At 53.1% G+C, this 281,141-nt stretch overlaps 8 protein-coding genes and 2 long non-coding RNA genes across 18 annotated transcripts; 4 read left to right on the top strand and 6 right to left on the bottom strand.

Annotated features, from left to right (window-relative positions):
• The first annotated feature begins 22,031 nt into the window (after positions 1 to 22,031).
• CLDN14 (claudin 14) lies at positions 22,032 to 28,696 on the top strand. The gene is made up of 2 exons (XM_036445663.2): positions 22,032 to 22,172; positions 27,883 to 28,696. Exon 2 carries the CDS (start codon positions 27,930 to 27,932, stop codon positions 28,650 to 28,652), a length of 723 nt encoding a protein of 240 aa, XP_036301556.1. The 5' UTR covers positions 22,032 to 22,172; positions 27,883 to 27,929; the 3' UTR covers positions 28,653 to 28,696.
• Positions 28,697 to 38,258: 9,562 nt separating this feature from the next.
• On the bottom strand, positions 38,259 to 57,051 carry CHAF1B (chromatin assembly factor 1 subunit B). 2 transcript variants are annotated; one of them, XM_045585224.1, is made up of 14 exons: positions 56,970 to 57,051; positions 55,278 to 55,448; positions 54,470 to 54,602; positions 52,136 to 52,253; positions 51,493 to 51,596; positions 47,518 to 47,614; positions 45,704 to 45,788; positions 43,839 to 43,932; positions 42,838 to 42,907; positions 42,665 to 42,756; positions 41,573 to 41,726; positions 41,082 to 41,489; positions 39,452 to 39,540; positions 38,259 to 38,780 (listed from the first exon to the last, which is right to left on the bottom strand). In XM_045585224.1, the coding sequence occupies exons 2-14, from the start codon at positions 55,401 to 55,403 to the stop codon at positions 38,644 to 38,646; spliced, it is 1,707 nt and encodes a 568-aa protein (XP_045441180.1). In that variant the 5' UTR covers positions 55,404 to 55,448; positions 56,970 to 57,051; the 3' UTR covers positions 38,259 to 38,643. The 2 variants fall into 2 exon arrangements, with proteins under 2 accessions (XP_045441180.1, XP_045441181.1); XM_045585225.1 differs by having other exon boundaries at positions 38,259 to 38,777.
• Positions 57,052 to 60,175: 3,124 nt separating this feature from the next.
• On the bottom strand, positions 60,176 to 106,384 carry MORC3 (MORC family CW-type zinc finger 3). The gene is made up of 17 exons (XM_036448577.2): positions 106,307 to 106,384; positions 93,444 to 93,516; positions 92,315 to 92,447; positions 91,211 to 91,425; positions 90,573 to 90,720; positions 88,797 to 88,944; positions 86,246 to 86,374; positions 85,922 to 86,041; positions 82,981 to 83,078; positions 78,563 to 78,667; positions 75,969 to 76,091; positions 75,791 to 75,865; positions 70,273 to 70,318; positions 68,460 to 68,623; positions 64,190 to 65,078; positions 62,201 to 62,358; positions 60,176 to 60,369 (listed from the first exon to the last, which is right to left on the bottom strand). The coding sequence occupies exons 1-17, from the start codon at positions 106,343 to 106,345 to the stop codon at positions 60,216 to 60,218; spliced, it is 2,817 nt and encodes a 938-aa protein (XP_036304470.1). The 5' UTR covers positions 106,346 to 106,384; the 3' UTR covers positions 60,176 to 60,215.
• Positions 106,385 to 118,157: 11,773 nt separating this feature from the next.
• Positions 118,158 to 179,483, bottom strand: DOP1B (DOP1 leucine zipper like protein B). 4 transcript variants are annotated; one of them, XM_036448573.2, is made up of 39 exons: positions 179,316 to 179,483; positions 177,119 to 177,255; positions 176,628 to 176,666; positions 174,333 to 174,499; positions 162,783 to 162,964; positions 162,240 to 162,410; positions 160,440 to 160,629; positions 158,630 to 158,728; positions 158,223 to 158,346; positions 155,845 to 155,954; positions 155,514 to 155,628; positions 153,871 to 153,991; positions 151,220 to 151,339; positions 149,836 to 149,977; positions 148,844 to 149,035; positions 147,104 to 147,752; positions 144,629 to 144,900; positions 143,532 to 143,684; positions 142,798 to 142,898; positions 141,698 to 141,888; positions 139,622 to 141,221; positions 138,573 to 138,684; positions 137,888 to 138,076; positions 136,837 to 136,959; positions 134,656 to 134,787; positions 133,054 to 133,109; positions 132,593 to 132,697; positions 132,439 to 132,505; positions 130,994 to 131,138; positions 129,252 to 129,337; positions 128,923 to 129,032; positions 128,688 to 128,834; positions 127,680 to 127,741; positions 126,875 to 127,003; positions 125,576 to 125,712; positions 123,913 to 123,968; positions 123,100 to 123,261; positions 119,794 to 119,923; positions 118,158 to 118,641 (listed from the first exon to the last, which is right to left on the bottom strand). In XM_036448573.2, the coding sequence occupies exons 4-39, from the start codon at positions 174,468 to 174,470 to the stop codon at positions 118,390 to 118,392; spliced, it is 6,870 nt and encodes a 2,289-aa protein (XP_036304466.1). In that variant the 5' UTR covers positions 174,471 to 174,499; positions 176,628 to 176,666; positions 177,119 to 177,255; positions 179,316 to 179,483; the 3' UTR covers positions 118,158 to 118,389. The 4 variants fall into 4 exon arrangements, with proteins under 4 accessions (XP_036304466.1, XP_036304467.1, XP_036304468.1 ...); XM_036448574.2 differs by having other exon boundaries at positions 129,252 to 129,334; XM_036448575.2 differs by having other exon boundaries at positions 149,836 to 149,935.
• Positions 123,869 to 124,107, top strand: LOC123652802. The gene is made up of 2 exons (XR_006742294.1): positions 123,869 to 123,980; positions 124,014 to 124,107. It is a non-coding gene; the product is annotated as an uncharacterized LOC123652802 (long non-coding RNA).
• Positions 172,205 to 190,596, bottom strand: LOC118724879 (carbonyl reductase [NADPH] 3). 2 transcript variants are annotated; one of them, XM_036448580.2, is made up of 4 exons: positions 190,212 to 190,596; positions 188,575 to 188,682; positions 184,075 to 184,504; positions 172,205 to 172,244 (listed from the first exon to the last, which is right to left on the bottom strand). In XM_036448580.2, the coding sequence occupies exons 1-4, from the start codon at positions 190,498 to 190,500 to the stop codon at positions 172,220 to 172,222; spliced, it is 852 nt and encodes a 283-aa protein (XP_036304473.1). In that variant the 5' UTR covers positions 190,501 to 190,596; the 3' UTR covers positions 172,205 to 172,219. The 2 variants fall into 2 exon arrangements, with proteins under 2 accessions (XP_036304473.1, XP_036304472.1); XM_036448579.2 differs by lacking the exon at positions 172,205 to 172,244 and having other exon boundaries at positions 184,019 to 184,504; positions 190,212 to 190,595.
• An 11,873-nt stretch (positions 190,597 to 202,469) lies between these two features.
• LOC118723440 (carbonyl reductase [NADPH] 1) lies at positions 202,470 to 207,443 on the bottom strand. The gene is made up of 3 exons (XM_036445730.2): positions 206,996 to 207,443; positions 206,388 to 206,495; positions 202,470 to 203,030 (listed from the first exon to the last, which is right to left on the bottom strand). The coding sequence occupies exons 1-3, from the start codon at positions 207,282 to 207,284 to the stop codon at positions 202,594 to 202,596; spliced, it is 834 nt and encodes a 277-aa protein (XP_036301623.1). The 5' UTR covers positions 207,285 to 207,443; the 3' UTR covers positions 202,470 to 202,593.
• Positions 202,489 to 211,427, top strand: LOC123652801. The gene is made up of 3 exons (XR_006742293.1): positions 202,489 to 202,581; positions 205,979 to 205,986; positions 211,314 to 211,427. It is a non-coding gene; the product is annotated as an uncharacterized LOC123652801 (long non-coding RNA).
• LOC118723441 (carbonyl reductase [NADPH] 1) lies at positions 211,202 to 214,510 on the bottom strand. Its single transcript, XM_036445731.2, has 3 exons — positions 214,060 to 214,510; positions 213,720 to 213,827; positions 211,202 to 211,756 (listed from the first exon to the last, which is right to left on the bottom strand). Exons 1-3 carry the CDS (start codon positions 214,346 to 214,348, stop codon positions 211,320 to 211,322), a joined length of 834 nt encoding a protein of 277 aa, XP_036301624.1. The 5' UTR covers positions 214,349 to 214,510; the 3' UTR covers positions 211,202 to 211,319.
• Positions 214,511 to 216,128: 1,618 nt separating this feature from the next.
• Positions 216,129 to 233,740, top strand: SETD4 (SET domain containing 4). 4 transcript variants are annotated; one of them, XM_036448501.2, is made up of 11 exons: positions 216,133 to 216,384; positions 217,701 to 217,864; positions 218,955 to 219,050; positions 222,556 to 222,593; positions 224,886 to 224,974; positions 225,666 to 226,095; positions 228,193 to 228,367; positions 229,724 to 229,805; positions 230,518 to 230,598; positions 232,008 to 232,131; positions 233,382 to 233,740. In XM_036448501.2, the coding sequence occupies exons 2-11, from the start codon at positions 217,795 to 217,797 to the stop codon at positions 233,562 to 233,564; spliced, it is 1,368 nt and encodes a 455-aa protein (XP_036304394.1). In that variant the 5' UTR covers positions 216,133 to 216,384; positions 217,701 to 217,794; the 3' UTR covers positions 233,565 to 233,740. The 4 variants fall into 4 exon arrangements, 3 of the variants coding, with proteins under 3 accessions (XP_045441178.1, XP_036304394.1, XP_045441179.1); XM_045585223.1 differs by lacking the exon at positions 216,133 to 216,384 and adding an exon at positions 218,596 to 218,754; XM_045585222.1 differs by lacking the exon at positions 218,955 to 219,050 and having other exon boundaries at positions 216,129 to 216,384.
• The last annotated feature ends 47,401 nt before the right edge of the window (positions 233,741 to 281,141 follow it).

The raw sequence follows: 281,141 nt of genomic DNA, 5'->3' as shown, positions 1-281,141 counted from the left end.
TGGCTTGATCCCCAGTGTGGGGCGTGCAGGAGGCAGCCGACCCATGATTCTCTCTCATCATGGATGTTTCTCTCTCCCTCTCCCTCTCCCTTCCTCTCTGAAATCAATTAAAAAATATATTAAAAAGGAAAAGTAATGCCTCAAGCCCAAGCTCCCTGCATTGGTTGAGGCTGGAAGTCATTTGCTTTCGATCCCCAAAAGGCACCCAAGCCTTTTGCCTGATTTTCACTGACACTGTGTGCACCATCGCGCCCTCCAGTGAGCGATGCAGCGGCTGCGGGGGCTGGGGGGCCGCGGGGCAGAGCGGAGCGTGTGGTTTTGCTATTAAGCTCCGTCGGCGATCAGTAAATTTACGGTCCGGACGGCCCTGCCTGGCTGTGTCCGCGTCCCCTCTGCCCTGGCACCCTCACTCAGGGAAAGGCCATTGTCCTGTTGCTGTCCGCCTCAAGGAATGGGGTGGAGGGGTGGCTCAGTGGTGGAGCATCAACCTAGGAACCAGGAGGTCATGTTTGATTCCCGGTCAGGGCACATCAGTAGGTTGCAGGCTCCACCCCCAGCGTGGGGTGTGCAAGAAGCAGCTGATCAATGACTCTCTCTCATCACAGATGTTTCTAACTCTCTAGCTCTCTCCCTTCCTCTCTGAAACCAATAGAAATATATATATATATATATTTTTTTTTTGGTAAGAGTCTGCGCACAGCAAGAGGAAGGCATCGCCTGGGCCTCTTGCCCGGCGGCCCCTCACTCTGCTCGCCCCGCACTGTGCTTCCCTTACTGCCCCGCCCCATGACGGCTGCACGGCTGGCACCCAGTAGGTGTCACTAACTCTCCGCTGGGAAATGCCCGGAAAGGGGGGAGGATGGAGGAGCAGCGGCTTCTCTCTGGTTGGAAATGGGGCTCCCTCCCCTCCAGAGGCAGCCCCAGCCCCAGCAGGGGGTCCCTGCCCTCTTTGGAGGATGGGGGTGTGGCCACCCGCTGGGGTTTTCACCCCTCCTGCCGGCGAAGGGGACCTGGGGGGGAGGGGACATGGGGCCTGGGTGGAGGGGACATGGGGGGGACCTGGGGGGGGACCTGGCAGAAGGGGCCTGGGTGGAGGGGACATGGGGGGGACCTAGGGGGGTGCTAAGCAGCCCGTGTCCTGCGCACACACCTGAGCCTGAGACAGAGGCATGCGGGTGCCCTGCCAGCAGGCGGTGCCGGTGCTGGCACCAGGGCGGTTTCTGGGGAGACCAGTCCCGGGGGAGAGGCCACGGGGACACGGACAGGTGTGGCCTGCGGGCGGGCGGGACCGGCGGTAATTCCATCCCGACGCCTCAATTATTCATCCGGCACGGCCGCTGCTCTGGGCCCCGGCCTCCAGGGCAGGCGGGCCCGGGCTCGGCGGCTCCCGGGACAGAGCGAGCCGCGCTGCCCTCGATGGTGCGGCCATGAGCCGCCGGGAGGCCGCCCGGAGCGGTGAGTGGGGGCCCCCTCGCGTGACACCAGCGGGAGGGCTCCTTCCACCCAGCCTCGGGGACACCGGAGGCCGTGCGGCCGGCCCGATGTGCTGGGGGGGTCCCCGGTGTGCTGGGGGGGTCCCCGGTGTGCTGGGGGGGTCCCCGGTGTGCTGGGGGGGTCCCCGGTGTGCTGGGGGGGTCCCCGGTGTGCTGGGGGGGTCCCCGGTGCGCTGGGGGGGATCCCCGGTGTGCTGGGGGGGTCCCCGGTGTGCTGGGGGGGTCCCCGGTGTGCTGGGCGGGGTCCCCGGTGTGCTGGGGGGGTCCCCGGTGTGCTGGGGGGGTCCCCGGTGCGCTGGGGGGGTCCCCGGTGCGCTGGGGCGGGTCCCCGGTGTGCTGGGGCGGGGTCCCCGGTGTGCTGGGGGGGTCCCCGGTGTGCTGGGGGGGCCCCCGGTGTGCTGGGGGGGGGTCCCCGGTGTGCTGGGGCGGGTCCCCGGTGTGCTGGGGGCGGGTCCCCGGTGTGCTGGGGGGGGTCCCCGGTGTGCTGGGGGGGTCCCCGGTGTGCTGGGGGGGGGTCCCCGGTGTGCTGGGGGGTCCCCGGTGTGCTGGGGGGGGCCCCGGTGTGCTGGGGGGGGTCCCCGGTGTGCTGGGGGGGTCCCCGGTGTGCTGGGGGAGTCCCCGGTGTGCTGGGCGGGGTCCTGCCACGGGTGCTGACCGGCCGCGGTGGAGGGAGTCGTGGGTGGTGTCGATGTCAGGGGCCCAGGACGGGGTTGGCCCTGCTGCTGTGTGAGGTGAGCTTCCCGGGCAGGTGAGGTCAGAGTTCCCAGCTCAGAGGGGGTGTGTGCGGGTTATTAAAACACCTCAGGCAGTCTGCAGCTAGTCTCAGGTGGTAACGCGCACACACACACGTGCACACACATGCACACACGTGCACACACGCACACGCACATTCTCACCACTCCGGAGGCTCAGGAAGGCCCCACCCCGTCTCTGTGGCACCGTTTATCCCTCCCACGTGAACCTGAGGTCACACATGTGCTCGTATCCAGATGTGTGTGTTAGCACGCACCTGCCTGTCCCTGTCCGGTCCTTAGAGGCATTTCCCACGTCCGCTGCCGCCGTCAGCACCTGCGCACAGTTAGCATCGTTTCCGCTGCTCCCCCGCCCCATGGGGTCCTCACCTGTGTGCTCACAGATGTGCTCTCCATGGGGGGGAGTGGCCAGTTACCCCCGCGGCCCCGCTCCGGACAGCCCGCTCCCCAGGCGGCCACTGCAGGGAGACCGCACTGCTGCCCCCTGGCTGCGAGGGCTTGTCCTGCGTTGCCGGGGCTGGGGGTGGGGGTGAGGGGCTTGGGGGGCCTCTCCTTGCGGTGGCTGGGCAGATGCTGCTGGATCCTCTCATGCCGTTGACACACACGTGTTGGAAGAGGGCTGAGCACATGGGCCACAGCACGCGTGTGCGGGGCTGGGAAGCTCCGTGGAAGCGGGGTGGGTGGGCTGGAGGGCAGACACGGGCCCCGGCCTCACTGGTCTAGGCCTTTGGGGGTGGGGAGGGGGGGGTAGAAAGCTCTCCTGGAGTCCGTTGGGCCTTGTCTCCAACTCAGAATTGTTCCCAGGCCACGCGGCACACCTGGAGTGCCCCCCACATTCCCACAGCTGCCCCCGCGGAGGCAGGCACATGGCGGTCGCTGACCTTCCCTGCGCCCGTGCCCTGTCCGGCACATAGTAGGTCTCTGTCACCGCGGGCTGTGTGAGGGGAGGACACAGAGGCAGGGCTGGGGGGGCGGGGGGAGGTGAGGACACAGAGGCAGGGCTGGGGGGGCGGGGGGAGGGGAGGACACAGAGGCAGGGCTGGGGGGGCGGGGGGAGGGGAGGACACAGAGGCAGGGCTGCGGGGGGTGGGGGCGGGGGGAGGTGAGGACACAGAGGCAGGGCTGGGGGATACAGGGTGAGGGGAGGACACAGAGGCAGGGCTGGGGGGGCGGGGGAGGTGAGGACACAGAGGCAGGGCTGGGGGATACAGGGGGAGGTGAGGACACAGAGGCAGGGCTGGGGGGGCGGGGGGAGGTGAGGACACAGAGGCAGGGCTGGGGGGACCCCCTCAGAGACCCCCCCACGCCTGCTCCCTGGGAGTCCCCTGGCTGTGCCTGTGTGCAGAGCACCACCTGCCGCCGACAGGAGCCCTCAAACGGCTCCCAGGGGCGGCGGTCCCGGCGCCAAGAGAGGGCTGTCTCTAAAATAGGAAGCACGTCCCTCCCGCTCCTGCCCGGCAGCTGCGTGCTGGTCTCCACCCGATGTGCGGAGGGCGACACACACTCACTGGGAAGTGGTCACCCCCCAACCTCCTCTCCAGCCCCCTCCCCGCCCGGGCTGTGCCCCGGAGCGCGCTGTGCGGGGGGGAGCAGAGCCGAGGCTGGCCAGCCCGGCCCCATGTGTGGACCCTGTACCGCCGGCCGCATTGCCTTCCCTTCGTCCACTTCCTGTGTCCAGTGACGCCAACTTTATTTTTTAATCCAGTTTATTGATCTCAGAGGGGAAGGGAGAGGGGGAGAGACAGAGAAACATCGAGGATGAGAGAGAAGCCTCGATGGGCTGCCTCCCGCTGCCCCGCGCTGGGGACGGAGCCGCACCCCGGGCCTGTGCCCGACCGGGAATGGAACCGTGAGCTCCGGTTCCCAGGTCACCGCTCCAGCCCCGGGCCCGGCCGGCCGGCGGGCGGTGCGTCTGAGGCCGGCGTGGGAAACAGGAATGAGAGGCGGCTGTGGACAATTTTCCGTGTCTCACGTTTCACGTTTTAGCCGGCACTGATTTCCAAACGAAGGGCGGAGAGAAGGTTAGGGAGCATGTCCGGGCGGCTCCTTCCTGTGAGTTCGCAGCAGCTGGCGAGGGGCTGTGCCACGGGGGCACGTATGGTCCAAGGGTTTGCGTTTTCACCAGCCGGGGCGGGGCGGGGAGGGGCGGGGCGGGGCGGGGCGGGGCGGGGAAGGGAGGGGAGGGGAGGGGCGGGGCGGGGCGGGGAGGGGAGGGGAGGGGAGGGGCGGGGCGGGGCGGGGAAGGGAGGGGAGGGGAGGGGCGGGGCGGGGCGGGGGGGGAGGGGGGGGGGGGGCGGGGCGGGGCGGGGAGGGGAGGGGAGGGGCGGGGGAGGGGGGGGAGGGGAGGGAGGGGCGGGGCGGGGATGGGCGGGGAGGGGAGGGGCGGGGAGGGGAGGGGAGGGGAGGGGAGGGGAGGGGCGGGGAGGGGCGGGGATGGGCGGGGAGGGGAGGGGAGGGGCGGGGAAGGGAGGGGAGGGGAGGGGAGGGGCGGGGCGGGGATGGGCGGGGAGGGGCGGGGAGGGGCGGGGAAGGGAGGGGAGGGGAGGGGAGGGGAGGGGAGGGGCGGGGAGGGGCGGGGCGGGGCGGGGAGGGGAGGGGAGGGGCGAGGAGGGGAGGGGAGGGGAGGGGCGGGCGGGGCGGGGCGGGGAGGGGAGGGGAGGGGAGGGGAGGGGAGGGGCGGGGAGGGGCGGGGAGGGGAGGGGAGGGGTGGGGAGGGGAGGGGCGGGGCGGGGAGGGGCGGGGCGGGGAGGGGCGGGGATGGAGGCCCTAACCGGTGTGGCTCAGTGGATGGAGCGTCGGCCTGCGGACTGAAAGGTCCCAGGTTCAGTTCCAGTCAAGGGCATGTATCAATACATTGGTTGCGGGCACATCCCCAGTAGAGGGCATGCAGGAGGCAGCTGATCGATGTTTCTCTCTCATCGATGTTTCTAGCTCTCTGTCCCTCGTATTTTTTTAAAAGAAAGAAAAGCCTTGTGTGAAAAGATACATCCGTGCACACGTGAGGAGCGTGTCTTGCCCGCGGGGCCCGCGCACGTTACTGTGATCCTCGGGAGGAGGAGGCGTCTCTGTGGCCACACGGCGTCTGGGTGGGCACGAGGGAGCGTGTAAGAGGCCCGAGTCACTAACGGGAGGCTGTGGGGCAGCAGCCTCCCTCGCCCGCGCCGTCCCGCTGAGCGCTGGGGGCATGGCCAGGTGGCAGCTCCCTCTGAGCTGGTTCTGCCAGTGGTAGAGATGGGGGGGGGGGCAGGAAGGGGCTGTGGAAGAAGGAGGAAGCCATTTCCGGAACCTTCCGCTGCTTCTAGAACCTTCTGCTGCTTCCAGAACCTTCTGCAGCTTCCAGAACCTTCTGCAGCTTCCAGAACCTTCTGCAGCTTCCAGAACCTTCTGCAGCCTCCAACATGCGGATTATTTTACTGAGCAAAATCCGTTGGCCAGCCCATGGGGCCCAGGGCGAGCCACTGTCTTCAGAGCGGGGACCACATGGACGGACGGCTCCGGGACCCGCATTCTCCAGGGATGCGGAGGGTCCAGCCTGCTCCTTACTCTGCCGGCCCGCGGGACCCAGGCTGGAGGAGGCCGCCTCGGCGGGAAGAGCAGCAGCTGGGAGGTCACCGAGCCTCCTTCTCGCCGAGAAGGGAGGGCTGGAATGTCCCAGGAACAAAGGTGCCAGCGCGGCACTCGGCGTTCTCAGCGCACAGAAGAGGGGAGCTTGGGGGTCCAGGCGCCTCACGGGCCTTCCGTGGAGAAGGGAGTTATAAGTAATCCTCGCCCCAAAGGACAGCGGTGATGATTAAAGGGCTTGGTGGGGACAGCGCTCCCCACACCGCCTGGCACCGAGAAAGGTTGAAGACTTGTTAGTCTCCTTTATGCTTACTTTAGGAAGAAGCTCATCGTTTTTACTTACTCAGCTTCCACCGTAATTACAGGGAAAAATAAAATTATCTCCAAGGGTGAGATCAAAGAGAGAAGTTAAAACCCAAGGATGGCCCTAGCCAGTTTAGCTCAGTGGATAGAGCATCGGCCTGCGGACTGAGGGATCCCATGTTCGATTCCGGTCAAGGGCATGTACCTTGGTTGCGGGTACATCCCCAGTAGGGGGTGTGCAAGAGGCAGTTGATCTATGATTCTCTCTATTCCTCTCTCTTCCTCTCTGTAAAAAATTGATAATATATATCGATTAGAGACTTAGAAGCATCAATGAGAGAGAATCATTGATCAGCTGCCTCCTGCACACCTCCTACTGGGGATGCACCCGCAACCAAGGCACATGCCCTTGACCGGAATCGAACATGGGATCCCTCAGTCTGCAGGCCGATGCTCTATCCACTGAGCCAAACCGGTTTTGGCTAAAATATATTAAAAAAACAAAACAAAACAAAAAAAAACTTGAACTTGAGCTTAGATGTTTTCAGAGGAAAAATAGTGTTTTCCCCTCTAAGGAAGAGAAAACAAGCAACAAGAATGAGGAACTTAAACTTGATGTCTGAGGAATCCCTTAGCGAGGGCGCCTCTCTCTGTGACCTGCCGTCTGCCCTGTCCGCCCGGAGCGCTAGACACGATGCCCAATGAGGGTCCATCGTCCATGCAGGTGGACAGGCTGCAACCGCGTGTCACCGGCAGGGACTCCCGCTGCGTCGTGTCCGCCCCGAAGGGTCAGGCAGGAAACGGGACTCACGCGAGGCCAGCCGCACCTGGCCGGGCCGCCGGGCACTCAGGGCCGCTGACCCGCGCGGAAACGGCCCGGCTCGGAGCCCGCTCCCGGGGGCCGCGGTCACGCACGGGCGGCGGCCCATAGAGTGCCGTTCTGTGGCCGGGCCTCGAGAGGCGCGGGGAGACCGTCTCCCGGAGGGAACGCCGGAGCTGAGCGTTTTTAAAAATAGCCATCCGTCACCCCGCGGAAGCAAACCAAACACGCGGGTCCATCTCCGAGGGCCGGCCCATTAATCAAAAGCCGGCGCTGACAGGTTGGCCATTTGTCATTATTCCACGTGTCACAGTTTAGGCCTGACGTGCTGACAGGTGGTCGGAACATATGAAATCATCACGTCCGCGAGGAGGGACAGCTGAGCTTCCCAGCACGGATCCCCAAGCTTTCCCGGGAGCCCGTTTGCGTCCATCTCACCGGGGCTGCACGCACCTGCGGTGACAATGACAATGACAATGACAGTGAGGAGAGGCTCCCACCATGGAGCACAGCTGACATTGTGGGGAAACCTCACAGCAAGGTCTGCCCGCCACGTCCCGTGGCTCAGGAGGTGGGCATGTGGCCCGGCCTGTGGAGAAGGGCCGTCTGTGCTGAGAGCCGCGGCGGGCTGAGCCGGCCTGTGCCGTCAGTGGGAGGCGGGGAGGCTCCAGGAAAGATGAGTCGGAATTAAACTGGGGTGAAGTCTGCCTGGGGTGCTGTCACTGGGCCCACCTCACGAGCCTGAAGTCCCCGTAGTTGCCTACCAGGATTTGAAGTTGGATTGAATGAACATATTTTTCTAAAATAATTATAACCCTGCCTGGTTTGGCTCAGAGCATTGGCCCAAGGACTGTAGGGTCCCAGGCTTGAGTATGGTCAAGGGCACACCCAGCTGGGGATGCATGTGGGCGGCAACCAATTGGCACGTCTCTTTCTCACATCCCTGTTTCTCTCTGTCTCTCTCCCTCCCTTCCATTCTCTCTAAAAATCAATGGGAAAATATCCTCAGGGGAGGCTTAACAACAAAATAATACTAATAACGATACTAAAGTCCTCTGTCTGTTTTTGTTTTCCCTGCCTCATTGAAAGCACAAACATGTCCTGTTGGACTCTCAGGTCTGCGTCTGCCTGGGACGGGGGTGGGTAAGGCAGCTGAGACGGGGAGCTGAGTGGGTCTGCCCTGTGGGTAAAGGTCGCGAGCAGCTCCCGCGGGCAGCGGGGGATGGAGAAGGCTCTCGGGGGCCCAGAAGCCCAGGGGAGGCAGGAGCCGGCAGCCGAGCGAGGCCACGGGCGGGCACCTGGCTTCTCTGCATCACGGAGAGCGGAGTGGGTCCTGGGCCTCGCCCCTGGCCTCTCCTGGGCCTCGCTCCCGGCCTTGCCCCCGGCCTCGCCCCTGGCCTCGCTCCCGGCCTCGCCACCTGGGCCTCGCTCCCGGCCTCGCTCACACAGCCCGGGGCCCGGAGCCCTGTGCCCGGCCCGCACACAGACCTCGGCGGAGGCCTGCCTCCCCTCCTAGCCGGAGCCGTGCCCGCAGGGACGTGCCCGTCGCCGAGTCTGATGTCCCTCCCACAGCCACGAGGCCTCGCCCGTGGCCCATCCAGCGGCTTCCGACACATGATCCCGGCTCTCTCCTGCAGGCCCCCCCCCCACTGTCACCTGAGACCCACGCTGCACCGAAACTGACCCCCCACCCCGTCTCCCTCCCGCAGCTCCAGTTCCAGGATGACGCTGTGCAGCAGGCTCCCAGCGGGCGGCTCTGCAGGCCCCGTGCTCCCCCAGAGGCGGGGGTGGGGGGGGCCGGTGCGGGGGCCCGGCTGCCGGGTCCTGTTCCTGGGGGCAGCGGGGCTGGGCGTCCCAGGGCGGGCGGCCATGTGACAGGAGGCCCCTCCCGTTTGTCATATGGGGGTGCCCTTCACCTCCACCTCAGCGGGGAAGCTTGTCAGATATTCTCAGTCATTCAAGCGTCAGTCCTGAGTGTCACCCCCGGTGCGCAGGCATCTGGGTGTGCCATCGTCTGCAACATGTCGATTACAGAATGCTGCTTCTGGCCCGGCTGGGGTGGCTCCGTAGCTGAGCTCGACCTATGAACCAGGAGGTCACGGTTCGATTCCCAGTTTCAGGCCCAGGTTTCAGGCTCAGTCCCCAGCGTGGGGTGTGCAGGAGGCAGCTGGTCCATGATCCTCTCATCATGGATGTTTCTATCTCTCCGCCTCTCTCTTCCTTTAAAAAAACAAAAACAAAACAACAACAAAAAAAAAAACAGCCCTGGCTGGTTTGGCTTAATGGACAGATTGTCGGCCTGAGGCCCAAGGGCCCCAGGTTTGATTCTGGTCACGGACACATTCCGTGGTTCAGGCTTCGCCCCGGCCTGGCTTCCGGTCGGGGCTCGTCCAGGAGGCAGCCAATCAATGTGTCTCACGTCACTGTTTCTGTCTGTCTTTCCCTCTCTTCCACGCTCTCTAAAAACCAATGGGAAAATTTCCTCTGGTGAGGATTAACCAAAAAGAATTAAAAAGAATGTTCCTTCTAACACGGACGGACACACTCACTCGCGCACACACACCACTACCGTAGCTGTGCCAGACGCAGTGCCAGAGGTGGCTCCTCGCTTTGTGGAGCCTGGAGCGGCGCAGCAGGCTGTGCAGAGGCCGCCAGCAACCCATTACTGCCGTCCGAGGCAGCTCCGCGCTGTGCACAGGCCGAGGGCAGGACTGCACACAGTGGGGCGACGCCTTCGGCGGGCAGAACTGCACACAGTGGGGCGACGCCTTTGGCGGGCAGAACTGCACACAGTGGGGGGACGCCTTCGGCGGGCAGAACTGCACACAGTGGGGCGACGCCTTTGGCGGGCAGGACTGCACACAGTGGGGGGACGCCTTCGGCGGGCAGGACTGCACACAGTGGGGCGACGCCTTCGGCGGGCAGAACTGCACACAGTGGGGGGACGCCTTCGGCGGGCAGGACTGCACACAGTGGGGGGACGCCTTCGGCGGGCAGGACTGCACACAGTGGGGGGACGCCTTCGGCGGGCAGAACTGCACTCAGTGGGGCGATGCCTTCGGCGGGCAGAACTGCACACAGTGGGGGGACGCCTTCGGCGGGCAGGACTGCACACAGTGGGGTGACGCCTTCGGCGGGCAGGACTGCACACAGTGGGGCGACGCCTTCGGCGGGCAGAACTGCACACAGTGGGGGGACACCTTCGGCGGGCAGGACTGCACACAGTGGGGGGACGCCTTCGGCGGGCAGGACTGCACACAGTGGGGTGACGCCTTCGGCGGGCAGAACTGCACTCAGTGGGGCGACGCCTTTGTGCCCGTGAGGTTCCTGGCTGCACTGGAGCCGGCGGGGGGAGAGCATGTGGGAAGGGGAGGGCGCAGGAGGACAGTGAGTGCCGCTGGGCAGACTGGGGCAGGGGATGGTCGGCTCGGTGCCCTGCTCTGGATGCCTGCCTGCCCTGTGCTCGCCGCCTCACCCCCCTTCCCTTGCCACAGGCCCCTGCTCCCGGGAAAGACCAGGGGAGCACTGGGGTCTGTGCCTGGGGGGCCAGGGCAGCGGAGGCAGGTGACCTGGTCACCGAGACAGACACCCTGAGTGCCACACCGGCCCTGGCGGAAGTAGAATGAGGGGTCGTCTTGGGGTGAAAGCCACACGCCTCGCCCACTGACCTTGAGCACAAAAGACCGAAGTTTGGGAGGAGAGAGATGTCAATACTCGCCTTGGGGTTGAGGCTGTGTCTGTGATTTACGTGCGGAGCGGGGACAGAAGCCCCGTGCACGGCCTCCGCTCCCTCCCCCGCCATCTGCATCCTGAGCTCCGGAGGACATACATCACCCTCCTCCGCCTCGGACCCGTCTCCGAGGGCTGGGCCGGAGCTCTGGGCCCTGCTCCTCCGGGCTCTGCCAGACCCCACCCCCCTGAGCCCCCTCCCGCCCAGCCCAGCGAGCTGTCTCCCCCAGTTAACAGGCACTCCCGCGGGCTGACTCAGGGCCTGCAGGCCCCGAGCCCACGGGTAATTACCTGGTTTCTCACATGAAGTGGGTCTGGGTTTGGGAAGGAGGCCAGAGGGCTGGGTGTGGGGCGTGGACTCTGTTGGACGAGAAAGGAAGATGAATTTGATCACATGCGGAAGTGCCAGAGAGCTATTCTCTGAGTTTGGAGTCAGTTTAACCCACAGAGAGGCACATGAAGACTTTGCTTGCATACGAGGCCGTTAAAAAGTTAAGGCACGGGCCAAAGCCGGTTTGGCTCAGTGGTAGAGCGTCGGTCTGCGGATTGAAAGGTCCCAGGTTCGATTCCGGTCAAGGGCATGTACGTTGGTTGCAGGCACATCCCCGATAGGGGGTGTGCAAGAGGCAGCTGGTCGATGTTTCTCTCTCATCGGCGTTTCTAGCTCTCTATCCCTTTCCCTTCCTCTCTGTAAAAAATCAATAAAAAAATAAAAATAATAATAATAATAAAAAAGTTAAGGCACGGGATAAGCAACATGAAAATGTAACGGATTGCTGGCTGGCAATTTGAAATCAGTAGAAGATTCTCTTCTTGTCTGTCTCTGGCCATTGCATATGAAACACCAATCCTTCCCCAACACTAACCCTTCCCAACACCAACCCTTCCCAACACCAACCCTTCCCAACACCAACCCTTCCCAACACCAACCCTTTCCCAACACCAACCCTTCCCAACACCAACCCTTCCCAACACCAACCCTTCCCCAACACCAACCCTTCCCAACACCAACCCTTTCCCAACACTAACCCTTCCCAACACCAACCCTTCCCCAACACTAACCCTTCCCAACACCAACCCTTCCCCAACACTGACCCTTCCCAACACTGACCCTTCCCAACACTGACCCTTCCCCAACACCGACCCTTCCCCAACACCGACCCTTCCCAACACCAACCCTTCCCAACACTGACCCTTCCCAACACTGACCCTTCCCAACACTGACCCTTCCCCAACACCAACCCTTCCCCAACACTAACCCTTCCCAACACCAACCCTTCCCCAACACTAACCCTTCCCAACACCAACCCTTCCCAACACCAACCCTTCCCAACACCAACCCTTCCCAACACTAACCCTTCCCCAACACCAACCCTTCCCAACACCAACCCTTCCCCAACACCAACCCTTCCCAACACCAACCCTTTCCCAACACCAACCCTTCCCAACACCAACCCATCCCAACACTAACCCTTCCCAACACCAACCCTTCCCCAACACCAACCCTTCCCAACACCGACCCTTCCCAACACTGACCCTTCCCAACATCGACCCTTCCCCAACACCGACCCTTCTCAACACCAACCCTTCCCCAACACCAACCCTTCCCAACACTAACCCTTCACCAACACCAACCCTTCCCAACACTAACCCTTCCCAACACCAACCCTTCCCAACACTAACCCTTCCCAATACTAACCCTTCCCAACACCAACCCTTCCCCAACACCAACCCTTCCCAACACCAACCCTTTCCCAACACCAACCTTCCCCAACACCGACCCTTCCCAACATCGACCCTTCCCAACATCGACCCTTCCCCAACACCAACCCTTCCCCAACACCAACCCTTCCCAACACTAACCCTTCCCAACACCAACCCTTCCTCAACACCAACCCTTCCCAACACTAACCCTTCCCAACACCAACCCTTCCCAACATCGACCCTTCCTCAACACCAACCCTTCCCAACACCAACCCTTCCCAACACCAGCCCTTCTCCAACAATGCTGACATTTTCCTTGAGAAGTGAGGGGCGGGGATCTGGGATGATAAAAGCCTCTGGACTCCTTGTGCTGCTGCTCCCCCATCAGCCAGCATCTCTGGGCCAGGGTCGCTCTGCCCTCCAGCCTGCTGCCAGCCCCTGCCCCACAGCGAGCAGCAGCTCTGGCCCCGCTCCTTGCTCCCGCACCTCTGCCGTGTGGGGTCTACTCCCTGGCCCTCCAAATTCCAACTCAGTTCCAGGGTTCGCTTGGAACGCTGTGAGGCCCTCGTTTGCCGTGGGAACATCCAGAGCAGAGGCTTGTGTGGCTCTCCTACGAGACGCTGTGTCTGGGGCTGTATTTTGGACTAAGGGGTGTGTGTGGGCCACTCACTCCTCCAGGCCATGGCCGTGAGCTGGAAGCACAGACACCGTACTAGCAACACCTGCCGCCCCCAGTTCCCCCTCACCCTCCTCCCCGCTTCGCTCTCCCCAGGAAGGCTCCACATAACCCCTCCTGCTTCTTCTGAGCGGTCCTGGCCGTGGCCATGAGCTGGAAGCACAGAAACCGCGCTAGCAACACGTCTCCCCCCACCCTTCGCCCTTAGCTCCCCCTTCCCCTCCTCCCTCTCCCCGGGAAGACTCCGCGTGATCCCTCCTGCTTCTGAGCGGGCGTCAGGTGCTGCCAGGAGCCAGCGGGCGGCCTGGTGGTTGGAAAAGAATCTGATCCGTGCAAAACAGCCCTGCTCTCCGCATTCTGTGGCCAGAGCCAAGTTTCTCCGATACTTGGCACTGAGAGAGAGAGAGAGAGAGAAAGAGAGAAAGAGAGAGAGAGAGAGAGAGAGAGAGAGAGAGAGCGCGGATTTTTTCTTCCTTTCTGAAATGGCAGCTCTGCGAGAAAGCCTGCCTCCCCCCAGGCCGCTGCCACTCCGGCCGCCGGCTCTGCATGGCCCCTCGAGGGGCAGCGCCCGGGCTGGCGCAGAGGCTGCGGAGCCGAGCGGACGGAGCTGTCCACGCGGCAGACGGGCTCCCTGCCGCCCGCGCCTCAGCGGGTGGAGCAGCGGCCACCTCGGCTCCTGATGGGGGCTCGTGAGGGGGTGGGGGCGCGGTCTGAGCGAGCTCGTGTTTCCCGTGGGGCCCCAGAGCTCCTGGTGGCTGTGGGAGCATGAAGTCTGGTCTGTTGTGGGTTGAACTGTGTCCGGTGGAAAGAGAGTCCAGTGTGAACCCCGCGACCTGCCGACGTGACCGTGTGTGGACGTGGGCGTCGGGGGGAACTGGACTGGGGTGCGGTGGGTCCTAGTCCACTGACGGCACCCCGGCCTTAGAGAGAAATCTGGACTCAGACACGGGACACGTGTCCTTGGCCCCGTGACAATGGAGACAGCGGTTGGAGTGATGGACCTACAGGTGCAGGAACGCCGAGGCCGGGGCAGCCCCGGCAGCAGGAGCGGCTCGGCCATCCTCCCTGAGCACCTGGGGAGAGGCCCGGAGCCGGGGTGCAGGCCCGCCCGTTCCGTGTCTGAAGCCACCGCTGCGGGGCCCCTTGTCATGGCCCCGGGAAGCTGACGCGCCTCTGGGCCTGCCCCCGTGTCTGAGTCGGGTGTCCTCACGCAAGTCCGTGCGAGGTGGACTCTCTTAAAAGTCCCAGCGGAGCGGGCGGAAGCGAGGAGGGAGCTGCTCTGGCCAGCGCCGCCCTCGGAGCCTCCTGCCTGTGGCCGGGAGCAGGCTGGGCCGGGCGAGGGGTTTCCATTGCTGTAGACGCAGGAGTCTTCAAACTAAGGCCCGCGGGCCACATGCGGCCCGCAGAGGAGTCTGATCCGGCCCGCCAGGTTTTTTGGGCAGTGAGCGCAGCCGAGGTGTTACAGTAGGAATTAGTAGTTCATATAGTCCGGCCCTCCAGCTCTCTGAGGGACCGTGATCTGGCCCCCACTTTAAAAAGTTTGAGGACCCCTGCATGAGGCGAGGAAGTGGGAGTCACAGGAGATTCCGTCTGGCTCACCTATCCACGGTGAGAACGTGAGGGTGCAGTCACTTCCAGTGACTGAAAAAATAACAGGCCCGTCCGTGTGGCTCAGGGATTGAGCGTTGACCTAGGAACCAGGAGGTCATGGTTCCTTTCCTGCTCAGAGCACAGGCCCAGTGGTGGGCTCCATGCCCAGTGTGTGTGTGTGTGTGTGTATGTATGGTGTGTGTGTGAGTGTGTGTGTGTGTGTGAGTCTGTGCGTGTGTGTGTATGTATATGTATGGTGTGTGTGTGAGTCTGTGTGTGTATGTGTGTGTGTGGTGTGTGTGAGTCTGTGTGTGTATGTCTGTGTGTGTATGTATGTGTGTGTATGGTGTGTGTGTGAGTCTGTGTGTGTGTGTGTATGTGTATGGTGTGTGTGTGAGTCTGTGTGTGTGTATGTGTGTGTATGGTGTGTGTGTGAGTCTGTGTGTGTGTGTGTGAGTGTGTGGTGTGTGAGTGTGTGTGTGTGTGTAGAGAGGGAGAGGCAGAGAGCGAGAGGTTTGCTTTAAGGAATGTGCTCCCATGATCTGGTGATGTGGCAAGCCCAAAATCATCACGTTAGGCCAAGTGGAGACTCAGACGTTCCCTTTTGGGTCCGAAGGCCGTCTGCTAGCAAAACCCCTTCTTTTCAGTCCTGTTTTCCGTGGCCCCCAACTGCAGGGGGAGGCCAGCCCACCCTGTGGGGGCCTCTGCCTCACCCCACACCTAAGAATAATGCTGACTCAGCGTCTGGGCACGTGGCCCCAATCAGGTTGACCACGAAAGGAGCCACCCCCGTAACCATCCCCTTTACCACTGGCAGAGGCAGGCAGTGCCCACAGTGCGGCTGTCCTGGGTGCTTAACACCCCGAGTCCCTGTCCCATCGGAGCCATGGGGTCCCCGTTTTTGTCACAGCAGCGGTGGTGCCCACACATTCCCGATCGGGCCGGGCGGACCGAGTGTAGAAATGTGGCCGGATGTTGGCACAGTCCTGATGAACAGTGGTCCTCACCATTCACACCTCCGGGCACGCAGCCGGTCTGATCCAGGGCAGCAGCCTTCCCCCGGGAGGGCCTTGGGTCCCTGTCAGAACCCTCGGCTCCGCCTGACGGGGCAGCACAGCCCGAGTCACCGCACAACGGGCTAGACGTGGCTGCGTTCCAACGAGGCTGTATTTATGGCCGCAAATCCAGATCCCATCTACTTTTTCACATGTCATAAAACGTTTCCCTGCTTTGGATTTTACAAAAGCCATCCTTAGCCCGCAGGCCATCTAAATGGAGCCTCTCACTCTCCCTCCCCCGCGACCCCTGCATGGCCAGCCGATGATGGGGCAAAAGGCTTGGATCCACGTTCCCTGAATCGAACCAAATGGGACTTGAACAAACAGTGATTTTTTTTTTTTTCAGCAAACACTTCTTGGAGTTTGAATCTCATAGAAACCCCGTTTGGAACAAATGGCGTTTTGTGAGTGAAATTTTATGATGTGGGCTCCAGCAGAGAGCGTTGGTGAATTTTGATGAATATAAAAACCAAGGAAAGGTCCAGATGGCCGTGTCAAGACGCTCTTTGATTAAACTGTCCAGATGCTTTGAAAAGAGGAGAGAGAAGGAAGTTCCTGCTCCGAAGCAGAGCCACTGACGTATGCAGGGTGATTTATATTCTTATTCATAAATATCAAAGTCAGACAAGAGGCCTGAAGATCTTACAGGAATGACAGATACATCATCCTGACAGCGCGCGTCACAGGGTAACTTCAGACCACTGGGTCTCCGGGCGGGGACGAGAGCAGTTACAGCGCCTCCCGCAGGCTCATGGGAGTGGGCGAAGCACATCGGAATTCTTAAAAGGGCCGTGCAGGAAGACAGACTTCCTACCCACTGGCATGTTTGAAAAAAAAAAAAAAAACACAAAAAAACTCAGGGAATTGCTGGGAGAAGCTTGATTCCCAGGTGGCACAAAGGGGAAGCAAGAGGAAGCCCGAGGAAGCACACGTGGTCTCCGTGGAGAGCACGGAGCGTGTTTCTGAGCATGTGCATGTTTATATGTTTATTACAGCTTTTTGAATATTTAGAATTGCGGTAAAATGCATGGGACACAAAACTTGCCATTCTTACCATGTTTAGCGTAAAATTCAGTGACATGAAGTACATTTGCATTGCTGTGCTTTTTCATCATCCCAAATGTTCATTAAGAAATAACTCCCTTTGCCAAAACCGGTTTGGCTCAGTGGTAGAGCGTCGGTTTGCGGACTGAAAGGTCCCAGTTTCGATACCGGTCAAGGGCATGTACATTGGTTGCGGGCACATCCACGGTAGGGGGTGTGCAAGAGGCAGCTGGTCGATGTTTCTCTCTCATCGACGTTTCTAGCTCTCTATCCCTCTCTCCTCCTCTCTGTAAAAAATCAGTAAAATAAAATAAAAGAAAAGAAAAGAAAAGAAAAGAAAAAGAAATAGCTCCCTGCAGAAACCGGTGTGGCTCAGTGGGTGGAGCGTCAGCCTGAGGACTGAAAGGTCCCAGGTTCGATTCCGGTCAAGGGCATGTACCTTGGTTTCGGCACATCCCCGGTAGGGGGTGTGCAGGAGGCAGCTGATCGATGATTCTCTCTCATGGATATTTCTAACTCTCTATCCTTCTCCCTCCCTCTCTGTAAAAAATCAATATAAAAAAATTTTTTTTAAACAAAGAAGAAATAGCTCCCTATTCCTCCCTCTCCAGCCCCAGACAACCACCACCCTGCTTCCTGTCCCCATGAACTTGACTATTCTGGGGAGCTCGTAGGAGTGGGATAACTCAGTATCTGTCCGTTCACGACTGGCTAGTGTAAGTAACTCAGGGTGCTCCCAGGGTTCGGCCACGTTACGCATCCGTCAGAACGGCGCTCCTGTTAAGCCTTTCAAACAGCCAGGGGATGTGCGGCCCACATGGCATATCCACATCCGTCGGTGGACACTGGGCTTCTTCCATCTCATGGCTCCCGTGAATAGTGCTGCTACGAACGCTCATGTTCAGGACCCGAGTGCATCCTTGCCGTTCTTCAGGGTATGTGTTTAGGAGCGGAATTGCTAGATCTCACGGTGTCTCTGTGGGTTTTTTTTTTTTTTTTTGAGGACTCTCCGTACTATTTCCCACAGTGGCAGGAGCCACCAGCCTTGAGCCAACAGCCCAAGGTGTCCCAATTTCCCACATCCTCACCCACAGCTGTGTGTTGTCGTTGATTGCTTGTTTTGTACAATAACCACCCTAACAGTGTGACTCGGGGAACATTTTAATGAGGTTTGAGTTGAATGTTTTTAGTCTCTGAAGCACCTTCACACCCCTTTCCCACAGCTCAGTTTGAAAGCGGGGCTGGGCTTCTTACCCCCAAGCCCGGAGCGTGTGACTTAGAGTAAACCGTCCTTGGCTCAGCTCCAGGAAGCGAGAGGGGGGCTGCCTTCAGGCTGGAGGTGAGACCAGGAGAGAAACCCTGTCTCCCCTCACGAGGGAACCAGCCACCCCCAGCCCCACCCTTTCCCTCTCTCTGAGCGAAATTGGGTTGTGAAGACGAGAAGAAGGGGCAAGGGGGGACGGAGATTGCAGTTTGTGAGGTCACCCTCCTCTCTCATGTACTTGCTTTGTTGTTACATTTTCACTCTTTTCCTTTGCGCAAGAAACATATATTTTCTTGTCCTAAGTAACTTCAATACAGAAGTGCATCGAGTAAAACTGCAAAGGTGCCCTTCACTGCCCTCCCGGAAAGTCACCGTCTCTCAGCCTGTCCCCTCCAGCCTCTGCGCATGTGCATGTGGTCATACACGTGATCACACACGTGGTCACACACACGGGGGCGCTGTGCTTTCGTTTTCCCACAGGTGGGATCTTGTCCTGCCACGAGGTGTCCCACTCAGCTCTCAGCACTCACAGAGCCACTCCTTCACGTTAAGGCTGAATATTCCCCCGTTGGGTGACAGCCCATTGCTCTGCCTCCTCACCGGCTCTCCCGTCTCCCGCCTTACCCCCGGCTGGATAATAAACACCCTGAGGGCATCTCTCTCAGTCTCCAAACACCTGGTCCACTATCTTCCTGCCGGTGAGAGTCAGAGCAGTCACTGACGGAGGAGTCTCCCCCCTTCCCATGGGGATCCATCTCGGTGCTCCGGCCGCCGGGGGTGGACCCTCTGAGGGCGGAGGGACCGCACCGCAGTCTCTCCGAGCGTGGCTCTTCTGTCTGACGGCACGGGGACCAGTCCAGGGAGAGGTGGCTGTTCCCGCGTTCCCTCGGCAATGTTCTCTGGGTTTGGATGGCGCCCAGCTCAGGCCCCGGAACAGCAGCCGGGAGCTCGGGTACCTGCAGCCATCTGTTATCCCGTTGTCTGCCCACCTGGGAGACCGGGCAGAGCTGTTAACGCCGTGCTCCTGCAGGACCATTTTCGGGGCTTCTGATGGTGTTCGCAGACTGTGGAGCGGGAGCAGCCACCATGTGCCCAGACACGCTATTAATAACCCTCCCAGGCTCCTCGCGGCCGTCGGAGCTACATGAAACAGCACAACCGAGCCTGTTCCCGGCCCTTCGGTGGGAGAAATTGCTTCAATATGAGGCCTCGCCTCCAAACAGAGCAGCCGGATCCGGGCAATCGCTCTGAAGCAGATGCCGGCGCGCAGACCTGTTGATAGCGCCAATGAGTGTCGTCTCGGCCTGGTGAGCTCCCGGTGCTTCCGAATCTGCCCGGCTTCCTGCAGCCGCTGGAAAAATCCCCCCGCGAGGGAGCAAAGGAGGAACACCTGTCTCCCAGATGTCTCCTGCGCTGGGGAGGGATTCACACCGCGGCCCTCGGCAGGAAACCGGATCGACGAGAGGAAAGCGAGCCGTCGGAACGAGGCTGAAATCAGTCTGCGTCCCTTGGCCGATCATGCACAAGGGGAAACCTTCTAATCAATGGGCTTAATTAATATTGATTATGAAAACTCTGAAAAGCTTACAGCTTACAGCTGAATTGGGGAACTAGGTCACCCACATATGAACAATAGGCGATCAAGCCCAGGCAGACGCCCATTGCAGGTGGAGAGGGAACATCCATTGGGATGGAAGCTGTGCTTCCGAACGGGGTGGTCCTCGCCTTGACACAGGTCGGAGGGACCGGCCTGGCAGGCTGCTCCCCGGGGGAAGACAGAGCAGTGCCCTCCGGGGACCCCGCCTGCCCTCCGGGGACCCCGTCTGCCCTCCGGGGACCCAGCCTGTGTGCCTTTGCTGTCTCGCAGGCCTGAGTACTGTCTTCCTCTGTTGGGGGTGGGAGGTCCCCAGTCTGCCTCTGTCTCTGCCACCTTCCTTACCTTGAAATGGCCATGACCTTGAACGACCTTGATTACCCTTCTTCTACCCCCACCAAACCCACTACCTCACCCTCTTTTTGTTGTTTTGTTGTTGTTTTATTCCAGAGAGGAGAGGGAGAGGGAGAGAGGAGCAGAAGCAGCAGTGATGAGAGAGAATCCTCCATCAGCTGCCTCCTTCCTGCGTGCCCCACCCTGGGGATCCAGCCCCCAAACCTGGCATGTGCCCTGATGGGAATCAAACCCTGACCCCCTGGTTCATGGATCCATGCTCAACCACTGAGCCACACCGGCCAGCCCTCACCCTGCTTTGCTGAGAAAGTATTGCTGGCAGGTGAAAAAGATACCTCAATAGAAGCGGGAGAAAACCTAGAACACGTCCTGTCAACAACAGTTAGAGTGTTTGTGTAAATGGTCGAAGCATGCCTCCAAGGCCGGCTGGGGTTCCCGGCAGGCTCCACCCCATGCGCCGGCCCTGGGGTCCCCCGCACCCAAGCCGGTGTTCCTGTAGACAAACATTTTTTCAGGCCAACCTTGGCAAGCATATATATATATATATATATATATATATATATATATATATATATGTATATTAGAGACCCAATGCATGAAAATTCATGCACTGGAGCAGGGGGACGGGGGGCGGGGTGTCCCATCAGCCCAGCCTGCCCCCTCTCACAGTCTGGGAGCCCTCAGGGGCAGAAGGTGATCTGGTGATCAGGGGAAGGCGACCCCCCATCACACCTCTGCTGCTGCCACTGCCGGCAGCGCAAGCCTGGGCCGGCCTGGTTACCTGAGCATCGGGCGGCCCTGGGCTGCTGGGAAGCTGCCATCTGAGGCTTGCCTGCTCCTCAGGCGGCCCTGGGTGGCTGGGGGGCTGAGGGGACTGGGGGACTCAGGAGGCAAGCACACAGGGCAGGCCCAGCAGGGCTGAGGGGACTGGGCACCGCCATCTTGTGGCTCTGGGCGCCGCCATCTTTGAGGGTGGGGCAGTCAATTAGCATATTCCCTCCTTATTGGCTGTGGGCATTGCCATCTTTGCGACGGTGTGAGGGTCACTTAGCATCGTCCCTCTTTATTAGCTGGGGTGGCTGCAGACCGTGGGAGTCCACAGGGAAAGATGAAACCTGCCCGGCACTTGGTGTTTTCTTTCAAGAGGCACTCCCCTGCGGAATATTCCGCTTTGGCTGCTAATTAAAGAGGGGCCCAACGGCCCGGGGCAAACGGGGTTTCCTTCTGGCCAAGCCCGTCTCTCCTGGAGAAACAGGCCCAGCTGGGCCCCGGGTCGGCCTCTTCGCCGGAGCCCGCCGCCCCCTGGAGCCCCCCGGAGCCTGCCGCCCCCTGGAGCCCGCTGCTCCTGTGGTTTATGGCCTGCTCCCCGGAGATCACTGCTCCCTGGAGATCACTGCTCCCCGGAGATCACTGCTCCCCAGAGCCCGCTGCTCCCTGGAGATCACTGCTCCCCGGAGATCACTGCTCCCCAGAGCCCGCTGCTCCCCGGAGCCCACTGCTCCCCGGAGATCACTGCTCCCCAGAACCCGCTGCTCCCCGGAAATCACTGCTTCCCAGAGCCCCCTGCTCCCCCGAACCCCCTGCTCCCCGGAGATCACTGCTCCCCGGAAATCACTGCTCCCCACAGCCCCCTGCTCCCCAGAGCCCGCTGCTCCCCGGAGCCCGCTGCTCCCCAGAGCCCCCTGCTCCCCAGAGCCCACTGCTCCCCAGAGCTCCCTGCTCCCCGGAGCCCGCTGCTCCCCGGAGCCCGCTGCTCCCCGGAGATCACTGCTCCCCAGAGCCCACTGCTCCCCAGAGCTCCCTGCTCCCCGGAGCCCGCTGCTCCCCGGAGCCCCCTGCTCCCCGGAGCCCACTGCTCCCCAGAGCCCCCTGCTCCCCGGAGATCACTGCTCCCCGGAGCCCGCTGCTCCCCAAAGCCTGCTGCTCCCCGGAGCCCGCTGCTCCCCAGAGCCCACTGCTCCCCGGAGCCGCTGCTCCCCGGAGATCACTGCTCCCCAGAGCCCACTGCTCCCCAGAGCCTGCTGCTCCCCGGAGCCCGCTGCTCCCGTGGTTTGGGTCTGGTCCCCTCACCTTCCCTGTGTTCCTTCCCCAGGGGGTGCGAGGCCCAGCCATCCGGACGCTGGCCCAGCCGCCCAGGACCGTGCACGCCCGGGTCCCTGCTCTCCTGCGGACACCAGCGTCCACCCGGCCTGGCCGGACCGCACGGCCCCCCGCGCTGCGGGCGTATGAGGTGGGTGAGGCTCCGGTGGAGAGGAGGACGGCAGGGGATCGTCAGGTACAGTCTGTGGACGTGCGTCCTCTGACGTTACTCCAGTGCTGGCTGGATCCAGCGGGCCCAGAGGCAGTGTGCAGCTGCCTCTGCGGCAGGTGCCTTGGCCTGTCCGGGATTTCCTGTCTGGCTGGGGGTGGGGGTGCACCCAGGAGCTCAGGGGTGCTGGGCCAGGCCGAGCTGAGCTGTGCTCACCGCCCTGGACAGCGAGGAGGCCCAGCCCCCGGGCCCCCACCACCGGGCTCTGGTGTGGGGACCAACCCTGCCAGGAAGGGCGGGCACCTGCCACCCAGGGGACGGCCTGTCTGCAGCGGGGCCCAGGCCCCGTTCTTTGGGGACGGCCAGGCCAGGCCGAGGGGTGAGCATTGACTGCACCTCCGGTTTCTCAGGTGCCGTTAAGTCAGGGCCTTGGGACAGAGGGAGGGGGAGGAGGGGCCTACCAGCTGCTCTCCCCAGAGAAGCAGCCTGGGCTCCTGGGCTGTGCCAGGGGGTGTTCTGGGCGGCAGGCCCCTCCCAGGGACCCACCACCCTCACCTTCTTCCTGGAAAGACCCACAGCCACAGCACCAGGCTCCCTGCCTCTGGCTCCAAAGACCTGCCCCCGTCCCCCTCCGCTTCCCCGAGGAAGCCCCACGGCCACACCTCCCGTGCTCCCCCTGCTCTTCCCCCTCCCCCTGCTCCCCCTCCCCCTGCTCCCCCTGCTCCCCCTGCTCCCCCTGCTCCCCCTCCTCCTGCTCCCCCTCCCCCTGCTCCCCCTGCTCCCCCTACTCCCTCTGCTCCACCTCCCCCTGATCCCCCAGCTCCCCCTGCTCCCCCTCCCCCTGCTCCCCCTGCTCCTCCTCCCCCTTTTCCCCCTGCTCCCCCTGCTCCCCCTGCTCCACCTTCCCCTGCTCCCCCTCCCCCTGCTCCCCCTGCTCCTTCTCCCCCTGTTCCCCCTGCTCCCCCTCCCGCTGTTCCCCCTCCCCCTGTTCCTCCTCCCCCTGTTCCCCCTGCTCCCCTGCTCCTCCTGCTCCCCCTGCTCCCCCTCCCCCTGCTCCCCCTGCTCCACCTCCCTCTGCTCCCCCTGCTCCCCCTGCTCCACCTCCCCCTGCTCCTCCTGCTCCCCCTGCTCCCCCTGCTCCCCCTGCTCCCTGCTCCACCTCCCCCTGCTCCACCTCCCCCTGCTCCCCCTCCCCCTGCTCCCCCTGCTCCCCCTCCCCCTGCTCCACCTCCCCCTGCTCCCCCTGCTCCCCCTGCTCCCTCTGCTCCCCCTGCTCCCTCTGCTCCCCCTGCTCCCCCTGCTCCCTCTGCTCCCCCTGCTCCCCCTGCTCCCCCTGCTGCCCAGCTCTTTGGTACAACACTAGAAATGTAGGCAGTCCGTGGGTTATGTCGTTTCGTGGTTACATTGCCATTTCTCTCTTTTTTTTTTTTAAGTTCTGTCATTCTGACGTGTACACATTTGCTCTATGTTTTTTGTTATTTATTTACCACAAGTAAAGGTCGGAAATCATTCTCTTTCTTTTAACTGTTTTACTGTGTCATTTCATCACTGCTGTGTGTCCTCCATGTGGGTGACGGAGGTGGGTCCCAACTTACATTGTGCTGCAGCCCGAGGACCTGCTATTCGGAGCTCCCGGAGAATGAAATAAGAAACAAAGATGTGCAGCCCGGCCGGGTGGCTCAGCGGCTGAGCGTCCACCCAGGAACCAGGAGGTCACTGGTTCGATTCCCGGTCAGGGCCCAGCCCGGGTTGCAGGCTCCATCCCCAGTGGGGGGCGTGCAGGAGGCAGCCGGTCCATGATTCTCTCATGGATGTTTCTATCTCTTTCTTCCTCTCCCTTCCTCTCTGAAATCAATGGGAAAATATATATTTTTAAAAAGACTTAGAAAACGCAAGTCGGGTTCCTTTTCATTAGCTCTTCCGACAAATCAATCCGTCCTTTGTGATCCCCGCTCTGACGACCGGCTCTCCCTGGCGGGGGTTTGTGAGGCCGCTCTGTGCACCCAGGGTTCCGCTCCCGGGCCCCGCCCCTCGCACTTCCCGGGAGCGTGTCAGGTCTCCGGCCACCGAGGCCCCGGCCAGTGCCAGCGCTGACGCTCAGCGTGGGCTTCAGCCCCGCGCCCTGCCCCGGCCCTCCCGCCAGCTGCTGGGCCTGGCAGGAACTGGGTCCGGGGCCGTGACGCTGTCTTCGGCCTGGAGGACACGGTGCCTCTCCCTCGGGTTTCCCGTTGCATGAGATCTAAGTGGAGCATCAGCCTCTGGTTTCCGTCCCTGGCCCCTGACCCGCTGCAGAGCCAGGTGTGAAATCTGGGCTGTGGCTGCCAGGCGGTGAGAGTGCTTCTTCTATTGCATCCACCGCCTCTCAGTTCCCTTTAAACGTCACTCCTGGCGAGACTCTTTGGACGGCCTCACAGGAAAGCAATGAGCAACACCTCCTGAGAACCGAGGGGGAGGGGGGCCTTAAGTCTTTTGTCTGTACAGGGGGCGCACTCCTGCACTGCTAAGCCCTTGGAGAAAACTGGCTTACCCGCAGCCTGAAGTGTCAGGTCACAGCGGCATCTAGTGGCCGTTGGTGATGGAGCGGCTGGAGTGGACTAGACGGAAAGTTATAATACAGTCGTTTTCAAGGGCTGAATTTCATCAGATCTAAGACTCAGGCTATTTTCCTGCTTGGCACGTTTTTTAAATGGGGATGTGGCTTGTCATGTGTGGCACGTCATCTTCTTATTTTCCAGCGATACTTTGTCTTACAATCATGACGTCTTCGTTTCGTCAGAACACGATCTTTGATGTGGAATTCTGTAGGATGTTCACTGAGGAATTCATTGTTCATTGGTCACCTGCTTCGTACGCGTTGACTCACTGCATGCATTGCATTTGTTGCGTGTGATTGCATTGGACTCAAGACGTAATCACAGTGCCTGTGAGGCAGACTGTTCTCCCGGAGGCTGCATTAATGCACGGCATCCATCAGACCGAGCCCAGGGCTTAAAAACCCGTTACTGCCCAGGCTCAGCGGTCCTCAGCCCGGGGCCTGGGGCATCCCCTGCAGAGTGTCCCCTCCCCGCTGGCCCCCTCCAGTGGGTCCGCCGTGGGCCCCACATTAGGAATCGTCAGAACCTCCCCGGCTCTTACAGTCCACCGCGCAGCTCAGCCGAGAGCTTTGTCCTTCACTCACGTCAGATGCTTTCGAGGTATATGGGTTTGCCCAGCCCGTGTGGCTCAGTGGATAGTGCGTCGGCCTGAGGACTGAAGGGCCCCGGGTGTGATTCTGGTCAAGGGCACGTGCACGGGTTGTGGGCTCCATTCCCAGAGTGGGGCTTGCAAGAGGCAGCCAATCAATGATTCTCTCTCATCATTGATGTTTCTCTCTCTCTCCCTCCCCCTTCCTCTCTGAAATCAATGAAAATGTATTTTTTTTAAACTATTATATAAATGTTTCAGAAGTTGAGAGATGTGTGGCATTTTGTTTTATAGTAAACAACTGTTACTTCTCATAACAGTCATAACTATGCAAGAAAATAATTTTCCCTAAAAACCCCATCACGGCCCTAACCGATTTGGCTCAGTGGATAGAGCATCGGCCTGCGGACTCAATGGTCCCAGGTTCGATTCCGGTCAAGGGCATGTAACTTGGTTGTGGGCACATCCCCAGTAGGGGGTGTGCAGGAGATGGCTGATGGATACTTCTCTCTCATCGATGTTTCTGACTCTCTGTCCCTCCCCCTTCCTCTCTGTAAAAAATCAATAAAATATATTAAAAAATAAAAATAAAAAATAAATAAAAGCACCGCTCTTGGTGTGTCATCCAACAATGCACAGCTTGCCTTGTCCTCACGCCCTCACAGCGGTGACTGAATCATGTGAATGGGGCATGTTAAGAGCCATCACCCATTTGATTATCACATGTGACAATGCGGGGAGGGAGCCCCCGGCGAGGCCAGGGCGCTGGCGGGTGGAAAGCAGTGGCTGCAGGATGTACAAGGCCCCGCAGCAACACGCCTGAACACGCCAGCCCCCGCCCGGGGAACGTCCGTGTCGCTCAGGGGGACTCTCTCCCCGGCTGAGCGGGACCTGCTCCCGGGCTGACCCTGAGCGTCCTTCCGGCCGGTGCGATGGTGGGACGGAGCCTCGTCAGACCCAGCGGGGACCCGGGCAGTGTCTCGGGCCACAGCTCAGGGGAGAAAAGGACCCGGCGGCTCCGGCCCTGCTGTGACCCCGTACACGCTGCCGAACGCCACACGCCTCTGGCTCCCGGCAGACACACGTGGGCGACAACCTTGCAGACACGCGTCGGCGTTTGTAGGTGGGGAACACGCAATGAGCGGCCCACGCAACAGCAGTGACTCTTGGTGGGTCCTTCTCACTGCCTTTGTTTTTTAAAATATGCTTTTACTGATTTCATAGAGGAAGGGAGAGGGAGAGAGAGATAGAAACATCAATAACGAGAGTCATGGATCAGCTGCCTCCTGCACAATCTCCCCACTGGGGACGGAGCCCACAGCCCGGGCCTGTGCCCTGACCAGGAATCGAACCCTGACCTCCTGGCTCATAAGTGGATGCTCAACCCCGGAGCCACGCCAGTTGGGCAGGTGTGTTTGTTTTTTACTTTCCTAATCTTTCTCTGTGAGGCAAGCTCCCAGCCTCCTGGGCCTTGAAAACTGAGATACAACCCTGCAGACGGCACAACATGGGCGGGAAAAGCAGGTGCCGGCACCGATGTCCTCGTTAATGAGACCCTGGCATCCGTTTGTACGTGTCGACTGACTGCCTTGTCGATGGGCCTGACGAGGCCTGGGCCTGGGCATGCAGGCTGTGTCCCCAGAACGGTGAGGGCTTTCACGGCTGCGGTGCCCGAGCCTGCGGCTCCCACTGAGCCAGGAGCCGCTCCATCCCGCTGAAGCGCAGTGGCCTCCGCGCGCGTACCCGCACCCTCGCTTCCACCTGCATCGGCCTGGCTTCTCCCCAGACCAGGCCTGGTTATGAAACATGGGTTTCCCTTTGCTCGTCCGCAACAGAGGGCCAACTTCTAACCTGGGCCTCGTCGTGTGTGTGGGATTTGGGCAAGCTGTTCCTCATGGGTCCTGAGCCACACGAGCGAGCCAACTGCCAATCTGAGTGGCCAGATGATTATGGTCTCTGAACGCATCATCATCTAGCCACTCCGTGTACTTCTCTTGAGTACCTCGTTTATTTGATATCAAAGACACTATAAATCGTGCACCTGATCAGTTTCTCCCTCTGCACTGGCTGATAGGAAGCTCATGGCAAATAGATTTATATTGATCTTAGAAAGGAAGATAGTTGATCTCCAGCAAAAGTCTAGAATACTTTTGGTGGCCATTTGAGGTACAAATACACTGAGTGGCCAGATAATTATGGCAGGGAGGGCAGTTAGGGGTGATCAGGCAGGCAGGCAAGTGGTTAGGAGCCAGTGGTCCTGGATTGTGAGGGGGATGTCTCAGTGCCGGTTAGGCCTGATGCCTGGGATTGGGCCTAAACCAGCCATCGGACATCCGCCAAGGGGTCCCGGATTGGAGAGGGTGCAGGCTGGGCTGAGGGTTAGTAAATAAGTAAAATGTATTCGTTGTCATGCCAGCCGCCTGTGGGAAAGCAGTTTCCGTGGCGGACACACGTGCACCGAGACGACATCTAACCGTTTCCTCTCTCTCCCGCCCTCCCCCGCCCCCAGGACCCCCGTGGGCACCTGAGCGAGCGCGGCCCCCGCCGGGCGGGGCCATGGCCAGCATGGCCGTGCAGCTGCTGGGCTTCCTGCTCAGCTTCCTGGGCATGGTGGGCACGCTGGTCACCACCATCCTGCCGCACTGGCGCCGGACCGCCCACGTGGGCACCAACATCCTGACGGCCGTGTCCTACCTGAAGGGGCTGTGGATGGAGTGCGTGTGGCACAGCACAGGCATCTACCAGTGCCAGATCTACCGCTCGCTGCTGGCGCTGCCCCAGGACCTGCAGGCGGCCCGGGCGCTCATGGTCATCTCCTGCCTGCTGGCGGGAGCGGCCTGCGCCTGCGCCGTCGTGGGCCTGCAGTGCACGCGCTGCGCCAAAGGCACGCCGGCCAAGGCCACCTGCGCGGTGCTGGGCGGCGCGCTCTTCCTGCTGGCCGGCCTGCTCTGCCTGGTGGCCGTGGCCTGGACCACGCACGACGTGGTGCAGAGCTTCTACAACCCGCTGCTGCCCAGCAGCATGAAGTTCGAGATCGGGCAGGCCCTGTACCTCGGCTTCATCTCCTCCTCCCTGGCGCTCATCGGCGGCACGCTGCTCTGCCTGTCCTGCCTGGACGAGGCGCCCTCCCGGCCCTACCCCGCCCCGCCCCGGGCCGCCACCACCACCGCCACCGCCACCGCGCCCTCCTACCGGCCGCCCGCCGCCTACAAGGACAACCGGGCGCCCTCCGTCACCTCCGCCTCGCACAGCGGGTACCGGCTCAACGACTACGTGTGAGCCCGGCCCGGCCTCCCTGAGCCGGGGGGCAGGCACCCAGGCCCCGGCACCCGGGACCCGCACCCAGGATCCTGGCACCCAGGCCCCCCGCACCCAGGCCCCAGCACCCAGGATCCTGGTACCCAGGACCCCGCACCCAGGCCCCCGCACCCAGGATCTGGCACCCAGGCCCTCGCACCCAGGCCCTGCCCTGAGTGTGCGTTGGGCTGCTCTGTGCCGGAAGGACGGCGTGGACGTGCTGGCGGGGACAGGGAGGAGGGCGTGAGGGGGGAGCTCTGATACCAAAGACGAGGAAAGCCCGCTGGCGCTGTGCGTGTGACACGCATTTATGGGGGGGGGGGTGAAAACACGAGGCAGAGGCCCCATGGGGTCGGTCCGGGGACCGGTTTGCAGGCGGGAATAAACCTGTGGACTGGTTGTTCTGGAAACGTAGTCTCCGCGTCTGTTTCCAAGAGGAAAAAGACATGCACACTGTCATGCACACACACACTCTCACACCTGCACGCACACACACATGCACTCACTCACACACACACATGCACACTCATGCATGTGCACGCACATGCATGTACATGCACACACTCTCACTCATGCACACACACGTGCACACACACTCTCTTTCATGCACACACCCATGATGTGCCCTGAGGGGCATGTGTGTGCTCTGCAGCTTTGCCCCAGGAGAGCTCAGCTCCTCCCTGAAGACGGAGAGCCTGGGCCCATCATGGACCAGCAGGCGCCCTCCCTCCCGGTCTGCTGCAGTGACAGCCTGCCGGTGCTGCTGGGCTGCGGTGGGGAGGAGCAGCGGGTCCCCGAGCAGCTCCCTGGAGGCCGGGCTGGGCTGGGTGTCCGCCAGGTGCCTCCGGGTCACTGTGTCCAGAGGAGGCGAGGGCCTGGAGGCCTGGAGGCCTGGAGGCCTGGAGGCCTGGAGGGCTGGAGGGCTGGAGGGCTGGGGGGCTGGGGGGCTGGAGGCCTGGAGGCCTGGAGGGCTGGAGGCCTGGAGGGCTGGAGGCCTGGAGGGCTGGAGGCCTGGAGGGCTGGAGGGCTGGAGGGCTGGAGGCCTGGAGGGCTGGAGGGCTGGGGGGCTGGAGGGCTGGAGGGCTGGAGGGCTGGGGGGCTGGAGGCCTGGAGGCCTGGAGGGCTGGAGAGCCTGGAGGGCTGGAGGGCTGGAGGGCTGGAGGGCTGGGGGGCTGGAGGGCTGGAGGCCTGTGGAACCAAGGCCAAGGCCAGGGCAACCAGGGCCATTTCTTGTGCAGGAAACACCAGCTTCGGGCAAATGTGGCCAGACCAGCAGTGCTCTCTGTGCTGGGGGGGGGGGGAGCTCGCGGTGAGAGGCGGGGAGGGGGCAACAGAGGAAGCCCCGGGGAGTGACAGGAAGTCCCCTTAACTACGGTTCCAGGATGTAAAAGAGCCGCCATGCCCCACATTTCCTGTTTACTCACCGCTCCTCACCTTAGAGGAGAGCTGGGTGTGTGCATGTGTGTGTGCATGTGTGTGTGCCTGAGTGTGTGTGCATGTGTGTGTGTGCCTGAGTGTGTGTGCATGTGTGTGTGAGAGAGAGACTGAAATCTGAGGTCCTATATATTTGAAGCCATTTCTTGATTCAAAAAGCACAAAGCCAATCCTGGGCAGCTATCCAAAGGAAAACAGTGACATTTTATTCTAGTAAATTATTGTAAAATGCACAGACTTGCTTTTGCAGGTGTGTGGGGAGGGAAAGCATCAGCAAGCAGCCCGTTTCCTGCCCAGGGGAAGGCCCATGAGGTCGCCCCATAAATTTGGGGGGCCCAGCCCCCGGGGCAGGTCACCGTGTCACCCCCACCCCTCTCGCTCTGAGAGTCCAGCACAGCTCACACTTCCATTCCCCTCCCAGCCCCACCTGCCAGCCTGCGGCCAATGACCGACAGCGGGAGCTCTCCGCCAACCCGGCAGCCCTCCGGCTCTGCTCCCGCTGGAGCATCTGCCGCCGCCTCCAGCCCCCCACACCCCCCCAGCCCCAGGTCTGGGCTCCTGACGTTTTTCCAAAATAAAGCATCTGCCGGCGTTTCCCGTCCAGCATAACCAACAGTGAGAGGGCGGGCCTCACGGCCAGGAGAGAACAGCAGGGACTGGGTCCAGTGGCTGGCACAGTCTGGGGAAGCTGGAGCCTGCCTCGGTCGGAGCGCACCTGGGACCTTGCTGAGCAGACGGATGGACGGACGGACTGGAGGCAGCAGGCGGCCGGCCCCAGGACAGTGAAGAGGTGTGGAGATGGGAGCACAGTGCCACACCTGGGGTCCTAGGACCCGGACAGGACCTGGTCCCAGCCCTCTCCTCAGGTGGCCCTCAGAGGGAGGGGCCAGCGCCTTCCATCCCTCACCCCGCAGACGCTTCTGCTGGAACAGTCAGCGTTCACGCCGGAGCCTCTCCCTAATGCCCAGGCAGGAGAACGTCGACGGCTTCATTCCTCTAAAGTTGAATGTGGTGCCCTCGCCGGTGGGGCTCACTGGATAGAGCATCAGGCGTGGACTGGAGGGTTCTGGGTTAGATTCCAGCAACCAATGAGTGTGTAAGTGGGTGGGACAAAAAAAATCAATGAAAAAGTGTTTGTTTAAATAATGAAGGACTCTTTAATGTATACATTCATGTCCTCCTTCATTTCGGGAAGTTCTGGCCTTTTATGCCTTTTCACAGCTGTTCTGTCGGGTCTGCTCTGTAATACTTTGCAGTAGAACAGCAGTGGGTGTGCACCGGGTCCTCGGTGGTCTGTGCTCCCTACTGGCCGTTGCTTTTCCTCCAGTGGAAATGCTCATGATCTCAGTCACAGTGATGCTTTCACAGCTGTGTGTGTGTGTGTGTACACACAAATGGATCAATTGCACACATATATACAGTTAAGTGTACTGCAGTTGTACCTCAATAAAATTGGGGGGAAAGGAAGCTACTTGGAGATATAATTTGAGATTAAATTAAAATAAATAAATCAGAATTCATGAAATTATAGGATGAAAAATCAGCATTGAGTATTGACTCTATTACATATAAATTATATCCAATTAATGCAGAAATTCTAATCACAATAAGGTAACTGTTGCAATTGCTAGGGAAAAGGGAACTGATTATTTTTCATTGACAAGACATAAAGTAGCATAATACTCCAGAACAGGCAAAAAAACTAGGGAATGGGTTGTCCAAGAGTATTAGTGTTCTAGTATACTCTCTCTATAATATAAAAGGGTAATATGCTAATTAGGCCGGATGTCTTCGGATGTCCTTCCTGACTAAGCTGAGGCCTGGGGGAAGCCAGCCGGGGTCCCGGGTGCCTGCGGGTGGCGGGAGGAGGGAAGCCCGGGTCCCAGTGCTGGAGGGAAGCCAGTGCAGGCAGCCAGGAGAAGGAAGGCCTACTCTTGCAGGGATTTCCATGGAGCTGCCCCCCGGTGGTCACTGTGCTCCCACAGGGGGAGTGGCTGCTCAGCCAGAAGCTGGGAGCCTCTCACCTCTGTGGCAGTGCTAAGGAGCAGCGAGCCAAGCAGTAAAAAGCGAGCAGGTGGGCGGTAAAGAACGAGGGACCCTGGATTGTGAGAGGGATGTCCGCCTGCCAGCTTAGGCCCAGTCCCCGGAGGGGTCCCGGACTGCGAGAGGGCGCAGGCTGGGCTGAGGGACCCCCCCCCCCCCGCCCCAGTGCACAAATTTTGTGCACCAGGCCACTAGTCTTTTATAAGAGAAAGTAAAGTGGGATGATTGTATTACTGAAATTGACACCTTGTTGTAAAGTAAATACTCAAACCCAAACAGACTATATATCTTCTTAATTCAAAGGAGAAATAAGTCAACACAGCAGAAGGTACAAACAGGAGAAAACAGCAAGTATTATAGATACATCAAAAAATGCTTTCAGATAAGCGTAATAATTTATACTATCATCAGATAAATTTAAGGGACTTAGAAAAGCCAGAAGTAAAATTACAAGCAAAATTATAGATCAAAGATCTGTAAAATGATGGCACAGGGCGGGCAAAATGATAGTGAGTAAAAAGAACGCCGGGAAGACGTACAGGATTAATATTAGGGAAACGTGACCTCGATGAAAACTCGGGAGGTCACAGACAAGGGCCACTCCATCCGGATGACGTTTATAGCGGACCATGTGACCTGGGGAAACGGCAGAACCACACTGACAGTGAGACTCTGGCTCCCTTCGCTCAGTCCCCATCCAGGCAGACACGGAAGCAGGAGAGACAGGAGGCACAGGCTGACCTCACACACGCACAGTTCCGTGTTCTGAAAGGGAAGAGAAGCTGAAACCGGTTTGGCTCAGTGGATAGAGCGTCGGCCTGCAGACTGAAAGGTCCCGGGTTCGATTCCGGTCAAGGGCATGTACCTTGGCTGCGGGCACATCCCCAGTAGGAGGTGTGCAAGAGGCAGCTGTCGATGTTTCTAACTCTCTATCCCTCTCTCTTCCTCTCTGTGAAAAATCAATAAAATATATATTTAAAAAAAAAAAAAAAGGAAAAAGAAAACACAGGACACAGGCTTTTCAGAAACAGAGAGGCCTCGCACCGCTTTCTAACATATTAGACCCCAGAGGCAACGCCTGTGACCTCCGGGAGCCGAAACAGAACCCGCCTTCTGAGGCAACAGGAAAACGAAAAATAATACAGTGGAAGCAAACAAAAAAACACCAATACTCAACCCATCGGAAATGAAGAAAAGCAACCTCTGTTTTTTCTGTTTTTTTCTTGTTTCAAAGGGGAAATCGAACTGGAACAGCAGTTGATCTAGGAAATTACAATAATGAGGGTATTGTATGTCAGACCCCCTGGGGCAGGGTCACAGCTGAAGGCAAAGTAATAGCCATACCCTTAAGGGCAGTCTGCAAACACTAACCAAGCACCTGAAGGGGAAACACAGAAAAACTAATGCAAAAACCTAAAGAAAACAAGGCAGGAGCCCTGGCTGGTGTGCTTAGTGGTTAGAAATCAATAAAAAATATATTTTTTTTTAATTTTAAATCATAGACTAGATCCGTGGTCGGCAAACTGTGACTCTCGAGCCACAGGCGGCTCTTTGGCCCTTTGAGTGTGTCTCTTCCACAAAACACCACGGCCTGGGCAAGTCTATTTTGAAGAAGTGGAGTTAGAAGAAGTTTAAGTTTAAAAAATGTGGCTCTCAGAAGGAATTTCAATCATTGTGCTCTTGATATCTGGCTCTGTTGACTAATGAGTTTGCCTACCACTGGGCTAGAGAAATCACTAGACAAGGAAAGGAAGGAAGTCTGGGACAGCGGCCTGGGTTCGGGAGGGGAGAGCAGAGAGGGGCACAGAGGAAGCGGGGAGCCTTGGAATGCCTTTACCGGCGGACGTTCTATGGGAGACAGCATGTCGTTCTGAGTACCGAGAGGTGGGCCCTGCCAGTGGCACAGGAAGTCACCGTTCCATCCTGGTCAGGGCACACGCCGGCTGTGGGGGTGCGTGCCCAAGGCAGCCGGTCGATGTTTCTTTCCCACATTGATGCTTCTCGCCCCACCCCTTCCTCACTCTTTTAATGTTTTTAAAACATTTTCAAAACAAGAAGAGAGGGTGGTATCAGCCCCACATCATCCCTGAGCATCTGCGACCACAGCTGTTAAAGGGATAATACTGCTGCTTCACAGTCTCTCCGAGCCAAACCCTGTAGGGCAGGCGTCTTCAAACTGCGGCCCGCGGGCCACATGCGGCCCGCAGAGGAGTCTGATCCGGCCCGCCAGGTTTTTTGGGCAGTGAGCGCAGCCGAGGTGTTACAGTAGGAATTAGTAGTTCATATAGTCCGGCCCTCCAGCTCTCTGAGGGACCGTGATCTGGCCCCCACTTTAAAAAGTTTGAGGACGCCTGCTAGGGGGAGCACTCTTTCCTGCCCTCGTCAGTGCTGATGCAGGCAGGATCTCAGGTGCAACACTGCCCTCCAGGTGTGGCCACCAGGGGCTGCGGCCAGCGGCCACGGCCACGGGCTGGGGGCTAACAGGGACACAGACCCCTCGGAGGAGGGAGGAGAGAAGGGAGCAGCTGCAGAGGCTTCAGACCCAGGCCGTCCTCCTCCTGGGCAGAGGCTGTGGGGACAGTGCCACCTAGCGGCCACAGGAGTGCAGGGCACATGTGTGTGCACATGTGCGTGTGCAGGGAGGGAGGTGGGTCTGCTTACCCACAACCACTCAGTCCGCCTCTCATCTGCCCTGTGACAGCTGTGAGCGACCTTCAGATGAAGTGACCTGTCCAAGGTCCGTCTAAGACACAGACAAACAGACGGACACACACATGTACCAGGTGAGAGTGAGCGACACAGCAAATAACACCGAGGGAGCCGTGGGAGCCCGGGGGGACGCCAGGCTGAGGGTGGGCGCCCATGCCCCCCTTGAAGTTTTCCGAGCCCCGAACCCGGCAGTTTTACTGCTTTGGGAGGAAGGGTGCTCTGGGAGGGAGGGGAGGACCAGGGGGCCCACCCTGACCTTCGCTGAGGTGCCCATCCTGTTGGACCCTGCTTGAGGCTCTTCCTGGTGGCCCAGGCCTGGTCACCCACCGGGGTCCCACCCTATGGGCCCGTGTGTACGGCAGCTTCACCCTTGCTGCCCCCACAGCCCCACGGCTTCCTCCGTCAGACACAAGGGGGGGCGGGGGGGGCAGGGGGAAGCAGGCCCTGGTCCCCACGTCACTCCCAGACTCCGGGGACACAGGTCGGGCCGTCCCAGACGGCTGCCCAACTGCCACTCCTGCTGTGAGAGGACCCCATGTGCCCTCCCCCAGGGCCCCTCCTCCTCTCCCCACCCCCACGGCGTGTCAGGGGAGGGAGGGGCGGAGAAGAACGAGGGTGCTGCAGGTGCCAGCTCTGAGGGGCCTCATGTGCAGCTGAGGCTGAGAACCACTGGTCAAAACACAGGGCTGGCCCAGCCGGAGGCTCAGGTAGTTTTCCCATTTATTTTTAGAGAGAAAGGAAGGGCGGGTGGGAGAGAGAGAATCATCCGTGTGAGAGGCACGTCAATTGGTTGCCTCCCCACACATGCTCTGACCAGGGCTGAGAACTGAACCCGAAATCCCCTGGTCCACAGAGCGGTGTGCTAACTACTGAGCAACCAGCTGGGCCCAGTTCCTTCCTTTGCTGCTGCTGACTCCCAGCCCTCGTCCAAGACTGGGGGCGGCTCCGGCCCCGCACCCACACCCGCGCTGGTCACCCGGGGGAAGGCAGCCCCGGGGCAGCACCGCGCCTGTCACCGGACACCCGTCACTCATGCTCATCACGCCAGTGACGGCATCAGTGCCCGCCCCACCTGCTCTGCGGTGCCCGGACATTCGCGGCGACAGCTCTTCCCAGCGCCATCCTCAGCGGGTCCACCCGCCACCGGGGGCCGCCTCCGGGCACCCACCCCTGCCTCCTGCGGCGACAGCACCCCCCAGTCTCCCCAGCAGAAACAGACCTGTCCCCAGCCCCCCACCTGGGGCAGAGAAAGCAGAGACACAGGCGTCAATGACTACGTTACTTTTTTCTTCTTTGAAAAATCAACCTAGGGAGATCCAAGATGGCTGCGCCCAGGTGAACACCTAGCCGCAGCCGCACACAACAATTTCAATAAAATACAACTAAAATATAAAACGGACATTGCCCAGAACTACTGGAAGGTTGACTGACTGGAAATTCTACAGCGAGAAGCAAGGAGAAAACCAGAAGGAGGCGCGGAGGAGCTGGAAAAGCCCAAGGTACTGAGACGCGGCACGCGGAGAGGACGGAGCCGGAGAGGAGGGAGGCCGAGTGCCTGGCGGGCGTTCCTGAGCGGAAAGGAGAGAAAAGCTCCGACTGTGCTGGGCCCCCAACTGCTCTGAACCCCGGTTCTGGGCCAGACCCCGGGGACCCAGGCTCAGCCATAGGGAGCCGGGCTGTAAGGCGGAACCCCAGGGAGAGGCGAAAGGAGGTCCCGGAGGCGCGCACACTGCGCGCAGAGAAGGGACGGTCGGCTGTGCCGCGGGATTGCCCTGACGGGAAGGAGACTGGGGCTCCAGACTGCTCTGAACGCCACCTCCAATCCCACCTCCAACTGAACTGAACCCCAATACCGGGCTCATTGTGGGAGAGCATAGACTGTTTGGCAGCAGGCGAAAATCGAGGGCACCTTTCTCTCAGAGGCGCCGGCAGCAGCGAGCACTGAAGGACCCGCATAGGGCGGGGCTGACAGAAGCCAAAGCTGCAGGCTCCACCCTGAAACCCCGTCCCATCTGTAACTGCGAAATGCGACAACAAAATAGATCACAAACGAAAGAAATGGAGGACAAAAAGCGTCTGGATATAGAGTTCAAATCTACGCTTATAAGTTTTTTCAAGAGTTTCTTAGAAAAGATGGATAAGGGCTACGAGGATATGAAAAGAGATCAACTAGAATTAATAAGGAGTCAACAAGAAATGATAAGGGATCAACAAGAAATAAAGAATACATTGTCTGAAATAAAAAATATTTTACTGAGTCCTAAAAACAGAAGGGAAGATCGCAAGAATCAAGTCAAAGATTTGGAACATAAAGAGCCAGAAGACACTCCTCCACAGAAGCTAGAAGGCAAGAGAATCCAGAAAATTGAAGATAATGTAAGAAACCTCTGGGACAACTTCAAGCGAACCAACATCAGAATTATGGGGGTCCCAGAAGATGAGAGAGAGCAAGATATGGAAAACATACTGAAAGAAATAGTGACAGAAAACTTCCCCTACCTGGTGAAAGAATTAGACTTACAAGTCCAGGAAGCGCACAGAACTCCAAACAAAAGGAATCCAAAGAGGACCACACCGAGACACATCATTATTAAAATTCCAAGAGCAAAAGACAAAGAGAGAATATTAAAAGAAGCAAGAGCAAAGAAGGTAGTAACCTACAAAGGAGCACCTATACGATTGTCAGCTGACTTCTCAACAGAAACCATGCAGGCCAGAAGGGAATGGCAAGAAATATTCAAGGTGATGAATAGCAAGAACCTACAGCCAAAGATAATCTATCCAGCAAAGATATCACTCAGAATCGAAGGCCAGATAAAGAGCTTCACTAATAAAAAAAAGCTAAAGGAGTTCATCACCACCAAACCAGAATTATATGAATTGCTGAAGGGGGTTCTTTCAGAAGAGAAAGTAAACAAAGATAAAAATTATGAACAACAAATACATAACTATCAACAAGTGAATCTAAAAACCAAGGAAATTAAAAAAATCTGATGAACAATATTAACTGTTGAATATAATAGAATCAGAGGTATGGAAGGGGAGTGAACTGACGATTCTTGGGGTAAAGGGGAGAGGGGGGCGTGGGAAGAGACTGAACATAAACTGTGCACCTATGGATGAGGACAATGGGGAGAGGGGAAAGGGCAGAGGGTGGGATGGGAACCTGGTGGAGGAGAGCAATGGTGGGTGGGGGGAAAGGAACATTTGTAATAATATGAACAATAAAAACTTATTAAAAAAAAAAAATAAATAATAAAATAAAATAAAATAAAATAAAACTTAAAAAAAAAAAAAAAAAAAAAAAAAATCAACCTAAAAAGTTAACCTATTTGATACCAAATTGTATCTCAAGTAAAACCTCAACTTTCCCCTTAAAAGAGAGTGAAGCCTGTTTTTTATGCCAGAGCAGGGGATGGGAGGACAAAGCTCCCCCCCCCCCCCCGAGCCTGCTCGTCCCTTCACGCCGGCTTCCTGTTCAGAATGAGCCCCATCACCTTTAAAATCAGAACGCAAACAGAACAAACTTCCAAAAGCTGACCACTGTTTACAGGGCAAATCTAATAACCATTCAGACACCCGGAACCCACCACCCCCGTGAGGGTCCGCACGGCCAGAGGGTTCGGGAGGAGCGAGTGGTGTCCACAGGGACGGGGTCCGCGGGTCCAGCTCCGGGAGTGCAGCGGGAGGCTGGCGGGGACAGTGTCCCAGGGACACTCACGGAGGCGGGAGCAGACCCTCCGGAAGTCAGGCTGCTCTGAGCGAGGGGGTCCCCGCCAGGCAGCCTTCACGCACAGGCCAGGTCTCCCGCGGGCTCCGGGCCCTGGGCGCCGTCTCCGTCCTCCGCAGGGCGGGGCCGCTTCCGCTGCGGGGGGCTGGCCCGCGTGTCTCCAGGCGGCTCGGAAACGCTGACCGGCGAGGCTGCTAAGGAAGCAAGACTTCTTTAAGGGCCAGCACAACAGATCCTGCCCCGGCTGGTGTGGCTCGGTGGGTAGAGCCCCCGCCTGCGGACTGAAGGGTCCCGGTTCAATTCCGGCCAAGGACACAGGCCTGGGTTTCAGGCTCAGTCCCCAGTGTGGGGGCGTGCAGGAGGCAGCTGATCGATGGTTCTCTCTCATCATAGATGTTTCTATCTCCCTCTCCCCCTCCCGCCCTCTCTGAAATAAATAAAAACACATTTTTTAAAATTCTGTGCCCAGGCAAGGAGTAAGCTGTCCGGCAGGTCCCATGTGCCTAGAATGGAGTCTACACCAGGAATCTCAGCCCCAGGGCCACTGTGCCTCCCAGGACGGTGGGCGCTGCTGGCGACATGTTAGGCTGTCAGGAGGGGGATGGGAACATCTGGGGCGCTAATGAACGCCGTCACACAGGACCGCCCACCGAGCCCCACCCGGCCTGGCATGGGGGCACCCAGCTCCCCCATGCGCTCCGGGAAGCGGCTCCCGAGAACAAACGGGCCAGTGGGTCTGCAGGGTGGGCCTCGGCAGGCGCATCCTCGCTGTCTCAGAAGCAACTTGACATTAGCGGACGTTCATTTCCAAAGGAAGGAGAAGGTCTGCTACCCCCAGGGGAACAGGCCCAGCACCAGCCCTCACCTGGCGGGGCCTCCACGGGAGGGGTGCAAGCCACAGCGCCCGACACAGCATTCGGGCCGTCCGTCTTTAAGGGCATCAGGTTCACTCTCCTGGGTAAGAGAAGGGAAGGGCGTGGTGAGTGCATGTCACAGGGCCTGGGTGTCTGACACCACGACCCAAACCACGGCTTCTCAGTAGCAGCTGGTCACGTATGCAAGGCGGTACCTGCACACAGACACCGCGGGCTTAGTGACCAAGGATCACGCTTGTTCACGTTGCGGCACCATAGCACTGACGTCATCACTGTGCTGATGTCATCACCGCGCTGATGTCACTACCACACGACGTCACCAGTGCTGAAGTCATCACCACGCTGACGCCACCACGGCGCTGATGTCATCACAGTGCTGACGTCATCAACATGCTGACGTTACTACCACATGTCACCATGGCGCTGATGTCATCATCGCGCTGTCACTACTACATGACGTCATCACAGCGCTGACGTCAGCTTACCCCTCAGAGGGCCCCCCATGTACACAGAGCCCTGCTCAGGCTTCCTGCTGCGAGCTGTTCTTTCCAAAACCCACAACCTGAATGTCCAACAACTATTCCTTTTTCAAAATGAACAACTGCAAGAAGCTTGTAAGACATGAAACGGGGAAACTTAAATACCCAAATATTTCCCAGAACCCCTTCCCTCCGCCCAGACACACAGGAGAGAAACCAAGCGTCGCTGGTCTAGAGACCAACCGGGAGCCGATACCCCCACCCCACGGTGGACCGGCCAGAGAGGTCAGGGAGTGAGCAGGCAGGGCCGCCCCAGGGCTTCCAGCACCTTCTGTCACCCCTGCCTCCGGTGGCCCCCGGCGCTCTGTCTGGACAGAGGGGCCAGTCTGTCTATCAGCCGGGCGGTGAACCCGGAGGTGACCCCCCTGACATCCAGGGAGGAAACCGGGCGGCGCAGCTAACGGGGGTCACAGGGTCGGGGGGCTGGGGTCACCGCAGTGCCGGCCCAAAGCCACAGGAACGGGGCTCTGCCTGCCCCAGGGGCTGAGGCCTCACGGGGAGCAGCAGAAAGAAGTCCCGGCCGGATGTGACATGTGACAGGAAAGAAGGGAGGGTGGAGGACGCGGCGTCCGTGTCCGGGGGAAGGGGGGTCAGAGGCCCCCAGGCGAGTGTGCTCTGGGGACCCAGCTGGAGGGGTCAGGCTGAAAGGAAGGCACCCGGGAAGGAGTGTGATCACGACCTGCAGGTGGAACCGCACCTGTGCGTCACATAAGAAGTAGGGACCCCTCAGAGGGGTGTGAGCCAGGAGGTGGCCCTTGGGAGTGAGGTGAAGAAACCTCTGGAGCCCTGGCTGGTGTGGCTCAGTGGCTAGAGCATCGGCCTGTGGACTGAAGGGTCTCAGATTCGAATCCCATCAAGGGCACAGGCCTGGGTTGTGGCTCGATCCCCAGTGGGGGGCGTGCAGGAGGCAGCCGATCCATGATTCCCTCTCATCATTGGTGTTTCTCTCTCTCTCTTTCTCTCTCCCTCCTCCCCCCCTTCCTCTCTGAAATCAGTAAAATCATATTTTAAAAAAGAACCCTCTGGGGCAGCACAGCGTTGTGCTGCCGGCTCCTCAGCGTCCCCGCCCAGGTGTCCTTACCGGGGCGTCTTGCTCCAGGCCTGCAGGGTGTGCAGGGTGACCCTCCGGGGCGGGGGCGCCTTCCCAGCCTGACTGCTGGGCGGGCTCTTCTCCTCCGAGGGCCCGGCGGGGGCAGCCGTGGCGGGCGGGTCTTTGGGCGCTGGGGCTGCGGACGGCCTCCCCGGAGCGGGTGCTGGGCAGGGACTGCCAGGGTCTGGGATTCTGCTGGCCGGGGTGCCCTCCCCCAGCCTGGGCTCCGGCGAGGACCCCTGTGGGGTCTGACACTTGGCCTTCGTCGCCGTATCGGGAGTCCGCGTGCTCAGGTCCGGCTTCTCTGTGAAAGGCGTTCCCAGCTCGCCCTTCTCAAAGGTCACGAAGGAGCAGTAGCCGTCGGTGGAGGAGATGGCCAGGAAGGCGCCGTCGCTGGACCTTGGCCCCAACGCAGGAGAAAGGGCGAAGTTTTACCGCGTCCGGCCCGCGCTCCCCCCGTCAGAGCGCCCCGCCCCGCTCACCAGGAGATGTCGCTCAGCGTGTGGTAGTGGATGCTGGACACGTAGCCGAAGGGGAGGAGCTGCTGCGTGTCGTAGAAGATCACCGAGTCCTCGGAAGCCACGGCGAACACCACGCGGTAGGGCAGGCGCACCAGCGGCCCCGGGGCCGGGCCGTCTGCGGGACACGGGCAGGAAGGACGTGACACCAGCACCCGCCGGACCCCCACACCGAGCCCCTCCCCGGACACACGGGACCGATTCCACCAATGGCGTCGGAGGCCCGGAGGCCTTCCTTTTATTTACACACGAACGCAGGAACGAGAACTTCGTGAGCACCGTGTCAGGATCGCCGAGGGGCACACGGGAGAGAACTTCCGGGAAGGAAGCCCAGGGTCACGTGGAAACCCTGTACCGAGTGATGCTTTCATGCTCTCTCCGGTTAATTGGACTCATTCACGTAAGAGTTTAGAGTGGAAAACAGCTTCCGCTTCCAGCCTCCGAGTGACGGGGCCCCGATTTAGCCTCCGACGTTTTAAGACGCGGACTGCCCGTCAGCAGTGAAGGCCAGCGCCCCGGGCGGAGGGGAGCAGCAGCACGCAGTGCTGCGCAGCCTCGGCTCACCGCCTGGTGCCCAGGCCCAGCGGCGGGAGGGCACCCGGCAGCGCCCACAGGTGCCCTGAGCTGCGGGGCCAGAGCAGGGCTCCGGGCTGGGCACTGGCCGGTGCCGTCGGGAAGCGACCCGAGGTCCAAGCAAGACAGGAAAGAGATCCCTGGCCAGTGGTTGAGCCGCACCCAGGAAACAAGAGGTCACCTGCGGCTGGATTCCAGTAGGGGGCGTGCAGGAGCCAACTCATCAATTATTCTCTCTCATCATTGAAGTTTCTCTCTCCCTCTCTGATATCAATAAATATATATATATACACATTTAAGTTGCTCTAAACAGAGCCTGTATGTTCTAGACGCTGCCAACCACAGACACACAGTTTGCTAACAGCAGCCTCCGTGCCGGCTCCGAGTAACTAAACGGAGCCAAACTCACAGGCCCCCCCCTTTCCCAGAGGTAAGGTCAAACCTCACCCCCCCTGCTGACCTCCCGACAGGCGACGCATGTACCTGTTTCCGCCTCCGGCCTCAACTCAAAGTAGACGGGGCAGCAGCGGACAGCAAGCGTGGCTTTTCCGGGACACGGGAGATGCGCCACCGGCCTGGGGGGGAACCAGGGGTTAGAGAGACCGCTGCTCAACAAAGCCAGAGGGCAAACGTCCCCGCCGGTCCCTCGGGCTCACCGTTTCAGGTTCTTCCTGGAGAAGAGGTACGTGGTGTTGGTCACGTTTTCGCCCGACTCCACGCATCCGGCTGGCAGGAGGGAGGCTGTTACTTTACGGCCCACCAGCACACTCAAGGCAGCCAGTTCCGGGTTACAGTGACCTTCCCGAGAGATGTACCCCCTGGACAGTGTGTGTGCAGCTGGGATCAAATACAAACCCCGCACCCCTGGGCTCAGCTGCCCACTAGCTCTACCCACCGGTCCTCACCTGGGTGCCATCTCACCTGAGGGCTCGGCCCCCTGAGGGCACGGCCCCCGGCCAGGCCCGAGTCCCGACCTCACTGCCGTCCGAGGGCTGAGGCTGGCAGGACGGAGCCAGGAGCAGCCAGGAGATAGCCCTCTGCCGCAGCCCCAGCCCTGCAGAGCTGACCCGCTCTGGGGCCACCCCACTGTATTTGGTCCCAGTCGCACACACACTGTCCAGGGGGTACATCTCTGCTCCACCCTCCCACGCTGCACTTGGCACGGCCAGACCCAGTGGAGAGCGACCGACAGACACACCTGCTCTTGGACACGTCTTGTCCTCTGCTGCTGAGCGCGCGCCCACACGCCCACACACACACACACACACACACACACACACAAATGCACGCACATTCTTACACATGTGACCTTTGCATATCCACCAGGAGGGCGGCAGCATCTCACCCATCCTTCCTTCCATCCCAGGATAAACACCTGGCCAGCGTGCACTTCCTGCAGGCTACATAACCATGACAACCATACACACATACGTGGTGGGCATTTCTTTACTTTACAAAATGGGGTGCTCTCTAGACTTTTCCTTATCTTGCTTTTCTTAGTCAACTGCTCAGGAAAACCACCTTGCACAGCAGCTAGCGCACTCTCTTCCCCTCTCCCTCCTCGGGGGTCCCTCTTAGTTTCCCTCCAGTGCCCGCCCTGTTCTAACCACACGCTGGAGGTGCCCTGGCCTGCGGAGGGGACGCAGCCGCCACGCACCTGGGGTGAGCAGCAGGGAGCCGTCGGGGGTGAAGCTCAGTCTCCGGAAGAAGGACTTCATGCTGTCGTCATGGAACATGCGGTAGCTCCTGGCCTGAGGCACAAAGCGAGCGTCAGCCCAGCCCCCGCAGACAGGCCGTTTCCCTCCATGCGGCCGTCACTACTGCCGATCGTCACGGGAACCGAAACAACGAGTACCAACCCACACTCCGGGGGCATGAACAGATCGGCCTTCTGTTCAGGAAAGCTCATGTGTGCACGTGTGTGGGCACACGTGTGGACATGTGTGTGAGTAACTGGTTCGTGTGGGGATGAGCCTGGGAAAGAGTAAGAGGATGGCCGGAGCTCTCTGCTCGCTGAGAATTTCCACCAGAACAAATGGCTTTTTGAAAGGATGTAGTTGATTATTAAGCTGGTAATCACACCTTTCCTGTGGAAGTGCCGTGTGCACCCCCGCTTCAGGAACACCGGGGCCCAGGGCAGCATCGCCCTCGCTTCCCGAAGCGGCGACCGCCGCCCCGCCAGCCCGGCCCACACGACCCACACCTGCCAGAGGCCTGGATGGCGCTCGGTCCGTTTGGGCCAAAACCCGACTGGCTGGCTCCCTCTTGCCTCCTCAGCCTCCATTCCTGTAGGAATAGGGCCGGCTCTTCCCAAGGTCAAATCCCTCCTGCCCCTGAGCCGGCGCTCTGTGCCCGGAGCCCTCCGTCTTCCTGCCAAGATGCCGTGTGCACTGCCTGCTGCCGGCCATCCACCCCCTCCCACCTGCCTGCGTGCCTCAAGCTGGGATCCTCCGGCCCGCGTGCTCCACCCACACCACTCTCCGGAATCCACTCCTGGAATCTACTATCGGAATCCACTCCCTGGAATCCACTCTTAGAATCCACTCCTGGGAATCCACTCCCAAAAATCCACTCCTGGGAATCCCTTCCCCGGAATCCCGGAGGCCTGCCGCCTCAGCTGACTGAACCCGCTCAGGGTGGCCAGGCTTCTGCAGATGTTAACCTTAACCGAGCAGGACCTATAAATACGTCAAACGTAAACAATATTGGGAACGGGTAGGACGTATGAATACATCCTTGAAATACATGTTGCGTCCCGAGAGGGACGGTATATATTTTTTGTAATCTTTTTTCCTTTTAAATAGTTTACTGATTTTTTTACAGAGAGGAAGGAAAGGGGAGTGATAGAGAGTTAGAAATATTGATGAGATGAGAGAGAAACATCCACCAGCTGCCTCTTGCACAACCCCCACTGGGGATGTGCCAGCAACCAAGGTACATGCCCTTGACCGGAATCGAACCCGGGACCTTTAGGTCCGAAGGCCGACGCTCTATCCACTGAGCCAAACCGGTTTCGGCTATTTTTTGTAACCTTTATCATTGTTTGTAAAATTTATAATTTTTTAATTTGACGTGTCCCATTTTTTTTTTGTCGGTATTCTTTTCTATCTTTTTTGTAATTTTGTATTTTCCTTTGTGCTTTATATATATAAGTAAACGAATATATATATATATATATATATATATATATATATATATATATATATTTCATTTACTTTCATTAAGTATAAATAAAAAAAAATATGACATTATGTCCTCCGGGCGTGACGTACTGACACGTCCTAGTGAGAGAGTGCGCGCCCGTTACGGGTTGCGTCATTAAAAAGGGAGCTCCCGGTTAACAGTTAATGCTCCTCGGCTCTCCTGCCCCGGACGGACCTGCGCCCAGACGGGCCGGCCCGCACACTCCCGCCCCGACGGCCCAGGGGGCTCACTGGGCTCAGGGTTGGCTGCGAGCCGAGGAGCTCAGACTCGCCCCGTCCCCACGGAGCGCAGCCCCAGGCAGAGCCGCGCCTCTCCTACCTCTCCCTCGGCGCCCGCGCCCACCAGCATCTTGGACACGTTGAAGGCCACGCGCTTCTTCTGGGTGCTGTACACCCGCAGGGTCCTGGGGGAAAGGAAGTCCGGTCTCACTCTTCTGGCCAACGATCTGCCTCCCACAGGAGTGATCCTCACCCAAACGGAGGACGCGGAGGCACCCTGTGGCCCGGGAACCGTTTACAATGCCTTTCCCCGTGACCGCGTCCGTCCGAGGAGCGGTCTGAGCGGCAGGCCTGAGCGGCCTGAAGCGGTCAGCGCGGTGAGGGAGGCTCAGCTTCCTCCCTCAGGGAAGGTCCCGGCTTCCCGGTAAGACTGTCTCCAGGCCGCTCCCCTTTCCTTGGGCCCAGCGGCAGTTGGTACGGCTGTGGGTTAATTTTCGTGGAACAGCCCGGTCCTCAGGGATTTGCAAGAGGAAGATAGCACCACAGGCCAATCTGCAGGCGGTAACTCAGAGGATTCGCACTGGCTAGGCAGAGCCTCCTGCCGGCCGGAATCCACACAGCGGGAAACCAGTGACATCTGGGACGTCGCAGGTTCCAGGGAAACACACACCAGCTCCCCCCTGACTCTCATGCCCAGGCCTGAAATGAGACCTGCTGCGATGAGAAGAAGTGGGTAAATACTGAGAAGGACCATTTGGACTATCACAGGCATATGATGAGTAATATGCCTGGCACTCCTAATTTTTAAAAAGATTCTTTGTTCTAAGAACAAAACCAGTACACACAGGAGGAGGTCCTCCTTTCAAAAGGCACAAGAGTTTACTTTTATATTAAACAGTCTCCTTAAAATCGCCGTAGTGGCAACAAAAGGAAACCAATATCCACTCCTACTATTGGTACCTCTGCTTAAGTCATCTATACTAATAAAAGGGTAATATGCTAATTAGACCAGTCGTCCTTCCGGACAAAGCCACAGTGGCAGTTAGGGGCAATCAGGCCAACAGGGGAGAGCAGTTAGGGACAATTAGGCCATCAGGGGAGAGTTATTAGGGGCAATCAGGCAGGCAGACAGGTGGGCAGTTAGGAGCCAGTGATCCTGGATTGAGACAGGGATCCCAGATTGGAGGGGGTGCAGGCTGGGCTGAAGCGCCCCCCTCCATGCACAAATTTCATGCACTGGATCTCTAGTCTATATATGTAAAAGCCTAAGCAACCAGCTGACCAGCCGGCAGTTATAACATGCACTGACCACCAGGGGGCAGATGCTCAATGCAGGAACAGAAACCACAGGCAAGGAAACGTGGAACAGACTGATGAATCTCAGAAGGGAGGGGCAAGGAGGGTGGGAAGAGATTAACCAAAGGTCTTGTATGCATCCTGGAGGCCCGGTGAACAGATTCGTGCACTAGTGGGGTCCCTCGGCCAGGCCTGCAGGAAACCAGCTCTCCAACATCTCCCGAGGGGTCCCAGATTTTGAGGCACAGACCAGGTCGAGGAACCCCACCTCTAGTAGTTATTATAAAAGACCTTTTCTTTTAAAGTTGCCCATGAAACTCAGATCTAATTCCAAGCTCTTTCTGCATTCATTCACCTAGCCCGGCCAGTGTGGCTCAGAGGTTGAGCATCGACCTATGACATCCACCCATTCCATAGACTTACTAGGTACTAACTTGCCTCACCAGTTTCCAATTTTTCTTACGTTGAAAGAATAACAAAACAAATTCTTGCCATGAAACTAAGACTCAAAGAACCGAAGCTAGACCACTGCTTACAGTGGCTGAGTTGTGATAAAATGCCTCTCCAGAAGTTTTTAAGTAAACAGATACAAAGACAGTTTGTCCAGTACTCACATACCGATCACAGCTCAGGGTCGCAATGTACTGGCCCAAAGGATCCCAGGTAATTCCCTGCACGTAACTTTTATGTTCATTAAAAATCGAGATCTTCTGTCCTAGGAGAGAAGCACACGACGGCGTAACCAGAACTACTCCAGCGCCAGCGCGGACACCGCAGCCTCTGGGTCACTGTCCTGACCCAGTTCTGCCGTCAGCAGGTGGCCAGGGGACTGCCCCGAACACTGGGTCAGGCTCGGCCACATGGTCCTGCCCGGCCCGGCTCCCGGCGTTCAGAGCCGGCGGACACCCCACGGGCAGGCGCACTGCACCGGGCAGAGCGTGGAACAGAGGAGGGAGGCTGGGCGGGACCAGGCAGGGCGAAGGGGCCAGTGGAGGGAAAGGTGGTCTAAACAGACGCACGAGGAGACAGAGCAATGGCGATAACTGCGGACCGCCAGGGGGAAGGTAAAGGGCAAACGGACAAGACGAGGCGGAAGGCGGTGGGCACAGGAGCCCTGGGCAAGGAAAAGACCCGTGCAGCTCAGAGGAACGCCAAGAGGGGTGACCTGGTGGTAAAGATGAAACTTGGGGGCTTTGGGGGATTTTGTTTGTTTGTTAATCCTCACCCAATTGATTTTTTAAAAAATATATTTTATTGATTTTTTACAGAGAGAAAGGGAAAAGAATAGAGAGAATCATCAATGAGGGAGAAACATCAATCAGCTGCCTCCTACACACCTCCTACTGCGGATGTGCTCGCAACCAAGGTACATGCCCTTGACTGGAATCGAACCTGGGACCCTTGAGTCCTCAGGCCAACACTCAAACCAGTTAGGGCTCCATTGACTTTTAGAGAGAATGGAAGAGATGGAGAGACAGAAACATGGATGTGAGAGAGACATCCACCAGTTCCCGCCCACACGTGCCCCCACTGGGGCTGGGGATCAAGCCTGCAACCCAGATACGTGCCTTTGATGGGGATCGAGCCTGGGACCCTTCAGTCCGCAGGCCGGTGCACTAACCACTGAGAAAACTGGCCAGGCAAAAGTGAGGTTCTGAGAAGACCTTGGAGAGTGCCCCTGGTTAGGAGGTGAGGGTAGAGCTGATGGGGGACGAGGGCCTGAACCCCCGCAGCACTCACGGTGGGGGGAAGGGGAAGGGGAGGTAGGAGGAAAACCAGGCACACACCAAGACAACCTGAAGGGAGGGGAAGTCATGAAGGCTTGGCCATGCTAGGGAACCAGGACCAGTTCTCTGAGACGGCCTTCCCTCTGCTCCCTCCCTCCACCTTTCCCACCTCATCCCCCAGCCCTGTGCCCTCCACCCCCCAGCCCTGTGCCCTCCATCCCCAGCCCTGTGCCCTCCATCCCCCAGCCCTGTGCCCTCCACCCCCCAGCCCTCTGCCCTCCATCACCAGCCCTGTGCCCTCCACCCCCCAGCCCTCTGCCCTCCATCCCCCAAAGCTGGCCCCACAGCTGCCAGCACCGACCCGTGTACAATGCGCAGCTTCAGGCTAAAACCCGCTCCTCCTTCCTTAAACTCTGTCCAGGCATCCTGCTGAGGTGGCGGGGCCGGGGAGACGAAGGGGTGTGGGGAGAACAGGAGCAGACCGGCCTCCCGGTGGTCATGAACACCGGCCTGAGGCTGGTGGGAGGCCTGGGGAGTGGCCCAGCCGCGGGGGCAGGTGTGAAACCAGCTGCGCTCGGCCTGGGACTGGGAACCGGAAGGAGACCGTCAGCCGGATCCAGCCCGGCCGGGGTTGTCTTGGAAAGGGTGAGGGAGTGAGAGCTGATGGACAGCCCCCGGGGAGCACAGGCTGGGGCTCCCCGACCAGGGAACGGGGCTCAGACCGAGGGCTCCGCGAGAAAGGAAAGGTGTTGAGGACGGAGGGCGACGGCTGTGATGGGAGAGAGGGCCCTGGGCTCCAGAGGTCAAAGGCGGAGCAGCTAAAAGACCTGAGACTGAGGGATGTGACAGCCGGGACGTGACAGCCAGACGGCATGCTCCCCTGAAGACAGGACTCACTGCGGAGGGGAGGGGCTGAGGCGCTGGGCAGCAGCAGGAATCGGCTCATGAGAAATTCCTTAAACAAAAATGCACCCACAGCCCAGCCGGCGCTGCTCAGTGATTGAACATCAGCCTGTGAACCAGGAGGTCACGGCTGGATTCTGGTCAGGACACAGGCCCCGCTGCAGGCTGGGTCCCCAGTGTGGGGCGTGCAGGAGGCAGCTGATCATGATTCTCTCTCATCATGGATGTTTCTCTCTCCCTCTCCCCTCCTCTCTGAAATCAATAAAAATAAAAGATTTTAGCCGAAACCGGATTGGCTCAGTGAACAGAGCGCCGGTCTTCAGACTGAGGGGTCCCACGTTTGTTTCGGGTCAAGGGCATGTGCCTTGGTTGCGGGCACATCCCCTGGAGAGGATGTGCAAGAGGCAGCTGATGGATGTCTCTAACTCTCTATCCCTCTCCCTTCCTCTCTGTGAAAAAATAAATTAAATATATTTTAAAAAATAAACATAAAAAAATTTTAAATATTGACTTGAAATAAGTTGCCTATGCTACATATTGGGGGAAAAAACTTTACCCACACAAGGCAGAGGTCTGACACGTGACCTTGATTCCCACACTTCCCCGTGGCCCAGCTCAGGAAACGGCTCCACTAGTCACCTGGTTGTCAAAAAGCTCGGAGTTACAGCCAATGCATCACACCCTGTCCGCTCTTTCTGCAAACTATGTCCCACCCCCTCCCACCCCTCCGGTCCCCGGCACCCAGCTGAGACCACCGTCACCTCCCGGATCACGCCTGCGCCGCTCACAGCATCCCGCTCCCACCTGTGTCCTCCCAGGACCCGCTGGCCACACGCCACCTGGAGGCGTCTTGTAAAGTCCCGTCACGCTCTGCTCAAAACCCTCCGACACCACGGTCTCACTTGGGACACACTCTCCAACCCCGTAGCCCGGGCCTCCTGGCTCCATCCTCAGTCCCGCCCACCCCCCCCCGGTCCACTGTCCGTTCCCTCCACACACAGGCCGCCGGCATGCTCTCCCCAAAACACCACACCGCGTGCTCCCCAGATCCGTTCAAGCCTCGGTTCAAACCCCAAGCGTGAGCCTTCCAAATGACCTACACGCCCGACCCGCACAGCGCCTCTGCTACCCGGCACCCCAGCAGGGGGCTGCCACCTTGTTCTGTACTCTCCCGGCACCTCGCCAGTGCCCGGCATGCTGGCACGTCCAAGGCCATCGCCGGGCGCCGGCAAGCTGTCCAGGACAAGGCCAGATTTGGGGACGAGAAGTGACACATCCTCTGTTAGAAAGAGGGGCAGGGACAGGGGATGATGGAGCGAGGCGAGCTAGAGGACAGCACCAGAGGAGAGCAGCTGGTGCAGAGGGCATGGGAGGGGGCCGTGGCGGCAAGACCCCTCCCCCAGGGCACGGGGCTGCGGGAGAGGGGGAGGAAACACCAGGTCTGAGGAAAGGGCTGCAGGGCTAGGCATCAGCTGCTGCAGGAGGTCAGTGATTCTCTGTCATCATGGATGCTTCTCTTCCTTCCTCTCTGACATCAATAAATTATTTTTTTAAAGCAGCGAGGTGCCTTCACCTCCTGAAATGGAACCATGGTCCTGCCTCTCAGCTCGGAGCAGGGAGTGCCCGAATGGAGACTAGCCAATCTCCCCAGATCTCAGCACCACGAAGGCAGGGTCAGCCTGTCCCTCTACGACCGCATCCCGGGCACGGGGCACCCACCTTGCTCGGCACCGGGGACTCGGGACACCACCCTAGGCCCAGGCTTCCTGCCTGGACGCCTCAAGCTGAGCTGGATGCACGGCACCCGGGCTAATCCCAACCTGCTGGCCCAACCCGTTTGGGCTCCTTAAAGAAGTGCTTCTGATGCCGTCAAGACAGACAGGTGAGGCTTGGTAGACACACAGGATGCTATCCCCACCCCACCCCCACCCCACCCCCCCACAGATAAAAGCCTATCAGCTACCTTTACTGACATCCCAGATGATGGCCGTATTGTCCACCGAGGCGGAAGCCATCAGGTTGCCGTCGCTGGCCCAGCAGATGTCGTACACGTCCTCCAGGTGGCCCCTGGGGTCCGAGTGGAGGGTGGTGGGAGAGAGGAGAGAGAGGATAAAACGTTTAAAGGCAAACTGAGGGGCCACACGTTAGGATGGGATGGTAGGAACTACTGCTGGGGCTACCTTAGCGACAGGGACAACCGACCACCTTCACGTCCACAGATATGTCTTTTGCCCTGACCGGTCTGGCTCAGTGATAGAGCTTCGGCCTGCGGACTCAAGGGTCCCAGGGTCGATTCCGGTCAAGGGCATGTACCTTGGTTGCGGCACATCCCCAGTAGGGGGTGTGCAGAAGGCAGCTGATCGATGTTTCCCACTCATCAATGTTTCTCTCTATCCCTCTCCCTTCCTCTCTGTAAAAAACCAAGTTATTTTTTAAAAAAAGAGATATCTGTCTTTACAATTGATTCGATTTTACTTGTTAGCAGAAACTAAGGAAACCCATGTTAACCATGCTTTTCTCTTTTAAAACTGCTCTCTTGTTTCTGTCCCGCTTAAGGACAGTCTCCAGTGAGCTGCGCGGTCCTCGGAGCACGAGCCCTGCCCCACCTCAGCGTCTTCACCACCGTCCAGTTCTCCTTGTTCAGCTCCGCCTCGTCCTCGTCCGGGAAGGCCAGCTGCTCGGGCTCCTTGCTGTCGTTCACCTTCCACAGCAGAATGACTGCATCTGGCGGGACGCAAGGGGACAGGCTGCTCCACCCCCACCTTCGCACCCGGTTCAGGCCCTCACACCCCAGGTGCCTCGTACACCTACGGCCACGGCCATTCACTTCTAACGCCGAGGGGAAGACAGGTTTGCCTGCCGAGCTAAAAGCCCCAATCAAACTCATCAGGTCAGGGAGAGACAAGTCGCCTTAAACAGAAGGGTCCTGACGGGCCAAACACCACTGCAAAGCGGCTCACAAGCCAAAAGGCGGAACCGAGAGAGAACGGAGGAAAGGCAGACGCGCTGGTGGGATAGGTCACTTGGTCACTGCGTCCTCCCCGTATGCCAAGGTGGCAGGTTCCAGCCCCAGCCAGGTCACACACGGGGATGCATCCAACAGTGAGTCATCAATAAGTGGAACAAATCTCTCTCTCTCTCTCTCAATAAATAAAAATGTTAAATAAATTAAAAGGAAAAAAATAAACCAGCAACCAAGAACCACCAACACTATGGATGGCAAATCTTTCCCAGCTGTGCGACCTTCAGCAAGTCACCTGAGACCTCCATCTCCACTTGTAAACTGGGGCTAACAGCCCCAGCAGGTCTGGCTCAGTGGACAGAGCGTCAGCCTGTGGACCGAAGCATCACTGGTTCGATTCCGGTCAAGGGCACGTACCTCTCGGTTGCAGGCTTCTCTCTGGCCCGGGCCCTGGTCGGGCCGGTGCAGGAGGCAACCAATCGATGTGATTCTCTCACTTCAATGTTTCTGTCTCTCCCTCTCTCTTCCATTCTCTCTAAAATCAATGGGAAAATATCCTCAGATGAGGATTTAAGTTTTTAAATAAAGAAAAATGAAATAAAATGGGGATAAAAACAGGGGGCTGTTGGGAGGATTAAATGTGTTAGAAGGCGTGAAGCACTCACAGCACAACGCCCCGCCCGCGGTAAGCCCACGTGTCAGGATTAATATCGTGGAGGCATCTCACACATTAGCCTGACGTCATGGACTGTCTGCTCCCCGACCACTGCGTTCTGAGTCCGCGCACAGTACCATCCGCCCAGAACCGCCTCCCCCTGAGAACTGCCAGAGGCCGGGGACGGGGACCCCCTATGACTGGAGCCCGGAGCCCGGCTGAGCAGGTGCCCCGACATAAGGACAAACTCCACTGCCAACAGCAGGTTCCTGGGCCTCCAGGGCCAAAGGGCTCTGCTGCCCGGGGCAACCTCACGGAAGACTGGGGCCAGGCCGCCAGGGGCGCTCCCCCGCCCCACCCCCACCCTTCCCGTCTGGGCCCACCCTCAGGACACAGGGGCACTGAATTTAACAGCCAGTCTCTTCTCCTCCTGTGAGCGAAGTCTGAGAGTTCTGTTTTACTTTGCACTGGCTTCCAGACTGTTCTAGAGGTAAAGGATGGTAAAAAGACTTACTTTTTTTATATAGTTTGAAGACTAGAGATAGGGAATATAAACTAGAGGCCTAGTGCACGGGATTCGAGAACTGATGGGGGGTGTGGCTCATTGTGGACCCGCCCTCTGAGCGGCTGCTTCCGGGTCTGGCATCTTCCATGGAGCCAGAGCACTCGCCTCTCCAGGGGACCCGGTGGGGACGGGCCCAGGGACAATAGCACGGAGAAGCCACAAACCCGCCTCCCACCTCCAGGGTCAGCAGTGGGTAGAGCGTTGGCCTGGGACTGAAGGGTCCAGGGTTCGATTCCGGTCAAGGGCATGTACCTGGGTTGCGGGCACATCCCCAGTAGGCAGGAGGCAGCTGATGGATGTTTCTCTCTCATTGATGTTTCTAGCTCTTTATCCCTCTCCCTTCCTCTCTATAAAAATCAATATATTTATTAAAAAAAAACACACACAAAAAAACTTGGCTCTCAAAAGAAATTTCAATCGTTGTACTATGATATTTGGCTCTGTTGACTAATGCGTTTGCCAACCACTGTCCTATAGTTACACAGACACGTGGGTCAGACTGTGGTCACTTGTACATTCTACACCGACAATCCAGCGAGGCCGGCACAGGCCTGGAGACTCCGTCAGAACGTGAAACACCTCGTACTGTCCCTGAGCCAGCCCAGGGGAGCACGTGGGCAGGCGGCATTTTCACACAGGTCTTCTCAGCGTGTGTTTGCTGCCCCCACCTGCTTCTGCCCCCCAGAACACGAGTCCGGGACCTCTGTAATAAACAAGCCCTGCCTGGCTCACGCCTCAGGGTTTCACATGACACTCACCGTCTCCTCCGGAGGCCAGGATCTCCCCCGTGGGAGAGAAGCGCACGACGTTGACGGCTTTGGTGTGGCGGGCCAGATTGGACAGGAACTCAACGATGGCCTTCCCGTCCGGGCCTTTCTCCACCTTCCAGACCTGGTGATGTCAAAACAGCCAGAGCCAGAGTGAGCACCCGCCGCTCCGCACCCGGAAATAACACTACGCCCATTGCCAGGAAGACAGCGTAGCTTTCCTTTTGGAACATAAAAGGAATGTGTATCTGAACCACAGACCCACAGTCCCACTGCTGCCTGCCCTCCCTCCTGCCTTGCTCTAGTCCGGACTGTTCCCCCACAGGGACCTGGCTCAGGTAAAGCCACAGGGATCCAAGCCCCTTAATCTAGGTGACCCCAGGAGAAAGCAGCCTTCTTCCGGTCTCACTGCTCCCCCCGCCCCTGAGAGTGGATCCCGCTGGACGAGGTGAGGGAGCAGCTGGAGCTGGTTGGCGTGAGCTTTAAATGTGCGTCTGGAACTGAAAACAGTGTGGCTCAGTGGATAGAGCGTCGGCCTGTGGACTGAAGGGTCCTGGGTTTGATTCCAGCCAAGGGCATGTACCTTGGTTGCGGGCACATCCCCAGTGGGGAATGTGCACAAGGCAGCTGATAGATGTTTCTCTCTCATCGATGTTTCTAACTCTCTATCCCTCTCCCATCCTCTGTAAAAAAATCAATAAAATGTATTAGGGAAAAAAAAAAGAAATAAACGTGAGACTGGAGAACGCTGCCTCGGCGGGGCTTGCTGTGCTGCTGCGGCTGTCCGATCTGCCCTCACCCTCACGGCGGTGTCCACGCCCGCGGACGCCAGCCTGTGGACCCTCCCGGCCGCGCCGTGCTGGAAGTCCAGGCTGTACACCGGCTCCTTGTTGTGCCAGGCGATCTCACAAGTGATGACCTTCATCCTCCCCGTCGTGGCCACCGTTCTTCTTCCAGAGGCACAGGAAAGCTGAAAACGGTAATGAATTGAAGAGGAGAGCGGGAATGTGAACCCTCACGATGAGCCAGAAAGCCTAACCACTAAACACGCACGCGATAGCTTCGTTAGTTACAGCATCATCCCTGATACGCCACGGTTGCCGGCAGGGGCCAGGTCAGGGCACAGCCAATGAACAGTTAACGTAAGTGGCACAACAAATCATGCTTCTCCCTCGCTCTCTCTCTAAAATCAATCAACATTTTTTATTTTCAGTGCACACTGCACTGTGAAGCACGCATATATGTCCTGACACAACACCTTGCAAGTTGCACCTAGAGTGCTCTGTTGAGCCCTAGCTGGTGTGGCTCAGTGGATAGAGCCTCAGCCTGCGGACTGAAGGGCCCCAGGTTCGACTCCAGTCAAGGAAGGGCACAAGCCCGGGTTTGCGGACTCCATCCCCAGCAGGGGATGTGCAGGAGGCAGCAGATCCATGATTCTCCCTCATCATTGATGTTTCTCTCTCTCTTCCTCTCAAATCAATAAAAATATATATTTTTAAAACGCTCTGTTAAGCCCTGACTGTTATGTTTGTTCTCCCGCTACTTGGAAAAGCAAAATGGAACACGCAGGCGGAGAAACCAGGAGGCCGCCAACCGTGCTCCCGCCCCGCTGAGTGGGGACTGGGGGCGCAGAGGGAGCCAGGAGGCCAGCGAGGGAACCCCATGGGCTTCCCAGGAGCCAGGCAGCCTGGAGGAGGGGCTGCGGGAGGAGGGGGCTCCGGGAGGAGGGGCTCCAGGAGAAGGGGCTGCGGGAGGAGGGGGCTCCGGGAGGAGGGGCTCCAGGAGAAGGGGCTGCGGGAGGAGGGGCTGCGGGAGGAAGGGCTGCGGGAGGAGGGGCTGCGGGAGGAGGGGCTCCGGGAGGAGGGGACAAGGGGAGAGGGGGCTGGGAGGAGGGGCTGCGGGAGGAGGGGCTGCGGGAGGAGGGGCTGCGGGAGGAGGGGGTTGGGGGAGGAGGGGCTGCGGGAGGAGGGGCTCCGGGAGGAGGGGACAAGGGGAGAGGGGGCTGGGGGAGGAGGGGTTGCGGGAGGAGGGGGTTGGGGGAGGAGGAGCTCCGGGAGGAGGGGGCTCCGGGAGGAAGGGCTCCGGGAGGAGGGGCTGCGGGAGGAAGCGGGTCACGGAGGAGCCGCCCGAGGAGGAGCCGCCGGAGGAGGAGCCCCAGGAGGAGGGGACAAGGGGAGAGGGGGCTGCCCGGGCTGCGAAGGGAAGGGGCGGAGACTGCCAGGGAAGCCTGCCCCCCAGGGACGGGCCTCGGGGGCAGGGGCCCCTCTCCCGGCCGCAGGGGCAGGACGCCGCCCCGGCAGCCGGGCCGGGGCCGGGGCGGGAACCGGCCGCCCGAACGCGCGCCGCTCCGGAGGCAGCCCGCCCCCGCCGCCTGCCTCAGCGAGAGCCTCTCGCCCCGGCCCGGTTCGGCCCGGTTCGGCCCGGTCCTGCCCGGTCTGGCCCGGCCCAGAGACCCACGGGGCCGCGGGAGCCGGCAGCGCCGAGAACTTACCTGCAGGGACGCGGCCACTCAGCCGCTCCAGCGCGCGCTCCGATTCCCGCGCGCCGCAGGCCCCGCCTCCCGTGGGTGGGGCCACAGGACGCCCCGTCTCCCATTGGGCGGGGCCACAGGACGCCCCGCCCCGGACGCCGAGTGTGGTGGGCCCGCGCCGCTGAGCCGTCCAATCAGGGCTGGCTGGCTCCTGCCGGCTCCGGGAGCGCGCGCTGCGGGAGAAGGGGCGAGTCATCCGTTCATTCCTTCAATCGCTTCTTCCCGAGCTGGTTCCTGTTTTCTGCAACCTCGGCCGCACGCTGAGGCCGACTCAGACCTGCCCTCGGGGAACTTAGAAAGGGCGGTCCTGCCAGACAGGAACTGAGACCGCCCCGTCTTTGTTTTTCACGGGTGCAGCGAACTTTGAGCTGCAGCCTGTATCGGGCCCTGCCTTAGTCTCCAGAATTTCAATGAAAGACTATCCTCGACCTCCTGTAGTCACGTACGCGAGCAATTATAATAAAAAGGTAAAGTGGCCCCCCTCCGGACCACGTACTGTCAGCAGCAGCATCTGCACATGAGGAATGTGGGGCCCAGTGTCAGCTCGGGAGCTTTTACTGAGTTTGTAGCCTTAGCTGACTATATATATTATATATAGTTTGTTGGGATTGAGGACTGTCTTCTAATGCTGTTTTGTTTTTTAATTAGATTAAGCAACACCGCCCTCTTACACTAACTAGCCTTTTACAAATGTAACAAAAAAGATAGGTTCCTCTACCCACATGGAGTATGTGTCATGAGAGTCCAAAAGGCCTTTGGTCCAACTCCTTAGCCATCTCTCTCTCCAATGAGGCAGCCAGGCAGCGCCTGCAATGCAGAGATGCAGATCTTTGGGAAGACCTTACTAGGAAGGCCACTGTCCTTGAAGTCGAGCCCAGTGACATCATCCAGAATGTCAAACCTAAAACCCATGACAAGAAGGCATCCCTCTGACCAGGAGCGTCTGGTCTTGTGGGCAAACACCTGGAGGATGACCCAACTCTGATTCCAACATCCAGACAGAGCCCTGCACTCGCACCTCCTTCCACCAGCTCCAGCAGAAGTGAAACTGGGCAAAACGACCAGCCTGAACCCCGTGCTGTCAACCGTCTCCAGAAGTGCGGCCGCACCAACAACCTGCCCCACAGAAGAAGGCTGAGGCCCCTCCACCACCTCCTCAGCCCACAGGCGGCTTCTGCTGGACTCCTGGGACCCTGAAGCCTCACTAACGTCGCTCTTTGTTGACTAGAGCAGTTAAAAAACATCTAGCCATATCTTCAAAAGAGCCCTATCTTAGCAACATTTTCTTAAAGGATGAAAAATATGTAAATACTTCCCCATTAAAACAGATAATATCCATAACATGCATTTTTTGCAAGAAAAGGAAAAAATAGCAAATTCCAGAATGGCTGCATAGATGTTCACACACGTGGACCGCTGTCATTTGGACAGCTTCTTTAGTCCGAATGGTACAGACACACACTTCTCTGCGGAGTGCAGCTACAGCACTCACGCTCACACTCACTCACTAGCTCGGTCTGAGTCTAGTGGAAGCAGTCCGAGTCTCCTAAGCTGAACTGTAGTAAAATGAGCTCAACCTTAGGGTCCTTAAGGAACACAATTTTAGTTTTCAAAATATAATTTGAATGCAGAAGTCTTTAAAAGTAATATCTGAAGAGTTAGGCATCATATATATTTTTATTTTATTATAAGAACTTTTAAGTTTTGGGCAGATACAATTGTGACAGAAAACCAGCTTCATACCAAAAATACACTTTCGATTTATCAAGCAAATAAAACAATCTTCATTTATTTGCTTTTTCTAGAACTTAATGTACAGTAAAAATTTGATATTCTATATGATAGATGTAATTAAACATACATACAAAAAAACATGTATTGAATGTTCAAAAACAAAAGTAAAAATAAATAGCAATGATAAAACATTGGAAAAAATAATGCACATTTCAGTTGTGGAAAATTAATTATATATACAGTTAAACTTAATAGAAAGCCATCTCTTTAAAATTGCACAAAACAAGGGACCAAAAAAAGCATTAATTTATGGCATGTGATACTGTAATCTTCGGGCGATTTGTTGCTTTACTCCAGGACATAGAACACTTCATCTGTAACACAATGAAAGGTGTGCAGTGGTGTTTGAGAAAGATTGTCTTCCCCAACGCACACTCACCTGTAGTGATCCTATAAAAAAGGCTGCACGGGAAATTCATTCAAAGGAATATTAGCAATTATTGTGCCCACTCCATGCTCAGCAGCCAAAAATGGGCACGTAAACATGGTCAGACAGTTAATATACTTGATAATTTTTTATACTGAAGATTATTTCTTTGTTGTATAAAAACACTTGAGCCGAGACCGGTTTGGCCCAGTGGATAGAGCGTCGGCCTGCGGACTGAAAGGTCCCGGGTTCGATTCCGGTCAAGGTCATGTACCTTGGTTGCGGGCTTATCCCCAGTAGTGGGTGTGCAGGAGGCAGCTGATTGATGTTTCTCTCTCATCGATGTTTCTGGCTTTCTATCCCTCTCTCTTCCTCTCTGTAAAAACTCAATAAAATATATTTTTTTAAAAACACTTGAACGATGATTGGCTATCTTAGCACAGAAAATATCCCGGCAAAATGGATGGAGACAGTTTCTGCTTACCTTATTTTCATGAGAAAAAAATATTCCAGGAGATAAGCACTTATTGAAAAGAAACATTAAAGCTCAATTCACTTACAACTTATCAGGAGTTCGCCCATTTTTTACAAATGCCGATTTAACTTCTCTGTAAGGAAACCAAAGGTAGCATTCCCATTTGCATTTATGTATGGCACAGTCCTCACTTCAGATAAAAATACTTTGGGAAACCAGGAAAGATTGCACAAGGTTAGGGGCAACCTGAAAACCTCTTGGTGAAAAACACTTATGTCCTTTGGGGCAATAAAAAAATATGTGCAGACTTAGTTACAAATATTTACATTTTAAAACAGAAACATGAGTTAGCTATTCAGTTGCTCAATATCAATGATTCACAGGCATTTCAAACGGTGTGACAATGTGTCCGCATGTCTGGCCACATTTGAATGCATAGGATACAGGAAAGATTATGGTCCTTCAGTCTGCCACCTATCACACATCTATAAAACAAAATGATTTACATTCTGACAGCTTGACAACCAAAAGGACTGAGCAAACAGTTTTATTATCTCGCATAATACAGACTTTAAGAACTACTGATTTCACTCATTTGTTCAACAACTTGTCCTAAAATCTCATCGACAACATCAACGTCATAATTCACTTGCTGCAGATCGAGGTCAGGTACAATCATGGCCAGCAGTTGTCCCACGTTAACTCGGAGAGATCGCAGTTTGAAGCTGCAAATACAAGTGTTACATTTATTTAAAGAAACAAAAACCAAATATTACCTTTAGTAGATAAACAGTGCAATACAGTTTAATATCCATGTAGGGCATAATGCTTAAGGGGAAATTAGTCCACCAATTTAATCACTATAATTCAATGTAATAATTATGTATCTATTGGTAGTCAGTAGTGTTTCATAACACTAGTGGCTCTTTGGCTCCAACGTTTAGAATTCTGACTTGAGCCTGGAGAAAACATGGACTGGCAAAATACATCTCCAAAACACAGTGACAACAGCGAGCATCCTGGCTGGTGTAAGAGTAAGAGTGCATCTCTGACTCCGCCGCCTGTGAAGAAAGAACTGTTCCCTAGCAGACATTCTGTGAGCTATCCGTCACTGTGTAAGAGGAGAAAGAAATGGTTCTGGGCCTAACCGGTTTGGCTCAGTGGACAGAGTGTTGGCCTGCGGACTGAAGGGTCCCAGGTTCGATTCTGGTCAAGGACATGTACCTTGGTTGCGGGCACATCCCCAGTAGGGGGTCTACAAGAGGCAGCTGATGGATGTTTCTCATCGATGTTTCTAACTCTCTATCCCTCCCCCCTTCCTCTATGTAAAAAAATCAGTAAAATGTATATTATAATTTTTAAAAATGGTTCTGTGATCAAAGATGCTCATAAAACATTGGGTTAATTAATGCTAAACAAGACTTTTTAAAATGCAAGAATTCATGCTAAAGGTCACTGACAATCCATTTTTCAAATGCATTTACAGGAAACCAATGTCTCTCTCTCACATCGATCTCTCTCTCTCTCTCTCTCTCTCTCTCTCTCTCTCTCTCTCTCTCTCTCTCACCCCTCCCTTCCTTTCCTTTCCACTCTCTCTAAAAGCAATGGGGAAAAAGTATCCTCAGATGAGGATTAAAAAATAAATAAAAAATCATCAGTTACTCAAAGGTTAGTGTGCGAGAGTCATCTGCAGTGCTTCAGTGTCCAGTTTAATAACCTGCACTGTGGCCCACGGACCGATATTTCTACAAGCAACATGGCTGCTGTGGTTCCGTTCTTAGAAACACCAGCGGGGAGTTTTTCCTGAGCCCTTCCCTCCAGCTTATGTGCAGCACTCCACACAACAGATTTAGTGAAGTCCTTCAAAACTTATGCTAGAAAACAGTACTAATACAATTCATGGTCAAGTGAGGGTAGTAGCTGATTTCTCAATAGCACCTTTTAGCTCTGAAGTCCTAGCATATTAGCAAAAAAGTGGCACAATCTTAGCCCTGAATGTCTGTTTATGAATGGCAAACCATCAACACAGCACCAACACTGTCCCCCACCACCTGAACATATCCACTCTCAAAAACAAAACAAATCAAAACAGAAACCCAGTTCCATTTTATACGTTACTGAGACAGGGTGGGGTAGTCATTCATTTGCTCTTTTCTGATTTTCACAGAACTTCTTCCTAATGATCACCTGTACTAAGGCAATTTTTAGTAACGGTGGGATTTCCCAAAAGTTAAGATGGGGGAAGGCACATAGTAGTAAGAGGAGGATAGCAGACCTTAAAGAAATGGTGCCAAATACAAAAGTAAAAGAAATCAAACATTCCAAACCACTCTGACCAATCCAGAGCCTCGGTCGTTGGAGCTATTTCACTTAAGTTGGATCTAAACTGTTAGCCTCTGAGGGAAGGATGATAATATGCACTTCTCTTTCTCTATCACATGTTGGGGTCAGAGCAGTCAGTAACTGCTCTGGATAGAGTACCTGTTAGATGTGTGATAGCAAATTAGTATCTCATAACCAGCACTACAGACAGCGAAGTGGCTCAACTGAAATTACCTTTCCCCATCAGCATAATTTACAGACTCTTCGATAGTACTTGAAGTTGAAACATCTGTTCCTCTGTGTTCATTTGCAGATTTTAATTGTTCAATTTCAGTTTTCAGTTCTTCACACTGTGAACGAATTTGTGATTTCTCCATTTGCAGTATTTCAACCTGACAAGAAAATTATAATTACTGTAAAATTTAGAACTACTGATATCAAAGTACAAATTTAAGATAAGAAATGTAGAAAACCTGCTTGATGAAAAGTACCACAAAAAAATATTAGACAAAACCCCCAATAGCTTTCAATGTTTAGTTTCATTTTCCCATCTTTGTACACAGGAAGGAACAAAAGTTCATTACAACTTTCTAAAAATATATATAGTGCCTGAAAACTAGGAAACCAAGACTACAATGCCTAAATGACGCTGGTGTCAGTGTGTAGTTTCTGGCACACTCCCCCACTCTGGGTGATGAACCAAACCTCAGACTGACTGTGAGCGATGAGGTCACCTAGCTCCTAAGCCAGTCACACAAAGATGGAAGTCTGACTGAGCACTTCTGTCAGCAGTATTTCCAGGAACAGGCATGTTGTTTCCAAATTCTACTTAGCTGAGAAAAACCCTCCTTTCAAACACCATGTACATATCTTATATAATAAAAAGCCCTAAATGCTAAGTGTCTGATCATCCAATAGGCCAATCAACCAATCCTATATAATAATAATCCTTTATAATAAAGATACAATATGCAAATCAACCATCACTCCCAACACACAAGATGATCGACCCCATGTGGACACAAGATGGATAGCAAGGGGGGGGGGGGGCAGTTGTGGACAATCAGGCCAACAGAAGAAAGCAGTTAGGAGTGACCAGGCCAGCAGGGAGGGCAGTTAGGGGCAATCGGGCTGGCAGGGTAGAAGTTAGGCATCAATCAGGCTGGCAGGGGGTGGTTAGGGGGTGATCAGGCTGGCAGGCAGGAGAGCAGTTGGGAGCCAGCAGTCCTGGATTGTGAGAAGGATGTCCGACTGCCCAGTGGAATCAGGCCTGAACAGGCCATCAGATATCCCTCGAGGGGTCCCAAATTGGAGATGGTGCAGGCTGGGCTGAGGGGACACACCCCATGCATGAATTTCGTGCACTGAACCTCTAGTCAAAGCATAATATGCTAATAATATGCTAAGGTTGCTCAACTGCTATGACATGCACTGACCACCAGAGGGCACAGCTGACAGGTCGACCAGTTGCTGACATGCCCTGATCACCAGGGGACAGATGCTCAATGCAAGAGCTGCACTCTGGTGATCAGTGTACTCCCGCTGAGCCATCAGTCAGAAATCCCCTGAGGGGCTCCCAGACTCCAAGGGCACAGGCTGGGCTGAGAGTCCCCCCCACCAAGTGCACGAATTTCATGCACTGGGCCTCTAGTGATACATAAAATAATTTTCCTTAAAAAGGAGATACCAAATTGGACCTGGAGGCAGTACAGAGGCCAATACTTAGTTCCTGATACTAAAATCTCCTCCTTCCTCAGTAAAGAACCCCCGAATAGACTGAAATTCCAGGGCACCCATTAACCAGTTAAGTCAAGTCCCAACAGATGGAATATACAACTCTGAGGAACAGCATCTTCCTCTTCCCTTCTGCTTGGAATGTTAGCTACGTGAGGGCTGGGCCTGAAAAGCCAGCTCAGACCACAACTGCACACTGTGAAGCAAAGCAACTAAGCAATGTCCTGTGCACTACAGGACACTTACCAGACCTGTCACCACCGCTGGATCCCAGCACTGCCCATCTACAGACAGTTTAAGAACCAAAACTACCCTACACATTTTCATATGCCCCCAGCAGGCTGATCCTCGGTGGAGAGCCAGGACCATGGCATGCAATCAGGGGAAATTCGGACTGAGCTATGTACTTCACTCTGGCAGCTGGCAGTGGTCTCAGGTTGATACCGCTGGATTCCCATGACCACCAGGAGGATGAGTGAAAGAACTCACCTCACTTTTATACTGGTCCCTCTCAACAGTGCACTTGTCCAGCTGTCTAAATACATCATCAAGCTGCACAACCATTTCATCCACCTCGCTCTTACTGTCATTATTGGAACACTGACTACATTCATGCTTGACGTGCTGCAAAGCACTGCACTGTTTTTTCAGCCTTTCTATTTCGTCCAGAGCTTGCCGATACTGAGATACCATGTGGTCTACACTTTCAGATTTGCCATTAATACTTTCAAGTAAATACACAGCATCGGTTTCAGTAGATTGATGGCAAGTTTCCTTCTTCACGTATTTGTCATTCATTTCTAGTATCCTTTGTTGTAACAGCCTGATTTGGTCAGTGAACACATGACACTGTCTTTTATAATCTTCTTTTTCTTGGGAAACTAGCAGCAGCTCATTTCTGAGTTCACTTATCTGGCACCCAGCATCACCCACAGCTTTCTCAAAGGTCTGCGGCGCCTCCTGTGGCTTCGCTTCAGCTTCCACGCAGGATGGCGGTGCCGCCGAATCGTCTCTTAAATTGACATCATCTTCAATAGTTTCTTCCTTTTTAACCACCAGGCCTGGGACTTCAGTCTGGGTGGCCACAGCAGTTGCCTGCTCACACCTGGATGGCAAGGTGCCTGTTGAACTCGTCTGGTCACAAGGTTCACAGTCACCCATAGGCTCATCCTGAACAGTATTTTGCTCGATGTGCCTCTGTTCCGGTCTCGCTTCAGCATTATGCTCTACGGCGGGCTTGGGAGTACTGTTTTCTTCTAGGATGATGACATCTTCATCATCCTCTTTATAAGCTGGAGTTTCAAATGCTTGATTACTCAATCTCGGAGTCTTTGCATTCAAAATTGAGGAACGAGGAGAAGAAAGTCTCCGTTTCATGCTGCAAAAGATTTTATATGCAAATTAAGTTATGAAATATAGATATGAACAAAATAGATGACTTTGAATTATTCTATCTTAAAATTTGAAGAACTACTTACTCATGCTGTGTTTTACAACAGTGGTACGTTATTGCACGGTTCTACCCAGTGAGTTAATGGAGTACAGATCCTCTGCTCCCTCTACACCCGAACAAACACTGCTGGGAGGTCTTTAAAGCATCAGATGAGCCTTTAAAGCATCTCTTCATTCGCTGTCCTCTGGGCACTTCAAGGTACCCATGTCCCAGCCAGAACGCACCACCACCTCAGGTCCCCCTTTGTATTCCAAAGCTCAGGGAGTGGCACTGCCATCCCATCTGCCCATCGCGATTTGCATTGACAATCAGTGATCAAGTGAGCCACAGAGCAAACCCGTATGCCCTGTCCTTTCATGTAACACAATATTCTTCATTTCCTTAGGTTTCTGGGAATTTATCACCAGTTGATTACTTTTTGCACCACTTTTAAAAAGATATTTGTACTAGTTTCCTGTTTGGGCCTGCTGTGTCAGACCTCACGTTTCCTTGACTTAAGATTTTCTGCCCCAACCAGGTGTCTCAATTGGTTGGAACATCAGCCCTTGCACCCAAAGGTTGCTGGTTCGATTCCCAGTCAGGGCACGTACCTAGGTTGCAGAAATGATCACAGTAGGGGTGCATAAAGGAGGCTATGGCTTGATGCTTTTCTCCAACATCAATATTTCTATTTCCTCCCTTACTATCTTTCAAAAATTAAATTAAAATAAAAAATGTATCCTAAGAGGAGGATTAAAAACAAAGAAAGAACTTCCTTTCTTGGTTTATTCTCTATCGAAGGAGTACAAATTCTAATGAAATCTTGAGAAGGCATAACCAGGACATAAAAAATGTAAAACTTTGCTGATGAAGGTATCTTTATTTACCTCGTGTGTTTACTGGCTTGGTTTTATACAGACTTTAAGGATGGTAGTTACTTTCTCAAAACTGTAGAAGCATCCAATTCCCATATACACTCAGTGTGCTGCCAGTCTCAGCCTGCCTTTGTGCAGTTTGTTCCTCCGTGTCTAAACTTCATGACGTGCCCTAACAGGTTTGGCTCACTGGATAGAGCGTCGGCCTGCAGAACGAAGAGTCCTAGGTTTGATTCCAGCCAAGGGCACGTGCCCAGGTTTGTGGGCTCAATCCCCAGTAAAGGGCCTGCGGATTCTCTCTCATCACTGATGTTTCTCTCTCTCTCTCCCTCCCTCTCCCTTCCTCTCTGAAATCAATAAAGAAATACATTTAAAAACAAAAACAAAAGCACGTGGGAAGACGCTTTCCCCAGACATTGTGCTGTGTGTGTAGTGGAATGAAGGCTTTCTTCCATTACTTCCTCCCTTCGTTTTCGGATTCCCTATTCAGATGCTGACCTTCCTGTCCCCCCTTTTTCTACCTCCACCTACTTACCTTTCCGTTCTAAGAGGCTCACTTGTCCAACATCTCCCCACCTCCCAGCCAATGTCACGTGGTTTCTTCATGCCCTTCCTCCCATTTGTACATGGTGATCCTTGGCCCTCTCTTTCTATTTCAGAGTGAGGGTGGGCTTGCGATTCAAGAGCACGCAGACACTGCACATCCAGAGCTTTATCTGGGGAACCCAGTGAGGGAGGAAGAGGGGTTTCTCCCGCTCAGTATTCAAATATTTGCTCACTCCTGTTTTCAAAGCAGTGGCGCCCGGACATCTTCAGCAGAAAACACTGGTCCAGAAGGTCCCCTTCCCACCTCCTGACACGGAGGAGAGCAAGCAAGCCTCCTGTCCTCGGCCTAGTTTTCACCTTCAGAAGAACTGGTGTCTCCAGGTTCTCATCTGTCCAGAGATCTCCGGAGTGAGCCAGTGGATTGGAAATTGCCCCATTATTTTTCTTACCAGGCTTACTCCTAATTTGTCATTGTCACAGACTCTGACTCTATGAATTTGAGGATAGGCGTTAAAAACTTCCTCTATTCTCTTCTTCCATTTTAATGATAGTCACTTTTAAAAATAAATTCCATCATTTTTTCTCTGTAAACTACAGATATTTCTTTTTCCTACTTTGTCTGGAACCATCTTTATGAAGAAAAACCAGGAATACAAAGAAAACTGGTTTTTAAAACTTCACACAAGTTTCTAGTTAAGTAGCAGCCCGGCCCCAAAAGAAGTCCCTAAACGTGAGCTGGAAGGGCAGCTCCATGTGCCTATGCACAAAGGCAATTCTTTCTGTTTCCTAAGGTCACAAATCCCTTGGAGAATTTAATGAAGGTCACAAAACCTCTGCAAAAATCTAGCATCACTATCTCAGAGAATCTTGTTCCAATGTTTCTTTCAACAATAAGCATCAGGTGTATCGGTCTGATCCACCAGTCCACTCACCTCACCTGTTCTTTCCTTCCCTCTGAACGGGCCCTGTGCACAGAGTCCTGCATTCAGGGTTTCAGGAACCAACTGAAGTAAGCACAGCCTCATCACGAGCCTTCCCAGTCATTCCAGTCAAGAGAGCTAACTAATTGTTCAAACCACTACCACTCATCCTTTTTATCCCTTCCTTCACCAACCACTCATCCAAAATACAGTGTCACGGGCTATGCTAAAAATGTATAGTTCACATCTGACATTATAATATTACTAGAGGCCTGGTGCACGGATTCGTGCACAGATGGGATCCGGCCTGCAGGCCCGGATTGGGGAGGGAGGGGGCCTGATCAGGGCGTGGCAGGGGAAGGGGCTACAGTTGGTTGGCAGGCCAGCCCCACCTCCTGGTCGAAGTTCCTATAGAGGGGACAATTTGCATATTAGTCTTTTATTATATAGAATACTCTTAATTATTTTGTTTTCTTCTTTACTCCGTTACTGACAATCCTAAAAAGCAGAAACTGCCCTGGCCAGTGTAGCTCAGTTGGTTGGAGCATCACCCCATATAACAAAAATGAGCAGGTTCCATTCCCAGTCAGGACATGTAAGGAGGCAACCAATCAATCTTTCCCTCTCACAATGATGTTCCCCTCTCTCTCTCTCTCTCTCTCTCTCAAAAAAAAAAAGAAAAAAAAAAATCAATAAAAACATCCTTGGGTGAGGAGTAAAAAAGAAAAGGCAGAATATTTCATGCTATCGGAAATCTCAGAGGTAACAATTTGATGAAATTCCACAATAAATACAATTAATATTTGTAATTGATTTAAATAGGTGGCAAAAGTGGGATATGATAAGTACATGTGGATACTGTGAGCATTCACCTGTCCTTAAGACTTTTAATACACCTAAACTACAGTTTCTTAGATGTGCCTGCGAGGGCCCAGGAAAGGCTGTTTAATTGTCGCCCCGAACGGGAAGCACATTCTGCCACTGACCTGTTGCTCTCAGGCTCAGCCTGGGGTGAGCTCCTGTTGTTTACAAGTCTTGCTGCATAAGTGGTCGCTGGTTCGGAACTATGTCCTCTTGGAACACTGTCCTTCGCGGGAGAAAAACTTTGACTTGGCAAAGATATTGTTCGAAACAACAGTTCAGTATCAATCTGTTGGAGGGAGAAAAAACTTTTCTTAAAGGAATTTTTTTTAATGTTCAAGGTCCAAAACACAATACATTTTTTTTCCCTTTTCTCCTTATGCAGAAGATGCTGTCAACTATCCTACCCTGTCACCTCCTTGTGCTACACTGGGGAGCAAAACACAACAGGCCAAGAGCCACATCCATTCTGCAAGTGAGCTAAGAATGGATTTATGTTTATTAAGGTGTGAATAAAACAAATGAAAAATATGCAATGGAGACTATATGTAGTCCACAAAGCCCAAAACGTTCACTATCTGGTCTTTTACAGAAAGGATCAGTTGGCCCTGTAGTATATAGAGAACTTACGTAGATATAATAAAAACGTTTTTTCTAAGAGAAATAAGTTAAAGACAGTCATAAGGATACTGCTTTTAAAAACAAGTAAACCCACTATCCTTATATCCCAGTTCTGTTCTCACCCTAACCCTAAGCTTTATACAAGAAAACATTTCAACATAATTATAAGCAAACATACACATCTGCAGCAGATCAAAACTTCCACACAAGCAGGAGCACCTAGTCACATACTCAGAACAGGCTCCTCAGCACCAGTAAGCAATCAGAAAGGAAGAAAGGGGCGGGGAGAGTGGTCAACAGAGACAAAGAACACCCCACAGCTTCGGTCCAGGTTAGGACTAGAACTTAGCTCCTGGGAGTCCTACATACCTTTCCTTGACTGCCTAGCAACAGGTTCTAAAAAGAATGTCTGCCTTTCCTCAGAAGATGCCCTGCCTTGGCCGGTGTGGCTAAGTGGATAGAGCGTCGGCCTGCAGACTGAAGGGTCCCAGGTTCAATTCCCGGTCAAGGGCACATGTCCAGATTGCTGGCTCAATCCCCAGTAGGGGGCATGCAGGAGGCATTCTTTCTCATCATGGATGTTCCCCTTTCTCCCTCTCCCTTCCTTTCTAAAATCAATAAAATTAGATATTAAAAAAAAAAAAAGGATGCCCCACTAAATAATAAAACTGAACAACAGTTTAGCACCGCAAGTGTGGCTCAGTGGTTGGGCATCAACCCAAAAGGTTGCAGATTCCTGATCAAGGCACATGACGGGGTTTCAGGCTTGATCCCCAGTAGGAGGTGAGCAGGAGGGAGTCAAGTGATCAGTCAATCAATGTCTCTCTCTCATTGGTGATATTTCTCTCTCTCTCCTCCCTCTTCTCTTAAAACATTTTGTTTGTTTGTTTTTGGAACAGATTGAATGAAGTTGTTGGGTTAAGAAGTCAGGGTTGGAAAGTGGACAAGGAGGAGTATAAGTAAAGAGAAATGCTTGAACTGAAAGAACATGATCACTTCAATTTGCATGCAACTCCCAATCTTTAAAAATATCCGTGCCCTAGCCGGGTTTGCCTCAGTGGTTAAGAGTCAGCCCTCGGGTTTGATTCCCAGTCAGGAGCCTGGTTTGAGGCCTGTGAGGCAACCAATGGATATTTCTCTTTTTCTCCCCTTCCCCCCCCCCCCCCCCCCCCGCCCCGACTGCGCCCCGGGCAACTCCTGTAAAAAAAAAAAAGGGGGGGGGGGGGAATATCCTCATGTGAGGATTAACAAAAACAATGTGTTGAAGTAATTTCTACGCAATAGGAGACCCGGCTATCAAATGGAAGGCTTCATTACCTGAGGGATCCTCTCCAGTTGTCTGATCCTGAATCTGTCCTTGTCTCTTAAAAAAAAGAAGAAGAAGAAAGGAAAAGATATTTACATCTCCTGGACATCTCACCCCCACGTCCCCGGGACGCGCACACTGGAATCAGAGGTGCATCAGTGCGCCTTCACCTCTGACTGACTCCCACCACTAACGCCCGGGCCTCAGCTGTCCTCCCCACTGTTCACAGGCCTTGGAACGGGAATTCCACACAGGCCTCACTGGTCTGTGGAGCCCCGTCCTGCTGGATTTAAACAGTGCACCATAAATCGAAAGTTCCAGAAAGTGCTGTGAACTCTGCCCTATGTGTGCAGCACTTTAATCTAAGTTCACCGAGGCTGACCACCATCACTCATGACCTAACATCCCTAGCCCACCTCTATTTCCACGTGACCACTCACATACTTCCTCTAGTTTAACCGACAAATCATTGTGCCCTGTGCATTCTCATCCTACCTTCAAGGCCTGTTACAAACATGTCCTTCATGAATCTCCCTGAACCATGTTGCCCTCTGCATCCTGGGGCCAGAAGTAATCCTCCTTATGGCCTTCCCAATAGGACTAACACAGTGGTCGGCAAACTGCGGCTCCCAAGCCACATGCGGCTCTTTGGCCCCTTGAGTGTGGCTCTTCCACAAAATACCACGGCCTGGGCGAGTCTATTTTGAATAAGAGGCATTAGAAGTAATTTAAGTTTAAAAAATTGGGCTCTCAAAAGAAATTTCAATTATTGTACTACTGATATTTGGCTCTGCTGACTAATGAGTTTGCCGACCACTGGTCTAGATCATGCCTTGCATGGTATTTGTTAACTTCTAAATGGTAATATTCTTATCTCACCTTCCCTGTTAGACTATCCTATCCAATAAAAGAGTAATATGCAGGGAGAGAAACCAAGATGGCGGCACAGGGCAGACACCCGAATGCAGCCTACCACAACAAGTTTGAATTTAAAACTGGAAAACAGGAGAAACATCGCCCTGAAGCGCCGGACAGCCAGCTGAGAGGAGGCTCTGCCATCTGGGAAGAAGAGAGAAGGCACGCTGAACCTCAGGAACTGTGAAGGTGCAGAGAACTGTGCGTGTGAAAAGGCAGCCACCCGATTTCTCTGCTGGCTTGCTTGCGGAGCGCAGAGAGGGCGGGCCAAGTTTGCTACTGGCTTACTCACCGCGCGCGGAGAGGGCGGACAGCTAATGTGCGGCTAGCTTTCTTATTTGGGAGGAAAACAGAACCACCTTATTGCGCTGATAGACGGCCCCAGATAGGGAGAGGCCAGACTGTCGGGCAGTGGGCAGAGATCTCTTGGAGGTGTGTGAAGCCAGCGGCCATTACTGTGGGACTCAGAAACCAGACCCTCATAGGGAGGGGCTGAATAAAGCTTGTCTGCACCACCCGAAATTCCGCCCCATCCAAGCAGGACACAGAAGCCCTTCCAGTGGCTAGCTTTCTCGTTCGCTGCGAATAGGACTCTCCTAGCAAGGGACAGACAGGAATCCAAAGCTTGTCTGCGCCTATACCAAAGAGGTGCACACACCTCCAACCAATTTTGCAGGATTCAACAAACCTTAACTGTGCCACCCCGAGACTCCGCCCCATTCAAGCGGAATACAGAAACCCTCCTAGCTGAGACACTTCTGATCCTCATAGCCCACTGGCTTGGAGATCAACGGTTCCCATTGATACCAACAACAAGCAAGGCTTAACAACAAGACTGCACACTCAGCCCACAAAGGGCTACACCAAGACTGTCCACCTCAGGTAACTGGGAGGCTGACCCACTGAACCATATAGGACACCTTAGCACACAAAGCCACCTACCAACTCAGGGAAGCTATGAAAATGCCGAGACAAGGAAACAGATGACAAACAAAAGAAATGGAGGACAAGAAGCAACTGGATATAGAGTTCAAAACCACGCTTATAAGGTTTTTCAAGAATTTCCTATCGGGTCTAGTAATAATTAATGTCGTTTTTAAACATTCGTTTAAAATCTTGCTTGGTGTTGACTTGTATTGACATAACCTTCAAACACGTGGTATCTACAGAACGTATGAAGTGCAATTAACAAGTTTTGCTTGAAAAAGTTTGTGTTTGGTTTGGTTTTTGTTGCAAAACTAGGGCTAAGAAGATGGCGGATGAAGAGCATATTCGGCACTGCATGCTTTACGAGTTCCAATTAGGAAGAAAAGCAAGTGAGGCTGCAAAAAACATCTATAGTGCTCTTGATCAAGATGCAGTTAGCGCCAGAAAATGCCAGCGTTGGTTTGAGAAATTTCGCGAGGGAAATTTTTCGTTAGATGACAAGAGTGGTCGAGGCCGTGTGTCCAATTTTGATCAAGAAGCTCTTCAAGCTCTTTTGGTGCAAAATCCTCAAATTACCCAACAAGAGCTTGCGACAACTTTCAATTGTTCACAAAAAACAATTTCCAATCAATTGCGTGCACTTGGCAAAGTCCAAAAGTTTGGAAAATGGGTTCCTCATGAGTTGACCAACAACAACCGTAATCAAAGAGTCACAATTTGCAGTTCGCTCCTCTCTCGTCAAAACTGTTTGCCGTTTTTAGAGCAAATTGTTACCTGAGATGAAAAATGGGTGCTGTATGTTAATTTGAAAAGGCGGCCTCAATGGTTGGACAAAAATGAGGCTCCGCAGCCCACGCCAAAACCTGACTTGCATGCGAAAAAAGTGATGTTGTGTGTTTGGTGGAATTTTAAAGGAATTCTTCATTATGAACTTTTACCATCTAACCAAATGGTGTATAGTGCCCAATTGGAAAGGTTAGCCCAAGCTTTAAGAGAAAAAGAACCCGCGCTGATTAATTGGAAGGGCGTAATTCTTCACCACGATAACGCACGACCGCATACTGCAAGAATCACTGCTGAAAAACTGCGCCAGTTGGAATGGGAAGTTCTCCCTCAACCTGCATATTCTCCTGATATTGCCCCTTCCGATTACCATTTGTTTCGTTCTTTGCAAAACTTTCTTCTTGGAAAAAAAATTTAATAATGAAGAATGCCTCAAAAATGCATTGACCGAATTTTTTGCATCAAAATCACAAGAATTTTACAACAGAGGGATTAAAATGCTTCCTGAGCGTTGGGCACAAGTAGTAGAAAACAACGGCAACTATATTGTTGATTAAATTTTGTTGTATTGTTTAAATAAATTCGATTTAAAAAAAATATTAGAAAACGACATTATTACTAGACCTAATAGAAAAGGCCGATAAAATAAATGAGACCTATGAGAATATGAAAAGGGATCAACTAGAAATAAAGAATACATTGTCTGAAATAAAAAATATTATACAGAAATCGCAAGAATCCAGTCAAAGATTTGAAACACAAAGAGCAAGAGGACACTCCTCCACAGAAGAAGATAAGAGAATCCAGAAAGTTGAAAATAGTGTAAGAAACCTCTGGGACAATTTCAAACGAACCAACATCAGATTTATAGGGGTCCCTGAAGAAGAGAGAGAGCAAGATACCGAAACATACTGAAAGAAATAGTGACAGAAAACTTCCCCCACCTGGTGAAAGAATTAGACTTACAAGTCAAGGAAGGGCACAGAACCCCAAACAAAAGGAATCCAAAGAGGACCACACCAAGACACACCATAATTAAAATTCCAAGAGCAAAAGACAAAGAGAGAATATTAAAAGCAGCAAGAGCCGAGACCGGTTTGGCTCAGTGGATAGAGCATCAGCCTGCAGACTGGAGGGTCCCGGGTTTGATTCCAGTCAAGGGCATGTACCTTAGTTTTGGGCACATCCCCAGTAGGGGTTGTGCAAGAGGCAGCTGATCGATGATTCTCTCTCATCGATGTTTCTAACTCTCTATCCCTCTCTCTTCGTCTCTGTAAAAAAAATCAATATATTTAGTAAGTAAGTAAGTAAGTAAGTAAATAAAAGCAGCAAGAGAAAAGCAGGTAGTTACCTATAAAGGAGCACTCATACGATTGTCAGCTGATTTCTCAACAGAAACCATGCAGGACAGATGGGAATGGCAAGAAATATTCAAGGTGATGGATAGCAAGAACCTACAGCCAAAAATACTCTACCCAGCAAAGCTATCACTCAGAATCGAAGGCCAGATAAAGAGCTTCACAAATAAAAAAAAGCTAAAGGAGTTCATCACCGCCAAACCAGAATTATATGAATTGCTGAAAGGGGTTCTTTAGGAAGAGGAAGAAGATAAAGATAAAAATTATGATCAGCAAATACGTAACTATCAAAAAGTGAAACTTAAAGCCAAGGGAATTAAAAAACCTGATGAACAATAATAACTGCTGAATATAATAGAATCAGAGGTATGGAAGGGGAGTGGACTGACGATTCTCGGGGGAAAAGGGAGTGGGGGGATGCGGGAAGACCCTGAACAAAAACTGTGCACCTATGAATGAGGACAATAGGGGGTGGGGAAAGGGCAGAGGGTGGGGTGGGAACCTGGTGGAGGGGGGAAAAATGAGGAACATTTGTAATAATATGAACAATAAAGATTTATTAAAAAAAAAAAAAAGAGTAATATGTAAATTCCCCATCACTGCAAAATACAAGATGGCCACCCCCATAAAGTCAAAGATGGCTGTACCCATGTGGACACAAGATGGCAGGGAGGGCAAATAGGGATGGCCAGGCCAGCAGGGGTTACTGGGCCAGCAGGGGAGGGCAGTTGGGGGCAACCAGGCCTGCAGTGGAGGGAAGTTGGAGGGCACCAGGCCACCATGGGATGGCAGTTGTGGGGGACCAAGCCTGCAGGGAAGGGCAGTTGGGGGTGACCCGGCTGGCAGAGGAGAGCAGTTGATAGCGATCAGGCCAGCAGGGAAGGGCAGTATGGGGCAATTGGACCGACTGAGGAGCTGTTAGGTATCGATGAGTCTGGCAGTGGAGTAATTAGGGAATGATCACGCAGGCATGCATGCAAGCAGTTGGGTGCCAGCAGTCGTGGATAGTGAGAGGGATCCCAGAATGGAGAGAGTGCAGGCTGTACTGAGGGATACCCATCCCTGTGCATGAATTTCATGCACCGGGCCTCTGGTAAGCTCATAAAGGACAGTATTCACTCATGATCCGTGGCCCCAAAAGACAAACTATCTGTATGCAAACTACCTTGTACATAGGGCAGCAATAAACAGGGATGACAAAAAGAGGTGTCCACAGCATCAACTTTTTTTAAAACCCACTTGCTGTTATGCACCCAACAAATTATTTTCTTGGGTCATAATCTTTTTGGCTGTACACAACCCATGAACAAGGGTCTGAGCGAAACACAGACTTGTTCTCAATAAACAGTCAAACCTCTGCATCCTTAGGTTTCACATCTGCAGATTCAGCCAACCATGCACACAGAGGGACAGCTTAAGTCGCAGGCAGATTTTTGACAGCAGAATGAAGGTCCCTCTAACCCCCAACCTCCACCCCACTGTTCAAATCAGCAAATACTGCAAATGCATTAATTTTTCTCCCACCGCAAATCAGTGCCACCCTCACCTCTTCTTGTAGGTTTTTTCATACGTCGGATGCACCAAATCTTCATCTTCAGGTTCTTCCGGAACATCACAATTTCTAGTCATAAAAATCACAGGAAGAGCAGGTCAGCAGTGCCGAGTCACACAACTGGAACAGTATTTCCTTCTTTCCAAATAGGCCACTCCCAACTATCTGGTACCTGAACTGTGGGTCAGGGTTATTGGAGCAATACCATTTTTCTGGGAGATGATCTATCCCATCTGGTAATTTTCGCCACTTTAGACAGGAATCACATTGAACCCATGTCTGGTCAGGACGTTTCCTGTAATAAAAAAATATATATTAGCATGGAAACATGATGCTAAGTACACTTCCATTAGCTTTTCCATATTATTTCCATAATAAAATGCCCCTCTTATTTAATTGTCTCTGAAAACTCATGACATCTATTATTGTGTACAGCAAGTTAAAACAATTTTGATTACCTTCAAAAGATTAAAAATGACAGGGCAATTTATTTTTTAAAATATATATATTTTATTGATTTTTTTACAGAGAGGAAAGGAGAAGGATAGAGAGCTAGAAACATCTATGGGAGAGAAACATCCATCAGCTGCCTCCTGCATACCCCCCTTACTGGGGATGTGCCCGCAACCAAGTTACATGCCCTTGACCGGAATCAAACCTGGGACCTTTCAGTCCACAGGCTGACGCTCTATCCACTGAGCTCTATCCACTGGCGACAGGGCAATTTAAATTACTTAAGTATATTATTTAACAGCATACTATTAAACTTACTCCAAGATAATAAAAACTCAAAACAACTCAAAATATTTCAAATGCCTTGCTCTGAAATTTAGTGTTTGTACCTGCGAAGACAAATCTATAATATATATAAAAGCCAGCGACCAGAACGCCCCAACAACCAAACGGTTGCTATGATGCCCAATGAGCCCTTGAAGAGGCCTAATCGGGGTGTGGAGCCAGCCTATCCCATCCCAATAGGACCACAGCCCCTCGCCCCAGCCCCCCCCCCCAATTGGGGACAAGGCCCACCAGACAATTGCCTGCAGCCCCTCCCCCCAGCCAAGCCAACCCCGATTGGGGCAGGACTGCTGGCTAACCCCCTGCCCTCTCCTCCTCCCCACAGGCCCAGCCCTCATCCACCTATTGGGGCCAGGATGGCCGGACCGCACCGTGCACGAATTCGTGCACTGGGCCTCTAGTATATTTCTTAGCAAAATAAATCCCCAGTACAGAAAACAGACAAGTTGTATTACTACAGTTTAAGCAACTTTTTACAATTGTACTACGTTTTATCCTCTATTACAGCACATCTCTGAACAACTTAAAATTTATATGTTCTTTCAGTTCATAAAGTACTTTCTTATTTTTATCACTTAATAATTACACTGATCCTGTAAAAAATTTGAGACTCATTTAACATATAAAGACTTCATCTTAGTGCCTGTAATTTTTTAAATGTAGTTTTGAAAAATGCATGTATACAATTAGATGAATCTTCAAACAGTCCAGAAGCTTATAAATAAGTATAAATTGATTTCAGGAGGTTACATTATTGCATGTGTAGACACACACAAAATAAATAAGAAATTAATACACCAAGTTGTATCTTCCTTTTTCTTCTCTTTTTTCTTTTTTTAAAAATATATTTCATTGACTTTTTACAGAGAGGAAGGGAAAGGAATAGAGAGTTATTAACAAGAATGAGAAAGAAACATCGATCAGCTGCCTCCTGCACACCTCTTTCTGGGGATGTGCCTGCAACCAAGGTACATGCCCTTGACGGGAATCGAACCGGGGACCCTTCAGTATGCAGGCTGACACACTATCCACTGAGCCAAAGATAGTTAGGGCTCTATCTTTGTTTTTCATTATACATCTTGAATATCTTCCCATTGGTACACACAGTAAACAACAGTACTCATTCATAGGATTATTACTATGTGCTCAGTGGGCTTCTGAGTTTGTCACACATATCTTTTAACTAGAGGTCCAGTGCACAAAATTCATGCATGGGGGGAGTCTTCTCCTAGTCTGATGATCAGGGCCAGCGGGAAATTGGGAGCCCCGCTGGCACTCGCCTTGGCTGGCCTGGAACCTGTGGGCTGGGGGCAGCTCCTGCATTGAGCTTCTGTCCCCTGGTGGTCAGTGAAAATCAGAGACCAGTCATTCCACAGGTCGTTCTGCTGTTCATTCGATTTGCATATTAGGCTTTTATTATATAGGATTCTTACAATCCTAGGAGAAATAGAAGCTTAGAAGAGGCGAAGTAAGAAATTCAATGTCACATGGTTACTTAAGCAGCAAAACTAGAATCCAAACTCAAGACTGGTTTATGAGATAATACAACACATGGGTAAAAACTTCATAATCATGAATCTTTTGTGACTATGTATAAATATATATATTCATTAGTTCACTATTCTAAAATGTTTTTATTGATTTTTAGAGAGGGAGAAAGGGAGGAAGGGAAACATTGTCATTGTTCCACTCATTTCTGCATTATTGGTTGCTCCTTGTACATCCCCTGACTGGACATTGAACCCAAAACCTTGTCATCCAGGGACAACGCTCTAACCAACTGAGCTTGCCTGGCCAGGGCCTATACATCAAGTTATTTTATGGTCTGCTGATTTAAACTATAGAATTTATTACTTACTTTGGGTGAGAGTCAAGTGTAAACACTACACAGTCACTGCACCCTCTAACATCAACTGTACCTTCTACATCTTGATAATAGAGAGAGTTGACTTTTTAATGTAAACTTACTGTATATCTTCAACAGGCAAATTTAGAGGGTATTCTGCATTTTTCTTCACTTTCATTTCATTCCAGTAATCATTCAGTTTATCTCCCAGTGCTAGTATTGTAAGCCTGAAAAGTAAATTATGAAACCAATTTAAGAAAAAATAATGATCAGATTAAATCTTTGTCAAACACAGAGAAAGCACAATTTAGCAATGATCAGGTGGACATGGGAGGGTAAGGAGTAGGAACAAAGGACCCCCAAAAGTACAATTAATAAAAAACACTCAATGTAACAGCAATTTTCTAGAAAGGACCTTTTTAAGCTCCTGGTGCAGAACAAGGGGCCTCTGGGAGGAAGACACAATGTAACACTTTGGGTCCCTTGTGGAAGAATGCGGCCACCAATCATGGTGACAACCACATTATGGTAACAACCAATTATGGTGACAGGCTCTCTGAATTTCAACTCCAACTGCCCACGCTTCAATTCAAGTCAAACTCTTAACTTTTTGTGCATGAAAGTATGCAACCATTACCAGCAAATATATTTCAAATAGCTTCTGTCCCACAATTAAAGACTTTCACTTCTCCCACAGTAAGATGTCTTTTCTTAATTGAGTTTATTAGCACGACATTGGCTAATAAAATTACATAGGTTTCAGGTATACAACTGTATAATAATACATCATGTGTTTACTGCACTGTGTGTTCACCACCCCAAGCCCCGTAAGATGTTACAAAGCAAGTCAATGGGACCAACTGAAATAAACAAGACTAAAGCCACAGTTCTTCCTCGTCTCTTTTTCTCATCACCTCTACTCCTCATCCATGACACTGCAACCAATTCTGTTGAGAGTATACGTAGGAGAGGAACTGCAGGGTCCTGTTGTGAGCATTTACTTGACAGCCTAATAGTTTTCAAAAATGAACAATCAACAGTTTTATATCCCACAGCAATGTACGATGAGAGCTCCAACTGCCTACATGTTGCCAGCATTTGCTTGTCTTCACTGTAAATAATATATCCACTTTTGCTCATTATGAGTGAAGCTTTTTACATCTTGTTTAAAGAACCTGCCTAACTAAAGATTATAAAAGTATGCCGAGATCGGTTTGGCTCAATGGATAGAGAGTCAGCTTGGGAACTGAAGGGTCCTGGGTTTGATTCTGGTCAAGGGCATGTACCTTGGTTGCAGGCATATCCCCAGTAGGGGGTGTGCAAAAGGCAGCTGATCGATGACTCTCTCTCATAGATGTTTCTAACTCTCTCTCTCCCTTCCTCTCTGTACAAAATGAATAAAATATATTTTTTAAAAATAATAATAATAAAAAAATTATAAAAGTATGCCTGTTTCCATTTTGATTTTGTCTCATTTAGGTCTACAATCCATTGAAGAGCTGGCCTTTCGCTTCATTGTAGAGGCAGGAGTTAAAGTTCATTTTATTTGTACAGACAGCCAATTGACCTGGTCTCTTTTGGAAAGATGACCATTTTCTTACCGCACTCTAATGCCACCTTTGCCACAGCATATGTGTGAAAATTGGGGGTTGTTTTTTGACTTCTCTACTCCATTTCACTAGACTGTCTACCCTTTCATTAACACCCGCTTTCTTAGCTACTACAGCTTTCTAAGAGTTATTTAGTACTATGAATCTTCTTGCTTCGCTGTTTTTTAATGACTGTCTTAACTGTTTTCAGTCTTCTGTCTACTTGGAAGTTTAGATTAAGCCTATCAATTTATCAATATCCACACACACCTAATGGGTTGTTCTTTTTTTGGTTCTTTTTAAAACTGAAATTGCATTTAATTATTTTGGAGAAAAACTGACACTTCATAATACCCAGTGTTCCAATTCTTCAACATAGTATACCTACTTATTTAGGTCTTAAATTTCATTCCACAATGTTTTGTGGTTTTCAGTGTTATCGAGGTCTTTGTGTATTTAATTTCCTCTGAAGTACTTGTCTTTATGATGCTTTTATTGATTTTAATATCATGTTGTTTAGCTGTTGTTGCTAGTGCACTGATTTCTGAATACTTATCCAGCAACTTTAGAATACATATTATTTGTTCCTTAATTCCAGACTTTCTACATATTATCATCTGCACACATCTTTATGTGTTCCTTCCCAACCCTTCTAACTTTCATTGCTTTTTCTTGCCTTATTGTATGGGTTATTTCCTCCAGAACAACTGTAAAGAGATGATGTCTTTATCTCATTCTCACTCTTGGGGAAAGCTATTGATTATTCACCGTTAGAAACGATGCCTGCTCTTTTTGTAAATACTCTGTATTGTTATTTGTAAATAACCACTGTTACTATGCCCTTTCTATTAATAATTTTGTAAATGTTCCTTTTTTTTCTAAATCACAAATGGGTGTTGTTTTTATCAATTGATTTTTCTGCACCTATGAAAATATCGATCAGAGTTTTCTAAATCAATGTGATGAATAACACTGAATTTTGAATGTTAAAAACCACCCATACCATCTTGCAATTCATCCCCTTGGTTTAAATGTATCATACCTTTTACATTTCAGTGGATGCTATTTGTTATTATTTTAAAATTTTTATATCTTGATCAGGAAAGATTGACATCAACTTATTTTCTTGTAACATATTCATGAGTTCACTACCAAAGTTATGCAAGTTTATAAAGGACTTTTTTTAAATCTTTGAATTTCATATGTAATCATTTTTCTAAAAATTTATTTAATTCCAAAGGAATGTGTTATTATCTAAAATAATGACAAATTACGCTATCCCTTTCATAAAGTTTTGTCTATAGACCTACAGTACTGTCCTCTATTTCATTTCTGATACTGACAACTGCGGTTTTCTCCTTTATTTCCTTAATTGCTTTGTCTTACCAGATATTTACAGACTATTAATCTTATCAAAGAAACTTCGAGCTCTTTTATTATGTCACTTATCAATTTATTGTCCCTCAGCTCAAAGCCAGACCTCTTGCTCAGCTCTGTGATGCAGTGCCTTTGCCACCTGAGCCAGGTGAGCTGGGCTGGAGCGAGGGGCCTGCAGGGGGAGCCGCTCCGAGTGCTCCCGGGCTCAGGGGGCCGGGCACAGCAGCCTGAGGAGCTCCGCAGGCCCTGACCTCACTCTGCCCGGGCAGGAGAGCAGGCCTGGAACCCGGGTTCCTGCTGAGCCAGATCTTCACCATCCAGCTCCAGCCCACCGCAGCCTGGCAAGAGCAGGCCCAGGACAGGCCCACTGGTCAAGCAGGCGGCTTGCTGTTTCTCGTGGCCTCCAGAGATCGGAACCTCCTAGTTCCCTGCCTGTTTCCTCCTTTTCACCCCGGAGGTTAGCAGCTCCTCTTTTTACCTTTACCCGTTAGTAATCACTTTCTACTGTTCTAGATGTGGGCAATAAAAGGGGGCCACAAACTAAAAATCACACACCCAAAGCAACCACACAGGACGGTGTGGAATTAAAACGTCCCGGCTAGAAACTGGTCATGTCCCAAGGCCAGTGCCTCCTTGACACAGGTCATCCTCGCCTTCACTGAGCCTATCCATTGTCTTCTTGTACCAGGACAGCATTCCTTTGGAATGTCACGTCACTTCCTACCAGAGCAGCCCCACGGGACCCTCCTGGCTTGTTACTCACTATGTTTGTTGTTGACTGTCAACTGTCCTCACCCACAAAGGGAAGGGAAGCATGGCTATTCCTTTTCTCCGTCCCAGAGATTCCCGCCTCCCCTGTGCTTCCTCCAGCTCCTCAGATGGCCATGTATGAAACGAGGTACAAAGCGGCCTTCTCTGGAGCGTTTCCTCAGTCCTCTAAGATTCTGCTTCCTGGGAATAGTCCACAGTTGGCTCAAATAAACTTACAAAATTCTCTTTAGGCCTGAACTTTCCTTACATTGACACAGTTAAGAATTCCTTGTATTAAATTGTCCCTGTTCAGATAACAGGCTTAGCCATCTCAGGACTGAACTCTGAGTGATATATTTATTTTCTATATTATATGTGGTTCTTAATTCACTGATTTTGCAGTTATCTTTATTTCCTTCCTTCCGTTTTCTGGGTGTGTTTTTCTTTATTTAAGGAGAGGGCCAATGGCATTTGTCTTTGCCACAAATATTTACATGACATGTGCATTCTACTCCAGAACATATGCTCATTAGGTCTGGTAGTGCGGCCCTACTTTACAACTAACATTAATGGCCATATTTCCCGGGACTCTCAGAACTATTTCATTAGTCAAGACAGGAGACTATATTTCTATTTGTAGGACACAACGTCTAGGATGGAAGGTGACGGCTAAATGTGTCTTCTGTGCAAGCCTTTCATCTACTCATTTTCTTAAGGTCCCACCAGGTAAACACACCCACAGGATAAAAACATCCTCAGAAAAAGTGATGAAAGCATCTCCAAAACAAAGCATGAAAAGGCAAAAAGTTAAAGAGGCAACACACCTGTACTCATTAGTATAGTCGAAATCTTGCTTATTATGAGTTGGCTTTAGGAAATTACACTCTATAATTCCCACCACTCCAACACCCATGTTGTTTGCCTGGAAAAGAAAATGAAATTGGCATTTTAAGCATAAGACATGAAGCCAACATAATTACCCCTCCATAAAGATTTATAATTTGTATCCAGCGTTTTCCTGTATTTTATCTCATGCAATTTAGCCTGGGACACATCGTCCGGTAGGGTAATTCACTTTTCTGGGAGTTACTTCCTATGTATGTTAGAGCCTTCCTCCAAGACCACATCCCCTGTTGTCAAGTATTCCTCTAGACAAGTATATCACCCCAATTTTACACAAAGGAAAAAGACCACTCTGCTGGGATGCAACTTCTTAGCAGTAGAAACCACAACTAAGTCACCCACAGCCCAAGCAAAGGCTCTGGCACTTAATACTCCATGTTTGTTTAAGGTTAGCATTTTAAAAATTAAACTCATTTATCCCAAGTTACACATCCAGTTGTTAATGGCAATGAAGTGAAAATCTACATCAGTAAAAATTATTTTTTAATTTTTACTCTGCTAGCTAAAATACTGAACTCAAAGCACAAGTCATATTCTGATTATCTACATGTGATTATCAAGTATATTTTGTTAATTTATAATAACAAATATTTTTGTAATATTTTTATTGTATTTACTTCTCTTTTTTTAATATATTTGTATTGATTTCAGAGAGGAAGGGAAAGGGAGAGAGAAAAAAAAACATCAATGATGAGAGAGAATCATTGATCAGCTGCCTCCTGCATAACCCGCACTGGGGGGGGGTCGAGCCCATAATCGGGGCGTGTGCCCTGACCGGGAATCGAACCGTGACCTCCTGGCTGACAAGTCAATGCTCAACCCCTGAGCGATGCCAGCCAGGCATAACTGTAATTTACTTCCAAGCTGACATACAAAGTGAAAGAAAATATAACTTACAAAATGAAAATTTTCATAAATACTTCTGGTGGTGCAAAAGTATGGTTATAGTTGTGAGTACAATAAACAGTTTATTCTTTTTTAAACAATATATTTCTTTATTGATTTCAGAGAGGAAGGGAGAGGGAAAGAGAGAAACATCAATGATGAGAATCACTGACCGCCTGCCTCCTGCACAACCCCTACTGAGGATCGAGCCCACAACCAGAGCATGTGCCCTTGGCCAGAATTGAACCCGGGACCCTTCAGTCCACAGGCTAATGCTCTATCCACTGAGCCAAACCAGCTAGGGCCAAAGTTTATTCTTATATTATTTATGAATTACTTATGGCTTAGTGTACTGTTTTCCAGATGAACAACTGTACACCCACTATTGCCACCCTGGAGATGAAGCCATATAAATGTAAGATAACCTACTCCATGAACAACCATCATGGTCCTACTCTCACACACTTGTAAACCACAGGACCCTTCAATCTGTAGTTCGTTCCACCTTCTTTCCAACCTCATCTTCCTCCCTCCCCCATCTCTCTCTTTCCCACTTATCACCTAATGCAGGCACAGCACACTACTCCCTTAGTGATGGCAGCATCTCAGAACCTCATTTCCCTTCCTCTGAAGGTCATGTTCTCTGCCCAGAAGGCCCTGCCAGACTTCCACCCATGAGTCACTGAGACTCATGTCAACCACGTTTCTCCAAGAAGCTTCCTCAGATGCTCCGTGTCTGACCAGCTCTCTGTGCTGAGATCCAGCACAGGAAATCACACCACTGTCTGACATCCCTACTTAATCACCCCTACTTAGGGGTGTCAGATAGAAGGCAAATCTGGTAATAAATTAATTAATTAATTAATTAATTAAAAGTTGGTTGTGAAGACTATTTTGTGCAGGGCCAAGCATAACCAGAAATTACACTTACGCAAATTTAACTGGGTGGGGAAATGGCTATGTCTCTTACTTAAGTCAAATTCATGAGTGGTAAACGATAAAAAGAATTTACATTCTGTGGCAGACACAATTACTTCTTTTGAATCCCAAAGCACTTGATAACTAAGGCCTATTACCAAAAATGCATTTCCAATTACCAGTAAGATTCAGAAACTTGTGAATATAAAGAGCTCGACATTCATTTACTTTTGCAAAAATGCTCTACTCTGAGCTTGTGCCGTGAAAATATGTAATCAAGACACAACCCGTTGACTAACATTCAAGTTAAACCCATACTATCATACTATGTAGAGCTCATATTATTTCACGAAGAATTCAGAATGAAATAAGATAAATGAAAAAAAGAGGAACACCTATAATAATCTAATTAAAGATTTCATATAAAAAAATAAGATAAATTGAATATGGAAGTCATAGAATTAGAAAACAAAATATGCCTAGACATAAGAGCTTTAAGAAGATGGTTTTCAGAATTGTTCACTGAATTAACACACAAACACCAACAGTAACAAAGCACCTTCCTGTGAACACATGTGAAGGACAAACAGAATGACGTGGGACAATGTCCATCACCCGAAACTGAACTCTACAATGGATATGGCTTAGGAGGAAGGCTCTATTTTATTTAGGAACTAACTCCAAAAAAGTAAATCACCTACCAGATCCTGTTTTTTCAGGCTATTGAGTCAGCACTAGTGAAAGCAACCAATTTCATTCCAGCAGGAAATGAGCAGGGATCCAGATCCAAATGCATCAAAAGGTCTGCATGGTGAGGCCTAGGGCATGTTACTGAGCCCGGTAACTCATCTGTAAAACAGACACACAGCATTCTGTCCCCTCATAACATGACTCAGGATCAAATCAGAAACGAGTATCCCAGGATTCTAAGTTCAAAAGCCACACCAACACTATTAAAACATCGAAATGTAGAAGCCATTAGGCAGAAAGAATGTAATTTCACATCTGACCCAAATAACAAGTTATCCTAACATATGAAAGACAGAATTGCCTGCTTACCTTTAACTGATATCCAACTTTTTCATAAGCTTTGATGAGTCTGTTTTTATGATACATCATTATCCCATAATGTTCTTTATTTTTGCAGTTGAATCCGAAAGTAATTTTCACTGTTCTCGTCTTAAAAGTTAAGGAAAATTCTGAACACATCACCCCCCTCTCTTCAAGTCATCCTTTCTATTTCATCAGTTACTGAGTGTGAAGGTACAGAAGAAAGGGCAGTTAGAGAGGCCAGAGCAGTATGAGGAGAAGAGGAGGAACGGTGTAGGGGAGTACACAACTAAGACAGCTCCGGACGACATCAGAGAGAAAATAAAAGGATACTAGAAACTTTGGTCGATAAACATCGTGTTCAATGTAAGCAAGACTCTTCGAAACTAGTTGTGTCTTCACTTTCTGTCCACGTAAGATGATCTGCATTCTTGGCTTTAGATATAATATACTGCAGTAAGCCTGAAAAGACACGAAACAGTTTGTTTTTTTTAAATAATTATCGATAGCTTTGTTCAACACCACTTACACATGCATTTAAAAAGAAGCTACCGACTTATTTCATAAAGGACCATTAACTCCAATAAAATATGCACCATATATATTTTCACTGAAAATAAATTCAGCATATTACAGCCAGTAAAAATTTTGCAGAAAACAATCTATTGACCTATGTTGATATGTTAAGTGAAAAAGTTACAAAATAGCATGTATGGTATCTCATTTCAATTTTTAAAAATGTATACATGTGGCCCTAACTGGTGTGGCTCAGTGGATAGATCGTCGGCCTGGGACTGAAAGATCCCGGGTTCGATTCCGGTCAAGGACATGTACCTTGGTTGCAGGCATATCCCCAGTAGGAGGTGTGCAGGAGGCAGCTGATCGATGTTTCTCTTTTATTGATGTTTCTAGCTCTCTATCCCTCTCCCTTCCTCTCTGTAAAAAATCAATAAAATATATTTTTAAATGTATACATATACATTTTCTGACTCTTCTGTCAAGTACATACCTATCTATGTAATAGATGAATATGCAAACTAGCCAGGATGCTGTCACATCGGAGGGAACAGCAGAGACCTGAGGCTGCCTGGTGCCTAGCCAGGGCGAGGGACCTCAGGCTGCACCCCCGCCCTGGAGAGCTTGGTTGGGAGCTTCAGGCCATGCTCCCCGCCCCAGGCTGGGGGACCTGAGGCTGCACCCCTGCTCAGAGGGCCTCAGGGTGAGGCCAGCCACGTCTGGGTCTCACCCAATAGGGGTGTGGCTGGCTGGGTCTACGTCTCCTGCGTTTTTGAAGTTCGTGTGGGTGGTGGGCGGGGACCACTCTAGGTCCCATAGCGTGCCCCAGACTCTGACAGGACAGAGACTTTCATATACATTTTACTAATTTTCTTTCATCTCTGACATTTCTATTATAGAGAAAGGGCAAATAACAATATTAAAATACTTGCTCTAATTAATTCCCTTTCAATGTGCACAAATTTCGTGCACTGAGCCACTAGTATAGCTATAATTTTAAAAACGAGTTTTATTGACGAAACAGGTTTGGCTCAGTGGATAGACCGTTGGTCTGCGGACTGAAGGGTCCCAGGTTCAATTCCCAGGTACCTTGGTTGCGGGCACATCCCCAGTAGGGGGTTTGCAGGAGGCAGCTGGTCAATGTTTCTCTCTAGTTGATGTTTCTAGCTCTCTATCCCTCTGCCTTCCTCTCTGTAAGAAATCAATAAAATATGTGTTTTTTTTTAAAAAAAAAACAAGTTTTATTTAGACAAAAATAAACATAATAAAAGGGGCAGTTCGAAATTGGAAAAGGAAAAAATCCTTATATATTAAGAGCCTAATCCTTATATATAAGCAAATCGATCTAACGGCAGAAGGGCCAGTTGCTATGACACACGCTGACCACCAGGGGGCAGATGCTCAACGCAGGAGCCAGCCTCAGTCCACAGGACAGCCAAGGTGGGTGCCAGCAGGTCTACCCCCCAACCCTGATCGCCCCACAGATCAGCCCTGATCGCCGTCCACGCCTAGGGACCCTACCCGTGCACGAATATCATGCTTTTATTACCGTATTTTTCGGACCATAAGACGCACTTTTTTCCCCCCAGAAGTGGGGGGGAAAAGTCCCTGCGTCTTATGGTCCAAATATAGCCTACACATATACTTTAAAAAAAAAGTTTTTTTCCTTGCCCGGCTCTGTGTGGTCTCTGTGTGCTTACCCGGCTCTAAAATGGTTCTAAATGCTGCTGCTTACTTTACAGGGTTGATTACATGTGTTTATGACTGTGATGTTGGGTTTTAATGCTCATAAAATATTTTAGGACACTATTTGTTTCAGAATCTTTTTTTCTTCATTTCCCTTCTCTAAAAACTGGTGCGTCTTATGGTCCGGAGCGCCTTATGGTCCGAAAAATACGGTATATAGGATTGTTATATTGAGATATTAATTTCCTCAATCTCAACAACATAAACATTTCTCAGGTCGTTTTTCAGAGGTATTTATAACAAAATTATATTAATGTATGTTATCTCTAGTCTATACACAATTTATTGCTTTAGGATGTCAATGTGTGTATATTCTTGAGTATTTTAAACTAAAAAAGAAACTCTGACTTTGGTATTTTTGATTGAGTAATCAATATGGCCATAATAAGATACTCTTATCCCATTATTTCCAATTTAAATCATTTAACCACATAGGGAGAGAATGACACAGTGCTAGACCTGATGACTTCACAATTAAAAACTGTTTCTAAGCAAATAAAACCCGTGTGCTCCTTCTGGCACATATCTGAGACACTGCATCAGAGACCAATGGTATCATTTGTAACTAGTGGGCAACATGTCTTCCATTATCTGATGCTTTTCTCCGGGGCCTGGTACATACCCTCAGGGAGTAGTCACTTTCTGGGGCGATTTGGTCCATCCTCTCTTGCTTCTTGTACCCTTTCTTCCCTGTTGTTTCATCTAAATCCTCTGGAATTCTGATATCATATTTATCCTTCTCAAAATCAAACTCCGTTGCATTTCTGTAGCTGTAAAATTAATTTTTTGAAGGAACAAAATTTTAACTTCATAACAAGATAAGCAAAGAAATACTACTACTTAACAAAACACCTATATACATGGTAGGTACTATAGTGGTGGTGGTGGGGAGGGGTAAAAATAAAATGAAAGAAAAGGAATCTAAGAAAATGAAAAAATAAATAACACCTTTATTCGCACACATTGCTAGTGGGAAGGTCAAATGGTAGAGCTACTTTGAAAAACATTCTGGCAGTTTCCTAAAAAACTAAACTAGCAACTCCCTAAGACCCATCAATAACACACGACTGGTCATTCACTGTAGAAAATGCAGACTAGCCCTAGCTAGTTTGGCTCAGTGAATAGAATGTCAGCCTGTGGACAAAGGGTCCCAGGTTCAATTCCAGTCAAGAGCATGTACCTTGGTTGCGGACACATCCCCAGTAGGGGGTGTACAGGAAGCAGCTGATCGATGTTCTTAACTCTCTACCCTTCTCCCTTCCTCTCTGTAAAAAATTAATAAAATATATGTTTTTAAAAAGAAAGGGCAGACTACATTCCCACAAAAACCTGTCCACAATGTCTAGAGTAATGGCCAACTACCCAGATGGCCTTCCCAGGCGCCTGGTTAGACACCCTGTGCTCCACCCACACGGGCTTTTCCTCAGCAAGAAAAGGAAGCAACTACTGTTGCCCCGAGAACCTGCACGGACCTCCCGGGACAGGTGCTGAGTGAAAGAAGCCAGCGTCACACTGTGATTCCTTTTATGCACCATTCCTGAAATGGAAAGTTAGAGGCCGCCCAGGATGCAGGAGAGAAGGGCTGAGGACATACGGGCAGCCTGAGGCCCCTGCAGGGATAAAACACCCGCACAATGCCTGCGACAGTGTCTGCGGTTTGGAGACGTTCCCCCTGGGGGAAAGAGGTCAGTGATGCACAGGCTGACATTATTCTTACAAGGGAGCATGAATTGCAATCATCTTAAAATAAAAAGTTTAAACTGAAAAGAAAGAAAAACGGGGGGGAGGTACAGGGAAGCAAAAGTAAGAAGAAAAGAAAAAGGGAATACAGGAGGTCAGAAAAGCACAAAATTTAACATAATTTTAGTTTACATTATTTGTGCTTTATTCCTATGGTTCAGTATGTATTAGGTATCTCAATATTACACATTCATCCTAACTTTTAAAACTTTTATTTGCAATGGGTCCTATTCCCATTACAAGGACAAAGAACTGCAATTTCAGCAACAGAAGTCTCCCCAGTATTTTTCCTCACCAGATGCTAGGTCATGCTTAGCTTTAAGTAATGGACTAAACGGACAGATTTCTCTGTTAGAGGTGGGTTTCTATTGTCTCATTTATTTGTTCTGAGGAGGGGGTGGAATAACAGTAAGAAAAGAGCGCTATGGAGACTAAACCTCAAGGCCAGGAAATTCATTTTTAATATGAAACTATTCCAAATTGAAGCCAAAGTGGCCTCAATAAAACACCCTTGGGAAGAAATCATGAACTACACCAAAAAACAAGCCCCTTTCAATGCAGTTCTCCTGTCTGACCATCCGGGGATGAAGGTAACAATCAATCCTGCCCGTGCACTTGACCGCCCCCACGGTTACCAACCCGCAGTGTCTACACTTACCTTCTAAGGTTCCAGATGATGATCCTCGTCCCCTTCTTCCCCATAATAGCATCCAGTTCTGCCAGTAAACTCTGCTCCGTACGAAACAGAGAATGCTTCATAATCGCAGCCAGGCTTGCCTCTGATTCCGCTAAATTAATCATCTGGCGTATATCCTAAGTTAAAGACTTAGACCGAAACATATTTTCCACAAGTGCAATATGAAAACCAACTCAAACTTCAAATGGCAGTCTTATTTCAAATGAATACCCAGGGTGAAGTATGGGCAAGTTCATTACACCTAATTTAATGGTTCCAATGTTTGAAATGTGGTTATACAGAGGATATTTTCCTAAAGATATCTTATTTGTCATGGTAATTAGTGAAATTTTCAAGCTGGACCACAAGTCCCATCAGAGCACAGTAAGACTGAAACAAAGAGGAAGACTACAGAAGCTCAACCTGAAAAGCAACCGCCTAACAGTTAAGGACTTCCATGGCAACATTCCCGCAGAGAACAGAGGAACACTTAGCCACAGACAGAGGCAGAGGCAGGGACAGGAATAGGGAAGAATCTGGAGGAAGGCAAAAGGACAGAAGGGTTCACACTATTTCTTCAGAGTTTCTAAATCGTTTCCATTTCAAAACCAAAAGGATATGGTGTTGGTTGAAGGCCACTATTGGGACAACAACATGTTCTGCTTGTATGGCTTCCAAGTAGGTCTGAGACAAGAGGCCCACGCTCATGGTTTCTCCATTTTTGGTGAAAACAATTGCATCTTTACCCAAACGCATGGAACCGGACTTGAAACCATTCCCGTACAATCCCACTGGGACATGACCGTTCACGGTGACTTTGTCACTGAAGCCAAAGCTAAAGAGAAAAGACAGATTTAAAAAATAAGTATGGATAACCTTCATGTTTTTAATTCAAAAACTATAATAGGTGAAGAGCCTAGTTTTGTATGTTGGCGTCATCCTCCCTAGATCTACAATCTTGGGCAAGTAACTGCTAAGCCGCCTTGGAATGTCTCCCTGCCTCTGAAATGAAGGAGACTAAGTCTACATCATAGGGGTGTGTAAGGACCACACCCACCAAAACAGGAGCGTGGGGCTGAATGGCCGGCTATAATGTGAGTGCCTGGGCCCTTGAAATTGCACCCCCTAAATCTCTCCTGTCAGCGTGGAGGATCTCCTGTTCTCAGCAAGCCTTCCTAGTATGTTTACCAACGGGGCGGCCTTGGCTTTCTGGCAGCATAAGGAGTATTTGAGGAACAGTGAAAGACCTCTACTACCAAATTCTCCCCCTCCCTGTACCTGTGGTAAGTATTTTCGTTTCCATTTCAGGCACATCTGGCTTCATACTGACATCCTAGACTGTGACCCTAGAGCCCAAGGCCTTATGACTCTTTTCTGCTGCTTCCTCATCCTCTGAAGAATCGCTTTAAAATTACCTCACAAAGTGGTATGTTTCGTTGGAAATACTGGTTAAAACTAATTTACACTAAAGAATAAATGAACTGATAACAATGTGCTATAGCTCTATAAATGGTGGAATTCTAGATTGGGTAAGACATGGGGGGAATGATGAGAAGAATGGTAAGGATTGACTAATAACCTAATAGTAGAAATGAAGTAAAACTTAGAGAACAGAGCACACTGCCAGTTTTTAACAAACAAAAACTATGGGCAAGAATACAACACATGAAACCCTTGAACTAGGTAAAAGCAATGGTTTTAAGAAATGTGACACTTTCACATACCTTAGCATCTTATGTAATTTATCTGAAGTCATTCCATTGCCATTATCAGTGAAGGTCAAGCATATGTGCTTATCTATCACTGTTTTGTCAATCCAGATCTGTTTAGCATTCACATCAGGATCGTATGCATTATCTGAAAAACAAAATTTGGGAAATTCTGTTTGCATTTTTTAAAAACACAACTAGTTCTGGACAATCTTTTAACGAGCAACAGAATAACATATTTTAAGAACATTTAAAAAGTTGAAATGTTAACCTCAGATTTAAAAACATAAAACTACAGCATTTACCCTGCTATATATTGCTCACTGACTATGACAGAATTAACTCTTTCCGAAGCCCTCCATACAGAGCGAGTCCTGGTCCTCCTGACACTGGGCAAGTACAAAAGCAGGCCTCGCTGTCCACAGAGATAAGCAAGTTAAGGTCTGCCCACAGACCAGCTGGCTCTCTATCACCGGGAAGCTGAGCGCTGGTGGCAGCTAGCACTCAAGCTGATGTAGAAGAGACACAGTTTCCGCTAAGTTGCAAACCCAGATGAAGGTTTACCTTCTACAGAGTTCTTCAAATGTGTCTTTTCAATAGAGAAAATCACAGGCCCCAAACGGTGTTCCTTGTGCTAAAAAACTGATACCAGCCCTCGCTGGTTTTGCTCAAGTTAGAGCATCAGCCTATGACTGAACATTTCAGGTTAAATTCCAGACAAGGGCACGTATCTCAAATGATCCTCCTCTCGCACTGAAGTTTCTCTGTCGCTCCCCATCCATTCCACTGTCTCTAAAAATCATTGGGAAAAATATCATTCCCAACTATTAAAAACATACTACTAATTTCTTAAAGATCTAGTTCTTTTATAAACAGAATAAAAATATTTCCAACATAAAAACTTTATGAATTCAGTCAATTAAAATACTTTGAAGTAGTACAGTAGTAAAGTTGAACAGTGATCAATTTGACTAATCTGACATCCATATGAATAACTGTCATGCTAGGTAACTTTTACCCATAATGTTCTCATTCAAGATACATTTTTTTAATAAACCACATTTATATAATATTTTTCAATGAATTTTTTTTTAAACTTCAATTGCGAGCAATAGGTTACATATGAAATGTCAGTTTTACATACCTATTAATTCAGCAACTGCACTGAATGGCCAAGTGTGACTGGTAGAATTGGTATGTAAAAACTTTGGGCAAAGCTGGAAAAAAAAAACCATGATTCATGTAAATTAATGCAGGTCTCACTTTTAGGAACAGAAACCGAGAGAAAAATTCTGAGGTTCTAAATAAAATACAGTGAGCGAGAGTGGAAGGAACCAGTCCAGGCTGTGGACCCTCTCCCAGCAGACGGCTCGCACTCCTGCCTGGGCGCTGGAGTGGTATCACCTTCTGCAGCATCCTGCCAGCGCACGGGCTTTCATACGGCTCCCCACAGCCACCCACAGTGCCAGCTCCTTCCTTACAGGCTGGCACCGCCCAGGACGGCCGGCCCGCTTCACCTTCCCCACCCCAGCCTGCCTATAGCCGGTGCGAACGCCTTCAAAACAACCTCACCGTCTTTCCCAAAGCACTGCCCGTCACCGCCTGGCCGAGCCCATGTCCGCTTCTCCGCCTGGCCTGTGCGGGTCCTTTCCTGCCTGGCTTTTGGCTCAATAAACCCTTCCTTTCAGAAAAGCTTTCAGCCAGGGGGATTTTTTATTTGTTTATCAATGTAATTTTCTGTCCTTTCATTAAACATTGAGACCCAGACCCAGTAAAAGTAATGGCTGCTTCTTTCAGGATATACCTGGGAAGTAATACCTAGAAGATAAGATTCCTGGGAGATAAGACTGTTAATCATCGAGTTTACTCATCAAGACTTCCTTCAAAACCCTTGCCTCCTAAGATCCACCAACCCAAAGCCATAACATCAAAAATTGCCCAATCCACCAACCTTGCAAGACTCTCCTCAAAATGACCCACCCAGGTTTCCTCATCTCTGCTGCGGCACCCTAAGGCCGTGCCAGGGTGTCTTCCACTGAGGGCCCTGAGGCCTAACAAACCTAGCTTTGTCTTTAACCCACAGGCTTTTCTGGTGCTCTCCTGAAAGGTCATCGTGGATGTACTTACAGCAGTAGTTACATCTATAAACCCTTCAAACAATGTTCAAATGCAACAAACCTTCACTGCCAAGGATTTTATGTTTGATTTAATTCACATTAATAAAGTGTGAGAGAATGTGCCGATCAACCTCACGAACAGGGATCTCTACATTGCTGAGTAATGTAAATATCCAACGTACAAACATGCACAAATGGCTTTAAAAGGCTGGGGCTTGAATACTTCAACATGCAGAGACTTTTCATGCGACGAGGACGTTAGCATTCACTGCGAACAGATTCCATCCTATTTAAGGGGAAAAGAGAGGCACCGCAAGTGTTTCCTAGGAAGAGCCTGGAAATGTGATTTCATTATAAATCAAACGGGCTACAGGTGTCAGAGGTCCGCCCCTCTGTCCACACTAGGTTTTGGATAATCGCCAAGAACTTGTTCGGCATTGGGTTGAAGTACACTGTGAGATGGAGTCCCGGCTGGAGGCTGCGTACTTTGGACCTGCTGCAGCATGCATCCATGCCATGAGGGACATAAGCAATCAGACTTCCCAAAGCACACGTCACAGAGCCAGCCCTTCATGAAAACCAATGTCCAGAATTCCGTCTTCTCCCACCAACCTACCTGCGGATGCGCCAGCACTCACGGTCCCGCTCCTTGCTCAACTACCATTCTACAATTTATATTTTAAATGGCATATTGCTCCACCTTTCTAAATCTTACCATGGGGCATGGCCTTAGGGCACATGTGTCAAACACAAGGCCCGAGGGCCAAATCCATCCCGCCAGGCCTTGCAATGTGGCCCGCACCCCGCTGTCATCACTGCACTCCACTGCGTTTCCATCACAATGACAGTTTATGACTGTTCAGTAAACCATTCGGCCGCGATTTAGGCTGGATTTTAGATTTTGGCCCCTTCTCTGATTGAGTTCGACACCCCTACCTTAGGGTATAAAACCTTTAGCTTCCAGCCGAGATCCGTTTGGCTCAATGGATACAGCGTCGGCTTGGGGACTGAAGGGTCCCGGGTTCCATTCCAGTCAAGGGCATGTACCTTGTTTGCGGGCATATCCCCAGTGTGGGGTGTGCAAAAGGCAGCTGATTGATGACTCTCTCTCATCGATGTTTCTAACTCTCTCTCTCCCTTCCTCTCTGTACAAAATCAATAAGATATATTAAAAAAAAAAAAAAAAAAACCCTTTAGCTTCCAAAGAACAGTGTGATTAACCAACCACCATGAACCCTTAGGGTTTGCCTCTATTTCATGCATTTCTGTCAGGTGTGAAATCGGGAGTTAGCAAGTTGGGCCCATGGTGAATACTTTGATTTTCGATGTAAGGCATAGTGTGGTGGTGGGAGTGTCAAATTTTATTTAATGACTTCATCATATACACAGGCTCCAAAGTGACACAATATCAATTGTTACTGAGGAAGAGTCCCAGGAGAGCAAAGAAGGAATCAGTGAGAAACAAGGAATGCTAAACAGTAGCCTTTTGGTTATTGAATCATAGCAATTTTCAACTATTTTTTAAATATTTTATTGATTTTTTTACTGAGAGGAAGAGAGAAGGATAGAGTTAGAAATATCAACCAGCTGCCTCCTGCACCACCCCCACTGGGGATGCGTCCACAACCAAGGTACATGCTCTTGACCGGAATCGAATCCGGAGCCTCCCAGTCCGCAGGCCAACGCTCTATCCACTGAGCCAAACCGGTTTTGGCTCAACTATTTTTTATACTAACTGGAAAGAATACCACTTGAACAGCCGAAACAGCAGTGTAACACACACACACACACACACACACACACACACACACAAAGCAGACCATGATGAGGAATGTATTAAGTGTATGATCCTGGGCAGTAAAATTAACCTCTGTGCTTCAAGCTGTAAAAATGAGGTTAATGGTATCCACTTACAAGACTGTTAAGAAGAATTAAATAACTTAGTATTTGTGAATGCTTAGGATATCTGGAACATAAGCATTACAAGTGTTTTAAAAATGAATTGCTCTAGCCCTGAATGGTTTGGCTCAGTGGATGGAGCGCCAGCCCTTGGACTGAAGGTTCTCAGGATCGATTCCTGGTCAGAGCAGCCGCCCAAGTTGCGGGCTCGATCCCCAATAGGAAATGTGCAGGAGGCAACCAATCCATGATTCTCTCTCCCTTCTTCTCTGGAATCAATTTTTTTTTAAATATATATTTTATTGATTTTGTACGGAGAGGAAGGGAGAGAGACAGAGAGTTAGAAACATCGATGAGAGAGAGTCATCGATCAGCTGCCTCTTGCACACCCCCCACTGGGGATATGCCCACAACCAAGGTACATGCCCTTAACCGAATCGAACCCAGGACCCTTCAGTCCCCAAGGCGACGCTCTATCCACTGAGCCAAATCGGTTTCGGCTGGAATCAATTTTTCTTTAAATATATCCCTTTAAAGGCACAACTCACTCATAAAAATAAGGAAAATCCTTAAGGACCTCAAGTAGAGAAGATGAGATTAAGAACAAAACTAAGATTTGAAAATGGGATGCACTGCAGGTTAGATGGGGTGCTTACAAGGAACACAGGGTTTCCGTTTTAATGGCGACCCTGTGACTGATCTGGCAGAAAAGCAGCACACGCTGATCCTCCCACCCCCTTGATGAAGAGACAGGAAGGAGAGAATCTGCCTAATGCAAAGTCTGTCTGTCCTGGTCTGGACTCCAGGTCTTAAAGAGAAAAACATACCATGAAGATCTGCAGCAGAGCAGCCTTCGCCTGCGTGCCTGGGTTGCAGAGCAGCCTGGCTTACATAACCTGCAGATTACTGTGCAGACATCGCCCCAGCCAGACAGCACAGATCCCCGGGTCGTTATTTGGGAATATTTGGCACATCTAAAATAACACTTCAACCCACCAGGAGAAAACATGACCCTCCCCCCTCTAAATACTAGAGAAAAGACATCACCCTACAAAACAGATAGCCCTTTAGATCAGGTCCATCGCCATAGGACAGGTCCATCGCCATAAGACAGGTCCATCCCATAAGACAGGTCCATCCCATAAGACAGGTACATCCCATAAGACCAACAAGCCAGGTGCAGGGAGCAGCAACAGTTACATTTCCCTAAGATAGGGGTGTCGAACTCAATCAGAGAAGGGGCCAAAAATCTAAAATCCAGCCTAAATCGCGGGCCGAATGGTTTACTGAACAGTCATAAACTGTCATTGTGATGGAAACGCAGTGGAGTGCAGTGCTGACAGCGCGGTGCGGGCCACATTGCAAGGCCTGGCGGGACGGATTTGGCCCGCGGGCCTTGTGTTTGACACATGTGCCCTAAGACAAGGGAGCTGGAAGTAGCCCAAAAGGTCCATATTTACAAATAAAGAAGAAAGCCCAGAAACAAAAGAACAGTGAGGGAGGAGGGCATCACGTGACCCACATGGTTGACCTTTGAGTTCAGGAGTTGCTATAGTGACCAAATCAAAAAGGATAGTGGCCAATCAGAGGGGCTATCAGGACACAGGAACTACAGCCTGTAAAGACCATGGAAACAGGAAGTTGGTGGGACCCCTTCCCCATGTGGGAGTCCATTCTGTGGGACTCTTTGCCGCTCCCCACGTGGGAGTCTGTACTTGTTCTTCAATCAATCTCCACCTTTCTTATACTACTCTCTGTCCGGGGATTCATTCTGGGACTCTGGCGGACAAAGAATCGGGTTCCACTCCAAAAATTCTGCTTCAGGTATATCAAAGGACAAAATCAACAGTGAAAAAGCAACCTAAAGAATGGGATAAAGCATCTGGACTGTCTGATTAAAATCCAGAAAATATAAATAACTACTTCTCAACAACAAAACTAATTTAAAAAACAAAGAAAGGCCTTGGATGGCTATTTCTCCAAAGATGGGATACAAATGGCCACTAAGCACCTGTGAAAAGATGCTCACAGCACACTAACCATTACGGAAATGCAAACAAAAACTAAATACTCTTAACAAACACAACCAGAAAACAAGAAGTGTGGGGATGTGGAGAAACGCACACCTGTGCACGCTTTGAGGGAACATTAAATGGTGCAGCCACTATGGAAGGTCCTCAAAAAAATTGAACATAGGATCACCATATAAGCCAGCCATTGATTTTTAAGAAAATATTGAAAAGTACTGAAAGCAGAGTCTTAAAAAGATATTACACCCATGTTCATAGCAGCACTATTCACAATAGCTAGGTTCAATAAAATAAGACAATCACAAAAAGTCAAATGCTTATGAGTCCACTTATATGAAGTTCCTAACATAGTCAAACTCACAGCAAGCAGAATGGTGGTGTGAGGGGCGGAGGGAAAGGGGAACAGTGAGTCATTTTGAAGCGAGTAAAGGAGGTTGATTTTTATAAGATGAAGAGAATTTGGAGACTGGCTGCACAATAATGTGAATGTGCTTAACCCTACTGAGCTGTCCACTTGAAAACGGTTAGGACAGCAAATCTTGTTGTGTGTTTTACCACAACAAACACCAAGCTAGCAAGATGAACATGTGGTGCTTCTGTCTCCTTCCCCTGCTTAGCTTCCAGGAAGGTGGGCCGGCAGGAGCAGGAGACTAACTGTAAGGTCCTCTCTAGGACAGAACGACTTCTAAAAGTTCTGCTCGCTTCTTTTACAGTGCTTTCTGGATAACATGTTTTTGTTCTCACTTTTCAAAAATTACTGTAAATTTTTTTTCTACTTTAAACATACTTATTTCTAGTCTAACATTCCCAGTCTTTAGTGTCTATAGACAGACACTGACATAGTGCCCCCAACAAAAACGTTGTCTCCTTCCTACCTGCTCACACAACACTGAAGCCCACCAAAGGGCCAGCTCTACTCAGGTGCGAACATTTTTCAGTCCCCTTGTGTTAAATCTCACTCAGAAATATAAGCAGAGGGCTAATCATCACCATGCATTAGAAATGTTTTCTTGATGGCAGCTTAGGTAAATGCTGGTACACGCTGTCTCCCACAACCACATCAAAAGTACAACCAAAATACACAACAACCAGCATTCAGAACCACCTGAAAGTTGGCTAAATAGAAATCTCACAACTACTGAAGAAAGTACATCGCAACAGGTAGGAAGGGCGAAGGCATGAAAATGGCAGGCCTGACACCATGTGCGCCATTTTTTTAATCGGGAGGGATATTTCTGCGGCAGAGTACCCCTTTCCCCTGCCCATGAGGCACATGAGGACCAAGCCCCACACTAGCCCCCCAGTCCAGGGTTCCAGAGATGGGGAAAAAGTCCCCATAACTTCATACTGTAAAAACTAGCGCGGATTGTGACTGAGGCCAGGAGCTGCTGGATACCAGGTGTTCCTCTTAAAGGCTGATACACGAACTTACACAAACTCGCTACCTCTGGGCTCTAGCACTGGGGCAGTGGCTTGAAAGGAATCAGGGACATTCAGGGAGGAACTGGATTGTCTAGCATCAGGGTAAGAACTCAGGGGCAACTTTCTTACAGACAAGAGTGATTGTTCCTATGCTGAGACCTCCCCCTTTGCAGAGCTGACTGGCAGGCATACCTGAGTCCCCATTAGTCTGGATCACACTATTCACTCTGCTCTAGTGATCCCGAGACCCCGCCCCATCCAATATGCTGCCCCACCCAAGGTGACTACAGCAGTTTTTCCCTTTAAAAGGCCTGTCCTGGCTCAGGCTTCAGACTTTGCTAAAATCTCTCAAACAAGCATCATGCCCCAACCTATCAATAATAGACCCAAGACCCAGCACTAGCACCAGCCTGCCTTGCCTGGGCACTTACAAGCCCAATACAAGTAGCAGCCTCTGCAGACCTCTCTGTAGCTCCTATTGGGTGGCCCCAAGCAATGGCTGACTTTGCACCTCCCTGGAGGCCCCAGAGCCAGAACCCAATGGATAGTTTCAGGCCACAGCAGAGTACAACTCTACACATCCACAAGGGACACACTCAAGGGGCAGACTCAGTGAGCACCAGAGCCCTACTGAAGCAAGGCCTGCTGCTCCACAGGGGTGTCTGCTGCAGAGCTGCTCTTCCACTGTAGTCCCAGCTGTTCCCCACAGCCAATTGGCCCGGAGGTCAATTCCTTCAAGTGATACCAACAGCAATCAAGGCTCAACGACAGGACTGTGCACACAGCCCACACAGGGCGCACCTTGAGTGCCCAGCTCAAGTGACTGGAAGGCTGAGCCACTGGGCCCTACAGGACACCTACTACACAAGGCCACTCTACCAACTCAAGGAGACACAGCAGCTCTTCTTAATACGTAGAAACAAACATAGGGAAGCAGCCAAAATGTGCAAAGAAACGTCACAAATGAAAGAAATGGAAACAAGCAAACTACTGGATAGAGTTAAAACAATGGCACGAAGGTTACACAAGGATCTTAATGAAAGCTTCAAAGGACTTAATGAGAGCAACAAGGAACTTAGGAAGACTTTCAAAGATCTTAGTGAGAATGTCAAAGACATAAAAAAGGACTAGTCAGTAACTAAGCAATCACTAACTAAAATAATAATTTACAGAAAACCAACAGTAAAAGATTTCAAGAATCAAACCAATGAATATAAGAAAGCAAAAAATACCCTATCAGAAGAGCATAAAAAAGAATCCAAAATTGGAAGATAGTATAAGAAGCCTCTGGGACAACTTCAAGTGTAACAACATTCATATTATGGGAATGCCAGAAGAAGAGAGAAAGATATTCAAAACTTATTTAAAGAAATAATGGCCGAAACCAGTTTGGCTCAATGGATAGAGCGTCGGCTTGGGGACTGAAGGGTCCCGGGTTCGATTCCAGTCAAGGGCATGTACCTTGTTTGCGGGCATATCCCCAGTGGGGGGTGTGCAAGAGGCAGCTGATCGATGACTCTCATCGATGTTTCTAACTCTCTATCTTTCTCCCTTCCTCTCTGTTCAAAATCAATAAAAAATAAATAGATAACTAATTAAAAATTTTTAAAAAATAATGATAGTCCTGACTGGTTTAGCTCAGTGGATAGAGAATCGGCCTGCTGACTGAAGTGTCCCAGGTTCGATTCCAGTCAAGAGCATGTACCTTGGTTGTGGGCACATCCCCAGTGGGAGGTGTGCAGGAGGCAGCTGATTGATGTTTCTAACTCTCTATTGCTCTCCCTCTCTGTAAAAAATCAATAAAATATGTATTTTTTTTTTAAAAAGAATGTGAGAAAACTTCCCTTATCTGGTGAAAGAAATAGACTTACAAGTACAGGAACCGCAGAGTCCCAAACAAGAGGAACCCAAAAAGGACCACACCAAGAAACATCAAAATTAAAATGCCAAGGACTAAAGACAACATCTTAAAAAGAGCAAGAGAAAAACAGTTATCTACAAGGGAGCACCCATCAGCTGATTTTTCAACAGAAACTATGCAGGCCAGAAGGGAGTGGCAAGAAATACTCAAAGTGATGAATAGCAAGAACCTACAACCAAGATTACTCTACCCAGAAAACTCTCAATTAGAATTGTAGGTCAGATAAAGAGCTTCACAGACAAGAAAAAGCTAAAGGAGTTCATTACCGCCAAATCAGAATTACATAGAATGTTAAAGGGTATTAGAAGAAGAGGTGGAGGAGAAAGAAATTCAAGAAAGAAGAATATGAATATGTATCAACAATTGAATCTAAAAATAAATGGAAAAATCTCATGAAAAAATAAACTGATGAATAAAATAGAATCAGAGGCATGGAAACATGGAACACGTTGATGAATCTCAGAAGACAGGCGGGAGGGGAGAGATTAACCAAAGAACTTACATGCATACCTGAGGCCCAGTGCATAATTTGTGCATGGGTGGGGTCCCTGGAGCTGGCCTGTGGGGATTAGGCCCCAGCTGGCGCCCCCAGCCCCGCAGCCCCATGTGGCACCCTTGGCCTGACACCACCTCTCATTGCTCCACCAACCCACATGCAGGGCGATAGATCAATAGATCAGGGCTGCCTGCGCTGATCTCCTCCCCCCGCCCCTCCCCGGGCTCCCTCAGCACCTGGAAGCCAGGAGGCAGCCCCAACTCTGCTGCTGCTGCTGCTGCTGGTCACCATCTGTGGGGCAATCGGTTGGGGCCAGGCCCCAACCCCCTCCACCACGGCCGTCAGTGGTAGGCATATGCCAGGCGACAGGGCCCCCACTTACACCTACCTTGGCCTGGCGCCACCCGCTCACCTGCTCCACTGTCCCACCGCCCCCATGGTGATCAGAGCACGTCATAGCGAGCGGCCGAACTCCCGGTAGAATGATTACATATTAGGCTTTTATTACTTAGGAGGGTTGGCATTACCTATGGACACAGTCAATAGGGTGGTAAAGGCCTGGGGCAGGGCAGGAACACGGTGGAGGGGAGCAATGAAAGGAATAAAGGAAGGCTTCTGTAAAATCCTCAACCATAAAGTCGTTTTTTTTAACCTCAAAAAAATGCTTTTCCTCCCAGGTACTCTGCTCTTTTTGGAAGGATGGGTAGGCTCCACCACTACCAGTAACAAAATAGCAATACTGCCGCCTGGCCAGCGTGGCTCAGCGGTTGAACATCAACCTACAAACCAGGAGGTTAAGATCCAATTCCCGGTCAGGGCACATGCCCAGGTTGCAGGCTCGATCACCAGTGTGGGGTGAGCAGGAGGCAGCCAATCAATGATTCTCTTTCATCATTGAGGTTTCTCTCTCTCTCCCTCTCCCTTCTTCTCTGAAATCAATAAAAAATATATATTAAAATTTCAAAAAGCAGTATTGTCTGAGTACAGCATGCAATGTCCTTTATATACATTTACTTATTTTTTTTTAAGAGGGAGAGGCAGAGATAGAATCATGCTGCATTAACATGAAGCAGCTGCCTCCTGCATGTGCCCTGCTGGGGATTGAGCCGAAACCCAGGCATATGCCCCATCTGAGAACTGAACCTGGGATCTCTTGGTCTGGGGGACAACATGCAACCACTGAGCCACATGGGCCTGGCAGCTCCCCTCATTTTTAAAATGACACTCCGAGCCGGGACCGGTTTGGCTCAGCGGATAGAGCGTCGGCCTGCGGACTGAAGGGTCCCGGGTTCGATTCCGGTCAGGGGCATGTACCTTGGTTGCGGGCACATCCCCAGTGGGGGGTGTGCAAGAGGCAGCTGGTCGATGTTTCTCTCTCCTCGACGTTTCTAACTCTGTCCCTCTCAATTCCTCTCTGTGTAAAATCAATAAAAATATATTTTAAAAAAATAAAATAAAATAAAATGACACTCCGAGGTGAGTAAGATTATTTCCATTCTTCAGACTGGAAACTCAAGCACAAACAGGTTAACTGGCCCAGGGTACATATCCACTTGTGGGTCAGGATTTGGACCCAGGCAGGTGGTTCCAGAGCCCCTTGCGCTCCGTCAGTAAGGTACTGTGCTTACCAAGGGAGAAAACCCCAAAAGAGGAATATGTAGGATGGAGTCGCAACAAAAAGGGGAAGGAAAAGTCTAGAAGAATAGCATAGGGAAGTCCCCAAATCACAGCTGAACCAATAAAATAGACAAAATTTTGGGGTGTCTGGAACACACCTAGATGACATTTCCCAGTTCTCTGAAAGTTTGAATAAAAAAGTGATCGATCAATTAATACAGAGCAAACAAGCAAACAAAATACAAATCAATTAACTTCAGGGAAAACAAAAAGCTGTACAGCAAAGAAAGTGGCTGATTCATTTGTGAATAATGAGTGATAAATCATACGGTAATTCAACCAATAAGAGAGACTAGGAGCCCTGGGAGGATGGGAGGAGACGAAAAGTGTGGGTCAGTGTCGCTAAATGCACAGCAGCATTTCTGGCAAACAACAACATGGAATAAGCATTTTACTTAGTAACATGGAAGCAAAAGGCAAACGTTTCAGTAAGTTCTTGTCACTCCCCATTCCTTTCCGGAATCTCCTAAATTACTGAGTGATTTTTTAAAGATCCGCATACATTATGGTCCACCCTTTGTGCCTCAGAGTTTTAACATATTCCTAGACCCTCTCCTAATGCTAGCACTTGAGAGCTATACAGAAGTGAATGAAGATGGCTCTATTCCAATGTGACTTATGAATGGAACTAAAACGTGTTTCACACAATTTCTATATACCAGTATTATGAAATCTTTTTTTTTTTTTTTTTTTTTTTTGTAACCATTTAAGAATCATTCTTAGCTCTCGGGCCATACAAAAACAGGTGGCAGGCTGGATGTGGCCCATGAGCTGGAGTTTGCCAATTCCTGTCCCAAAGCAACAAGGCGGATGGAGACGGTCCAGAAGCTGCAGATGGGAGACTTCCATCAATGAGGCTGCAAACAGCCCATATCACCACAAAACAAAGACTTAGCACGCGGACAGGCGCTCCGCCCAGACAGCGGGGCAACAACAGGGGCCTCTGAAGACTGCTTTCTTCCTCACCTAGGCCTTGAAGGGCAGACACAGCTACCTAGGAAGGGAGGGGAGGGGAGGGAGGGGAGGGAGGAGAGGGGAGGGATGGAAGGAGAGGGGAGGATGCAAATGCACACACGGGAAAAACCAGCTCCAGCTTTTCCCCATCCAGGTTTCTGGGCCTGGATTTGGCTCCTCTAAGAGGGCGGGGTCTGAGTCACAGATTTTAAACCAGATGCGATCAGACTTTACCGTACCTGAGGCTAACTGGAAAGCAGCATTAGAGTCTGCCCGGGTTCGCCCTGGTGTGGGGATGAACAACTACCAAATAAAGTTCAAGGGCAATCCTAAGAAAGAGTAAAGTTTCCCTCTATGGCCACACTAGCAAATGCTATCTCCTACAATAAAACAGTTATGTAACCAAAGGACCTTTATTCAGAGCCTGCAAAGAACGCTTTGGAGTCAACAGATGAACACACACACACACAAACACCCAAAAAAAAAAAAAAAAAAAAAAAAAAAAAAAGAAGAAGAAGAAATAAAAAGGAAACAGGGCAACAGAAGAAGAAGAAGAAGAAGAAGAAGAAGAAGAAGAAGAAGAAGCAGCAGCAGCAGCAGCAGCAGCAGCAGCAAAAAGGAAATAGGGCAACCAGCAGAAAGGATAATTCTTTTTCAAAAAAAACAACCAAGAGTGAAACACGAAAAACTTTCCATTTCGCCGGCGGTGAAGGGAATGCAAAGATGCACTTCCCATCGGCAGTGCCAGGTGCTGCGGGGCACTGGCCGGCGAGTGCTCGCGGGCGGGGGCGAGGCGCCCTCCTCCGGGCTCGGCGGGGACCGCGGAGGGAAGGGGCCGCAGCGGCCCTCCGGCCGAGCCCAGCGCCGCGCAGGCGGAGGTCCGTGTTTGCATGACAAACGCCGCCAGCTTTCCTCGGGGCCGCAGGGAGAGCCACGCCCCCGGCCAGAGGGAATTTCAATTCGGACGGCGTGACCGCTCCTCCACCGGAGGCTCCGGGTGCAGGCGCGCTGCAGGGTTTGCCCGGAGCCGAACGGCCGCCCGGGGCCGCAGGTGCGGGAGGAGGGGGCCCGGGCTGCGGGGAAGCCGCGGGGATCCCGCCGCCGGAGGCCCGGGCCGCAGCCCTCGCCCCTTCCCGCCCCAGGGCCCGGGGCGCCGGCGGGCGGGGAGCGGGGAGCCGGCCCCGAGGCCCCGCCGCAGGCCCCGGTGCCAGCCCGCCGGACCGAGCCGGGAGGAGGGGCCGCGGCCGGGCCCGCCCCGGAGCCTCGGGCGCAAAACAGAAACCGACCGGAGACCGCGGCCGCGGCCCGGGACGCGCCGCCCGGCCCTGCCCGCCGCCCAGCGCTCCGCCGCGGCGCCGAGGCCACTGCCGGCCCCCGGCCCCGGCGCGGCCCCGCCGCCCGGCCGGCGAGTCGCCACCGCCCACCGCGGCCCCCCCTCGCCGCCCGCCCGCCCTCCTGGGACGCGGCCGCCCCACCCCTCGCGCCGCTCACCGCGCTGAGGCGGATCCCGCTGGGAGGCTGCGCCGCCATCTTAGCTCTCCGTGTGGGCCGGCCGCAGCCGCAGCCGCGGGGACGGCGCCGGGCGCCGGGCCCGCCCACTTCCGGGGCGGGGCTGCGGGCGTCCCGCCCACGCACTTCCGCTTGCCGGCCGGGCGCGCCGCGGTGGGGGAGACAGATTGGCGGGCGCGGTCCGCGGACCGGGCTCCGAGCCGGGGAGGGGCGGGCGGGCCGGGAAAGGCGGGTGCCGAGGAGTCACCCCGGTAGGCGGACCTGGAGGCCGGAGGGTCCCGCGTGTGAAGCCTGGCGCGATGGCGCCGGCGGCCCACAGGGATGCCCCCGAGGCCTGCACCTGCAGGCTTGCATGGCGCGGAGAAAAGCCATCCCGCGCGCGCCCACCCGTGTCCGCGGGACTTGAAAGCTTATTAACGGAATGCAGACTCTGCGCCTGTTTGGATTCGCCCTGAAGATGATCATCCTTCTCCCCGATGAGAGTCCTTACTACGTGCACGCCTGTGGAGTCTGTCACCGGGCAGCCCCCTGGGACCCAGGGGTTTCGATCTGCCCCCACCCCCTGCGCTCTTGGCAATCTCATGAGAAAGGTTTCGGAGGAGTGACAAACAGCAGCGCTGAAGCAAAGCAAGCAGCTTTATTAAACACTAGAGGCCCAGTGCATGACATCCGTGCACTGGTAGGGTCCCTAGCTGCTGAGCTCCCTCCCTCCCCCTTCCCCCGGCTGACCCCACCCTCTGGTCCAACTCCTCCTGGTCCAGGGACAATTGCAAAGAACTCAGCTACACACCTGGTGGAGGGCCAAGGGGGTGTATACCTTTCCCCCTGCAGGTTTCAGTTTCCGTTTCCGCCTGAGGTCTTGGGTGGCAGACTAGGTTTCAAAGTCCCCTTCTGTTGTTGTGGCGTATCTAGGAGTGTTTGTGCATAAAACTGGTCTTCCTGTTAGGCCAGTCGGAAGGCTGCTGGCATCTCTGTGTCGTGGGTGAGGTAAAGCTCCCCTCTTTGCCCTCTCCCCCCTTTCCTGCCCTGACATTCCCCCAGGTGATTTGTCCTTGGGTTTGGCTGCCACAGACGGTATTAATGGGGTCTTCATTCCCCGCCCCCCAGGCCAGGGCGATCTGAGCTGAGTATTCTCCGGTGAGGGGAGAGGCATTAACCCTTGCTCTCCAGTGTCCTTACCTGGGAAGGCACAGTCGGGATTCACAAGCCGGTGCCCAGACGGTTTGGTCTTGTTTAACCTTCTTGTCTCAGCTCCCCCATCCTACTTGCCCAGGGACTGTCCTGCCTCCAGTCCTCTCCCTCATGCACAGTTATATGGCGTCAACTCTGAGGCTTGTAAGGACTAAAACATCTTTTAATCTATCATAATAAAAGCATAATATGCTAATTAGACCGGGCATCCTTCCGGACGAAGCCAGGGCTGCGTGGGAAGCCGGTGCTGGCAGCCAGGAGAAGGAAGGCCTGCTCTTGCACGAATTTTGTGCACCGGGCCTCTAGATAATAAATGGATGAGGAAAAGTTAAAAATAAATAAATAAATAAAACCCCTGTGTGCTGCTGTCACCCTGACCACTGAGCTTTGGGTAAATGACACAGTGAGAGTCCTCACCCTATTTGAAATGCTCTGGACTCTGCTTTACCAGCTCTCCTCTAGCTTCGAGATTGTGAACCAGGTCCTGGTCAGCGTGGTGCAGATGGGGCCCCATCCCATGCACCAAAGGATTCCCTGTGTGTGTGTGTGTGTGTGTGTGTGTGTGTGTGTTGTGGGGGGGGAGACTTGTAGGAGGCAGCCCATTGTTGTTTTAGCCCATTGGTGTTTCTCTCCCTCTCCCCTCCTCTCTCTCTAAAACTCAGTTTTAAAATCTTATAATTAAAAAAAAAAAAAAAAGGAACTGGGAGGCAGGATAGTAAGAAGCCAGGAAAATCTTTGGCAAGTGGAATGGGGCACTGAGTCAGAGAGCTGAACAAACTGGCCTCAGCGGCCCCTCGAGCACCCTACTCCTCCACGAAATGAGCACCCCTTTCAGCGTTCAGCCCTCGGGACCCTGAGGTGGTTCGAATCGGCATCAGGTAATCTTAGGGACAAAGACTCAGGTCCACTGACCACGGAGACAGAGTTTGGGTCAAACCAGAGATACCATCGGGGCCTCAGCCAGGGTTCACTCCAGGCCCAGAAAAGCTGCAGAACCAGGTGAAAGCAGCACCATGCTGGCCTCAGGACCGATGCAATGCCCATGGCCCCTGCCCCAGCACCGCGACCCCATGACCTCGATGGGGAAGATGGTGAATATTCCATTAAGATCTTTCCCCAAGCTCTGGCTGGTTTGGCTCAGTGGATAGAGCGCTGGCCCGCAGACTGGAGGTTCAAGAGTTTGATTCCCGACAAGGGCAGGGACCTCGGTTGCAGGCTGTGTCTCTCTCGCATGGATATTTCTGTCTCCCTGCCCCACTCTCTCTAAAAAAGAAAATAATCAATGAAAATACATTGGGTGAGAATTAACAACAACAACAAATTTTTTTTAATATATTTTATTGATTTTTTACAGAGAGGAAGGGAGAGGGAGAGTTAGAAACATTGATGAGAGAGAAGCATTTATCAGCTGCCTCCTGCACAACCCCCTTCTGGGGATTTGCCCACAACCAAGATACATGCCCTTGACCTGAATCGAACCTGCAACTCTTGAGTCCGCAGGCCAACCCAAGGCTCTATCCACTGAGCAAAACCGGTTAGGGAAACAACAAAATTTTTTTTAAAAGATACTCCCCTGAGACCTCCCTAAAATTCCTCTCTCTTTCTCTATCTCTCCTCCTCTCTCCCTCTCTCTCTCTCTCTCTCTCTCTCTCTCTCTCTCTCTCTCTCTCCCCCTCCCTCCCTCCCTCCCTCCCTCCTTCCCTCCCCTTCCCTTTCTCACCCTCTCTCTCCCTTTCTCTCTCTTTCTCTCCCTCCCCCTCTCTCTCTCACTTGCCTGCCCCTCCCCATCTTCTGTCTTTCCTGGGCCCTTATCTTTTCTTTCCCCAGGGCCCCTTTTTTGAGTTGATAACTAGAGTCTAGCAGCTTAGATGCCTCCCTGTGCCCGTGTGCCTTTCTCTCTAAGGGCCCAGGCAGCCACACCAGGCTCTCCCTGGGTGTGATCCTGCCTCTTCTGCCTGAAGCCCTTCCTTTGGGGAACGCACTCTCAAAAGCACCAGGACTCGCCTTGTGAAATCCCTCCTGCAGACCGCCCCGCTAACAGCTGCACTGTTCCACGGGGGACACGGGCCTGCCCTGCCTGGCAAAGCCAGGCGCTCAGGGAGCCGGGGGCACCGAAACAGAGAAGTTTCAATGTCACGGTTGTGTTTATGAAATAAGTTGTGCCCCATTAGTGAGAGGTGAAATCAATCTGTGAGTCTCGGCAGAACTCCGATCTAGGCAATCTCACCTCATCTCAAAAGTGCACTCCCCTTTAAAAAACAAAACAAAAAACACACAAGTGAGGAAACTGGAATTCTACATTCTCAAGGCTCACTCCTATGGGTGAGATGTGAGGCAGACGTGTATAGGCTAAACTTACAGTAGGCTGGTATAAAAGCTGTATCAGCCCTAACCAGTGTGGCCCAGTGGATAGAGCGTCGGCCTGTGGACTGAAAGGTCCCAGGTTCGATTCCGGTTAAGGGCATGTATCTTAATTGTAGGCAAATCCCCAGTGGGGAGTATGCAAGAGGCAGCTGATTGGTGTTTCACTCTAAGCGGCTGATCACTCTCATTGATGTTTCTAACTCTATCCCTCTCTCTTCCTCTCTGTAAAAATATCAATAATATATATATATATATATATATATATATATATATATATATATAAAACTTGTATCAGACAAACTCATGTTTACTTGGAAACCTTTATTTTTTTAAAAGTCAAAGCTGAGTTGATGTGACTTTATTGTGGTTCAAAACTATCTTCTCTGGGGAGTGCTGCGTGGATGTCCCTCCCCAGATGCATGTGACGAGATCAGTGCCCTTGGTAAGGTGGTCCCTGCTGAAGGCCCTCAGCCCTCCAGCCTCGCGCAGACACAGCAGCAAGGCCTTGGAAGGGGCTCTGACCTTGGGCTTCCCAGCTTCCAGAACTGTGAGAAATAAATGTTTGCTGCAAGCTACCCAGTAGCTATAATGTTTTTATTACAGCAGCCCAAACCCACTGAAACAAGGAGAGAGAAATTTAAAAATTCTGTACGAAGGTTAAAATAAGGGTCAGCAAATTAACTAATTAATTAAAAATAAAATATTGGTCAGAGAAAATAAAACCTGACTGGTCTAAATCAACCACAATGTGACCCCTCCCCTCCCCTCATCATTTCCTTCCAGCCTCCTGCCCCCTCCCCCTCTCCTGCCCTCAAAGACCCAGGGGACTTGTATCTTCCCTCTCTCCACCCCTTGGCCGGGCCAGCCCGTGTTAAAATAAATACCGTTTCCCCGAAAATAAGACAGTGTCTTATATTAATTTTTGCTCCCAAAGATGCGCTAGGTCTTATTTTCAGGGGAAGTCTTATTTTTCCATGAAGAAGAATACGGCACACATTTATTGTTAAATAAAAGTTAAGGAAATTTATTACCTGTATACAGTACAGTAGTACGGTAGTTGTCAACACAAACCAGACAAACTGTGAATCCTACAGTATCAAGAATTTACTCATTTATTCAATGACAATCATGTCATCATCTTCTGGAACAGCATCATAACAATCCAATTCCTGAATTTCCTGGTGAATTTCTTGTGACTCCATTTCTTTCAGAATCAGTGGACCAAATCTCTCATGTTTAACCTAGGGGGGGCCTTATTTTCGGGGGGATGCCTTATATTTCACTCAGAAGGAAACCTGTAAGTAGGTCTTATTTTCGGAGGATGTCTTATTTTTCGGGGAAACACGGTAATAAATAAAAATCAAACACAATGTGAAATAGTTACCCAACGTAAGGGGTTGCTTGGGGTGTTCTATCCAAAAAGGAGGCATGGTGGCCAACCGGTACTTCTGTTTCCTTGTGGCCAGGACAGGAGACAGAGGGTCCCAGCCAAAGCCGTGTCTCCCTGCGGGGAGGATTAGCCATCGCTTCTGTCCACCCCGGGGCCGCTTTCACAAACCTATAGTTGCCATCTCCTCTTACATTGAACAGTGTATCTCGGAGAACCTTCCGGAAAGAGCTCCCTCACATTCCATTGCGTTGATGTCCTTTACTCAGCCCGTCTCCTACTGTGGACACAGGGCGTCTCCCGCGTCGGCTCTAACCGATAATGCCGCGGTGGATGAGTCACGTGTGCATGAGTCATTCTGCACGCCCATGTGTGGGGCCCGTCAAGAGTGCAAAGGATGTTCAAGGCCACTTGGCGCGGGAATCCCAATCAGGATGTTCAAGGCTGAGATGCGACCCTCGGGTGCAGGAAGCAAGGACACAGCTCCCGCGCGGAGGCTGCCAGCGTGCCTTCTGTCACCCCGAGGACGGAGGTCACGGTTGGCAAGAGCCTCTATTGTCTCAGTCAGTATTACAGTACCAGAGGCCAGCAGAAGCCGGTGTGGCCCAGTGGATAGAGCGTCGGTCTGCGGACTGAAGGGTCCCAGGTTTGATTCCGGTCAAGGGCATGTACCTTGGTTGCCGGGCACATCCCTGGTAGGGGGTGTGCAGGAGGCAGCTGGTCGATGTTTCTCTCTCGTTGATCTTTCTAACTCTCTATCCCTCCCCCTTCCTCTCTGTAAAAAATCAATAAAGTATATTTAAAAATAAATAAAATAAAATAAAGTACCAGAGGCCCGATGCACCAAATTTGTGCAAGGGGTTTGGCCCCGCCGTGGTGGCCGCCTCTGCCTCGGCACCGCCTCCTCGGCTTCATTCAGAAGGTCACCTGGAAGAATGTCTGGTCTAATTAGCATATTATGCTTTTATTATTATTTTTTTTAAAATATATTTTATTGATTTTTTACAGAGAGGAAGGGAGAGAGATAGAGAGCTAGAAACGTCGATGAGAGAGAAACATCGACCAGCTGCCTCCTGCACATCCCCACCCACCGGGGATGTGCCTGCAACCAAGGTACATGCCCTTGACGGAATCAAATCTGGGACCTTTCAGTCCGCAGACCGACGCTCTACCACTGAGCCAAACTGGTTCTGGCATGTCTCAGAGCAATTTTAATGTTTATCGTCATGTTGTAAGGTTGGGCATCTTTTCACGTGTAAAAGCACATGTTGTGTGCGTGTGGGTGTGTGAATATGTGTACTTCTGGTACACATCTTCTGTCCCTTTCTTTTTCAGTTTTTTTCTTTCAGTAAGTATTGGAGAAACTAGCCCTTGGTAATATGAGTCTCAGATATTTTTTCTCAGTTTGCCATTTGTCTTTTACTTTGTTTATGGTGATTTTGGTTATGCAGAATTTTAAAAAGAAAATTTTATACAATCAAAACTATAAAACTTTCTCTTATGACTTCTGGAATTAATACTGATGTATGAAAGATCACCTTCGTTCTTTGCTTACGTAAATATCTTCTCTCGATTCCTTCCAGTATTTTCATAGTTTTTCCTGGTTTCGATCTTTGATGTATTTGGGATTTATTTTGGTGAAAGGTGTGAGGTCTGAATCTAAGTTTCCCCGCCTTCATCACCCGGTTATCCTGACGTTACTGATTGAATAAGCCACTGTTCTCCGGCTTTGGATTTAGTGTCCCTCTTACCGTAAACCAGCTTGCTCTGTCCCTTCGTGTCCACAGAGGGCCTTTCTCTGTGCCGCGCCGGCTCCTCTCTGTTCCTGCACCGACACCAAGCATTTCCGCTTCATAATGTGTTTAAGGATCTGCTCAGGTGAGTGCTCTCATTACTTTTCTCTTTCGGAAAGTTTCTGGCTGCTTTTGCCTGTTGTTCTTTGTACATTTTTAAAAATCTATTTTATTGACTTTTCACAGAGAGGAGGGAAGAGGGACAGAAAGCCAGAAACATCGATGAGAGAGAAACATCGATCAACAGCCTCCTGCACACCCCCAACGGGGACGTGCTTGCAACCAAGGCACATGCCCCTGACTGGAATCGAACTCGGGACCCTTGAGTCCACAGGCCAATGCTCTGCCCACTGAGCCAAAGCATTTTCGGCTGTTCCTTGTACTCTTTAAAATGAGTTTATGTTGTTCCCAAATTCCAAATGTTATTTCTTGGGGAGTCCCTTAAATGTTTGGAGTATCTTAGAAGTGACAACGTATGGCCGGTAATTGTCCTCTTCCAGATCTCAGACACTTCCTTTTAGCTACTGGGCTTCACTCCTTTGGTAGCGCTGTCTTCAAGGACCTTTTTTTTTTTATATTTTATGTTTTTTGTAAAAATCTGATTTGAGAGAGAGGAAGGTGAAGAGAGAGGGGGTGGGGGATCAATGTGAGAGAAGCATTTGTCAGTGGCCTCCTGTTCTCGCCCCACCCAGGGTGGAGTCGCAGCCGGGAGGTGCGGACCTGCCCTGACGGGAACCCACACCTGACCTTTGTGCACGGTGACACTCTGCCCGCACACAGCAGCTGGTGGAGGGCGCTGTCTTGCATCAGAACATGTCAGTCCGATGGCACAGAGTTCTGTCCCGTCTCCCAGGTCCTTGTTTAAAACTCCACCAACTCTCCAAAACTGGTTTGGCTCAGTAGATAGATTGTGGCCTGTGGACTGAAAGGTCCCAAGTTCGATTCTGGTCAAGGGCATGTACATTGGTTGTGGGCACATCCCCACTGGGGGGTGTGCAAGAGGCAGCTGATCGATGTTTCTAACTCTCTATCCTTCTCTCTTCTCTGTAGAAAAATCAATAAAAAATATTTTTAAAAATTAAAAATAATGTTTAAAAAAATAAATAAAAAATAAAACTCCACCAACCCAGCCAATCCTCCTCCTGAGTTAACTGGGCACAACCCGCACACCCTGGTGACAGGCCTGTCCTCCTGCCCAGCAGCTCCCACGCTTGGGAGCCACGAGCCACCCCTGCTGTGACCCTCAGCGCGGGGACTGCGGGAGCCATGAGGGCTGCTGGCTCAGGACTGTCCTCCAGGCCTTACCCTCTCCCCCGCCTCCCCCCCCCACCACCAGCTTCTGAGGTTTCCGGGGTGACTTCCTCACTCTGGTGAGAGCAGGCTCCCAGGGGCTGATGGGTTTCAGTTCCCAAGGGTGCGGTCAGAGAACACCGGGCACAGCAGCGCCCAGGCGGAGCCCTGAGGGCACCCATACCGGGTGGTGCCAGGCACCCTCCCACCCACCCCGGCGGCTCCCCCCGTCCCCCGCGGCCGTGAGCACAGCCGTGTCTCCTCCCTGCTGGCCCTCAGGCAGCGGCCCTGGGTGCTGGGCGGCCATGGGGCACCCGCTCCCTGGGAGGAGCGGTCAGAGTGTCATCTCCCGGGCGGGGGCAGCGGCCCTGGGAGGGAGAGGAGCCTATCAGAGCGGTGAATTCCGTTTTCTCCGTAGCCTCCTCCATTTCCTCTGACACGCACAATACAGTTTGTCTTCAGGTGAAAATGCGGCTTTCCTCTTTTATAAAATGCACTATCTGTTGGGACTCAGGTAAGTTACTGCAACTCGTAGGTTTATGGACATTGGAGGGGGCACAGGCTTCATTTTTACTGATGGGTGCGTGATCAAAGCTGTTGGCATATCCTGGCCGGCGTACTCAGTGGTCAGAGCACCGCCTGAGGGTTTGATTCCCGGCCAGGGGCAAGTACCTGGGTTGCAGATTCAGTCCCTGACCCCGATATGGATGTGTTCCAGAGACAACCAATCAATCTCTCTCTTTCTCTCTCTCTCTCTCTCCCCCCCCCCCTTTCACTCTCTCTAAAAATCAATGAAAAAATATCCGAAGGTCAGGATTAACTACAACAACAAAAACAGAACACCTGTTTATATTGATCATAGACGTGGAAGAAATGGTGGTTTCCACAATTTGAAGAGGCGGTTTCCGTTGACATTACAGATGGGAAAACTGAGACACAAAGTATGTTCCCAGACTAGTATGTGGGGAAGCTGAGTGTCTATCCTCAACTACTGTAGTACACACTGACAAAAGAAGAGATGGAATGTACTCTGCATTTGTAAGACTTTTTCTTTCTTTAAATATATATTTTTGTTGATTTCAGAGAGGAAGGGAGAGGCGGAGAGAGATACAAACATCACAGATGAGAGAGAATCATTGATCGGCTGCTTCCCGCACGCCCCCTCCTGGGGATTGAGCTGTAATGTAACCCCAGCAGGTGCCCTTGACCAGAATCCAACCAGAATCGGTCCGCAGGCCGATGCTCTATCCAGAGAGCCACACCGGCCAGACTGTAGGACTTTTTGTGTTCTATGAGAAACAGGATTGTGTCGTGGAATCCCAGCCCTGCCCTGTGAGATTTCTCTGAAAAGCCCGGCTGGTGTGGCTCAGTGGTTGAGCGTTGACCTGTGAACCTCGAGGTCACAGTTCAGTTCCCGGTCAGGGCACGTGTCCTGGTTGTGGGTTTGATCCCCAGTGTGTGGTGTGTGGGAGGCAGCCGATCAATGATTCTCTCTCATCATTGATGTTTCCATCTCTCTCTCCCTCTCCCTTCCTCTCTGAAATCAATAAAAATATACAGTATAAATAAAAGCTGTTGAGCAAAAAAAATAAAAAATATCGTAAATAACAAAAAGTTTTCTCTTAAGGATTAAATTATATATGGTATTGTCAGAGACCATTAAGTTGTTTTAGATACTGGGAAAAGAATGAAACACAAAATTTGTAAATCTAAGTACAGATATAAGCACTACCTTTCATGGCATAATAGCTACTGATGCTATAAAAAAGCAATTAGGTTTTTTTTTTTAATTAATCTTTGTTGTTGGGAGTATTACGTGTCCCCCTTTTTCCCTCTTTGACCCGCTCCAGCTGCCCCTACTCACTCCCTCCCCACCCCCAGGCCTTCAGCACCCTGTTGTCTGCGCCCATGGGGAATGCACCCAGTCTTTGGCCCCTCCCTCCCCCCTTCCCTCTGACACCCCGCACCCTGTTCCAGGCTTCCAGCCTCCGGTCATCAGCAGATTCCACATGTGAATGTGATCATGTGATACTCGTCTTTCTCCGACTGGCTTATTTCACTCAGCATGGTACTCTCCTGGTCCCTCCATGCTGTTTCAAAGGGTAAGAGATTCTATTTTTTTGACTGCTGCATAGTATTCCATGGTACAAATGTACCACAGCTTTTTACCCACTCATACGGGATTAGTTTTGTTGTCAATTTTGACAGATGTTACACATATACCTACCTAAATGCTAACTATTAATGAGCACAGAGTTATCTCCTCAAAACCTGGATTATAGGTAATGCGTAGTATGCTACAGAGGATTTATAATTCTATACTTTAATACTTAAAACTGTAGTGGCCAAACTTGCAAATGTTTTCAGTTATCCCGACACCCAAAAACAATCCCCTTGTGATTGTTAACACCTGTTTGTGTAACTGTCACTAGAGGCCTGGTGCACGAATTTGTGTGTGGGTGGGGTCCCTCAGGGTGGCCTGCAGGGATTGGACCCCAGCTTGTGCCCCCAGCCTCACAGCCCTGGAGCCCCCCCTGGCACCCCACCTTGACCTGACACTGCCCACGTTCCTGCTCCACCATCCTGCCGAGGTCCTACTCTTGTTGGGGCTCATCAGTGCCCACCATGTTCCACGCCACCCCCTCGTGGTCAGTGCACATCCCAGCGAGCTGTCGAACCCCCGTCTCCCACAAACTCCTGGTAGAACCACTGCCCGAGGGACAGTTTGCACACTAGGCTGTTAGAGGGTAGCGTCTATCGCACCTTTGGGTGCTTATTCTAGCCCTTATTTGGGGAACCACGTGGCTCTGTGCTCCCCAGACCCTCTGTGGGGACTACCGACAGGAAGTGCTGCCCTGCACACGAACCAGGAAGTAGCGGGAAATCAGGAGGAACTTCACCGTCGTTCATCAGGCCCCACCTGTCTGCAGAGAGGACAGGACAGCAGGCGGCACTGGGCCAGGGACTCCACGCTTTGCGGCTGACCCGGGCAGGCCCCTGGCAGGGCTGGGAGGCCAGCCGCAGAGAGGGCGCCCAGCCAGGGCTCCACGGGGCGTGGTTGGCAGGACACACACAGGCTTGGAGACCGTGGGTGCCAGGCTGCCAGGCTGGGGGTCAGTGCCTGGGGCGGGGTCACTTAATGAGCAGCGGGGTGTGCACAGGGACAGTGGCCCCGGGAGGAGCGAGGGCAGGGAAGAGGCTGAGAGCCTTTTGGGGCCCCAGAGGCTCCGTGACCACGCCGACTGGCCTGTTAACGGGAACGTGCTGGCATGTCCCGGTGGAACATACCTCAGGCTGTGAGCTGACCACCAGGCATTTCTCAGGCCGCTGAACGTGCAACTACGTGACTTTAACGGCAGGAGTAAACACCCTCAGATGACCTCCTCAAGCACCCGCTGCTGAATGGGCAGCTATTGTTTTCAGAAAACACATTTTAGTGCTAAAACGCGGCACTAAAATAGAGACTTTAAAGCAATGTGTGTAAAAGGTTAGAAATAATATTCACCGGTTAGTGTTTAGAGCACATGTGTCAAACACAAGGCCCGCGGGCCAAATCCGTCCCGCCAGGCCTTGCAATGTGGCCCGCACCGCGCTGTCATCACTGCACTCCGCTGCGTTTCCATCACAATGACAGTTTATGACTGTTCAGTAAACCATTCGGCCCGCGATTTAGGCTGGATTTTAGATTTTGGCCCCTTCTCTGATTGAGTTCGACACTCCTAGTGTAGAGAAACAGGCTAGGCAGACCCCTGTCTACGCTGACAAAGAGAATGACTCCTCGTACTTCCACGTAGATTCTGTGCGATCGTAGAGGATATATTAACTTTATTTTCTTTACATAAATCGAGGAAGAAACATATAATTCAATGCACATATATTACAAGGCCTTGGGAGGTGGGACTTGCTGCTCAGCAGGAAATGGCCTGAGGCCACGTCCAGAGGAAGGAGTGTCCGCCTGCCCGCCTGGCCGCTCCCTGCGCAGCATCCGCCGCCGCTGCCGCCCATGGCTCAGGAGAGGGGCGGGCCGGCTGCCTCGGAGGCTAACATTCCAGATGCTCCAGAAAGTCGCCCTCCACACAGGCCTCCAGCTGCTTCAGGACCCCCGGGCTGTCGGTGCCGGGGCCGCCCAAGGGGGGAGGCTCTCGGGGGTCCGCGGGCGGCGTGCTCCGGGCCTTGAAAGCCCGGTTCAGCGTCGTGAAGAAGGGCATCAGCTGCCGCAGGCTGGCCACGGAGCGCTGGCGCAGGAGCGGGAACCCACTCTCCTCGGTGACGTCCTCAGAGCCGCTGATTTCCTGGCAAAAACAAGCACAAAGGAAAAGGCCACGTGAATGACAGTCTCAGCTGGGGGCCAGCGATCCTGTGAAGTGCATGCGGCGGCCGGTCCCAGGAGACGGTTCTTCCCGCACCTCATGGCGGCTCCAAGGGCAGCTGCAGACACGCAAAGGCTGGTCTTTTTATTTTTAATTTATTTTATTGATTTTTTACAGAGAGGAAGGGAGACGGATAGAGAGCTAGAAACGTCAATGAGAGAGAAACATCGCCCAGCTGCCTCTTGCACACCCCCCACTGGGGATGTGCCCGCAATCAAGGTACATGCCCTTGACCGGAATTGAACCTGGGACCTTTCAGTCCGCAGACCGACGCTCTACCACTGAGCCAAACTGGTTTCAGCTTTTTTATTTTTTAAATTTGATTTAAGGGAGAGGAATAGAGAACTAGAAACATTGATGAGAGAAACATCAACCAGCTGCCTCCTGCACACCCCCACTGGGGATATGCCTGCAACCAAGGTACATGCCCTTGACCGGAATCGAACCTGGGACCTTTCAGTCTGCAGGCTGATGCTCTATCCACTGAGCCACACCAGTTTCAGCGCAAAGGCTGGTCTTCAAGCGACCTTCGCCTCCAGCATTCACCCAAAGCCCCCGGGGCCCTGCCCTTCCTCGCAGGCCTTCCTCTAAGTAACAAGCTGCGCCTACGTGACTGCGTCAGCCAGGGAGCCTGCCTCTGAGCAGCTGGGGTGGGAGAGTGACATAAAATGGAAAACTAAAGATGGAATTTGGAGCCATCTCCAAGTGTTAAAACTCACATACATTTTTTTTTTTTTTAAATATATTTTTATTGATTTTGAACAGAGAGGAAGGGAGAGAGAGATAGAGAGTTAGAAACATCGATGAGAGAGAGACATCGATCAGCTGCCTCTTGCACACCCCCTACTGGGGATATGCCCGCAACCAAGGTACATGCCCTTGACCGGAATCGAACCCGGGACCCTTCAGTCCCCAAGCCGACGCTCTATCCATTGAGCCAAACCGGTCTTGGCAAAACTCACATACATTTTGAAAGCGATTCCCAGTGGCCAAAACCAGGGGGCGTGCTGACATACTTCCCTCAGCCCTTCTCCCGTCTTCCACGAGTACACATTTGGGGAGGAAAACACTTACCCCATATTTTAACTTGAGAAGTTCCAGAATCCGCACCGTGTGGGGGGTGCATTCCTGCTGCCCCTCCTCCAGCTCAGCCAGGAGGGCGGGGCCCTCTGTGTCCACTTCAGGAACGAACGCCCACCGGTACCTGCAGGCAGAACGCACGGTCAGCACGCGGCCCGAGCCTCTGACACGGTGCTATTGAGCTGACATCCCCGAACAGTCCGTCTGGGCAGAGTGCACAACTCAATGGCTTCCACTGTACTGCAGAGCTGTACACCCGTCACCATATCAGTCTTCCACTCACGCCCCCTCTCAGTCCCTGCTCCCCTCCAATCTAGGCAGCCGCTCACTCAGTGTCCACCCCTGCAGCTTCTCACTCTGGGCATCTCCCATCAATGGGTTACAGGACACAGGTCCGTGGTGGCTGCCTTATCTCCCTCACACAGAGGCCCGTGCTGTCCCCTCCCCCGGCCCCGGCCCCCCTGATCTCCTCTCTTCCTAGTCTTGCCTTTTAAAGGATGTTACATAGTTGGGATCACACAGCTGTGAGATCAATCAACAGCGGCTCCAACCTACACAGAGGACCAGCAGGAAAAGCCAGATGCTGGGTGGTGAGAGCAGAGTACGGCCTAAGGCCCCAGGTGCCGTAGGGTCTCCTGTGTGGTGGCGGGAGCCAGTGCTCCATTCGGGTTTATCACCAGAGACCCCACTGCACGACGGACCTCATGCTGCTTCCCACTCATCACCGATGGCCGGTGGGGCGTCTCCTTTTGCCTGTTCTGGATGCTGCTGCCATGCATAGCCATGTGCACCAGAGCCCACTTTTTAAAGCTTTTCTTTTTAAGGGCACTGCTAGGTTCACAGCAAAGCTGAACAGAAAGGCACCCCTGTCCCCCAGGCACGGCCTCCCCACGATCGCGCCCCCACCGGAGCGGGGCACACCAACCATCGGTGACTCTGCACGGACGTCACCACCACCCGGGGCACCCGTGGGTCTGGACTAACGCACAGTGACACGAGCCATTGTTACAGCGGAAGCAGTTTTAGGGGTAAAGCAGGCAGGTGCAGGGAATTTTAGGAATGAAGATGGTCTGTGGGAAGGAATGAGACTTGAAGGCGCATGGTGTTTATCTTACCTGGACAGAGGACAGAGAAATGCTACAGGCAGACAGAAATATGTCTGGCCTAAGCAATTAAGACGGCCATAAACCGAGGACAGACAGGACACCTCTGGCCTGAGCAGTTAAAGTGACCACGAGTTAGGCCAACAGCAGCCTGAGCTGAGCAGCTGGGAGGCTGAGCTTCCGCTGCCTCTGCCAGCACACCTGGGAGAGCTGGGAGACCGATCAGCAGGGATGCCAACTACACAGAGGCCCAGGCGAGGCGAGTGCGGGTGCTGGGGTCGTGGAAGCTGAGTGCAGGGCTAAGGCCCCACGACAGAAAGGGGGGGGCTCATGCCTCAAGACAAAGCGGCAGCCACCCTTCTCAGGTGCCCCTCTGTCCATTCAGAGTCTTAGGCTCAGAATTTATTTATTTCTTAAAATACATTTTTATTAACTTCAGAAAGGAAGGGAGAGGGAGATAGAAACAATGATGAGAAATAATCACTGATTGTCTGCCTCCTGCATGCCCCCCACTGGAGATGGAGCTCACAACTGGGTATGTGCCCTTGACCAGAATCAAACCCGGGACCCTTTCATCCGCAGGCCAATGCTCTATCCACTGAGCCAAACCGTTTTCAGCCTAGTCTTGCCTTTTAAAGGATGTTATGCAGTTGTAACCTTTCCACATGGGCTTCTTTCATGTGGTAACAAGCACTTAAGGACACACTTTTAACCACAAACATTCCCACATGATTACTTCCTTGGAATGGAAAGAGGGGAGTGGCCTCTGGGCCAGGCACAAAACTAGGAGCTGAGCAGCCGTGTGAAGCCCATGGGAATGTGAGCCAAGAGGGGCAATGTGAACTGGAGATGGTATGTCCCAATCTCTATATATAAATCTGTACTTATAAAAGGCTAATATACTAAGTGTTCCTCCACCTGTCTGACCAGTCACTATGATGTGCACTGACCACCAGGGGGCAGATGCCCAATGCAGGAGCTGCTGTGACACGCACAGAGAAATGGCACCGGGGACCTGGCCCCCACAAAGCAACACTTGGCTTCCCCCAAGCGGGACACAGGCCCCGCCACCACTTTGGAGTGACACCCCAATACATACAGACGATGCTGCTGAGACCCCATGGCGCAAAATGTGGTCCACGGCCCAGTCCAGCCCAGCCCAGCCCTAAACGGTTGCTGTGGGCGCCAGGTAATGACATCACGTAGCAACGCCTGGCTTCCTCTCCTAGCAACTAGTCTCCTTGGAGTTTCTTCAGCCCAGGAACATGACTTGCTTTATAGCCAGGTGCAAACATTTCACACTGTAACCAAATGTCTGTGAAGTGTTTCCTGTGCCTCATCTCATTTGATCCTCACAGAAGTCCTGGAGTAGGTAGATAGGAGACTTGGGGGAATCCTATTTTCTTTTCATTAGCCGGAAAACAGAGATTTAGAAAGCTTGAAACTTGACCCAACTGAAAAGGAGTAAGAAATGGTGGACTTTTAAAATGACTTCAGGTTTTCTCATTGCACAGAATATAGTCAAACACTGCTGCTGTTAAATATTTTACCCTGTGTGATCTACAATAATAATCTGCTTGGTATTTACTGCTGTGTTGCTGACAATTACCTGAAAGAGAAATTGGGGTGCTTCACTGGGCTGGAAAAAGTTTACCTAAATCAGAAAGCAGGTCTAATTAAGCAAGTTCATTCAATAACTATGAAAGGTTAAGTTGACTAGCACATGCACGGTACATATAAAGCTCTTGTTGGCACAAATCCCATGCATGTGTTTCCATCTGTCATTGTTGACCGTGAATTTGGTTGACACTTCCATTACAAAGAGCGAATAGCAATATTAAAATATCTCTTCTAATTAATTTTCTTTCAAAGTGCACAAATTAGTGCTCCGGGCCACTAGTTATTTAATGAAAAACAAAGACCACAAACAAATCAACACAAATACAGTGAGGACCACCAGTGGATAACTCCTGTTTTTATAAGCATTTAGTAGCAAAAAGCACCTAAATACACACACACACACACACACACACACACACACACACACTCCCGTAACGTACGACTGTGAGCCAAATTCACAAAGCCACAGCTGTTGGTAACGTGAACCTCAGTGTGCTGAGCAGGCTCACTAGCCCCAGTAATTGTGCTGTGGCTTCCCTTATGCTTCTTAGAGGACAGGAGGTCTTGTCTGACTTACGTCTGGAATAGGGGCATGTGGGCGGGTGGAAAAGAAAGTGCCGTGTCCAGGAATTTGCAAGCTGATAAGTAGAAGATGAGCTCATTCTGGGGCATCTCTCCCACGGAGGGCCCGTTTCCATCAGGAACTGAAACTTTCGTTTTGTTGATTTTGTTGCAGTTTCTACAAACGTGCAAAGAAACTTGTTAGAAGCTCATTCGAATCTGCCGCAGTCCCTATGCAGCTGCAGCTGTAACAGAGTGAAGTGCTGGGCCTCTCTGACTCCACACGTCTTCAGGCAAATAGCTTTTTGCATACCGAATTAGAGGAATTCTGCCTGTGGCTTGAGTTTACAAAAATGGCCATAGCAGAGACTGCCTCTCCCAGGAAATAAGGGAAGCATGCATTGTTTATCAAGGATTTGCAGAAATTTATGGTCTACAGATTAAGCACAACCGCCCCCCACCCCATCAGTCACTTCTGCCCCTCCCACCTGCCCATCCCTTGACATAAAAGAAGCCTGAACTCTGCACTTTCTTAAGATGAATTTCAAGTACCATTAAGTCCCATCTTCTAGGCTGGTCCCTTCTTGATCAATAAACTTTCCTTACTACAAACTCTGACTTTTTGAGCTTTGGCCTTACGAAGCTCACCAACTTAGGCCTGGTATCATAATGCCCATAAAAAAAGGTTTTTCCTTTTAAGACATTATCAAAATAGCTGGTCCTTTCACAAGAACTTCAAGTAGATGGTACTTAGCATGATGTTGGGTAACCCTACATCGTAGAGTGACGTCCACTAACATTCATGAGTGTGCACAGACCCTTTCCTTACCTCAGTGATTCCTCATCCTCTTTCAGATTGTCCTCGAGCTGTATGAATGCCTGAATCTTGAAAATAAAGTGAGAAGGAAAAAAAAGAAAAAGAAAATAAAGTGTGAATTCAAATTACTATTAGAGAGAAATTAAACCTAGCTTAATGTTTAAAATTCATATGTCTCTAAAAAGTAGCAAATAGAGAAAAACAACCACCAACCAACAAAATAAAAAGATATCCCAATTGTTAAGAGAAAACCACAGGACAAAAATGGCATCACTTCTGCTAAAGCCTGCGACATCAATCTTAGATTTAATTCCAGGAGTAGCTGGGGTTGCAACCTCTTCCAAACAATTTTTACCAGTCTGGAATTTTCTGGTCAACACCAATGAGGTCATCTGTCAGGAGGCCCCCACTTTCCCAAAAGAGCAAGCAATTTCTTCCCATTCTGTGTCCTGGAATCCTTTCTCTTTACTAAGAGCTCCCTGCCCCACCTGTATCTTCTGCATGAAGTTTCTTTTCTTTTCTTTTTTTAAATATATTTTACTGATTTTTTACAGAGAGGAAGGGAGAGGGATAGAGAGCTAGAAACATGAATGAGAGAGAAACATTGATCAGCTGTCTCCTGCACACCCCCTACCAGGGATGTGCCCACAACCGGTGTACATGCCCTTGACCAGAATCGAACCTGGGACCTTTCAGTCCGCAGGCCGATGCTCTATCCACTGAGCCAAACCAGTTTCGGCTGCACGAAGTTTCTAAAGATTAGGTGGCCCAGCTCTGTTGGCTGCAGGAGGGAGACCCTGACACACAGATTCCCCTCAAAGGGTAGCCTCCACTTGGTTTTCAGAGCTTCTCCATGCCTGCCGTGTCTTAAAGTTAACCAGCCTAAAATAATACTGATGCCAAAGAGATGTATGTTGGGGTAACAAATTCTGTTCCCCTATAACAACATAATGCCTCCATTAACACTGCTGTATGGTGTATATGAAACCTGTTGAGAGAGAAATCCTAAGGAAAATCTCATAAGGAAAAACTTTCTTTCCTTTTTGTATCTATACGAGTTAACAAAAGTAACGGGACTTCTGGTGGCAATCATTTCTCAACCATGTAAGTCAGATCACTATACTGTACACCTTAAACTTAGTACTGCTGTATGCCCCTTACAGCTCAATAAAAATGGAAAACCCGGCTGTTCTCCCTCCCCGAGCATGCCCACACCTTGCTTCCCTCTCAGGACCCAGAGTCTGGGGGACTCCAAGAGACTGGCAACCAGGGGAGCAACGGGCAGCGGCAGCTCATCCTGGGCTCAACCCCACACTTGTCATCAAGGCCCCCTTTTCTCTGACTTCCCAGTGAGCCACAGCAGCCCGCCTCAGCCCCGCCGTTGCTTCTTCTATCCTAGGCCCTTCCTTGTTTTACTGTCCCAGCTTTGGTGAACATACCCTCAAAGAAACCCCAAAATTCTCATGTTGTTTGTACAGTAACGTGCTGCACAGGCTTGTGGCCTGGGAGCAGACCACACCGGACAGCCAGGTGTGCGAGAGCCTCTATGATGTCCACACAACCACGAACTCGCCTAGCAGAACGCATCCCCACTATCAATTATCGTGTGACTGTACATGGAAAAGCATTTGTGAAAGCTCCAACTTCGCCTGTAAGGGTAAAAATGTGTACTTACTAACTCAGAGACCATTATTGGCCACAGGGAAGTCAAATGCTGGGGAGATATTCTTAGCAGCAAAACTCTGAAAAAAAGAAACATCTGAGCAGCAACTAGGGGTGTCTGTCCAACTCTGAGATTGTCTGTCAGGCGTTCTAAGGAAAGAAGATTTTAAAGACGTCACACAAATATGCAGTTTGGAGTTTCTCAGCAGACAACAAAGAAAAATGGAATTGTCAATGCTTCAGCATTTCCCAACCACCCAGGTGCAAAGCGGGTGCTGGGAAGATGTCTGTGCCCTGTCCCCCCAGCTTTGCTGAAGGAAGGGGTTCCCGTGGCTCTCGTTCCCCTGCCACAGGGGGGAGAAAGGCATGAACTTTTGGCTCAAGTCAGAAGGCCAGTGACTGACCAATGACCACCTAACCTTTCTCCTAAGAGGATGAAATAGGAGGCACAGACAGCAAAGGCGGTCCATGGTGAGGGATGGGAACACAAGACCATATAGGCTGGTTGGTAGGTGACACTATATTTTGGGGATGAGAAGTAGGAAGTGGAATGAGTGAACAAAGTAGATTTACTCAATAAAGTGTAATCTGACACGGACAACAATTTTAATTCCCGAATGGGAAAGAATGTTGTGAGTTCAACTCAGTAGCCGCTAACAGTCTTTCCCACTTGTCTACTGAAATAGTTGTTTGTGCAACGTGATTTTTCTTGTAACGTGAGGTTTCTTAAGAACATGCGCTGCCACAGCAAACAGCTGAGTGACGGTCCTGCCAGTTACGGCTCATGCACAACCGCAGTGACGCCTTTCTCTGTCTGTGCTCGCTCTCTGCTGTTTTCTTGTCGCCTTTGTGCGAGCACAAAGGACAAGCACAGCTCAGACACCTGCCAAGCACGTTGGCATTTAAACGAGCGTTTCTGCTTCTGGTTCGGACAAGAAGGAGTAAGTACGTTACTTTCTGTTTCTCTAATGGAAATTTTAAAAACCATCCCTGCAGAAAATACATAGACCAACCAGCAGAAAACGGAAAGGTGAGGGCCAGGTGGCAGGACCGGCTCGGAACCTGGGGACTCAAGGAATGACCTGGAGGTGAGGTCCGTGGGGTTGAACTTTATTTTTAAAAATTTCATCCCGGCCTGGGCAGATGCTAGTCTCTGAGCACGGGCATCCTGTGTGGACGCAGAGCTGACCTGAGGAGGCGTGAGAAGTGCACCGTGGGCCTGGGGAGCCAGACTCGCAGCTAAAAGGGAACAGTGTCGCCTCCAGATCTTCCCAGGCCCCGATCAGGGCCTTTGTGGGGTGACGCCTCTTACCTTGTATCAGAGGAAGGTACAGGTGGTATTGGTCGAGTTCACCGCTGAGGACAGCGAAAGCTTGGCGCTTCAGCAGCATGGCTTTCTGCTCAAAACTTGGGAACAGTTTTAAGGAACTGCTCTGCATGCCTGGAATAAACACAGGAAATAAGTCCCATTGAGTGACAGAACTACAATTAGAGTAAGTGACAGGAAATTCATACTAGTGGAATTCTTAGCTTCCCCGGTGAAAAACCATGATCTTGATTAAGGAAAGGCATGTGGTAATTACTTGTATATTTATTTGTAAAAATACTTATTTCTTTAGAAAATAAATGGTTTTTATTGATTTCAGAGAGAGGAAGGAAGCGGGAGAGAGAAACATTGGAGCTGTTTCCTGAGGCCTCTTACTGGAAACTGAGCCATCAACCCAGCCACGTGCCCTGACTGGGAATTGAACCAGTGAGCCACACTAGATGGGCAAAATACTTGTGTCTTTAATGAGACTTCGTGATAAGGGGTTAGGAGAAGATATGAGGCAGAGAAAAGCGCTTGTAATAAATGATGATAAACAATTTATCGTGACCTTCTAACGCCTTTCTCCACAGTAAAGCTGCAGGAGAGCCTGGCTAAACAACACTGCCAACACCGGGCGCTGGAAAGGCTCCCTCGTCTAGTCCCAACGTACTGCGCTCATCACACCGCGGTGTGCGGCTCAGGCGGTGCAGGAAGGGGTGGGTGGGGCTCTGAGCTACGTGGGCAAAGCTGCTGACAGTGGCATGGGTCCCTCAGAGTGTGACTTACATGCAAGAAACAGAGAACTCACTCATTAAGTCTTTAAACATTGTTTTCTCATGAGTCAGAAGATGGTCAATAATGGACTTCCAACTGGATATTTAAAAGAAGCAGAATTAGTTAAATATGCAAAAGATGACAGTCTGATTAAAAGCATCAATAAAAGACCATGCCCCGTTAAGATCTATTGAAAAGCACATTCTGAAAAGTTAGCGAAGGCGTAGTTTTTATCGAAGGGAGAGCTAAGCAAGCTCTCCACTTATAAGCGTGACCGGGAATAACTGATGGACTGAGAAACACAGGGAGTAAGAGGAACTCCCGGTTCACCACAACAGAAAACAAACCGTCAGGCACGCTGGCTTTCCCGAGGTTGCCCTACATACGTTCACACTTGTGTTGACGGGAAGAACGGGGAGCAGTGAAGACACATATGTGTCTTCCAGTGGGCCCCCCAAAGGGGAACAGGGTGATAGGATGCAAGCCACCGTCTCTGGTGGTGGCAGGGCAAACTTCCCGGCCACACAAAGAAAGCTGACCAGTCTGTGCCCTCCGCCTCCAGTAATGAAGGCACGCTCAGCCAGCCAGGAGGAGCACGGAGGGGTTTGTGGCCTCCGAGAAAAAGGCGTGGGAAGTTCACCTCGCAGCTGGATCTCCACGGACCTCGGCTGTCCGGGCAGGGCCGGGCACTGCAGGGTCAGTGAGTGTGAGTGGGGCAGGGGGACAAGGACGGGCAGTGCCAATAGCCCATGATTACAAGACAACGCAGCACGGGGCCAAGCACCGCTGGGACCCCACAGTAAGCGCTTCAGAATAATACCGTGTCTTCATTGACATTTTTTGATTAAAAAAAGTAGCAGCTTTAAAAAAAAAAAACCAACTCCTGCCCCAGGAAAACCCAGACAGACTGGAGTGTGTGGCAGATGTCTCAGGATTGGGGCTGCCGCTGACTCTGCATGTCGCAGGCGTGGGATTATTTGTGAGGCGGCTTCCCCCGAGGGGACTGAGGACAGGGGACAGGGGACAGGGCCGCCTTCCTTACTGCGCACAGGACGTGTCCATCTGGAAGAAGGCGGGGTCCAGGAACAAGTCCAGCACCTCCTTCTTCCAGGCCCGCTTCGTGTAGGCGTAGCCGCTCAGAGAGCTCAGCAGCTGGGCGCCCGCCCGGAAGCTGGGCACGTTGTAGGCACTAAATGGGGCGGCAGGGGAGGGGCCAAGGTCAGAGGCTGCCTCGGAAGGCCGCCGGACGCATCCCTGACCTGCCGCCCGCACAGTACCTGTGGTTGTGCAGGTAGGGGAACACGTAGTAGAGCAGGCGGGAGACCAGCGGCACTGCCTTCTCCTTCTCGTCGCTGCGGTACACCATGTCCAGGAGGGACGCCAGCACCTAGACGGGGTGGCGAGATGAGAGAAAGCTTCTGAACCAGGGAAGGGAAGGATGCGATCTTCAAGGTGTGAACAGCTGACAGGAACCTCCCAGCGCAGCCGGAGGCCGAGACCACAAGCCCCCGGCACGCACAGTCACACGCACTGGCACGGAGAAGGCATCTGCCCAAAGGTTCCAGATGCAATCACTTCCCAAGGATGGCGGTCAGCGGGTGCTCACCTCCGCCAGCAGAGAGAGGGCCTGCACGCTGTACACCGAGGGGGCGGACGCGGACACCATGGCCGAAGCAGCGGCGGCAGCATCTGCTGAGGAAGGAATATCTGTGTAACCGTGACAGACGGGTCGCCACTGAGCACTCATGAACGTCACTCACAGCCCCAGCTTTCACGCTGATCATCATCTATAGAAATGTGACTCAGGTATGCTTCTCTGTCAGCACACTCAATTTCAGCCCCAACCATCTGTGTATTTTGATCAAATAAATTAGCACCGACTCACTGTCTTCCTCCCCATGTCCAGTCTCGGCATCATTCCTGGAATTGCAACCTTCCTTTGAATGATCTACTGAGCACCCTGGCCTCTGAGCCCTTTACCTCTTCTCTTCCAAAAAGTCTTTCCTCTGCTCAGCCAGCCAGCATCCCATCTCTCTGCTCAGCCTCACCAACTTCCCAAAACTCCACTTCCAGCATCTTGAAATGTTTGTCTATTTGTGTTAATCCTCGCCTGAGGATATTTTCCCCATTGACTTTATTTTTTTTTTTTTAGAGTGGGAGAGAGGAATAGGGGAGAGAGAGAAGCCATCAACGTGAGACACATCGACTGCCTCCTGTACGTGCCCTGACTGGGCCAGGGATCAAACCTACAACCCAGGTACATGCCCTTGACTGGGAATCAAACCCACAGCCTTTGGTGGGAGGGCCGACAAGTCACTACTAAGCCACCTAGGCCAGGTTGAACCATGTCTTTATTTTTCCTGCTCATGTACTTCTGGAACCCCGCTCCAGAAGCTCCTAAATCCATGTACAGGCCTCTAACCAGTGCGGCTACCACCTTTTTTAAAAAAATGTATTTTATTGATTTTTCACAGAGAGGAAGGGAGAGGGACAGAGAGCTAGAAACATCGATGGGAGAGAAACATTGACTAGCTGCCTCCTGCACACCCACCCCCCAGGTATGTGCCCGCAACCAAGGCACATGCCCTTGACCGGAATCGAACCTGGGACCCCTCAGTCCGCAGGCTGACGCTCTATCCACTGAGCCACACCGGTTTTGGCTGCGTCTACCACCCTAACTGCCCAGCAGCTCCTCCAGGTCCTCAGTGCTCTCCCTCCCCTACTAAACCCAGCAGTTTGGTGTTGTTCTGATAAGTATGCTTGTCTAGTGGTCTTTAGGGCCACGGCAATTGACAAGCTACACGACTGCATTTCATTCAGACTCTTCCAGAATGCCTGGCTGACAGTGGCCTGCAGCAGATGCGGAGTCTCCGGACCATTTTCCCAGGCAGCGTTAAGCAGTAATGAGGCTGGATGTGCCTAGCCTATGTGTCCCCCCACCCCCCTTCTTATCAAGTCTTCACCTGCAGGCATGATGGAACCTGAGAGGCGAGGCTGTGTGAGCCAGAAATGAAGTACACAGCGTCAATGGCCTGACAACAGTTGGCTGGTTTACTGTTCCCGCAGTCCTCCCGTCCCCCGCCTCCCCCCCGCCCCCCAAAAAACTCCACACACATTCTCCTATTTTCTAATCCCACAGAGACTTCTATCACTGAGCTTGGGAAGACCCTTCCCTGGAGCCCCATGCGGGCTCAGGGGGCGGGATTAACAGCCATCGGAACACTGAGTGCGTCCTGCTGTTCCTTACACACCCGACTTGTGTTGTGGAGTAAGGCAGCGTCTGCCTTTAAGGAAAAGCCAGGCCCGCCGCCGACAGCAGGCACCGCTCTGCCCACCCCCCGCACCCACCGCACACATCCTCCTCGGCATCCGAGTCCTCCAGGGACACCTGCGGCTGCGCCTTCACCTCCAGGCTTCTGCTCAGCCAGCTGGTCTGCTCCAAGGAAGAGCCAGCAATGCTCGCCACGGCGTCCAGGAGTCTCTGAGTGACTTCCTGGGAGGAATTGGGAGGAAGAGGAAAGGAAGTTTGTTATGGAAAAGAATCTGAGAGCCCGAAAGAGCATCATCCAATAGAAGTACAACGCAGCCACCACTGTGAGCACGGGGGTAAGATGACATTCTCAGGGGTCGCGTGAAAAGGGAGCGGAAAGAAACAAGGTGGTAATGCTGAACCAACATGTCCAAGGATTACCAGCACGTAATCGGCACAGAGATCATTAAGGACCGTGCACTCTTTTTGGGCCTGTCTTTGACATCGGTGTGTACTTTACACTTACAGCACCTGCAGCTCAGAGGGACCACCTCTCAAGGGCTCAAAAGCCTCACGCTGCAGCGACTACTGCACTGGCTGACGGAGATGAAGCGTATAAACAGGATATCGAAGCTGCACAGAGCAGCTAGCGGATTGCTTTTCTTTTTTAAAAAAATATATATTTTATTAATTTTTTTACAAAGATTTCTCTCAAATCAATAGATAAAAACTAAAACAAAACAAAACACACACACACACACACACACACACACACACAAAACCACGAACAACCAAACAAAACCCACATATACACTACTTACATCAAAGCATTTGACTAAAAAAGCCCTTGAAAAGTACCTATACTGGCCCCATCTGGTTTGAGTCAGTGGATAGAGTGTTGGGTCCCGGATTTGATTCTGGTCAAGAGCACGTTCCTTGGTTGCAGGCTTTTGGCCCTAGTTGGGGGCAAGTGGTGTTTCTCTCTGTCTCTCCCTCTCCCATCCACTCTCGCTAAAAATCAATGAAAAAATATCCTTGGGTGAGGATTAAAAGTCCCTATACTGGCTGAAAAATAGCGATTTTCTAACTCCATCATTATGTCTGGTACAGTTGCATTGCACTCTAAAGACAAGATTTTCCTTCTTTTCTGGATGGGTTTTACCTTGAATTTTCAGCATTTTGAAATTCCCTATGATTATTGCTTTAATTGGGAGTAGGGAGTTAGAGGAGAGAAAGAGTTTAAGAGAAGAAATGCATGCATAGAGACATTTTTATTGCAGTCATGCTTAAGGCGACTTCCACTGGCACCTGCGCACAGTGAGAGAGGGCAGCTCACGCCTTCTTCTTTCTTATTTGTTTGTTTGTTTGTTTGTTTGTTTTAGCAATCACTTCTTTCAGGCCAAGCCCTCTGAAGACAAGAGGAGGAAGTGAGACCTGAGCAGAGGTGCAGATCCAGGTCAGCTCCTGCCCAGTGCTGATTATCTACAATGCAACCCTCAAAAGACGCACAGCACTCGCGGAAGGCAGCGACCTCCACACTGACCTGCAGGTCCCTCTGATCCTTCTTGCTCTCCGGGCTGGGTGTGCGCGTCACGAAGTCGTTGAGCATGCTGGGGAGAGACGGTCCGCGTCACACAAGAACGTGCCGGGACAAACCCTCCCAGCAGAGCCCGCGGGGCTGTGACATGGACACGCACCTGAGAAGCAGAAAGTACCCCGGGGGCGCCAGGTTCAGCTGCGCGGACTCCCTCAGCACGCCCAGCAGCGAGGGGAAGTTCTCCTGCAGGGCTGTCGCCGGGAGTCTACTTCCAACACAGGAAAGAAGCCACCATGAGCAAGTGAGAACCAAACTCTCACAGCAGGCTTCCGGTCCGACGGTGGGAAAGCAGAGGGAAGGAGGCGCGGCTGACTGATCTGTTCATTCTCTCCTCAGTGACAACAGACACGGTGCCAGGCCTCTCTCAGGCCTTTCTAGCAGCGTTCAGCACACAGCACACGGGTCTTGTAATGTCAGCTGAGATCTTGCAGGAGGAAGAGGAGGACCGCCAGGACCCCACCGAGCATTTCCTGCACTAAGCTCCGGTCTGAAGCCGAGGCGCAGCTGTCACTGCAGCTCTGAGGAGCGCCTGTGACGGGGAGGGCCGGGGGGCTGCACTACCTTTGGATGAAGACGTAGCAGAACTGCAGCACGGGCACGTCCACGAGCGGCGACTTCTGAAAGGTAAAGCGAACTGTTACCCAAGTCGGTGGGGAGGGAATTCAAGCAGAGAAGCAGATTCTGACTCCTAAGGAAGCAGGGCTAGCCAAGGTCTTTAAATGCAGTTACAGACGGGAAAGCACCCCCACGTGTAACACAAATAAACGCGTCCTGCGAGGTCCTAATCACCCTGCCTGCGTAACAAACTAGCGGGAGTCCCTCTGTGTGACCTGCTTTCTATCCCGCTCCTAGCAAGTGCTGCGGAGTGGCCATTACAACGGACCCGCCCCAACACAGAGCTGGGGGCCAGGCCGGCCTTCTGCACACCCGGGACTAGCTGCCACAGGAGAAACGAAAACTCGTTCTCAGCCGAAGGACCCACTCAGAGGCAGCCCCGGCAACTTTCCCCGATCTCAGTGGCTGGAGTCACTTAGACGGTGGTTTCCCCCAGGCTTGGGAACAGCTCTGTGTAGGAATTACAGAGTTGAGCTAAAATTAACTGAACTAACCACAAGACGTAAGTTTGTCATTTGAGCAGCCAAAACCAGCCAGGCACTTACAATCTAGTGCTGTTGTTTTTTTAACCTGGAGGCAAAGTTGCAAAAATCTGCAGAAATTCAAGTCACGAGAGGGAAGAACACCTACGCATGCCCACTCCGTCTGCACAAAGGCTGGCAGCAGGGCAGCCCACCCGTGACGCCGTCCAGAGGACAGCCACCAGCGCGGAAGGCCCACCTCCAGGCCGGAGGCCCCTCCGTCACCGTAAGCTCCGCACAGGAACCCACGGCCCGCCACCGGCCGTGCGCCTCCAGGGCCAAGTTACTCCCACGTTTATGCGCCGGAGCGAAAGGCAAGACCTCCGGGCCGACCTCTGACCCCCGACACACGAGCGCCGCAGAGTCCACGGCCAGCTCTTGCTCACCATCCCGAGAGTGATGACCTTAGCGTCTAAAGGCGATATTCCTTTCTTTCTTATAAAAATGTCTATTGTGCTAAGTACACATAAAATTTATCACCTTAACAGCATTTTAGTGTATACACAGTTCAGGTTGTGTACATTTTGGGGCAACCATCACCACCATCCACCCGGAACTACAATATTTCATCTCCCAAACCGGAACAACCACCACCAGGTTACCTTGGCACCAATCAGAACTGAGCTCAGCTCTCTGGCCTCTCACTGTGGTTACTGAGTAAAATGGCCTTTACCACCGTTCACTAGTGTCTGGCTTTGTCTGTGATGCCCTTCAGGCTGCAAATTCCTTGAAGCGGTGCCTCTCAGAAAAGGTGTCATTCGTACGCAGGTGCCTGGTTGGAACCAGTCCTGGGCAGTGCGCCTGCAGCCAGGAGCAAGGACGGAAGATGCCTGGCCATGTTCCGAGTCCCACCTTCACACAGCACACCGCAAACACCGGCGCCTCTCACCCATCTCCCCCAAGCCAGGGAGAGCACCTCCATTTTACGCCCCAGATTCCTAGTTGCTCTTGCGACCCAAACACAATGTATAAGATGTGGCCTTAGGAGAATGGCCTGAGTTCATGGGGAGACCCCCAGGCTCCTGACCTGGTCCCCCCGGATCTGGGGCCTCTTCACCACCTCCTTCACCAGGTGCAGCACCGTGTCTGTCTGCAGGGTGCTGAGCGCACACATCAGGTCGACGAGGGTGAGCTGGAACACACTTGCCTCAGGGACTATCTGCCAGAAAAGAACAGAGGAGACAGAAGAGTGATGCACGGAAAGTATTCTATAAGAGCTGCCCTGGAGAAGGTTTCTTTAATCTTTTCAATATTTAAATGAAAACTGGGTAAAGGACTGTTGGTGGGAATGAAGAGAGAGTTAAGCATTTAATCACCACGGAACCAGTATCTGATAGGACCAAAAGGTACATTTGATGACAGGGGAGAGACTGGTATGTTCCAGCTTAGAAAGCATTTAGAACAGAAACACATAATTGGAAGGAAAACAGGCTAGCACAATGACCCAGACAAGCCTGGCCAGTGTTGCTAGTCAACCCAGGCACCGAGAGGTCACCAGATCAACTCCCCGTCAAGGCACATGCCCGGGTTACAGGCTCCATCCCCAGCAGGGGCCTGCAGGAGTTGGCCAGTAGATGTTGATGTTTCTTTCCCATTGAAGATTCTATCTCTCTCCCTCTCCTTTCCTCTCTCTCTAAAAATCAATAAAAAAAAAACATGTATTAAAAAAAACAACAAAAAAGACATGGCCCTCAAGATCCAAAGGCAGGAAGAAAACCAATAAATCAGGTTCCACTAGTCCAGTGTTTTTCAACCTTTTTTGGGCAAAGGCACACTTGTTTCATGAAAAAAATCACGAGGCACACCACCATTAGAAAATGTTAAAAAATTTAACTCTGTGCCTATATTGACTATATATAAAGTAATTCTCTTGAATAGGAATCAAATAAACACGAAGAAAGTATTTTATAATTACTTTATTATGAAATATTAAGTAAACAAAATAGTGAAAAATTATAAAATTCTTGTCTTGTCTGCACCTACGGCACACCAGGCAACATCTCGCGGCACACTACAGCGGTTGAAAAACGCTGCACTCGTCGGCCTGGCAGGAAGCCAAGTGGGAAGTGCACTGTGATGCTACAAGTCTGCACTACAAGGCCATGTGCGCTTGGGAGTATCAGGTTAATCAGGGAAGGACCGCACAGGTGCCAAGCCGTGTGCCGTGCCTGGGCCGCCAGCCTCTCGCCTCCCAGGGGGCAGGAGCCCACACTGGGCACTGAGAGAGTCCAGGCTGGGAAGACCCTCTGAGGGAGGGACAAGGTAGGGACCTGGATGGCCAGGAGAGGAGAGAAGGAAGAGGGCTGCTGGTTTCGCAGAAACAGGTAAACAGCCCTGGAGGCTCTCCGGATGGACCCGTCAGTCGGTGACGAATGGATGACATGCAAACTCCAGTTTGGGCACAGGAATGTGATGATGTAGATTTTCCTTACCACCGGGGACAAGCATTATTTTCATAAATTAAAAGCCTCACATTAACTATGGACTTTGGGCAGGAAGGATGTGTCACTGGGGATTGCTGACAGTGAGGAGGCCGCGTATGGGAGGGGAGAATATGGGAACTCTCTGTACCGTCCTCTCATTTTGTTGTTAACCTAAAATGGCCCTAAAACAAAAATCTTTAAAAAAATGATTTAGTCCTGGCTGAATAGCTCAGTTGGTCAGAATGTTGTCCCAATAGGTCTTGACTGTAGGTTTGATCCCTGGTCAAGGTACATACAAGAATCAACCAATGAATTCATGAGTAAGTAGAAAAACAAATTGATGTCTTTCTCTCTCTCAAAATCAATCAATCAATCAATTAAAACATTTTCTTTAATGATTTGGGGGAAAAAGCTGTGAGATAACCAGAGAAGGGTGGCAGGGGTCTTCCCAGGTAGGACAGCTGGCCCTTCCTCACTGTGGTGGGCTCGTGGCAGGTGCTTATTCTCTGAAATGTTCCTTAGACACTGCTGCATGCATGCTGCTAGTACTGAACTTAAATGGTCAAACAGCAGTACTAAACACGCACTAGAGAGAGAGCAGAGCATGCTGGGAGGCTCCCTCCCCACCCGCCCAGCACCGAGCTGTACTGAGGCTCAGCTGCATTTAAAAGGGTGAAACTGCGTCAGTATTTCCCCATGTCGGCCTCTGACGTCATCGTGGATGACACACGACTCGGCATTTCTGTCAGGGTGAGTTCAGCAATGGCTCCGATGTGTTAGCTCACCTTCGCCTTACTGTGCCGCTTCCCCCTCTTCCTGCTCCACACCGCCGCCACGGCGGCCATCAGCTGCACCCCGAGGTGGGCCGTCAAGGGGTTCAAAAAGTCTAAAATTTTTTGGCGTATGGTCTGAAAAATGGGAAAACAAAGAGAGCAGTCATGCAGAGTGGTGTCAGGGCCCTGGTGTTCCTGATACTTGACCCCCACGGCCGTCCACCCTGGAGCAGGGCCGTGCGGTCGGGTCAGTGTCCCAGCACCATGGGCACAGAAATCCCAGCTCCTGGGAGGCCCGGGTGGCAGGCAGAGGCCTGGCTGAGCGGACGGAACAGGGAGGACCAGGGAGGACCAGGGAGGACCAGGAGGCGAGGACCGCCCCTCGCAAGCAGCCGTGAGCAGGGCGGGGACTGGAAGGAAGCCACGCCATGCTTTGCAGAGAGTGACAAAGGGGAGACCAGGCGGTGGAGGGAGCCCTGTCCCCACCGGAACCCCCAGCCTCTGCCCATCTCAATCAGCCCAGGAGGGGCTTACATCCATTAGAAAAGATGTTTCCATTTTCTAGAAATAGGCACCTGAAATAATTTTATTAGTCAACTTAAAATAAGCTTGCAACAGGTCTTGGGCATCACTCATCACGCTCCCTGTCATGGCATGGATTTCTGGGGTGTGCGGGAGGCAACCAATTGATGTGTCTCTCTCTCTCATATCGATGTTTCTCTCTCTTTCATATCGATGTTTCTCTCTCTCTCTCTCTCTCTCTCTCTGTCTCTCTCTTTGAGGGTGTGTGGAAGGCAACCAATCGATGTATCTCTCTCTCATGTCAATGTTTCTCTCTCTCTCTTCACTCTCTCTGAAAATCAATGGAAAAATATCCTCAGGTGAGGAGTAACCAAACAAAAAGAAAAATTACTCATAACAAACAAACTGGAGATTTCTACTCCCAACCCCCTTTTAACGTGGGTTTCAAGTGCACATGTTGGATGATGTGGGTGGGTCCCCAGGTGTGTGTGTTTGTGGGGAAAACACAGGATGAAGCGAACAGCCTCAGAGGAAGCCCCACCTTGGTGGTCTTAAAGTAAACGGAAGAGGAGCCCTTCATGGCTCCCAGGAGGTCCACGGGTCTCTTCTGGGTCTCCTCCTTCCGGAGCACGTTCCAGAGCAGGGCCACGGTGTTCACGATTCGAGGCAGCTCCTCCAGAATGGCGTTCTTGGCGTTCCGGAGGCTGGTGGGGTCACTGGCAGCCGCGGTCTGAAAGTGGGAATGGATGCGGGAGGCTCGGTGCCGGGGATCCGGCTGCAGCCTCTCACCAACAGGTCCCTGGTGCGCTGGTGGAGGAGGGGGAGGGCGCCCCCCTGGCCTCTGTCCCAGGGCCTCTTTGGAAGGGGCATGAGTCTGAGAGGCCACCTCACACACGCTCTCCATCATTCACCTGCATCCTGGCTGCCAACACCAGCTTCATGAACACCACAGAGCGAGTACAAGGCTCGTGGAAAAAAATGAATGGGATTCTAAAATGGAGCAAGTGGCTTTACATTTTATCCCAACTGACTTTCCTGCTGAAACAATGGGCCAGGAGAACAAAACCACAAACATACATGTGCACATACATGTGCACTATTGACGTAGATCTGCGTACACATCTACATTATTTACAATACATACAAACATTTCTTACTGGAAATAGTCATAACCCCGACAACACAGTATTGTGAAAATTGCCTCCACCTCAGAAAAAACCAGGTACCTTTTTATTTTGGTTGGGGTGTTCCAGAAGACAGAAGTGACTGATGGTCGTCAGGCCTTCCAGAAGAGTGAGCGGGTAATCCGGGGCGATGTTCTCCCGCTTGGAGGTGGTGCTTCGGTGGAGAAACGAGGAGGTGGTTTTGAGGATTTTTAAGAATGAGGCTATAAAGATGTTTAATCCCACATACAAACATGGCCACCAGAGAGCTATCACTATCTTAAACAGACTTGGGCTCTTATCGTGAAATATTGTTATACTATTGGGACCATCTTTTGTGCTATTTTAGACTCATGCAGTCACTTTGAAAAATGTTTTATTTTATCTTACTTATTTTTTAAAATATATTTTAGGTTTTATTCAGAGAGGAAGAGAGAGAGATAGAGAATTAGAAACATCGATGAGAGAGAATCATTGATCAGCTGCCTCTTGCACACCCCCTACTGGGGATGTGCCCGAAATCAAGGTACATGCCCTTGACCGGAATTGAACCCGGGACCTTTTAGTCCCCAAGCCGAAGCTCTATTTACTGAGCCAAACCGGTTTCGGCTGAAAAATGTTTTAGAATTTCTTTGAAGGCAATTCCATTTTTATTTCTGTTTTGCAAAACTAATGATCTTGACTGACTTGTTCTGCATCACTGAGCCAGCCTGGGTAGCTGTGTGGAATTAAAAATAGAGGATCTGGCCCGGCCAGTGTTGCTCAATGGTTGAGTCAAATGGGTCACCAGTTTGATATGCAGTCAGGGCACATGCCTAGGTTGAAGGCTTGAACCCCAATGGGGAGGGGAGGTGCAGGAGGCAGCCTATCAATGCTGATGCATCAATGTTTCTATCTCTCTCCCCCCCCCCCCCCTTCCTATCTCTAAAATCATCAACAAAAAACGTATTTTTAAAAAGTAGCTAATCTGGACATTTAGTTCCTAGTCACCCTCCTGACAATGCTCAACAGGCTTCTGATTCAAAGCACCCTCCCATTGGCTTCTCCGGCCAATCAGCCACTCACTGCAAACCCGTCACTAGTGAGTAATAATCCATCAAGGGGTCGCATACCTGACAGAGAGCTTCACTGACTCGCTTTCATACTGTTTGACCAGCTCGTCCAAGTTTTTGCAAATCTGCACGATGAAGGGCGTCACTGTCCAGCCCAGGGACTTCCCGAAGTACGGCAAGGAATGCGTGACCAAGCTCACCCAGGCCGGGTGCATGCCGTAACCGTACGCAGGCTGCAGGCCCCTCACCACGGCAGCCACCAGCAGCCCCTGGGAGGTGAGGGGGTGCGGCTGCACGTACTGCATGGCGCTGATGGCCTGCTGGAAGTCCAGGGCCAGCTGCCACTCCCGCAACAGGTGCTCAGCCTCCTCGTGGACCTGGCCCAGGTGGTGCTCCAGGACGATCAGCACCTGCAGGAGCTTCAGCAGCTCGATCTGCAGAGGGTGCTCACTCCAGATCTGGTCCTGGCCCAGGTTGATGAGCTGCTCCTCGAAGAGGCCGTCGTCCCGCGGGGCCCGGCCTCGCTCCGTGGTGGCCAGGCTGTAGCGCTTCTGGCTGGTGTACATGGAGGCCGACAGGGACAGCAGGACGAACTCCTGCACCTTGCACCGCTGCAGCAGGCTGCGGATGAACTCCGCGCTCTTCCCTTCCACGCACTTGGCCACAGAGACCAGCTGCGTCATTATCCTAATCAGAACCTCCACGCTTTTGACCTGGACATCCCGGTTGCCGAGCAGGTCTCGGTGGGAGATCTTGAGGTAACAAGGGTAGTAGCTGCGCAGGAAGCTCAGGCACAGGTAGGTGAGGAGCTCGATCAGCAGGGAGTGGGGGCACACGTTGGGGGACTGGGTCTGGAGTTTGCCATAGAAGCTCTGGCCCACGAGGGCCTCCTGGTGGCGGGCCAGGAGGTTGGAGATGAGGTTGAGGTGCGCGGTGGAGCTGGTGTCCATGCTGGTCCTGGACACGGCCTCGATGAACTCCCTGGGGTTGGTTTTGAGCACGGCCTCCAGCACGGAGAAGGCGTAGAGGGCGCGCCGGGAGTCGTAGGGCTGCAGGTAGAGCAGGATGTGCTTGAACAAGGCCTCGATCATCTCCTGCCGCTCCCGCTGCTGCTTCAGCAGCCGGGACTCGGCGAGGGCCTGGAGCTCCACGTCGGCCTCCTCGTCACTGGAGAAGGACTCCGAGGCCTGAGTCCTGTCCGAGTCCACGCGCGCCAAGCTTAACTTGGCGGTGGACGTGAGACTCTCCGCCAGGAAGGCGGCGGGCCGGGGGTAAGCCCTGCTGCCCGCGGGGAGGGGCGCACAGCAGCCCTCCTCGTTGCTCAGCTCCTGCGGGTCGTGGGAGGGGGAGGACAGGGAGGACGTGTTCTCGCTGTCCGTGTGGGCGGAGCTCGTGTCTGCGGACTCGGTGTGCTCGCTGCTGTCGGGAGCATCGCGGGCCGCTCTGTCCAGAAGGTCCGTGCAGTAGGGAAGATCCTCTTCGCTCAGCTGGCTTCCCGGCGAGCCCTTCTCCGGCTCCTTCTCCACCTCGGCCCAGATGGCCTCGCGGTCCACAGTGGTGAACTGGTTCAGAGGCATGCCCTCCTCCGGGCTGCCCTCGGGCACGCCACACGCCTCTTTGAAAGAGGTTTTCTTCCTGCTAAACCAACGATGCAAGTCTTCTGAAAATCACAAGATGACAAGCGACTTCAGAACAGAAGGGTGAGCTATGATATGTTCCTTCAAGAGTGATCTTTGTCTTACAGCCAGACAGAAAGGTTACTATTAGTAAAATTACCCCCCAAAAATAAATGAATAAAGTAAAGAATAAAAATAAAATTCCCCCATGAAACTACAGCACCAGAGTCTAGATTACATGATGGACAAAAGGCAGACAAGGAAAGTGAACAGGTCTTTTAAAATGTCTGAGCAATCAGCCTGGCTGGTGTGGCTCAGAAGCTGAGCATCCATCACCCTATGAACCAGGAGGCTCAGTTCCCGGTCAGGGCACAGGCCTGGGTTGCAGCCTCGATCCCCACATGTTTACAAAGTACCTTTACGCCATCTGAATCTGGCCAAATCACAAAGTAGGCCTAAGTGCCTCAACTGTCACGGCGGGCAGCAGGGCCCCCCCCCCCCCCCCGGCCCGGGAGCTCACCCGCCGAGGTGCCCTGCTTGAGGCAGTGGATGGAAGTCCGCTGGGTTTTGGGCTGGAGCAGCAGCAGGAGCAAGGGCTCGAGGATGCGTGCCACGTCCCCGAGGGACAGCGCCCGCACCAGCCAGCCCTGGGCCGCCGCGCTGATGGCGCCGTCTGTGCAGGTCAGGCTGTCCAGCACCACGAACAGGGACCTGCGGGGGAGTGCACCGTGCGGTCGGCGTGCGGCACCACGGGCGGGACACCCCAGGGAGCTCACCCTCGCTGGGCGGGGGCCTCAGCAGGAAAGCACCTGGGAGTCAAACCCTGGCTTCGTGCTAGCATCAGCATGGGAGTCCAGATCCCCAGTGGCTCAGTGGTGAGGCACTGACCTGTAAACTAGGAGGTCACAGTTCAATCCCCAGTCAGGGCACATGCCCAGACTGTGGGCTCGATCCCCAGTAGGGGAGTGCAGGGGGCAGCCAATCAATGACTCTCTCCCATCATTGATGTTTCTATCTTTCTCTCCCTCTCCCTTCCTCTCAGAAATCAATAAAAATATACAAATAAATAAAGTCCTGATCTCCAGGTGTCAGCCCAATCAGTTAAATCAGACCAGGGATGGGCCCCAGGCATCGCTATGAGCTGTATGAGCTGCCAGTAAGGCTGTATCTGACCCCACACCTAGACTTTTGGTAACAAGAGAGGGGGAACAAGGAAGATAATGTGGATTATAATGTATCTGCAATCAACTCACACCTGAAGCCAGCTGATGACTTTACAAGTATATACAACCATGTGGCCACCACTCCAATCAAGAACTAGACCTTCTCCATTTCCCCCCTCCCCTCCTCCCCATGGGGCACGCTCTGACAGCTCCCCCAGTGACTCGAGGCACCGGAGTCTCCTCCCTCAACCACAGTAGGGACAGCCCCACCGCGTATCTATTCACGTGTGTCCAGCCTGAAGCCACTTAGGGGACTCTGAGAGCAGCTGCTGTGCGTCAGGAATGTGGGGTCATGTGGTCCAATCACACATCTCCCCCTCCCCAGCCCAGCACGCTGACCGGGAGCCGTGCAGAGTGCCCTCTGCCTGCGGGTCAGTGACAAGGAAGACAGCCTCACCTGTCGAAGGAGCGGTTGTGCGAAGTCACTCGGCTGCCCTGGATCTCCCGCGTCAGGTGCCAGAGGACGGAAAATCTGAACAGAGCCTCCAACCTGGTTCCCTGGATTAGGAAGTAAACGGGCGTGAGGAGCCTGATTTCCCAGCAGGACACTGTTCTCAGTCGCATGAAACCCAATTTAAAAGCAAACGAGAGTGCAGGAGCGGGACGGCAGTGCGGCGGAGGCAGGCGTCACTGCCTGGGGCCGTCCTCCCCTCCCCGCGCTCCCTGTACACGGTGCGCTGTCACCAAGAGCCTGGCTGCCTGGTCCGCCGTGGCGCAGGCAAACAGGAGAGTGGGGCCCATGCCCGCCCCTGGGAAGTGCCAGGCCCATGGCTTAGGGCATAGGACACCATGGCACTGCGCGGACGGCCGGGCTGCGGGGCCGACGCCTCCTCGCTGGCCTCCTGGCCAGCACTGCCAGCAGCCACAGGCAAGGTCCGCAGGCACCACGGCAGTCCGGGCAGATTTCCTGGGGAGCCCTGAGGCGGACACAGACCATGTTTTGGGGACTCCAAAGGGGACAGCTCATACAGCAGGAGGCCTTTTAGTCCCGACATCCCTAACACTTCTGCTCACTAACCACGTCCACCAGCCTCAGACTGACCCCAACTGGACACACGCAGCCTGCCCTCGCACATGTGCCAGGCTGCCCAGCAGGGGGACCTCGCGGGCCGGAGGCTGGGCTGCACTCGCCTTGTCCGGGTCCAGCAGGGCGTGGCAGATGATGTCCTCGCAGATGCTGGCCGTCGGGGCCAGGCAGTGCAGCCGGTAGAACAGCTCCACGCAGGTGACGTGGTGCTCCTGGGTCTCCTGGCTCAGCTGGCTCCACAGCACACGAGCCACCCTCTGGGACAAAGGGGACACGGAGTGAACCAGGTATGAACGAGGCCAGTCCGGACCGAGGTCCCGGCTTCTGCCTACGTTCGCTCTGTGAGAATCCTCAACAGACAAAGGAACATCGCCAACAAACCAAACCACCCAAACCCAAATCAAACCAGGACCCCCCGCCGAAGCATCCCACACAGGCCACGATGCGGGCCACGTGAGCTTGCCACCGGCTGAGACCCTCAGCTACCGAGAGCACAAACCTGCGGGTCAACGGGCACAAACCACGCCTTCCCGGGGCCGGCGCTGGGGCTCCAGACGCACCCGCCCACCTCTCCATCTAGGGCGCCCTGATCGGCTCTCGGCTTCCCTGCCACAAACGTGCCTGCTCCCTCTGCCGTGGACAGAGCTGCGGCCGATGCTGGCTCACTGTCAGGACCCAAACTGCATCCCACATGCGCCTCTATCTCCGGCCCTGACCGGCTCCGGAAACAAGCGGGCCAGTGGCCAGCTGCAGGGAGCTCCTGACCCAACGGGGTGAGGCTCCAAAGAGGTGGGTCCCCGCTTCCGGGAGGAGGCTACCTGGAGGCATCCTGCCCGGGCAGAGGGCGTCTCCTGGATCACGGTATCTGGGGACAGCTGGGATAAAAACATTTGTGTCCATCTTTTCCATGTGCCCAAGCCGCCCTCTGCACAGAGCACACTGACCTCCGCCTGGCGCATGGCCCGGCTCGTGACTCACTCCTGACCTAAGGGAGTGTGGTTTCCACTGGCCAGGCCTCAGCTAAGCTGCTGGCACTGGCACTCTCTCCAGGGCCGGCGCTGTGCCGGGAACCCACGGCGGCACAGTCCTATCCGGGTCCCCAGGGCTGCCACGTTCCTCACCAGTGGCCACAGCCCGGGGACAGCTGCACGTGCTCCCTGAGGCGGTCCCAGGTCCCGCCCGCCGCTCTCCGCGGGAATACCTGGTAGAAGTCCGTCTTCTCCGCGATGACCTTCAGGATTCCCGGCGCGATGGGCGGCACCGTCACCATCTGCAGCTTGCCGAGAAACGGGCTGAACCCGGAGCTCTTATAGCGCCTCATCTTGTCCTCGATGACGAGGGCGAGGGACTGGGAGTGGTTGATCACCTCCAGCAGCGTGGAGATGGCCACGTTCTGGAGGTAGCAGTCAGTCCCACAGCAGCAAATGGTCATGAGGGATCGCAGCCACGCGGGAAAGCTGGACTCGCCGGCCCCTGGAAGGAAGCCAACCAGACAGGTGGGAACAAGCTAAAGCACCCGAGAACGGCACTCGGACACACAGCCTAGCCCGGCGCCCGGACACACAGCCTAACCCGGCGCTCGGACACACAGCCTAGCCTGGCCTCGGACACACAGCCTAGCCCGGCGCTCGGACACACAGCCTAACCTGGCGCTCGGGCACACAGCCTAGCCTGGCCTCGGACACACAGCCTAACCCGGCGCTCGGACACACAGCCTAGCCCGGCCTCAGACACAGCCTAACCCAGCCTCGGACACACAGCCTAGCCCGGCCTCGGACACACAGCCTAGCCCGGCCTCGGACACACAGCCTAGCCTGGCCTCGGGCACACAGCCTAGCCCGGCCTCGGACACACAGCCTAGCCCGGCCTCGGGCACACAGCCTGGCCTGGCCTCGGGCACACAGCCTAGCCCTGGGGACCGGGAGGCCGCCTGGCTCTGGTGGGGACCTGGCCGCAGGCAGCACTCAGGCCCGAGGGTGAAGGAGACCGCGTCTCTTTCTCATATACTTACAAATTGCTTGCCCTCGACCTCAGTGCTGAGATGACTCAAAACGTCTGTTTTCCTTTAAAGACTTAGTGACATTTTTTATTAATTTATATAAAGTAAAATTCACGCGCTTGGGTTCAAATTGTTTTCCCAGCCTCTCCTGGCAGCAGGGCACATGGCCTTGGCTTGAAAAGGGCAGACACAGATGGAGGGACCAATTCTCCATCCAGGTCTATGCCTCTGGTGGCTGGCGCCAGGAGAACAAGGGTGTGGAAGTTTAAGGTAATGATTTAGACAGAAAATCCTGCCCTGTGTTCATTCCCACCCTAATCACTCTTGTTCCCGCCTTCCCCGCTCCCTTTGTCTACCGTACTCTGCCTGCGGTGGACGGACGGAGTGACACCTGTCCATTCATGTGGAGCCCCAGCCCCTGGCGGGATGGTCCGGAGCTGGGACGTGGGAGGTCCCTGGGTTTAGATGAGGGCCTAAGTGCAGGGCCTTCAGACGGAACATCAGAGACGCCCCACTCCCCCGAGTGTGAGCACCGAGTGAGATGGTGGTTAACTGTCTGTAACCGGGGGGAGGTCACCAGGAGCCGACTATGCCGGCACCCTGATCTCGAACTTGCAGCCCAGAACAGGGAGAAGATAAAGTTCCAGGGTTTAAGCTGCTCGGTCCATGGTATTCCTTTAGGGCCCTGAGCCCAGACCCTGCCTGCTGTGGTTGAGCTGTGCCCCCCAATATTCTATATGGAAGTCCTAACCCATTATCTAGTTAATTACAGTGGGATCACCAGAGTGGCCCCAACCCAATAAAGCAGGTGTCCTTGGGAGGGGAGACCTGAGCAATAAAGCAGGTGTCCTTAGGAGGGGAGACCTGAGCAATAAAGCAGGTGTCCTTAGGAGGGGAGACCTGAGCAATAAAGCAGGTGTCCTTAGGAGGGGAGACCTGAGCAATAAAGCAGGTGTCCTTAGGAGGGGAGACCTGAGCAATAAAGCAGGTGTCCTTCAGAGGGGAGACCTGAGCAATAAAGCAGGTGTCCTTCAGAGGGGAGACCTGAGCAATAAAGCAGGTGTCCTTCAGAGGGGAGACCTGAGCAATAAAGCAGGTGTCCTTCAGAGGGGAGACCTGAGCAATAAAGCAGGTGTCCTTAGGAGGGGAGACCTGAGCAATAAAGCAGGTGTCCTTAGGAGGGGAGACCTGAGCAATAAAGCAGGTGTCCTTCAGAGGGGAGACCTGAACAAGGGGCGCACGGGGAGAGCGATGTGAAGACGAGCTACAACGCCGCACGGCAGAGCCAGGGGAGGCGGCAGCGCGGCCCTGCCCACAGCCAGCGCTCAGGCGCTGGCCTCAGGACTGGAGTGGACACGTTGCTGTGGCTTCAGCCGCTTGTTTGTGGCACTTTTTCGTGGCGGCCCTAGCAGACGAATGCATAAATCTTTAACACCAGCTCTCAGGGAACAGTCTACTGGCCATCAAACACCTTTCATGTTCCGGCCCTTTTAATGGACAGAACCCCATGTATAAAAATAAAGACCCCGCTTCACCCATCTGCCACCTGCACACACAGCTAACTAGAAACCACAGGAGGAAGCGAGTGTGGCCAGGTTCCTCCAGGACGACATGACCCCTGCTCCTGAGACCACCAGCCTAAGTACGAGTCCCGAGGGGCCGCCGGGCCCCGCTCACCGGAGGGCTGGAAGAGCGCCTCCCAGAGCCGCGCCGTCTCCTCCTCAGACAGGTAGACGGGGAAGGTGGCGCAGTCCAGCAGCAGGTGGCAGGCGGCGGCGAAGGCCTCCCTGCAGGCCTCGCTGGAGCCGCCCGGGTCAGGGACCACCTGGCCCACGGCCCAGTCTCCCTTTGTCTGCCCAGGGCTGCTGGGCAAAGGCGATGGTGGCTCCACAGTTTTGGTCTTAAATGGAGACCCTCGAACTGTGAACCAGTCTGAGAGCATCTGCTTAAACTGGGGCACACTGCGGGGCCTGGGCTCCGGGCCCCGAGGCACGCCCTCGTCCTGCTGGCCTGCGGGCTCCCCGGCCTTGCTTTCCTCTCGGTTCGCCGCCAGCTGGACCCCGAAGATGTTCCTGTGGGCAAAGTTGGCAATGAGCTCCTGGAGGCAGGAGAACGTCCTCTGCATGCTCCCACCCGTCTTCCAGACGTCATCTCTCTCGGGACAGACTCTGGGCACCCGCAGGTGCTCCGACAGCTCCGGCGAGGACGCACTGAGCCCAATGCCACTGTCCTCAGACTTCAGGGCAGGAAACGGAGCGTCTTCATCCCCTGGGATGACCGCCCTCGTGTCTGAAATGACGTCACTGTTTTCGCCTTTCACTGGACTCTGCAAAAAACGGAAGTTTATAACGTGCATCTTGTAAGACTAGGGGATTTGAACATCAGCCAAATTAGGCACACAGTAAATGTGCTCTTCCTGGTCTAAAAGCAGAGCTCTCCACACCCAGAGGACCCGGGCACAGTGTAAACACAGTGATGACGGCACACAGGCTGGGCAGACAGATGGCCATGCCCTCCGGGTTATTTAGACTCTTCAGCATTAAAATAACATAGTTAAAAACAGTTTGGCAGATTTAAGAATATGAATGAGGAAAATGGGCCGAGGGTAAAATAAAGACATGAAGAAATAAAATAAGAGAAGAAAGCTAGAACAAAGTTTTCATACACACACACACACACACACACACACACACATAAACACATACACACATAATGTATGCACATAGTAAGTCCTCACTTAATGTCAATAGAGTTTGCAACTTTAAACCAAATGATGTAAAAGGAAAGCGATTTGTCAGAGACTAACTGATACAAACAGGAGTCCAGTTCCCATGGCATCTCATTGTTATAACAAAACGACTCCATTCAAAGACCTGCTGCTTTCATTGTGCTTTTCCTTATGTGAACCAACCTCTTTTCCTATAACTGCATTACTTTTAAAATTCCTTAGCATGTAGCCTCTGATGCTTTCTAGGGAAGACTGAAGAGTATTATGCAATTTTTGAGACATTCTTTTTAATTTGTAGACGGCACATACGTAAGTGTATATCTTAAGTCACTTTTAGAACATTTTTCTCCGATAACGAGAGCCGAGCCTCTGCCCCAGTGAACGCAGGTGATCCCAATAGCTTTGGGGGAAAAGTAAGGACTAACTTTGCAACCGAGGCAGCAGTCGGTAACTAGTCTGTGGGCTGAGCCTCCAGTCCCTCGCACACTCACCCCGTGGGCAAGGGGAGGGGCTATCATCCATGCTAAGAACTGGCATGGAGGGAGGCTTTGAGAAGCGTATTGTAGATCTTATTACAGATCTCCCAGTCCTCACACCGATGCCAACCGACCCTGAGTTGCCTTCTCTCCCAGGAAGGGCGCACAAGCTCCTTCCGGCTCAGAGGGCCGTTCTGTGCTCCCGGCACGTACCGAGTTTTGGCTCGTGGCGTCCGCATCCAGGTAGGAAGGCGGCATCTGGACCTTGCTGAGCACCTTGAAGCACGTCTTCAGGGCATGCGTGAGTTCGGCCAAGCTCAGAGCCCCCACGTCCTCGGCCAGCGGCTGCACCAGGCCGGTGAGCACCTGAGGGAGGTACTGGGTCTGCACCTCCGAGTACAGTTCCTGGAAGCAGACATGGGCTATGAACACGGGTCGGCTTACAGTCAGGGAAAGCAGCACCTCCCGGCGCGTCTCCGTCCCATGTTTTAGAGCCTAAGGAAGCTTCATGGTAACTCCCCAACCAGAGAACAAGCAGTCTTTCTTTCCGACCTGACAAATCACAGACTTTCATCTCCTTTCAAGTGGCTTCCCCCTTTCTAACAGAAAACCGCTGCCGCCTTTATTCCCACACCGAGAAGACCGGCTTCCTCTGGGGAAACTGGCTCACTACAGAGTTACTAGGAAGCAGGAAATACATTCACTCCCACTCCTAAACACAGCCCGATGCCCAGTTCACCATCAGCTTGCAGGACTTCAGCTCAGCCCCTTAAAGCTGGCTCAAACATTACAACCCCTTTGAAATAGACATAAAATGTAGCAGGTTTGTCAAACAAGCCAACAAGACTAATGAGAACGTAACAGAGCCCTTGCCGGTGGCTCAGTGGTTAGAGCACCATCCCTACACCACAGGGTGGCAGGTTCTATCCCAGTCAGGGCACATAGCCAGGGGGCAGGTAACAGAGCCCTTGCCGGTGGCTCAGTGGTTAGAGCACCGTCCCTACACCAAAGGGTGGCAGGTTCTATCCCAGTCAGGGCACATAGCCAGGGGGCAGGTGTGATCCCTGGTTAGGGTGTGTGCGGGAGGCAACTGATCTGTTTCTCTCACATCGATGTTTCTGTTCCTCTCTCCAAAAATCAACGTAAGAAATAAAAATGAAAACGTAACAGCAAGCGGCGAGCAGCCCTCCCAGCAAGGCCCTCACCAGGGGAATGACGTCCAGCAGGAACACGAGGAGGGTGCAGAGCTCCGAGACGGTGGGGGCAGGGCTGACGCACTTCTCAGTGGGACTCTGGTTCGCTGGTCTACGGAAGCCCCAGGGGAGAAAAACTGGTAAAATCTTTCTCCTACAATAACTCAAACACTTAATTTTCAATAAAACTACTTACTCTATTTCAAACATAATGAAATGTAGCTTCTACATTGCCAATCCTTAAGCGTTGGTGCCTAAAACCTCCTAACACAGAGAAGTATGGAGGAGTCTTGAGCCCTAGCCGGTTTGGGTCAGTGGATAGAGCATCAGCCCTCGAACTGAAGGATCTTGGGTTTGATTCTGGTCAAGGGCACGTACCGCAGGTGCAGGCCTGATCCTCGGCCCTGGTCAGGGCACACGCAGGAGGCAACCAATCGATGTGTCTTCTCTCTCACATCGATGTCTCTCCCTCTCCCTCTCCTCTCTCTAAAAAAGCAACGAGAAAATATCCTCGGGTGAGGATTAACAGTAAAAAGTAAAAATAAATAAGTGTCTTGGGTCCATGTTGATGTGTCATCAGTTCAGATCAGGTGGTTCCTACCACAGGGACCCACACCCAGGATCTAGAGCGCTGTCAACAGCAACCACTCCCGGCTCCCAGCCCAGCCCCAAGGCCTGCCCCGGGGAGGAGCCTGGCCAGAGCACAGCACAGGCTGGACACCTGTCCACTCACCACTCCCCGGAGGCCCCCACCAGCCGGGATTCTGAGCTGGTGTAATTCACCAGCGGCAAAGTGACATAAAGCTGACTAGCAGCTGAGAAATGAATGCTTTTATCTGACCTGGACAAGTCACAGACTTTTGTGATTTGTGGCTTTCCCCTTCTAATAGAAACCCACTGCCGCCTTTATTTCTATATCGAGGGGATCAGCTTCCTTTGGGGAAACTGGCTAACTACGGAAGTTAGTAGGAAGCAGGAAATACACGATTTCGGTAGGAACTTAAGGAGACTGATGACCAGACACTGAGTCCGGTCACAGAGCCACAGCCAAGCTTCCTTCACAGATGAAGCCTCCAGAGGGCTGTACGAGGAAAGCGGATTTATCAGAACCACCAGGAAATGCAGGGGGGCGGGAGGAGGGTGGGGGAGGGGGTCTATACTTGGACTTTAATAAATGAAGAGGTGCAGAATTGTGTGGCAAAGATGACGGGAACCTTCTTAATGGCAATGCCTTTTATTCTATTATAATCTTAAGGGAATTCTTTCCCATCGTGTACTCGGCAGAAACCACCCCATGTTAGCCCGTCACATGTGATCTGAGCACAATGCGCAGCTACAAGGCCATGAAACCCTCCAATCCTTCCAGAATGTTCATTATCCTGAACCGGACACTGACCTAAAGCAATCCTCAAAACACCGCGTCATGTAGTCCCAGAGGAAGTCTGTGCTGAGGGAAGTGATCAGCAAGTTCACCGTTTTCACAATCTCAGAGGCATTTCTGTTTTCTTTTATTGCACTGTAAAGGAAGAGGGAGACTCATAAATATATCTGTGAGAAACCCTGTCTCACAAGAACACCGTGTCTGAAAAACAAATTCACTTTAGCATTCTCAACTGACTTCTAGAGAGACCGACAAACGTGGTTCAGATAAAAAGATCCCACACTGTTCTTCCACACAAGAGCATGCACAATGCACCTACCCACTCGCTGTGTTGACACATCCTCATAGAAATAAGCTTACAGGCTTTCTAAGAAGGTGATGTAGAAAACCAGTTTCAGCCCCACTGTAGGCAACTAGATGCTCGACTGTTGAAATCACACGGCACAACCACTCAGGGGGGACACCTGGCTGACACTTAACTGTGCACCTTTTATGACTCAGAAACTAACCCAGGGATTTACCCCCCACAAAGCTTTGCCCATAGGGAACCATGCAAGGTCATTACAAATACTGAAAAGGTGCCTCCGTGGTTGAGCATCAGCCTAGGAACCAGCAGGTCACAGTTCAATTCCCAATCTGAGCACATGCCCATATTTCAGGCTTGATTTACCGTAGGAGGCATGCAGGAGGCAGTCAATGATTGATGCTTTTATCTCTCTCTCCGTCTTCATTGATGCTTTTATCTCTCTCTCCGTCTTCCTTCCTCTCTGAAATCAATAAAAATATACTTTTAGAAATACAGAAAAAATGGAAAACACTAAAAGCCAATCAGTAAGAAAATGGCAAATCAATCAGAATTTCTTACAAAGTGATAAATCCTTCCCGAGGAATCTAAGGCAACCATTATACCCACAGGAGAGAATAGAACTACTCACGACTTGCATTAAAAATAAATAAATAAAGGCAACTGAACAGTGTCATTGCATCTTTAAAAGATAGATACCCCCCCTATATATATATATATATGCGTGTGCACACACACACACTAGTGGACTGATGCACGAAATTTGTGCATGGAGGGGGGTTTCCCTCAGCCCAGCCTGCACTCTCTCTTATTGGAGACATACCTCCCACAATCTGGGACCGCTGGCTCCTAACCACTCACCTGCCTGTCTGCCTGATTGCCCCTAACTACCTCTGCCTGGCCTGATTGCCCCTAACTGCTAGCCAATTTGGTTCTGATTAGTCAGTTCCTATGCCAGTCAGCATCTCCGAGCCTGATCAGAGAAGTGGGGCTGATCAGCAGCACCCCCCATGCCCCCTCCTCAGAGGCCTAGGGGAAAAACAGAGGCTCGGCTGCTGGCGAAGCACAGAGAGAGAGAGAGAGAGAGAGAGAGAGAGAGAGAGAGAGAGAGAGAGAGAGAGAGAGAGAGGGGCAATGGCTGGTCAACAGCTGCCTTGGAGGCTGCAGATCAGACCCTGCCTCTCTCTCTCTGATCTGAAGCCCCCTCGGCAGTCAGTGCTGACAAGACTGACTGCCGGTGCTCGGTTGAGCCTTCAGTTGGTCGTTGTGGACCCTGGGTTTCTATATTAGGATGTACATACACGGACTATGTATGTACTAGGAGCCCTGCACACGAATCCACGTGCCAGTAGCTCACCAGCAGCGCGCTGCTTTCTCCAGTAGCTTCCCCAGCTCCGCTTCATAACCTGCTGCCCTGCCCCTCCTGTAGCTCTCCCGCCGCCTGCTTGTAGCCAGTAGCTCGCTGCCCACCCTCCTGCTGATCTGTGATCGTTCCGTTCATAGTGTAACAACCACTTGCATATTACATCTTTATTATATAGGACTGAAAATCTAGGAGGAAATAAAATGTTTTTTCTCTGAAGGGCAGTGACATTATGGGTGATCTCTTTATTCTTTATATTTTTGAGTACTGTCACATTCTACAATGGGCATGTACTGTTTCATATTCAGAAAAACAATATGCTCCTCGGGAGAAATAAAGCAAACACTAAGAATTCTTGGTATACTGACAAATAAAAACCAGAAAAACCTTCCAATTGATTTAAATTTTCAATATACCCAGTGCCAATTCAAGCAGAAGGAAATTATATCAAGAGTAAAGTAATAGGAGTTTGAACTATCTGAAAAAGAACAAAAACAGATGAAAAAACAAAACAAAACAAAACATAGGGCTAATAGATAACTAGACACTTCAGGTCAACATGTCTGCCGTCTCCCAAACCTCCCTCCCACAGCCCTCCGGGTCCTGGAGCAGGTGGCCTCGGCAGCCCGTACCTTGACCTCAAAACTCCTCATCTCCTGAAGACTCAGGTCCCCGGCCCCTTCATGGCCACCTGCAGCAGCCTCCCCCTTAAGTCACAAACTGCTGGGTAATCTAGACCCGCCTGCCTCCAGGGACCGCTCTTCATACTTGGCCAATAATGCAGCCTGTGCTTCCCAGGCTAGGGCAGAGACCAGATGAACCCCTTTAGACTCCTCCCCGAATTCAGGTCAGTCACTTCACGTGGACTGACTCGTCGTTATGATGACCTAGGCTGTGTTTCCTGTCACAGATCTGCACAATTTATGGTAAACACCAGAGATGTGAAATCCTGGCCCTGGGAAGGGAGGAAGAGGGTACAGTGGGAGGCCCAGCCCAGACCTGGTCAGCAGACTCCCACTCTGCGTGTAGCTAAGCTGGAGGTCGGAGCCAAGCGCGTCTCTGCAGTAGGAGTAAAAGGCCCGGATAACTTCGAGAAACAAATCCCCAACCACCTGAGGCCCTGCAACGAAAAGGGAAAGGGCCAGAGAAAGATTAACAACCCATTCGTAAGTCAGAAAATGACACACACCAAACATACAGAGCAAGCATGTCAAACTCATGGCATGTGGCCCTCCAGCCATGAGTCTGACATGCTTGGTATAGAGTAACTCTATACTGATTATTTATATAGTCTAAAATGCTCAGAAACTTACTTACAGTGTAGCAATGACAACATTAACTGGGGATGAGCACCCTGGAAAATGGCCAATATTTCTGTAGAGCTTCCTGTGTGCTGGACACTGCTCTAGCCTTTTACGTCTATTAACTTATTAATATTTAATCCTCATAGAGGCTGTACGACCAGGTGCTAACTTCATGTCCTGATTACAGGTGAGAGGACTGAGGTGGAGTTCAGATAACATCAAGCCAGATTCTACTGGGTGGAGCAGGGCGCATGCAAATTGTTTCGTTTTATTTTTCTTGTCCTGAGCTCTCTTGCATTTAAAAAAATTTTTTTTTGAATTTATTTGGTGACATGGGTTAAGTATGTGCAATGTTTTATTTTTATTTTTAAAAAATATATTTTTAATGATTTCAGAGAGGAAGGGAGAGGGAGAGATAGAAATATCAATTGAGCCCTAATCGGTTGGCTCAGTGGATAGAACTGTGGACACAAGGGTCTCAGGTTTGATTCCCATCAAGGGCATGTACCTTGGTTGCGGGCACATCCCTAGTAGGGGGTGTGCAGGAGGCAGCTGATAGATATTTCTCGCTCATGGATTTTTCTAACTCTCTATTCCTCTCCCTTCCTCTCTGTAAAAAATCAATAAAATATATTTTTAAAAATCAATGGAGAGAATCATGGATCCGCTGCCTCCTGCATGTACCCCACTTGGGATGGAGCCCACAATCTGGTCATGTGCCCTGACCGGGAATCGAACCCTGACCTCCTGGTTGGTAGGTCGACATTCAACCACTGAGCCCTGCTGGCCGACCCCTACTTTCTTGAAAATAAAACCAAAGCTCGTCCTGGCTGGTATGGCTTAGTGGATGGAGCATCAGCCTGTGGATGGAAGGGTCCCGGGTTCGATTCCAGTCGGGAGCGCAAGCCTGGGTTGTGGGCTTGACCCCAGTGGGGGACTTGCAGGAAGCAGCCAATCAGTGATTCTCTCTCATCGTAGGTGTTTGTCTCTCTTTCCCTTTCCCTTCCTCTCTGAAATCAATAAAGATATATTTTTTAAAATTTTTAAACAAAAACAACCAACCAACCAAAGCTCATCTGAAGTCTAATGTCTGATAAAGAAGCGTCCTTACAAAGTCAGCGCTGTGAGAGGTTGGCAGGCACCCACGCGGCCACGCACAATAGGAGCTCAAAGAATCTTCCTAACATAAATGTTCAAACCTCTGTGCAAAGCTTTCAAGTGGTGCCCAGATAGGATACCTGAACCCCATAACCCGAGGAACGTACTTCAAGATTCTGAAGTTCTATTGAAAGGAGTGTGGCCTCCTCTCGCCGTGCTCAGCTCCCGTTCCTAACATACCGATCTCCGGCTTGTCCAGCAGACTGGTGAGGATGCGGAAGGGCCTCAGGTACGCGGCGTGGCGCTCCTCGGCATCAGCGTCCGAGAAGTCCTGGTGCAGCAGCCCAGCCAGACCCTGTGTGTTAAAGCCACACGTGTGACACAGTATACAGTGGGGCAGGACATGACTGGCAGTTCTCGGGGACAGAAAGGGGGCCGGTGTGCGCACTGAGGACACATGCTCCTGACTGGGTGCCAGCACGTGTCCGACGCCTACTCCGAGGTCCCGCAGAGAGAGATTCTAAAGCGCATGACCAGGACTTGGGGTCAACTTCCCAGAAATGCTCTTTACCTCAACTAAAAGGTCCTTGGAATATTTTTCAAAAAAATACGAGGACTGGTCTTGGTAAGAATTGGAGGTTTCGGATTCCGGCATGACGGTATTTCCTTTGATGTCTGAACCTATGAGAGAGCAAGCGTCAGGAGCTGTGAGGAGATCTGCACACACAGAGAGCATCAGACTGTGCAAAGGTCTCCGCTATGACATTTCTACACATAAAATTCCTCCGACAAACCAGATTCCCAAGACCAAGGCACACGACGGCCCTCCAGACGATGGAGAGCTGGGGGTCGGACAGAATTCCATCTCACTGGGCATCAGTCTGGTTTGTCCCACACATTTAGCCCAATTGTGTTTGACAGGAGTGATTACCAGGGTCTAGTGGAATACGTATCATTTTTTAAAACCAGGGTTTATTTGGACAGCATCATGTGACATCAAGGCATTCTCATCTGTGTGTCCTGAACCGCGGCCGGTCTGGGAGGTCCCAGAGTGAGGAGCAGCGTCCCTGAGGCTCCTGGGGCTGCAGCATGACACAGCCCACTAGAGGATCCTTTTGATAAAAATGCTCAGAGAGCCTGTGAGTATTCACAGTGAAATCCTTCACACGCTTCCATGCACTGACCTCTGACACTTTCACAACCAGGGGAGAGAAGGAAGGAAGGGCCAAGGGGGCTTTCTGACTGGTGTGGTGAGAGCTATATGTTGGGGGTTAATAATTACTCTGTCTGATACCATGTTGGCGGATACATGTCATCACATATTTGTCCAAACCCTCCGTATGTACTACACCAAAAGCGAGCCTAATGGGTGCTACGGACTCCGGGAGACTACACATGCCAACACAGGCTCATCAGCGGTAAGAGATGGGCCTCCCTGGGGGCACGCTGACAATGGGGAGGTGGTGCCTGTGTGGGACTAGGGAGGATATGGGAAACCTCCGTCCCTTCTTCCTAATGTAGCTGGGAGCCTAAGACTGCTCAAGAAAAATTAAGTCTTTAAAATCGTGAGCGTCTCAGCCGGTGACTTCCTGGACCCCGTCCCTGTGAGACTGCCGACAACAGTCAAGGGCTCCTCTCCTACAAGTGCACAGGCTGTGCGGCTCAGCAGCATGCGCCCGAGCGCCCAGTTACCCAGGTGTCTCCTGAACACCTCCCGGCCACACGCACTCCCATCTGTGCAAACCCCCTTTCACACGCACTCCCATCTGTGCAAACCCCCTTTTCACACGCACTCCCATCTGTGCAAAGCCGCCTCTCACACGCACTCCCATCTGTGCAAAACCGCCTCTCACACGCACTCCCATCTGTGCAAAGCCGCCTCTCACACACACTCCCATCTGTGCAAAACCGCCTCTCACACGCACTCCCATCTGTGCAAAACCGCCTTTCACACGCACTCCCATCTGTGCAAAACCGCCTCTCACACGCACTCCCATCTGTGCAAACCCCCTTTCACACGCACTCCCATCTGTGCAAACCCCCTTTTCACATGCACTCCCATCTGTGCAAAACCGCCTCTCACACGCACTCCCATCTGTGCAAACCCCCTTTCACACGCACTCCCATCTGTGCAAAGCCGCCTCTCACACGCACTCCCATCTGTGCAAAGCCGCCTCTCACACACACTCCCATCTGTGCAAAACCGCCTCTCACACGCACTCCCATCTGTGCAAACCCCCTTTTCACACGCACTCCCATGTGTGCAAAACTGCCTCTCACACGCACTCCCATCTGTGCAAACCCACTTTTCTTTCTTTTTTAAAAAAAAAATATATATATATTTTATTGATTTTTTACAGAGAGGAAGGGAGAGAGATAGAGAACTAGAAACGTCGATGAGAGAGAAACATCGACAAGCTGCCTCTTGCACACCCCCTACTGGGGATGTGCCCGCAACCCAGGTACATGCCCTTGACCGGAATTGAACCCGGGACCTTTCAGTCTGCAGACCAACGCTCTATCCACTGAGCCAAACCGGTTTCGGCACAAACCCCCTTTTCACACGCACTCCCATCTGTGCAAACCCCCTCTCACACGCACTCCCATCTGTGGGTTTTCTCACAGCCCTCGCCCCGTGGAACTTCTCTATAGCGACGGCTTCTACTTGGATAAGGTTTAGCAGCAGTTTTTGTGGTATCCCAAGCTTTTTAAAGTGGAATTCAGTTAGCATTTTAAAATCTCATGTATTATCTCCCTGTTTTTAAAGCAACAGCTGCCACCTAGGCAGAGTGCGGGGGGACGGTGGGGATGGCGGGACCCAGCCGCGCAGGGCCACAGGCACCACATGGGAGGACTCGGACTCATGCCGCCAGCGGGAAGGCTCTGCCACCAATCCGCCGAAGGGGGTGGGGGCTCCCCGGGCTCGCACTCGCTGTGCGCGTCCAGTACCTAGCAGCCACGCGTACAGCCTTCGGTTCAGAGACATGTCCCTCCGCAGCAGGGTCTGCGTGGCGGCGGCCAGGATGCGCACAAGTTCGGGTCTGAGCAGGGGGATGGCTCGCTCCTCGGAATCCTGGCAGGACAGGGAGACGGTCAGGGCATGACTGACCTGCACGAGGCCCCTCCTCACTGGTCTCGGAGCTCCCTCCTAAGGCAGCGCTCCGGGAGCCGGGGACAGAAGCTACTCCAGTTCTGCTACGTGATCAGCATCCTCACAAACGTGAACACGACCTTGCAGAGGCTGAGAGCAAATGGTGATCCCGGGGCAGCTGCTCACCTCCCGAGACCAGCACTGAGGTCGACCCTGCCCACCGCTGCTCGGAAATACCGGACTTCTCCTGAATAATCCGACTCACCAGACAGGTGTACAGCGGGAAGAAGAAGAGAACGATTTCCAGCGTATTCCTTTGCACCAGAACATTTGAGTCCAACAGTAATGCGCATAACGCCTTCACCTGAAAATGACACACAATACAGACGTTTCATTCCCAAGGCATTTCATGTCATTTGCAGGCTGCTCTTTGGTCATAGAAAGGAACGTAACTTTTCTGGGAACTTGAACCTGCCCTGTTAAATCATGAGGAGCAGAACAACAGGAATAGACATGGGAAGCCTGGGTTCGAGTTCCAGATGCAGGGGGCTGTGACATCAGGAGGCCGGTCAGTATAGCCCTCACCTGCTCATCTCAGAGCCAGAGGCTTTGGACCACATGGTCGGGTTCTGAGACCTAAAATTCTAGGGTTCCAGAAAGGAATGTCTTTAGGTTCCAACAGGCACTTTTGGCTAAACTCAAACTCCGAAGACACTGTGTCCAATGGACTCCAAACCCAGTCAGTCCCTGTTTTGAGCGTCTGTCTTTTCTGAGCACAGAAGGTACAGCGCAGTTGCGTAGTGGATGATGGGCGTATAAGACAAATGTCACTGAAAAGCTACGAGGATTCAGCAGGAGAGGGAGAGACCGTTATTCTGGGATAACCACGAAGCTTTGTGGGAAAGCTCATAGGAAGCTCACAGGGCGGGAGGCGTCTCCATGGAGACCCTGGAGAAGATGGGCAGCAGCGAGTCAGGAGGGAGCCAGGGGAGCAGACAGCATCCCCCCGTTTCCAGGCCAGGCTGGGTGGGGGCTCTGGGAGTGGGGGCCCGAAGGGCAGAGGGAGGTATTTGGTGGGTTGGGAGCAGACTGCTAAGAACACTCCAGAGTTTAGACTTTGGGCGACAGAAGCCAGCTGTTTTTCACACAGTGTAGACATGAGCAAAGCTGTGCAAACCTCTTAGTAAAGGAAAAGGAGGGGATGGGGAGAGAATGGGAAGGAGAAACACCACTTAGAAATTATGCTGTGGTCCGGAAGCAAGACTGCGGAAGTTGGAGCAGGACTGTGAACATGGAGAGAGAGACAGACAGAAGCAGCACCAATGGGCAGGAGAGAAGGGGACTATTTATGGGGCTCTCCGGGGGGTGCTAAGCACAGGGCAGGGCTGTCATCAGTCTCTTCACTGACCCTCAGAGGGCCGGTGAGGAAGACCTATCCCCACTCTGCAAGAGAAAGGGACTCAGGGTAAGTCACACCAAGGTGCTGCCTTTCTCACAGCTGAATTCAATTTCCAATATTTCAAGTTCCAAGCGAGGGTGCACCAGTAGGTGGCGCTAGACAGCAGGCCATTAAACACCCAGGTGCCTTTGGGAAAGGCAGCAAGACCTGGGAAGCTCCTGTTTTTAAGGTCATGAGCAGGCATGTTTAGAGAGAGAGCAGGCAGAGGAGAGGGGGCGGGGGGGACACCCAGGCGGTGGCCAGAGGAGGAGCCTCCGGGCGGGCAGCGGGCAGCGGGCAGCGGGCTGCAGGCAGAGGAGCAGCATGGTTTATAAAACAGCAGAGTCTGGGCGAGGCTCTCGGAGCTTCACCCCTAACGCCTGCTGAAGAGCAGGGCCTCCTGCAGGGCCCCTCGCGTGTGAACAACATGTGTCCGAATGCACACACCGCAATGCATGTGCTGAACACAAGCACCGCCTCCCTGGGCGTCCTTGCACCTGGGGACCCCCACCTCGCCTGGCTCAGCTGCTCGTCATCACACACACTCGGCGTCCACTGACATCCCTTTGTGGCCCCAGTGACAGCCCGTGACCGTGTGCCCAGCGGCCCCACACGGCAGCGAGAAGCCAGCACCCACCGTGAGCTGGTGATCCGTGCCCAGCATGTGCTTCTGCTCCTTGCCCGGCAAGTCCCTGTTGATGTGGCCCACCACAAAGAGCGAGGCGGGCAGGCGGATGGCCGGGCTCGCCAGGACACTCCCCCAGAGGGCCGCATAGAACACCTCTTTGCCGACCACCAGGGACAGTCTCAGGAGCAGAGCGTCTGTTCTGTGGACAAGAGATCACAGAGTTTACGGGCTCGCTCCCCACATGCCCACGTCTCCCCGTGCTGCGCCGGGAAGAGCCCCGCTCGCTCTCCTGGCCATGGAAACCACTGTGCTGAGCTGCTGCTCTCCTGTCTTTCTGTGTTTGTCCACCTGCCACTGTCATTAAATCTGCTAAAACACGCACTTCCTGAGAGCCACAGTGTCCTGGACCACAGGCAGCCTGAAACAGGCCACCTCGCTGTAGAACCGAGGACACTGCAGCACCCAGGTCACTGCAGCACCCAGGTCACTGCAGCACCAGGGTCAAGGTCACCACAGCATCTAGGTCATTGTAGCTATGCAGCTACTGCACGTGCTCCTAACAAAGGAACTCGGCCAGGGCAGTGTGCAGGCATCAGGGGTTAGAAAGCCAGCGTGAACTCTAGGCCTAACACTGCACAAATTCCCATTCCTCCGCTTCACTAACCAGCACAAACCAGCAACACAACAAGTGACCCCACCCACTGTCCACATGATTCTCCACCAGAACTGAGAGCTGCACCCGCCCACGCCATGTGACAGCGGCAATGGTCAGGCTTACATTCCTGGTGGGCTGTCAATCCCACACAGATCCTGGTGACCTCATCACCCCTGGTCACTAGCACACGCCCTCACGCCGTTCTGTTTACTTGTTCCCTTGGCTAGCAGACCTGGACCAATTCTTTGATTCCACCCATTCCCCCTCCCCCTGCTGGGCAGCCCCAACACCAAGGCAAAGGTGGCGTGACCAGGGACTGGCGTGGAACGAGTGGTGGGTGTGTGGTCACATGAAAACCGTTGCCAGCCCGGAGGTTTCTGAGCCTCCCGGTGGGCTGCACGTGGGCCTGAAAACGATCACGTGAGCAGAGGCTGAGGCTCTATTCATGGGGGAACAGCCTGCCATCAGCTCTCCAGGAAAGCAGGACACCGTGTACACTCGGTCTAAATGGTCTGCTCTCCCCCTCAGCGGGGACTGAAACCCTGCCGTGCCAGCTTCACACGTCTCTCCGAGGGAAAGGCGTCCCGCTGCCCTGCTGAGTATCACCTTTTCACACCCGCCCAGCAAGGAGACTGGCCTGGTTTTCTTTTCTTCTCAAAATATGTTTTATTGATTTTTTTTTTTAGAGAGAGGAAGGGAGAGGGATAGTTAGAAACATCGATCAGCTGCCTCCTGCACACCTCCTACTGAGGATGTGCCCACAACCAAGGTACATGCCCTTGACTGGAATCGAACCTGGGACCCTTCAGTTCACAGGCTGATGCTCTATCCACTGGGCCAAACCGGTTAGGTCTGGCCTGGTTTTCTTATTGGCAAGCAGCCTAGTGTGGCAGGAAGGACTCGGATCTGCTATTCATGGATCAGAACCCCATCGCTGCCACTCGGACTATGAGACCCGCACCCGCACCCGCAAATGGAGGTGTTCCCAGAGGACACGGTACTTGGTGAGGCAGTGACCAGACCAGACATGTACAATACATGTTGGCCTCACTTCCACCTGCCCCTGCCTCGTGCATCTCTGCACTTTCCCCCAGACCCTCACACAGGGCGCCGGGGCTTGGCCCGCAGCAGCCGGACAGCGCACGGAGACCCACCTGTCGTAGATCTCCGAGCCCTCCTCCAGGCCGGGCAGCAGGCCGATGACGAAGGCCTGGAGGCTGGGCAGGAGCAGCCTCTGCAGCGGCAGGAAGTACCTCTCATACAGGCCCAGCAGCACGGGCCGCACCGCCATGGCGGCGTGCGCCAGCAGCGGGAACAGCCCACAGCTTCGGGAGAAGAGGGGAGAGGGTGAGTGAGACCCACTCAGACGTCCCAGAGGGGCAGCCGCCGGCCTCCGAGCTGGCGATGCAGACACCTGCCGGTCCTGAGCCGTCAGGACGCTGCCAGCACAGAGGGGCCCCGGGCCAGCACGCACCCACACCCCAGGGAGACGTCTGGAGGACGGGCTGCGGGAGGCGGCCCCGCTCCTGGTGACCGCTGCACACCTCTGAATTCTGCAGTTCCTCACTCACTGATCTCATGAAGGAAGCACGGGGGCCCGGGGGGACCTTTCCCTCTCCCCATGTGGGAGTTTGTACTTGTTTTTCAATAATCTCCATCTTTGCTATAAAAAAAGGGGAAGCTGGGGGAGCCGGTACCTGTACAGGAACAGATCCTTGGCCAGCCATTTGGTGCCCACGATCTTAAAGATGATCTCATAGGTTTCCAGGGCCTTCAGGTGCACCCCACTGGGCAGGGCAGGGTGCAGGCACTGAGCCAGCCTCTTGCTGATGAGGAGCCGTCGTGGCAACAGGGAATATTTCAGGTTGCTCTGAAGAGCCTGGGAAACAAGAGAAATGCACGGGGAAGAAGGTGACGATGACAATAGGAGGCACCAGCAGGCCCGGGTGGCAGTGAGAGACGAGACAGAACAGGAGAACAGAGGATGGACGGAGTGCCCGGAGCACCAGCCAGGCTCCGGCACACGATGCTGGGGACGCCCCGCCATGCTGGGGATGAGAGGCTCCGGACTCGAGGGCAAGGGAAAACTGCCTCCCTCCCAGCGACTGTCTCTGCCAGGCCACCCGTGAGCACCTGTGCACAGGGAGGCTCGTCTCCACAGAGCAGGTGCACGCACTCCATGTGGGGTGAGGTGACCCCCGTCCCCGGAAGACTGTGCTCCCTGGATGCCCGCACCTCTGCCAGGGAGAGGAGTCTGAATTGCCCCTCACAGCCCGGTGGTGCCCGAAGAGGTGGGTGGGGGCCCTCTCGGCTGTGACTCCTGGCACCTTCCCCAGTCAGCCCCTCAGCTGGAACACAGGACCCTGCCGGCTCCAGGGTTTCATGTCCACAAGCAGGACCCGGGTCCTGTCTGCACTAACGTGTCCATGGTGTGTGCTCATGGGGTGTGAGCCGTGGCACTAAGCGCCATGGCCGGGTGGATCTCATGACTCAGGCTTATAATGCTGCGTGTCTGTCACCGTGGCGGACGTCCTCACAAATATTTACTGGAGGCCGACAGGCTGAAGTCCACACTCCTTACACCGCCATTCGAAGGCCTCCAGGCACGCCGCCTGCTTCAGCTTCACATCCTAACAACACAGCCCGGCAGCCGTGGCTCCCTCTGCCCAAAGGCCTTCCTTCCGCCCGCTGCTGGTTTCCTCACACGAGGCCAGCTCGGCGCCCCTCCCGGAGACAGAATGGGCCCCGTCCGATTCAGTTTCTCCTCCACTGGGTTCCACGTGCACAGCTACATGCACACCTGCCACCGACTTACAATGCTGTTCCAGCAACTGCCTGCCACTCAGGACAGGCCTGCCTCCTCTGACGCCTCAGCCCTCTGTGCCTAAGAGAGTGGCAGACTCGGGCAACGCCAACTGCACTGTGCCGTGAGTCAGAGCCGCTGGCCCAGGACCATCTTAGGACACCACAGCTTTCTAAACAAACCAAATGATCCCACCTTTAAAACAAACACTGAGCTTCACAGGAGGTAAAGGGATTAGAAAGAAGAGTATTTTTCATCAGAAGCCTGTAGTCTAACTAAACTCTCAAGTTCAATAACCTACATTTATATCCAAAGAATCCCAAAACACAAACAATGGAGGGCGGAGGGGACGGAAACGCATGCTGTTGGCTTTGCCTCCCACATGCTCCCCTACCAGGGCGGGGTGAAGCCTGCAAACTGGGCATGTGTCCTGATGGGGAATCGAACCCCTAACCTCTTGGTTCACAGGATGACATCCAACTAACCAAGCCACACCAGCTGGGATCCAAGTCTGACCCTTGCTCATGAGTTCTCAGGTCACCTGAGGTGGAAAGGAGACACCCCAGGGTCTGTCCGCCCCGGGCGGTGCCACTTCTAAGTCACATTTCTCTGCCCTTCTGCGCCAGACGTGGCAGCCAGTGCGTGAGCGGGTCACTAGTGTCACTCCCAGCACAGCTTTAGAAGTCATAGTGAATGAAAATGTTTCGCGTCGTAGGACTGGAGTCGGAATCTCCAGGTGGAAAAGCTCTCCGTGCAGAAGGCTCAGCGTGCTCCTGGCCGTGGGCTCCCCCAGACTGCGCTCCTGCCCCCAGTGACAGCGCACGGAGGAAACAGGGTTGTGCTCCCCTCCCATCCCCCAAAAAACCCACGTTCTATGTGAGCAACACTGAGCAGCATCCCAAAACACGCCTGACACGGAAGAGGGCCAAGCCCTGGTGCCATGAAGGAAAGGTGCTCTCTCCCGGAACCCCGTGCAGCTTGGGGCACGGCCAGTGAGGGAGAACCAGCTGCTCCGACTGAATTTTTCTTCTTTCCTCCCACCAGCCGTTACAGAGGTCCCCCTCCCCCTCCAGCTGTTACAGAGGTCCCCCTCCCCCTCCAGCTGTTACAGAGGTCCCCTCTCCCCCTCCAGCTGTTACAGAGGTCCAGTCTCCCCCTCCAGCTGTTACAGAGGTTCCCCCTCCCCCTCCAGCTGTTACAGAGGTCCCCTCTCCCCCTCCAGCTGTTACAGAGGTCCCCTCTCCCCCTCCAGCTGTTACAGAGGTCCCCTCTCCCCCTCCAGCTGTTACAGAGGTCCCCTCTCCCCCTCCAGCTGTCACAGAGGTTCCCTCTCCCCGTCCAGCCGTTACAGAGGTTCCCCCTCCGCCTCCAGCTGTTACAGAGGTTCCCTCTTACACTGCCAGCTGTTGCAGCCCTGGCCTACCTTCCTCCTCCAGGCTGTCCCTCACTCAGCTGGGAGGACCTTCTCCAGGAGGAAAGGTGGGGAGCACGGTTCCATTGCTGGGGAAGAGCCATTTTTGGGGTATGCTTTTCAGGAAACCAAAAACCCAAAGTGCCTGGCCACTGAACAAAAATGATGCATATTAAAAAAAATTTTGAGACATGTTCTTCTACAACTATAGAATTAATATCTCAGGAAAACAAATAAATTGGGAAGGAAAAAAGGGTCATGTTTCCAAATTCACTTTTTAAACATCTAAACAAAAAGGAGAAACTATAATTAAACAGGAAATTAAACTTTTTTATTTCTTTCGATCATGGACTAGTTTAAAAGCATTACTTGAGCTATCATTAAGGTATAATTGCAATATTTGTAACTTCGTTGGATTCCTGGGCTCAGCAAAACAAAATGATAAAACACAATACAAGTTTGAAAAAATAGGCTTGAACCACACCCGGGCTTCATTGATAGAACCAGGAAGTGTCTTACTGGCTCCACCCAGATGGCGTGCCCATGCTGATTTACTGTGACCCAGTCTGACCCTCTCGGGGACTTGGAGCCGGTCCAGAATGGTCGTGTGAGGAACACCATTAAAAACCTCAAAGGGCCGAAATTGGTTTGGCTCAGTGGATAGAGCGACGACCTGCAGACTGAAGGGTCCCAGGTTCTATTCCGGTCAAGGGCATGTACGTTGGTTACGGGCACATCCCCAGTGTGAGGTGTGCAGGAGGCAGCTGATCAATGTTTCTCTCTCATTGATGTTTCTAACTCTCTATCCCTCTCCCTTCCTCTCTGTAAAAAATCAATAAAATATATTTAATAACAAAAACAAACAAACAAACAAACAAAACCCCAAAGGGTAGACCACGGGCTCAAAAAGTAATTCAATACACTTAAAATGATTCAAAAGTGGATTCAATAAGTTTTATGCTGTGCATATTTCACTTAAAATGGTTAAGATGATAAACTGTATAGTTTATCACAATTTAAAATTTTTTTTTTATTTTTATTTTTTGCTGCTTAATTTTTTTTAAATAAGTTTTTATTGTTCATATTATTACAAATGTTCCTCCCCCCCCATCCCCCCCCCATTGCTCTCCTCCACCGGGTTCCCACCCCACCCTCTGCCCTTTCCCCACTCACCATTGTCCTCATCCATAGGTGCACAGTTTATGTTCAGTCTCTTCCCACGCCCCCCTCTCCCCTTTTCCCCAAGAATCGTCAGTTCACTCCCCTTCCATACCTCTGATTCTATTGAGATATTATATTCAACAGTTAATACTGTTCATCAGATTTTTTTTTAATTTCCTTGGTTTTTAGATTCACTTGTTGATAGTTACGTATTTGTTGTTCATAATTTTTATCTTTGTTTACTTTCTCTTCTGAAAGAACCCCCTTCAGCAATTCATATAATTCTGGTTTGGTGTTGATGAACTCCTTTAGCTTTTTTTTTTATTAGTGAAGCTCTTTATCTGACCCTCGATTCTGAGTGATAGCTTTGCTGGATAGATTATCTTTGGCTGTAGGTTCTTACTATTCATCAACTTGAATATTTCTTGCCATTCCCTTCTGGCCTGCATGGTTTCTGTTGAGAAGTCAGCTGACAATCGTATAGGTGCTCCTTTATAGGTAACTATTATACCTTCTTTGCTCTTGCTTCTTTTAATATTCTCTCTTTATTTTTTGCTCTTGGAATTTTAATTATGATGTGTCTTGGTGTGGTCCTCTTTGGATTCCTTTTGTTTGGAGTTCTGTGCGCTTCCTGGACTTGTAAGTCTAATTCTTTCACCAGGTGGGGGAAGTTTTCTGTCACTATTTCTTTCAGTATGTTTTCGATATCTTGCTCTCTCTCATCTTCTGGGACCCCCATAATTCTGATGTTGGTTTGCTTGAAGTTGTCCCAGAGGTTTCTTACATTATCTTCAATTTTCTGGATTCTCTTGCCTTCTAGCTTCTGTGGAGGAGTGTCTTCTGGCTCTTTATGTTCCAAATCTTTGACTTGATTCTTGCGATCTTCCCTTCTGTTTTTAGGACTCTGTAAAATATTTTTTATTTCAGACAATGTATTCTTTATTTCTTGTTGATCCCTTATCATTTCTTGATGACTCCTTATTAATTCTAGTTGATCTCTTTTCATATCCTCATAGGTCTTATCCATCTTTTCTAGGAAATTCTTGAAAAACCTTATAAACGTAGATTTGAACTCTATATCCAGACGCTTTTTGTCCTCCATTTCTTTCGTTTGTGATCTATTTTGTTGTCGCATTTCGCAGTTACAGATGGGACAGGGTTTCAGGGTGGAGCCTGCAGCTTTGGCTTCCGTCAGCCCCGCCCTATGCGGGTCCTTCAGTGCTCGCTGCCGGCGCCTCTGAGAGAAAGGTGCCCTCGATTTTCGCCTGCTGCCAAACAGTCTATGCTCTCCCCCAATGAGCCCGGTATTGGGGTTCAGTTCAGTTGGAAGTGGAGTTGGAGGTGGCGTTCACAGCAGTCTGGAGCCCCAGTCTCCTTCCCGTCAGGGCAATCCCGCAGCACAGCCGACTGTCCCTTCTCTGCGCGCAGTGTGCGCGCCTCCGGGACCTCCTTTCGCCACTTCCCCTGGTTCCGCCTTACAGCCAGGCTCCCTATGGCTGAGCCTGGGTCCCCGGGGTCTGGCCTAGAACTGGGGTTCAGAGCAGTCGGGGGCGCAGCACAGTCGGAGTTTTATCTCCTTTCCGCTAGGGAACGCCTGCCAGGCACTCGGCCTCCCTCCTCTCTGGCTCTGTCCTCTCCGCACGCCGCGTCTCCGTACCTTGGGCTTTTCCAGCTCCTCCGCGCCTCCTTCTGGTTTTCTCCTTGCTTCTCGCTGTAGAATTTCCAGTCAGTCAACCTTCCTGTAGTTCTGGGCAATGTCCGTTTTATATTTTACTTGTATTTTATTGAAATTGTTGTGTGCGGCTGCGGCTAGGTGTTTACCTGGGCGCAGCCATCTTGGATCCTCTCTCTCTCACAATTTAAAAAATTTTAAAGGTAGTTTTACAACATGAGCAGGGGAACTGTCTTTGATTCTAAACTGTGTTAGCTGGTCGGCAAACTGCGGCTCGCGAGCCACAGGAGGCTCTTTGGCCCCTTGAGTGTGGCTCTTCCACAAAATACCACGGCCTGGGCGAGTCTATTTTGAAGAAGTGGCGTTAGAAGAAGTTTAAGTTTAAAAAACTTGGCTCTCCAAAGAAATGTCAATCGCTGTGCCGTTGATATTTGGTTCAGCCAAGCACCGAGTGAGCTGACTCAGAGCGCCAGGTGCTCATCGCCAGTTAAAAGCATCTCCCTCAAGCAAATGGCAGAGCGCGCCTGGCTTCCTTCTGGAAGGGCCAGCTTTGTAGGATGCTCGCTTCCTGCCAGGAAAACAAAGCAGTATGTAAGACGGGCCAGGTGGCAGCGGCTGGGACGCTCATTAAGCATCTGCCGCGGGGCACAGCAGGGCCCACCTTCCAGAAGGAGCGGAGAGAGCAGGACTGGCAGGGCCTCCCACATTAAAGGAGCCAAGCACGGTGCTACATGTGCCCTGCATCACCTGAACCGGCAGCGCCCGCACCTCGCCCGGCTGGGGGGCTGGGGGGGAGTGACAGCTGGAGAAAGAGGCTCAGCATGGGTGGGGGTCACAGCAGCCAGGGAGGCCAGCGCTTGTTTAACTGGGAACCGGCCGTGTTCAGCTCCTCTGTAAACAGGAGCTCCTCCTAGGAGTGTCAGCTACTGAAATGTCACTGTCCCTGTGCTGCACACAGGGCGCCCGATCAGCGGACTCAGCAGGCTCCGACCGCCATGTCCCAGATGCCAGGGGTCCTGAGCCACGGGCAGCGGCTCACACAGCTGCATCAGAACACAGTTTCCTTCTGGAAGTTCTTCTTTTGAACCAGCTTCACCTGTTGCAGTGACTTGCACTTTCTGGGCAAATAGCAGCCAGGCCGCGGAGGCGGGATGGGGCGGTGGACACGCAGCTGGTACTAACAGCATCTGGCGTAACCACCTGCTGGGGCCCTGGGCCTGGCAGCTCCCACCGCACTCGGAGCAGTTAGCTGCCGGCTCGGCTGTGGAGGGGGCGCTCTGCTGGTCTCACCCGGGAGGAAGGACCCAGAAAGGCAATACCGGGGACCCGATGGGGGACGTGATGAGGGACAGGGGCAGCCCGTCACAGCTGTGCAGCCCGTCACAGCGACCTGACCTGGCTTCGCACACAGAAAGGGTGCCGTCACTACCATGGGCAGGTCGTGGGCGTGTCGTTCCGTCTCCACTTGCCCAGTGCGTCAGGGTTAACACTGAACACCCACACACGACAGGAGCACCATGGCCCCCCAATCGCCTGGTTAGGAGCGGGGAAGCGACACACTGTCTCACAGACCACCCACAGCACAGGTCCCAATACCGCTCTTTAATCTGTCCCTCCGGAATTTACTACATGCAGACTGCAAAAGCCACTCACCCTCACCATGTCACCCATGTTCCCCATCTCCCCAGAAGAAACATGGATGGCTGGTGGCACGCTGTCCATGTCCCCAGACTTACATTTCACCCATTTCTCAGCTGCTCAGCACTCCCTGACACCCACACGCTCACCCCTGACCCCCATGTGGGCCTCCCCGCGGCCCAGGCTCAGCTAAAATACTGCCCCGGGGGCTGGAGCCTCAGTGTCTTCAGCAGCATCTTGGCCTGACCCTTCAGACTGCAGCACTGTTTCTACTGGCATTTGAAGATGTCTTAGTATTCGTCACTAATTTGCTCGCTGAGTTTCTGTGTATCTAACCATCACTAAAGCCTTAAGAAAATTCATTCTTCACATCAACTCCTAGCAAGTGTCCTTTTTATGTTTCAGGTGTCCTTTTATTTATGTATTATTTCCGGTGGCCTTGACTGCAGAGGCGATCACTGAGGCTTGCTCCCTCCAGCGCCTTCTCAATCCCCCGTCTAGTAGCTGATTTGGTGCTGATGCTGCCCGCTGCCCCACACTCCCAGGCTGGGGCTCAGCCCAGGCGTCACCTTGCCCCACACCTTCCTGGGAGCTCCATGGCTTCCTGCCCTCCCCGAACAAAACCCGAGACCGGCCTGGCGCAGCCGGCCACGCCCTCCCCACTGCACCTTGGACCCGGGCCCAGGCCCCAGATGGCCTCCCAGCAGCTCTCACTGCATCCAGGCCTCTGCTCAAACCTCAGATGTCACGTTATCAGAGCCATCTCTGTCTCCACTAGCACCTGTCCTTCTCCCTTCCTGGTTTACTTTCCTCTCTGCGGGCAGCACCCAACACCGCATTTCTGTTTGCCGTCTGCCTCCTGCACCACCTGCCTTGCACCCAGAGTAGGAACCTCGCAGTGAGTCTGTGCCCAGCACCCAGGTGTTCGTGCCTCGGTCCTGTTCCTGTGCCGGTTTGCCAGGCTGCTGTACCGAAGCACACACAGCAGGCCCAACAACAGAAACGCGCCCTCATAGCCTGGAGGCCAAAGTCCAAGGCCGGTGTGGGCAGGCCGGTTCCTCCGAGGCTGGGGAGGCTCTGCCCGGGCCTCACTCTGGCGGTCAGCTGGCAATCGCTGGCTCCTTGGCTCACCATTGCATCACCAGCCTCTGCCCTCATCCTCACGTGCTGCCTTCCCCATATGCGTGTCCGAGTCCAGATTTCCCCTTTTTCAAGGACACCAATCCCACTGGAGCAGGACCCGCCCTAAATGGCTTCATTTTCACTTGATTTCCTCTTAAAGCCCCATCTCCAAATGAGGCCACCTTCTGAGGTACTGGGCATTAGGACCTCAACTTATTTTTGTCTGGAGGATAAAATTCAACCCATAAAAATCACAGCCACATGACACTGGGCACGTGACTCTTCACAGTAAAACGGCTAATCACGCAGCCTCGCCGGGCGGATGGAGACAGTGCCCCGTACACAGAGGTGAGCACTGTCCGTCCGGTGAGCCTCGCCGACATGGACGTGAAAGAGGCGCTGGGCTCTGCAGCCAGGCGGTCAGGGTCTGAGTGCCCCCTCTGCCATCGCTGGCCATGACCTTCACAAGTTGCTTAGACTGAGACCAATGTCAAGACAGGCTGTGAGGATTACACAGTAATGCATGGCGGGTCCTCAGCACACTGCGCGCTGTGAGTGTCACCTGTCACAGGCAGGCTGAGGTAGGACAGCGTCACCCTCCTCCCACCAATACCTTGTAGATTTCTCACGGGGGCTGTGCCCATCACTGCCCAATCCAGCAGCAGGACGGGAAGCTCGGGCAGAGGACACAGCAGTGGGCTTAGAGAACTGGGCACCAACTAGAACAAAAAGTGCTTTATTCCACCTGCCGACACACACCCACCTGATCACACTAACCCATCCCACAGTGACCCCGTCCCCCTGCCCACAGAGCCAGTCCTCCAGGCTCCCCACTCCATCCTCAAGCTGGAAACCCTGGAGAAAGCCTGGGAGCCACACGTGACTCCTCCTTTTCTCATACCCACATCTTCTCCACAAGGAATCCCGTTAGCTATTCCCCAGAAGCCCCACAGCACCACCTCCTATGGGAACAGCTGTGTGGTGTCCCTGTCTGTGCCTCCGAACCCTCTGTCTCCCGCCCCGCCCTGTTTCCTGCCCAGGGAGTAGGCCAGGCGGGAGCCAGGCCGCGCCCTCTGCTCAGCTCCCGGGCTCCCTGTGGACTCGGGCCACTGTCAGGCTCGCTTTAAAGGACCTACAGACCAGGAGTTCCCCACCCCTTCCCGCTGTGGCCTCACTTGCTCTCCCCTCCCTCGCTTGCTCTGTGACCTCCCTGGCCTCAGACATTGCACAGCCTCGGAACTTGGTCAAAAGGCACTTTCTCAGCAAGGCCTTCCTCCATGAAGACATTTAATATTGTGCCATCCCCCCTCTTCTGTCTCCTCCCTCCTTACTGCTCCACAATACTCATCCAGCTAAGATCCATGCACTGTGTTTACCGCCAGCTTCCCGGGTTCTCTGCTGTACCCCATACCTAGAACAGTACGGGCATGCTGCAGGCGCTCAAATACCTATTGAATGAATGAACGGCCAATGCTTGAAAAGCTTCTTAAATAAGGGTTGCAACTGTACTTGATAACCTGCATTTGAATTCCACTCCTAGGAATGTGCGCACAAGGGAAGAAAAGTGCTCAAACAAACACTGTTCACAAATGTTCACCGCAGACTGAATAGCCCAAGGTGGGACCCTAAAGGGCACCAAGGATGAACGGAGACAAAACGGTCTGTCCTTCCGTGGGACTACTGTTTGGTCACTGACACATCTTACCACGTGGATGAGCATGGACAATGCTCATCATTCTGTCTGTGTGTCCAGACACGGAGAGCATCTCGGTGGGGCTGGGGAGGGCGTCCGCTGGGGACGATGGGAATGTCCGGAACCAGCCATCCACACTGTGAATGTACTGAAATCCCTCTAACAATCCAGTCTCAAATGGTTAAACGGTAAGTTTTATGTTTGGTGAATTTTACCTCAACATAAAAATTATGAACACACACCCTCCAAAGATCAGTATGCTATCTTTAGATTCCAGGAGAGTTGAGAACTAAAACATGGAAACTCCTGGAAGAACCTGCACACACCTAAATCCCACTCCAGCCTTTCCCTCTGTCCTAACCAGGAAGCCACCTTCAGGCAGGACAGAGGGTGTGGTACACTGGGAATTCCTGAGCCAGAGCTCCAGCCCCACTCCCAGGCTCCTGCTTGCTCTTTTCTGACGTCTGTGCATCCAGCCCGCGCCCCGCCGTGACAACCACAGGTTGTAAATACACTTTGCAGGACACACTCAGCTTCCGGCACAACCTGTAATCATGCCTCTCTGCGCCCTGCCAGCCCGGGGAGGGCGGGAGCTGCTTCCTGGCAGCCGGGGGGACTGCTGCCCGGCACTGCACCGGGGTCAGCCTGCTGGCATCCCTCACTCTCCGCCTATACCTAGAAGAGGAGGAGAGAAATCCTCTCTCCGTAGTGAGGTTTGTTTAGCAAGGCTTCTGGGCCAGGCACAAGGCAGATAAAAGATAAACAGTTCTGGCCCCACAGCCACGGAGCCCAGATACCCTCCACCTACAGTCACATGGTCCTCTGAGCGCTTGGCCATTACTGTGCCATCCTCCTGGGCAGCATGGGAAAATATGGCATTCCATCACAGGGCATAAGGTCAAACCCGCACGTGACCAGTTTGGGTCTTCCTAGGCCTGGCCTCTTTTCCTCGTCCAAACACACACACAATTTCAATTTCAATTCCAGGGTAGATTTCAATATTTACTTCATCCTTTATTCTTCCAGGAGTTGCAAATCAGCAGGAAAATGGTCAAAGAGTAAACCAAAGCCTGGCTGCTGTGGCTCAGTGGTTGAGTGTTGAGCTATGAACCAGGAGGTCCGGTTCGATTCCCAGTCAGGGCACAGGCCCAAGTTGTGGGCTCAGTCCCCAATGGGGGGCGTGCAGGAGGCAGCCGATCTAGGATGCTCTCTCATCATTGACGTTCCTGTCTCTTGCTCTCTCCCTTCCTCTAAGAAATCAAGATAAATATTTACTTAAAAGTAAACCTATGAAGAAGAAGCCATATAAGTCCTAAGCAGTACATAGAGAACAATTTCATTGTTGAGAAAGGATTGCTTGGCTATTCTACTGATGTCCTCACAGTAATGGGAAAAAGCTGAAGGAGGGATAGGTTAACAGCGGGGTAACAGAAAGACAATTCCTTAAAAAAGTAAAAGGACGGCCGAAACCATTTTGGCTCAATGGATAGAGCGTCGGCTTGGGGACTCAAAGGTCCCGGGTTCGATTCCCGTCAAGGGCATGTACCTTGGTTGCGAGCATATCCCCAGTAGGGGGTGTGCAAGAGGCAGCTGATCAATGACTCTCTTTCATCGATGTTTCTAACTCTCTATCTCTCTCCCTTCCTCTCTGTTCAAAATCAATAAAAATACATTAAAAAAAAAAAAAAAAAGTAAAAGGACGGCGGTGTCCTGCCTCCATGCAATCCAACGCGCTCCGCCCACATACCTTGTTGAGCTTGCCCAGTGACGAGATGAGATCCGCCCATTCGGTGGAGGACTCGAAATTTCTCAGAGCCTTTTCAATCCCCGAAGAGTAATTTTTGTAGCGGTAGTCATGCAGGAGTTCCTGCTCTTCTGGATCCATCTTACATTCTCACAGCGGAGGAAGTACCTAAAAGCGAAGCAAAAATAAACCAGTGAGGCAGCTATTCAAGCACACACACCGCTCCCAGCCCAGAGCTCCCGAGGCCCGGTGTCCGAACGCAAACTCCCGGGGCGGGCGGCCGATCCAATTCAAATATTTAGCAAGGCTTCTGGGCCAGGCACCAGGCAGATAAAAGATAAACAGTTCCGGCCTCATGGATTCAGAGTGGAACAAAGGGACGGAGCAGGCAGAAGCAAAATGCGAGGGTTTTACTTCATTGACAAAATAATTCTGGGAGGGAAACTCACAAATCGGATAATACATACTGTTCCCACTGGAGAGCTGTGAGTGCAGATGGCCCTTCCATGGTAGGGCGTTTATAAAACCTGAGGAAATTTAGCTGTTTGGCAGCCCAATCCTCTACAACTAGGCTAGGACAGAGAATTGGAAGCACTGGCAAAGAAAATCTGGTGGGGGAACAACACGTTAAAAAAACATGAGCTGTGAGAGTGTAGCGTCTGGCAGCCTGTTCAGTCACTCACTGCAGTCACCACAGGTGCTGCCTGGCAGCCTTAGGCGCAGTGTAGTCTGGATGTAGGGGGTTACACCAGGGCCCAAGCAACCATCATGTTATCCTCCCGGCCCTTGAATATTCCCGATGGATTCCTTTATCCTGTGGTCAGGTACCTTCATTATGTATGAACCCCCGCAGCTGTTACAAAGCCCACCATGTAGCCGATCTATTCCCAGCTCCAACAGCACCCACTGCCCTGTGTTTTATCCCACTGTGACGAGAGGAAACACGGAGCAGGGAATGCTGCCCTGACCGGGCTGTGTGTAAACTCCGTCACTTATGCGATGTAAGTACACAGTACACATACATGCTTGTGTTGTTTTGTTTTTATTCAGTAAAGAATCTGATAGCACTTACTGCTGATCTCTGCAGTATCCTACATTTACCACGTCAGAGACTCACAGGTACAAAGGACACCCTCCCTCCAGTGCCCAGGGCTGGGCAGCTTTGTGTATGTCTGTTCTGTAGGCTTACACAGCCAGAACCCTGTGAGGTTCCAGGCTGCCTTCAATATGTACATTTGAAATGCAAATATTTCCCATTAAAAATATCTGAAAGTCAACCCATCGGTCTGTTCAAACAAATCAGAACTCTGGAAAGTACTCAACAAGATATTGGAAGGTTGGCATTCCTGGCGCCAAGTCTCAGGTCCTCTTTCTTTCCCTCTTTACCCTTAGGGACCTCCCATTCCTATGACTTACAAATATGATCTTCATGCTAATGCCCGGGATTTGTAACACCTGCCCAAACTCCCCTCAGCTGTCCACACTCATGTACTGTCCACTGACCCCACCTGGTGCAGCATAGGTGTCTCCAACTTAGCGCACCCAAACCACACTCCCCGGTGTCCCTCAGCCAAATGCGGCCCAGCGCCTTCCTTTCCTGGCCCCCGGGAAGGGCCTATCCCCCATGGGCAATGAGAAGGAACAATTACTGGTGCGGCTGCAGGAAAAATGCACCTGGGACACGCACGCTCAGGGGAAGAAGCCAGTCCCCAAAGGCCACGTATGATCCCATTTGTGTTCAATGCCCCGAGCAGCTGAAGCTATCAGTCGGAAGTAGCCTGGTGGTCGCTGGGGGCAGGAAGTAGGAACAGGAAGTAACTGCAAATAGGCACAGGGATCTTTTTAGGGAAGTGGAAACGTGCTAAAATAGGATTATGACGATGGCTGTACAACTTTGCAAATTTACTAACATCACTGAGTTGTAACTGGGATGAGTGTTGAGCTATACCTCAATGAGGCTGTTTTCTAGAAACTCCTGATTCTATCTGCTCCCCTGCTCCTTCCTCGGAAAGTGGCTCCCCGGACACCATTCCGGACTCCTTCTCTTCACCTGCCACACTCCACGCCCATCCGGTTGGCTCTTCTCCCCAAACACCTGTGGACACTCCCTCTCCCTATATTGCACCTGTGCACGCTCCTCCCCCTGCAGGCCGCAGAGGCCTCCTCCAATGCACTTTCCCACAGTGCTCCAGATCCTCCACATGAATTAAGGCAGCACATCCCACCACATTTAAATCTTCCCATTAGACTCACAATAACTCCTAACCCCTCCCCACTCACCTAAAAGGCTCCGCCTACCTCTCTTCAAGGCACTCTGCTTATCCTAAAACTGACTCATCCTACCACAGGGCCTTTGCACACACTGGGCCTCTGCAGAAATATACTGTACTGTGCACACGCACCACACTCATTCTTGAGAAGGCCTGCCCCTTTTTCTGAAATGGCCTTCACACTTTGGAAATGTAAGGATGATAACCAGAGGTGGTAGATGTTTATTTTGCCAAGTAAAGAAGTCAGTACATCCATATAGTCCATAACTCCCCCGCCCCCCAAGAGATTTACAAGTCTGAAATCCAGCCTCTGAACCACTGCGACCTCTGTTCACTATATTAAGTGTCTAAGACCTGAGGAAAGAACTATGGCTGGGCTCCACTCTCACAGGTCACAGCCCGATAAATGAGGAAAAACCTCAATTCATCATTTCAGTGTAACGTGGCACAAGCAGGGAGGGAGGGTGGGCAGAAACAGTAACACTGGCAAGAGGAAAGGACGAGGAAGCCGACTGCCTTCAGGGGTCAGTGAAGTCCGCAGGTGTGGGCGGCTAGTTAGCAGGAAGAGAGCCTTGTCAGCGACCAGGTGTGTGCTCAGGGCAGGAGGGTGTGGGCCAGGTAAGGGAGGTAACGGAGCAGGTCAATGTTACGGTTGGCTATAAGAACTACTCAGCATAACTAACAGCACAGTTGCAAAGTTTGGAAACAGTCATTGAAGCAAGCTCCTTTATTTCAAAATATGGGGCATTCAACATTAGGCTATGAAGGAAGTCTCCGGGGTGGGCTTGGTAAAAGCCATCATTGATGCATGCATGTAGCTCATGTAACACACCAGAGTCCTGTGACATGGGTACCGTGGGCCTCCGGATCCCAGCTCAGGTCAGCTCAGAGCCACAGCCTGCACTACATTGTGCTAGAGATAAAAGGAAGCGTTCAGCCCTTAACGTAGCTCTTTTGATAATGATCTTGTAATCTATCCTGAATAACTTCTCTGTGCAGGACTGGCTAGCTCATCAAACTGATAAGAGTTCTACAGCCCACTACCAAATAAACAAGAGACGTGTCACCTAAACAAGTGTATCTCACCAGATGTATCTCCTGAAAATCTAAACTGTCAGCAGAAAGTCTCTCGCCTTACACATGCTTAATTTATTTACAAAAAACAGAATCAGCCCTAACAGGCCTGGCTCAGTGGATAGAGCATCAGCCTGCAGACTGAGGGGTCCCAGGTTCAGTTCCAGTTACCGGCATGTGCCTTGGTTTCAGTCACATCCCCAGTGGGGGGGGTGTGCAGGAGGCAGCTGATTGATGTTTCTCTCTCATCCGGTGTTTCTAACTCTATTCCTCTCCTTTCCTCTCTGTAAAAATCCATAAAATATATTTTTTAAAAAGAAAGAAATGCAGACTCTTAGGCCTATCCTAAACCCGATGACTCAGGATCTGCGTTTAAAACAAAACAATAAAATTCACCTCGCTGGTGTGGTTCAGAGGCTGGCTGAGCATTGACATAAACCAAAAGGTCGCTGGTCCGATTGGGCCCGGGTTTCAGGCACAACCTCCAGTAGGGGGCGTATGAGAAGCAGCCAATTGATGTTTTTCCCTCAGGGATGTTTCTGTCTGTCCCTCTCCCTTCCGCTCTAGAAATCAATAGACATATTTTTACAAACAAAACAAAAAACAAATTCAAGTGAAAAATCTACTGCCAGACCCCAAAGAAGTTCATTGTAAAGATGTTTACATGAAGGCACAGTTCCGAGGCACATGACAACTGAACAATGACAGCCCCCTCCGAAGAGCAAGAACTCAGCAGCAGATCCGGACCCTCGGTCCAGGCGCAGACACACCCGTGGGCCATCGGTTACCTGGCTTAGAAACGCCAGGGCACTTTTCCTTTAAACGTGCAGTTAAATTGTGGAAAATGCGAAGACACCAGTGGGAGCGGGCGGGATGGGGAAGGAGGGGGCTCCATCTCCTTACCAGAAGCCCCCTGGGCGGGTTTTCCCGGTGCGGAGCTGCCCGGTTAGGCAGGCCTGGCTCAGCCTCCATTGGCAACGGCGCCGCCACCACCACCACCACCACCACCACCGCCACCGCCGCCGCCGCCACCGCCACCGCCACCCCCGCCACCGCCGCCCCCGCCCCCGCCGCCGCCGCCGCCGCCGCCGCCGCCCCGCCGCCGCCGCCCCCGCCCCGCCCCGCCACCGCCACCCCCGCACCCGCCCGGAGGCGGCGCCCGGCCAGACGCCGGCGGCGGGCGGCGGGCGCACTGCGGCTCGGTCCTCCTCCGGGCACCCGGGCCGGTCCTCCCTCCCGGCGAAGCCCGCCCTGCTCCCTCCTCCCCGAGGACCGCGCAGCGAGCGGGGCAGCCTCCCGCCGCCCGCAGGCCGGGGACGGGGCTGGGCGGACCGCCGACCTCCACCTGCCGCCAGGCCGCCGGGCGTGGCCGCGCTTCCGGATCCGCCGGGGCCGCGGGGCCCGGAGGCGACGCCGCCCGGCCTCCCCGGCTGCCCCTCGGGGTCGCGGCCGGAGCCCTGCGGAGCCGCCCGCACCGCAGCAGCGCGGGCCGGGCGCCTGGGCGCCTGGGCACCCGCTCCCCTCGGCGCCGCCGGGACCTGCGCGGCCGGGACGGACGCCCGCGCCGCTCCGCCGCTCGCGGGCCCGCGGAGACGCCCGGCTTCCCGGGTTCCCGGGCGGCCCGGGCGCAGGCCCGACTTACCTCAGCGGCGGCGGCCTGTCTCGGGGGCGCGCCCACGGACGGAGGGGCCGGCCGGGCCGGGCGGGGAGAGCGGACGACGCCGGCGGCTCAGGCGGGAGCCGGGACCGCGAAGGAAGCGCCGCGCCCGAGCCAGTGCCGCTGCGGCTCCGGGAAAGGAGCGGGGCCGGGAGGCGGGGCCTCCGCGCGCGGGGGCGGGGCAGGAGGCGGTCTCTGCGCGTGGGGCGGGTCCAAGGGCTGGCTCCAGCCATTGGCGCACAGCGGAGCGCCCATGGCCCCGCCCCCTGCGCCGATGGCCATGGGCTCGGGGGCGGGGCCATAGGCGGTCAGCTGTGCGCGGGGTGGGCCAATGACTGGCTCTAGGAGGCAGGACCAATGGCTGGCTCTAGAGCAGGACAGGTGGGCGGGCCCTCGGCGCGCACGGGCGGGGACTAGGGCGTGCTCTGTGCTTGGGGCAGGCCCGTGGGCGTGTCCCGGGCGCTGGGGGCGGGGCGGGAGGCGGGCCCTTGACCTGGGCCGGGCAGGAGGCGGCGCCGCGCCTGGCGGAGGGGCCTGCGCCCAGCTTCCCGGCGGGCGGTGGGCGGCCATCGCCGGGGCCGCTAGCTGTGCCCTCGCGGTGAGACCGGCCCCTAGGACCTCACAGGGTGGGCGGGGTGCTCCGCCTCTCACCTGGAGCTCCTGACCCACCGGAGGAAGGGGTCACCGGCCATCGGGTCAGCCTGTCCGGGGAGGGGCTCTGGAGTTACAGGCCGGAGAACCGTGGGGTTCTGGAAAGGTGGGGCCCATGGCACCGGCTCACCCAGCTCTCCCACCACCAAACCCTCCGGGGGAGGGGGGCCCGGGGGCTGGGGCGCGGGTTACGGTGCCTCCTCCCCACACGCTGCGCCTCTCTGACCCTTGGCATCAGCGAAATGAAGAAATCAGTTCATGAAATGAGCTTCGTTCCGTGCACGCTGGCTCAGGAACGGGGCTTCTCGTCAACTCTAAAGAACACTGATATTTACAGAGAAACTGTAGCGCCTTCCTGCCATTCTCAGGAGCCTTCGGCCTGGCCAGTTCGGACCCGCCCCGCCGGGCTGACAGCTGCAGGGCGAGAGGCTCCTCGAAGGATGTGGTTCACCTGAGCACCGGGGCACCAGCTGGGAAGCAGTGCCGCCAACCCAAGCAGTGCGGCCTGTGGACAGAGGTTGTAATTTCTGTAGAGAGGGGCCTCTACCATTTACCGCTTAGGATCCCTCAGGGATTTTCGGATCTAGTCCAGGGCTCCTGGAGGCAAGGCAGTCGTGAAAGTGGGTTTTTTTGTTTTTTTTTTTTTTTTTTTGGGGGGGATTGGACTGGGAGGACCATGTACACTCTAAATTGTACAGAACCTTTTGAATAGATGTATGTGTCTGGAGAAAGGGGATATATAGTTTGTCTCAGAGTCCCAAGGGGATCTATCACTTCTCTCAAATCACCAAGAATCCTCCTAGATAATAAAAGGCTAACATGCAAATAGTCCCCTCGGGAGTTCCACTGACTGGGAGTTCGACCACTCGTTATGACTTATGACGTGCACTGACCACCAGGAGGCGGTGCGGAACAAAGAAAGGCCCCTATCAGCCCTGATCACCAGCCAGGCCGAGGGTCCCTACCCGTGCATTAATTTCATGCACCAGGCCTCTAGGCCAGTGTTTCCCAAAGTTCTCTCATGATGAGAATCACCTGGTGGAGTTGTTAAACTACAGATTCCTGAATCCCAACTAAGAAGTGCTAAACTAGAATTTTTGGGAACATATAGGTAAAATTGTATACTTAACTAGTGCTCTAAGACAGAGCACTAAGTTAAGTATACAATTTTACCAAACCATAGAATCTAGACCCGTAATGGTGAGCAGGATGGGACAGGTGCTAGGTGCCCAGAAAAGCCGGGGACTCTGCACTAAGACAGCCCTGGAGGCGACGTGGCTCTCAGCTCTTAGCTGTGTGACCTTGGCCAGCTAACCTCTCCAAGCCTTTCCGTCCTCGTTAGAAAAATGACATCAAGACCTTCCTTAAAGGACTGTCCTGAGAATTACGTCAAACAATGTTGGGATAGGTCTGAGTATGCCATGGGTTCCTAATGCATGATTTTTTCTCTTTCTTCTTTTTTCCCTTCTGATTCCAAGCCAATATTTATTTCACTCCCGCATGCCGTGATGCATTTTCATGCACTTTTATTAGACTCCTTTGGGCGCAAGAACAAGAACTCAGTTCAAAGGAGCTTAAGAAAAGGGAAATGTCTTTAGGGATACAGAGGGCCTTGGAGCCTGAGAACCAGGGAGCTCAGAGAGGGCGTGAGGTCAGCGAAGGGATGCTGTCTCTCTTTGGACCACTGCGTAACTGCTCCTGCTGAGAGTCCATTGCAATGCCTGCCTCAAACAGCTCCTTGGACCAGGGGGTGGGGTGGGGGGTGGGGCAGGGGAGCAGCTCTGAGCTTTCCCTGTTCCATTGCGGCTGGTCCTGGCACGGGAGCAGTCAGTCCTCTGAGGACAGCAGGGCAAAGTCACCTTGGGGCTGCTGCCGCTGTTAACTTGGGACGAAGCAGGCAGAGGGAGCAGAAAGAAATGGTTGGGAAGAGGGTGCTGGGCAGACCATCCAATAAAGGCCCCGAGACGTTTCCACCAAAATGAGAAATGCCATTCTGATCGGCAGTTTACCAGTCAGTCTTCTAAGGGGACCACGTGTGACCAGGAATGTCCTGAAGCCAGAAAAGGGGAGAGGAAGTAAAAGGGCCAGCCTGCTGGTTGACGAGTGCATTTCCTATCTGTGACTCCGTCAGGGAGACCTGAACTGCCAGCCGGCAGTGGATGGCCTCAGACGGAACCTAGCATGGAAGAGGAATTCAGGAAATGAATCGAAAGCCATTAAAATGCTTTCAGAGCCAGACAAGAAGTCATCAAAATGTCTAGGGAGCGATGGTCTGAAACGAGCGCAAGAGCAAGCTGGTGTGGCTCGGCGGTTGGGCATTGACCTATGAACCAGAAGGTCATGGTTCAGTTCCCAGTCAGGGCACGTACCTGGGTTTGGGCTTGATCCTCAGGAGGGGATCAGGAGGCAGCCAATCTTGATTCTTTCTCATCCTTGGTATTTCTTATCTTTCTCTGCCTCTCCCTTCCTCTCTCTGAAATCAGTAAGAACATTTAAAAAGGGAGGTGAGCCGAAACAGGTTTGGCTCAGTGGATAGAGCGTCAGTCTGCGGACTGGAAGGTCCTGGGTTTGATTTCGGTCAAGGACATATTCCTTGGTTTTGGGCGCATCCCCAGTGTGGGGTGTGCAAGAGGCAGCTGATTGATGTTTCTCTCTCATCGATGTTTCTAACTCACTATCTCTCTCTTCCCCTCTGTAAAAGATCAATAAAATATATTTTAAAAAATAAATAAATAAAAAGGGAGGTGAAGGCGGAGCTAGCCGGGCCTTTTGCTGGGAGACCTTGTGTGTGTTTATGGTTACTGATTCCCAGGTGGAAAACAGCGTTACCCCTCTTTCCTGCAGTGCTGTGGTCAGGAGGAGTGACCTTTGTGCTGCTGTTCCCGCTTGAACAGCCTGTCATAAGCTGGGTAATTGCGGGCTGTCCTCCCTGAGTATGTTGTCCACTGCGCACCTGTTGTATGTGTGTTGTTGTCCAGCTAGTCATTCCGACTGAGGTCTTGACTGCTTTGCAACCTTTCTTTGCAAGTATATTCCTTCTTTTTAGCAAGAGCCTTTATTTCTCCAGGGTATAACCAGAACCTGGGAGGCAGGTTGCCAAACCAATCTCATCTGAAAGCAGTGAACGTGGCCCGGCCAGCAGTTGAGCATCAACCTAGGAACCAGGAGGTCATGGTTCCATTCCCAATCAGGGCACATGCCCAGGTTGCAGGTTTGATCCCCGCTGTGGGAGGCAGCCAATCAATGATTCTCTCCCACCATTGGCGTTTCTATCTCCCTCTCCCTTCCTCTCTGAAATCAATAAGATAGGTTTTTTATAAAATGTACTCAAATGTAAGGAAACAATGGGATACAAGGCAGAGGCAGAGGGCAGAGCTAAGGAGACAGGCTAAGTCCTCATCTCTCCAGAGGCAGCAGCCTGGAAACAGCAGAAGGCAGCTGGGAAACCCCATCGTCTCAAGTCCTCCCAGACCAGCCGCTCTCAGTGCGGCCGCAGCCCCAGCAGCCCCTGGGAACTGTGAGAAGCGCCCATTCCTGGGCCCCCGCTCTGGGCAAAGATGTGCATGCCCTCCTGCTGATCCTGATGCCCGCTAACATCTGACAACTACACGACGAGGTCCTTCCCCAAAGGAATTTCAGGTGTAACAGTCTCTTGGCTTGATTTCAGCTCTAGACCTCGCCCTGACCGGTGTGGCTCAGTGGATAGAGCGTCGGTCTGCGGACTGAAAGGTCCCAGGTTCAATTCCAGTCAAAAGCATGTACCTTGGTTGCGGGCACATCCACAGTAGGGGGTGTATAGGAGGCAGCTGATGGATGTTTCTCTCTCATCGATGTTTCTAGCTCTCTGTCCCTCTCTCTTCCTCTCTGTAAGAATCAATCAATAAATAAATATATGTGTGTGTGTATACATATATATATTTTATTTTATTTTATTTTATTTTATTTTATTTTTTTAAAGAAAAAGGAACTAGACCTTTTCCCATGGAAATCTCAGTCCACAGCCCTGAGGGACAGACACCAGAGGACATCACCGGATCCCATTCGCTCATCCCACATTTATTAAGCAGTGAGCAGCCCAGAAGATTCCCACCACTTCTGGACCACTTTGTCCCGGACCAGCTGGCCCTGAGGCTCGGTGGCATCCGGAGGCAGGAGGGCCAGGTAGACCGGGGTCTCCGCGCCCTCCTCCAGCGTCCTGGTGCCGAAGGCCCCGGCCATGTCCGTCTTCACCCACCCGGGGCAGCACGCGTTGAGCAGAATCCTGTCGGCTTTCCGCTTCTCATCCAGACGCCGGGCCAGGATCCTGGACAAGACCGTGACCCCCAGCTTAGACACGCCGTAGGCCGAGCTGGGCCAGCCTTCCCTCTCGTGAACTTCGTTTTTCGTATCCTCCACGAACTTCTTCATGAGCTCCACCAGGTCGCCCTCGGTGAGGTCCTCGCAGCAAAACATCTCCTTCAGGGGCTGGCTGCACTGCTCCAGCGCCCGGGAGCCCTGGAGACTGCTGATGTTCACCACTCTGCCTGCAACCACAACACGGGGCCCGTCACAGGCCGTCGCTGGCTGACTAGGTCACGACGCACTGTGATTGCATCATGCTGCAGCTTTAGTCGCTGATTAAAAACTCAACTCTAGCCAAAACCGGTTTGGCTCAGTGGATAGAGCGTCAGTCTGCGGACTGGAAGGTCCTGGGTTTGATTTCGGTCAAGGACATATTCCTTGGTTTTGGGCGCATCCCCAGTGTGGGGTGTGCAAGAGGCAGCTGATTGATGTTTCTCTCTCATCGATGTTTCTAACTCACTATCTCTCTCTTCCCCTCTGTAAAAGATCAATAAAATATATAATAAATAAATAGAAACAGGCAACATTAATTTTTAAAAAGTATAAAAATTTTAAAGTATTTTAACTTCAAGACAAACAAAAAATGTTGGCCTGGCCAGTTTGGCTCAGTGGATAGAGTGTCTGCCTGCGGACTCAAGGGTCCCAGGTTCGATTCCGGTCAAGGGCATGTACCTTGGTTGCGGGCACATCCCCAGTAGGAGGTGTGCAGGAGGCCGTTTCTCTCTCATTGATGTTTTTAACTTTCTATCCCTCTCTCTTCCTCTCTGTGAAAAATCAATAAAGTTTATTTAAAAAAACACACAAAACACAACTCTAGCCCAGCCAGTGTGGGCCAGTGGTTGAGCATCGACCTATGAGCTAAAAGGTCCTGGTTTGATCCCCATCGGGCACAGGCCTGGGTACTGGGCTTGAGCTGCAGTGTAGGGTGTGCAGGAGGCAGCCAGTTGATGATTCTCTTTCATCATTGATGTTTCTAACTCTCCCTCTCCTTTCCACTCTGAAATCGATAAAAAATATGTATATACCGTATTTTTCGGACCATAAGACACTCCGGACCATAAGAAGCACCAGTTTTTAGAGAAGGGAAATGAAGAAAAAAGATTCTGAAACAAATAGTGTCCTAAAATATTTTATGTGCATTAAAACCCAACATCACAGTCATAAACACATGTAATCAACCCTGTAAAGTAAACAGCAGCATTTAGAACCATTTTAGAGCCGGGCAAGCACACAGAGACCACACAGAGCCGGGCAAGTAAAAAAACTTTTTAAAGTATATGTGTAGGCTATATTTGGACCATAAGACGCAGGACTTTTCCCCCCCACTTCTGGGGGGGAAAAAAGTGCGTCTTATGGTCTGAAAAATACGGTACTTAAAAGAAAACATATTATATATATGGAAATGGAAGACAGAAAAGAAAATTAAACTATGGGAGCTACATAATGCCTCTAAGGAAAATACAAAACCTAAGAGGAAGAAGTGCCATTTTTAATCCTCCCTGAGGATATGTTTGTGGGTTTTGGGGAGAGGGGGTTAGGAGAGGGGAGAGAAAGAAATGGGGAAACAATCAATGTGGGGGAGAAACATCAATTGGTTGCCTCCTGCTGGAGCCCCAACCAAGGATGGAACCCGAGACCCTTCAGTGCATGGGATCCGCTCCAACCAACTGAGCCACACCAGCCAGGCAGGTGTCCCCTTTGATCTAAGGACACGCCTCCGGGAGAGGCAACAGGTGACAGTCTCAGAAGCCAGGCGGGTGTTGAGAAGGGCTGCAGCCATTCCTCCCGACTCCCGCCTCTCCGCTGAGGTCCGGGCGGCCTCACTGGACCAGAAACACTTGCAGAAAGCATGGGCACGTGTCTCCCCCTAGTGGCTTGACACTTCCTTAACCCGTTGACTCAGAACCTCAAACAAAGAAGCAAGCGGAAATAACTCTTTAAAGTGATACAGCCCGGCCCAGAGGCTCAGTGACTGAGCAGCGCCCAATGAGGCCCTGGTTGGACTCCCTGTCAGGGCACAGGCCCAGGATGCAGGCTCCATCCTTGGTGGGGGGCATGCAGGAGGCAACCAATCAGTGATTCTCTCTCATCATTAATGTTTCTCTCTCTCCTTCCTCTCTGAAACGAATAAAAACATGTATTTAAAAAATTAACCTAAAAAAATATATATATATACCTATATAACCTATATAAACCTAAGTTAACCTATTAAACCTGAATAAAGAGTGGCTTTTAAAACAGGAAGCTAGCAATTTCCTACAAATCAGGGAGCACCAATGCTCAGCATTTTGCCCTGGAGGGACTCGCCTGTCCTGGGTTGATCCCTGAGCCCCACCCTCCCTCTCCCTTCTTTTCTCTCGCAAAAGGCTTGGTTTGCGATCACGTGGCAGCTGCAAGCCTTACTTCACAGAACTGATCCTCTGATCTGATTGAGGGGTGCGGTCAGGAGCCCCGGTGCTGCTTCCAGCTCTTAGCACCTGGCTGTGCTCCCTGCTCTGAGCCTCAGTTTCCTTCTCTGAATGTGAAGGTGTAGGGACGGAGGTTTCTCCAGCGCCTCGCAGCTTCCAAACTCCACGATTGGAAAACCCACAGGGAGAGACATCCCTCCGGGGAAATGCTACGCAGCGTGAAAAAGGGTAAGAAACCCTTGTCCTGACCTGGAAAGAGCCCGGAGAGAGTGAATGAAGGAAACGGTGGCAAGCATTATGCTTAACGGCCCCCTCTGTGTAACAAGGGAGCAAAAAAATCCACATTTAGATTTGCTTGGATTTGAATGTAAGACTCCACCCCCTGGGCCCTGGGCTCTCACCACCTCCATGACCCAGGACGCCGCTTCCTTCGGTCAGAACCTGCAGCTCTGCCCGAGGATTCCCAGCCCACCTGAGAGGAGGCCAATGGAGGGAATCACCTGAGGGGGCTGGAGACAGGGCTGGGCGAACTGGGGTGGGGCAGATGGCAATGCAGGTGCCGCTCTCTCAGGCAAAGTTTTAGATTTTGAAGTTTATGCACTAGAGGTCCTCTTTATGCAAAAGGTTAAATTTTTCTTTGAAATATATTTTATTGTTTTTTTACAGAGAGGAAGGGAGAGGGATAGAGAGCCAGAAACATCAATGAGAGAGAATCATCGATCAGCTGCCTCCTGCACGCCCCCACCCCACCCCACCGGGGATGTGCCTGCAACCAAGGTACATGCCCTTGACCTGGGACCTTTCAGTCTGCAGGCTGATGCTCTATCCATTGAGCCAAAGCGGTTTCGGCCAAAATGTTACATTTTAAAGAGCACATTTCCAGTGAGAACAACCCTGTTGTTTTCCCTCAGACTCATGGCTGACTTCTTGGGAAATAAACTCCTCAGGGAAGCGAGCCTGCCCTCCCCCCTGCCATTCCCCTCCCCCCTTCTTCCAGAAGGTAATAGAAATAGAGGTAGGAATGGAAATGCTAGGTCGGATGGGACGCCACCCCCCGGGGAGCTGGGTGTGGCCCCTTCCCCTTGGGGAGCTGGAGGAGGCTCCTGAGGTTGCAAAAAGGCAAGAGGACTTTTAAGACTTGTAACCCCTGTTGTTCTGGGATTGAGCTCATGTCATGGGAGACTCCAGAGCATCCGTGCCTTTTAAAGCTGAAGCTTTACAGCCCTGTAAAAAAATGATGCCTTGCCCTAGCCGGTTTGGCTCAGTGGATAGAGCATTGGTCTGCAGACTGAAGGGTCCAGGTCAGGGGACATGGCCAGGTTGTGGGCTCGGTCCCTGGTGAGAGGCATGCAGCCGATCAATGGTTCTCTCCCATTGTTGATGCTTCTATCTCTCTCTCCCTCTCCCTTCCTCACTGAAATATATATATTTCAGGTATATATTCTGAGTGGCCAGATTATTATAATCTCTGAATGCATAATAATCTGGCCACTCAGTGTATATTCTATATAATAAAAGGCTGATATGCAAATTGTCCTCTCGACCAAGAGTTCAACCAGCAGGCAGGCTGGCCAACCACCATGTCCCCTCCCCTGGCCAGGCTGGCCGGACCCCACCCATGTACAAATTCATGCACCGGGCCTCTAACAATATATTAAGTGGTCAGATTATTATGTGTTTAGAGATCATAATAATCTGGCCATTCAGAGTGTGTGTGTGTGAGTTTAATGATGCCATTTTCTGTTTCCCCTCAGAGAACAGCACCCTGGGTGAGCCCTTTGGGCAGCAGAGTCCCTGCACTCCTTGCTGAGGGGTGAAGGTGACCATGCACACGCTGGACTCACCATGAGGCTTTATGATGGGCAGCAATTCGTTGCAGACATTCCTCGTGGCAAAAAAGTTGGTCTTCAGCGTTACCTCAGCTTGGACGTCAAAGGGCGTGGGATCATCAACTTTGAAGAAGAGAAGGAAACAAGGGCAAGGTCAGGCAAAGTGGGCCGCTCTCTAATTAAAGGGGAAGCTGACTTTCCCACTGGGTCCGGGGCTCCCCAGCTTCACCCTGAGCCTGAGTCACCTGCTGGGCCTGTGCGAACACAGCTCCCGGCCCGTCCGGGATGGGACAGAGCCGGTCTGGGTGGGGTGCTGGCACTGGCACTTCCAGCCGGTCCCCAGGGGACGCTCAGCGGCTGTCACCTTTGCTGCTGGGACTTGGGAGGCAGAGGGGGTCCAGGAGGGCCTGTGGAGCTGCCGGTTCTGACTCAGCGGGTGCCAGGCAAAGCCTGGAGCTCTGCGCTGGCCCAGGCCCAGCTCGCAGGGGCTGCGCCCACCGTGCACACAGCGAGGCAGGGCAAGGCTGCAGGGCAGGCCAGGCTCCCCCATCTGCAGCTCAGGACGCTGGGCCCCTGTCCACCAGGCCCACGGCCATCGGGATGTGTGTGTGTGTGTGTGTGTGAGCCACCCACCTGCCTGCGCCCCCAGAAAGCTCGCACAGGGAGCAGCAGGTGGGGTGCCAGCAAGGGGGAGCAGCCACTGCTGGGGAGGAAGATTCGTGCTCCCCAACAGTGCGCTTTACTCCGCTCCCCACCGGGTGTGCATGAGGCCGGCCGGTTCCTTCTTTCTACCCGCAGCACTCAACTCAGAACTTCCTTTTATTTTATTTCATTTTATTTACATGTTTTCTTTTATCAGGGTATTATGTGTGTACATATCTTACCATCGTTTCCCCACCCCACTACACATGCCCTCACCCCCAATGTTTTGCACCTGTTGGATGTTTTTATGCATGCACACAAGTCCTTCGGTGGATCTATCTCCCCTCCGCTCCCTAACTCGCCGCTTTACTGTGACAGTCTGTTTGATGCTCGCTCAGAACTTCCTTAATGAGCACTGGAGTGAGCCATCGCGTTAGCCCCCTTCCCCGCCAAGTATCCCAGAGGCTACCCGCCACCACCCCGGGCCGCCTGGTCACCAGCACGGCTCCCCCGGGGAGGGCAGGCCGGCTTCCTTTAGCCGGAGCCTATCCAAGCTCCCCGTTAGAGTCTCCGGCCCTCTGAGTGCCCGAGCGTCCTGGCCGGGTCCCAGAGACTCATTTCCTGTCCCGGCAGCTGGCTCCGGCGCCCGTGAATACGCCTTTCAGAAAGCGAAAGCCCAGCGAGCTGGAGACCCCGCGGAGACAGCCTCCGGCCGGACGGCGCTGAGCTCAGCAGGGCGTGGCCGCGCCCGGAGGCCGTGAACTCCAAACGCCGGCGGCCGTCCGCGCGGCGGGGCCGGGGCTGCCGCGGGCCTGCGGGGAGCGGGGCGCGGTGCCCAGCACCCGGCGCGCCCGGCGCGGAGCGAACCGCTCCCCACCTCCGGGGGGCGAGCCCCCGCCGGGCGCACGCCGCCTCTCCCCATCGCTCCGCGGATGGCGGGCTGTCCCCACCCGGGGGCACCCAGGGCCCCTCCCCCGCTCCCGCTCCCCTGCGGCCACCCAGCCTTTTACCCTTGAAGGCGATGCCCGCGTTGTTGACCAGCACGTTGAGGCCCCCGTACTCCTGGCGCAGGAAGTCGCGCAGGGCGCGGATGCTCTGCGGGTCGTCGATGTCCAGCGGGTGGAAGCGCGGGCTCAGCCCCTCGGCCTGCAGCTGCTGCACGGCCGCCCGGCCCCGCGCCGCGTCCCGCGCCGTGAGCACCACGTCCCCCGAGAACCGGCGGCACAGGTCCCGCGCGATGGCGAAGCCGATGCCCTTGTTGGCCCCGGTCACCACCGCCACGCGGCTGCAGGAGGACATGGCCGGGCGGGGGGCGCGGAGCGGAGGGACGGAGGCCTCGGGGGCACCCGCTCCGGGACCGGCCGCGGGCAGGGGAACCGGGCCGAGCGGAGTTCTGGAATCCGGGAGCGACTTTGAAGAGCGAGGCCCGGCTCGGTCCCTCCCTCCGAGGAGGGGCTTCTGCTCCCGGAGCTTTGGAAACGCCCCGATCGCGGCCCGGCCCGGCCTGCCCCGCCCGCGCGGCGCCCGGCCCACCCGGGGCGGCTGTGGTCCTCGTCCTCCCACAGCAAACCCGGCCCGACGGGCTGACAGGAGAGAAGAAACTACCCCAAAGAGAACGCCGCTTGGGGTTCTTTGGAGACAGAACCCCAAACGGAGAGAGAGAAGGGCTGCCTGGTTTTCCTGGGTGTGCGCCCATCACCCCCTGCAAAAGGCGGATGTTTGCTTTTTCCTTAAAATGCATTGACCTTTAACGGAAACCGGTGTGGCCCAGCGGAGAGAGGACTGGTGGATAGTGGGCTTGTGGACTGAAGGGTCTCAGGTTCGATTCCCGTCAAGGGCATGTTCCTTGGTTGCGGGCGCATCTCCAGTGGGGGGTGTGCAGGAGGCAGCTGATGGATGTTTCTAACTCTATCCCTCTCCCTTCCTCTCTGTAAAAAATCAATAAAATATATTTTTTTAAAAATGCAATGACATTTTAGACTCCCAACTGCTTCCGAGGACGTTGCTTGCTTAAGAGAATCTCCAAGGAGAATTGGAGGAAAGCGGTCCTATGAGGAGAACCCGGGCGCCCCGGGCGGGAGCGGGTATCTGTGCCGCTCTTCCCGGTGCCAAGCCTCTTACCGGGATGTTTTCATTCCATCCCTACCTCCCCTCCCCCCTCCCCCCCCTCCCCGCGGCTGCAAACTGCCTGCACGTTAGGTGTGTCCCAGGTGACATACATACTTTTCTCTCTCCCAGTGAAACCTGTGTACCCACAAAGCTCAGCTGGAAAGGAGTCCGAAGGCGCGCCCAGGTGTGGACGGGCAATCAGAGCTCCCGCCCACCTGCCTGAGTGCGGCCTGTGGGCTGAGGGAGAGCTTCCATCTCATCGTGACTCAGCTTTTCCCTGCAGAGCAGGTGTGCGCCTGCCCTGTGCGGTGCTCACTGTGGCTCAGCCACCTGCCGCTTGTTTGGAACTGCATTAAAGACATAGGGCGGGCGCAGCCGCCGTGACTCAGTGGTTGGGCGACGGCCTGTGAACCAAGAAGTCACAGTGAGGGCACATGTCAAGGTTTCGGGCTTGATCCCCAGTGCCGGGTGCGCAGGAGGCAGCTCATCAATTATTTTTTTCTCATCATTGATGTTGCTATCTCTCTCTCTTCTATGAAGTCAATACTACTACTAATAATAGATATAGGGCTATGCAATTTCTTGTGGGCACTTAATTTGTGTGTGTGTGTGTGTGTGTGTGTGTGTTTTAATCAATACATTTCATGTCGCCGAGACCGGTTTGGCTCAATGGATAGAGCATCGGCTTGGGGACTGAAGGGTCCCGGGTTCTATTCCGGTCAAGGGCATGTACCTTGGTTGCAGGCATATCCCCAGTAGGGAGTGTGCAAGAGGCAGCTGATCAATGACTCTCTCTCATCGATGTTTCTAGCTCTCTATCTCTCTCCCTTCCTCTCTGTACAAAATCAATAAAATATATATTTTTAAAAAAATACATTTCATCTAGGTTGTTGACTCTGTTTATATGAATTTCTTCATAATATGCCCTTACTAATCTTTTTAATAGTGGTAGTGATGCCACCCCTCTCATTTCTGATATTAATAATTTGCGTCTTTCATGTTTTCTTTTCCTGGCTAGAGGTTTATATTTAAAAAAAATTTTTTTTTCTTATCAAGGCAGCAGGTATTTGGTTTCATTGATTTTTTTGTTTGTTGTATTAGATTTTTGTTCTAGTCTTGATTTCATTTTTTTACTCACTTTGGGTTTTATTTGCTTTTTCTAGTTTCTTACCAAGAAGGTGCGGTCATTGATTTGAGATCTTTCTTCTTTTTTAATAGAGGCATTAAGGACTATTAATTTTCTTTTAAGTACTGAGTTAGCAGCATTCAATGAACATTGATATGTTGTGATTCAATTTCAATCAGTTTGAAATACTTTCTAATTTACTTTTTAAATTTTTCAGTTTTTAATTTTATTGATTTCAGAGAAGAAGGGAGAGGGAGAGATAGAAACATCAACAATTAGAGAGAGCCAAAACTGGTTTGGTTCAATGGATAGAGTGTCAGCCTGTGGACTGAAGGGTCCCAGGTTCGATTCCAGTCAAGGGCATGTACCTTGGTTGCGGGCACATCCCCAGTACCCAGTAGGGGGTGTGCAAGAGGCAGCTGATTGATGTTTCTCTCTCATCATCAATGTTTCTAATTATCCCTCTCTTTTCCTCTCTTTAAAAATCAATAAAATAAAAAACCAAAAAACAAATAAACAAACAAAAAACACAATCAGAGAGAATCACTGATCAGCTGCCTCCCGCACGCTCCACACTGGGGATTTATCTGTGATTCTTTTCAAACTGACTTTGCTCTTACTCTGAGCCACTACTATCCCTTGTGTCCCAGATAATTAGGTCACGACCTAAGTGTTCCCAGCAACGTGTATTCAAAGTTCTTCTTGTTTTAAAGACCCGTTGTCAAGAGAAACCAAGATGGCGGCATAGTTAAACACCTATACTTGCTGCTTCTCACAATCACATCAAAATTATAACTAAAAGACAGAAAAACTATAATCTAGAACACGGGAAAGCTGGCTGAGTGGAAGTTCTACAGCTAGAGGTGAAGAAAGCGCATTGAGACTGGTAGGAGGTGCAGAGGCTAGGAATGGGCTGGCACCAGGGAGAGCCTCTTTTTCATTTGGGAGGGAGATACAAGCTCCTGCTTCCCTGAGACCCTGCCCCACCCACTTTACAATCCCACCCAAGCTGTGGGCAGCAGCTTTTGCATAGGAATGGCCTGTCCTTTCTCAGTCTAAAACCTATCAAACAGGCAGCAGCTGGGTCAATGGTTCAAAGCAATCAATCTGATAGCAGAAGCCTGCCTTGCTACGTAGTTGGGCCTAATCTGGGTACTTCCAATCCCGAGACAAAGAGGAGGATTCCAGATCTCTCTGTAGTTCCTGTTGGCAGCTCCAGGGAGTGGCTGACTTTGCACCTCCTTGGAGATCCAAGAGCCAGTGTACACAGTGGTCAGTGTGAGACCACACCAGGTTGCAACTCTTCAGATCCATAAGAGATACATTCAGGGCGCAGACTCAGTGAGCACCAAAGCCCCACTGAAGCAAGTGTTGCCCCATAAGGGAGTCTCCTGCAGCTTTTCTTTTTTTTAATATATATTTTATTGATTTTTTACAGAGAGGAAGGGAGAGGGATAAAGAGTTAGAAACATTGATGAGAGAATCAGCGATCAGTTGCCTCTTGCACACCCCCTACTGGGGATGTGCCCACAAACAAGGTATATGCCCTTGACCAGAATTGAACCTGGGACCTTTCAAGCTGCAGGCAGATGCTCTATCCACTGAGCTAAACCAGTTTCGGCATTCTACAGCTTTTCTATTGTAGACACAGCTGGTCCTCACAACCAATTGGTCTGGAGGTCAATTCCTCCCAGTGATACCAACAGCAATCAAGGCTAAACTATGGGTCTAGTAATAATTAATGTCGTTTTAAAACATTCGTTTAAAATCTTGCTTGGCGTTGACTTGTATTGCCATAACCTTCAAACACGTGGTATCTACAGAACGTGTGAAGTGCAATTAACAAGTTTTGCTTGAAAAAGTTTGTGTTTGGTTTGGTTTTTGTTGCAAAACTAGGGCTAAGAAGATGGCAGATGAAGAGCATATTCAGCACTGCATGCTTTACGAGTTCCAATTAGGAAGAAAAGCAAGTGAGGCTGCAAAAAACATCTGTAGTGCTCTTGGTCAAGATGCAGTTAGTGCCAGAAAATGCCAGCGTTGGTTTGAGAAATTTCGCGAGGGAAATTTTTCGTTAGATGACAAGAGTGGTCGAGGTCGTGTGTCCAATTTTGATCAAGAAGCTCTTCAAGTTCTTTTGGTGCAAAATCCTCAAATTACCCAACAAGAGCTTGCGACAACTTTAAATTGTTCACAAAAAACAATTTCCAATCAATTGCGTGCACTTGGCAAAGTCCAAAAGTTTGGAAAATGGGTTCCTCATGAGTTGACATACAGCAACCGTAATCAAAGAGTCACAATTTGCAGTTCGCTCCTCTCTCGTCAAAACCGTTTGCCGTTTTTAGAGCAAATTGTTACCGGAGATGAAAAATGGGTGCAGTATGTTAATTTGAAAAGGCGGCCTCAATGGTTGGACAAAAATGAGGCTCCGCAGCCCACGCCAAAACCTGACTTGCATGCGAAAAAAGTGATGTTGTGTGTTTGGTGGAATTTTAAAGGAATTCTTCATTATGAACTTTTACCATCTAACCAAACCATTACAAGTGCAGTGTATAGTGCCCAATTGGAAAGGTTAGCCCAAGCTTTAAGAGAAAAAGAACCCGCGCTGATTAATCGGAAGGGCGTAATTCTTCACCACGATAACGCACGACCGCATACTGCAAGAATCACTGCTGAAAAACTGCGCCAGTTGGAATGGGAAGTTCTCCCTCAACCTGCATATTCTCCTGATATTGCCCCTTCCGATTACCATTTGTTTCGTTCTTTGCAAAACTTTCTTCTTGGAAAAAAATTTAATAATGAAGAATGCCTCAAAAATGCATTGACCGAATTTTTTGCATCAAAATCACAAGAATTTTACAACAGAGGGATTAAAATGCTTCCTGAGTGTTGGGCACAAGTAGTAGAAAACAACGGCAACTATATTGTTGATTAAATTTTGTTGTATTGTTTAAATAAATTCGATTTTAAAAAAGTATTAGAAAACGACATTAATTATTACTAGACCTAATACAAGACTGTGCACACAGTCCACAAAGGGGTGCACCAAGAGTGTCCACCTCAGGTGATTGGGAAGGCTGAGCCACTGGGTCCTATAGGACACCTACCACACAAGGCCACTCTATCAACTCAAGGACACTTAGCAGCTACCCGGTACATAGAAAAAAACACAGAGAAGCAGCCAAAATTCAGAGACAAAGAAACATGTCACAATGAAAGAAATGGAGGAAAGCAAAATACTGAAGATAGAGTTCAAAACCACAGTTATAAGGATACTCAAGAATATTCAAGAAACCTCTGAGAAACTTAGTGAGACCTTCAAGGATCTTAGTGAGAATGCCAAAAATATGGGAACATCTGTGATAATCTGAACAATAAGGATTAATTTAAAAAAAGAAAGATATTATTATATTATTAAAAAAAGAAAAAGAAAAGGCCTGTTGCTCATTTGTGAAGTGGGAATAATTGTGGTGCCTAGTCTTGTGACTGCTGCAAAGCTTGAATAGGTTAATGTTATAACAGTGCTCAGATGCCTGGCCGGTGTACCCAATGATTAGAGTGTTGACCCCACACTGAAAGGTTGCAGGCTGGATTCCCAATTTAGGGCATGTACCTGGGTTGCAGGTTCGATTCCGGCAGTCAGGGCATGTGTGGGAGGCAACTAATAATTGATGTGTCTCTCTCATCTCTCTCTCTCTCTTTCTGTTTCTCTCTCTCCCTCCCCCCTCTTTCTCTCTCTCTCTCTCCCTCCTCTCTCTCTCTCTCTCTCTCTCTCTCTCTCTCTCTCTCTCTCTCTCTCTCTCTCTCTCTCTTTCTCTGTCTTTCTTTCTCCCTCCCTCCCTCTCTCTCTTCCTCTTTCTCTCTCCCCTTCGTTCCCTCTCTCCTTCCCACTCTCTCTAAAAATCAATGGCAAAAGTATCCTTGGGGGAGGATTTACACCTCGGTGCTCAGAGCAGTTCTGGCAGCGGGGAGCACCACAGGGCGGTTTGCTGCATTGAGCTCTCCAGCACCAAGAGACACAGTCAGCGAACCAGCATGTGGACTGGCTTACAGCCGTCCCGGGTCTTCGGGGTGCTGGAAGCCGATGGCAATGGAGGCAGAGGTGGAGATGGGAGCACCTGTCTCCCTCCCCGCTGGAGGCAGCACTTTTGACTCCCCTCAGCTTTCACTCTTGGGTTGCCCAGGGCAGACCCAGGCAGGAACGGGCCCCTTGGCTTCCTGGAAGGAAAATGAAGATGGGCTTTCTGAGCCACCAAAGAGCCGGACAGGTGACTGCCTTGTCCTCTCTCTGCCCTTCCCAGGGTGAGCCGTGACATGGTTTAAGGTGAGGACCAAGGCGAGTGTCACATAGGTGGCAGGGAGGAGGCACGTCCTGCAAACCTCCAGTGCTGCACTGCTCCCCGCTCCCCTTCCTCTCCTGCGCTGTGGACCTGCGCTGAGGGTGGGGTCCCCCCAGGTGCCCACATGCTCAGGCAGGAGGCAGGACCAGGTGTGGGTGGCTATTCTTTTCTTTTCTTTTTGAATATATATTTTATTGATTTCAGAGAGGAAGGGAGAGGGAGAGAGAGAGAAACATCCATGATGAGAGAGAATCATTGATCGGCTGCCTCCTGCACGCCCCCTACCAAGTATTGAGCCCACAACTGGGCATGTGCCCTTGACCGGAATTGAACCTGGGACCCTTCAGTCTGTGGGCCAAAGCTCTATACACTGAGGCAAACCAGCTAGGCTATTCTTGTCTTTATTATCCTTTTTTTTTTTTTTTTTTTTTTTTCGTGAGGAACACATAACCCAAATCTACCATCTTCACTATTTTCAAGTGTACAGTACAGCAGTGTTAATTGTAACACATCTCTAGAACTTCCATATTACTTACCAAAACTATACCCCTTGAACAGCAACCCCATTCCTCCCTCCCCCTGGCCCCTGGTAACTGCATTCTACTTTGTTTCTATGCATTCGACCACTTTAGATATGTCACATACGTGGAATCATACCCTATCTGTCTTTTATAACTAGTTTACTTCACTTAGCTCAAGGTTCATCCCTGCTGTAGCCTATAACACAATGTTCTTTAAGGCTCAATGATATTTCATTGTATATGTACCACATTTTCTTTATCCATTCATCTGTCAATGGGCACTTTTAATATGTTCTTTTTAAATTTATTTTAGCTGTCAGGCTGGGAGCGGCCAGGCCTGGAGCAGCGGCTGCCAGGCTGGGAGCAGCCAGGCCTGGAGCAGCCGGGTCTGGTGTGGCCAGGCCTGGAGCAGCAGCTGCCAGGCTGGGAGCGGCCAGGCCCGGAGCAGCCGGGCCCAAAGCAGCCAGGTCGGGTACGGCCAGGCCCGGAGCAGCAGCAGCCAGGTCCAGAGCAACTAGGTCGGGAGCGGCGGTGACCAGACCCGGAGCAGCTGGTTTTGGAACGAACCAGAGCAACAGAGGCCAGGCCCGGAGCAGCCAGGCCCGGAACAGCTCGCTCCTCGCCTGCCCCTGCCCCACGGCTGCCTCTCAGACATGGCTGGAAACTTTTGTGGGAACTTGAGGGTCTGCTGAATCAAGTGATGAAGGCTTAGATCTGGATGTGTTGAGTTAGTATAGGGCTGGGGTGTTGATCTGTGAGTGCCTTGGGTGGGGCCTGGATGAGGCTGGTTGACCTATTTGGAAATGTCTTTTGTGTGAAATGTATCATTGGGCATGTGGTGGTATTATTGATATGAGAAAATGCTAAGTAACTGATTTACTATCTGAAAAGGGATTTACTATCGGGAAAAGGGAGGGAGGAAGAGACTGAACATAAACTGCACCTATAAATGAGGACAATGGGGGATGGGGAGGGGGCGGAGGGTGGGGTGGGAACCTGGTGGAGGGGGGAAGAAATGAGGAACCTTTGTAACAATATGAACAATAAAGATTGATTTAAAAAAATAAAATAAAATAAATTTATTTTAGACAGGATGAGAAGGAGAAACATTGATGTGAGAGGGAAACACTGACCGGCTGCTTCCTGCATGCCCCCTATTGGAGACTGAGCCTGAAACCAGGGCCCGTACCCTGGCAGGGAATCAAACGGGAAACCTTCGGTGCATGGGACAATGCTTAACCAACTAAGCCACACTGGTCAGGGCTCAAAGCTTTTTTCTGAGTCTTTCATTTCTTAAAAAATGACCAGCCCAGCCACGGTGGCTCATTGATTGAGTGTTGACCTATGAACCAGGAGGTCATTGTTCGGTTCGGGGTCAGGGCACATGCCCGGATTGTGGGCTCAATCCCGTGTGGGGTGTGCAGAGGCAGCTGATCAATGTTTCCCTCTCATCATTGGCGTTTCTATCTCTCCCCTCTCCTTCCTCCATGAAATCAATTAAAAATATATTTATATATAAAGACCAGCTTAGAAGAATCAATCTTCTGAAGAGGTGAATTTTGGAGTGTAACTCTGCTCTCCTCAGCATGAGGAGCCGGTGACGGTGACTTTTGCGTGCTGTGTCCTGTGTTCACACTGTCCCCGCTCCTCACTAACTAGAGGAAGTTTATGTTGGTAAGGATTCTAGCTCCTACTCACACGGCTGTGTTTTCCCAAGTGTTTTGTTTGTATCTTCTATTGTCTCTGTGGCTCCCTGGCAACTAGAAATCATCAACATATGCATGTCCTCCTTTTCCATTTTCACAGCTCTGCTGTGCAAATGTGCTCTGCCAATATTCTTTCCAAAAGTTTGCCTACCATTTTTAGGAGGTTCATCTCCAAAGTATATTTTTTAATCTGGGGTCTTAAATTCTTCCAAGTGAGGTAACTCTACGACAGACAGGCTTGACAGCAACTGTCTTGAATCCGGGCTCCAGGCAGTTTCTAGTCAGTGGGCAAAGGGGACATGCCGGGAGCCAGTTCCAGCATGTCAGCAGGGCTGAATCATCTGAAGATGGCTGAGGGCCTTTCCCCAAACCTGAAAGGGATGCATTAAATGATTGCTCGCTGCCAGACAGCTGAGGGCATCTTAACCTCATGTTATTGCCTCTGCTGGCCAAACACCTGAACAGCTGGAGGTCAGTCATTCTTCCAATCTGAGAATGGATTTGTGTACTAAACCTTGGCCTTTGATGTGTATATCTACCTTGCCTTAGGACAGTTTGTGTTAATAAAAAGCAAGGGGTCCTGAGAGAAAGAGAACTTGGTTTCTTCAGCCAAGCTCCTCTGGTCCCCCCAAATGCCTTCCAAAATTATGTTTCATCTCTGGACTCTTGATTTATTTACGCACAGCACTTCTCCAAATCCCTGAACCCTTCTAGATGCTGAATCAAGGCCACCAGCAGGGACAGTTGAACCCTCCCATCCTCCCTCTCATATTTGTAGGAGAGGAAAGGCTGTGTTTTATTTTATTTAAAATGCTTTTATTGAAATTTTTTGAGAGAGAGGAAGGGAGAGGGAGAAACAATCTTCAGCTGCCTCCTACATACCCCTCACAGGGGATGGAGCCTGCAACCCAGGCATGTGCTCTGACTCAGAATTGAATTGGTGACTTCTTGGTGTATGGGTTAATGATCAACCAACTGAGGCACACCACCCAGGGCGAGCAAGGTCTTATTTTAAAACTTTAACCCTCTTAAGATCCACTCAAGCACTAGTCGACTTACTATTGACAGCTGTGTTATCTTATTTAGATGAGTTTAATTAAAACCATTCTTGTAGCCAAATTGGCTAATCAGTGCAAAGTTCTCCAGTTAATGATTCATTTTTAGCAATGTTATTATGAACATTTAAAAACCAAGACTATTCCCATACTGTTATGTACAGAGCCCCACCCGCACCATCCTAGATTCAGTAATTATTAACACACTGACAACCTCGTTTCATAAATACCTCTCTCCACCCTCTTCTCCCTTCATCCCACAGGTAAGTTTTATAATTGAACACACCTTACTTTCTCCACAGATATCCAATATATGCCTCTAAAAGAGGACTATTCTTTTTTTTTTAATATATATTTTATTGATTTTTTTTGCCTCCCTCTTCCCTTCCCATACAGACCCTCCCTCCCAAGAGTTTTATGTCCATTGATTGTACTTATATGCATGTATACAAGTACGAGAAGGACTATTCTTATAAACACTGTGATCACACCCAAAATTAACTACTTCTCTGTATTGATTATTTGGTCAGTGCTTCAATTTCCTTGATTGTCTTAACAATTTCCGGGTTGTTTTGCTCAAACCAGGACTTAATCCAAGTTCCTATGATCACATTGCCCTTGACATGTCTCTGAAGTCTCTTGAACCTATGGCTGTCCTGTTACACAGTCTCCCCCCAACCCCCACCCCATCCCCCCCTTAAAAAAAGGAAACATAATTTGTCCTATGGGATGTCCCACAATTGAAGGTTAGTTGATTGCTGCCCTTGGTATCTGTTGGCTTCCTTTCTTTTTCTGTAAATGAGCAGTTCTACACCCATAGGCTTGGTTACTCATGTGTATGGATATTTCACCGTGGCTGGCGCCCAGGGGAGCACCGCTTGTCTTCCCTGGTGTGAGCCACTTGTGCGCCCAGTGCTCGTCCTCAGAGAATCCCCACAATTAGCCCATTTTTTTTCTTTTTTAAGTCATTTTTAATTTTTCAATGATGGTTGACAGGACAAATTATATTACTTTCAGGTGTATATGTCCTAGTGATTAGGCATTATACAACTTACCAACTGATCATCCCAAGTAATCTCAGACCCATCGGACACCACACTTAGTTATTACAATACTAGAGGCCCAGGGTATAAAATTAGTGCACTTGGGGGGAGGGGGTCCCTCAACCCCACCTGCACCATCTTGTAGTCCATGACCCCTCAGGGGATGTCCGACGGCTGGCTTAGGCCCACTTCCTGCCACTGCTGCTGCCCGGCTTCTGGCTGAGTGGTGCTCCCCCTGTGGGAGCACACTGACCACCAGGGGGCAGCTTCTGCATTGAGCATCTTCCTCTTGGTGGTGAGTGTGTGTCATAGCAACTGGTCATTCCACTGCTTGGTCAATTTTCATATTGGCCTTTTATTATATAGAATTATTGGCTCTCTTCTGGGTATAAGTCCAGCTTAGGAAACATAGTCAATGCATTACAGGTCACCTATGCACTGAAAGGTCACCAAATCCTTCAAAATCCCTTCACTTTTTTCACCCATCCCAACCTCCCTCTCATCAGGCAACCATCAAAACGTTGAGCCCATGTTTTTGCCGTTTTACAAGAAAGTCTCCAAAAAGCTAAGAACAGGCCAGAATCCAGGATACGGAGGCACAGCAGGTGAGAGTGCCAGTCCAAAGAAAAAGAATGTAGTTAGGAGCCATAGTTAGGAAGGGCTGTTAAACATCTGATCGCCTAACGAAGGGCTGTCACCTGAAGGCAGACCTCTGGTTGAGTGCAGGTGGTATTTTGGGAGTGGCAGGCTTCCAGTCAGATGGACAAAGTGGGATTAACTACTTACCCACCTGGGATGTGAACGGCAGGCCCCTGGTGGGTGTTTTGGCACTGCCTGTGTGGTTTCAGGAACTGGTGTAGGTTGCAGGTGGGGAGGGGACGCCTGTATTCTGGAACCACTGAGGTTTTGAGGGAAGTGTGTTCTGAAGGAAACCAGAGCCCAGCATGGCTATTGCCTTTCTGCATCGACAACACCGTATCGTTGGAATGTGAAAGTAATGTCCTTTTTTCTGGATAGGCACCGCTCTGCCGAGACCACGGTTCCCTCATGTTAGGGCGTTAACTGCCGACTGAGCTACCCTGCACCCACCTAATATTATATGTTATTAATATATAATAATTCTATATATTAAAGAAGTACGCGTCTATCATTTTACTTTTTATCCAGTCCCAGAGGTTTCCCCGCGTTGCTTTCCCCACCTCCCTAACCTATTGCTAGCGGATTTAGTGTAACCCACTCATGTCTCCTCTTTTGAATATAATGTGTCAAAAACTGCCATTCTCTGGAGCATTATCCCAATCCCTTGAGATTCTGCCTCCTGGCATTTGTCGACAATTTGGCTCAAATAAACTCACAAAAATTCTTCCCAGGTTTGATTGCTACTCACATGAACAATCTATCTTATTCGGATAAAAATGATGTGACAGTGTGCACGTCCTTTGGTCAATGCAGGACAGATAGCACAATTCGGCCCTCAGAGGGGGTTGGGCGGAGCTCACCACTGTTCAACCTTTTTCTCCATAACGAACTGTCCGTGAGGGCCCTCAGCATCGGGGGGCAAGAGGGCCAGGAACACGGGGGTCTCCGCGCCCTCCTCCGGGCTTTTGGTGGCTTTAGGCCCGGCCATGTCGGTTCTCACCCACCCCGGGCAGCAGGCGTTCAGGAGGATCCTGTCCCCTCCCCTGTGCGCACTCAGGTTCCTGGCGTGGATCCGGGACAGGACCGTGACGCCGATTTTGGTGACGCCATACGCAGTGTTGGGCCAGCCCTCCTTCTGGTGCACCCCGTTCCGAGTGTCTTCCACGAACTTGTTCATGAGCCCCACCAGCTCCTCCTCGCTGATGGTGTCGCTTCTGAACTTCTGCTGCAGCTCAGGGCTGCAGTTCTTCAGAGCTCGGAGACTCACCATGCTCGACACGTTCACCACTCTGCCTGCAATGCAACGGAAGGAAGACGTTATGGAGAAAGGCAGGCAGGAGAATACGGGTGCCAGACCTGCCAGGATTCAGGACCAGGAAGTTCCCATCTGAGAAATTCAGAGTGCCAAGAGCACTGAGGAAGACTGCCCCCTCATGGAGGACGGAGACAGGAGAAGCCTGTCATACCCAGTATGTCTCAGATGACATCAGATAAATGTTTCAATGGCGAGGGCGGTGCCCAGAAGTCCCATGAGAACATGAGGAGGGTTCTGCAGGAACATGCTAAGGGGATACAGGGGGTGCTCACTGCATTCAGTAGGCAGCCTCTTTTCCCCAAGGCTGTCTCCGGGAATGCGTGGATCTTACCGTCACTGTGCAGGGCTCCATGCACAGTGTCTACTGACCGACACAAGGCAGTTCTGAGTGAACGGACAGCACCCTTTTGGAAGGCTGCTGCTCTGATCACGGCAGATAAGAACAAATTAGTTTGCCCTACCCAATGGTCAGCAAACCATGGCTCATGAGCTACATGCAGCTCTTTGGTCCCTTGAGTGTGGCTCTTCCACAAAACTTCACGTGTGGGCGCGCATATACAGTGCGATTGAAACTTTGTGGCCCATGCGCAGAAGTTGGTTTTCGGCCTAGGCAAGTCTATTTTGAAGAATTGGTGTTAGAAGAAGTGGGGGTGTTGGTCGCATGTGGCTCTTGGTTTGCCGACCACTGCCCTAGGCCTAGCCGATTTGATTTGGCTTCCTGGATAGAGCATCAGCTTGCAGACTGAAGGGTCCCAGGTTTGATTCCAGTCAAGGGCATGGTCAAGGGTATGTACCTCGGTTGTTGGCTCCTACCCGGCCAAGGCCCCGTCAGGGTGTGTGCAGGAGGCAACCAATCGATGTGTCTCTCTCACATTGACATTCCTCTCTCTTTCCCTCTCTCCTCCAATCTCTCTAAAAACCAATGGAAAAATAATCTTCGGTGAGGATAGAAAAACAAACAAACAACAAACCCCCCCTCACACATTAGTCAGCGGGCTATTTACCAGCCAGTGTTACAAGCTGACCAAAACCCCGATGGGAGACCAGCCTGTGGGTCTGGGCTGCGGAGGAGCAGTGGATGGAGCGGAGGCGGGATCATTGCGGACATGTGACTCCTGCACCCTCTGAGCCATAACATGCCGAGGGCCGTTCTACCTGGCAGCGGGGGAGCCAGAGCCTGCGGTGCTCATGGGAGAGGCTGCGCGAGGGGAAGGCCTGCACGAAGCTGGCAAGTCGGGCTGAAGGAGTGGCCGGAGGACACGAGCGGTCCCTCCTGCACCAGAAGACACAGCACCGATTTGGACGGACAAGCAGCACAGGCGGAGCAGCCGCTGGCCTGGGACTGGGGCCCTGCCCGCCATGAACGGCAGGGGCTGCAGGAGGCATGTGTCAGGCTAGCGGCCACAGGCTGTCATGAGCAGCCTGTGCCGAACTTCACGTCCCTCTGGAAAGTGAAAACGTTGGGTAAAACTCAGGTAACTGGGGAGAAGAAGGAATGGTGGCAGAGGGCGAAGGAACGAATAAAAGGGGCCCGACAAAGAGAAGGCCAAGATGACACCAGTGCCTCCACACACGGTCTGTCTCTGCTCAATGGCGCTCGGAGGGGCGGAGCCAGGCGTTGCCATGACCACCCTGCTCTGGTGGAAGGGGCGCTGGCTCAGCTGAGCGGCCTGGCTCCGGAGGCAGGTTCCTATGACGCGGTGGTGAGCTGAGTGGGACCCTGGGAATGTGCCCGCCCCCTTGGTTCTTACTCGTCAGGTTCCATGTACAGCTGCGCTGTGACACGGAGTGACACTGGCCTGCGGGCATCTGCAGTGGCCATGTGTAAACGAGCTACTTGACACTGCGATCAGTGACCACAGGTGGTGGGAGTCTGAGTTAGTCTCCTCGGGATGGCAGATGGATGGAAAGGGACTAGTCTGATGAGGAGCCTCCAGCGAATGTCTGTGCCGAGAAACTAAGGAAACAAGGAAGCCATGGTACTGGCGGCTCTCATACCACGGAGGCCAACGCAGGCAACCCAAAACCTAAGCCTGTAAATGCCTCCCAGTTACAAAACCGGGACCGAAGAACCACCAATCAGAAACAGACACCTAGGCTTAAAGCTATAGCCTACCGCTAATTCCCTTATTATGTTTCTGCCTTTTCTCTGTAATAATCTCTCCCCAACACCTGTGGACAGAGCATTCCTAAGCACTTCCGGTTTGCTGTTTCCCAATTCAAATAGATTTTTTTCTCAAAGAAACTCTTAATTTCTTGATATGCTTCGGTTTATCGCTTAAGGAAACGAAATAGTTCTGCAAACGTAGTTGTATGCTGGGTAAGTGTAACTGGCCAAGGCTTGGCCCTTTGCCCAGAGCTGCAGGGTAATCTTTAAACCGGACTGTCCTGCCTGATAAGACTGTCCTTGTTTACTTGGGGGTTTAGGTTCGGCTCCACAGTGGATGTTTGCAATGTGGCTGTGGTGAGCTGCCTGGTATTAGGCTACGACCTCTGGGGAGGGCGCTGGAGAGGAAGGTCAGCGGAGAGAGCAGGGGCCATGTCTGCGAGGCCAGCCCTCAGCAGACACACCTGAACCAGGCGGGGAGCGTCCCTGGACGGCGGTGCCCGTGTTCCTGTCACACACGGTTGCTGTCTGCAGGGCTCCAGGCGACAACAGGGAGCTCCCTGCCCCGGCTTCCCTGGCCCCTGAGGGCTCCCCACGGGGACTGGCATCCCGCTCCCTCTCCTCTCAGACTGTGCACTGAGCTCTGAGGGCAGTGGCTCCCCTGAGCTCTGAGTCCTTGCAGGGATTGGTGAACCTGAGGGTGGTCTTGGGGAATCTGAGCTTGTTAAAGCCAAGCGATGTTCCCTCAGATGTGTGCTGGTGGTGTAGCATCTCGGAACCAGTGAGTGCACCTCACTGTATCGGTGGAGTACAGGAAAGGCCGTGAGGTCAGATGCAGAAGAGTTCAGGGGCCTAATGAAGTGGGGGCAGGAAAGGTCATTCAGGAAGGCAGAGGGAGGAGGGAGAGGGAGGAGGGAGGATCTGGCCTGGGATCCTCAGGGGACTCCATTGGTTGTGAGAGGCAGGAGCAATGACTGGCCTCTCTGAGGAGACTTCTGAACAAAGAGCTGAAGGATAAACAAGAGTTGGTTGTGCAGAGACCTGGGGACACAGCACAGATACCCAGTCCTGGGCCTGTTGAGCCCCCAGGGGCAGTGCAGCCCAGCACGGAGCAGGAGCAGGAGCAGGAGCAGGAGCTGGAGCAGGAGCGGGAGGGCCTGGAGATGACCCCTGGCGGCAGGACTGAATGCTGCCACAAACACACTGGATGCTGCGCTCCCACACTCACCTTGGGGTTTCACCAGAGGCAGCAGCTCTGTGCAGACGTCTCGGGTACCAAAAAAGTTCGTTTTCATCGTCACTTCTGCTTGAATATGAAATGGTGTGGGATCATTCACTTTCAGGAGAGAAGGAGGGTATAGTTAATAAATAGTAGCCATGTGGTAACATTACATAGAATCACATAAAAGGTGAATTTTGTGTAAAATTGGCGCCCATGCAACGACCATTTCCTTGTTCCCTGATGCTCTATAGTGTGTGAGATGGTGCCATGTTTGTGCAATGTTCTTGTTTATTTAAAAATCCATTCAAACTCACTCAACTGCCCTAAAAGCTAATCCGGAAGAAACTGAAAACTTGAAAAGACTCCCAGGCATCTGAGCCAAGAACACAAAGGTCCTTGGGCCGGAAAGCGCTCCAGTTTCTCTTGCACTTTGATCTGGTGGCACCTCTGCTCCCCCCCCCCCCCCCCCCCGCCTCTCCTAGCTCCCTGGGGTGCCATTCTGCACCCCATACACGCGAGGAGCCATATACCCCGACACACCAGCCACCCTGGCTGGAGGTGCTGGGCCGACCCCTCACCCGCTCCCGCTCCCCTGCGACCACCCAGCCTTTTACCCTTGAAGGCGATGCCCGCGTTGTTGACCAGCACGTTGAGGCCCCCGTACTCCTGGCGCAGGAAGTCGCGCAGGGCGCGGATGCTCTGCAGGTCGTCGATGTCCAGCGGGTGGAAGCGCGGGCTCAGCCCCTCGGCCTGCAGCTGCTGCACGGCCGCCCGGCCCCGCGCCTCGTCCCGCGCCGTGAGCACCACGTCCCCCGAGAACCGGCGGCACAGGTCCCGCGCGATGGCGAAGCCGATGCCCTTGTTGGCCCCGGTCACCACCGCCACGCGGCTGCTGGACGACATGGCCGGGCGGGTGGTTCGTGAAGAACTTGCGTGGAGAGCAGAGCGGGGGCTGTGGATGCCCAACCGCGGCGACCAGGGCTCCCGCGAGGCTCGGAGCGTCTGCGTGCGCGACTGGAGGGCGCACGGTGCGCACCGGCTGGAACCGCTGTCCTTCGCCCAGCGCGCAGGCGCAAGCCCCGCCCACAGGGGCGTGGCCCCACCCGGCCCTGGCTCTCTGATTTGCTCGGCTAGCCCCTCCCCGCCCCTTTGCTCGAATAGCCCCGCCCCAGGGGCGTGGTCCAGGTCCTGGTCCCGCCCCTCCCTGCCCGAGGCAGGTTTCCAGGTGGGCGGGCCTGTGGCTGCGGGCCACGCCTGCCTGTCAGCAGAGAACCATTCTGATTGGTGGTCTGACCTCCGTTACCCGGAACCTGGGTTCTCCGTGGGCTTTCCGCTGGTGTTTTAACGCCTGCAGCCCAAAGCAAGTCCCTGGAGCGGCACCTGTGGGATGAGCGGAGAGGAGGGGACGAGGACTCAGTGTACGTATGTGATTTGTGCCGTAAGAGAGTGAAAGTGCAGCTCCCGGCTTCCCCCGGCTGGTCTTCCCTCTCTCTACCTCTCTGTAAAAAATCAATAAAAATATATTAAAAAAAATAGAATGTGTGTGAGCCCCTCGGTCACACTGTCCCTTCCTGGGCCTAACTTTTAGGTCTCTCTGACTTCTGAGAGGGTGCAGCTTACCAGTCATCTGCAGGATGGATCTGTGGAAAGACCCATTGACCCACCTGCTAAATGTTCAGTCATTACTCTTACCCACCCGCTTTTTCTCCCCGTGTCACAGGAGAAATCACAGACTCAGAATTACAATAGTAGCCAACTCAAACCGATACTTTACAAAGGGGCTGATATATGATGAGAAGGGGCCACATGCTAACCTGACTAGCTCAGGGGAGACCTCTGTGGCAGCCTTGCAAACGCAGAAATCGAAAGTAACCACAAGGTGGTCCGAAATTAAAACTTTTAATTAACACATTTTTTTAAATATATTTTTTATTGATTTTTTACAGAGAGGAAGGGAGAGAGATAGAGAGCCAGAAACGTCGATGAGAGAGAAACATCGACCAGCCGCTTCCTGCACATCCCCCACTGGGGATGTGCCCGCAGCCAACGTACATGCCCTTGACCGGAATTGAACCCAGGACCTTTCAGTCCGCAGACCAACGCTCTACCACTGAGCCAAACTGGCTTTGGCATAATTAACACATTTTAAAAAATATATATTTTATTGATTTTGTTCAGAGAGGAAGGGAGAGAGATACAGAGTTAGAAAGATCAATGAGAGAGAGTCATCGATCAGCTGCCTCTTGCACACACCCTACTGGGGATATGCCCGCAACCAAGGTACATGCCCTTGACCGGAATCGAACCCGGGACCCTTCAGGACCCAAGCCAACGCTCTATCCATTGAGCCAAACCGGTTTTGGCAATTAACACATTTTTAATTGATTTCAGAGAGGAAGGGAGAAGGAGAGCCAGAAATATCAATGATGAGAGGGAATCATTGATCAGCTGCCTCCTGCATGCCCCCTACTGGGGATGTGCAGTGACCTTCTGGTTCATAGGTGGAGGTGAAACGCTGAACCACACTGGTTGGGCTGAAATAAAAACTTTTTAAATTAAAACGCAGTTTATGGTGGGTAATCATTAGGCCGACATCTTCCCTGACAAAGGTTGATCTTTACCATAACAGAGCCTGTCGTCTTTTTGCATCTACAATAACATATCATTGGAATGTCAAAGTCATTTTCCTTTGTTATTTTTTTATATTTTTTTAAATTAAGGTTTTATATGTGTGCATATCTTATCATTGCCCCCCCTCCCAAGCATACCCTCCCTTCCCAGAATTTTGCATCCATTGGTTATGCTTATATGTATGCATACAAGTCCTTTAATCTCTTATCTCCCACATATCTCCCTACCCTCCCCGCTGTAATTTGACAGTCTGTTTATTGCTTTACTGTCTCTATATCTTTTTGTTCATCAGTTTATAATGTTCTTTATTATCTATAAATGAGTGAGATCATGTGGTGTTTTTCTTTCATTGAATGGCTTATTTCACTCAGCATGATGTTCTCCAATTCCATCCAGGTTGCTGCAAATGATAAGAATTCCTTCCTTTTATGGCAGCATAGTATTCCATTGTGTAGATGTACCATAGTTTTTGGATCCAATCATCTGCTGATGGGCACCTAGGCTGTTTCCAAATCCTAGCTATTGTAAATTGTGCTGCTCTGAACATAGGCGTGCATCCTTTTTGATTGGTGTTTCCAGTTTCTTAGGATATATTCCTAGGAGTGGGATTACTTGGTAAAATGCGAGTTCCATTTTCAGTTTTTTGAGGAAACTCCATACTGTTCTCCAAGGTGGCTGCACCAGTCTGCATTCCCACCAGCAGTGCACGAGGGTTCCTTTTTCTCCGCATCCGCGCCAGCACTTGTCCTTTGTTGATGATAGCCATTCTGACAGGTGTGAGATTTTTTTTTTTTTTTGGACCGCTCATAGGTCAGGCAAGCTTTGTGGAGAGCACAAATCCCCTCATTATATTGCGTTCCTAATTGACAGTTCACTATCCTGTAGCCACCTCGGTAAAGGCAGGATACCTTTTATCCATTTTACTTTTTATCCAAACTCCTCCCTTCCCCTCACCTCCCTTTGCTTTCCCCTGCCTCCCCAATCTGTCACCATGGATTTCACATGACCCACTCGTTAGGATGAAGGCCTTGCTTTTTCTCTGCTGTAGCCTTCCAGAATGTATGAGAAGCACCTGGTAATCAAATCCCAAGACTGCTAGCTCCTTTGGTCAAACAGCCCTTCTGTTCAGACTTACAGACAAGATCAGTGACTCTGAAGGCTGCCTATGTCCTCCCTGCAGGCTTACCACTCAGAATGAGACACCCCCTAGGACTTCTGCCCGGACTGTCTCCTGGAGAAATAACAGACAACCCTGCCGTCTGTGCCATGGCACCCAACAACAGCAGCTGCCCCCAATGCCCCTCCCTGCCCTGTCCACGCTGTAAGAGGAAGAGAAGTCTTGTTCTTTGTCCTTGGTTAGCCATGAACTGGGGCTTTCCCTCTGGGAAATGAAATAACTCTCTCTCTCTCTCACTCTCCTCACAGAATTCTTTCACAGCCCAAGTCACCTACTCACAGGCCCGAGAACTCTACCAGCACTTTCGTCTCCTCTTTGGATTGTAAGGTACCAAACGAGGCGCAGAACCGCCGCTCTCCGGAGCGTGACCTCAATCTGTGGAGATTCTGCTTCCCAGCAGGTGTGGATACTGTGTCAGGGCCAGCCTGACGGTGGGACGGGGCTGAGGTAGGGAGGTGGGAATTGAGAAAAGAAAGACGGGAGAGCGGGATCAGGAGGGTCTGCAAGCCATTGGCCGACTGTAGCAGCTTTATTTATTTATTTTAAAAAATATATTTTATTGATTTTTCACAGAGAGGAAGGGAGAGGGATAGAAAGTTATGGAAACATCAATCAGCTGCCTCCTGTACACCCCCTACTGGGGATGTGCCCGCAACCAAGGTATATGCCCTTGATCGGAATCGAACCTGGGACCTTTCAGTCTGCAGGCCGACGCTCTATCCACCGAGCCAAACCGGTTTCAGCTGCAACACCTTTATTGACTGCATAAAGCCTTTTATACACAAATACTGAATGGGAGGTCAACAAAGAGGAATCTACTCTCTGTTGCTCTTAATCTCTAAGAAAAATAATGTAGGAAGCTAATTATTGATGAATATTTACAGACTTCTGATGAGCTATGAAAGGTCTCTTATTCTGCTGACCATAGGAAAGTGGCATCAAAACAAGCCAGGGGACATTCTGTGTAGGTAGGGGTCCGAGCATGTCAGCTTAAAAAAACGCATAAAAATGCTCAGGTTTGAATGTTTCTTGCATTAACAATATATATTAGTGTAGAAATTATTTGACAGCGTATGTGTCCTTTTGGTCTATCCAGAACAGATAACACAATGGGGCTCACAGAGGGGAGCTCACCATTTTACAACCTTTTTCTCCAAAACAAACTGTCCGTGAGGCCCCTCAGCATCTGAGGGCAAAAGGGCCAGGAACACGGGGGTCTCCGCGCCCTCCTCCGGGCTTTTTGGGGCTTCCAGTCCAGTCATGTCGGTTCTCACCCACCCCGGGCAGCAGGCGTTCAGGAGGATCCTGTCCCCTCCCCTGTGTGCACTCAGGTTCCTGGCCTGGACCCGGGACAGGACCGTGACGCCGATTTTGGTGACGCCGTAGGTGCTGCTGGGCCAGCCCTCCTTCTGGTGCACCCCGTTCCGAGTGTCTTCCACGAACTTGTTCATGAGCCCCACCAGCTCCTTCTCACTGATGGTGTCGCTTCTGAACTTCTGCTGCAGCTCAGGGCTGCAGTTCTTCAGAGCTCGGAGACCCTCCATGCTTGACACGTTCACCACTCTGCCTGCAATGCGACGGAAGGAAGACGTTATGGAGAAAGGCAAGCCCGAGAATTGTTGGGATCTGCCCTGACCGGTTTGGCTCAGTGGATAGAGCGTCAGCCTGCGGACTGAAGGGTCCCAGGTTCGATTCTGATCAAGGGCATATACGTTAGCTGCAGGCACATCCTCAGTGGGGAGTGTAGGAGGCAACTGAATTGATGCTTCTCTCTCATTGATGTTTCTAGCTCTCTATCCTTCCCCCTTCCTCTCTGTAAAAAATCAATAAATTACATTAAAGAAAAAATGCTGGGATTCTAGACCAGGGAGTTTTCATGAGCATTAGTGAAGACTGCCTCTCTGAGGAAGGCCAGAGATGGTCTAGAAACCAGTCATACCCAGTGTATCTCAGATGGTGTCAGAGAGAGAAATGTTTTTTTATTTTTAAAATTATATTCTTATTAATTTCATAGAGGAAAGGAGAGGGAGAGATAGAAACATCAATGATGAGGAGGATCATTGACTGGCTGCCTCCTGCATGCCCCACACTGGGGATGGAGCCCACAACTTGGGCATTGGCCCTGACTGGGAATCAAATCGTGACTTTCTGGTTCATAGGTCAACACTCAACCCCTGAGCCAAGCTGGCTGGGCTCAATTTATCTCTTAATACCAAGTAGTTCTGCAAGAACAGTTGAATGCTAGCTAAAGTAAAGCAGTTGTTCAAAGGACAAAATCTCGGTGTGTCCTGGCTTTACAGGATGTACTATGTGTTCCTTCCCACCTCTCCTTAGCTCGCACCAGCTCCTCCCAATGGCAGGCTTCCTCCCGGTACTGTGCCTGCACCTGTCACATACATTCCATACATAGTGTATATGCTCAGGGGTCCTTTGGCTGGAACGGAGCCGGGAGGCGGGGGCGAGGCAGTGAAAATAAGGGTTCTGCTTGGCCAGAGCCTGGTTTGGCTTTTGCTCAGGACTGCTGGGGTAATCTTGAAACTGTTGGACTGTTCATCCTGATAAGACTGTCCTTGTTTACTTGGGGGTTTAGGTTCGGCTCCACAGTGGATGTTTGCAATGTGGCTGTGGTGAGCTGCCTGGTATTAGGCTACAACCTCTGGGGAGGGCGCTGGACAGGAAGGTCAGCGGAGAGAGCAGGGGCCATGTCTGCGAGGCCAGCCCTCAGCAGACACACCTGAACCAGGCGGGGAGCGTCCCTGGACGGCAGTGCCCGTGTTCCTGTCACACACGGCTGCTGTCTGCAGGGCTCCAGGCGACAACAGGGAGCTCCCTGCCCCGGCTTCCCTGGCCCGAGGGCTCCCCACGGGGACTGGCATCCCGCTCCCTCTCCTCTCAGACTGCGCACTGAGCTCTGAGGGCAGTGGCTCCCCTGAGCTCTGAGTCCTTGCAGGGATTGGTGAACCTGAGGGTGGTCTTGGGGAATCTGAGCTTGTTAAAGCCAAGCGATGTTCCCTCAGATGTGTGCTGGTGGTGTAGCATCTCGGAACCAGTGAGTGCACCTCACTGTATCGGTGGAGTACAGGAAAGGCCGTGAGGTCAGATGCAGAAGAGTTCAGGGGCCTAATGAAGTGGGGGCAGGAAAGGTCACTCAGGAAGGCAGAGCGAGGAGGGAGAGGGAGGAGGGAGGATCTGGCCTGGGATCCTCAGGGGACTCCATTGGTTGTGAGAGGCAGGAGCAATGACTGGCCTCTCTGAGGAGACTTCTGAACAAAGAGCTGAAGGATAAACAAGAGCTGGTTGTGCAGAGACCCGGGGACACAGCACAGATACCCAGTCCTGGGCCTGTTGAGCCCCAGGGGCAGTGCAGCCCAGCACGGAGCAGGAGCAGGAGCAGGAGCAGGAGCAGGAGCTGGAGCAGGAGCTGGAGCGGGAGCGGGAGCGGGAGCAGGAGCGGGAGGGCCTGGAGATGACCCCTGGGGCAGGACTGGATGCTGCCACAAACACACTGGATGCTGCGCTCCCACACTCACCTTGGGGTTTCACGAGAGGCAGCAGCTCTGTGCAGACGTCTCGGGTACCAAAAAAGTTCGTTTTCATCGTCACTTCTGCCTTAATATGAAATGGTGTGGGATCTTTCCCTTTCAGGAAAGAAGGGTATAGTTAATAAATAGTAGCCATGTGGTAACACTCCATAGAATGGCATATAAAGGTGAATTTTGTGTAAATTGGTTCCTAAGTAATTGCACTGTGCAAGGACCATTTCCTGGTTCCCTGATGCTCTCTAGTGTGTGAGTCGGGGCCATCCCCGGAGGCGGGCGCAGGGTGCACAATGGGGTCTCTGACCCTGCTGGCGACCACCCAGCCTTTTACCCTTGAAGGCGATGCCCGCGTTGTTGACCAGCACGTTGAGGCCCCCGTACTCCTGGCGCAGGAAGTCGCGCAGGGCGCGGATGCTCTGCGGGTCGTCGATGTCCAGCGGGTGGAAGCGCGGGCTCAGCCCCTCGGCCTGCAGCTGCTGCACGGCCGCCCGGCCCCGCGCCTCGTCCCGCGCCGTGAGCACCACGTCCCCCGAGAACCGGCGGCACAGGTCCCGCGCGATGGCGAAGCCGATGCCCTTGTTGGCCCCGGTCACCACCGCCACGCGGCTGCAGGAGGACATGGCCGGGCGTGGGGGTCCGTGAAGCACTTGCGTGGAGAGCAGAGCGGGGGCTGTGGATGCCCAACCGCGGCGAGCGGGGCTCCCGCGAGGCGCGGCGCGCCCGCGAGGGCGACTGGAGGGCGCACGGTGCGCACCGGCTGGAACCGCTGTCCTTCGCCCAGCGCGCAGGCGCAAGCCCCGTCCACAGGGGCGTGGCTAGACCATTTGCTCGTGTAGCCCCGCCCTACAGGCGTGGTCCAGGCCCTGCCCCGCCCCTTCCGGCCCGAAGGAGCCTAGAATGGGAAGCAGGGCCGCCTCGCAGGTTTCCAGGTGGGCGGGCCTGTGGCTGCTGGCCACGCCTGCCTGTCAGCAGAGAGACATTCTGATTGGTCGTCTGACCACCGTTACACGGAACCCTTGGCCTCGGTTCTCCGTGGGCTTTCCGCTGGAGTTTTACAGCCTGCAGCCCAAAGCAAGTGTCCGGAGCGGAGAGGAGGGGACGAGGACTCAGTGTGTGTTATTTGTCCCCTAAGTGAATGAAAGCACAGCTCCCGGCTTCCCCCAGCTGGTTCTTACAGGACAGCTGGGGGAACTAGTCATGTGACTCATCCCAGGGTTACCACCCGCCTAGATCAGCGACTTTCAGCCAGCGTGTCCCGGTGCAAGACGTTTTAAAACATGCAATGCCTGTTTATTCAGGGGCACTGACCTCTTTGCCTTTAGCTTGTCAAGTTAAAAAAGACAACAGCCTACATACAAGCATGTCAAACTCAAGGGCTAACACGGGCCAAATAAACAAGGTTTAAGTTTATGAGGGCCGCAAGCTTGACATGCTTGGCCTACACAAGAGCTGACCCGTGTTGGTGAGTCAAAATTATGCTATTTTTTTTGTCAGATCGGCAAAAAATACATATATTTATGGTGTGTGAAGCATCCATCTTATATGAAAACTGCTGTGTGAAATTTTAGTTTTTACTAAAGTTCAGTTATTACTGCTGCTCCAGTGGTAGTTTCTTGTGACAAGTGAGCCATATTGTAAGATGGTTAATAGTTGGGGAAAGTTGATAAGGGATATACGAGCATTCTCTGAACTACTGAAGCATAGTCATCTCTATCTCGTGTAAAAACCGCTGTCTGCAATTTTAACCCTGCTGTTACAGAAAACCGAAGAAGAACAAAGCAATACTTAGAGAGTTGGAGTTACATTTATTACGCGCTGGTCCAGAGGAACATGTATCTCAAATTCTGGGCCCCAACATGCAGGAATTCTCCCTATTTATATGACCCTACCCTCTTTGTCTCCCGAATATGGAGTGTTTCTGGCCCCTTTTGCAAGTTCTTAAAGAGCCAGTGTGTACTGGGGCCTTGAGACCTCAAACAGAGGCCTGGCCTGGGGCCAGCACTGATGACCTTGTCTGGGGAAATTCAGTAGCTGAGCTGAAGTGGGAGCAGTCTCAGCCGGCAAGAATTTTCAGGAGCCAATTAGCAGGGGGCGGGGCGCGCGGGGCGGGGCGCGCGGGGCGGGGCGCGCGGGGCGGGGCGCGCGGGGCGGGGCGCGCGGGGCGGGGCGCGCGGGGCGGGGCGCGCGGGGCGGGGCGCGCGGGGCGGGGCGCGCGGGGCGGGGCGCGCGGGGCGGGGCGCGCGGGGCGGGGCGCGCGGGGCGGGGCGCGCGGGGCGGGGCGCGCGGGGCGGGGCGCGCGGGGCGGGGCGCGCGGGGCGGGGCGCGCGGGGCGGGGCGCGCGGCGGGAAGCTGTGGCCGCCTGGGCTCGCCGTTCCGTGTCGGAGGCGGAGGCGGAGCGGGAGGCGCGTTGGGCGCTGGCGGAGGGTCGGGCCGGCCCCGCGTTCGGAGTTCCTCCCTCCGCCGGCGGCACCTCAGAGCGCAGGCTCGGCGCCCGCGGGCCCTGGGTTTTCCCGTTCGCGCCTCAGTCCGGGGCCGGGACGGACCGGGTCCGGGCCGGGGACCCGCCGCGCACGCCCCGCGGAGCCCGGGCCGGGCCGTGGCTCTGGTTGGTGAGGCGCGGGGAGCCCGGCCGCCGCCTCGGAGAGCCCGCCGCCAGGTGAGCCCCTCGCTTGGCCGGGCCCCGGCTGCGCGGCCACGGGAGCGGCGCGCGCCGGAGCGGGGCTCTCAGTTGAGTTTTTTGGTGAAAAAGAGCTGAGTTCCTTCGCCCGCCCCGCCGCCCGGAGGCGTCCCCGGGAGTGCGGGCCCGCGGGGCGCAGGCTGCGGGCGGGCTGAGGCGGGCGGCGTGCTGGGGTCCCGGTGCGGAGCTCGCACCCGTCTCCCCGCCCCCGGGCGCCCGGCCCCCGGGGTCCGCGCCGCCGGCGGGGCCCGGTGCGGGCGGAGCGCGGGGCTCCACGTGCAGAGCTCGCCCGCCCGCCCGCAGGGCACCGCGTAGCCGGCGCGCCCCCTTTCGGTAGGTGGAGCGGGGACCCTCGCAGGGCCGAGGCGGGGGTAATGGCCGGGCCCCTGTTTCTCTGCCCGGTGCGGGCTGGGCGGTAGGGCTGTGTGTCTGCACACAAAGCCCGGTTCTGCAGGGTGCCGCCGCCGGAGCATCCCGCACCTGTGAGTCTCCGTAGCGCCCCCGCCCCTGGCACAGCCTTGCCATCTTTCCTTACGTCTTCTGGCTTTGTACACATACATGATGGGTTCCAGATCGTTGATGTTTCTGCCTCCCTCTCCCTCTCTCTTCCTCTCTGAAATCGATAAAAATATATTTTTTTTTTAAAAAGGGGGATCACTCCGAAACTTTGTTTTCCCCTTGGACGTTTCTACACCTGAGCATATATTTCCCCCCTGTTGATGGCTACATAATATTCCAGTATCTGAATCTTGCTGTTTTCTTTTTAAATTCTCACCGGAAGATTATTTTATTTTAAATATTAAAAATTTTGATTTCAGAGATGGAGAGAAATTGAGAGAAAAACATTGATGAGAGAGAACATAGATCAGCTGCTTCCTGCACATTCCCTACTGGGGATCAGCCTGCAATCATGTGCCCTGTGTGGGAATCAAACCGGGGCCTCCTGGGTGCATTGGTCCATACTCAGCCACTGAGCCACACCATCTGGGCTCGTTTTTTTTTTTTTTTTTTTTTTTTTTTTTAAATTTTAGAGAGGAAGGGAGAAACATTGATGTGAAAGAGGAACATCTACCAGTTGCCTCTTATATATTTATATACCGTAGGCATACACACACACACACACACACACTTTTTTTTTTTTTAAAGAACTATTTTAGAGGGACCAGTAAAATGTGCATTCCATTTCTGCACAAGGGATCATGATTTAGCTCTCTATGTAAACGTTCTGTATATAAAAACATTTTAGAGAAGTGGTTTACCAGATAATATATGCTTGTCGATTTAAATCTTTATAGGTACCAAGAACAGTGATTATCTTACATTGGGAGAAGGGGAAAGAAGTGCTTTTTATTTTCGATCGGGCACCGAAACAGAAACTGCAGTTGTGGTATGAAGAAGGGAAGAGGAAGAACAAGCCGGATCAGAAGACGAAAACTCGGCAGTTCTCAGTCCAGAGGAGGTACAGTTTTTTGGTGCCAGTGATATCAAAAAGGATCTTTTGTTGCTTGATAGTAACAGATGCATACAGCTTTTCTCAAAGACACATGGGCAGTGTTCACAGAGAATATTTCTTAAATAATTATCTTTGTAATTGTGCCATTGTATTCTTTTTAACCCTTGTGAGAATATAAACATATTTCTCTTTCCTGGGCAATGTTCACAGAGAATATCCTATCTAATAAAGGGGGAATATGCTAATTGACCATCACGCCCTCACAACGATGGTGGTGCCCACAGCCAATAAGGAGGGAATATGCTAATTGCTACAACACCCTCAAAGATGGCAGTGCTCACAGCCACAAGATGGTGGCGCCCAGTCCCCTCAGCCCCACCAGCCACCCAGGGCTGGCCCAAGTTTCACTCAAGCCTTGGATGTCGGCTACCCAGCTGCCTAGGGTTGCCCGAGGCTCAGGTAACCAGAGCTGGCTGAGACTTGCGCTGCTGGCAGTGGCAGCAGCAGAGGTGTAATGGGGCGTTGCCTTCCCCTGATCATCAGGTTACCTCCTGTCCCTGAGGGCTCCTGGACTGTGAGAGGGGGAAGGCTGGGCTGAGGGACCTTCCCCCCACTCCAGTGCATGAATTTTCATGCACCAGGCCTATAGTTTCTTAAATATTTCTCTTTGTAATTGTGCCATTGTATTCTTTTTAACTCTTGTGGGAATATAAACATATTTATCCTTCTTTCAACAGTGTCTTTTCTGGGGACTCCCAGGTTTCTGTTTCTAGTCCTGCCCTCTCTCCTGTCCTCTAATTACCTGCAAGGTATCAATGTTTGGATATAAACTCATCATTCTGAGTTCCCTGTAACCCAGTTTGAAGACCTGTGTGAAAGTGCCTGGCCAGCGGGAGGTACTACACTGATAACGGTCCATTTTACCAGTCGTCTTTGAGACGATCATATGTTTTTTTCTTTTTAGTTTACATTATTTGTACATTTAAAAATTCATTTCTTTTCATGATAACACAGACATTTCATCAGAGATTTTCTTTTTAAAGGGTAATCTGATTTTATAGTGATTTTAATCACCATTTTTTCTTCCATTGATTAGTGAATGAGAGCTACAAGCCTGAATTTATAGCTCTTAAGAAGTGGTTGAAAGCTAGGAAGTTTGAAGATACGAATTTAATACCTGCTTGTTTTCCAGGTGAGTCTGGCTGTCAGTCCTCATGACCTTTGTCACAGGAGCCGTGGGCACAGGTGACAGGAACGCAGGGGTGAGCCTTGCAGGCGGCTGTATTATCTCAGGGAGCATATTATGTCAGGCTTCCTGCTTGGTAGCTGTAATTCTCTTTTAAAAAATATATTTTTATTGATTTTAGAGAGGAAGGTAGAAGGAGAGATAGAAACATCAGTGATGAGAAAAAAATCATTGATCGGCTGCCTCCTTCACACTCCATACTGGAGGTTGAGCCCACAACCCAGGCGTGTGCCCTGACCCGGAATCAAACCCTGATCTGGTTTATAGTCGATGTCCAACCACTGATCCATGCTGGCCAGGTTGTAGCTATAATATTTGAGAAGGTGGATTAACATGCTTTACCTTGTTCTAAAAGTAAATTGAAGTGGCTTATGGGAAGACATTCCAAAATGGTGAAATAAAATTTAAAATTACAAAAGGGGGATGAGAATAGAAAAATAAGGCAAAGGCAGGAATAAGGATAATTCATAGAAGTTGTGATCATAGGACCTTGCGGCCTCTCAGAGGCGAGCCACCAATTTGATGCTCCTTTCCAGCAGTGTAGACAGGGATACGCCGGTGACCGAGACTTAGTGCTGTTGTCCATCAGCAGAAGTGCAGACATTCCGGAACTTAGTCTGTAACACACTTTACTTTAACAAGGTCCCGTGGCCACTTCCTGCTGTGCCTTAGTAAGTGTAGGTGGCCGAGCTCTGTTTTCTGAACTTCGTTCAGTCTCTCCCTGCACCCTCCACACCCCCTTTCCCCTAAGAATTGTCAGTCCACTCCCTTTCTATGCCCCTGATTCTATTATATTTACCAGTTTATTCTGTTTAGATTAATAAAAATATATTTTATTGATTTTTTACAGAGGAAGGGAGAGAGATAGAGAGCTAGAAACATCGATGAGAGAGAAACACCCCCCCACCCCACCACCCCACCGAGGATGTGCCCGCAACCAATGTATATGCCCTTGACTGGAATCGAACCTGGGACCTTTCAGTCCGCAGACCGACGCTCTACCACTGAGCCAAACCGGCTTCGGCATATTCTGTTTAGATTTTTTTATTCACTTGATTTTTAGATTCACTTGTTGATAGATATGCATTTGTTGTCACTTTGTTCATAACTTTTATCTTTACCTTTTTCTTCTTCTTCCTCTTCTTAAAGAATACCCTTCAGCATTTCATATAATACTGGTTTAGCGGTGATGAACTCCTTTAGCTTTTTCTTATCTGTGAACCTCTTTATCTGACCTTCAATTCTGAATGATAACTTTTCTGGGTAGAGTAATCTTGGTTGTAGGTTCTTGCTATTCATCACTTTGAGTATTTTTTGCCACTCTCTTCTGGCCTGCATAGTTTCTGTTGAGAAATCAGCTGACAGTCGTATGGGTGCTCCCTTGTAGGTAACTTACTTTTTCTGTTGCTGCTTTCAAGATTCTCTGCTGCTAGACAGTCCAGTTTCTCCCCGTTTGAGTCTGGGTCTCCAGAGTTTTACTGGAACCGGAGTTCAGAGCAGTTGGGAGTTTGTATCTCCTTCCTGGTTGAAAAAGACCGCAGTGCACTCAGTCGTCAGCCTGTTTCCGTGCACACACCTCTGGACCTTTGCTCTTCTGTTCCTCTGCTCCTCCTACCAGTCTAGATGCACTCTTCCCTTTCCTTCTAGCTGTAGAACTTTCTCTCAGCCAGCCTTCCTGTGGTTCTGGATGATGTCTGTTTTTTCTTTTAGTTGTAATTTAAAAAAAATATATATTTTATTGATTTTTACAGAGAGGAAGGGAGAGAGATAGAGAGCTAGAAACGTCAATGAGAGAGAAACATCGACCAGCTGCCTCCTGTACACCCCCCACCGGGGATGTGCCCGCAACCGATGTACATGCCCCTGACCGGAATCGAACCCGGGACCTTTCAGTCCGTAGACCGATGCTCTCCCACTGAGCCAAACCGGCTTTGGCTCTTTTAATTGTAATTTTGATGTGGTTGTGTGAGACAGCAAGTTCAGGTGTTTACCGATATCACCATCTTGGTTCCTCTCCTGCTTTTTTTTTCTAAAGTTTTATATATGTCTCCTTTTTGCCCAATTGACCTCCTCCCCCACAGCCATTCCCACCTTGGGCAAGCCCCCACTGCCCCAGCGTCTGTGTCCATTGGTTATGCTAATATGCATGCATACAAGTCCTTTGGTTACTCTCTAGCCCCCTTCCCCTACCATTTGTCTCTAGATCAATCTATTCTTTTCATCAAATTATGTTGATCATTATATCCCACATTTGAGTGAGATCATGTGAAACTTCTCTTTCTCCGACTGGCTTATTTTGCTTAGCATAATGCTCTCCAGTTCATCCATGTTGTTGCAAATGGTAAGAATTCCTTCTTTTTTATAGCAGCGTAATATTCCATTGTGTAGATGTACCACAGTTTTTTAATCCACTCATCTGCTGATGGGCACTTAGGATGTTTCCAAATCTTAGCTATAGTATATTGTGCTGCTATGAACATAGGGGGTCATATATTCTTTCTGATTGGTGTTTCTGGTTTCTTGAAATATAATCCTAGGAATGGGATTACCGGGTCAAATGGGAGTTCCATTTTTAGTTTTTTGAGGAAACTCCATACTGTTCTCCACAGTGGCTGCAGCAGTCTGCATTCCCACCAGCAGTGCACGAGGGTTCCTTTTTCTCCGCATCTGCGCCAGAACTTGTCGTAGGTTTGTGATAGCCATTCTGACAGGTGTGAGATGGTACCGCATTGTTGTTTTGATTTGCATCTCCTGGATGATAAGTGACTTTGAGCATGTTTTCATATGTCTCTCGTCCTTCTGTATGTCCTCTTTCAAAGAGTGTCTATTTACATCCTTTGACTATTGTTTGATTGGATTGTTTTTCTTCCTTTTGTTAAGTTGTAGGAGTTCTCTGTAAATTTAGGAGATTAAGCCCTTATCGGAAATATCATTGGAAAACATATTCTCCATTGAACACTATGTTGTAGAAAAATATTGGTAAAGTGTCTTCCAGGTTTATCTCATATGCCAAGTTCTGTTCATATGCAGAGGTGGACGGAAGTCGGTTAACAGTTGTGAGTACTCAAAACACACGGTTTATTCTTATATTATAATGCATCGATTATAGTATTATTTATTTGTATTTCAACTGTAAACCTACTTTTGCCCACCTCCTATATGGTTGGAGATAAATTTCCACTTAAATCAGCGTAGGAGTCTAAAGGAAGACTCTGTGGAGGAGGCCATTCTAAGGGCCCCTGAGAGACCCAGGAGCCGCTCTGGAAGGCGCATGGTCTTTAGGTCTCGATTCTGCACTCACTCTGCCCTTCGAGGGTCGCAAACCCAGAGGAGCCAGCACATGTCCGTTTTCCATTAGCCCCCTGGACCCAGAGGGTACGAGACGCCGGCCCTGAGGGTCTCACACATCTTCTGTCCAGAGTGCACTCACCTGCCTGTCTTTGGTTCCCAGATACCGGGCGAGGGCTGATGAGCAAGACGTCCCTGCAGGTGAGAATCTCTCTTGTCCTTGAAGCCCAGTGCAGATGTTGCTGCTTTGCTTTGTGGGCTAACCAAGTGGATTAAAAGTAAGTTCGGCATCCAGGCATCCACTTGCTCGATACGTTTCATACAGCTCTGCCGTTAGAGCTGCGTGTGCAGAGCGGAGACACACCGAGCAGCAGGGCTCGCCCGGAGCAGTTTATTTTGCCGTCACGTGAACATGCCGGCTAGGCGACCTGGCTGCTGTGGCCTCCGTGGCCGTCAGAGGCCCAGGACTTAGTGGCTCTCTGCCCGCGTCCTTGGAGGGAGCGCCACGCTCAGGCCCAGCGAGTAGCGCCTGGAGCCTGAGCAGCAGGACCAAGCAAGGGGGGAGGAAGGACAGCTTCTCCCGCAGGAAAGGGGCTGTGAACCAGCTGCCTCTCAGCTGCCAGCGACACCCCAGCGGCAGGAGGCGACACCTGTGGGCAGTGCCCTCGGGGGGGGGGGGGGTGTTGGGTGGTGAGGAGGGGAGAAGTCTGTTGGGTTGGCAGCCAGCAGTCTGCCACAGCGGATTTTATGAACCAGATCATGTGTTAACCATGCCAAGGGAGGGAGCTGTTCTCATCTGAGAGTCTGCGTAGCAGAGGAGGTGGAACGGAACAGGCAGAGGGAGGTGATCTGATCTCCAAGGTCCATTTATGCCATTTAAAGTACATTTAATACAGTTTTCTGTAAAGCTACTAATCAATTCCTTAATTTTTATTTAAAATAATTTTAATTTTTCAATTTAATTTATATACCCCAACCTTGTACATATGTTTAGTGTAAAGAATGGTAACTTTTAGTGTTTTAATTCTATTATGCTATTTTAATTTTTAAATTACTTTATAATTTTTAATTGTGGCGAAATACATACTACTATAAAATAAAACTTACCATCTTAACCACTTAAGTGGGCAGCTTATTGGCATTAAGCACATGCACATTGTTGGGTAATATTGTTATTTTTTGAACAGAGGTATAATTGACCTCAGATGTAGCAGAGTTTGGAGAGTAGACATATACCTCTCGTGTAGAGCAGTGACTATTGGTCATTTTTAAAAATAGGTTTTTATTTATTTTAGAGAGAGAGGAAGGGAGAAGGAGGAAGATAGAAACATTGATGAGAGAGAAACATGGCATGGATGAGAGAGAAGCATGGATTGGCTGCCTCCTGCACATCCCCTACTGCAGCTGGAGCATGTGTTCCGACCAGGAATCAGACCTTGACCTCCTAGTTCATAGGTCGGTGCTCAGCCATGGAGCCATGCCGGCGGGCTGCACAGCTTTTGTGTTCAGTTTGATGAGTTTTGATGATGAAGAGATTTACTCCAAGGACCATAGAGACCATTTTACCAAGTGGCTTTAAACAAATCCTCACCTGAGGATAAGTTTTAACTGATTTGAGAGAGAGAGAGAGAAAGAGATCCACGTGTGAGAGAAACATTGACAGGCTGTCTCCCTCACCCGCGCTGAAAGCTCGGTGTGGACCTGACCGGGACAGGAGCCGCCACCTTTGGCTGTACAGGCCGGTTCTCTAACCTGGGCACTAGGTGGATTTTTAAAAATCATAATGTCACGGATGTCGGGGCAGGAAGAAGTGGTAGAGATGATCTACAATAGTTTAATCTCAATATACAGAAGAGGCAACTGGAACTGGCACCTAGCTGATTGTCGGCTGACGCCAGTGACAATGCTAGCAGGACCACAACGTCCCGGCGCCTCCCTGTCTCTGGCGTCCGCTACCTGCCTCTTCATTTCCCTCCTCCGTTCCCATCGCCGTGGGAAGAGCTGGACTGCGGCAGGTGGAAGGCGGGCCCCTGTGCTGGGTGCGCTGCCCTGGCTTCCGCTAGTGACATAGGCTGGGAGGGTGGCCAGTCTAGGACAGCCTCTGGCACATGGGCTGCACCAGATGGACGTGTGTGTGTGTGTCTGTGTGTGTGTATCTGTGTCTGTTCTGTCTGTTTCCTGAAGGTGCACAACTTCCGGCCTAAGAAAGCGAAGGGTCAGCTTGCTTTGGGTTGTCAGTGTTTGCACATTCCTTCCCGGTGGAAGGTTGACAGCCACATAACCGACCTTTAACTCCTGTGGGGCCGTCGCCCCTGCGCTGGGGCAGCCTTGCGGGCACCCACTGGCGCAGGGGCTTGGGAGTTAGTCGGTGGTGGTCTCAGTGGCCGGGTTGCCCTGGTTCTCAGCAGATGAGACGGAGGGCTGGAAAAGACGCGCGCTCACAGGCCCTTCCCAGAGCACGGGCGCTCTGAACTCTGCTTTCTTTTCCGGAAGGAGGGCCAGCTGATTATCTCGTTGCCTGAGAGCTGCCTGCTCACCACGGACACGGTGCTTAGGAGCCGCTTAGGGCCGTACATCGCCAGGTAAGTGACCCTCACGTGCTCCCCGGGCACCGCTCCTCCGTAGGCCTGCACCATCGCAGATACGGCACCGAGGCCGAGGCCAGGGGACCCAGCCCCGTGCACAGCTGACACTGCCACGGTGCAGAGGTCTACTCTGGGCTGTGGAGTTTGCTTTTAATTCACCGCAAACTGGGAGGGGGGGTTTGAATCCCGATCTGTCCCAGAAACGGATGATGAGATGGGATAATAAAGGAAATCGTGGCTGAGCGCCTTGCTCATCATAGTAGCTGTTCTCCATCGCAGTAGAGCTTGACAAATCTTCATTTCTCTTTTGTTTTTACCTTCTTTGTACTTGCTTGAACTTGGTTTCAGCTCTGAAGAGCTGTTAACATTAGAGTTAGTTTTAGCCAATACCGGTTTGGCTCAGTGGATAGAGCGTCGGCCTGCGGACTGAAAGGTCCCGGGTTCGATTCCAGTCAAGGGCATGTATCTTGGTTGCGGCACATCCCCAGTAGGGGGTGTGCAGGAGGCAGCTGATCAAACGAAGCTGGGACTCGGTTAGTGAGTCCGTTCTGGTGTGGACGTGACTTGTGCAGACACTTGAAATAAACTGGGCGAGCGCTGACTGGCCCTTCTGTGGGAGCAGAACTAACCACTGTAGCGTCCGTCTTCAATGAAAGTAACTTCTTTCCTTCGCTTTTACTTTGGCCAGGTGGCAGCCGCCCCCGTCTCCGCTGCTGGCGCTGTGCACCTTCCTGGTTGCAGAAAGGCATGCTGGGGACCGGTCTCCCTGGAAGCCCTATCTGGAGGTCTTGCCAAAGGCCTACACCTGCGCCGTGTGTCTGGAGCCCGACGTGGTGGCTCTCCTTCCCAGGCCGCTGGCGGAGGCGGCCAGAGAGCAGAGGATGCGCGTGCGCGAGCTGTTCACTTCCTCCCGAGGCTGCTTCTCCTCCCTGCAGCCCCTGCTCTCCGCTGCCGCCAAGAGCGTCTTCAGCTACCGCGCCTTCCGGTGGGCCTGGTGCACCGTCAACACCAGGGCCGTGTACATGGCGAGGGGCCGCAGGCAGGGCCTGTCGGCGGAGCCCGACACCTGCGCGCTCGCCCCGTTCCTGGACCTGCTGAACCACAGCCCCGCCGTCCAGGTGAGGGGACACATTCTGTGTCCGCAGGAGGGACACGGCCTCAGAGCTGCGACCTAGAACAGTGCGGGGCCCACAGGGAGGGCGTAGCTGGCTCTGGTGACGGCCTGCCGCCCCACCCGCCAGGCGTGCTCCTGTCTCCTCCCAGCCCATCTCCCTCTGGCTGCAGAGCCCCGTGTTATATCCCCATTTCCTCCTCCCCAGGCCTTAACCTGCAGCCTGCCCTCCCTCACCCACTGTGGTACAGTCCTCCTCCTTCCAGAACTGGCCTGGAGTGTGGTTTGCACTCTGTCCCGACCCTTGTATACTTGGGGCCTTGCTTCCGCTTGATCTCTGCTGTGCTCTCTGGTTCATGTCCTCTCCCTCTCTGAGCTCTGCAGTCTTAGAGGCCGGCACTCTGCTTTGTTCCTTTTGTCATCCCAGTGCTCAGCCCAGGGCCTGGCACGTAGTAGGCCTTCCATAAAGCTTTATTAAAAAAGTACACACACACACACACACAAACCTTTACTGAATGGGGAAACGAGTCGGAATCATCAGAGGATCCTGCGTTGGGAGAGTCGGAGCCCTCGCTCTCTGCCCTGCTCCCCTGTGGCACCGGGTGAGCCAGCCCTCGCGGTCCCCGGGGAGGCACTCCGGCCGGGACCCACGCTCACCGTCCTCTTCCCACCGTGCCGCCCGGTTAGCCGCTGCCGTGGGGAGGGCGTGGGAGGCCCCGCCGTGCCGTCCGAGGCCACGCACTCCTTGCCGTCCGCTTGTCACACCGAGTGCGGGAGGCCGAGCCGGGAGGGTGTGTCTGGCTGCCGCCCATGAGAGGAGTCGGGCATATACACAGGATGCTGGACATGGACTCGCCAATTGGCGGACTGGCTTCTTATTGGGCTGTTCGTGCCCTTACGCCCCCAGGACCAGTGATTTCCCAGGACCAGCGATTTTACGGTTGTGTGGGTCCCGCCTCCCGCAGCCTGGGACACATGGCTCCCAGCCCTCTCTGTCCTCTTCCCTCTCTGCCCTCTTCTCCCTCTGCCCTCTTCCCTCTGCCCTCTTTCCTCTGCCCTCTTTCCTCCCTGCCCTCTATGGAAAAAGATGGCCGGCGGGGCGGGTCTAACATGCGTGCAGCTGGCTTTTGGCATGAGACTCCAAACCACAGCCTTACTCTGTTGTTGCTGCTGGCAGGTGGGGATTGCAGCCTGCTCCTCCTCCGCGCCTCGCTGGGGCTTGCTGGGCTTTGCTGCTAAGGAAGGAGGCCTCAGTGCCTGCACCCACGCCTTTCTGTGGGGAGCAGGTAGGTCTTGTCTTTTCCTCTCTACCATCAACTCACCATCAGTCACACCTCCATAGGCAGTGTCAGCCGTGTCAGGCTAAGACAGGTTCTGCGGGGGCCCCAGAGGCCTGGCGCGCAGCTCCCCTGCTCTCGCTGGCCGTCCCGGCTGGTGCGGAGGCTTCCCACGCTGGTTGCTCTGCCAGCCAGACGGCCCCCCACCTGGTCCTCAGCCTAGCCCAGCGGTCGGCAAACTCAGTAAACGGCCAAATATCAACAGGACAATGATTGAAATTTCTTCTGAGAGCCAAATTTTTTAAACTTAAACTTCTAACGCCACTTCTTCAACGTAGACACGCCCGGGCCGTGGTGTTTTGTGGAAGAGCCACACTCCAGGGGCCAAAGAGCCGCATGTGGCTCTCAAGTCGCAGTTTGCCGATTATGGGCCTATCAGGTTCACCTCCCTGCCAGCGCTGGAAGTCATCCAGACAAATAAACGACATCGTCCCAGGGAGCCAGGAGCCTCGTTACTACAGAGCCTGCTTCCTGTGGTCGCCGCTGTGCTGCCCGAGTGCAGCCTGGGGGCCCGGGAGGCTGACCGCCCGCCCCGCTCCCCTCCCTCCCGGGGTTACCCATCGTCAGGTTCGCCGTCCCCAGGACCAGGGCTGGGACCCCCCCACAGGGGGCGAATGGGGCCAGGTAGGGGCTGCCGGGGGACCTTCCTTTCTCCACGTGTGGTTCCGTTCAGCGGTGAGTGTTCCAGCGGGCATTGGCTTACATAAACGTCATAACTCAGTCTTGGTTTTGGGTTTTGCTTTAAAAACGAACCATCTTCCCCCCAGGTGGACGCGGCGTTTAACGAGGAGAGCCGCTGCTACGAGGTCAGGACGGGCTCAGGCTGCCGGCGGCACCAGGAGGTGTTCATCTGCTACGGCGCCCACGACAGCCGGCGGCTGCTGCTGGAGTACGGCTTCGTGCCCCGCGCCAGCCCCCACGCCTGCGTGCCCGTCCCGCCAGGTGGCTGCTCCGGCTCATCCCTGCGCGGGCGTACACTCCCCATCGGGGGCGGGCTCTTCTAAGTTTTAGTAAAAATGGCAGGCCTTTTTTCCTTCCGAATATTTTTATTGGATTCAGAGAAGAAGGGAGAGGGAGAGAGAAGCATCCGCGATGAGAGAGAACCACTGACCGGCTGCCTCCTGCACGCCCCCCAGTGGGCCTCAGGAGGCTTGTGCCCATCGAGCCCACAGCCCACGTGCCTGACAGAGAATTAAGCTGTGATCTCCGGGTTCAACCTCTGCACCACACCGGCCAGGCAGCAGTCCTTCAAATGGGTATCGTTTATTTTCTCCGAGGTAGGGCTGGCCTTACTCGGGCTGTATTAAAATAATTGCAATAACTAAGTAAAAACTCCGAAGCTTTGACCAACATTGAGGGTGAGAAGAACCGGGAAGAGTTCATTGAGCTCGGTCGGGCAGGATGGAGGCACAGGAAGATGCAAGGAGATGCCTGCTTAGAGATGGGAGAAACGGGACTCCCCGTACGGAGACGTGTCGCCGTCACTGAGGGAGGACAGCACGTGGCCGTGCAGACCTGCCGGGTGGAAGGCCTGTGCTCCCCAGAGAGGCGCAGGCCCTGCTCTGGGGCTTTGCCCCCAGGAAGGCCTGGGTGTCGCTCTTTTGTGCCTGTTACGTAGCCATCACCTCGGTGTTGCCCTTCCTGAGACCAGGATTTAGCTGGTTCATTTATGCTGTGGCCCGGCTGGTGTGGCTCCGTGGTTGAGTGTCGACCTGCCTATGAACCAGGAGGTCACAGTTCGTTCCTGGTCAGGGCACTGCCTGCCTGCCCACTGGCCAGAGCCCGGGCTGCGGGCTCCATCCCGGTGGGGCGTGCAGGGGGCAGCCGATCAGCGAGTTCTCTCATCACTGATGTTTCTGTCTCTGTCTCCCCGTCCTCTCTGAAATCAATAAAAACATTTGAAAAACATGCGCTGTGAAAGCTCCCAACAAAGGGGGAGACAGCAGTGGGAGCCGGGCCTTCTCCGGGCGGCGGAGACTCCAGCGTGAGGAGCCATAGGCACCCAGCGGGCGATGAGGCTGTTCTGGTGCAGGTTCTGGCGGAACCAGGAACCCGTCCGGGGGGTGCTCCTCCATCCCACGGGTGTTTGGTCCCCGCCTCGTGGAGTTCCGTGGCTTTTCCAGAGCGGAGGACGGTCTCAGCGTGGGCCTGGAAGAAGAGACCTCTGTTTTGTATGAATGAGGTCACACTTTACACTTGTCTGGGTTGCAATGGGAAGGAAAGTAAGCTGAGAAGGAAAGGTTTATTCTTTTGTCTGAATTACACCCTAAATCTCAGTCTGATTTTTTTTTTATGTAGATATGCTTGTTAAATACCTTCCATCAGCAGATAAGCAGATGAACAAAAAGATTGCCATTTTAAAGGATCATGACCTTATAGAGTAAGTATTGCTCTCACAGTGGTTCCGTGGGGAAATGGTGATAAAATGGAGGGCTAGGGCTCTGTAGGGAGGACACCTGGCTCTCACCAGCGGGCAGGTAGGTGTGACCGAGCGCTTACTCTGCGGGTGTCATGGGGACACGGGAGCGTGAGATTCTTTTCAGGGAAGCTTTCAGGGGCGCAGCGGCCAGCGTGGACAGGGCATCCTGGTGCCAGCGGAGAGCCTGGGTGTGCTGGTTGGTGGCCCAGGTTGCGTTTGTCTCTGAATGTGGTCCAGTGGGTGCCATCGGCTGGTGGGGGCCAGACTGGCCCTCACCTAACACAGTGGCTGGTGACTCCCAGGGCGCTCCGTTCTGTGGCTGAAGGGCAGTGTGAGGGGCCGGCTCAGTCGCAGGCCTGGTGCTGGGTGGTGGTGCTGGTTTAACCCCAGACCACCCGCGGCGCCGGCCTGTCTCCCTGCGCCTGGCCCGGGCTGCCGCGGGGCCTCATCCGGCGCAGCCTCTGGCCCAAGCGCCTGGGAAACAGCTGCTTGCTTTTCTCTTTTTTAACACGAGAGACCTTCCTGTCTTCAGGCTTCACCGTTAGGAACTGAAGACTTTTCTCCTTTTGTCTTTCTGACCAAGACCGCAGGCTCTGTAACGCTTAGTGCCGCTTTAGAGAGACTGCTGTGCCCCGAAGTCCTAGTGACGGTGACCTGTCCTGTCCCCCCGCAGGAACCTGACGTTCGGATGGGACGGGCCGTCCTGGCGGCTGCTCACGGCGCTGCGGCTGCTGTGCCTGGAGCCTGCGGAGTTGTGAGTGCGGGCGGGCGGGCGCTCCCGTGGGCAGGCGCGCTCTCTGCGTGTCCCCGTGTCCGCTTTGTGGGAGCCTCACGGTCAGTGTGTGGTTGGTGGCACTTTGAGTCTCTCCTCAGAGGCCCCCCGGGGACCTCAGCTTGTTCAGAAGTGCAGGCACTGGCACTGCCCAGAGGGTCTGAGGGGGTGGGTTTCCGTTCTGCCCCGGGGCAGAGCCAGGGCGAGGCCTGGGCGTGTTCTGGGGAGGCGCAGGGGAGCCTGGTGTCCATGGTCCCGGCCCGGCTTCCACGGGAGGACCGGGGCTCCATGGCTGTGCTGCTGCCGTTCTCCTGCCGTGGTGCCGGTCGGAGCCGCGAGCAGGAAGGACTTCCTGGAGGGGTGGAGCCCCGAGTGGGGGGAGTCGCGTGAGAGGGCTCAGTGCCCAGATGTGGTGTGCTCGTTCCGCTCGTTCTGCTTTACTAAAAATTTTTTAATTTTTTAATTTTATTTTTTATTCATTGATTTTTTACAGAGAAAAGGGAAAGGGGTAGAGAGTTAGAAACATCGATGAGAGAGAAAAATCCATCAGCTGCCTCCTGCACACCCCCACTGGGGATGTGCCCACAACCAAGGTACATGCCCTTGCCCGGAATTGAACCCGGGACCTTTGAGTCCTCAGACTGACGCTCTATCCACTGAGCCACACTGGTTAGGGCGGGCCTCTCAGGTTTTGGCTCTGCATTTCTAATTGCCTTCAGTACTTGCACTCGGACATTGCCGCAGCCCAGGCACCATGCCTGTCGCCACTTCCCCTGGAGACGCTGTCCGTCAGCATCCATTTCTCCACCCTTCCTCCCATTGGCTGCTCCCAGCGGATGGGGACACTGCCGCCTTTGGCTCGGCTTCCTGCTGTGGCTCCCTCGTTAAAACGTTCTTACTGATTTCAGAGAGAGGAAGGAGGGCAGAGAGACAGAAACATTAACGATGAGAGAGACTCATCCATCTCTGCCTCCTGGACTCCCGCACACCCCACTCTGGGGATCAAGCCCACAACCGGGCCTGTGCCCTGGCTGGGAATTGAACCGTGATCTCCGTGGTTCATGGGTCCACGCTCAACCGCTGAGCCACACCAGCCGAGCTGCTCTTGCTCCTTCTTGCCTACCCTCAAACGCGTACCACCTGCCCGCCCGTGGGCCAGACCCGGGGCCGAGTCCTGTTCCCACTATCCTTCTTGTAAATCGTGTCCGTGTCAGCACAGGAGGAGCACGTGGTGGAGCGTGGGAGCCTGTGGGCGGGTTCTGAGAGGAATCCCCATGGGAGGGCTTTAGAAGCTTCTGGAAACTAGAGGCTGTGTGTGTGTGTTCAGTGTAATGGTCGTCTTCATTTGGTGAGGCCCTGCTGAAATGACCTTACTAAACATTATGTTCTAGTCTGTGCTGGAAAAAAGTCCTTCTTGGGGAGATAGTTTCAGACGTGAATGAGAAGAAGAGTTTGGACATCGCCCAGAAAATATGCTGCTACCTCACAGAGGAGGCTAGCGCTATGCTTCAAAAGGTACGTTTCTTTAATGTATTTTTAAAAATTGGTTTCAGAGAGGAAGGGAGAGGAAGGGAGAGGTAGAAACATCAACGATGAGAGGGAATCATTGGTTGGCTGCCTCCTGCACGTTGGACTGAGCCTGCCACCCAGGCATGTGCTTTTGACCGGAATCGAACCTGGGACCCTTCAGTCTGCAGGCCGACGCGCTCTCTGCTGAGCCAAACTGGCCAGGGCTTACATCTTTTTCTTGAAGAAGTGTTTGATTAACAAGTTACTTGTTTGGGGCATGTTGGGTAGGGATGGCATACCTTCTCTGAGTGTTGTTGAATGCCTTATATACTTGAACATTGATGCTACCTGGTTTTTGACTATTAACATTGTGCCTGCACCTTTTAATAGCTAAAATTACCACATGAATTCTTGATAATAGATTTTAAGTACTCTTTTCCTTTTATTTTTATTTAGTTACTATTTTAATTAAATGAAAAAAGAGCTGCCCCAGCTGGTTTTGCTCAGTGGATAGAGTGTTGGCCTGTGAACTCAAGGGGCCTGGGTTTGATTCCGGTCAAGGGCACGTGCCCAGCTGCTGGCTTGATACCCAGAGGGGGACATGCAGGAGGCAGTCAGTCAGTGATTCTCTCATCACTGATGTTTCTCTCTCCCCCTCTCCCTTCCTCTCTGACATCAATTAAAAAATAAAAATAAATAAATAAAAGAGCAGCTCATTTGAATAAAAACATTACTGGGATTTAAACTATTTTAATGAACTTTGAAGGCAACATTGTGCTCAGTGGAATAAATCAGAGTGCAGGAAACAGACTGCTCCTCTGGGAGGACCTGGGACAGGCAGGGCATGGAGCCGGACGATGGAGGATGCCAGGGCTGGGGGCAGTTTCTGGTGATGATTACATAACATTGTGGACATTCTAAATACCACTGCACTGTACATTTAAAAACGCTCAAGCCAAAACCAGTTTGGCTCAGTGGATAGAGCATTGGCCTTCGGACTTAAGGGTCGCTGGTTCGATTCCGGTCAAGGGCATGTATCTTGGTTGCGGGCACATCCTCGGTGGGGGGTGTGCAGGAGACAGCTGATCAATGATTCTCTTTCACCGATGTTTCTGACTCTCTATCCCCCTCCCTTCCTCTCTATAAAAAAACAATAAAATATATTAAAAAAATATTAAAAAAAAATAAATAAAAGCGCTCAAAATGGTAAATGTTATGTATGTTGATTATTATAAAAAGTTAAAAATCTCTTGCAGGTTTCTCACATGAAGGAGAAGGAAATGGCGGGGACACACCAGCTCACTCTGGTGGAGACGCTGTGGACAGAGGAGCTGAAGATCCTCCGGGCGTCTGCCGAGACAATGAGCAGTGTGCAGAGGCTGTTCGCCTCACCCAGGTGCCCCGCCCGATGCCACCCCCTCTGCGGATGCGACACCTAAAACACTGAGCACTAAGGCACGCTTTACCCAGAACCGCGTACACCGACGGAGGCTCCCATTAAATGGTGTGCTTGACGCCGAAACCGGTGTGGCTCAGTGGATAGAGCGTCGGCCTGCGGACTGAAGGGTCCCAGGTTCGATTCTGGTCAAGGGCATGTACCTTGGTTGTGGGCACATCCCCAGTAGGGGGTGTGCAGGAGGCAGCTGGTTGATGTTCCTCTCTCATCGATGTTTCTAGCTCTCTATCTCTCTCCCTTCCTCTCTGTAAAAAATCAATAAAATATATTAAAAAAAAAAATAAATGGTGTGCTTGATCCTGGGCCTGTACCTTCCCTGGGGGCGGGGACCTTGGAGGATGTGCAGGGCCAGGTGCTAGGATGGCAGGGCTGCAGGTGAGGAAGGGCACGCCATCCTAATGGCACCTCTGATGCCCACTGAACAGCCCCTGGGGGAAGACGCCTCTGCCTGAGGAAGCTGGGCCCACTGAGAGGGAGCCCGAGCGGGCTGCGGTCAGCCTGGCCTCACCAGCACTCCACCTTCACTCCTGCCCGCACTCCACTCCCGCCCCCACCCTTACCCCCACCCCCGCCCCCACCCCGGGTGTGGTCTTTCTTCCCTGAAGGGTGAGCTGCTGCCCTGGCTCAGCAGGAAGGGCCAGCAGGGGAGCTTCTGTGACCTCAGGGTCAGGTAACAGGGAGGGCGGGCAGTCCTGCGTGCCAGCGCCTTCTGCCCAGCTGACTTCCCGCTGAAAGGAGGTTGTTGGGCTGGAGTGGCTGTTCCCTTTGCTCTATCCCGCTCCCAGCAGAGGGGGAGGAGCCGGCACTGGCAGCAGAGGCCCAGGTGACGCTGCCCACCCCTGCCTCAGAGCCAGGCCGGCTGCTCGGAGGGCACCCGGCGCAGACTGGGTTTGGGAAGGGAAAGCTGGTGAATGAAGAGAGTGTGGCCTGCCTCGCTGTGGGCTGGTGTCCGGTGGTCGTCAGCATGCCCCTGACCTGTGGGGCTGTGTGCCTCTGCTCTGCGTGGCTGTCACCTTCCTGGTGCTGTTGGGAGGTCAGGAGGGACGTGCTTGTGCCCAGTGGGCCCTTTGGAATTATGGCTCTTTGCCTTTCCTCTTATTTATTTAAAAAAATACATTTTCATTGATTTCCGAGAGGAAGGGAGAGGAAGAGAAACATCCATGAGAGAACCATTGATCCACTGCCTCCTGCACGCCCCCCACTGGGGATGGAGCCCACAACCCGGGCCTGCGCCCTGACCGGGCATCGACCCCTGACCTCCTGGTTCAGAGGTCGACGCTCAGCCCCTGAGCTGGGCTGGCCGGGAGCTTCTTTAAAATCACAAAAGCCTTTAGGACCGGGCTTCCCTCGGAGTGAGGCTTGGATGTGAAGTTTGCTCTCAACAGGCCTTTTCAGACTCTGGCTCTGGATTACTACTCACAGCGATCTCATGCCTGTAATGACAGCAGGCAGGACGGGGCGGTCAGAGCAGGCGTGTCACTGCACAGAAGCCAGGCTGCTGCTTATGACCTGGACTTCACCGAACCGAAGACAGAGCGAGCCTCCCCCTCCAGGGCCACGGAGCACCTCCCGCCCGCCGCCCGCCCATGCTGTGCTGAGCACGTGAATCCCAAGCTCGAGTGCGTGATACACAGGTGCTGAGTGCTCCATGCTCCTCCCGGCCTCCTGTGAGAACAAGTCACTGCCCTTCCCAATCCCAAGGAGCTGAGGAGAGGAGCCCATCTGCTGGGTGGTGAGCTGGAGGCGCTTCCCTCCTCACACACTGGGTGGCGCTGGAGGCCCGCCGCGCAGAGCAGGCTGGCTGCTCGGAGGCGGGCAGTGTGTGCGGGTGGGAGTGGTGTCTGGCCCCAGCACACAGCTCTGCTCCTGGGATGGGAGAGTGGGCAGCTGCACAGCAGGTCAGGGCGGAGGGGCCGGGCGGGTGTGAGGCTCAGAGGGAGGGTGGGGGCCGGCGATCAGACGCAGGACCTGCCTGCCTCGGACAGGCCATAGGAAATGCCAGCATGTGGCACTTTTCCCCCGGCAGAAGGAATGGCTCATCGCAGGGCAGGCTAGCTCCCTGGTCCGGGCAGGTGGGCGGGTGCTGCCAGGCAGACAGGGTAACAGCACCCACACAGGAAGGGGTCTCCTGTGACGCGCTCCTGCCAGGCGGGTCAGGAGCGGGAAGGAGCCCTCCTCTGATGGGGCTGCCTGTCTGTCCGTAAGGCGTGTGTTAGACCTGAGGACAGAGCCTCAGGCCGAGTGGTGTGTGCCCGGTGTCCTTGTCCTGGGATCCCGCGTCCACGTTGACTGACAGGCGTGAGGTGGCCCGCACATCTCAGTGACGAGGTGGAGGCCTCCTCTGAAAGGATCTCAGGTCTGCTGGGCTGTCCAGGGCCCCGCTGTGTGTCCTGAGGGCAAGCTCGCTCCCCTTGCCGGCCTCGGACCCTCCGCAGCGCCTCGCCGTGGGTGCCCACCCCGGCCTCGCCTCCAGCGGGTGCTGCTTCCTCCCCCTCCAGCGGGTGGCGTTCCAGGCGGAGCGCCTGCAGGTCCCCTTAGCTGGACGAGGAGGGCGGCCACGCATGACCGTGGTCTGACGGAGCTGCCTGACGGTGACGCTGCTTGTCTGGAAGCCATCTTGCTGGGAGGTCAGGGGATCACGAGCTTTCTGATGTGGCTTAACGTGCAGGTGAGGCCGGGGGCCGTGGCTCACGTGGGCCCCGCAGAAACAGTGAGCGGAGCATGCCGCCTCCATGCAGGAGCAGGAGCAGGAGCAGGAGCAGGAACCCCATCTTCTCCCTCCAGCGATCCGTGTGCAGGAGCCCGGCCGCTCCCCCACAGCCCGCTGCCCACGGCGGTCTGCGGCCCGCGGCGCCCACACCCCCGGACCCGCCCGAGCCCGGTCTGTGTGCCCGAGTCAGACGCTGCCGCAGGCCGCTCCCCGGCCTCCCCGGGGCCTGGCGGCGGGGCCAGCCGGTGCCGGCCGGTGCCAGGGGTCTGGAGAGGTGAGGAGAGCCCGGCCAGGGGGCGTGGGCGCAGTCACTGCCGGGCGGGCACAGCCCAGCTGCCACGGGTGGGGCCGGCCTTTGGCTGAAGCATCTTTGTCAGACGCTTCTGCCCAGACGTGTCTGCGGCAGGCATTCGGCCACGGACCCGGGGGCTGGGAGGCGGGTCTGCCGGGAGAGAGAAGCGGCTGGCTGGCAGGTGTGTGGTCTGGTTTGGTTTTATTGACGACGCAGTCAGGTGCCGTAAAGCAGATGAAAGAACTGGTGGCCATTTGCTTTGTGCTTTGCTTCATCTCTCCATGGCGACGCTCTCATCGCTCCGGTTTACCTGTCACTGTCAGCCAGCCCTTCCACAGCAGCATCTCCCCGATGACCAGACTGGCCGAAGGAGGTGGTTCTCCTTCTGAAAGGGGACATGGAGGGTGGGGGGAGAGAAAGGCCGAAACTGGTGTGGCTCAGTGGGTAGAGCATTGGCCTGTGGACTGAAGGGTCTCGGGTTCGATTCCGGTCAAGGGCATGTACCTTGGTTGCAGCCATATCTCCAGTGGGGGGTGTGCAGGAGGCAGCTGATTGATGATTCTCTCTCATCGATGTTTCTAACTCTCTGACCCTCTCTCTTTCTCTCTGTAAAAACTCAATAAATATATTTTAAAAAAAGAAAGAGGACATGGGCAGGAGAAAGCGAGGCCTGGCCTCCGAGGCCAGAGCCACGCCCGCGGCTCCCTCAGAAGGCGCTCAGGCGCCGTCCACAGGACAGTCTGCTGTTGGGCGCTGTTGCCATGACTACAGTGCCAATGCAGTCACATAGTCCGCATCCACAGTAAACGTTTTTCATCTTTTCACGTTTCATTGTGGCATTAAGTGTCCATTATGTGTTGTGACTTTACCTTTTTAATGGCAAAACTGCCTTTCAGCCTTTCAGCCAGCTGGTTAAGTGGAGGGGATGTTTGCAGCGAGGATGCTGTGGCCACGTAGGGGGCCCAGAGCCTGTGGTGGGACGGACTTCCCCGGCCCATTCTGGCTGCCTGGGGTCTGGGACAGGAAGGCCTAGAGGAGGAGGGCACTCGGGGGCTGGGGCGTGGGGAGGACCGGGCAGCGCCCTCTGAGCTGGCTGAGCCGGGCCTGTCCTGAGCTTCTGGCCCCGCAGCCGGTTCTGAGTGCTCCCGGCTGCAGGTGGGTGGGCGGGTGGAGGTTGGGGGTGGGGAGTGGGGGTGGCGGCAGTCTGGTTCGGGCGGGTGAGCTGGCGGCCTTGTCGGCGCCCTGTGTTCGGACTGGCGCAGAGTGCCGGAGTGCCGGTGTTCTTTATCGCGGGTTTCCTCTGAGGGCAATAAAGAGCGGACTGCCTTTGAAGGGACGGGCATGCGTTTTGTCTTCCCGTCCCATCACTGTCAAACCAGTCACCTGAGAACTCGGCACACGGCCGGCTGCCAGCAGACCGAGGAGAATGTCTTTTATCACGCCCCGGTGTCTGCCTCCCACCGAGTCCACTTCCAGCATCAGTCAGGCCCAGTGGGGTTTGTCAGCGGTAATTGGCCAGCCTGAATGGGGGCTCTCAGAGCAGCTGTCCGTGTTGAAAGAAAACGCCGCACTTGATCTTCCTCCACGGCTTCTGCAGACAGGTGCGTGTCTGCACCTCAGCCTCACGGCTGTACGGTGTGTGTGTGTGTGTGTGTGTGTGTGTGTGTGTGTGTGGATTCAGGAAGCAGCACCTCGCAGCTCACCCACCTCCTGTCCCATCGCTCAGACACCGTCATTCATCCCCACGGCGGCTCCGAGCCCGGCTCAGGGCTGCTGGACAGCGAGTCAGCACCTGGGGCTTCGTGTCCGTTCCTGCGAGGCTGTCTGTTCTCCTGGATGGAACCGTGCTCAGGCTGCGGCCATCCTCCCGGCCTGCCGCGCCTCTCACTGCCCTTTCCCGGCGGAACACCGGGACACCGGGACACCGGGGAGCTGCAGCCGGGGCTCCTGATCAGCGACACCGAGAGCGAGGCCGTGCGTGCAGACGGGCTCAGGCCCCCTGGCACGCGTGCAGGACACAGTTTGGAGGCTTTTCAAGGGCACACGACCCACCGGAGTGCACCTTCCCCCGTGTTCCCCCATGTCCCACCATGTCCCACCCCCTCCACGGACACCCTGAGACGTGACCTCGCCGGAGACCCGTCGAAAACCCCGGGGGGCGGACCCACCGCCTCTGCTAGAGCTGGCTGCTCCGTCAGAAGGCCTGAGTCACTGCCGTGCTGTGGGAGACTCCAGGTTCGGGGTCAGCAAACGGTAGCCACTCCCTGTATTTGGAAATAAAGTTTTTCAGAAACGGGAACTTTTTTATTGTGGCCAAGAATGCATAACATGAAATTCGCCATCTAAGCCATTTCAAGTGCACAACTCGGTGGCATTGGGTATCCTGTTGTGTGACCGTCACCAGTTCCAAAGCTCTCCCGTGGCCCCAAACGGAAACCCTTAACCATTACATGGTGGCTGCCCATCCCCCTCCCCCAGCACCCGCTACCCTCTCATCTGTCTTGTCTCTAATTTCCCCCCAGGATTTCATGTAAGTGGAACCATGTGACATTTGCCCTTTGGTGTCTGGTCTGTGTCACTCCGCACAGCTTCTGTGGCAGGCCGCCCTTTTTATGGCTGAGGAATCCTTCATTGGGTGGGAGGGCCACATTCTCCCCCCCCCTTACATATGTACTTTTATTGATTTCAGAGAGGAAGAGAGAGGGAGAGAGAGGGAGAAACATTAATGATGAGAGAGAATCATGGATTGGTTGCCTCCTGCACCCCCCTCCTGGGGCTTGAGCCTGCAACCTGGGCTTGTGCCCTTGAGCGGAATCGAACCTGGGACCCTTCAATCCACAGGCCGACACTATCCACTGAGCCACACCGGCTTCGGCCTTCCTCTAGCCTCTTAGGTCCAGTGGCTGGGGCCTGTGAACTAAACCGACAGGAGACAGATCGACAGGAGAAAAGATTCGTGCTGCATGTGCACAGGGGCGACACAGAAAAGCAGTGAAAACTCCAAGAAGTAGCTAGACTGAGGAGCGTATGTGCCCTTTTAGAAAAAGGCAGGACGTTGTAGAGAAGTGATGGACAAAGGAGGAGGGATGTGGGCGCCCCGGGGGAGGTGAGTACGGGGGGAGCTGATGGACGATGAGGGCCGTTCACTGAGGGGTGTTATGCGGACTCAGCTGGCAGGCCCCATCGCAGAGGAGTCTGGTGACAGGAACTGTCTCTTCGGGCATGGGGGGGGGGGTGAGGGGACCTTCCCACATGGAAGCCTACGCCGGAGGTTGGCGGGAAGGAGGGGGCGAGTCCCTCCTGCCCCCTTTTCTCCGTCACCTTCAGCGGAGGAGCCCCCGAGCCCACGTGGCTGCTTTGGGGGCAGCCTTTCCTGACCCCATTCCCCCATGACCGCCCGTCCGCGCTGTGGAGACGTGTGTCCGCCCGGCAGTGACGGCCGAGTGGGCTCCGTTTCGGAAAACGTGAACCGCTGTCGGGAAACGAGGCAGACGACACTGCTGCTTTCGGGGTGACCGTGAAACGCCACATGCTGGCAAAGCAGCCTGGAGAGCTCGGCCCTCTGTGGGCGGAAACAAGCTGCTGACGGGATGACCGAAGCTTACTTTTCAATGCCTTTTAAGGAATCGATTATATTTAAGAGGGGTATTGATTTTGTTCTGTGTCCCAAGGATAACGAAGCCCCAAGCAGGTATTACAACAAATACATTTAAATAAACAGGGTTTTGCTAAAAATCACAACAGCTGGAATTCCCTGACTTTCGAGTGTTCCGGTGAGAGAGGCGAGGCCCTGTCTGGCCCTCACAGGCGCCGGCCCAGCTGAGGGGCCGCAGCAGGTCCGAGCGGCCGGTTCCGGGTGCGAGCTGGGCAGCAGCTGGAGGCCGAGGGGAGGCCGCTGGTTGCACAGCTGGCCGCGCTCACTGTCCTCGTCCACAGGATGCACGCACTGCGCACAGCGCCCTGTGCTCATCCTCGGTGCCTGTCTGACTGGAACTGTATCCCCGGCCCTGGCCGGCTGGTTCAGTGGTTAGTGTCGGCCTGCACAGCGGAGGGCCGCAGGTTAGATTCCCCGCCGAGGGCTCGGACGTGGGCTGCAGCTGGGGAGCATGTGGGAGGCACTCAGTCATGTGTCTCTCACATCAATGTGTTTCTCTCTGCTCCTCCCCCTCCCCCTCCCTCCCACTCTCAAAATTAACGGAGAAAATATCCTCACTCCTTGGGTGAGGATTAAAGAAAAGAAAAGAGAGAATGTGTCCCGAGTGGAACTGGAAAGAAAGCACCAGCGCTCAGGCCCACCTCCCAGCCGCACGGCCGTGACGCTCTGGGTGTGATAGCAGGACCCTCTCCTCCTCCTCGCCCGGGCTTCCTCCCTTCTTTCTCTGAGTCAGGGCAGCGCCTCAGAACGGCATCATTCCAGGATGAGGGTGGGCGAGGAGGTGAACGTCCTGTCAGCTGTTCCGTTTGGATCAGTGATGTTTATGCACCGGTGCGGCCGGGAGTGCCTCGGGCCCGATGGCTTCTGCTGGCAGCACAGGCAGCGGGCAGGGGCACAGCTGGCGGGGCGGCGGGCGGGGGGCACAGCAGGCGGGGTGGTGGGGTGGGGGGCACAGCAGGTGGGGCGGCGGGCGGGGGGCACAGCTGGCGGGGCGGCGGGCGGGGGGCACAGCAGGCGGGGCGGGGGGCGGGGGCCACAGCAGGTGGGGTGGGGGGGTGGGGGGCACAGCAGGCAGGGCGGCGGGTGGGGGGCACAGCAGGCAGGGCGGCGGGCGGGGGGCACAGCTATGCTCTCCGGAGAGGGACGCCGAGCAGGACAGAGGGCGCTTCCTGTGGGGGTGAGCGGGTTCTGGGGCCTCAGGTGCCCGGACAGAGTCCTCAGGGGTTCACCGTTTTCACTTCTTGCATGGGAAGCGGGTAAACCCGGGTGCACCTCGCTCACACACTGATGCCAGCCGGGCCAGGCTGTGCGGGCTCAGCTCCCACAGGAAAGGGCACGGCCTGGGCTCCAGCCGCAGGCCGTGTCTCGGTGCCCAGGATCCCGGAGGCCGGGCTGGGGTGCCGCAGGCTCCCTGTCGGTGAGGGCTCTCTCCCCGGCGTGCAGGGGCCGCCACCTGCTGGGCCCTCACGTGGTGGGGCAGAGAGAAGCTCCAGTTCCTTTTTCCCCGGGAACCAATCCATCTGGGGCCCTCATGACTCTCACCCTCATTACCTCCCAAAGGCCCGCCTCCCGGAGACCCAGCACGCTCACAAACAGGTCTTTCACTTGCGGATTTTGGGGTGACAGACACAAATGTTTAGTTCACGGCAGAAACCCCGAGCAAGGAACTCAGTTAAAACGTGCAGGACTCCTGGTCCATGGAAACTGTGAAGGTGACGCCTGTGCTGCTTGGAGCCACCACGTTCGCTGTAATTTATGCAGCAACAGAAAATGAATGGAGGTCACGTTTCACAGACCACGCCTTTATATTAGGAAAAAGCATGTTAACAATCAACACAGAGTACACTGTGAAAAGTAATGCCTGCCAAAACCGGTGTGGCTCAGTGGGTAGAGTGTCGGCCTGTGGACTGAAAGGTCCCAGGTTCAATTTGGTCAAGGGCATGTACCTTGGTTGCCGGCACATCCCCAGTAGGGGGTTTGCAAGAGGCAGCTAATCAATGTTTCTCTGTCATCGATGTTTCTAATCTCTCTTCCTCTATGTTAAAAAAAATCAATAAAATATATATATATAAAAAGAAAAAACAAAAAAAGCAAAGTAACACCTCAGGAAATTGCACAGATTAAATGCCCCCCAGAAATGGCTTTTTCTTTTTTTAATTCGTTAAACATGTCACTCCTAATGGGACCCCATGGCCCAGGGGCTGGACCGGGGAGGGGGGAGAGGAGAGAGGGTGCTCTGTGTCTCTCCCTAGAACTGGCTGGGGGTGCTCAGCCGGGGTGGCCGTGCACCGTCCGGGCCCCGAGATGGCCGTGGCCGTCCGTCCTGCCGGCACCTGCTCGGGGTTTCCGCCTTGGACGGGATCTCCGGCAAGGGCGGCCGATGACAGAGCTGTGGTGCTGGGAGAGGCTGCTTAGAACACACGACCGCGTCTGGTGGAATTCCCGTTCTCCAGGCAGGGGAGGGAACTGTTTTTTGGAACCTTGGTCCTTAGTAAACATGGTTTGGGCGAAGCCTGCTCACCACCATCCTCCCCCTTCTCTGGACGCCAGCCTAGCTGTTGGTGAGATACTGGGTCCTGTCCCAACTTCATGTTTACAAAGCGATTAAAAAATTTCTTCTTCTTTAAAAAAAAAAAAAAATCTATCTATATCTATCTATCTATCTATATATCTATCTATATCTATATCTATATCTATATCTATATCTATATCTATATCTATATCTATATCTATCTATCTATCTATATCTATCTATCTATCTATCTATATATCTATATATATCTATCTATCTATTATTTTTTTACAGAGAGGAAGGGAGAGGGACAGATAATTAGAAACACCGATGAGAGAGAAACATCCATCAGCTGCCTTCTGCACACCCCCTACTGGGGATGTGCCTGCAATCAAAGTACATGCCCTTGACCAGAATCGAACTCAGGACCCTTGAGTCCTTGGGCCGACACTCTATCCACTGAGCCAAACCAGTTTCAGCTCTTTTTAAAAAAAAACTGATTTCCGAGAGGAAGGGAGCGGGAGAGAGAGAGAAACATCAGTGATGAGAGAGAATCACGGATCGGCCGCCTCCCACGGGGGATGGAGCGCGGGGGCCTGTGCCCTGACCGGGAAGCAAACCGTGACCTCTGGTTCCTAGGTCAACACGCAGCCGCTGAGCCACGGCGCACGGCGGAGCGGTTCCTAGGAGAGCGACGGTCCAGTCCCGTGGCCTTTGTCAGCCTCACGGGGCCAGTCTGGCTTTTTAAGACGGTGACAGTTTTCTTCCTTCGGCTCCGATGAGGTCAGAGCGGCGTGCGTTCCGGCTCGTGGGGGACAGAAAGGCAGGCCGAGAGGAACCTTAATTGTTGTTGTTGTTGGATTCACGATGGAAATGAGAAATCAGGTGCAGGGCTGTGTGTTTTTACCCAAATTAAAAAAAAAAAAAAGTCCAGTCATTTGCACAAATGGTTTAAAAGCCCTGAGATTTTAGGAATGTGTGTTTGCAATTATTCTCCTTTAATAATTAATTACTAATATGTCTTAATCACCGAGAACATTGTTTTGATCATTAAGAATTTACAATGTAAAGATTATTTCAAGGTCAAATTTCAAATGTTAATCACTGTAATCTAATGCATGCGAATCTCTGCTGAATTCAGTTTAAAAATAAAAAGTAAATGACTAATTCGAGCTAGCACACTTACTGGAAATCGCCTTTATTATTCTCTGCTGTGGTTCAAGGTCGTTTCTTTAATCAAACCTCAGCGCCTGAGGCAGAGTCCTGAGGAGAGAAATCAGCCTTCTCCCTCTTTCCCTGAGATACGGCTCCCCCGGGTCCCCCAACTTGCCTTCTCTTAGTTGTTCTCAGCTCATCTTTAATGATTGCTGCTGCTATTATGCTTCTTTCTTCTTTCCTCTCTCTCTCTCTCTCTCTCTCTCTCTCTCTCTCTCTCTCTCTCTCCCTAACAACCTCCCCCCTCCCCCCATGTGAGGATTCAACAAGAGAAGATGGACGTGGCCTGGCCGGGTGGCTCAGTTGCTCGGACCATCATCCAGGCACCAAAAGGTTGGGGGTTTGATTCCTGTTCAGGGCACAGGTTGCGGGTTCCATCCCCAGTCGGGGCAAGAACCAGAGGCAACCGGTGCATGGTTCTCTCTCAGCTTGATGTCTCCCTCTCTCTCTCTCTCTCTCTCTCTCTCTCTCTCTCTCTCTCTCTCTCTCTCTCCTCTCCCCCTAAAATCAAGAACATCTGTCCTCAGGTGAGGAATGGAAAGAGAAGGTGGATGTCTGCGAACCAGGAGGAGAGTCCTCAGCAGAATCTGGCCACGCGGCCACCCTGGACTTCCTAGACTCCACTGCTTTCTCCTTGCATGCCATAAGGAGCATCCATGTTACAAGAAAAAAGTTGGGCCTGCTGGTGTGGCTCAGTGGTTGAGCGTTGACCTATGAGCCAGAAAGTCACAGTTTGATTCCTGGTCAGGGTACATGCCCAGGTTTTGGGCTCTCCCCCCAGTGTGGGGCGTGCAGGAGGCAGCTGATCCATGATTCTCTCTCATCGTTGATATTTCTCTCTCTCTCCCTCTCCCTTCCTCTCTGAAATAAATAAAAATATATTAAAAAAAAATAAAAACCATAAGGTGATACTTTTTTTGTTGTTGTCAATCCTTATGAGTGTGTATATATATAATATATATATATAATTTTTTTAACTACTTCTTTATTTTATTTATTTTTTATTGTTTAATAATCTTATTTTTTTAAATATATTTTATTGATTTTTAACAGAGAGAAAGGGAGAGAGATATAGAGCTAGAAACGTCGATGAGAAACATCGACCAGCTGCCTCTTGCACACCCCCTACCAGGGATGTGCCTGCAACCAAGGTACATGCCCTTGACCGGAATCGAACCTGGGACCTTTCAGTCCGCAGACCAACGCTCTACCACTGAGCCAAACCGGCTTCGGCAATCTGAGTATATTTTTTTTTCTTTGGTTTTTAGAGTAGAAGGGAGGGAGAGAGAAAGAAATAGAGAGAAACATCGATATGAGAGAGATACACTGATTGGTTGCCTTCGACAATGTGCCCGACCGGGGCTGGGGATTGAACCTGCAACCAAGGTACGTGCCCTTGACTGGCAATCAAACCCGAGACCCTTCGGTGCATGGGCCAGCGCCCCAGCCACTGAGCAACACTGGCCAGGGCAAAGTGATATTTTAAAAAAATACTTAAAAAAATATTTTTCATAAATTTTTCCTGTTGAAATGTTTATGTGTCTCCCCCCCCCCCCCCGTTGACCTCTCCCCGCCCACGTCTCCCCCCGCACATGCCCACCCCCTCACTGTCTGTGTCCAAGGTCACGTTCATGTGCTTGCATACAAGTCCTTGGTTGATCTCTTACCCCCCTCTTGCCCTCCCTGCCTTCCCTCTGAGGTTTGACGGTCTGTTCGATGCTTCTAAAGAAAAGAAACGATGAATTATTATGCAAACATCTTCTTTAGTTTATTTAGAAACATGAGCGTGTCTGTGGCAGCTGTGCCGGGAGCAGCCCAGGCCAGTTTCCAGCGTACGAACTGTTTATGGGAACGTCTGGCAGAGTGCCCCCCATCCCCCTCTGTCCCCCGCATCCTGCTGGGCCTCTCCGCGGCCTGGCCTCGGGGCACCCAGCAACTAGCCAGACAGCCCTGCCCCCGGGGGAGGGGCACCTCTGCCCCTCCTCCTCCCTGCCCTGCTGCGAGGAGCCCTGGAGGCCAGGCCAGGGCGGGGTGTGGGGGAGAATGTCTCCCGAAGTGCCCGCCGGCCTGCCCGCCCCCGCGGCCCCTCCACCGCGGCCCCTCCGTCCTGTCCCAGAGCGACGCCCCTGACAGTTACGAAGGGCAGACATCTCAGTTACTCTCACTCCAATTTGGAGGCTTTTCCTCCCCATCTCCCCCGGCCAGAACCTGATCTCAGTCAAAACAGCTCCTCCTCCCCCCCCTCCTCCTCCTCCGAGGAGGCCGCAGGGAGGGCCGGCCGCCCTGGGGGAAGTGGCCCCGGGTCCGCAAGGGGCTTTGAAGGGAAACCCGAGCCGGGCCTGGGGGCCGGGGGAGGGCGCGCTGGAGGCCAGGGTGGGGGGACCTGAGGGGTCTGGGCCCAGAGCGGCTCAGGACGCAGGGTTTGGTTTCAGATCAAAACAGGCTCGGCTCTTCCTGGTGATGGTGACAGCTCAGGGTTCTGGCATTTCTTTCCTGGGGTGGGGGGGGGGCATCAATGATGTTGACCTGGTGCTGTCACGGGCGTGGGGAGGCTGTGCGGGGCCCGCGGGCCTCTGGGTGGGGGCGTGGGGCCAGGGCAGGGGCTGGGTGGGGTGCAGTGGCATGGGCCTAGTGCACAGAGGATGCCTGGTCCTCTCATCAGAGCGAAGCTCAGCCCAGCCCGGCCGTGTGGCTCAGGGGTTGAGCGTCGACCTAGGAACCAGGAGGTCACGGGTTCGGTTCTGGTCAGGGCTTGGGGTCCTGAGATAGGAGACTCTCAGTCCGTGTGGACAGCCACAGAGCCAGGACCAATAAAGAAACGTGTGTGACGGGATGGCTCCTCTTCCCGTCATGAAGCTCTAACATCGTTTCTCCGGAAATCGGACAACGGGTTATCAAAAGGAGCCGGTGCCCGGCGTGGGAGCAGCATACTTACTGCCTGTGGTGGTTCCTGCAGCTGTCCCAGGATTAAAAAAAAAAATTAAAAAAAAAAAAATATATATATATACACACAATATTATTGATTTTTTACAGAGAGGAAGGGAGAGGGATAGAGTTGATGAGAGAGAAACATCAATCAGCTGCCTCCTGCACACCTCCTACTGGGAATGTGACTGCAACCAAGGTCCATGCCCTTGACCAGAATGGAACCCGGGACCCTTTAGTCCGTAGGCCGACGCTCTATCCACTGAGCCACACCGGTTTCAGGATTTTAAATGAACTGGAGCGGCCCTTCCCACACGAGGTGACTGATGGCTCTGTGCTCGGGGCGGGGGCGGGGCCCTGTCCTCCTGGCTCCCAGGAGGGTGGCCTCCAGTCTTCCTGTCTCAAGTTCAAGGTGCTGGATCCGGCGCTGGGGGGTCTGGAGACACAACTGAACGCGGCCTTTGGAGCCTTTGATGTTCGGGAGCAGCTGGCCCTCTCACCGGCCGGCCACTCCGTGACAGCTGGGCCTTTGTACGGCTCTCATCTCACGTCTCCGGCGGATTCTTTCCGGAGACGATGTTGATGAATCACCTCTGAAAGGCGGTGTGTCAGCTCAGGGCGGCCTCTCTGAATTCAGAGGAAAACCCCCTCTCTGAAGTTCTGGGCCCCGTCCTGGCCCGGCGCAAGGATGGAGGTGGATGAACTCTCCCTCCATGAATGTCCGACCTTCCTGGTCCTGCCCCCTGTGCCCGCCCTGACCCCTGTGCCCGCCCTGACCCCTGTGCCCGCCCTGCCCCCCTGTGCCCGTCCTGCCCCCCTGTGCCCGTCCTGCCCCCTGTGCCCATCCTGCCCCCCTGTGCCCGCCCTGCCCCCCTGTGCCCGCCCTGCCCCCCTGTGCCTGTCCTGCCCCCCCTGTGCCCATCCTGCCCCCTGTGCCCGTCCTGCCCCCTGTGCCCGTCCTGCCCCCTGTGCCCGTCCTGACACTCCCTGCTCGGTCAGGAAGGCCACGTGATTCCAGGCTACAGGGAGTGACGCCGTGCCTGCCAGGGAGGTGCTGAACATTTGGCTCTGGTTGTGCGTCGCGGCCAGGAGTGTGAAAGGTCCCCAGGGCTCTGGGGCAGGGGAGAGGGTTCTCCCACACGGGGACCGGCTGCCTGCCTGTGGGCTTCAGTCACCTTATCCAGTTTCCCAGTCCTGGCAGCTGGCGGCCCGGTCCCTGTGACACGCAGGCGGCCCAGCTGTGGCCGAACACACAGCTGTGCGCGGGCCTGGGGGGGAGGGACACGTGCTCTGGGCTTGGTCTCCGGGGACTGCCTGCCTCGGCACAGGACACTGCTCCCTGCCGGCTTTCCCGCTGGGTCCTGGCGGATCACGGGTCAGCGCCCGGCGCCTCTGCAGAGCAGGCGGAGGGGGAGTTCTGCTGTCGCAGTGGCAGGGTGGCAGCCTGGAGGGCAGCCCTGCATGACGGGACCTGCTGTCGGGGCCGGGGAACAGGGGTGAGCCCCTGGCACATGAGGCTGGCCTGGATGCCCGGCTATTGGGAGCAGAGTTGGCGCTGCCTGGAAAACACGGTGAAATCGAGGTGAGACAGCCTCACGGGGGTGAGAGAACCCCAGGGCAGCCCCATGTACTGGCCTCCGAGACCTTGCGTAATCATGGGTTCACGGAGGCCGCAGAGTGCCCCCAGTCTGTGACAGCTCGGGTGACAGCGTGATCACAGAGCTGGGGCGGGTGGGGCAGAAACGGGCGACAGCGATGACAGGGTCTCAGCGCATTGCAGGGACAGCAGCGACACGGCCCCTGCTCTGTGCCTGGCAGAGTCCTGGCATCAGGGAGGCCCACGAGTCAGCCAGCCCCCCTGCGGGAGCGCGGAATCAGGGAGGCTGGCGAGACGGGAGACGGCGCAGGAGCACTCACTCGGCGGTGATGAGGGTGACGGCCTGGACATCTCCCAAGAGAAAAAGCCGCTTCCTGAAAGCATCCCCCGATCCCTGTGACCTTGTCCCCGCACACTAAGGCCTTCCGGTTCCACAGCCGCCGCCGCTGACCATTGGCTCCTGGTGTTGCGGGCGCCGGCCTGGTGGAGCGCGTCCGGATGTGGCCGGGTGTCTGCGCGGAGGCCGAGTGCGTCCTGAGACGGATGGGCCTCGGATGGAGCCCACATCGGCACATCGGGGCTGATGAGGGTCTTGAGCATGTCTGGCTGCAGAAACGGAGTCCGTTCTCAGTGGTCGGCTCTTGTGTCACCAGCCATTAGGGGTGGTGACCCCAAGACAGACCCCTGCCCAGGGGAGGGGTTCCCAGCTGCTGGCCGCAGTCCACGAGATCCCAAACTTCTTTTTTAAAAAAATATATTTTTTATATGTTTTTGTTGATTTCAGAGAGAGGAAGGGAGAGGGAGAGAGAGAAACATCAATGATGAGAGAATCACTGACCGGCTGCCTCCTGCACACCATGCACTGGGGATCAAGCCTGCAACCTGGGCCTGTGCTCTGACCAGAATTGAACTGTGACCTCCTGGTTCATGGGTCATTGCCTAACCACTGAGCTATATCAGCTGGGCTCTTCTTTTTTAATCCTCAACCTAGAATATGATTTTATTGACTTTTAGAGAGAGAGGGGGAGGGAGAGAGAGAGAGAGAGAGAGAGAGAGGGAGGGAGAGAGAGAGAGAGAGAGAGAGAGAGAGAGAGAGAGAGACATTGATGTGAGAAAGATCCATGGGTTGTCTCATCTACACACCTAACCTGAAATCGAACCCACAACCTGTTGGTGTACAGGAAGATGCTCCAACCCACTGAGCCGCCCGCCCAGGGCCCAGCCGTCTTTGTGGCGGTGGAGCCCGCGCCTCTGGTGCCGGCGGGCAGCGTTGGCGTGCCACGCAGAGTCCACGCCGTGGCTCAGCCTGCGGGCGGATCAGGAGCCTCTGGTCGGAGTGGCGGAGGAACAATGACCCACAAGGAGTGGTGTCCGGGCAACTCGAGCCGAGTCCACATGGGAGGGGGCCCTCCCTTGGCAAACTTGGCGAAGGCGGCGGGGATAATGCCTGGGCACACACCTCTGGCCACGTGGGCCTTCTCCTTTGTACCAGCATTTGCCGTGGGAGGTCCCCGTGTCTCCTGGCTGCTGCCAGGCAAACAGGTTTTAGCGAGAAACAAAGGTTTGCCGGGAACGGGCGAGGCGTGGCCCGTCCGACGGCAGCAACGCCAGGTTAGGTGCCGTCTGCAGTGAGGACACGGGTGCCAGGGCCCTGGCATCGAGAAGGGCTGACTCTGCCCGGCCGGCGGGCTCAGGGGCTGTGTGTCGACCTAGGAGCCAGGAGGTCAGGGTTCGATCCCCGGTCAGGCACAGGCCTGTGCTGGAGGCTCCATCCCCAGTGGGGGGCGGGCAGGAGGCAGCCGATCAGTGACTCTCTCATCATGGATGTTTCTCTCTCTCCCTCTCCCTTCCTCTCTGACATCAAAAAATGTATTAAAGAAATGAAGCAAAGTATTTCTGAGGATGAAGGGGGCGGACAATGTTACTTCTTAGGGAAACTTAAATAAAGTCTAAATAGTGTTCTCCCTCTGGAGTTGCTCAGGCTGCGTGGCTTCACCGGGAATCGGTGCTTTTTCCAAAACCGGCCTCACCCAGCCACTGGTCTGGGCATGAGCAGGTGCCCGACTCAGTGGGGGCCCGTGGGCTCCCTTCAGAGCCCTCCCTGCAGAGCCCCCGGGGCGTTTTGGGGACCCCTAACTGGCCGCAGAGGGAGCAGGCACCCCGTCCAGGCTCCGCCGGGTGCTGGCTTGTTAAGACAGGCCTGGGCGCTCCTCCTCCCCCCGCACCGAGTGGCTGGCATCCTCCGGTGCAGAGAGAGCAGCTCTGAGGCTGTGAGCGGGCGTTTTATGGGCACAGTGCGTGTCCCCACACATCCCGGCCCCTGCAGGGTCTGCAAGGTGTTGTATTTCTTTTCTTTTCTTTCTTTTTTTTTTTTGGGGGTGGGATGTTGTATTCCTTAATGTTTAGGAGGCCGGTACTGACATGTGAATTTGATTTTTGTTTTCTTAAGGTAAATTTTGGTTTCTCATTTCGTTTTTAAAAATGTCTTTATTGATTAAGGTATCACACATTTGTTCCTCATCCCCCCATTCCCATGCCAAACCCCTCCCCATTCATGCCCCCACTCCCCTGTTGTCCGTGACCGCTGTTAGGCTCATATGCACGCACACAAGTCCTTCGGTTGATCTCCCCCCCTTCCCTCTGAGGTTTGGCAGTCAGATCGATGCTTCCCTGTCTCCGGGTCTGTGCTGTTCATCATTCCTCCTAGAGGAGTGAGATCATGTGATGCTAGAAACACACTTATAGAACCGAAAAGGAGACCAGCCATAATGGTTGTGCCGAGAGTCCACTGAATCCGTCTGGACTGAGTTTTGTTTGGGCCAACAGTTCTTTTGAAATCCAATTTCAATGTCAAACAGTTCCTTGGGTTTCTCATTTCTTTAAAAAAATATTTCTGTTGATTTCAGAGAGGAAGGGAGAGTGAGAGGGAGACAGAAATATCAGTGATGAGAGAGACCCATTGATCAGCTGCCTCCTGCACGCCCCACATCGAGGACCGAGCCTGCAGCCCGGGCCTGTGCCCTGACCGAGCTGGGACCTCCCGGTTCATGGTGGACGCTCGGCCCCGAGCCCCTCCAGAGGTTCACGGGAGGCAGCCGGAGCCGGGGCGATGGGGGATGATGGGAGGCAGTGCGGCTGCCTCGCTGTGAAGCCGGAGTGAGCCTGCACACAGGCGCCCGGGCGGGGAGGTGTGCCTCCGTGGCGCCTGGAAACAAACTCATTAGAGGACGCGGCCACGGGTGACGAGGGGCGCATCCTCCCTGCCCAGGCCCTCGGGCTCAAGGACACCCGGCACGGAGCCGGGCCCCGGCGAGGCGGCCTTCCTGGCTGCCTGCGGGTCCGCGCTCTCCTGTCACCGCTGAGCCATTCCCGCTGAAGCCAGACCTCTCGCATCTGCCTTCACAAGTGAAGAGAGCTCCTAGCCCCGTGGTGGGCAAACTCCTCCGTCCACAGAGCCAGACATCAACAGGACAACGACTGACATTTCTTCGGAGAGCCTCATTTCTTAAACCTCTTCTCACGCCACTTCTTCCACACAGACTCGCCCAGGCCGTGGTGTTCTGTGGAAGAGCCGCACTCCGGGGGCCAGAGAGCCGCATGGGGCTCACTGTCCTAACCCATCGTCTGTTGGTTGTGCCTGCTTATGTCTTTCTTTCTCCTGCTCATTTGCAAATGCAGGCTGAAGCCTGAGTTGAGACTCTCTCTCCCTCCCTCCCTCCCTCCCTCCCTCCCTCCCTCCCTCCCTCCCTCCCTCTCTCTCCTCCTCCCTCCTCCCCTCCCTCCCTCTCTCTCTCTCTCTCTCTCTCCCTCCCTCCCTCCCTCCCTCTCGCTCTCTCTCTCTCTCTCCTCCTCCCTCTCTCTCTCTCTCTCTCCTCCTCTCCCTCTCTCTCTCTCTCTCTCTCTCTCTCTCCCCTGAGGTTGGGAGTAGAATGCTGAGTGGACAGAAATTCATTCTGGCCTCAGGGCTCTGTACGAAGGTACTTCTGACCTGCAGCCACACACAGTCTGTGGTGACGTGACCTGGATCTGATGTCCCACGAGCTGTCACTCAATGTGCCTGAGAGAGCCGGAGGGCGCCAGCGCGGAGGCTGTCTTTCCAGTTGGCAGACGGAAGCGGACTCAGTCACAGGCAGCTACCCAAACCATCCTGCCCACATGTCCCTGTGCACAGGTGGGTGTGTGGAGTGGCTGTGGGCACACAATTCATCACGACTTTCGAATTTGGGTGTAAAGAATCACCGGACAGGCTAGCATTATTGGATGCAAAAGGGATCAGACATTCCTATACGTTTCAGGTGTGTGTGTTATGAGGAAACGGTTGGGATGAAATATAGGGTTTTTCTCTGATTAAAAGTAATGCAAACTTGCTGGCCAGCGTGGCTCAGGGGTTGAGCGTCAACCTATGAACCAGGCCACTAGGGGTCGCTCTGTGGCCACGCCAACTCCGCCCACAGGCATGGGCATTAACGCTGGGCCAGCTGGCCTCTGGCCTGGGCCCCAGCCTCACGCACCTGGACCATGTGTGCACGGAGCAGGAGACAGAGCAGCGATGTTCTCGGCCAGTCGCTGGCAGGAGACACAGAGGGCTGTTCTCCCCGTCCCGCCTGGGAATGCCGGGAGCATTCATACTTGGCAATTCTCTCCCTCCGCATTCCCTTTCTTTTCCCCTCCCTCCCCTTCTCCCACTCCCCCTTCCCACACCTTCCACCCCCCCACTCCCCCTTCCCACACCTTCCACCCCCCCACTCCCCCTTCCCACACCTTCCACCTCCCCCACTCCCCCTTCCTACACGTCCCCTCTTCACTCCTTTTATCATCCCACCCCCTCTCCCTCCCCCACTCCTTTTCTCTTCCCACCCCTTCTCTCTCCCTCTCCTCCCATTCCCTCCCCCCACTCTCTCCTCCTCCCCTCCCCCTTCCTTTCTCTCCCGCTCCCCCTCCTCGCCTGCCCACCTGTCCTTCGGAGCCCTCCCCAGCACCGGTGCCTCCGCCTGGGCGGGCGGTGCATTGCGGAGGCGGCCACGTCGCGAGGGTTTGTGCTGGTGCTCTCTCTCGGGGACGTGAGGAGCGGCAGCAGGAGGGTGGCTCCGAGGACATTTCAAGGCCCCTGCCAGGTCTCACCTCCCACGATGGCTCGGGAACCACCAGGGAAGCGAGGACCCGGGAGGCGGCCGGCCCGCGGGCCCCGTGGTGCAGAGCCACGGAGGATCTGCTGTCGTGTGCTGAGGAGACACGGTTTGCCGAGCCCTGCTTTAGGGGACAGTGGGTTGAGGCACAGGTTCTGCTCTCAATTCGAGCCACGTGGGCAGAGCAGCAGGCCGGCCGCCAGTGTGACCACCGAGTCCTCTGAGCAGCTCAGGCCGGCAGCGGACAGGGACCAGAGGCTTTCCAGTAACCAGCACCCGTTCCCTGTTCCTCCTCGGCTCTCCGTAAAGCTAACCTGGCATCGCACCCCCTCCGCCCGCCCGCCCGCCCCTCTCCGCACAGAGGGCGCAGGCAAACACCACGGGTGCAAACGGAGCTTTTCCTTCCTGAGGAGGGAGGGAAGGCCTCGGCTCATTACCACGGGCAGCCGAAGACCGCGCAGGCAGACAGGCCCGGCAGAGACGCGCTAAGCTGCCACCAGTTAACACGATGTCGCTCGGTGAGGGAGTTTTCATAATGAATGACCCGCCCCGTGTGATGACCCGCCCCGTGTGTGCTCCTCTCCGCTGTGATTAATATGTGGTGGCGGGTGGCGTGCGCCCCGGGGCCTCGCTCCAGCTGGTGCGGGAGGCTCTGTGTCCGCAGCTTGTGCGGGTGGTCACAGGGCGGGTGCTCAGCGAACTGCGTGCGGACCCAGCGACGACGGTGCCCAGGCCCGGCCCTGGGGCTGACCGGACCCATCGGACCTGCAGGCCACGCCTAGCGGTCTGGGGAAGCGGGCACCGCGCTCTGCGTGTTCTGCGGAGGCTCAGAAGGAGACGGCACAGAATTAGACCCCCATTCCCGGTTCTGCCGCGGGCTTGGCAGGTGGCATGGAAGGACTTGGTCACCGTCTTCAAACCGTCGGATGGAAGGTGCACCCTTGCAGATACGGTAAATTCTTTGTTGACAAGTGGTATCTATCCAATGGGCGCATTATCTGTATAATCACCGTGTGATAAAATACATAAAACACTGTCCTGCCAAAGGAAAGTAAAAGGTGTTAATTATTGTGTCTCTTCATTCTCTCTCCTCATCTCCTCGTTTTTCCTCCCTCCCTCCCTCCTACCCTCCCTTCTTTCTTGCTCCATTCTTCCCTTTCTCCTCTCCCTCACTCGCCCTCCCCCTCCCTCTTTTCTTCGGATGAGGATGGGGAGCCTCCATGAACAAGTGGATGGTCTGATAAGTGAGAATTTCTTTAAAATCAGTTAGCTGGCTGGCCCAGCAGGTGTGGGCCAATGGTTGAGAGTTGACCTATGAACCAGGAGGTCACATGCCTGGGTTTTGGGCTTGGTCCCCAGTGTGGGGGCAGCAGGAGGCAGCCAATCAGTGATTCTCTCTGGTCATTGTTGTTTCCCTTTCTTTCTCTCCCTCTCCCTTCTGCTCTGAAATCGATAAAAATCTATTTAAAAACACCTTTTAAAAGACCCCATGGCCTTGGGGCTTCGGATGGTCCAAGCACCAGGAAGCAGAGACCTGAGGACCGGCCTGCGCCCTATGCCCACTTAGCAGCCAGCGGTGTCTCTCGGGGCAGCCCTGGCTGAGGGGAAGCAAAGCTGCCGGTCTGTCTGTCTTCGCTGCGCTGTGACGAATAGGGCTGGAGGATGTTCTTTCCTGAATCCATTCTCATCTCTTCCTGGGAGTCTGAGGAGTGTGTCTGGAGGGCATTTCAGCAGGGAGGTGACTTAACAGAATGGCCATTACTGTCAGTCACCAGCCCAGTCCAAGGAGGCGGCTCCTGAGAGAGCAGAGCAGCCTGGGCCAAGGGGGAGACCACAGACTGGTGAGGCCAGGGGCCTGCAGGCCTGATGGGCAGGGAAGAGGCCCTTTGATCTCCCCAGACAGGCTGGCAGCGGGAGGGCGGGAGGTGTTATTGCTGAGGGATGGGCTTTGCCGGCCAGCCCCGAAGAGGAAGTGGGGTGGGCTGAGGCTCACCTGCACGCTAAGCCACGCTGTGCCACGGGCCGCGTTTTGGTGAAACAGACACGGTGTGAGTATGTATATAACAGAGGCAGCCGCCTGTCTGAATGCCTTTGATGACGTGGCCTGGCTCAGCTCCTGTAAGACGTGCCTGCCAGCCACCCAGCCCGGTCCTGGCTGTCGGCTTTCGGGCCTGGGGGTGACCTGCGAGCAGGCGGCCCTGCCTGTAGCCTCGGACGGTGCTCACCCTCCGGCCGCCCCCTCCAGGGAGAGAGCGGCTGTGCGTCCCTCGGAAGGGCCTCCGGCTGGTGGTGGCGGCACCCGGAACCCCAGGCGGCTGTCCCGCAGGGAGTGGGCCAGGGAGAGAGCGGGCATCAGCTCACGTCCGTGGCCAAGCCTCCCAGCACGGCCACTCTGACCCGGTTGGCTCCGCAGACGGCACGGGGCCTTGGGAAAGGGCGTGGGGGCTGCAGGAGGCCCCGTCTGCCCGTCTTCTCCCTTGGCACCCGCCCAGCTTCTCAGAACCTCCTGGTTCCAGCCCGGCTGGGGTGGCTCAGGGGTGAGCATTGACCTGTGAACCAGGAGGTCATGGTTTGATTCCCGGTCAGGGCACAGGCTCAGGTGACAGGCTGTATCCCCAGTGGGGGGCGTGCAGGAGGCAGCTGGTCGATGGGAACTGACTGGTTTCGGGATCATGGTTCGTTCCTGAACTGAATGCGTTAGCCCCCTCACACTGGACAGGACATGGGGTTAAGACAGCCCTGCTATGGGGTGTGCAGCGTGTACACATGGGCTCTCCACAGTGAGCACGGCGTGAATGGAGGAGCTGCCGCTGCTGGGCCGCCACGGGGAAGCGGGTGACTAACAGGGGGATGGGGAGGGGCCCTGTGGACGGAGAGAGCCAGAGCCTTGGCGACGGGCTCGCCGAGGCTGCCGGATGGAAAAGGGGCTGCGGCTGCGCTGGGCCTGAGCTGTGCGGAGGGGCCCGGGCTGGGGCCTGGGGGAGGGGGAGAGCCGGCCCAGGCGCACCCAGGCCCCGGGCCCCGTGCCCGGTCTCCCCAGCCCGGCCATGGGTTTCCGTGGCGCCTGCGGGGCCCCGGACCCTGGAAGCTCAGGAGGAGGGGAACGCCTAGGGCCCCGCTGCTTCCCCCCGCGGCTCCTGTCAGCTCTGCTGCTTGAACCGGAGGCAAAGGAGCCTCCCCCGCACTTGGCCACGCTCCTCCCCCGCGTGCATTGACCCGGGAGGTGTGGCCGCCTGTCTCCCCGCGGGGCCCCTGCGCCCTTCGGGGAGCTCGGAGGGAGGAGGGGGGTGAGAGGGGCGGGGCCAGACCGGGCTGCTGGAGAGAAGGTTAAGGGAGACTTGTCTCAGCAAGGCCCGGTGAGTCCCCTAGGTAAGTCTATGCCACCAGGACTGAGAGCACCGAAGGCCTTCACGCAGCTGTGCGTGTGTGTGTGTGTGTGTGTGCGTGTGTGCGTGTGTGCGTGTGTGTGCGTGCGTGTGTGCGTGCGTGTGTGTGTGCGTGTGTGCGTGCGTGTGTGTGTCTATTCTTGGGAGTTGGCACGCACATCATGGAACCTCCAAAGAAATTTCCCACCGATTGGTTGGGAGGCCTGCGAGCTTTTATAAATGGCCTCACTGAGACTTTTTCCCCCCAATCCTCACCCAAGGATATATTTTAATTGATTTTTAGAGAGAGGGGGAGAGAGGTGGAGAGACAGAAATATTGATGTGAGAGAAACACATTGCCTGGCTGCCTCCTGCATGTACCCTGACCAGGGCCCGGGCTGGGCTGGGGAGGAGCCTGCAACTGAGGTACGTGCCCTTGCCCTTGACCGGAATTGAACCTGGGACCCTCTGGTCCACAGCCCGATGCTCTATCCACTCAGCAGCCCTGGCCAGGGCGGGCCTCACTGAGATTTTAAGCCGTTTTCCCAGGGGGGTGAGGATGTGGGGTCCTCTTTGCCGTCCTCGTAAATACCCGGGACGGGACGTGCCTTCGGGAGAAGATCCTGTGGTCGGAACCAGGGGGCACACGCTTTGTTTCTCTGAGGATTTTGCCCTCGTGCTTTGCCCCCTTCAGTCCTCGCCCAGCTCCTGCCGACCTCCTTCATGCCGGCCAGTGGCGTGGACCCCGGGATGAGGGGGTAAGCGGGCGGGTTAGGGAGGGCGGGGGAGGTGTGGCATCAATGTCGCTGGCTCATCCTGGGTGGTTTGGAGCGCCGTTCATTCCCAGCTCAGAGAGACTCCATCTTTGTGGGTAGCTGTGCATGCTATTGTAAGAACTGTCTGCGGTAAACACGGCAGACATTAAGATAATAAGCAATACGGGCACTGAGGACACGGTGTTTGCTAGTTCCCCTGTCCTTTCAAAACACTGTGTCCGAGGAGGGGCTGGCCGTCTGATGTGGAGGACAGAGTGACACAGGCAGGTGAGGGCGGGTGATGTGAGGTCTTCGTAAGAAACAGCCACATCCCATGGACGAGCGTCTGCGCCGCCAAAGAGCAGCGCCCCAAGCTCAGTGGCTGACAGCCGCACTGAGTGGCGATTCTCCCATGGCTGTGGGCGTGGCGGGTGCCCAGGGCGATCCCCTCCTCTCCCCCATCAACATCCCCAGCACAGCTCAGCGGATGATCTGGCGGCCCTGTGCATTGGGGTTCCCTCTTGGTGTGTGGACACATCCTAGTGGATACTCAGAGCCCTGCGGCCCTCCAGCCTCGCCGACGGGCCGTGTCCTCGGACAATGAGGCCTCCCGATGGGAGGACAAAGGAGGGAGCCGCAGCCGGTTGGCGTCCTCCGCCTCTGAGGCCGGGAGGTCCCGGCACGGGGGCGGCTTTGATACAGTCCGCGGGCGTGTGTGCCGTGAACATCCCCCCGGACGGCAGGAAAGCCCTTGCACTGAGTCACGGCGTCTGAACGGCTGTTCTGTGAGGCCCGGCGCTCGCCTGGACAAACAGAGCATTGATGAACGGAACAGTCGCTTCAGAGGAAGAGGGAAAGTTTTAAAAAGTGCCCATGGCCTTGAGGAGACAGTGCTGTGGTTTATAACAGCCCATTTGCCCCCGCAATCTGCAGTCACATTCCAAGAAAATCTCTGCTTGGCCACACGCACCATCCGTGTCCCGCGTGAGGGAGACGCGTGTCTGCACAGGACACACAGTTAAATACAGTGTGTCAGCCCCGGCTGGTTTGACTCAGTGGATAGAGCGCCCGTCTGCCGACCAAGAGGTCCGGGTTCGATTCCGGTCAAGGGCATGCACTTTGGTTGCAGGTTTCCTGGCCCTGGTCAGAGCGTGAGCAGGAGGCAGCCAATCGATGTGTCTCTCTCACATCCATGTTTCTCATTCTCTCTTCCACTCTCCCTAAAATCAATGGAAAAATATCCTTGGGCGAGGATCAACTAGCTAAATAACTAACTGACTGACTATGGGTCCATGTGGAAGGAGACAGGCGCCGCTATGTGCGAGTTCCCGGCTCTCGGGGTGCGGCCGGGCCCAGCGCTGCCTTCTCAGTGGGGAGCCTGCGAAGCCAGGGTCCTGGTGCTGAAGTGCTGTCTTGTCAGGGTCAGATGGGGGGCGATTATGGGTTCGGGTGCTGGTGACACAGCGAGGTCACTCTGACACACCCGTGCCCCCTAGTCGTTGGAAGGGTAGAGGGAGGACTGGGGAGCGCCCAGAGAGGGGCAGAGAGGTCCGGGGGCACCAGGCTCTGACCGGGTTCAACAGGAACCAACCGCCTCCGAGGGCACAGTCTGGCCGGCTGCACCCCCACAGAGCGCTCCAAGGGGAGGGGGTTCAAGGAGGATAAGGTTACTTGAGATGCGAGCTGGCGCTGGGTTGGGAACTCGATGGTGGAGTTTGGGGACAGCGAGCCTCCTGGTGGAGACAAGGCCACACTTTCCAGGTGGAAATGCCCGCTCGCTCTCCCGGAGGCTCCGGGCCGCGGTGGGAGGGGGGCGTGTGAGCTTGTAAGAGCCAGGCCAGAGGGGCGCGAAGGGCAGACAGAGCGGACTCCATCTGACGAGCCGATCCTCCTCCTGGCTGACCTGGGCCCGTCGCCCCCTGGTCCCCAAGACTGAGGGGTGACAGAAGAAAGGGGGACTGTAGCCAGCAGAGACCCATTTTCTTTAATCTGGTCTTTTTTTGGGGTTTTCCCCGTTGACTCAAACTGGCCTCCCCAGCGCCCTGCCGCACCCGCCCTGGCCCTCCTTGGTCACCAGCCCTCGGGACAAGCGGTTCCTTCCGGTCCTGTAGTGCGCGCCCTCAGAGACAGGCCCGGGCCCGTTGACTCCTGGGACAGTTTTCACTCAGACTCAGCACAGCGTCTTAGCCCAGGAAGGCGGAGCGGCCTCACAGGACAGACCCTCGCAGAGCTGGACAGAACAGCTCCAGGCTGACATGGGCCCCGGTGCAACGACCTGCCCCCGGCACCAGCCAATCAGCAGAGGCCAGGTCTCTGACTCTATTAATCACCATGATTAATATCCCCTGCCCCCATGTAACCCGTCCCCTGGAAGACATGGGCCCAGGGTTCTGAGCATGAGCTACTGTGACTCCGGGCATGGCCCGTGTCCTGAATAAATTTTTACTTTCTTGGCTCCAAACAAAACAGACAAACAAACAAACAAAAAAACCCAACAAAAAACACACCGGAATATCCAGGTCATGGCCTTAAATACTTTATCCTGCACTCTCTGCCCTAAACTTCCAATTTTCTTCTTTTTAAAACATATTTTTGATTGATTTTAGAGAGGAAGGGATAGAAAGAGAGATAGAAACATCAATGATAAGAGAGAATCATGGATCGGCTGCTTCCTGCACACCCCACACTAGGGATGGAGCCCGAAACCTGGGCCTGTGCCCTGACCGGGCAAAGAACCATGGTCAACCACTGGTTTCTGGCTCAATCCCCTGTGCGGGGGAGGGGGGGTGGGGGGATGGTTGATTGATGTTGCTCTCTTACATAGGTATCTCTCTCTCTTTCCCTTCCAGTCTCTCAAAAATCAATAAAAAAATATAAAAAGTGACTCGAGCTTTGCCAACATTTAATATAATTTAATTTAAATTAAAAAAAATTAAAAAATATATTTTATTGACTTTCTACAGAGAGGAAGAGAGAGGGATAGAGAGTTAGAAACATCGATGAGAGAGAAATATCGATTAGCTGCCTCCTTGTACACCCCCTACTGGAGATGTGCCCGCAACCAAGGTACATGCCCTTGACTGGAATCGAACCTGGGACCTTTCAGTCCACAGGCCAACGCTCTCTCCACTGAGCCAAACCAGTTTTTGCTTGCCTACCTTTTATAAGCATATTAATCTACTTATCTATTCATAGTTTCTACCTCTTCTTGGGTCAATTTTGATTAATTCATAACATTTATAGAAAACCATGAACTTGTTGAGATTGTCAGATTTCTTAATACATTTTTACTTGCTTTTATTGAATAAAATCTCATATCTAGAGTTATGTCCCTTTTCTCATGGCTAGGTTAATTAATATTTGGACTATTGATCGCAAATCAATTACTTGGAATTAGTTGATTTCTCTTTCGCAACATAAACAAAACTAGGCCCTCAGCATGTTTTCACTCCCACCTCTTCACCCCCCACGTCTGCTGCCACCGCGTTTGGATCCTCCGGGGTTTTAGCTGCAGATTATTGTTAACAGTTTAAAATATATTCCAAACCACGTTCCACTGGTGTCTCTGGCTACTCTTGGGTCCCACATCTTCCCTTTTTGGATTAGATTTCCTTCTCTTGCTGGTGAAACCCATTAGAAAGGCCTGGGTGAGACCCTGAGTGTCTGTGAAGACGCCGTTATTTCGTGTTTCCTCTACAGCTGACTTGGATGGAATTGGATTCTGGATCGGAAGTGGCTCCATCGCCTTCAGCATTAAGTGTCCAGGAGAACGCGGATGCTGCTCAGAAGCTCTTCATTTCAGGTTCATTCTCTCAAGAAGCGTTTAGCATTTTCGCTTCACCCTTAAACTTCCGCATTTCACAACGGCGTACAAGGGAGGGCAGGTCTTTTCGCTGCACAAAGCTTTATAGTTTCATTTGGTCCAATGCATGGGAGAGGGCTTCAAGGTGGCTAAAAGAACGGCTAGTATGCCCAGCTGGTGTGGCTCAGTGGTTGAGCATCGACCTGTGAACCTGGAGTTCATGCTTCGGTTCCCAGTCAGGGCACATGCTGGGTTGAGGCTCCATCCTCAGTTGGGGGCATGCAGAAGGCAGCTGATCAATGACTACCTCTCATCACTGATGTTTCTCTCTCTCTCCTCCTCTCCCTTCCTTTCTGAAATAAATTAAAAAAGCCCTATCTATCTGTCTATCATCTATCTATCTATCTATCTATCTATCATCTATCTATCTATCATCTATCTATCTATCTATTTATCATCTATCGATCTATCTATCATCTATCTATCTATCATCTATCGATCTATCTATCATCTATCTATCTATCTATCTATCTATCATCTATCTATCACCTATCTATCTATCTATCATCTATCTATCATCTATCTATCATCTATCTATCATCTATCTATCTATCTATCTATCTATCTATCTATCTATCTATCATCTATCTATCTATCATGGCTAGTAGTTTCAGGGACAGGCTCAGGAATAGCCAGCCACCAGGGGATGCAGAGGGCCCCCTGAGGCCTCTGGGCTCCCAGTTGTCCTGGAGGAGGAGCCGTTGGGAGATACCCGCCCCGCCAGCCTGGGGCCGGCCGCCTGCGGAGGTGAGGCGGAGGCGAGGCAGGTGTCGCCCATCTTCCTATGAGTTTCACCTCTTCACCCGGAAGTGGTTCTGCAGGAAGTCACGGAGCTGAAGGTCTGCTCGGAGAACCAGGGCTGCAGCCCCCAAAGGCCTGGCCGGCTCCTCTCGAGGGCCAGGGCCAGGGCCAGGGCGGCTTCCCCGGCCTGCGCTTTGCCCACTCTCCTCGGTTAGGAGCAGACCCCCTGGAGAGAATGCGGCCACCGCACTGGGGCTGATCTTTCAGAGCCGCTGGGCCCTTGGCTTCTAATGCAGCAGCTCAACTCCCCGAAGAAGCGGCCCCCCGAGAGCCCAGAGAGCTGGGTGTGCGGCCCGCAGGTGCGGGAGGCAGGCGGGAGCGCGGCCTCTACTCGGGGTCACTCTGGTGAGTTGGGGGCTCCTGGCCGTCGGCAATGAGGGTTAGGCAGGAGAGGGAGCGGCGCGCTGGCCGGTCGGGAGGAGGTCGGGGAGGGGTGACGGCTGAGCTGCAGGGGAAGGGCCGGAGCCTGGGGAAGGGGGTCCCTGGGCCCGTGCCGTCCGGACCCCTCGGAAGCAGGAGACAGAGCCCAGGGCCTGCATGATGGGCATTTTTAATCCCCTTGTTTCTTCCACCTGGAAAGTTCACTCTTCGTTTCTTGAAGACTTGTTTTTCTCCATGTGTAGATGTGTTCTATTTCTAGAAGTTTTTTTAGCTGGATATTGGCACTTTACGTCTTTTGAACAAACGTATTTTTCATTTCCCCCCTACATGACATTCGTAAGTAATCCCTTGGCTCAACTCTCCAGTGCAACAGATTTCTTTTATTATTTATTTATTTATTTATTTATTTATATTTTATTAACTTTTTACAGAGCGGGAGGGAGAGGGATAGAGAGCTAGAAACACTGATGAGAGAGAAACATCGACCAGCTGCCTCCTGCACACCCTCTATTGGGGATGTGCCTGCAACCAAGGTACATGCCCTTGACCGGAATTGAACCTGGGACCTTCCAGTCCGCAGACCGTCGCTCTATCTACAGAGCCAAACCGGTTTCGGCAGCAACAAATTTCTGTTTAACTGAATTTCCTCCCTGGCATTGATCAGTGAGTGTTTGGTTTTATGAATCAATTGAAAGCGTGTGTGACTTCTCTCTCACACGTTCTCGCTCCCAGCTGGCGGTCAGTGTGAATGCGGTGGCCGCTGACCGCGCCAGGCACGGCCTCCTCACTCCTCCCCTCCACGGGCTTCACACACGCCGGGTCCTGTGCTGTCACTTCTCTGCGGTGACGTTCCCTGGTCAGGCTCGGAGGGGGCGCCCCCTCGAGTGTCCGGCTCAGTCTTCCCGCTCCTCTTCGTTTTGTTGGTCCCCCTGTGGCCGCCATGCTCCCGGTGCTCATGGCCGGTGGCGGGTGGGGCGGGAGGAGCTGTCGGGAGGGTGTCTGGCTTCTCACGTGCCTCCAGATCCACGCCATGTCCCACTGCCTCGCTCTGGGCCTGGGACGCCGGCCTCTGGGTTCCCCTGGCAGCCGCGTCCCAGTGGGTTCAGCCCCGGGGACTCAGGGGAAATATGAGAGTATGGGCGTCCCCACTCCCTCGCCGCCCTCGGTCATCTGGGGTTTTCCTACCTGATGTCAGAGCTCCTGGCAGGGCACCCCTCTCCTGTGGTCGCCTCTCCTCCTGGCTTCCGGTAGCTGCTTCCCCTTCAGGACTGGGGTGGCCAGGGCTCCTCACTCCAGCCTGTCCCTGCCTCTGGACATGGTCCGTGGGCCTGTGTCTTGGTGGGCCCTCCAGTGTGCGGGGGGGTAGGGGTGGGGTGGGGAGGATGTTTCCTTGTTGTGGCTCCTGCTCATCCTCTCAGGCTCCCGGGCGACGGTATCAGCTGGGGGCCCATGTCCACTGGAAGAAATGACCCCGGATCTTAGCAGTTCAATAGATGGGTTCCTCCTTCTCCTGATCTCGGGGCCCTAACTCTTTCCATCTCGGGGCCCATTTATCTCTCTCGGGTCCTCGTAGAATCCATCTTCGTTGGACCCGTCACTGTGAGACAGTGTTTCCCAAACTTCTCTCAGGATGAGAATCACCTGGTGGAGTTGTTAAACTACAGATTCCAGAATCCCAACTAAGAAGTGCTGAACTAGAATTTTTGGGAACATACGGGTAAAATTGTCTACTTAAGTAGTGCTCTGAGACAGAGCATTAGCCAGTCTGGACCTGTGGAGGCCCCTTCGGTGGACACAGAGGCTGTGCCCGCCGTGTCTCCCCGCTAACTGCTGTCTGCCTCCTGGCTCCCAGATGACAGCACTGAGGTGACACGGAAGGGGAGGGGATGGAGAGGGCGTCTGTTCTATCAGGGCGTGGCTTCAAACTACGGAAACGACACTTCCATTTCAGGGTGTGTGTGTGTGTTCACTTAAAAAACACCTTTATTGCTGAAAGTATTACGGAGGTTCTCCTTTCCCCCCATTAACCTCTTCCAGCCCACTTCCCCCTCCCGTCCCCCCCACATCATTGTCTGTCCATGGGCCATGCATAGATGTGTACACGTTCACTCTTCCCACCCGCCCTCTCCTGCCTTCCCTCTGAGGTTCCAGTCTTCATGCTTTTATGACTTTAGGGTTGTTTTTTTTTTTTTTTTTTTTAATATATATTCCTTTATTGATTTCATAGAGGAAGGGAGAAGGAGAGAGAGAGAGAGAAACATCAATGATGAGAGAGAATCATGGATCGGCTGCCTCCTGCACAGCCCCTACTAGGGATCGAGCCTCCAACCCAGGCATGTGCGCTTGGCCGGAATCGAACCCGGGACCCTGTAGTCTGCAGGCTGACGCTTTATCCACTGAGCCAAGCCGGTGAGGGCCAGTTTTTTTTTTTTTTTTTAAATGCCCATCAACATGGGCATCTCATACAGGACCCTGAGGGGGACAATGAGGATTTCAAAACAGAATGTGAACCCAGTCCCAGGAACTTCGGTTTGCTCTGTTTGAACTGGACTTTGAACATGAACCACCGTTTGGAGCCAATGTGTTTCCTTGCTGAGGTCATCTAGTTCCAGGTCCGATTCTTTGGGAAGAACCTGATGCGAAGGCAGGAGTCTCGCCATTCGGCCCCGGGCACAGCCTGTCCGTGCCCGACGTGTGGGCCGGGTCACGATGTCCTCTTTACCGAGATCCTCGCCCGGGGCCGTGTGGCTGCCCGGGTGCCTGTGATCTAATCTCCTGGGAACGGAGGTGGAGCCACTTCCTCCTCCCGGGGTTCCTGAGGGCACCTGGGCCTGCCGGGGCCGGGTCTGGGCTCAGCGCGGGCGGCGAGGCGGTGTCTGTTGGTTAGGGTACAAATCTAAAGGTGCAGGTCCCTCATTCTTGGGGACGGACAAAAACAATCCAAAATATCCCTCCCTTAGAGGAACACCACCCGCACAGGTCTTAAGGCGGCAACCTGAAGTCAGGAAGTTTAAAAAAAGTAATTCTTTATTGTTGAAAGTATTATGAATATTCCCTCCCCCTCCTTGGACCCCCTCCAGGCCTCCTCCCCACCCCAGGCCTTCAGCACCCTATTGTCTGCGCCCATGGGGGATGCATGTGCACCCAGTCTTTGGCTGATTACCTCCCCCCTTCCCTCTGACGCCCCACACCCTGTTCCACACTTTCACGCCTCCTGATCATCAGTTTATTTTGTTACTTAGATTCCACGTATGATGATACTCATCTTTCTCTGAAAGCCAGTAAGTTTTAAAGGATTGTCGTTGGCATTGAAGCATTTGGGTCATTTAATTGTCATTGGCGCTGAAGCATTTGGGTCATTTAAAAGCCTTAAAATAGGAGCCCGGCTGGTGTGGCTCAGTGGTAGTGTCGACTTATGAGCCAGGAGGTCACCGTTTGATTCTGTCAGGGCACATGCCTGCATTGTGGGCTGCCCCCCAGTAGGGGGCGGGCAGGAGGCAGCCCATCCATGGTTGTTTCATTAGTAATGTTTCTATTGCTCTCTTCCTCTCTGAAATCGTTTTTTCTTGGTCAGTTTGCTTTTTACACTGAAAGCAATTCTGAAAGCTGTCCCCCACGAACCAATCACACACACCCTCTACCCGAAGCCACTGGAATGAAGCTGATAAGATGAGGCTGACAGTATGTCTAATGTGCTTGGCCCTCATGTGACCCACACAACACACCTCTGCTGACCATTCCCTAGCCCAGTGGTCGGCAAACTCGTCAGTCCACAGAGCCAAATATCAACAGTACAACGATTGACATTTCTTTTGAGAGCCACATTTTTTAAATTGAAACTTCTTCTAACGCCATTTCTTCAAAATAGACTTGCCCAGGCCATGGTATTTTGTGCAAGAGCCATACTTAAGAGGCCAAAGAACTGTATGTGGCTCGAGAGCCACAGTTTGCCGACCACGGCCCTAGTCGCACCGTTTGCAGGGAAAGAGGTTGGGAAGTGGGGAGACTTGATGTCGCTCGTTAATGGAGCTGGCACTAGGAAGGCCCTTCCCAGGCCAGTGCTCTTTCCACTCCACGATTTTCATCATCACTGTTTGCTGTGCTTACTCTCTGTTTGATCTGTGAGAGACAGTTGGACAAACAGTGAGATGACTCTGCCACCTTGGCGGAAAGGTGAAAGCATCCTCGGAGCCTCAGGGGGCTAAGACAGCTCTTCCCAACCACACATTGGTGGCTTGAAATTGGCCACGTTGGGAGTATTTACACCATAGGAATTGGCAAACACTATACAATCTGAGACTCATTTATTAAACATTTACCAGGACATCACTGTCTGCCAGGGGCCCAAATTTGAAAATGACTAGTAGGGTGGGTTAGTACTCTGGGAAGTAGTTGTACTAGTTCACTAAAAATGCTTAAACAAAGTACCCAACACTGAGTGGCTTACCCCACAGAGACTTCTTGTCTCACTGTTCTGGAGGCCAAACCTAAGACCCAGGTGTCGGCAGGGCCAACTCCCTCTGAGGCTCCAGGGGTTCCAGGACTGACCAGCAGACCTGAGTGACTGGGATCAATGGATTACTCTGACACACATTTCTGTGAAAGAGAGGCTAAGGGACTGCTTGGCTATAGGAACCAAACAGCCCTGTTCGCCTGCCTCCTTAAGCTTTTATTGTAACAACAGCTTGAACTAAAATTTATCATTAGATACTATCATCAGAGTAAGTGTCCTTGAGAAAGCACATGTTTCTATAAGGTCATGTCTAAAGACTAAACATAGAGATTCCATTTAAACACCCGGGGCTTGGACTGGTTTGGAAAAGTTAAGGCAGGGGCTGCCGCCTTCAGCAAGGTCCTCCTAGAGGCCCCTGACCTTTCAGAGAATCCTCCTCCTAGACTTTCCAACCAAGTCCTGTGCTTCCCCCACAGGGGAGGGTCTGTCCAGGTCTTGCTCTTAGCTTCTGGAAGCTTCTGGACCGAGGACAGTATAATTCCATTCGTCACAGAGCATACTCCCTGTTCTGTGTCCACATTTCTCCTTGTTATAAGGACGTGTGTCATATTGTACCCAATTCACCCTAACGGCCTCATTTTAACTTCATATCCTCTGTCAGGACCCTACCTCCAAATAAGGCCACCACGTTCAGAGGCATGGGGTTCAGACAACAACATGTCCTGTTTGGGGAGACAATATTCAATCCCCAACAGGGCCAAGCATGGGTTTTGGTTCTCTTCTATCTCTCATTGATGGTGTGGCCTTAGTTAGACACTTAGCCCCAGTTCCATAGCCAAACAAAAGGGGGTTGGACTGTGTAATCTGTGAGATTTTCTCTCTTCAATCCTGTGGCTTTACATGCACACTGGCTGGTCCTGACCCTCCGTTAGTGGGTCTATGTTGCTTCCATGCTTTTTCCAGCAGAAGGAGATATTCCAGGCATTCCGCGATGAGCTGTGCACAGTTTATTTAACCCTCCAGAGAGTCTTGCAAGGTATTTACCAGAATCCTCTTTTGCTAGTTGAGGTGTCCAAGGTGAGGTCACCCAATGTGTTACAGTTCATTCTATGAGCAAGTGGCAGAGCTGAGCTCTGGATCCGTGTCTACGGCTCCGGAGCCAATGCCCTTTATACTCTCCAACCCCATGAAGATGGCCGTCCTGAGACAGGGAGACCCCCAGGCCTGGCCCATGGGCACGGGATGCTCACAGCAGCCGACAGCCTCCGTTCTGCAGCCCCTTTGCTCTCCCGAGGGGTGTGTCACTTTGCTCCTTCAGGTGTCAGGTTAAGTCAGCGAGGTTGCCCAGTCCCACATGGAGAGCACAGCGGAGGGACCTCTGAGCTGCCCTTGGGAGACCCCCCATCTCTCAGCGGGTCTGTGGTGTCGCATCCCAGGAAAGGTGTGATTTTGTTAATTGTTGTTAAGTCATGTCGTTTAAAAGAGGTTCACTTTAGTATAGATGGCCCATATTCTTTAAAAAAATATTTTTATTGATTTCAGAGAGGAAAGGAGAGGGAGAAAGAGAGAGAAACATCAGTGTTGAGAGAGAATCGTGGATCGGCTGCCTCCTGCATGCCCCACATGGGACTGAGCCTGCAACCTGGCACGTGCCCTGACCGAACGTGACCTCCTGGTCCATAGGTTGACGCTCACCCCTTGAGCCCCCCCAGCCAGGCAGAGATGACCATTATTCTTGTTTTTCATGGGCTGCTGGCCTCAGACTGTCCTCCTAATCACTCATGGACTCAGTCCCCACGTGGTAGCTGCCATTTGCTTTCTCTGATGCTGGGGAGCTGCCTGTGGAGACTTCTCTCTTCTCCTAGAGACTCCCGTGAGACTCTGCTGGCCCAGGAGACACCCTCCCTCTGCCCATGCGTGGTGCCGTCCCCTCTGCTTGTGCGGGTGCCGGAGTGGAGCCCAGAGGAGCCACGCCCTGTGGCTCTCTGTGGGCAGAATTCCTCCTTGCACCTGGTCTGCATGTCATAGAAGGAGCCGGAAGCAGCTCTACCCTCACCTCAGTGCCTCAGATGTCACCAGTGACGGGCATTCTCCATGTCAGTCTGGTCTCTGGACCGCAGGCTGGGCTCAGGCCAAACACGCAGGGCTACTCAGAGACACCTCCTCACTGGTGACAGGGCTGCTAGTTTGGCCTCTTCACCCAGGAAGCTCATTGGTTGCTCATCGACATAGGTTCCCGGTGACCCCGATTGCTAGTCACACCCACGTGGTCCTCTGGGCGGGAGCCAAGGCCAGCGGGAAGAACCCTCTCCGTGTTCTCTGTGCAGGGGAGGGCGGGCGGCCGCGGAGTTAGAGGGCCACAGGGGTTGGCGAAGCGCTAGGGGTCCTGCTTGGCGGTGAGCTGGTGAGGAAAGCTCGGCCTCTGGTGCAGAATAGCAACCGCCGCTCGCCCACGTGGCCGTGGGGACTCAGAGGGTGTGGAGCTGTGGTCAGAGAGGCCGGGCGGCGAGTCCCAGGGAGGACGCCCTGTCCCACTGCAAGCAGAACCAGTTTTCCCGGAACCCCGTGTGTTTGTTCACGCTGTTAGCTCATCCCTTGGTCCTGCTTCTGTTTGTTACGCTTCTTATCAGTTTGTCTTCCTCCTCGTGCCTGCTGGCAAGAAGGTTCTGGATGGGACGGTCAGCCGCAGGCTCAGGGGCTCGGTCAGACACTGACACTCAGGTCAAGCGTGAGGGTCACGCCACTGCAAAGCATGTCACGTGAGCCGGCGGCAGGTTAGAGGCGTCAGGTGGGTGTCCTCGGTGCAGCGAGAGATCGGAGCTGCTCTCCCCGTGTTCCAGGGCCAGCCCGGGCCTGGTGTCATGGCCCGTGGCGTGGATCGCCATTGTTTAAGGGGAAAAGCGCCGCCATATGCATTGCTCGTCCCAGGCCACAGAAGGTCCATGCACTGACATTTACGTGGTACAGAATGGCCGCCTGGACGCTGGGTCTCTGTGCGTCAGGGAAGTGATGTGGGGACAGTAAGTGGTGGGGGAGCGGGGAGTCCCACATGGATAAGGAGAAGGTTGGCCCAGGTCTTCGCCGTGGGCCGGTCTGGTGGATTTTCCTCTCGCACACGAGTCCACAAACACTTGTTTGAAGTACCATCACCACAAATCCCACCCCCACCCGCGGGAGAGGGAGACTGTCCTGCTCCCTCCCCCCCCCGCCCCCCCCCCCTCAGGTGCTCTCGGGGTCTCGATGGGGCAGATCTTACCCGCCTCCTTCTCCCCTCCGAGACACGGGCGTGGCTGACGTATTTCATTGGTTGTGTTTAGAATCCTTGGAGCGAGCCATTCCGGTTTCCGACGGAAACATTCGAAGGTTTGGGATGGAAATTTCAAAGGCCTGGAGGACTGGGTGGGCGGCCTCTGTCAGTGCCTCTTGGGAAGGTGGAAGGGCGAATTCCTAAGGTGCCATCCAGGGGTCCTGACTCCGGGCGGAGGTCACTGCCGCTCCTGTGGGGTCCCTGAGGGCAGCAATCTCCATCACGTGGTGTTTGTTAGCCCCCCGACTCCTGGGCCACCCTGTGAGAGTCTGATCTTAATAAAACCCCGAGTCAACACTGCACCGTCAAAATGTACGTGAGCCATGTGTGGGATTTAAGTTGTTTGAGTGGCCTCATTAAAAGGGTAAACAGGAGCACGTGAATGCACTGTATTTTAAAAACATATATATTTCTTTATTGATTTCAAAGAGGAAGGCAGAGGGACAGAGAGATAGAAACATCAAGGATGAGAATCATTGATCGGCTGCCTCCTGCACACCCCATAGTGGGGATCGAGCCCACAACTGAGGCATGTGCCCGTGGCCGGAATCAAACTTGGGATCCTTCAGTCTGCAGGCAGATCGATGCTCTATCCACTGAGCCAAACCGGCTAGGGCTAGCATTGTATTTATCTGACCCACATATCCAAGTTAGCGCTGTAACAGCTCCTCTATCTAAACACGTGTTAGTGAGTCCTTGGCTATTTGGGAACTAGACCTTTGAAGGCTGGTGTGCATTCCAGGCCTACAGCGCACTGAGTCTGGAGTAGCCACATGTCAGGCACCCAAAAGCCACAAGTGGCCCGTGGCTGCCAAAGTATCCCCATTCCGCACCCTCTGCCATTGTGGCACCTTCTGTACAGAGCGGCCCAGGCTAGGCCCGTCCCAGCGCCCACGCTGGAAAGCTCCTGGTTCAGGTGCCAGCCCCCCGAAGCTCGTTAAATGTTGCGAGCTGCGGTGCAGGGTGGACAGGATGTGCTTACCCAGCAAACACGCAGGAAACCCATCGCAGTCCAGTGACACAGACACCTGGAAGCCAGTCCACTCCCACACTGCCGAGCCGCGCACTGGCACGTGGGCCGGCTGTGCAAGCGCCGGGAACGGTGTGTGCCGAAGGCCAGGCCGGGGAAGGCCCGGCGGCGCCCCAAGCAGAAGCAGCTGAACGTCTGCACGTTCAGTCTGGAAACGCAGCCGGATTCCTGCCCGCGAAGCAGCTTGTTGGGCCTGACAGACCTTCTCTGTGTTCGGTCCCTGGCTCCGGCTCCGGCTCTCAGAAGCGCCCGTGTGTAAGCCGGGGTGCCTGGAAGTTCAAGGTCAACTCTTCTAAGGTGGGCGGCACCGGGAGCCAGGTGGACGTGAGGAAGGGCCCCTCTGGGCTGGTACTCTCCCCACGGGAGCGTCTGCAAAGGGTGGAGGCCAGAACCGCGTTTGCACCCTGTCTGTAAGACAGCAGCACACAGGACGGACGGACATGTCTGCACGGAAATGAATTACGTTAAATCACTAATGTGACTCGTGATCAGGCACATCTGAAGACAGTTATAAGGATGCCGGTGTTGACACCTCATCTCAGTGTCTTTTCATCGGCCTCGCGCTCCGCTGTGCCTCAGGGCGGGAAGGAAGAGGAGCTGTGGGAGGGCCCTGTGTCACGGGCGTGGTCTGGGCGTGGGCGGCTGTCACGGCTGTTGTGTGGCATCTGCCTGTGAGGCCCTGCGTGGTGCTGGGTGGTGAGCGAATGAGACGGTCACACTGGGAACCAGACCAGCGCTCCCCAGGCATCATTCCATCGCAGCGGACCAGCGGCTCTCCACCTTCCTGAGGCCGCGGCCCTTTAACACAGCTCCTCGTGTCGTGGGGACCCCAACGATAAAGTTATTTCCGCTGCTACTGTGACTTTGCTACTGTTATGAATCATAATGTAAATATCTGTGTTTCCCGATGGTCTTAGGCTCCACAGCAGCGGTTCTCGCGACCCACAGGTTGAGAACCGCTAGCAGGGCCGCCTAAGACGAGCTCATTAACCCCTGGAACAGCCCTAGAAGTAGACACCGGTACGTACCCCCTTTTATGGTGGAGGAAGTGGGGCACAGAGTGTTAGTTACTTTGCTGAGGTCATCAGCTGCCAGGGGCAGAGTTATGGTTAAACCCCCAAAGCCCACAGCCTGCTCTGCTTGGGAGATTCCCAAAATGCCCTCTGCCAACTTCTCCGAAGCAGAAATCTCTCTCTTTCAAAAACTAGATATTCTTATTGATTCCAGAGAGAAAGGGAGAGGGGGAGAGAGAGAAACATCAATGATGAGAAGGATGGATTGGCTGCCTCCTGCATGCCCTCTACTGGGATGGAGCCTACAACTCCGGCAGGTGCCCTGGCTGGGAAACGAACCGTGACCTCCTGGTTCATAGGTCAATGCTCAACCCCTGTCCCAGGTACCCCGGCCTCCTCCTGTGCTAGGTGCCCCCTCCTCTGGGAGAGCCTGTGCTGGCCTCCATTCTAGGCCAGTGGTCGGCAAACTCCTCAGTCCACAGAGCCAAATATCAACAGGACAACGATTGAAATCTCTTTTGAGAGCCACATTTTTTAAACTTAAACTTCTTCTAACGCCACTTCTTCAAAATAGACTCACCCAGGCCGTGGTATTTTGTGGAAGAGCCACACTCAAAGAGCCAAAGAGCTGCATGTGGCTCGCGAGCCACAGTTTGCCGACCAGGGCACTAGGCCAATATTCCAACAGACGTGAATCCCTGAGAACGGAATGTCTAGGTTGGTTTATGAGAGCCGTGCTGTGAGCTGTGCTGTGAGCCCAGGGCTTGGGGCACAGGGGATAAATAAGCAGTTTTCACTGTGGAATGAATGTGCCACCCGGCTGCAGACAGCTGTCAGAATGAGCGGGTCTGTGATCATGCCACGTCCCCACCGAGAGGGCATGTCCACAGGCCCAGCAGGACAGGAGCAGGGAGAAACCCCGGGGAGGCCCCAGCACATAACAACACATACCAGGAAGAAAAGGGAAAGGCCCAGGAAAATAGATGTGGAAATGAAGTGCACATTCTTGACCTGTTTCTTCTTCTTAAAAAACTGAAACATCTCCAAAGAGCGCAGCCGTAAGAGACTTGGCTGGGTGTATTTGATTCCCAGAACCCTCTGCTGATGTTATCCGGGAGCGGGAATGCTTAACCCTTAGGCCGACACCTACCGTCGGCGAGCCACCCTGAGCGCTGAGGCCGTTTGCCAAGGCATGACGCTATGGGGGGAAAGGTTGAAGGTCAGGGAGCTGAGACGGGTCGGCTCCGGTTGGGGTCTTGGGAAGGGGTCAGAGGACGCTGGCCACAGTGTGTGGCATCGCCGTTAGGACTTCATGGGGGTCGAGTCCAGGCCGTTTCCTTAGCCACGTGGCCAGCTGTGCACGGGAGCAGGGGAGCAGCCATGTCCATCTGTCACGGATGGCTGGCCTTCAGGATGCTGCTGTTCTGCGAAGCACAAGGTCCGGACGTCAGAGATGGCTTTGACATGGAAGGTTTTAAAGTAAAAATCACTTTCAACACCAGGGTCAGAAAGCACACAGGGCAGTGTCGGGGACAGGCTCCCCCTTGTGGTTCTGTGGCAGCCGTGGCTCTGTGGTGGCGTGGTTCTGTGGCGGCCGTGGGAGAGACACGTTCGCTTTTGGGGATTTCAGGAAGTGAGTGGGCGCTTGGTAAGACAGAAGCAGCCGTGACCGAGTCCTACCCCATGGGCTGGACCCTGGCAGCCCCGGCCCGGGACAGTGGCCCTTCCCAGGGGAGATCGCGCTGCTGGTGCCCGGCTCTTCCCCATCGTCCTGTGGACCTGGATGTGGCCTGTGTGGCGCCCCCAGGCCTGTCTGATGTCACGTCCATGGACGTCCCCAGGCCTGTCTGATGTCACGTCCATGGACGTCCCCAGGCCTGTCTGATGTCACGTCCATGGACGTCCCCAGGCCTGTCTGATGTCACGTCCATGGACGTCCCCAGGCCTGTCTGATGTCACGTCCATGGACGTCCCCAGGCCTGTCTGATGTCACGTCCATGGACGTCCCCAGGCCTGTCTGATGTCACGTCCATGGACGTCGGGAGGAAGGCTCTCTTCTGCTGTGCGGTGGCTGAGGAGGCGGGAGGGCTGCACCATCTGTGAGGGATGGGAACGCATGGTGTGAGAGCTCCCTGTTGCCTGCAGAGTGGAGGCAGGCCAGCTCCTCTCATTTCCTGGGGGCACATTCCTCTTTGGAAGCTCAGGGCCAGGAATGCTGTGCACAGCAACCTGCTCCTTCTTTCTGCCACTCAGCCCACCCCGACCGACCACGGGGGCCCCGGAAACCTCAGGATCCTCAGAGTGACCACTGGAGGGGAGAGGCCCCAGTGCGGGGGCCCCGGAAGCCCCAGGATCCTCAGAGTGACCACTGGAGGGGAGAGGCCCCAGTGCGGGGGCCCCGGAAGCCCCAGGATCCTCAGAGTGACCACTGGAGGGGAGAGGCCCCAGTGCGGGGGCCCCGGAAACCCCAGGATCCTCAGAGTGACCACTGGAGGGGAGAGGCCCCAGTGCAGGGGCCCCGGAAGCCCCAGGATCCTCAGAGTGACCACTGGAGGGGAGAGGCCCCAGGGCGCGCACCCTCTTCCTCTGGAATCTGCTCGGGGAACACAGGCCGGGACCGGGCTCCCGGCAGAGCTGTGACCCGGGCACAGGGCCCTCCCCTGGCCACGCCCGGGATTTTGTCCTGTGGGAGCCCAGCAGGGAGTTCTGGTGGAAGTGAATTTTGAGAATCTCATTCTGGAAACTGGGGGGGAGATGGGGGCAGGGCCAGGGCTTCCTGGGGGACTGGTCTTTGGGGCGGGGTGTGGGGGGGTGGAGTGGGGAGACAGAGAGAGAGAGGCGAGGTCTCCTCCGATGTTGGCCCCGTTGGGAGGTAGGGATGTGTGTGCGGAGTGTGATGTTGGCCATACATGGCACTCTTTCCCCGAAGACTCTCTTGGAGGGCGCATTCTTTCTCCGCCCTGTCCACACCCGCTGACCGTAATCAGCGCCGCTCGCTCGGTGATTCTGGCAGCCAGGCAGGAGAATAGTTTCTCCGTGGAAAACTATGAGAGGAATTCAGAGGCTGTCAGGGTGCAATCAGCCATGGAGGATGTTGGCCGGGGCAGGGAGCTGGCATTCCTCTCAGCGGTCCCGGCCTCCTTCCGTAGCTGCCCATCGTCCGGGCCCTGCATTCCCGCCGCATTGTTCTGCGCAGGAATCTCTTCCCGGGCTCAGCCTCCCCAAGGCCCACGCCTCAGCCCTCCATCCGGGGGGGTGTTTCCTCGCCTGCCCCCACGGAGGTGTGGACCCACCGGGGCAGCCATGCCAGGCTCTCTGCCACGCTGCCTGTGTGCGTGCACGGGTGTGCATGGCTGAGGGCCTGGACATAGCTTTTATTTAGATGCTATGTAAGGTCAGCCATGCACACCCGTGCACGCACACGGGCAGCGTGGCAGAGAGCCTGGCATGGCTGCCCCGGTGGGTCCACACCTCCGTGGGGGCAGGCGAGGAAACACCCCCCTGGATGGAGGGCTGAGGCGTGGGCCTCGGGAAGGCTGCTCTGAACGCCACCTCCAACCGGAACGGCAGCCTCTGATAAAAGGCTAACAAACTGTGGTGTAAGCTGCCATGGGCCCGGTCGGCCTGGCTCAGGGGTTGAGCTCAACCTATGAACCAGGAGGCCGCGGCCTGACTCCCGGTTGTGGTACAGGCCCGGGCGGCGGGCTCCATCCCCAGAGTGGGACGTGCAGGAGGCAGCCGATCCATGATCCTCTCTCATCAGTGATGTTTCCATCTCTCTCTCTTCCTCTCACATCCTCTTGGAAAAAGAAATAAAATAAAAGTACAATGGAATGTTATTCTGCCTTAAAGAGGAATGAAGTACTGATACATGCTACAGGGAGGCTGAATCTGGGAAACATCATGCCAACCAATGAAGGGATCCAGACCCAAAAGGTCACATGTTGTATGACACCGTTGGTATGAAATGTCCAGAACGGGTGAAGCCATCGCCACGGAGACCAGATTGGTGACTGCGAGGGCCGGAAGTGGGGGGAGGGGAGGAAGGAAGTGCAGTCAGCTGCTCAGTGGATATGGGTTTCCTTTGGCAACGCGATGGCTAGAACCGGGCGGAGGTGGTTGCACAGCATGGTGGCCATGCTACATGGCACTGCGCGTCACGTAAACACGCCACTTCTGTGCCAGCGCTTTCCACCTCTATGAAAAGTAAGACAGAACCGACACCGCAGCCGGTACCCGCCGAGGATGTGCCGGGTGCCAGGCACGCACCGGACATGTCCCCGGTCTCCCAGGAGCCCGCTCCGCGCTCTGACGCGGGAATATTCCTCCTGTTTTACAGCCAAAACCCCGGCAGCAGCCCAGGGACATTAAGCCACACACTCTCCTCTGACGAACATCCTAGGCTAATCCCCGGAGTCGCACATCATGAGTCGGAGGCGGAGTGTTTTCCAGTGGCTGATGCTGAAGGAACGTCTCCTGCTCTGAATGTGGACTGGGCGGTGAGGGCTCAGAGGCTGGGTTCTGTGTTTGAAGGAATGCTCGCAGAGAACGTTCTGGGCGGTGCAGACCGGTGCCCCAGCATCCTTTGGGGTGAGGAGACTGCAGAGGCCAGCCTTCCCGACCGGATCCCCTGGTTAGGGCTTCGGGCTTCCCAGAGAGCAGGCAGATGGTGTTAGGACAGACACAGGTTCTGAATCCATGCGTGGCTGGTCTGTCATCAAATTTCCATGTAAATTAAAAAAAATATTTTTGTTGATTTCAGAGGGGAAAGGAGAGGGAGAGAAAGAAACATCAAGGATGAGGATCATTGGTGGGCTGCCTCCTGCACGCCCCACCCTGGGGATGGAGCCCATAACCCGGGTCTGTGCCCTGACCGGGAATTGAGCTGTGACCTCCTGGTTCATAGGTTGAAGCTCAACCACTGAGCCACGAGGGCCAGGCTATAAATACTTATTTATAAAAATTTAGCATAAACCTCCCTGCGTCAGTGACTGGGGGTTTAAGGATTTTCACATACACTGGCTGGGAAACACCTTCAGAGACAGACTGCATGACCCATTTTCCCCGTGGTCCACGCACATGTGTGATGAAGACTTTACTATGAGACTCTGCCTACCAGACCAGCCTGCTTTCTTCTTTCTCCATTCATTTGCAAACGTCTTCCCTCCCTCCCTCTCTCCCTCACTCAGTCTCTCACTGATCCATGTTACACATGTGTCACTCACCCAGTAGCCTCCACATGCCTTCTCACTCACTCACTCACTCTCAGATGGATTGCTTCATTTAATCTATGTCAATACTATATGAAAATGCCAACCGTATGAAACTGTGTCAAGCAAAAAGCAAAGTCCCCCTGTGCCGAGGCTGCCAGCTCCCTCTCCCTCTCCGCCCACCCCACGTTCGCAGCTCAGAGCTCGGATGCAGACTTCAGAACTCTGGGCCGGCGTTTCCCACATAAATGTCTATTGTGAGGGGCTTGCAGTGCCGTGCCTCCTAACCATGCTGGATTCCTTTCCGGAAAGTCTTCCTGAAATAACAACTGCTTTGTTTTTCTGACTTGTAAACTTATATGAAACCTTTTTATGTGTAGCAGAACTTCGCCCGTTAGCCTGGAAACTCCCTCACACTCACCAAAAAGAATCACTTTCATGGTGTTGGTGGTATTCAGTGTGGACAGCTGGCAGAGTCTGAATGCAGCCTGTGTAGTCGCTCCGAACAATAGCATTATTAGTTTCCTTGCTGTGATAATTCCATGGTGAGGATGTAAGAGACTGTTCTTGCTTTCAGGAGACAAAATCTTCAGCCATTAGGGATGAAAGTGCCTCATGCCTGTGACATACATGTCTCCATGCTCCCCCCACACAGGGTCAAAGGTGATATTGGGGAGTTTAGGTGGGAGGTATACAGGAATTCTGAATTCTTTATACTACTCGTCAACTTTCTGAAAGGTCGAAAACGGCATTGAAATTCAAAGTCAGCAAGAGTCACATGTATGTACACGAACTCCCCAACAGTCAGACATGTGCGTCTCTGCCTGTTTATGCCTGCATGCATCCTTCTTATCGGGCCTTTGAGTTGTATTTTTAAAAAGATAAGCAGTGGACACTTTAGGACATTCCATGGTCTATATCTGGCACCACGAAACATGGGCATCGGCGATGGACCCGGAGAGTCTGCAGGGGGAGGGGCGCCCGGTCTCCTCTGTGAGGGAGAAAGACCGTTGAGGGCAGAGCTTGGAGCCGTGGTTGCGCTTCATTGCGGGTGGATGCTAATTGCCTGTGTTTCTTTCTTTCTTTCTTCCTTCCTTCCTTCCTTCCTTCCTTCCTTCCTTCCTTCCTTCCTTCCTTCCTTCCTTCCTTTCTTTCTTTTTTTTAAAAATATATTTTATTGATTTTTTACAGAGAGGAAGGGAGAGAGATAGAGAGCTAGAAATGTCAATGAGAGAGAAACATCGACCATCTGCCTCTTGCACACCCCCTACCGGGGATGTGCCCGCAACCAACGTACATGCCCCTGACCGGAATCGAACCTGGGACCTTTCAGTCCGCAGACCGACGCTCTACCGCTGAGCCAAACCGGCTGCCTGTGTTTCTTAGTCATCACTGAGACCCGTCTCCCTTTGCCCAGCACCTCTTCCCCTCCAAGCCAAGCAGAGAGGAACAGAACTGGGACTGTTTTGCCCTGAGCTCTCCAAGGAGGGTGAGGTAGGTGGTTTCAGAGCAAACAAAGAAGAGATAGAGGCCTGGAATTTATAACCAGAGGGGCTTTAGGGCGGATCAGTTTTCTTAGGCAAGTTCATAAGGAGAAAAACAAAAACAAGTCTCTCCCCGACGCTCCCACACTGTCTCCCCAGGGACTAATGTTCTAAAAAGAGAGCAATTTTCAGCCCTGGCCGGCCTGGCTCAGGGGATGGAGTATCAGCCTGCAGACTGAAAGGTCATGGGTTCTATTCCCGTCAGGGGCACAAGCCCTGATTGTGGGTTTGATCCCTAGGAGAGGGTGTGCAGGAGGCACCCAGTCAGTGATTCTCTCTCCTCCTTGATATTTCTATCTCTCTCCCTATCCCTTCCTCTCTGAAATCAATAAAAATATATTAAAAAAGAAAAAGGGAGAGCAATTTCCCAGTAAAGTGGACCCTGAACCCTGTGAAGATGTTCTATCTTTTAAGGACATTCACCTCTGGTGCCATTTTTTAAGGCGCCTGGAGACAGGCCATGTGTGGCTAGTTGGGCCCGCCTGGTGGGCTGTGGTCCTGATCGGGGCACAGGTGCCTGTCAATGCCCTCATGCTTGAAGCTCCTGGTTCCTTCACCCACAACACTCTCACCTTTCCCACGAGACGGCAAGCTCTCCTTGAGAAGTGGAAGCAAAGACAGGGAACAAACCCCCATCATTTTGGGGGGCTGGCCACACTCGCCAGTGGGTTGCCTTTGAAGGCTGTTTCTAAGTCAATGGCTTGAACCTCACGGATTGCATTTCCTGTGGGCGAGAGAGTTGGGTTCCCAGGCCAGGTGACTAACGTTGGCTGAGCCCGTGGGTTAATTTCTGACACATCGGTGGGGGCAACACTACAGACCCGGCCACCGGCGGTCCTTGGGCAATGGCTCTCAGCTGGGCCTGGGAGGCAGTTTCTCAGAGGCGCCGCTCGCTGCATTCATCTCCGGAATGCAGGCATTCTCCTGACCAAGGGCACACCTGCTCCTTACCGACCACCAGACACACGCCTGCCGCCGGGCAGCACGGACACACACCATCGGAGGCTGTGCCCCACCCTGCCTCAGTTTCCCCCTGGCCTATGCTGCTCACGGCACAAGAGTTCCATTTCCACGTCACCCTCACAGATGCTTCTTTGGTGGCTCTCTCCCAGGATGCCTCCTTTCCCGATTTCTCCAAGGGGAGTTCCCCTTCTCCGTCTGAGGACACTCTCACCCTGCTATTACCTCACCGCCTGGAGGCGTGCCGCGTCATCCTGATGGGATAGTGTGGGCTAGCCTAGCACTATTATCATTTATTATCATCATCACTATTTTTGTTCTCATCTAATGACATGTTTACTGACTTCAGAAGGAGGGGGTGGGAGAAAAGAGAAACACTATGTGAGCGAAACATTGATTGGTTACTCAGGTATGCACCCTGACTGGGGATTGAACCCACATGACCTAGGTATGTGCTCTGGCTGGAATCGAACCCAAAACCTTTTGGTGTGTGGGCTAACGATCCAACCAACTGAGCCCCACCAGCCAGGGTTAGAGTATTATATTATTGACCCCTCTTCATCCCTGAAGGGCAGAATCTTACTCACCGAGGGCCATGGTCGGCACACTGCGGCTCTTTGGCCCCTTGAGTGTGGCTCTTCCACAAAACACCATGGCCTGGGCGAGTCTCTTTTGAAGAAGTGGCGTTAGAAGGAGTTTAAGTTTAAAAAATGTGGCTCTCCAAAGAAACGTCAATCATTGTGCTGTTGGTATTTGGCTCTGCGGACTGATGAGTTTGCTGACCGCTGGCCTCGGAAGATGCAGGAACGCCCAGCTCTGTGCTTTGGACGTGTTGGCTGCACAATCC

Source organism: Pipistrellus kuhlii, unplaced genomic scaffold (genome assembly GCF_014108245.1).
Source record: "Pipistrellus kuhlii isolate mPipKuh1 unplaced genomic scaffold, mPipKuh1.p scaffold_m20_p_2, whole genome shotgun sequence".
NCBI lineage: Eukaryota > Metazoa > Chordata > Mammalia > Chiroptera > Vespertilionidae > Pipistrellus > Pipistrellus kuhlii.
The sequence above is the reverse complement of the archived record's forward strand: the minus strand, read 5'-3'. Positions and strand labels throughout refer to the sequence as shown.

Bases quoted from the DNA above. Each gene is read 5' to 3' on its own strand.
- MORC3 (XM_036448577.2), bottom strand. From the start codon at position 106,345: ATGGCGGCGCAGCCTCCCAGCGGGATCCGCCTCAGCGCG. The intron at 83,079-85,921 runs GTAAGCAGGCAA...TTTCTTTTCCAG, and splicing joins AAGTTGGATATCAGTTAAAG to GCAAACAACATGGGTGTTGG. The intron at 62,359-64,189 runs GTGAGTTCTTTC...TTTTCTTGTCAG, and splicing joins GGGACCAGTATAAAAGTGAG to GTTGAAATACTGCAAATGGA.
- SETD4 (XM_036448501.2), top strand. From the start codon at position 217,795: ATGAAGAAGGGAAGAGGAAGAACAAGCCGGATCAGAAGACGAAAACTC. The intron at 224,975-225,665 runs GTAAGTGACCCT...TACTTTGGCCAG, and splicing joins TTAGGGCCGTACATCGCCAG to GTGGCAGCCGCCCCCGTCTC. The intron at 228,368-229,723 runs GTGGCTGCTCCG...TTTTTTATGTAG, and splicing joins CTGCGTGCCCGTCCCGCCAG to ATATGCTTGTTAAATACCTT.
- CLDN14 (XM_036445663.2), top strand. From the start codon at position 27,930: ATGGCCAGCATGGCCGTGCAGCTGCTGGGCTTCCTGCTCAGCTTCCTG.
- LOC118724879 (XM_036448579.2), bottom strand. From the start codon at position 190,500: ATGTCCTCCTGCAGCCGCGTGGCGGTGGTGACCGGGGCCAACAAGGGC. The intron at 188,683-190,211 runs GTAAAAGGCTGG...TCTTCTTCAAAG, and splicing joins CGCGGGCATCGCCTTCAAGG to TTGATGATCCCACGCCCTTT. The intron at 184,505-188,574 runs GTGAGTCCAGCG...TTGTGGTTGCAG, and splicing joins GCCCATCATAAAGCCTCATG to GCAGAGTGGTGAACATCAGC.
- DOP1B (XM_036448573.2), bottom strand. From the start codon at position 174,470: ATGGATCCAGAAGAGCAGGAACTCCTGCATGACTACCGCTACAAAAAT. The intron at 155,955-158,222 runs GTACTGGACGCG...GCTCTCTCATAG, and splicing joins GCTGTACGCGTGGCTGCTAG to GTTCAGACATCAAAGGAAAT. The intron at 134,788-136,836 runs GTGAGCTAACAC...CTTTTCTGGCAG, and splicing joins AGCGGCACAGTAAGGCGAAG to ATAGTCCCTGAGGCAAGTGT.
- CHAF1B (XM_045585224.1), bottom strand. From the start codon at position 55,403: ATGAAGGTCATCACTTGTGAGATCGCCTGGCACAACAAGGAGCCGGTG. The intron at 52,254-54,469 runs GTGAGTGTCATG...GCGTCCCGCCAG, and splicing joins CCTGGCCTCCGGAGGAGACG to ATGCAGTCATTCTGCTGTGG. The intron at 43,933-45,703 runs GTAGGAGAGGCG...TTTGTGCCTCAG, and splicing joins GCGCGGGCGCCGAGGGAGAG to GCCAGGAGCTACCGCATGTT.
- LOC118723440 (XM_036445730.2), bottom strand. From the start codon at position 207,284: ATGTCGTCCAGCAGCCGCGTGGCGGTGGTGACCGGGGCCAACAAGGGC. The intron at 206,496-206,995 runs GTAAAAGGCTGG...CTCTCCTGAAAG, and splicing joins CGCGGGCATCGCCTTCAAGG to TGAATGATCCCACACCATTT. The intron at 203,031-206,387 runs GTGAGTGTGGGA...GTTGCATTGCAG, and splicing joins GCCTCTGGTGAAACCCCAAG to GCAGAGTGGTGAACGTGTCG.
- LOC118723441 (XM_036445731.2), bottom strand. From the start codon at position 214,348: ATGTCCTCCTGCAGCCGCGTGGCGGTGGTGACCGGGGCCAACAAGGGC. The intron at 213,828-214,059 runs GTAAAAGGCTGG...CTTTCCTGAAAG, and splicing joins CGCGGGCATCGCCTTCAAGG to GGAAAGATCCCACACCATTT. The intron at 211,757-213,719 runs GTGAGTGTGGGA...GTCGCATTGCAG, and splicing joins GCCTCTCGTGAAACCCCAAG to GCAGAGTGGTGAACGTGTCA.